At 38.8% G+C, this 288,358-nt stretch overlaps 2 protein-coding genes, 1 long non-coding RNA gene and 1 other non-coding gene across 11 annotated transcripts; 3 read left to right on the top strand and 1 right to left on the bottom strand.

Annotated features, from left to right (window-relative positions):
- Window positions 1–5,064: 5,064 nt before the first annotated feature.
- MACIR (macrophage immunometabolism regulator) lies at window positions 5,065–23,617 on the top strand. 7 transcript variants are annotated; one of them, XM_078447638.2, is made up of 3 exons: window positions 5,098–5,502; window positions 13,244–13,333; window positions 21,100–23,617. In XM_078447638.2, the coding sequence occupies exon 3, from the start codon at window positions 21,123–21,125 to the stop codon at window positions 21,744–21,746; it is 624 nt and encodes a 207-aa protein (XP_078303764.1). In that variant the 5' UTR covers window positions 5,098–5,502; window positions 13,244–13,333; window positions 21,100–21,122; the 3' UTR covers window positions 21,747–23,617. The 7 variants fall into 7 exon arrangements, with proteins under 7 accessions (XP_078303770.1, XP_078303764.1, XP_078303768.1 ...); XM_078447642.2 differs by lacking the exon at window positions 5,098–5,502 and adding an exon at window positions 5,634–5,799; XM_078447640.2 differs by lacking the exon at window positions 5,098–5,502 and adding an exon at window positions 5,634–5,804.
- A 3,684-nt stretch (window positions 23,618–27,301) lies between these two features.
- On the top strand, window positions 27,302–37,749 carry LOC132681115 (uncharacterized). The gene is made up of 4 exons (XR_009610850.2): window positions 27,302–27,468; window positions 30,993–31,083; window positions 36,455–36,515; window positions 37,383–37,749. It is a non-coding gene; the product is annotated as an uncharacterized LOC132681115 (long non-coding RNA).
- A 125,961-nt stretch (window positions 37,750–163,710) lies between these two features.
- On the bottom strand, window positions 163,711–286,978 carry LOC132681113 (uncharacterized). 2 transcript variants are annotated; one of them, XM_060635250.2, is made up of 13 exons: window positions 286,877–286,978; window positions 273,715–273,806; window positions 268,903–271,242; window positions 261,163–261,354; window positions 251,332–251,499; window positions 245,241–245,342; window positions 232,366–232,476; window positions 223,378–223,556; window positions 178,670–178,827; window positions 176,802–176,844; window positions 174,919–175,105; window positions 166,086–166,221; window positions 163,711–164,132 (listed from the first exon to the last, which is right to left on the bottom strand). In XM_060635250.2, exons 1-13 carry the CDS (start codon window positions 286,891–286,893, stop codon window positions 164,033–164,035), a joined length of 3,825 nt encoding a protein of 1,274 aa, XP_060491233.1. In that variant the 5' UTR covers window positions 286,894–286,978; the 3' UTR covers window positions 163,711–164,032. The 2 variants fall into 2 exon arrangements, with proteins under 2 accessions (XP_060491233.1, XP_078303763.1); XM_078447637.1 differs by lacking the exons at window positions 163,711–164,132; window positions 174,919–175,105 and having other exon boundaries at window positions 166,090–166,221.
- TRNAA-UGC (transfer RNA alanine (anticodon UGC)) lies at window positions 208,881–208,953 on the top strand. Its single transcript has one exon. It is a non-coding gene; the product is annotated as a tRNA-Ala (tRNA).
- Window positions 286,979–288,358: the final 1,380 nt, after the last annotated feature.

Raw genomic sequence — 288,358 nt, 5'->3', positions numbered from 1 at the left:
AGTTATGAATTAAATTTCTTTAATAGTTACATGGTTGTTCTTATTATCTACTTCATATTGGGTATATTTGGGTAGTTTATATTTTTCAAGGAATTGGTCCATTTCATTTAAGTTGTCCAATGTATGAGTGTAGAGTTGTTCCTAGTATTTTCTAACTGCCCTTTTAATGTCTTCAGGGCCTACAGTGACATCCTCTGTTTTATTCCTGATTTTGATCATTTGGATTTTCTTTTTTTTAGTTTTGCTAGAAACTGAGTTTTACTGATACTTTCAAAGAACCAGCTTTCCATTTCATTCATTTTCTCCATTGTTTTCTGTTTCAATTCCATTGATTTCTGTTCTGATTTTTGCTTTGGGTTTATTTTGCTCTTTTTGTTTGCTTGTTTGTTTTTAGATTCTTAAAATAAGAGATTATTGATCTGAGATTTTCCTCTCTTCTAATGTACTCTTTTTAGTGCTACAAATTTCCTTCTCAGGACTGCTTTACCTATGTCCCACATGTTCTGAAATGTTGTATTTTCATTTTCACTCTGTTAAATAAATGTATTTTTAAAATTTCCCTTGAGATTTCCTCTTTGATTAATGGATTATGTAGAAATTTGTTGTTTTGTTCCAAGTGTTGGGCATTTTCTGGTTTTCTTTGTGGTATTGATTTCTAGTTTGATTTCCTTATAGTTGGAGGAAATGCTCTGTATGATTTGTTGTTTTAGATTTGTTCAGATTTGATTTATGAACCAGGATAGTCCTTCTTGGTGTATGTTCCATGGGCATTTGAAAAGACTATACAAGTGCCCCTGTATGGCTCAGTCAGTTGAGCGTCTGGCTCTTGATTTCGGCTCAAGTCATGATCTTGCTATTCATGAGATTGAGCCCCACATTGGGCTCTTGTGTTAACAGCGTGGAGCCTGCTTGGGGTTCTCTCTTTCTCTCTCTCTCTGTCCCTCCCCTGCTCATGCTCTCTATCTCAAAATAAATAAAATAAACATTAAAAAAAAAGTTGTACATTCTTCTGTTCTTGGGTGGAGTGTTCCATAGATGTCAGTTACAGCCTGTTGAGTGATGTTGTTATTGATCCTTGCTGATTTATTGTCTAGTTGTTCTATCAGTTCTTAATAGAGGGGTGTTGAGGTCTTCAACTGTAAGTGTATGTTTGCCTATTTCTCTTTTCAGTTCACCAGCTTTTGTTTTACGTAATTTGCAGCTCTCCTATTTGGTGTATTGCACAGTAGTCTCTGGGTATATTGACCATTTAATCATCTTATAATGCCCTTTCTATCAATTTTCTTTGATCTGAGGTCTACTTTATCTAATATTAATGATGCTACTCTTGTTTTCAACAATATTTGCATGATGTATCTTTTTTTTTCATTCTTAAACTTTCAACCTGCCTATATCATATGTTTGATAAAGGACCCTAAATATAAATGACTGATAATGTGTGAGGCTTAGTAGGACAGTCCTAGACCTTAGAAATATTCTTTGGCTCCAAGTGTGTGCTAGAATAGGAGAGGGCTAAAGGGAGGATTCAAGTGTATAGGACAGGGCCATCCCATCTATGGACATGTTGTGCACTGCAGCCTGCTGCCATAGGTGATAGTTCTGGGAAGGGACAATAGAAACCTCTGTGGATAATTGCATATAAACCAAAGGACTTCTTCCCACTGCCTGTCATCACTACCTACCCATGGCCTGGAATGGAACTCTTGGAACTTTGACCCTACCCAAGGGAGTGGGGAAAAAACTGGGAGAAAGACTGAAGCCTTGAAAGTGAAATAAAAAGATGTGCTGATCTGGGGCCTGTTTGCCCTTAGATGCACACCCCATGTCCTTCCCCTGTTTGCCTCCATGTTGCAGAAGGGCTAAGCCCTGAAGGGTGTTTTCCTGGTTCTCATGATGGCGGGAGTCTACATTTGGCTAAATGTCAGGCACTGGCAGGAGATCAGAGGGCAGGAGGAGAGGAGAACCTATTTACATTTCCCCCTTTTCCCTGCCATAAAGGACTACTTGGCAGTAGCTGTTTCTCCTCTACGGCCATAGCTCCCAGGTTGGCCATAGCTCCCAGGTTGGCCATACCTCCGGGTCCCTGGGTTCCAGTAACCCTCTCTACTCCCCTTAGTTCTCCAGCAAGGGTCTATGCTCACTTCACCAACCCCTGTTTAGCTTCTGAGTTCTTCCATTGCCTGTGTTATCCTTTCCTTGTGTTTAGTTGTCTGTTTGGAAAAACTTGAAGTGGTCTCTATTTTCCTAGTTAGCCCCCGATGCAAACAAAAGGGTTTAGAGGAAATGTGCAACGTGGTATTTCTTACACACTTGGCTTTGTAGTTTCTCTTTTCTTTTTTTTTTTTTTTTTATATTTTTTAATATTTATTTATTTTTGAGAGAAAGAATGTGAGCAGGGGAGGGGCAGAGAGAGAGGGAGACACAGAATCTGAAGCAGGCTTCAGGCTCCAAGCTGTCAGCACAGAGCCCTACCTGGGGCTCAAACTAACAAACCATGAAGTCATGACCTGAGCCAAAGTCCAGCGCTTAACAGACTGAACTACCCAGGCGCCCCTGTAGTTTCTGTTTTATATCCACTATGTTATTATCAAATTTACCTATCCTGTTCTCGTAAGCTGGCTGTTTGCTATTTACTATTTACATCATAAATACTATTTACATCAATGTATAATCCTTCCCAGACAACCGTCATTTTAAAGTGATTTTTCTGGGGAGGCTGGCTTGAGGCAAAGATGGCCTTTCAGATCACAAGGTCTATTCTACCTTTGTCCCTATTGTTTATAAGCACAGCATTTTTCTTTGTAGATTGAATAGATCATCTTCACAGAATATGGGAAAGCTCTGGCAAGAGCTTCCACATTCCCCACCTCCCTTGAGCTCCAGCCCCTACAAGCCACAACACATCTGAATTAAGGCAGTCCCAGTCAGAGTCTTTAGGTGGCACAGACATGTCATTGAGGGGCCACACATAAAGCTATTATCAGTCATTAACCGCCTCACAAATTGGTTTATTAGGCAGGTGTTCTATGTGACAATCCTAGACTGAAGTTTTGATTGGATGAGGAGTTAAGGCAAGGATGCAAGCACCACCCAAGGAGCAAGGCAATTTGGAGACAATGCTCTCCTAAGAGGGTTAGCCTGGAGCCTAATAAACTCAAGGGCAAGGGCACCTGGGTGGCTCAGTCATTTGAGCATCTGACTCTTGATTTCAGCTCGGGTCATGATCTTGCAATTCATGGGATGGAGCCCTGCACTGGGCTCTGCACTGTCATGACAGCAAGGAGCCTGCTTGGGATTCTCTCTCTCTGCCCCTCCCCTGCATGCCCCTTGAGCACAGGTGCTCGCTCTCACTCTGTCTCTGTCTCTCTAAATGAATAAACTTAAAAACAAAAAAACAAAAAACTTAAGGACAAATCAGCACTTTGTTGCTTTTGGTCAAAAAAACATCGTTAAACGTTCAGAGCAAAGAGCAAGTACAAGGCATTCTTCTGAAAAGGTTTTAAGATTTCAGACAGGACAGAATGAAAGGAAGTTTCCTAATATAATATACACATTGTTTTGGAAGTGGTTTTATGAGAATGATCATCAGAACAATTCACTGCTATGTCACAGATTATAATCTGCAATAACTTTCAGTGTGTTCTCCTGAAGTACTGATGCAAAAAAAAAAAAAAAAAATCCATTCGTTTATTTGATACTTAGTATGTTGTGCCAGGTTCTATATTTGAGAAGTTATGTACACATCTACGTTTGAAATAAAGTAATTTATGCTTTTTGGGGCACCTGGGTGTCTCAGTCGGTTAAGCGACCGACTTCAGCTCAGGTCATGATATCGCGGCTAATGGGTTCGAGCCCCACTTTGGGCTCTGTGCTGACAGCCCAGAGCCTGGAGCCTGCTTCAGATACTGTGTCTCCCTCTCTCTCTGCTCCTCCCCCACTCACGCTCTCTCTTTCTGTCTCTCAAAAGTAAATAAACATTTTAAAAAAATTTTAAGGGGCACCTGGGTGTCTCAGTCGGTTAAGCGACCGACTTCAGCTCAGGTCACCATCTCACAGTTCGTGAGTTCAAGCCCCGCGTCAGGCTCTGTGCTGACAGTCTGGAGCCTGTTTCAGATTCTGTGTCTCCCTCTCTCTCTGCCCCTCCCCTGCTCATGCTCTATCTCTCTCTGTCTCAAAAATAAATAAAAACATTAAAAAAAATTAAACATTAAAAAAAATTTTAATTAATTTGTGTTTTCTAAAATTGTTCTTTAGAGAATATTCTTCAAAGTCGTCTTCTCCCTCTAACTTCCCATACTTACTTTAGGACACAGAGAGGTAGTATAAAATGTCTTCTAGCGGAGAAGCCGATGGGCATCGCTCTTTTGAAACAGGGGTGTTCAGGTTTATTTGTTTTTATGTTATCAGAAGCATATACAGATTTGGGAACAAGTTTGAATCAAGATTTGTTTAAATTTCTATTACGTTTATGCCTTTTGTGTTCACATAAAGTATTTTGTTAAAAAAAAGAAAGAACAGTAACAACTCTCTTGGATTGAGACTGGAACATAAATTAGCAACATCTACAAACAATTTCGTGTTTCCAGTGCCTGGGTTCAGACTCAGCTCAGGCACTAAGTACAAGTGTGACCTCGAGGAAGTTAAACTTTCCAAACCTTTAGGATGTGGATAATCGGTCACTCCCTCACAAATTTGTCGAGAGGTATAAATTTGGAAATTCACGTGAAAAGTCTTGGCATATATTCTTATCACTGAGTTTGTGAACCTGTTTGGCGGAGAAGATGCATATGAATTGAGAACAGAAAATCTTGATCAAAGAAAAGAATTTCTTACAAGAATGGAAAAGATCAAGCCTGAGGCTTCAAAAATAGCTAATACAATCGGAATGTGAATTTGAATTCACCTCACTCCATTCCCTAGATATTTAGCAGTTTTCTAAGATTTGAAGGGCCAAATTTGTAATTTCATGGGCTTTCAGTCTGCTCAGGGCTGAGTCCTTTAAGCAGAGACTCACGAATGACAAACATCACCACACCACCTGAGGAAACGTACGTGCAGCCTAGGCCAGCGAGTCGGAGCTCTTCAGTTGGGCTGCAGGTTTGGACTGGGAGGAGGTGTTACGACTCCTCCTCCCCTTCCCAGTCCGCAACTCCCCCGCCCCCGCCAACTACTTCGGGCCTCTTAGCGCCTTTCTCCGGCCGGCCCGCCCTTCCTCCGGGTGTCAGAGCAGGGCGCAGGAGGCGGGCCCAGCGCAGACGGGCTGCGCCTCCGCAGCCGGAGGGAGGAGGGCGGGAAGGCGGGCGGCGGCGGCGGCGGAGGAGGAGGCGGGGACTACGCCGGGCGGTAGCTGGCTCCGAGCGCGGTGGGAGAGGAGAGGGTACCCGGCTGGCTCGGCTGGCGGCCTCTGCCCGGCTCTCGGCGCCGCAGCCCTGCGCCTCTCCCGCCCTTCTCTCCGGCTCTGCGGCCCAGGCGCGGCGGAGGTGGCAGAGCCCTGGGCCACCGGTAGGTTGCACGGGGACGGCGGTTCCGCCTGCAACCTTTTGTGCTGCAGAAAAGGTGGTGGTGATGGGTGGGTGGGTTGGGGGGTGCTCCAGTCACCGAGCTCCGGTGCCAGCCCAGTCGCGGCACCGCCCCTTCCTCCCTGCCTCGTGTCGGGGCCGGGCGCGCGGTGCCCGCGGTGCCCGCGCGGTGCCGGGGAACCCCAGGCAGGCGGGTCGGCCTCGGGGTGGACGACGAGGCGACCCCAGGGGCCCCGAGCCTCGGCGGGCTGGTCCCTGAGCGCCCGAGCTGGAGGCTGGGGTCTGGTGAACTGGGTGGGGCCCCTACGGGGTGCGGGGAGCCCGCGGCTGCTTGGCACAGGGGTGGGGCTGGAGACGCCGTGAGTGTGCAGCGCGTGTGAGTGTGCGGGGGCGTGCGCCCCCGTGTGCGCGCGGCGTGCGCTCGCCGGGGAGGTGCGGGGACGCGGCGATCCGGAGCGCCTCTCCCGCGGTGCGGCGGTGCGGAAGTCCAGGCGCGTTGGCGCGCACGCTGGTTCCTCCGCCGGCGTGCCCGCACCGCGGGGCAGACGGCCTCGGGGCCCCATTGAGAAGTAGCTCTTTCCCTGGCCTGCTGCGCCTCTGGCGGCGCGCCACGGCCGCGCGCCTGGTGCGACTGCCCCGGCCAGATAGCGCCCACGGGCGAGCCCTGAAGGTCTTATCTCGCCGGCCCTCCTCGCCCCCACTGCAATCCTGGGGGTGAGGTCGCCCGAGAGCCCGCAGCCCGCGCCCGCTGCGCGTCTGCGGGTACAGCGGGGGCGGACAGGCCGGCAGTGCCGGGAGGGGCGCGCTTGTAGATTGGGGCGGGTTGCTGGCCAGAAGCGAAAGCGGCAGATTTGTTGTTGGCCATTGCCGCCCTCTCCCCACCTGTCGCGGGTGGACTTTTGTAGGGCGGGTGATAAGCGGGGGAAAGGGGTTTCCAGGCGGGCGGCAGTCAGACGCTGAGCAGGCGGCCCCATTGTGAAGCTGCCAAACTCTCTCTAGTGGTGGAATCTGCAAATCTGCCAGCAAGGAGATGGGAACATGAAGGGAATGACGGCCCCGTCCTTTTCCCCTTGCAAGTGTTCCACGTCCTTAGGGTTTTCCTGCTTCTCCACCCACTTCGGTTTGCATCCGGGTGGGTTACTGATGAGTGTCGAGCCAAGATGCTGACAGTGTCTGTGCATGGTGGTTGTACATAGGTAAAACTGGGGCTGGGAACTTTTTAATCATTTGAGGAAGAATGGAGGCAGTAGCATTTAATCGCATGCTTGCTACTCCTAGCCCAAAGAGCAATTCTTGCAAAACATTTCTGACGTTACTAGACTTCATTTTACATTGTTTTTCTCAGATGAGCCACTCTACAATTTAGAGTTGTTAGTTGCTTTGTATGTTTTTTTTAACCCTGTAGAAGTTACACTCTCAGGGAGATATAAATGATCTCTTCTCAGTTTATTTTCCCAGTGATTTCAAAATAAAGTGTTGGTTATTATTGCAGAAGCTTTTGGTGCTTTATTAATTAAAGGCCATGCTTTGTGCTTACAGTTATGTTTAATGAATGTTTCACAGATTTCAGTGTTTTTATCATGTAACTGTGTATGCATTATAAACTTAATAAAATGTCCAGGATGAAATACAAGGCTTAATGAGCCCCTAGACCTCTTCATTTGATAAGAATGGTGTATAGAAAATGCTTCTGTCAGCATTTTAGTTAATTGCAAATGAGACTGTTTAATAGTGACTATTCCAAGATATAAGATACATAGGATATTCATTGACCTTGCATAATGGTCAGTAAATTTGTTTACCTTCTCTGTGTAACTTTGTATGCTTCGGGAAGCTATTGTACACTCTTAAAAGTATGTAGTGTGGTAGAAGTGATAAAACTTTATATACAGTGTTTAAATTTTCTTTGCTGTTGCCAGTTTATATCCTCTGGGGGAAGAATCACCTCTTTCCTCCAGAGAGAACTCTTGATTTCATCACAGGCCTATCAGAAGAAGTTTCTGGTTTTAAGCTTTCATGTGGAAGGTTAGCCATTTCCACCGTGTGCACCTGTCCCATTTCGGTTATGTTTCCTAGGAGGCAAATTTCTTGTAAAGACTGCATGTAGACCTCCAGTTCCAGTTACCATCAGTCATATTTGTAGTGAAACTCCCATTTTTTTTTTTTTCTAAAAGTAGAAGGTGACTTCACATAATGGTAAGACAACATTGGTAATCTAGCTTTAATTTCTACTAGCAGAAACAGAGGGGAAAATGAATGCTGCACTTTGAGGGGGTTGCTATTGAAAGAACTGATACTAGCAAGAGAAACACATTTTTGTCTACTGAACCAATTATGGGTTGTCTTACCACCCTGGTGAGATTAGTGATTTGTTTGTAAGGTCAAGGATGGTTTCAGAACAGTCACACTCAACAGCTCTTAAAATTTTTGATGTTAGTTTTTATGAGTTACGAATGGAAAAGTAAGATTAAAGTAATCTTTAAGAGGATCATGTAGGGTAGGCACAGCTAAGCATTTTGTTTTCATTGTGTGTGTTGTGCTTTAGCAGCTAACCTGTTTTATTTCTGCTCAGTGTTTTGTGACTTGAGAGATGTTTTGGTCTGTGTCTTTTTTGTTTTTAGAGTAATATTTGAGACTGGTGGTTGCAAAATATTTTCATTAATCTGCGACTTTTAAAAATAGCTGTTTTTTTTTTTTTTTTTTTTTTTTTTCCAGGTGCTTTTTTAAAATTACTGATCGGTCCTCAAAGAGCTACTCTGAGAAATACTGCCTGTTTCCTTTTTTTTTTTTCTTTGTGTTTTTGAATCTAGAATTAGAATCCATAACCTCTACTCTACCAGTTTCCTTTGCCCAAAATTTATCTTTTCATAACATAATCTTTAATGATTAGTGGGATTCATTTACCAGAATTTTGCAAGGGCTATTTCCTGGCCTTCATATTTATAACCATATGGTTTGGAAGTGATAGATGTTAATTTTTTTTCTTACTGCTATTTTGTTAGTGGATCTGTGCTGAAGTCTGATACTTAGGGCTTTTTTTGAGTGTAGAGATTTTGTGTGTGGGTTTGAACATTTCCATGTGGGAGCTTTCTGCAGTTGGGGAAAAAAAACACTCCCTTCTCTGGGTTCCCAGGACCATTCAGGTTTCCTGTTCTGTGTATTAGATGTATATTATTTCCATGTCTGTCTGTCTTTCCTTCCCAGCTTCACTTTTTCTATTTGCCCCAGTGCCTGTACAATGCTGGGATATAATGAGACTCCAGAAATACTGTTGAATGACAGAATGAGTAAATGAATAATTGAAAGGCTCAATGGATACACCCAAAGAAATACTCCTCAGATCTGTATGGGAAGCCACTGTGCAAGCAGAAGGGGCTTTCTTTCCCTTTTCCCCCCTGTTTTAATTCATTGCCTTTTCATTGTTAAATATTACTTTTGAGTAGAATAACAATGTAATTGCCAAACTGGGACACTTTTGAGAGATAAAGGGCGTGCTATAAATAATTATGCCAGAGAACGGGCTCTGACAGAGACATGGCCACCCTACTTTTGAAGGACATTCTTCTTTATTTACCTGTTTTGCTATCTATCACCTTGCCTGTGAAATTTGACACACTTCCTAGTTAATGTTTGCAAACTTTAAAAAACATTTTTTTTTAATGTTTTTAGTTATTTTTGAGACAGAGAGAGACAGAACATGAGTATGGGAGGGTCAGAAAGAGGGGAGACATAGAATCTGAACAGGCTCCAGGCTCTGCGGTGTCGGCACAGAGCCTGACACGGGGATCGAACTCATGGAGTGTGAGATCATGACCTGAGCTGAGGTTGGACGCTTAACTGACTGAGCCATCCAGGCGCCCCAGTTTGCAAACTTTTCTATCTGCAGAAGATTCATTTGCAGTCATGTGTTGAGTGTCTTTTGCTTACTCACTCATGGCCTCCCTATCCAGAGGCCTGTGGGAAGTCCTTGGCCATGCTCAGTTTTCCCTATTTACAGTGCTTACAGGATAATGTCACAGGGTTTTCTGTTTGTTTCAGTTGTTTATAGCTGGAAGCATTATGTACTCTAGCCTCTGGTCTGTTTACTTCAGTCTGTCTTTCTACACAGCATTTAGTACATCTTGTAAGAATTTCACGTGAATTCTTTTCCTTCTTGCTGACTGTTTTTGAGAGGAGATGCATTGGTATGTCGCCAAGCCTTCATGTTCAAAACATTGGCCAGAATCAGTTGCAAGTGTTAAGAGATTTATAGATTTTAAAAGTATTCTAAAAATGTTATTTCAATCTAAAACTTTATTCTAGATTTGAAAGCAGAGGAACCTTAAAGTGATTATCTCCGCCAGCCCTGGAGCTGAAGTGGAAATTTAGGAAATGGCTGGTAATTTCATAGTAAACAAAGTGTATTAACTCATCTTCCCTATTATGACAGTGTCCGTGGGCTTTGGAGTCGGACTGGTAGGCATTGAGATTCTTGCTTGGACTCTCAAATAGTATTATTTGATTGAATACTTTAAAATGGGGGTAGTATTTTCCTCAGGGAGTAGCTATAAATCGCTTATAGCTTTTGGCGTAAAGAAGGTGTTCAAAAATACTGGTTTCTTTTTTATTAAAAATCCCAATCTGTTGGAAGCTTTTATATTAGACTCCTAATTGTTTGTAGTAGATGAGGGTAAGCCCTTACTATAGTTTTTTGTTTTGTTGTTTGTTTTTGTAAATAGTTTCCTTTATAGGCAATCTCTTTAAAGAAGTTATATTCTTATACTCGTGTCTGGTCTCATTCTTTTAATTCTTCCCCTTTTTCATCATCTTTATCCTCCTCCTCCTTTTAGCCCCTGTGCACAGATAGCAGGTGGTACACGCCCGACAGAAAGCAAAGTCAGAAATGAGTAAAACTGAGACCAGGAAAGGAGCTGCCGTACCTTGGTGTTGACCGGGTGGCTCCCTTGGACTCTGTGTTTGTATTCTATTTTTGGTTTGGCAGTGCCCTATTAGGGATAATCAGTTACTACACTTTGTTTACTATGAAATTACCACCATTTCCTAGACTTCCACATCAGCTCCGGGGCATGAGTGGGATAATTACTTTAAGGCTCCTCTGTTTTCCAATCCAGAATGAAGTTTTAGGTTGATTTTTCTTTTGCTGTTGAAAAAATGTTGGACAATACATTTCTTCAGTGCATTTACAAGTTTGAAAGGAAGCATGTATCACCAAGTACATGGTGCAAATTATATGAAAGTTTGATTGAGATTTTACACTGTTTTTGAAAACGATTTTTGATTTAGACTTAAACCAGATCCAGACTTTTCCCATGTTCCTCCTGCTGGGTTTTCAATCTAAAATTGCCAGAAGTCTAAATGAAGTTTATCTCACTTTGTGATAGATGTAGTCCTGAAATATTCAGCGGAAATGTCGATCTGTATTTGATGCCCAACCACTGGTTGATACGTGTTTTTCCTGCCTTACGATTTATGATTTTAAAGTATCTTACCCGCTCCTGGAAGAAAGGGCCCGTGACTTAGAATGACTTCGTGGAAGACTGCACTATGTGCTGTGACATGCTAACACTTTCCAGTTGGAAATAACACTAGAACTAGTAGCTAAAACTACCTCCCGCTAATCATTTCACAAGTGAGGCAGTAAAGCTTTAAAATAAAGTGCCTCCCCACACATTGGAAATAGAATTCCATTTACAGAAATTAATTTACATTTTTCAGGAACATGGTTATTGTGTAAAAAGCTGTACATCCGGGCTTATGGCTGAACAGAGGCCACATGTATATAAAGCAACGTCAGTGGGCTTTGGAGCCAGACGAGATGGGGTTCAGGTTCAGACAGCGTCACCTGATGGAATACTTACACTGGGGAGGATACGTCCTCGTGGAGTAGAAGTTAAGATGCAGTGAAAACAAATGGTGTAGGGCTTTTGGCGTCCAGAGGTGCTCAAAAACCTTAGTTTCTTCTTTAATTTCCCTTCCCCATTAAAAATCGATTTACTTGAATTAAGAAGTCAGGTTGCCGGGGCGCCTGGGCAGCTGAGTGGGTTAAGCCTCCGACTTCGGCTCGGGTCACGATCTCACAGTTGGTGGGTTCGAGCCCCCATTCGGGCCCTGTGCTGACAGCTCGGAGCCTGCAGCCTGCTTGGAATTCTGTGTCTCCCTCTGTCTCTGCCCCTCCCCTGTTCACGCTCTGTCTCTGTCTCAAAAATAAAGAAACATCTACAAAAGAAAAGAAGTCAAGTTGAGCTTTCTAACAGTAGTATTGGGGAAATTTGGAGGGGTGAGTGTATGAAATAAAGAATGTATTGTCGGGCAACAGCTTCGTGACATCACAGTTCACTTCATGTAAAAACCAGAGGCTTCATTGGTGGAGGAGAAGCTAGTGTTCATCATCGAGGTGTCTTGGCTCCCCAGTCTGAACAGGGTTTGTGCCACAGGCGGTGGCAGGGAGCGTGTCTGTTTCTTAAGTGGACCCACGTTCCGAAGGCTGATAAACGTGTGAGCTGCTCGGAATGACCGTTCTTGGTGCACAAACTCCTTCCAGTTTCTCAAGCTGCCGAGGCAAATCCCTTTAATTCGGGAATTATCCCTTTCCTTTGGCTAAAACTCTTCAGTACTGGCAAGAGGACAGTAATAAAGTGACAAAGTCCTTGCCTTTTCCCTTGCTGTTTGCAGTTGGGCATGTTTCATGGTAGCCACTGTGTCGGGCCCTGTGCACCTGTGGGGGTGAAGTGGCTCCACAAGGCTCGTTTGGGGCTCCCTCGTCCCAAGTTAAACACAGCAACAGAAATGCAGCAACCCAAGAAATCTTGCCAGGTGGAAAGGACTTTGGGAAATTTTCTTGGCCTTAAGAAGTTAAGCCAATTAACTAGGAAGGTAGGAGATACAGATAGATTCTCTTACACATTACCTTCCCAGGTAGGGGGAAGACACAAAGGAGATGCTAGAAACCTTAAGTACTGTGGTAACTCCAAAGAAGTGTTTTTCAAGTTGTTGCTGGGAGGGAAGGAAGGAAGGAAGGAAGGAAGGAAGGAAGGAAGGAAGGAAGGAAGGGCATTGTTTTCCAAGACCTTTCCGTTTATTTGCTTCAGAGCAGCAGTCTTATGAAGGATTTTTAATTGTTGCTATTTTGTGGCTAAAATGAGTAGACACCAAAAATTAATTGCATGACAATAACATCACACATCCATAAAGGACTTTTTAGAATGTGTTCACCTGCCTCCTCTCATTAGATCCATACAACAACTGTATGAGGAGGAAGGGTGGTACTGTCCTCATATTAAATAATTGCTCTTGATGCAAGGTCAAGAGGCAGCGTTGTTAACAAGGCCAGGACTAGGACCTGTTCTTTTGACCTCAGCCTCAGGGTTACTATTTCCATAGGATACTCTGAATCTCTTGAACACACGAATTGGTGGTGGAATCGACTTTGAACCCCCCAAATTTTTGTGTCTCTGTCTTTAGTCCAGTTAGCTGCTCTTAGTCTCAAGGTAGAATTTCAGCAGCAGAATACAGAGGAACAAACACGATAAAGTGTTTGAAGTTAAAATTTAGCTGAACTCAAATTGCTTTAATGAAATGAATTAATATTGTGTCCTCTCTAACCTGTACCTGGTGTTAGTACCTCCTGCTAGTTTCATCCTCTTTTGCAGTTAGAATTCTTATAATTGCTTTTTAAGTTGTGTTACTTGTTATATTAAAGGTTTATTTTTATATTCCATGTTTAGTATCTGGAGTAGAGCAGAAAAAATAGTATGCCTGTGTTCCCTTGGGACTCATTGGACATTGTACAGTGACATCTTCTGGGATTTAGTCTGGTGAGTTATATTTTGCTTTTTCTGTTTGTTAACCAGTTGTGTGAACATAGTATCGTAATGTAATTTAAGGACCACATAAACAATCAACATGAAATGTCAGTATATCATTGCAAATATGTACACTACAATTACGAATTTTTTCATGATGAGAACTGAAATTACTGTTGCAGAATGAGACTGTTACTATCTTGAAGTGTTTGCTTCATTGATTGAGTAGGTTTTTTTTTTTTTTTTTATTCCCTATAAGATACAGGACGTTTTATGGAATAAGATTTCAAAATAGAGTAGTTAAGAGGTAGTTGCTCTAATTTCAGGGAGATTTTAGTAAAACATGAATCCCTAGGGATTGGCACAATAATTTGCAAAAAGTTCTAGTTGTATATTGTCCCACATAAAGAATGGCAAACAGGTGACTGAATGGAGCATCATTTTCACTTGGTCATGTAGCAGTTCACTGCAAGTATGACATTCCTTTTATTACTCCATGAATTTAAACTTGTTCAAATTATGCAGTGCTGTTGTCTTCTTTTAGTTCTTTTTCAGTGTGTCATCTGTGTATCTGTGCTAACACAGGTGTCCATGTGACTCCATCTCTTTGAAGGTGAAAAACATTTAATAATGATCATTATAGCTTTTAGCATTTTAAAAAGTGTGTTAGTGTGAGTTCATGCTTTGGTATGTCCTTCTGCTTGGGCAATGTTTTTGTAGGTCCTTCCTTTGAATTAGAGTCATCATAATCCTTGGGGGGTGGGGGGAATCCTTGGGGAAAAAAAATCTAGTTTCCTAATGAGTGATTTCCAAATTAGCAGTCAGCAGCAGAATGACTCAAAAGAATGATGGGGGAAAACCAACACTTTGGTGTCAGTAGGTAGATATAGCTTATTAGATTTATGAAAATGCATTTTAAAACATTGACAAAATGGAAACATTACTACATTTTCAGTTTTGAGAAAGAAAGCAAGAAGTACAAAATACTTTTAGAGGATACTGAGTAAGAAGTACTGTGGCTGGGTTATTAACTCATCTGATTTAAATAAAGCACAAAACTACTTGCAGTGAGAAGAAGCTACAGGAATGTGTGTGTCTGTCTGTCTCTATCTTTCTCTCCAGATCCATGTCTGTAGACAAATGCATGTATACATAATTATAGATATATTTATAAATGATAGGACAGTCTAGCATAGCTGCAGAAGGTGAAATGAACCAACTCAAGAGGCAGTAAGTTACTTGTAATTGAAGGTGTTCAAACACACACTGTAACAGCCATTAAGATTCCTTCTGATTCTGAGATTAGATAATGTGAAGAATTCTAAAAGTAGGACAGTCAAAAACTTGGAAATATGTGATAGACTTCTTTTATTTTTAAAGTCTGAATTATTGATATATAAATTATATATAGTGAAATTCACCCTTTTGTATAGTTTGATGAGTTTTGACAAATGTAGCCAGTTGTAGAAAGACCACTACAGTCAATATGTAGAATATTTTAATCACCCCCCGTTGTAGCATTTTGTAGTCATTGATTTTTTTCCAGAATGTCCTATAAATAGGATCACACAGTATGTAGCATTTTCTGTCTGCAACTTTCACTTGTGTAATGCTAGTCTACACCTTTTTGTTGCTGAGTGGTATTCCACTGTATGGACAGACCATGGTTTCTTTTTCCATTTCCCTGTTGATGGACATTTGGATTGTTTCCAGTTTTTGGTGATTAAGAATGAAACTGTTAAAAACATTCGCATTCAGGTCTTTGTGTGAACATATATTTTCATTTTTCTTAGTAGGTAAATGCCTACAAGTTGGGTAGGTGGGTTTTTTAATAAGTACTTATTTAACTGTACAAGTAATTGCCAGACTGTTGTCCAAAGAGCTGTATCTGACAGAGGCTGCTAAGAAACTAAAGAAACTGTACCAAAGTATGTGCAGATGAAGGGGCCTGGTTCTCATTCAGCACTGATTTATTTTTATTTTATATCCGGTTTTAACAAGGTTGGTTAGCAGATCATTATTAAGCCCACAATGGATTAGAAACAGTAAGTTAAAGGTCTTAGGGATAGGTTGTTAGCAATTCAAAGCATACAAAAATGATATCCACTAATATGACAATAATCACTGATTGAAAGCTAACAAACAAACAAAAAAGGCAGTGAAATTCTCCTACTCAGTAAGTTCTCTGACAAGTTCCTGAACATGTCTGCATAGTAGAATCTCCTGGAGATCTTTTGTAAACTTCAGACCCTAGGCTGTACCCCCGATGAATTAAATCACAGATCTGGGGTAGAGCACAGACATCAGTATTTTTTGAAGCTCCTTGGATGATGTTAGCATGTGTACAGGTTTGGGAACCATGTGCTGCAGGCCCAGCATGATGAAGTTGATGGAGACAGGAAACCAGGAAATGTCTGCCTGACTCTGGGCAGGCCCCTGCCTTCATGGCTTCAGAAGTTCAGCATCCATGCAATCCAAGATCATTCTGGCATTAAAACTAGGTGGTTCTAGATATTACTAGATTGACAGTAGTCATGCTTAGGAGACTCCCCATTTTCCAAGAGCCGGCTTTATTCCAAATGGTTCATTTCTTGAAAAGGATTTGGTTCACATGGTGACATTTTTGTTCTGTATATTTAGACAGTTATATCTGTTTTCTTTTAAATGGAATTGCTGTGTGTTACTAAAAGCGGTTCAAACATATGGAACAATTTTTTGATTACTGGTGGTGACTTTTTTCGATAGGCCTGATTAAAAAAAAAAAAAAAAAAATTCCCAGAATGCAGTATTTCTCGAAAAGAATTCTTTGTGTGGCAATTGTGAAACTTCTCAGCTATTTTCAGAGCTGGTCTAAGGAGCTAAGGTGTTTAGGTTATATTTTTTTAAGGCCCCTTGTGCCACATGCTTAGGAAGTTAGACTTCCTAGGGAGTGTTCAAAGCTGAACACATTCTAGACAGGTCACAGTCTTTTGAACGTGCTCATCTTGCTGTACTGGGTTCCCCACATGTGTGTTGTGGTTTGTACCTGTTGGCATTAGTTGCAACCAAAATTCATAATTGCAGGCTGTACCTAGTGTTTTTAAAATATGCACTGTATGCACTGTGTACATTTTTCTAGCAAAACGTGTTACCTTGTCTAGTGTTGTCTAATTTTGAATCCTCATCTATTTCAAAGAAATAAATGGCATCCGTGAACACTGTCAGTCTTGCATGTTTTATTAAGTATATGTTAGTCCCCTTGTGATAGATTAGATTGTGAGGCAATTTGATATGGAATTAAAGAAAATTTTTTTAATTATATAAAATTTTTAAAACATATATGAATTATGTTTGTTCTTGGAACGTACTTAAGAAACTCACTTTTAAAAGTACTATTCAGCTACAAGTTGACTTTTCTATTCTCATTGTACTGTGTTGTTCTAGACTCTTCTATCAACAGAAATTTTGCTGCTTTTGTTATTATTAACAATACTTACCCTGTTTTCTGTTTCCAGTTTTTATTTTTGCTTTAAGCTATATATGAAAGGCATTAATGGAATCAATAAGGATATTGTTGGTCTCTGATTTCTAGTGTTCAGCAATGCAGAAGTTAGCATTGTGCCTGATTTCCTGCCTCATGTTTATTCTTATTGATGCAGTGGGAGAGGGTGCCTGTTGCACACACCCGCAGTGTTTACAAGAGTTCTTGTAATCTTTTACCTTGGCAGTATGCGTTTATGATGCACAGTTTATTTTAGGATATGAAGCAAAATGCGTAGTCATGAGCAGTTTATGAAGAATAACAAACCTATAAGCAAATTTTTCATGGGAAAATATGAAGAATGTTCTGCCAAACAAAGGCCATCTCCAATTGTAGTCATGGTAGCCATGTTTCCTGATGAGTGCTTTTAGTGAGAAATTTTGCAATGTGAAATATTGGACATCCATCTTTAGCGTCACTGGTGTATTACTATTATTATTATTTTTTTTTTCTGTAGGATTGCAGAATTAGAAAGTACCTAGACTTCTTCAGAACACACTAGATGTGATCTATACTACTTCTACCCACTTAAGAGATAGCCTGTGGAAGCTGATTTGCTAACTGTTCCCAGGATCTTGCTCCAGTGTGCAAATGCAGTCAGGAAATTCTAAGGAATTTAATAGCATAAAAACTTTGCTTTCAGTCACATTGAAGAATGGAAGGCATGCTGCTTAGTCAGCATTCCACCTAGCTAAAAACAAAATATTTGCCAACCAGCATTCTCTTTTCTGAAACCCCGCCGCCACCTAGCTTCCTTAGTGCTGCATAGTAGATACTCTTTAGAAAGGCCATATATTAATTAAAAAGGATCCTTTAAAACAACAACAACAACAACAACAACAACAACAAAAACTAAGTGGTCTGCAAGAGTTCAGGTTGTTGCAGCATTGACATTCATTCCTATGTGAATATTAAGGTCTGAAGATGTTCTCATGAATTTGGCAGCACACTGCAGAAACCAGTGAAGCCACCTAAAAGAGCTGTTAGTTTTGAGACTCTCTTACTGTTTGGAGCAGAAATACTGATGCTTTTGTAGCAAAAATGTGCACAGTTCTCCAGAATTTACAGTTGTGCATCAAGAGAGATTGAGTAGGTTGCAGCTTTATGTGTATTTCAAACAGCGTTTTTATGTTCCAGCACAGTGAGACTATAATTCAGAAATCTGACGTAGAGTATTGACCTTAGTTACTAGGCTAAATATTTGTTAGAGTGTATAAGAAATGCTTATTTCTTTGACTTTCTGGTTCGTTGGTGTTTTCTAACAAGGGAGCCGGGTTGTTTACCTTAGCAAAATCACAGTAGGTTTCTTACACCAGGGCTGCTTGGCTGAAATTTCCAGAGCTCTTTAACCACATCTGTTCCTTTTGTTTGACAATCTGGGTGAAATCATTGTCTATCAGGTAGATGCCTGCAGATCCTGTTAGGCAGTTTTGCCCAGGCCAGGTGATATTTTTGTGTGATGTTATGGCTGCTGGAAACTTATGCAGTGGTGGTTACGTACCTCATGTTTCATGTTCCATCAGATTTTGACCTTTATACATCACTTTACTCACTGTCTTAAGTTTTCTCATTTTCTAGGTGCTTATTTTCTAGATAATAGATAATTTCTGCCTTTTACTCTCAGACCTTTGTATCCTGCCACCCTTTATCCTCATCCTCTAGAGAGTCTCACAGCTCCTGATGGTCTGTCTTGATGCAGCAGAATTGGCTTAGTATAGGCACACACTTCCAAGTGATTCTGTTGATCACGGAAGCCTGTGCCTGCTCTTCTTTGTGGTGATTTTGTGTGTTACCTTGTTTAGCAATTTTTATCCTTCAGAGGCGAAAAAGACTTTCAGCCTAGCTCCGTTTGAATTATTACCCAAATCAGAATGGGTGGAGTGTGAATTCATGGATTTGGGGAAGTTTATAATGTACCAAATGAGAATGCAGGAACGTGGCTGGTGGAGATCTGTGGACTGTCGTGGGGTACCAGATTTGGAAGAGACCTAAACCATTGTGTCACTTAATGTGGACTAACTGCTGGAGTGTCATCTCCTGGGTCATTCTTGAGTGAGGTACCCATCTGGGTGTGTGTTCTCTTTCCTCTGTAGCCTGGGTTATTTTAGCCTCACTGACCCTCCTCGTCTTTCAGAATGGAGTATCAGAGAAACACTGCGTGCCTATAGCTGCCTGTCAGGTTAGGTAGGTTGGAGGCCTTGAATCTGTCTTCTTGTGCTTCTTCTGGGCTGTAGAATTAGCGAGAAAGAAAGTATTAAATTAGTTTGTCATTTGGCTTAGGGTCAACATTTTTTTATTCAGCATAAGGTTTGATGAGGCTTGGGTTCTCTCAAGTTGATTAGGTAAGAAATCTTAAGTTTTTGTATGCATGTCAAAGTAGCTGATAGTCGCCTACTATTCCTGTCCTGTTTTTTTAAAAAAATTTTTTTTTTTAACATTTATTCATTTTTGAGACAGAGAGAGACAGAGCATGAACGGGGGAAGGTCAGAGAGAGAGGGAGACACAGAATCCGAAACAGGCTCCAGGCTCTGAGCTGTCCGCACAGAACCCGACGCGGGGCTCGAACTCACAGACCGCGAGATCATGACCTGAGCCGAAGTCGGACATCCAACCGACTGAGCCACCCAGGCGCCCCCCTGTCCTGTTAACAGAGCTATAAATTACACGGTCAAATATAAATTTATTTTTACATTAATAATATAGAATAAAGTCAATCACTTTAAATCCGGAGGGTCTGAAGGGCTACAGTATCTTGATTAAATTAAATTTGGGAATGCATAGTCTAAGATTTAGAATAGGAAGTAAGTAGAGTTCTGTGGATCCCTTTGGCGTTTGCTGTATCTCAGGAATCCTTATTAGTGTTAGTTTTCAGTTGTGCTATAGATGTGGGCTGTAGTGATGACAGGATAGTATCTGGGAACTTCTTCATAGTCTTGGTTTATTTTCTAATGAAGGAGAGTATAGTGTGTAAATGAGGGAATAAGGTTCTTTTTTTTTTTTTTTCTTTCTTCTAAAGCTTTAGAATTGCTTGGATTTTAAATGAATACCCAAAGTTTGGGAAGAGCTTCAATTAGGGAAAGGTTGTTTTACAACGAGATTTTATAAGAATTATTTAATAAATTTATTTTTCAATAAATTTTTCATCTTAAAGTTGACATCTTAATAGTTGACTCTTAGACATCGTTTTGATTAGCCATCTGAGATTCTTAAAACTGTGTTTTCTACTTCTAATTGATGATCAAGTAGAAATAAAGTTTCTCTGAAATGACACGGCCACTCGGTTTTCCTTAGTATTTTATTTTCCAAAGTTTGATTTATCTGCGGCTTTCTAGAAACGTGGCCATTATTTGTGGTACTTGGTGTCAGTAGGGTTTTCCAAACTATGTAATGTGATAATCGTGGTGAATAATATCAGCATTCATTGAGAATTGTTCTGCCATTTTTTACACTATTCAAAAGTACAGTGTTTTAGGTATTGCAAAATAAAATAACTCTCAGAGCAATAGCTGATTAAACAAAGTACATCTGATATTTTATATAAATTCACTGTTAAAAATGACCTGATGTATTGGATTGGGGTTTATTTTTAAACTACAAAATGGTTTGCTCTAAACAATTCATTGGGTGTATGGGAGGAACAACATTTACAACATTTGGGGAACTTTCCCTGAAGGCTCCCCATACCTTAAAAAGAAAAATTGGGTCTGATTGGAACCTTTGCAGAAAGGTTTTTATCTTTCATAAAAGTCCCTTAAACACAATTGAAAAACAAAATTGTGGGCGTGAGGAGCTGAGTGCTTGTTTTCAGTTACATGATGGAAAATGTAAAGATTTAAATTTTCAGGTTGGGAACGTTTAGTGGATTCTTGCTAAATAAGCTGTGTGTATTTTTATTTGCTTAATGTTGAGATCTGTATTTGATTTGCTTAATAGCACATCGAGAAATAAACTTCGTGTGATTTGTGTGGAGTGCCTCATTTAGAGAAGTATTGTTTTCTGTTTGCTTCTTGTCTGAACCTTTTAGTAGTACTCCAGACTTTAATTTAACCTGCCTTTGAGTTCTTGAAGGCAGAGAAGTAGTAGTCATTTTATGCCTGCTCTGGAATGCTTTATAGACACAGATAAAAATCTGGCGGTTGTTCACTGGCTTTTCTTCAGGCCAGTGTTATTTCATGCTCCCTGAGCCTTCCAAAATTATCAGCGTGGCCCAGGATTCTGTGTCTTACACCTTTACAGTCTGAGTCTGTTTGCTTTCAGGGGTGTGCAGACTGGTGCCTAAGATGGAAGTAGATGTTAATGGAGAGTCCAGAAGTACCCTGGCCACCCTGCCCTTGCCTGTGGCGGAGGCGAGCTCCCCAGGAAAGGCAGAAGCAGAGAAGCCGCGCTGTTCCAGCACGCCGTGCTCGCCGATGCGCCGGACTGTGTCAGGCTACCAGATCCTGCACATGGACTCTAACTATCTGGTGGGCTTCACAACTGGTGAGGAACTCCTGAAGTTAGCCCAGAAGTGCACAGGAGGTGAAGAGAGTAAGGGAGAAGCTGTGCCTTCCATGCGCTCCAAGCAGCTGGATGCAGGACTTGCACGTTCCTCTCGTTTGTATAAAACCAGAAGTAGGTACTACCAGCCATACGAGATTCCGGCGGTCAATGGCAGGAGGCGAAGGCGGATGCCCAGCTCGGGAGACAAGTGCACTAAATCTTTACCTTATGAACCTTACAAGGCCCTCCATGGGCCCCTGCCTCTTTGTCTTCTTAAAGGTAAGAGGGCTCACTCCAAATCTCTGGACTACCTCAATCTAGACAAAATGAACATCAAGGAGCCAGCCGACACCGAAGTGCTCCAGTACCAGCTTCAACACCTAACCCTCAGAGGGGACCGTGTGTTTGCTAGGAATAACACATGAATGACTTACAGAGAGTGCAGACCAGTCTAGGCCAGCCTGCGCTTGGTGGGAAAAGACCAGTCTAGGCCAGCCTGCGCTTGGCGGGAAACCCACTGTTGTACTCTGTACAGGACTCTTCATGTTACAGATGGTTATATCAGCTCAGCGTTCCTGGAACAGAAAAATTGTTTGGATCAGATTTCAAATGCAGGGATGAAATCACAGGTACTTTGGGGGAAATCATTCTAGAGCACGCAACTGCAAAGAACACAGAATGTTGGCCGTTAGTCTGTATAGCTTTTTAGCTAGGAAAAAAGGCTTCGGGTACAGTAATACCATCTTTATGATTCTGACACTCAAATTGGGAATGTTACATGCTTGGTTGTTGCTGATTTGGTATGATTCATTAGAAATTGATATCCTTAAGTACTCAAGTACTTCTTTAATCTCTGTATTTTACTATAAAATGTATGTAATGATTTGTTTTACGAAATTTAGAACTTGAACATTGCTGAATTGGACCACTTTTTATTTTTAAATATTGAGTTTAAAGATTTTATAACTGGTTTTGCACTGAAAAAATTAACATTTCAGATTGACAAGAGAATAATCTTTCTTCACTTGCCTCAATAATACTATTGAGCAATGAATTTTTTTATTTCCGCATGGAAAGTTATTGATCTCTATGGCTGTAAAATATTTCTTTATAGCATTATTAAAGTGTGTCTTAATACAATTAAATTTGGGATACAAAGTATTTATTTTACAATGGGTGGGGGGAAGCTTTTCCAGAAAGTTTCCAATATGAAGTTTTCATAAGTTAAAAAAGTTTCCTTAGTGCTTACTTTCTAAGTTAAAATTCATCTGGAACTTTAAAATGGAAAGGATTCTTTTAATTGTGGATGATAGGCATAATACTGTTTGCATCTGAATGTTCTGTAAGTGAATGAAACTTTAATAGAAGGACTCATGATTTCTACTATCGAATGCTTAAACTAAGTATGAAGTGATACCATTCAGCATGGCATCGGGTCATTCCAGTTTTAGTTCTGTGCAGCTCAAAGCGCTCATTGAAATTTCAGTTTCTAGGATTAGTGTGGGAGCCTAAAGGGCTTCTACAGTTTTAATGGGTTAATCCTGGATTACTTAACAATTTATGTCAATTGCACTGGTTTAATTTGTTGCTAAAGAAATAATGCCCTGGCTTTAGTAACAAATACAGCTCAACTATTCTTGAATATATTTTGAGGAAAATGTATGTAACTTAACCTTTTGTAAAAGTTTCTATTTTTTTTTTTTTCTTTTTTGACTCTTGAAGGTGCAATTTATTACCGAATTGGCATTTCTGGCAGCATAGAACTGCTTATTTGAAATTTTATTTTGGGGACTGTTTCTTAGGTGTTAGCCATCTTGCTTATAAAATAAGAACACCTTTTATTAATGAGTGGGTCATTCCTGGTGCAGATAATGACTTTTATTTAGCCAGAATGAATGGCTAACTCTATGTAGAGCAGAGTAAGTATTAGAAAACCCTAGGAACTCTTTAAATCAACATTTATTATACTTTCACTGAGGCAAATCGTGTGAAAGAGCCTTGGGGAAGTTGACCCATGTCTTAAGACTGTGTTGGTCAGATTTCTTGGTGGGCTGGAAATTTTCAGCTGTTGTATATTTTAAAGTAAATTGCACCTTTGTAACATATTGTATTGACGAATGATCACTAAGATTAACTATATCTATACAGTCATTAGTTTGACAAGAAATAGAATCCTGTCAGATGCCAAAGAGTTGGGATTTTTACGTTTAATGATTAAACACCGTTATTTATTGATGATTTACCCTGTGGAACTGTATTATTTCTAACTATGAAATAAAAGGGTGATGTAAACACACATTGTTGTGTGGTGCTTTAAACAAGGTCCATCATCAGCAGGCTAGTTACTGTTCAAGAATTCCACCTAAGGACTTGTTTTTAGGCCTCATTTTTGTAAAAAAAAAAAAAATTACTTTTGTAGCTCATTTGTATTTCAGGGTAAAGGATATATTCATGGCAATGGTATGCATTCAGTCCATGAGGAAACACAACTGGGTGCCTGTGACATCTGTCCCTGCTCGTGCACCTAAGTAATTTCTTGAGCTAAATAGAAATATGTAGCTCTTTTGTTTTGGTTTTAAAGACTAGTGAACCTCTGTGGCAAAAATGAAGGGGTAGGAAGTTTGAGATAGGACATATTTGCAATGATCTGGTTAGTAAAGAGAAATAATTTTCAGCTTGGTTGTAAGTTTTGAAAGTCTAGGTCTGTAGTTTACAGAGTGTGTTTGGAGAGCTCCTTTTGGTGTTGTTTTCTGTGCTCTCCATGATCTTGTGCTCCTAATGTAGGTAGTATCCCATCAAGAAAAAAGGGTAGGCTGGATCACTTTGAGCTGCAGGAAAAAAAAAATCCCATTTTCTATAGACTTTTCACATGGTTTCTAATTTTGAACTCTTTATTCCTCCCCCCCATTTTTATTGAATTTAGTATTTTATACTAAACAGGGCTCCATTGGCCATAACACAACCTGCCTTTAAACAAATTGCCATCCTATATGGCTTTATTTTTTTTTTTCCTTTTTGGAAAAATACCATGTTTTAGAGGCTTAGCTGATGTAGCAGTGGAATTTCACTCTTTGCTCAAATCTGAGGTGAGCTGCTTTTGTGCCTCTGACTTCTACCTGGCTGCGTTTGCACCTCTGTTTCCAGGGCTCCTGTAGTCAGCAGTCAAGGAGGGAAAGACTTTTGGGGGTGGATTAAAATGTAAACTGGTTCAGAACCCCCAGATCTTCCAGACTCCGGCTCAGCTAGGCTACTGTTCCAGGCTATTGCTCCTTATGTAATGCCCGTGTGTGTGTCTTTTTCCTTCCCTAACATAATTATTTAAGTGATTCTAATATTTGGGATTTGGGAAGCTTTTATAAGATTGTAAGTTAACTTACAAAAGCAAATTGGCCTTTAACTGAACAAAGAATGTTTCTTCAACTCTTGAGAAAAGCAATGGATTTTTACTTATTTTCTCATTCTAACATACTCTTATCTTGGAAAGACTTTTATTTTGTTACAACCGTTGAAAACATTTTAAGGGAACTTTTAAATGACCCTGGCCTAAGTGATTTGTTCTAGGTCAAAGAAAGTGGGAGGAGAGGCTGTCAAGCAGTTTAAAGTGGCATAAATGCTTTGGAAGGGTTGGGGTGGAGAGAGCAAGGGTACACGTTCTCATAATGCAGAGGGAACGGTGCGTATTAAGCAAAATTGCCTTTTTAAACAATATAATTTGATGAGGGAAGTGCAAATTGATGAAGATGGCCTTAGAAATAAAATAAATCCGATTATAAAACTAGAAGTGGAGATTGTCCCTGCTTGATGTGCTTTGCTTTTTGTAATATGCTTCTTTAGATAAGAATTATGAAATAGATTCTTTGATCTTTTACATTACAAAAAAAATTAAGGATTTTTCTGGCTGAGGGGAGCACTCCCAGGAACAAATCCAAAGAATAATGGGGTTTGATATGTTATTTTGAGTTTGCTGAGCCCCTAGGACGTTTTTTTGCTCCTGTTGGGGGAGATGTTGAATTTATATTCTCAGCCATTGTGAAAAGACTTTGTGCAAGGTTTTATCAAATGATTTCAGAGGAAAAGTCGGAAACCAAATCTCTTAATGTTGTTACCCCTGATCTTGGGGTTGTCTTTGATGTACAGATTTATGGGAAAGCACAGGATGAAGCGAATAGAGTTCTTTAAACGGAAAGATGCAGCATCTACTAGAATGAAAGAGAGTAGCTGCACCGTCAGTGGAGTCCTTAAGTGATCCTGGCTGGTGTCGCTTCTGGAACTAAGAGCTTTGATGCTTTTGCTTTTCAGTGGAAAAGCTATGGGCAAGACAAGGGAACACTGGGTCCGTCATGTTGACCTTTCAGTCTGATTCACCAGGAAGAGTATTCTTTACCAAACTTTTATATAAAAGGATACATAGCAATATATATCTGGAAGACTTTTGAATTCTCTATCCCTGGCCTAAAGCTTCAGTTAGGAAAGGAACTTAAGCAGTAAGAAGTTGTTGAACTTACTGAAATTGAGATTTTGGCTAAGTGCTTAGAGCTAGGATGGCAAATGCTGAGCATCCATGTCACCATGCTCCTCACCAGTGCATATGGCAGACATCACTAATCCATTAGTGCAGTCTCTCACTCAGTCCAGAGGTGGCCTCGTTATCTTTCCTAACCCAGCGCTTTAGGCAGCTGCTCCTGTATTGATCAGCATTACACAGGAGATAAAACCTGTTTCTTCACCACACCCTCACACCCCCACACCCCCTATAATAGGTTATACTGTGAACTGGTAAATGGTCTGAATGTTTTTGAGTAGGAGGCTGTTCCAGGGCCTGTCTCCTCACCAGAGACCACAGGAGAACGGCCCATCCCTGTTACCATCACCCACAGGGTGCCCACTGAACATATGCTGGCGCTCTGGTTACAAAAAGGCTTAAGATAGCTTTCACCTTCAAGGACCTGACTCTTACTGGGAGAGGAGAAGGGTAAGTAAGGTAGCCTAAGATGCATGCCAAGTAAGTGTTGTGTTGAATAAATAGCAATTGAAGAAAGAGGAGCTGAAATCCTATGGGACTGAAATCTGAGAAAGAACTATCTTGTTCCCATTCAGTAGCCTGGCCAATTTATTTTGGATATGCACACTTCATTGCTGATCTGTGTGGAAGGTGAAAAAAGAGAAAAAGAAAAAGTCTTCAGAGGGAAGTTTGGGGAAAGCAAAAACTTAACAAAATAATTGAATCTAAGAAGGATCAGGGCATGGCAACAGTGTTCACTTGGTTATCTCTACCTTTCTCCTTGGTTACTGACCTGCGTCCCAGAGGAGAAGAGGTAAGGCAGAGGATAGTTAACGGAAATAGTGGAATTGGGAATAAGGGAAGGTGAGAGCTGTGAGGGAATAAATAAATGGATATTTTAGTGATTTGTTTTCTCTTGCACTGCCCTGCATCCTGGCATAGGTGGGCTGGGGATTGATAGAAGGTTTGCTTTATTTAGGGTCAGAAGTACATGTAAAAATGTATATTCTTGGGGCGCCTGGGTGGCTCAGGCGGTTAGGCATCTGGCTCTTGATTTTGTTTCAGATCATGATCTCAGTCAGGGTTTGTGAGATTGAGCTCCCACATTGCATCCAGCTCTGTGCTGGCAGCACAGAGCCTGCTTGAGATTCTCTTTCTGCTCCTTCCCTGCTCACACACGCTCACTCTATTTCAGAATAAAAAAACATTAAAAATAAAGATGTGTATTCTTGGCATAATTTATATAAGATATTGAACTATATCAGAAGTGTTTTGCACAAGGAGTTTCCTCATATAGATCACCTTTTAATACAGTTAACTAGGACCCTGCGTTTCTTGGTAGATTTCTGTATTTTACTTTCTAATATTTACAAGATTTGAGTTTCGTTATTCTCAATGTTTCACATACAGATTTGGTGTCATGCTTCTATAATAAGTTACTAAATTTAAAAGGAAATTTTTTTTTTGTTTGTTAGAGCGCAAGCGAGCACAAGGCGGGAGAGGGACAGAGAAAAAGGGAGACACTGAATCGGAAGCAGGCTCCAGGCTTTCAGCTCTGAACACCGACCCCATGAGGGGCTAGAACCCACGAACTCATGATCATGATCTGAGCCCAAGTTGGATGCTCAACCTCCTGAGCCAACCAGGTGCCTCAAAAGGAAAATTTTAAGTTAGGTTATTTCTAAGATTGAATATTCTGTGGTAGGCCACATAAAGTAACTCACTGGTAGTTCAGAAAGATACTAAACCTGACAGATGGACTCTTTGTTGGGAAAAGGACATACACTACATTTGGTGTAACATTGCCTAACTATACCCCACCCTGAAATTCATTTTTTAAATATTTGCTTGATGAAGCCCTCAAAGTGAAATAGAGGGGGATTTTTTTTTTCAGATTTTATTTTTTATTATTTAAAAAATTTTTAAAAAATATTTATTTATTTTTGAGAGAGAGAGATCGGGGGAGGGGCAGAGAGAGGGAGACACAGAATCAGAAGCAGGCTCCAGGTGCTGAGCTGTCAGCACAGAGCCCGACATGAGGCTTGAACCTCTGAACCATGGGATCGTGACCTGAGCCCTTAACCAATTGAGCCACCCAGGGGCCCCCAGATTTTCATTAAATTGTAACTTGTTTTTTAAATTAAAAACAATTGTTAATGTTTATTTTTTATTTTTATTTTTGAGAGAGAGAGAGAAAGAAGGTGCAAACCTCTTTCTTAATAAACATAAGTTTAAGATCTTTTGAAGTGCGCAGAGGAGAAAGTTCCTAATTCCACGTTAAGTGTGGGGAAAGCTTCACATGGAAGCCCTGCTCGGGTGCCAACCATGAAGAGGATACTAATCATGAAGAGGGGTTTGCTAGTGGGGAGAATGCCTGTGTGGGAGTATAAAACTGGAGAAGGCCTCCAGATTCATCCATTCTACTTTTCTTTTTTTCAAGTTTATTTATTTTGAGAGAGAGAGAATGGGGGAGGGGCAGAGAGACAGGGGGAGAGAGAGAGAGAGAGAGAGGATCCCAAGCAGGCTCCATTCTGTCACCACATAGCCCTATGTGGGGCTCGAACCCCCAAACCATGAGATTGTGAGGTGAGCTGAAACCAAGAGTTGGGTACTTAACCGACTGAGCCACGCAGGATCCCCCCATTCTACTTTTTCTACTATCTAAACCAACCTGGACAGAAGCATGCCATGTATCTAAAAATGTCCAAGAAAGGAAATCATATTCAGTCACTACTGTATTTGACTCATGTTTTCCGTTCACGAGTTCAGCAGTGAAATTTCAAGTCATGGTACTTAAACCGCCAAACAGAATATTTCAATCAGCATTTCTCCTAATCCAACCACTTTTTACCTTCACGTAACTACCCCAGCCTCTCTGACCCCATCTTTTGTGTGTCTCTGTCGGTCCAGAGTTTTCAGATTTTCGTTGTATATGCATCTGGAAGAGGAGTAAGTTTTGGGGTATGAAGAAGCCAGTTTCAGACTCTATTTGGGAGTGTAGCTGGAAACACTGGGCCCTGAGGGAAAGTCCAAGATGCTCCTGCTACAGAGTCAGGCTGGTGAGAAGGGTGGGGAGGGAAGCTGGCTTTTCGTGCATCCACTGCTCTTGCCCTTCCTCAGTGCAGAACAGAACACGAACACTGCCAGCTCCAAAACTCACCCTTCACAAGTTCTTTTTAAAGCCTACGGGAGGACCTTGTTTGGGAAAACAGTGCTGGTTAGGCTCAGAGGTTTCAGACGAGTGGAACCCTACCCTGGGCCGAATGATTTTGACTGCTGTAACCACTTTCAGAACTCAGGCCTGCAGACCTCTTTCTAGGACTTAAAAGGGCTGTTTGCTGGAGAAGGGGAGAGGAGCACGTGGAAATGTCTGAGGGCTGTTGTTTTTTAAAACCAAGGCAATTTTTAATAGCCAATCATTTGTTTCTAAGTTCCCCTCTCGGCCTTAAGGAACCAGCTGTAAATAAAATATTGAAAGAGCTAAAATGCTGGCCCTTCACATAATGTCCTATAGTTGCATCATTTTGATTCTGTGGTTTTAAAGATACCCACCCTGGCTCTACCACTTATTTATAGGATACAGTTGATCATGACACTTAGTTTCATTTTTTTTTATAAAATAGGTGTAATAATTTCTACTTTATAGTTCTTGGGAGAATTGGACGTAATTCATATAATATAAAATGTCTCTCACATAGTAATTGCTGAATAAAGTGCAACCAAATAAAAACCATCTTTGCAACATCTGAATTGCTGTCTTAATTTACCCCACAACTGCTTTAGGAAGGTTCTACACAGGAGGATTTGGGTGGCTTAGTTGGTTAAGCATCCAGCTTTTGATTTGGGCTCAGGACATGATCTCACAGTTTATGAGATTCAGCCCTGTATCAGGCTCTGCACTGACAGAATAGTGCCTGCTTGGGATTCTCTCTCCCTCTCTCTGCCCCTACCCTGCTTGCACGCTCTCTCTCAAAATAAATAAATAAACTTAAAAACAATTTCTTAAGGTTCTAGACAGTAAAATAAAAGCACGACATTTAAAATTGACGTATTTTGAATAAAATATTATAAAATCTCAAATTGTGAGCTACGGGTAACTATATGTTGCCACTCACACTCAGCGAACTAGTGTTTTCTGAAGTGGGCTATCGACATTCCAAGTTAGGCAAAGATCATGCACTTGCGTGTGGGAAGAAAATATTAGAGCTGCTTTAAAAATATTATTTATCTTCTCCTTTAAAAGTCTTTTTTTGTTGGGGCGCCTGGGTGGGTCAGTCGTTTGAGCATCCGGCTCTTGATTTCGGCTTAGGTCATGATCCCGAGGTCATGGGATTGAGACCCATAATGGGTTCCACACTGAGCATGGAGCCTGCTTGGGATTCTATCTCTCCCATTCCCTCTGCCCCTCTCCCCTACTGATGCTCTCTCTCTCTAAAATAAAAAATTGTATTTGTTGTATATATCATTTACATAGTGTGCCAGTATAGTAGTAAATGCATAAATTATATAAATGTCTATTTATATAAGATATCAACTCAGTTTTTTAAATTTTTTTTTAACTTATGACCATAAGCGTTTGGAAATCACTGATCTAAGTGGCCACGTCCATTATAACATGCAGATTCTTGTCAAGTCCAATTTCTTAGAATTTTATCACATTAAATGTTTGAACATGGGTTTGAGATTTAGCAAGATAAAAAAATAAGGACCATTTAAAAAAATGTATGGGCAGTTTTATTTGATTCTTATTCTATATCTGTTTGCTAGTAATTTTCTACCCAGTGCAGTGTTTTTCAAGTTTTTTGGATTTGCTTTTTAGTTCCTAATTTGAGGAATTAATACAATTTGGGAAATAAAAGACACCAGAATGGAACCCATCTGTCTCAATAGGTTTCTGAAGTTTCTATTGTGAACCTTTTCCTGTGCACACATTATAGTTTTGGTTAGGGACTCCTGAACCATGCGGTGAAACATTTGCTGAATATCCCATTTGCAGAATCCATTTTTTGTGCCTCAAGTGAGGTCGTGTTTTGGTCATGGGTTTTAGTCATGTGTTTTAAAGGCACGATACTGCCTTACCCTTCAGAACTTTCTGCTGCTTACCCAAAGTTCTTCCAGGTAGCCATCTCTGATCATTTGAAGACTTTTTTATCTTTTTCTTTTTTTTCAGAAGATTAGCAGAATTCCTGATCACATTTTCTGGCCCATGACTCCCATACAAAATATATCTTCCCAGAGGTCAATTTCTCTTGCACTGACAGGTAAATTGTGCATATGGTTACTCTCCTATCCTGGTTAAAAAGAAAAAAAAAAGTAAAACCAGAGACTGTTGTGATACATTTTGTTGCCAGAATCTTTGGCAATGAAGGGGTAAATAACAATGACAGAAAGCGTTTAGAAACTGGCTTCTTCCTCACTCCCCTGATTCTGCCACAACTAAGAGCTGGAGTTAACCCCACCCTCTCTAGCACAGGCGGCTGGTGCTCAAGCAGTGAGTATGAAGTATCGGGTTGGGTGTGGTCCAAAGACCCACCTGCCCATAACCCACATATTGTTCTTTCCATCTTTAGGACCAGCTGGCTCTCATGGCTCCCATCAAACTATGCAACATAACATAGTCCTTCCCCACCAATTATTTGCTGTAGTTAACTTTGCTACAGTTAGTTACAGCTAACTTCCTGTAGGGCATACCTGTTACTTGTACTTAATAAGAATAGAGATCCATTTTCATCATTTCCTTTCTCTCCTTATGGAGAGGAAAATATTTACATGTACCATAACCTGCACGTTTACATCTCTTTGTTAGATTTGTTTGGCCATCATCTCAATGCCTGGTCTAGTTTCTAGTGTGTATTTTTGGTTTAAGGGTTGTTTTTGTTTTGCCTAGGGTAAATTGAGCACCCAGAGGGGAAATTTTCAATTATTTCTGCAGGAGTTTTCCTGAGTTGCTAACAATGCCCTTATTTGTTGTCTAGCCACTGCAAACTGACTTTGACAAGAACCGCTGAGAATTTAGTTTGTCGTCTTTTTTCATATAAAAATATATTAGCCATCCTTTGATCTGTTTTCCAAAAATCTCTTATGACTGGTGCAGCTTACTTTTTCATAGCTTCTGAAGTAAAAACACATTTTTTAATGCACAACTGTAGATTCTTCATTTTGTAACAAAGCCTCAAATTATATTAATTCTTCTCTAAGATTTTGTGATATATCTGAAAGATGGACATACTGACAAAAACCTTAAAAATCAAATTTTATTTGGATGAAAATGGAAAAGCAAAAGAGCCTGTTTGGCTGAAATCTGCATTCACAATATCTCTGTAGCTGCTAGTTTTAATAAAAACATCTGAAGCAATGGAAAATTGGGGTGGAGGAGGGTGAGTGTGTTATTGGACCTTTTTGAAATTACAGAAATTCTCAAAACATTTTGTACCTGAAGGCTTTTTAAAGTAGTCTTCCATTCCTGCAAATTGTGGTACATAATCAATGTTTATAATAGCCCTGTGTGCAGTTGGTTGCTCCATAAAAATGTATACTAACAAGCATCTTTATGTGGGCTGTTTAATGAATGACTCCCCATTCACAGACTTGCATTCTGTACCTGGGGGGTCTTATTGCCCTTTCTGAAGGCCTGCCTGATACATGGTATGCCTCATACTCATTCTATCAGTGTTTTGTTTTGAAATTAGTCACTGTTACAGAGTGTGTGTGTGTGTGTGTGTGTGTGTGTGTGTGTGTGTGTATACTCTCTCCCACCCCCACCCCCGCTCTGACAATTTCCTGGGTTGAGTGCATGGGCGCTTGGGGCACCTGGATGGCTCAGTCAGTTAAGCATCCGAGTTTGGCTCAGGTCATGATCTTGCAGCTCCTGGGTTCAAGCTCCGTGTCGGGCTCTGTGCTGACAGCTCAGAGCCTGGAGCCTGCTTCCGATTCTGTGTCTCCCTCTTTCTGCCCCTCCCCTGCTCATGCTCTGTCTCTCTCTCAAAAATAAATAAACATTAAAAAAATTGTTTTAAGTGCTTAGCCTTATTCAGATTAAAAATTGAGAACCTACTATGTGCACATAGTGCTTTGACACTAAACCAAATTAGGTAGTAGGTGGCTTTTAAGGATAATAGTTAATGTTCAGAAAGCCTATGAGTTTCTCTGAAACTACAGATAGCATGCTCTTTGTTTTGTGTACATATAACCAAAGGTTTCATGCAGTTGGGTTATCATGACATATCATCGTTTGACAATTTGATAATAGTTATTTGCTATCACTGTTGTACTATTCAAGAAACTGTGAAATTACCGTTCTAAAAGGCGATGAAGAATCTTTTCAAGTAAGTAACTTCACTTAATGTTTGAAGAAATATGTGAATAAAAGGCCTCAGTATGATGAAGTTGTTCTATGTGTGAGGGTTTCCAGATAATTGCTCTAGATTTGTTCAAACCCTTATGACACTGATAGTGCCAGAAATGAAAGGAGCAATGCAAACTGTATGGAAACTGAGAAACCTAAGTTGGTTCAGTAACACTCACCTCTTCTTCTTCTTTTTTTTTTTTTAAAGTGTTCACCTGCTTTAGATATAAAAATAACTTTGCAATTGCAGACTTCCAAGTTTATCCCAATGTTCTCAGTGCTATGGGCTATATGTGGATGCACAGTGTGTGTTAAAAGTACTTTTGTAACCATCTCAGGATTTTTAAAATGACTCGTTATTTCTGTGAAGTCACAAAAAACCTGACTGCTGAAATATGCAAGAATTAGAGCAAGGTGATAGAATCTGGAGCACCTTATAAAAGCCTGACCTTATGCTTTAATTTAACTCCCACACAATCTTTTTTTCTCAAAAGTTTAATTGAGCTGCACTTGGTTTTTGTTGATTAGGATAATTATGCCGGAATGACTTTAAAATCTCTTTGCATGCACTGTTTAGCTCGGGCACTTCTTATAATCACTTGGAGAGGGACCAGGAGTGTCCTACCCAGAATTCCCAGGGTAGGGCGGTGGGAGAACAGAGCAAGGTGAGTTTAAGGAAGCAGCTACCTTTGTTCTGCAGCTTTTAGCTATTCAGCACTGCTGGGGTCGGTCATCGAATTGAAAGCGGCAGGACTGGAGGTCTGACTGCCAGGTCAATCTGAAACCAAGCAGCAGAATATGAGATGGAAAAAACATGGGCCTTAAAATTGGACAAAACCTGGATTTGAATTCTGGGCATGAACCCTGCCACGGAGGCTTTTAGCTGTATGACCTTGAGCTACTGAATTCGAAACTCAGTTTTTTAAATTTATTGTGGAGGATGTGAGCTAAGTTAACATGCCTTTGCTTAGCACAGTGTCTGGTGTAATAGTTAACTCATTTTTTTTTTCCAGCTTATGATAAAGAAACTGACATCTACTCACCTTTGGCATATAATTAAGGATGTTTGCATCACTCATTTTTATTGACTTTTCATTTTTTAACCATTAAAATAATGTCATGGCATTTCATAGACCATGAAAACTCAGTTTAAACAATCTTGGGCATATTCTTCTGCTATGACGAGCGAGCTGTTCTCTCAAGGTATCTTTGATATTTGGTATCGTGCAAGAGAAGTGATATGGCCGATGTCAAATCTGAATTGATTTTCCCAAGAAGAGTATCAAGCAATTGTGCATTCACAACAAGCTGAAATCTGAAATGATTTTCCTCTCTCATTTGTGCAACTCATTTTCATTGTGAAGGCAATTCATAAAAACAATGCATAATCAAACCTGCCTACCAAGATAAAACATTCTCTAGCCCACTGATTTAAATTTAAGAACAAACAGCAAACAAAAAAAACCTAGCCCTTTCATGACTAAACTACAAAGCATCTTTTAAATAGATGGTAAAATTAATAGAATTACCTAATTTATAATAAACTTTTTTAATTAAAAAAATGTTTTAATAATGTTTTTTATTTATTTTTGAGAGAGACAGAGAGTGAGTTGGGGGGAGGGGGACAGAGAAAGAGGGAGACACAGAATCCAAAACAGGCTCCAGGCTCTGAGCTGTCAGCAGAGAGCCCGATGTGGGGCTTGAACCCATGAAACATGAGATCATGACCTGAGCCGAAGTCGATCGCTCAACTGACTGAGACACCCAGGCTCATTTTTTTTAATGTTTATTTTTGAGAGAGAGAAGAGAGTATGGGTGTGTGTGTCTGTGTGTGTGTGCGTGCACATACGCACACAAAGTGGGGGAGAGTCAGAGAGAAAAGGAGACAGAGGATCCCAAGTAAGCTCTGTGCTGATACAGGGCTTTGAGTTCACAAACTGAACTGTGAAATCATGACCTGAGCTGAAATCAAGAGTCAGAAGCATAACCAACTGAGCCACTCAGATGCCCATAGATAAGCATTTAAAAAGCATTCCTAAACTACTTCCAAGCCTAGGGGTGCCTGGGTGGCTTAGTGTGTTGAGCATTAGAGTTTAGATCTTATGGTTTGTGAGTTCGAGCCCCACATTCAGGCTCTGTGCTGATAGCTCAGAACCTGGAGCCTGCTTCGGATTCTGTGTCTCTGCCCCTCCCCCACTCATGCTCTGTCTCTCAAAAATAAAAACATTAAAAAGAAAGTTTTAAACTGCTTCCTAGGCTAGACCTATATATTAGTTACAACAGGTTAGATTTAAATATTTTCCTAATATTTCCTGCTATGTGGTAATAATTAATTGTGTATCCTCTTGGAATCAGGTATTATAGTGTAGCTAAACAAATAAAATTGAAGATTAATTTAGAGAATTAAGTGTTGAGGTGGAAATGTTAGCCTCACCTTAGTTTCAGACAACATCACCTCTTAAATAAGATATAATAAACCTTGAGTCCTGAGTCCTTTTTTTTTTTTTTTTTGGTTATTAAATTTGCTTCGTATTTGGCATAATCCTAGAGTAAGACCTTTCAACTTTCCCTTCTTCTGAAGTCATTAAATGATAGCTATGTAGGGTCCTAAAGATGGTCTGTCTCATAATTATATCAGTTTATGAACTCCGTTTAAGAAATAAAAGAACAATTGCACATTTAATCCAGGAGATCATCTACTGACCATATTGAAGTAGAGGGTCTGTTTTCTGTGTGATTCCCTAACCCACTTATTAATACTTGAAGACTCAGCAGTTTTCGGAGTCTGTGCCCTGAAATTGCTTATTTTGAGAGCAGCAGGTTTCTCTAAGGAGTATTTACTTGGGCCTTTTTTTTTTTTTTTTTTTTTCCTTTTCCCTTGGTGGTACTAGTCAGAAACTTTCTAGACCAAACCAGAGCTATTCTGATAAATATAACCTCATTTACACATAAAAAAAAAATGTCCTGTTCGGTCTCGTCTGTCACAAGGGAAATATTTTTTTCCTTTAACATACAAATGAGAGAGCTAGGTTAAATATAGCAGATAATCTTAATGCAGTGAACATGCTGAGGACCCATAAGTATGGCTATTTTCCAATTTGAGTTCCCTAAATGAGGGCAGTTAAGCATAGGAGCCTGTGGTCAGCTGGAATGAATGAGCAAAACGAGCCGTGACCTTTTGCATCAGGGGAAACACATCGTTCTGTTTCTGGCTTTTCACAGCTTATGTGTTTGCGTTTTTAATGTATGACTGAACCTGAAAGTTCATCTCTAATCTTGATCCACAGGGAAATGGCAGAAATCCTAACCAGCCAAATGATACAAATTTAAATTTCCTGTGGAAGAAAGGTCAGTAATGTTCTGCTCACTGGGGACAGTCTTAACTCAGCAAGCAATCCTTCTGATTAAAATTCCTGTTGAGAGCTAGTGGTTTGTCTGATTGAAAAACTAAATAAGTCCTTAATCACTTAGGTAAGATGACATCACTGGGACATCAGAAACTGTCCAAGAGATGAAAAACCCCTCCCGGGTATCAACTTCATTTTAAAATTGAAAAACAAAAACATAGGGCTGCATTTAACAGCAACTATTTATAGTTCTGTGATGTAAGACCTCCAGCTTCCTATAATCCCCATTGTTCTCTAAAAATAAAGACCCATTTAACCGAGGAGGACTGGCGAGTGATCTTGTGATGGATTTGAGTTATTGTTCAATGTGCCAGTCCAGGCAGGGGACCACAACAGCGAGTCAACACTGCCGGGAGCCTCTGGCTTGATTGGGTGCCTGCTGCCTTTGCTCACTGTACTTACCTGTTTGCACACTGGTACTGTTGAGAAAATAGCACTCTTGTGGTTGGCTTCAGCTTTTCTCGTGGAAACCTAGCCCTTTTATGAGATGAGCACACAGCTGGCATATTTAGTTGGTAGCAAGTGACTGACCTAATGAATTAGGTCAGCATGGCGAGGATTTAGTTTCTTTGCCCCAACCTTAAAGTTCTTGTTTTTTTAACCATGGAGCTTTGTATCTGTATCACCTACATCTAACTAAGACCTTCCCATGAAGTCTCAAGATAGCCTTTATCCTGAATTTAAAATAACCTCAGATGCACCATTTTACCAAGAGGCCAACAAAATGATGTTACACCCTTGTTAATGTTTCTAATATTAGATTTTACTTGACAGTCCCTACTTACAGTTTGCTTCTTTTCTTTCTCAGTTTTTATGTGCCTGCTGTTTTTCTTTCTTGCAAGCCAGAAGAAAGTAATAAAAAATAAAAGTTAAGAAAAGACGTCCATGCAGATTAAGTGCATTTCCAGTCTCCCTTTGAAATCACATAAAGCGGCTCTGTGTCTCCTTGCTCTGTGGTGTAAGCGGGGAGTGCCTGAGGAGAGCCAGGGACTATGTCTGCTTTCAGAAAGGCCCTGGGAGTCCCTGTTTGAGGCTTCTCATCTTGTCAGTGCTGAAGGGCTGGAGGAGAATTCGGGGATTTCTCACAATCGGTAAACCCTGACATTTTGTCTTTAATCTCTTTTTCAATGTGAATTCTGTCAGATGATCTGAGAAGACACCCAATTACAGTCTGAGTTGCTACCCAGTGCCTAAAACTGCTCAAGAAAAGGGTTTTCTTTTCAGGAATATGATAGCATATGTGTTTCTGAGCTTTTAGCTTTTCGTATGAAATTATAATAAATTGTGCATGAAGGTGAAACACTGAGGATGATGCCACCTTATTAAATTGAATTTAGTGGATGGTTAATTCTGATGATGCTAAAATATTGCTCATTCCAAAGTAGGCACATTGATGCCAGGAAAGACCTTGGTATGTTTGGCATGGAACAGTGACATTTAGCTATTAGGCTGGAGTGAAACATGAATGGAGCTGACAGGGTGAGTGGTCTCACTTCTAATGCCTTTGGGTAGTTCTCTGTGTGCCTAATTATAATTGAGAGCTTTTTAGATTTACTACATAGTAAATATATGTTACATACTCAAATAGATTTAGAAGGCTTAATGGTCTGATAAGTAGGTTGGGGATGTATTTTTAAATATCTAGGTTCTGATATCGGAATCAGACATATCTTGTGTGTGAAAGTGAATGTAAAAATCAAAGAAACTGACATTTGACTAATGCTTAGTAGGTTTCCAAAAACAAAATAATTTCAAACATTTATCTATTTTTAAAATGGACATGTATTGTAGGGACGCCTGGGTGGCTCAGTCTCTTGAGCATCTGACTTGGGCTCAGGTCATGATCTTGATTAAGCATCCACCTTTGGCTCAGGTGATGATCTCTCAGTCTGTGGGTTTGAGCCCTGCACTGGGCTCTGTGCTGACAATCTGGGGCCTGGAATCTGCTTCGGATTCTGTGTCTCCTTCTCTCTCTGCCTCTACCCTACCTGTGCTCTGTCTCTGTCTCAAAAATAAATAAACGTTAAAAATAATTTTTAAAAATGGACGCCTATTGTAGGAAACAATGGACAAATGGAGACAAGTTCAGAGTGAAAGCTTGATAAAAGTTTCTTTGTGGACAAATAAAATGATAATAAAAATGGAAAAAAATAAAACCCTTTACACATTTTTGTCGAGCCCAATATAATTTCACCCTAGTAAGTGCTGATAAGGCTAGTGAACCTCAAGAAGATGAAAAGGGCTTTTCCTCATTATTCATATCGAATTAGCTACAGATGGTTGTGTCTTGAGTGATAATCTGAATTTTAACCCCAATTCCATAGTATCCACTTTTAAGGCCCTGATACTGTGAAATTATTTTACTTCGATACTGAATGGGTTTTCATCAGTGAGTCTTCACGTTTTAGAGAGAGAGAAAAAAGTCAAAACTGCTTTATCTGCTTGGTGGCCATAAGTGCCTTGCATCGTGATTTGCTTTGCTGACACCCTGGAGGGCTGTGTGTGGGTGACAGACCATGTCATACAGTCTCCGCCTCAAAGGCCACTCAGGCAGCATAGGGGGCACACAAGGACATCAGGAATCTGCAAGAGTGGATTATTTTCAAGAAGGCTCCAGATGGGATTGACTTATTTAGGTTTCATTTGGAAATACATCCAGTTTTGAATTATCAGATATCAATATAAATAATAATAATCAGAACTGCTCTTTAGTGATTTGTAAAATATATCCTCTCTATCATGCTTTGTGACTTTCTACAATTCTTCTGAGTCTATGAAACCACATCTCTCATACCCAACAATATTCACTGAATATATTTGACCAAATTCACTACACATAAAAGGGTACTAAAGTTTGAAATGTTTCAAACCAAGCTTAAAAATCTTTACCCAGGTCACTATTTGAAAAAAGCATTGACTCTTTTTAGTAAGGGATCCCTTTTCCCCTACACCCTATCTAAAACTGCAAAACCACGTCTGTCTAAATACACTTTTTTTTTTTTTGCTTTATTTTTTTCTCTTAGCTTTTATGACTAAGATACTAAATATCTTTCTTATCCTGTTTATTTTTGGTTTCCTTCCATCAGAGTGTAAATTCCACGAAGGCAGAGATTTTGTCTGTTTTGCTCACTATTGTTTGTCCATGCCTAGAACAGTGCCTGACACAGAGTTGGCACCAAATAAATATTTGTTGAATCAATAAATAAATTTTAAGAGACATAGCCTTCATTCATTCATCAGACAGTTATTAAGCAGACACTGTGTGCCTATGCCTCATTTAAGTACCTATCTCGGTTTGTGAGTATATTCATTTAGTTAACACTTTATTAAATGTGCAATTTTTAGTGCCCTCATGTCTAAGGAGTCTGTGATTTTCAGTATTTGTGTTCAACAGGGCCTTACTGATCTGGAGGAATTAACATGTGCATTAAAAAGATTTCTATAGGTATAGTTTATTTATTTTTTTATTATGAAATTTATTGTCAAATTGGTTTCCATATAACACCCAGTGCTCATCCCAACAGGTGCCCTCCTCAATACCCATCACCCCCCTACCCCCCCATAAACCCTCAGTTTGTCTATAGGTATAGACATACTATATAGGTATACTGTATAGGTATAGGTATTAAATACTAAGATTATCTGTTTGAATCATAATCTAAGTGAATCATGTACTTTTAGAGAATGGGAAGAACCAAAGAAAAGAGAAATCTTCAAATCCTACAATTCTTAATATATGTGGCCAAATAAGATCATGATTTCTGTCACTTGAACAGCTGTGAGAGGATGTTGAGGCACCGAGAACATGTGCCTGGGGTTGAAATCTGGCTCCACCACTTCTGCGTTACACAGGGCACAACCCTTAGCCTTTTTGTATCTCAATGATCAAATCTGAAAAGTTGAGTTAGATGAGGATATAGTGAAAGAAGACATGTAAAGTGCTCAGGACAGTGCACGTAGTACGTGCTCATTAGGGTCAGTGTTGGTGTGGCTCTGTCTACCTCAAAACAGTTTCTATACTTAGCCTGTTTTTTTTTTTTTTTTGTATTTGGAAATAATGTCTATAATATTTTTCTCACATGGGAAGCAAGTGGCAAACTGAATAGAAATATATTCAATGCGTTAGCATTCTTTTTCAGATGCTCTATATTTTCTTGTGTGTGTGTGTGTGTGTGTGTGTGTGTGTTTTAATTAAGTACTGTGTCATCCACATGCTAATATTTTTGCTTTATTGGAGAAGGAGAAATAATGACTATTGACTGTTGTCTAATTATCTTAGTTCAAAGTTGCTTTCCCTCTCTAGGGGAGTCAGGGATTCTCAATCTTATCCCAGAAATGAAAGCGAAAGGGGGAAGCGTGTGAATTCAAGAGGAGTTTAGAGGGGACAGTTTTCAAGTGCATTGTACCCTGGGCACTTGTGTCTGGCCTGGTGCTACTGGGGGGACAGACAGTACGGCAAGCAGCCAGAGAACACTCAAAGTTGCGTTGGAATCTCGATCCTACTGCTTGCTGGTAATGGGATTTTGATCAGTCCCCTGACTTCTCAGAGAAGCAGAAAGAGTGCAGACCAAGTACAGTGTAGACAGAGAACCTTAGTTTGAATCACATCGCTAACTAATTAGCTGTGGATTTGCGGCCATATTGTGGAATGTGCCTTGAAGTCTTACTCTTCCTATCTATATGTTGGCCACAGAAGAATCCCTGTCACAGGGCTGGTAATGGAAGACATAAGTTAAATCACTTCCCACTTTGCCGGGTTCATGAAAAATGCCAGTACGTTGTTGTTGCTATGATGATGGGTAACATCAGCGTCTACCTTAAAGATCTAGAGACTAAATGGGATATATAAAGTACCAAGCACATAGTATATGCTTTCAAAATGTTCTTATCTACTTCCTTTGTGGCTTTCCCGGGAATGGGTGCAATTCTCATGCTTCCCTAGAGGGCATCTGTACCTTCTGCTCCTCCTCCTCTCCAGCCGCATCTCCTCATCAGACTCCGGGAGTGATGCTCACAGCCCATCTGCCCACATCTCTCACTTTGTGCTCGTGAAATGCAAGATTAGAGGAGGATGGCAAAACGGGCCACTTAAGGAATGCCACACATTTCATCTTTTTGAGCTCTTGCACTGAAAACAGACCCACCTACACCTCTCTTTTCTTCCCAATGATGATTATATCTACTCAGTACTTAAAATCACAGAATTCTGATGCTAAATAGTGTTTCATCCAGAGGCAGAAAATGGAGGGCCTGTGGGCCAGTGCAGCCTGGAGACATTTTCTTTCACTTCCCGCAGGTGGCTTAGGTGGTGTTTAAAAAATTTTGAATCACTTGATAATATTTTTAAAAGTCAGCCATTTCAAATTAAAGCATGCACACAGATTCACACATGTCTCTGGCTATTCTGGCACAAGGGGGACATTTGGGCCATCCTCAGCCCAGATTCCTGAAGGCAACCGTGGCCTGCAGTGGGGCAGCAGCATCCCCTGTGTGGACCCAGTCCCCCACGACCGTCTTCCTTTATTCATGCCTGCATGGCTGCTGTCCATGCAAAAATACAGTTCCTTCCATTTACAGATATAGTACCTGAAACCAGCTGGGGCTTAGTGCTGCTTACAGATCACAAGGTGAATTAGTAAAATGAGTGAAAATGAGAATTCTAGTTTTTAGATTCTTTGACCTCTGCTCTTTTAATCTTCTTAGCTGATATTCATGGAAGATCATTATTCAACTGAGGACAGGTTATTTATTTATTTATTTTTATGACTAATTTTCAAAACATCTTTGCTCATTATCTTTCCTGGTTAGAACATGAACAAGTCAAAATAAATCCACAGGTTCCATCTTTTTTTTTTTTTTAATTTTAATTTTATTTTAGAGAGAGTGAGCACGACCAGTGGGAGGGGCAGAGGGAGAGAGAGAGAATCTCAAGTGGGCTCCACGTTCCGCATGGAGCTCAATGCAGGGCTCGATCCCACGACCCTGGGATCATGACCTGAGCTGAAATCAAGAGTCAGACACCCTGTCAACTGAGCCACCAAGACACCACAACAGGTTCCATCTTGCTCTTCAGTCTTATTTCTTTCCTTCATTCTGTTTTGCAGCTTCTAGCCACCCCCCTGTACCCGTTCCCAAGTTGGAAGGCAGTGGCACTGCTTGCAGACAATGTTCAGAATATGAGGTGACTTCTTTTGATATAATGAATCCAGAAATGGCAAACTCAGATGCCTGTCCATCAGAGTCAGGCAGTTAACTTGTGTGTGTGTGACAGGCTGGGGACACCTGAAGAAAGAGCACAGCCATCCCTTAGGTGTCAGTTGCTATGAGGAAATCCTGGTGCTATCGCATCTTTTTTAATGCTTTTATTTTTAAGGAGAAGCCCATGTCAGGATATTACATGAAATCTCTGGCTTTAAATTTGGCAATTAATGCATGTTTGTAATTGAAACTGTTCTGTCTAGAAAGAACAAAGGCTCAAGTTTGTGAGCCCGCCAAGGAGAAGTCAGGGTATAAAATTGGGGAACAAAAGTAACCCCTGCTACCAGAGGGGCAAAGAGACATATACAGAAAGAACATAAGCTGTGGTTTTAGACAGACTTGGGTTTGAATCTCAGGTCTATCACTACTCCTCTGTGATCCTGTTCAAATTACTTTATCTCTGAGCTTCAAAACCTTCATCTGAAAAACGTGAAGACCAAAGGAAGAATGTGGATACAGTGCCTAGCACAAAACAGGTACAGACTTGATCTCAGCTCCTTTCTTCCTTTGTGTTATCATCGTGGTTTTTGCAGGATGGTGCATTTGAATGTAAAACTGTATAATTTCTTTGTTCCTCCCCTCCACCCCACCCCCATCTCAGAATACCATGAAATTGGTGGGTTGAAAACTGCCCCTACTATTTTGGCTCCCTCATGCTCCCTCAGACATAGGATTGTAGGATCCAAAGGAGATCGATCGTTAGGAGGAGATAGGCTATTAAATGCTGTCTGGTGCATTTAAAAAACATTGAAAACAAGCTGTTATTTGTGTCATTAAAACCAGAATCAGCAATTGAAATACATTCAAATATGATATTATAAGGTAACAATTCACTGAGAGGAAATGTGCTATGTTCCCAAGCAGCATTTCATTTAAAACAACACATACATATCAGAACAATCCAGAAATGCCGGAAAATTCAGATGTTCCACTTTATTTTTAGACATTATTTCAGTTCTCATGGCAAAAAGACATATTTTATAGTTTTCTGGTTTTTTTTCCTGGAAAAATCAAGATATCCTCTACTGGATTTGGATGAACTTTGAGAGAATTCTAAGTGCCTTTTTGAATAATGAAAGCTTTTTAGACAGAGGGATGACCAAAGAAATGCCCAGCTTCTCCCTTAATATCACCACTGGCAGCTGGGAGTGGGAAATGAGGTTAAGTAACTACAGACAGAATTATGGGATTTAGAGCATCTATCTATTGATTCTGTTATTATCCAATTAGAAATTCTTTGATTTGGAACAATTATTCAGTTAAGGATGGAAACAAGAAGAGCCACAAAGAAAGGAATGGAGTCAGGGTTACCAAACCAACTATATCCCCTGCTGAATTGGTGCCAGAGGCAGGGAATCCCCTCCCTACCTACTTCCCTGTTCACACCTCTCCTCTCTCTCTCTCTCTCTCTCCCCTGCTTCCCTCTCATCTGATGGTACAGAATGGCTTTCCATCTTTTTGCCCTTAGCAAAGGATGGGTAATTCTGGATACATCCTTTAAAAAAATGTTTTTTTCCTGGTGTATGGCAAGTCTTAATTTCCCTAGGCATATCTTAGTTTAGGGAAAACGTTCCCATGGCAAAGATAAAAAATATTCGATAAAAATCTTTTTATATATTTTCCTATAATTTCTCTTGAAGCTTAGAAGTGGGCTAAGAGTTGTGTGATGTAGCCGTTGCTAGGGAAACTTGCTTTTTAGTGAGCAGCAATTTTCCAAAGCAGATGCATTTCCTCTCTTACTAATGAGTGTGTAAATGGTACCTCTATTGCTTTTTGCCTCCATATTTTGGAAACAACTTGAACTATTTGCTTAGGACAGCAGACATCTGCTTTATAAAATTGAGGCAGACAGACTCCTAGAATGTCTTATTTATATGCAACTTGTGCTGCATATTTCAAAAGCACATTTGCTGTTCTGCACTTTCTTGTTAGGAGACATTTTACACCTGTTAATGGCAGAAATAATTGCTTAGATTTAAAAAAGCAGTCCTCTCTCAAAGGTTTAACTGTGTTTGGTTGCATTGTGCATCTCATTCCCATTGAGCCAATGGTAGAGAGGCGAACTTTCCTGATATGGGCTGGGCAGCAGGCTGGAAGTCGTGCTACATAATAGCAAACTGAATATTGTTATGCAAAGTTGAGCGGGAGCAAGGCTATTTCAGAGGCAATAACGTTTCCTTCCAGTTCACTGATCCACTAATTTCTATTCACTTTAAACTGCTCTTGTATTTTTCAAAGGGAAAAAAAAAGCTATTTTCTACCATTTGCACTGTTCTAATCTTTGGCTTTGAACAGAATCTGCCTGGATAATAAGGAGGAATGGTCACCCTCCTGCTTTTACAGACAGCTGGTAATGGGTCCAAACACATGCAAATAAGGAGCAGAGCTATTTCCATAAAAGGTGGAGCCACATGCCCTCTAATTATGCTCTCTGATTTTAGACAGAGGGGAAAGATGGATTTAAGGAATTAGGAGAGAGAAAAGGCCAGAAAAGGAAAGCAGCAGCTTGGATAACATAAAAGATTATCTGAGCAAAAGATAATGTACTCACATTTTTAAAAAGTATCCCCCTCCCTGAAAGAGTCCTCAAAAAGTTTCTAAATTGGGTGGCTTTTTACAGTACCACTGAAATGAGAGTATTATTCTGCTTATTAGTTTAAATTTATAAGAATGGCCCTCTGATATGATTATACATGTCTTTTTCTTTTTGTTAAATCATTTACTCCTTTTTTTTTTTCTCCTGGAAGTTTTGTACCCCTTAACAATCTTCCTTAAAGGGATTAAAGTTGCATATTAGCATTGGATATATTATGTGAATGGTTTTAGATCTCAGTTTATTCAACTTGAAGCCCCCCCCCCCCCCCACCTTTTTTAAACTAAATAATATACTTTCTTAATATAGTTTCAAGCTGACTTGGCATTCTGGCTGTGGCATGTGTAAGGGAGAATAGAAAGCAAGGCAGTATTCTTCTAATATATCTTATACAAGATTATCAAGAGGATTCTACCGTACACAGAATGACAGCGGAATTTTCTAACAAGTTACTTTGAATAGGGACTTTCTCTGTGGGTTTAATGAGGTTATTGTACCTTTTCCCATTCCTGTATTGAGAATATAAATTACCTTGCTTCTATGGAATTGTGAGATTTTTTTTTTACCCAAGTTAGATATCAGAATAAAGTTTTCTATTCTTTTTAAAAAAATTTTTTTTAACATTTATTCATTTTTGAAAGACAGAGACAGAGTGTGAATGGGGAAGGGGCAGAGAGAGAGGGAGACACAGAATTTGAAGCAGGCTCCAGGCTCCAAGCTGTCAGCAAGGAGCAGGACGCAGGGCTCGAACTCAAAGACTGCAAGATCATGACCTGAGCTGAAGTCAGCTGCCCAACTGGCTGAACCACCTAGGCACCCCTAAAGTTTTCTATTCTTGATAGTCTTTTTTTTTTTTTTTTCTGGAACTTTTTAAATTAAGCCCCAGACTTCATTTGGACTTCACCAGTTTTTCTGTTAATGTCCTCTTTCGGTTCTAGGATCCAGTACCGGGTGCCATGATGCATTTGTCACCTCCCCTCCCTCGGTTCTGCTGGTTTTTGACAGTTTCTCAGTTTTTCCTCCCCCACCCCCCACTCCCACCAAGACCTTGATGGTCTTGAGCAGTATTGGACACATATGCTATAGACTATCTCAAACCTGGATTTGTCTGATTTTCTTTCTTTCTTCCTTTCTTTCTTTCTTTTTTTGAAGGTTAGGGTAGGATTGTGCGTTTTGGAAAGAATACCACAGAGATGAGAACATGATATCCACATCAGGGTGGTCCTTGTTTTAGTCATTTTGGGCTGCTATAACAAAGCACCGTAGACTGGGTAGTTTAAATAAGAGACATTTATTTCTCACAGTTCCAGAGGCTAAGTCCAAGATCAGGGTGCTAACAGATTTGGTTCCTGATTAGAGCTCTCTTCCTGGCTTGCAGCCAGCCACTCACTTTATCCCTACATAGCCCTGAGGGTGGGGGGAGAGGAAGGAGACAGAGAGAAAGAGAGAAAGCAGATAGGGAGAGAGTGAGCTCTGGCCTCTTCTTCGTACAAGGACATTAATCCCATTATGAGGGCCCTACCCATCTAAAGCTAATTAGCTTCCAAAGATCCTGCCTCCAAATACCAGCTCACTGGGGGTTAGGGCTTCAGGATGTGAACGGGGCAGGGAGGGGGGGCATGTTCAGTCCATAATAGCCCTAAGCCAATAGAACTGGTGTCCTTGTAAGAAGAGGAAATTAAGACGGAGGGACAAATAGATCAGACACAACCATGTGAGGACACAATGAGAAATTGGCCATCTGCAAGCCAAGGAAAGAGACCTCAGAAAATATCAAAACTGCCAACACCTTGATATTGGACTCCCAGCCTCAAGATTGTGAGAAATAAATTTTTGTTGGCTAAGCTACCCAGTCTCTGGTACTTTGTTATGGTAGTCCTACCAAACTAATACAAGTGATATATTTATATATGTATTTTTAAACACTTTGAAATTAGCAGTCCTGTGTGGGAGACAGGTATTAATGAAATAACGAAATGATGGTGATAGTGGGGAAAATAGTTACAGAGAGTATGAAAGCATCCAATGAGGGGACCTGATCCAACTGGGGCTAGTATGGGAAGAAGGGGAGAAATGGACAAGTAACATTTTACTCAGGAAGCCACACTTAAGTTGAGAGCTGAGAAAGGCAGAAGGCCAGCGCACTGAGGGCAAGGGCAGGCGAGGTAGACAAGCACATTTCCACAGAAAGGGATTTTGCTTCTTTCAGTTGGCATCCTTCTCCACATGGGCCTCTCCACAGGGCTGCTCGAGTGTCCTCACAAATGACAGCTGATTTCTCCAGAAGAAAACATTCCAGAAAGTAAGGCAGAAGTTGCATTGGCTTTTATGACCTCGCAAAGGAAATCACACGCTGTTGCTTCTGCCATTTTCTATTGATTACTGTGGTAAACGGAATAATAATCCCTCAAAGATATCCTAAAACAATGGAACTTGTAAATATGTTATCTTCTTTGGCAAAGGGAATTTACAGGTGTTGTTAAGTTAGGATTTTGAGATGGGTAGAGTATCCTGGATTATCCAGGTGGATCTAATATAATCAAAGGGTTCTTATAAGTAAAATAGGCAGGCAGGAGAATTAGAGGCAGAGAGGGAAATCTGATTGCAGACATTGGTGTCAGAGCGGTGTGATTGCTGGCTGGAAGGAATCCACGAGCCAAGGAAGCTGGAAAAGGCAAGGAAACAGATTCTCACTGAGAGATTCCACAGAAAACACACCCTGTTGACACCTTGACATGAGCCCGTTGTGGCCATTTTTGAACTTCTCGCTTCCAGAACTTGAAGGTACTAAATTCACATGGTTTAAAGTAGCTAGATGTGTGGTAACTTGTTACAGCAGCAGGAGGGTGTTATTGCCGTCTGGCAGCCATGATTCACTGTGGGAAGGAACTACACCCAGGGGTGGGTTCCAGGAGTCAGGGAGCATTAGGAGCCATCTTGGGTGACACAAAGGATCTGTCTGCTTTTAAGGTTTCGATATCTGTATTGTCAACCTGCTCCGTAGAAGGTTTTTTTGAATCTCTACAACCAGAAATTTGGATAAATACAGATTTCAGCAAGATCAGAGAAAGGGTCTTTCAAAGGAGCAATCTTTCCTGCCCCTGCATCCTCCAGGAAGTGGAAGAGAATACAAAGGCAAAGTAGGCTCTTTAACTGCCCAACTTCTTTTCTTCTGACCTAGTGGGAGAGTAGGTAGCAAATGGGAGGGCTACAGCCAGAGGACCTATTTCCATGTTTCTTGAGACCATTTTCTTTTCCTACCACAGTTGATTCCGACCTCCTTCCCTAAAAGGGGATTCCTAGTTGCAATTCCATAAATGTATTTTTTTCCTGACAGAATTTAAGAACTACATCAGACTTTAAAGCCAAGAGATTCCTAAATAGGAAACAAAATTTTTTTTTAAGTTTATTTATTTTGAGAGAGAGAGAGAAAGCAAGCAGGCACTATGCACAGAGCCCAATGTGGGGCTCGATCTAATGAACTGGGAGATCATGACCTGACCCGAAATAAAGAGTCAGACACTTAACTGGCTGAGCCACCCAGGCACGCCTAGGTGAATTTTTTGTTCCCTTTGAGTATTATTCTGAGACTTGTCTCTCAACCAGGTGAACATTTTCATACTGTTTCAAAAAGACGAGCTTGAAATGAAGACGTGTGTTTAAGAGAAAACAAGTGATCTCCGTAGCAGCTGAGGTGAGCCTGTTCTTTGCAGAAAGCAAAGTCTGTGCTGGGGAAAAATTTTTAAAGCTTATCTCTGGCTCCCTGTTGATCATGCCTAATATCTGAATGTGTTTCCATAATGTGGATATTATATTACAGTTTTGGGCCACAATGAGTGAGGGAAGACTAATTTGTCCTACAGAGTATGTACTGCCCAACAGAGACCTGCCAAGCAGGGGTCTTTCTTATTTTGGAAGCCATTCTCTTTTTTCTAGAAGATATGAAATGCTTTAAAACGAATTAAACCAAGAAAGGAGATATGCCAGTGAGCAGATGGATTTCCAGCAAGGAAGTCCAGATCTCACCGTGCACTTTCCCAGGTTTTCCTCATGAAACTCACCCAATTTCTCAAAGGGGATTTAGAGGCCACTTAGTTCCCCTCATCACATAAGTGAGGGATCCAAGGGCTAGAGGCTTGATCTGCCGTAAAACTCGGCATCTGTGAGCAGTAGGCTAAGTCCTTCAGGGAAAAGAATATAGTTTATTTATCCTGCAAGTGGTTTTCTCTTGACTTTCTTTTCCCTCTCCCCTTGTAATCAGACAGGAACTTTCAGCTGAAAAGTCTTGGAAACCACAACTCAAGCCTGTTTGAGCCTATCATTGAATAACCTAACTTAAAAAATCCCCAGGGAGGTTTGACTCTCAGGAGGTTTGATTAAGTGCTTTCTCCAAGGCCCTGATTTCTCTCTGTCCCTTGGTTCTACATCCTCTGTGTCAGAGCCATTTTCAAGCACACTCTGTCTTGGCAGTGATACCAGCTTCTCATTCTCCAGGTTTACCTCTGGTAGGAGAGAGTTCTTGTCTCTCTCGTGGCTGCCCACCAAGTTTCCAGCCTCCTATTGTCTGTGATCGGGTCCGATGCTCATCACTTAACCAATATCATTGGCTGGGAGGTTGCACTACTCTGCTTTGTCTCTGAGCTGTGTGCCCTAACCCTGGAGCCAGTGGGTAGAGCCGATACTTAATCACAGGGACTGAGAGTTGCAGGATATTTTGGGTATTGTTGTGTGTGTGTGTGTGTGTGTGTGTGTGTGTGTGTGTGTGTGTTTAATGTTTATTTTTCAAAGAGAAAGAGAGAGAATGAGAGCAGGCAAGGGGCAGAAAGAGAGAGACAGATAGAGACTCCAAATCCAAAGCAGGCTCCAGGCTCTGAGCTGTCAACACAGAGCCTATATACCGGGGCTCAAACTGACAAACCATGAGATCATGACCTGAGCCAGAGTCAGACTCTTAACCGACTGAACCACCAATGCACCCCAAAATCCTGGGTATTGTTAACAAAAGAAGGGCAATGGATTCTGTCTGGCCCCCAGGTTGCAAATGGTTTTCTGTATTCACGTTTAAAATTTCTTCCTTGCTTGTTTACATTTAATTTATTGAGCACCTATGTACCAAGACTATAATTAGGATAAAACAGACTAGGTCTCTGACACATGGAGTTTGTAATCTGAGGGAAGGATAACAAACAAGCATTAAGAGAAATAATCCCACAAATAGGTGAAGTAAGAAATCAAGTGGTTTAGTGCTTGTATATTAAAGATATATGCTGTAAATATAGACTCATAATGTGATATCTGGAATATTCAAAGTTGTCTGGGTTTGTGGAGGAGGGTGGGAGTGTAGCTGAAATAAAATTTGATAGGTAGTTGATGAAGCTAGTTGATGGGTATATGGGAATCCATGTACTATTCTCTCTGCTTCTGTATATGTTTGAAATATTCTATGATAAAAAGTTTAAGAAAGCAATCCCACAGAAAAACAGGCTTTGGGATAAGTGACATGGAATGGAAAATATATATGTAAAATTATATATATAATAATATAAATAATATATTTAATAAATAAATTATAAAATAAATTTAATAGTAAATTATCAATATTAATATATTAAAATTAAAATTATTAATATATTGTTAGTATATTATCCAATATATTTATTTAATTTAATTATTAATCATTTAATATTTAATCTATTAAAATTATTAATATATTAAATTTAACAAATTGTTAAATATAATAAATAATATATAATATATAATAAAATATAAATATTATATTATAATATAATATATATAATAAAATATAAATATTATATTATTATAATATAATATACACAATAAAAAATATATATGGAGGGCTATATTCACCCTGGAGTGTTTCCAAGGTAAATAAAACAGTATGTGCAAAGGTCCTGTCTACTGCTGTGAACAAGGCCCTGTGCCTAATGTTGGGGGTATACAGGGATGAACCGAGTTTGGTCTCCACCATCATGTTGTCTACAGTTTATGTGGGAGACAAACACAAAAACATTCAAACACAATAAACAGGATACACTTCAACACTGAGAAAGCAGAGTAAGTGCAGTAGAGGTTAACATCCTAGAGGAAGTCAAGATGAATGTACCAGTGGAGGAGAGGGAGGAGGGGAGAGCAGAAGAGGAAGATTGGGAAAGGCTTCCTGGAGAAGCAGGTATTTAAGTAGCCCTTAGGGGTGGGTAGAATTCCCATAAGGGGAGGGGCAGGGAAGGACACTCCAGGCAGAGGCAAGTGCATGGTGCGTCTTCTGGCCTATTTTTGTCTGGGGTTCCCACCTGTAGCTTTGTCTCCACATTGTTCCAGCTTCTGGTGGAAAGGAGGTTCCTCCCATCACCCCTCCCTCCCCTGGGTTCTGGGAAGTCTCAGAGCACAGACCCCACATTCAGTGCTCTTGGCCTCCTCCTTCCTGTGTCCCACACAAAGTGATCCTACCCTCACGCTTCCTGCTGTTGCTGCTTATGTGACTCGTGTTGGTGGGCGGCTGTTAGCAAGTTCATAATTAGGATGGTCTTCGTAGCGGTTTGAGGTCAAGATTGCAGAGGATCAGAATTTGCCTCAGCAGAATGGAATACATTTGAGTGAGTGGCAGAGGAGTTTTCATTGTATGCTGTGGCTGTCACGGGGAACGACACTGCCATCCTTTTCTGTTCCACCTACTTTGTAAAGCGTTTAAAGAAACAAGCTTGAGGAGTGCCTCTTGAGAAGTGGGAGGAGTAGTGGGAGAGAAAGTTTCCCTCTCAGGAGCACATGTGACAAGTCTCTCTCTGATGTCTTTTGCATAAATAGTAGGATTCCCACGTAAGACATAGTCTTAAATAAAACAATAGATTGAAAGCCTGTCTGTTTTCGAAGATTGCTTCAAGAGCTGTCTATGTTGAATACCTGAAGGTGTTTTTCTTGCCCTAAAATAATTTGTATATGGTGAAAGTGAAGGTGAGGTCTTGCCGCACTGAATGTTTTTGAACCTTTTAGCATTTACAACCAGAGTTGACACCCAGGCAGTTTTAAGGGATTCGCACCTACTAGGGAAAAGGAGGCAAGCTTTGATCAGAAAAAGGGTTTATTGACAGGCTGGTATTAAGCGACTGTAGCAGACAATTTGGAACAGGGCTCCTGTTAGAACCCCTCAGGTTTATAGCTACTCAGCAAATGTTAAAAAGGCCATTCCTCTAGCTGGAGGCAGTTCCAGGCCAACCTGCTAGAACTTGGTGCTCAGAGCACCTGCTGGGTTTCGGTGCCTACTCTGTGCTTTAGTCTAGAGACTTTGTTCATTGATTCACCTGCAGACCTGTGGCTGCATTTACCAATAGGCTTAAGGGTTAGTAGCTACTCTGGTGTGAGTTGCTGAATTTCCTTATTTTTGCCAAGATTATATCTTCTTATTTATTATTATATCTTTTATTTTTTTATTATTTTTTTTTTAACGTTTATTTATTTTTGAGACAGACAGAGCACGAACAGGGGAGGGGCAGAGAGAGAGGGAGACACAGAATCTGAAACAGGCTCCAGGCTCTGAGCTGTCAGCACAGAGCCTGACGCGGGGCTCGAACTCATGGACCGTGAGATCATGACCTGAGCTGAAGTCAGACGCTTAACCGACCGAGCCACCCAGGCGCCCTTTATTATTATATCTTAATGTTTATTTTTTTGAGAGACAGAGTGTGAGCGGTGGAAGGGGCAGAGAGAGAGGGGGAGACACAGAATCTGAAGCAGGCACCAGGCTCTGAGCTGTCAGCACAGAACCCGATGCAGGGCTCGAACTCAGGAATGGCAAGATCATGACCTAGGTTGAAGTCGGATGCTTAACCGACTGAGCCACCAAGCACCCCAAGATTACATACTCTTAAACTTGAGAGTTGTGATGGTTTATTTTATGTGTCACTTTGACTGGGCTAATGGTTGCCCAGAGAACTGGTGAGATATTATTTCTAGGTGTGCCTGTGGGGATGTTTATGTTTAGATCGGCATTTTAATCGGTAGATTGAATAAAGCAGATTGTCTTTCCCAGTGTGGGTGGGCATCATCCAGTACCTTCAGGGCCTGTATAGCAAGAAAAGAAGGGAGAACTCTCTCTCTCTCTCTCTCTCTCTCTCTCTCTCTCTCTCTCTCTCTCTGTCTCTCTGCCTCTCTGCCTAGCTAATTGAGCTGGGAAGTTGGAGGATTTCGTCTCTCAGACAAACTGGGAGGTCCACCATTGTTGCTGCTGGTTTCAGGCCTTCAGACTGTGGACTGGAAATATACCAAGGCTCTTGTGGCTCCAGCTTGCAGACTGTGGGACTCGGCCGATTCTCTTTCTCCAGAGAACCTTACTATAAGAATCAATAATGGTATAAAATTGTTTGATTTTTTTTTTTTTTTTCACAAATACACCATGGAATTTTCTTTTTCTTGACCAAAGGATGTTCATTCTCCATTAGATGCACTTCATTTTTCTATCTGATTTCCCACATTACTTCTTTTCATACCACAGCATTGCTCATCTTCCTATTCTTTTTGTTTCAGACTACATTTTTATAATACAATTCTGGACTCCTAAGTCTGTTCTGGGTATTCCAGGTTATTCACATCCATCTGGATAGGAATATTCTGGGGAAGGGTCAGGGAGTCGAATTTTTTATTTGGTTACTTTAGAAATGATTCATATCTCTAAAACTGTTAGCTTAAGAGTTCCTGCACATTCTGAAGAGATTTTTGAAGCTATTAAACAATATAGATTTCATAAAAACTTTATATACTTGATTTATTCATCCATATATTGAGTGCCAGGTACTGAGCTAGGTGTCATGGAGAAAACAGAAGATTATGACGTTGACCATGGCAACAAAGTTCTTAAAGTTTAATGAGAGTAGACAAAAATAAACATATTATGGTAAAACACACAGTGGATCTAAAAAGCAAGTTCCTAGTGCTGTAACAGTTCAGATAAAGGAGAGCACTCTTCTGGTTTGTAGGAGCTGGGAAAGCTTGATGGAAGTGACTTGTGAACTAAGGTTGAAGAAATTGGATGACAATGGGGTAGAGAGAGAATTACAGACAAATGGCATGGCGAAGCACAGACAGTACTGGGGGTGGGGTGGGTATGCAGTTGGTTTTAACTGAAGGATATGGTATAATAATAATAACAATGAGAGAAATTATTTACTGAGTACCTACTAGGTGGGTGCATTGTTTTAAATCTGTGAACCCTATAAGATAAGCATCATTATTCCCTTTACAGATGGAAAGGTCATCTCCTAGAAGTAACCTGCCCACAGATCTATAGCTGTTAAGTGATGGTGTTGGGAGTGCAGATGTACCTGTCAAAAGCCTGTGTTCTTTCTACCACACTACTACTGTCCTCAACTTGCGTATATGGAGGGGAAGATGCAGAATGGCATTTTATTCATTCAGTAGATTGTGTAGGGTAAGAAAGAAGAGGCAGAGGCAAGGGAAAGAATACGCTTTGATTGAAAAAGGCTTGTTAATAGGGTGTTTCTCTGGCAAAGGCATACTCATAGCCAGATGACACTGTAAAACTGATGTCGATGATAATAAGTAGGTGTCAGTGGATGCCAAAAACAGGCCAACAATTCTATCAGCTCTGATGCTCACAACTATATGTATCACAGTTAGGTGATTCATTACTCGGTGTGGTGGAAAGAACAGAGGTGTAGAGACAGAGAGAACTTGGTTAGAATGTTGCCTTTACCCTTTTCTAGGCTTTGAACTAGATTAAATTAAGTAGGTTATTTAAATTCATGAGCCTCAGTATTCTCATCTGTAAAATGAGCATATATGCATATGTCATAGAGTTCTTATAAATGTTAGAAAAAAGTTTTAATAACTTATAATGCATTTTATAATAGACAAAGCAGAAAAATTAGGTAATAAAAATAAAATTCTACTGTAGAGGCAAGAGTATCTCTGAGCATATGTAAATGAAAAACATGATAATAGTATGATAAAAATATGAATATTCATAGTATCAAAATTAACCTACCTTTTATAAAGATTGTTCTTTCCTTTACAAAAAGAATTCTATTCTAGACTAGGCAACTGAGGATTGACCATGAATTTAAAAATATTCTAAGAACTGAGAGGATTTATATTAATGTATCTAATAGCAAAATAGACATAAAAATTATCAGTTATAGAATCTCATGAAAAATACAACGCATTCTACTGTGTTGAAATAGGCTTTTACATCCATTGTGTTAATGCAGTTCTGTCTGAATTTTTAATGACAGTTTTTAATTCTTTTTGAGAAAAAATTCAGTACATCAAAAGTAGGTCAAGCTGTGCATAGATTTCTTTTACTAGCTTGATGTATGCTAACATAGTAGATTGAGAATTGAATCTTCTCAGAATGAAAAATGGATGATTCCGACATGTATATTGAGCATCAAAAATAATTATAAACATATTGATTGAAAGTATTGCTCTGGTTGTTTTGAATGGAATATTCTTGCAAAAAACACTTGTCTAGAAGCCTTTGTTTTTGTTAATAGACTCTTTTAATTGAGACTCTTGTGTGGAAACCTCCCAGAGGGAAATCCTATAATTGCTGAAAGCAGGGAGGGAATGTACAGCATGCCAGATAATTTCAACCTCTTCAAGCCCTAGCCCCTAATGCTTTAATTGATCTCTTACCCTATCCCAGGGCACTGGAACTTGATTAACTTATCCAAAGAAATATTTGGAACAACTTTTAAGCATATCCAACTATCACAGTCTTGAGGATGTGTTGATGTTCATTTTGAAAAGCATCAAATAACTATTCCTAGAACATAAAGTGAAGAACCCTATTGAACTACATCAATAGTGTTAGAGATTTGTAAGGCAGAATCAAAGACACAAAACAAAACCCAAACCACAAACTGGGAAAGCGTATTCTCAAGAGTTCTTTTCAAGGCACTTGGGCACAATGCTGGAAAAGAAGTCTATCCTGCAAAACACTTCCTCATTCTTGCTATGGAGTGACCTATGCACAAAATAGTTTTAAAAGTTGAATAAATATTCACAATGAACTGATTAGTCTATCCCTGCCTTGCAGTCTAAATCTGAGTAATTTGTTTCAACGTACATACGTATAAATGCTACAATATCATTTACTGCTCTTATAGTCTTAGTATTCCGGTATCGCCAAGTCTTAAAAAAAATTTATACATCTGGGTAACCTGGGTGTCTCAGTTGGTTAAGTGTCTGACTCTTGATTTTGGCTCAGGTCATGACCTCACAGTTGGTGAGTTCGAGTCTCTTACCAGGTTCTGTGTTGACAGTGTGGAGCCTGCTTGGGATTCTCTTTCTCCCCTCTCTCTCTGCCCCTACCCTGCTTGCTCCCTCTCTCAAAATAGATAAATTTTTTTTTAATTTTATATAGGTTTTTATTTAAGTCTTAACCCTGGAATTTATCCTATTTGAGGCATTTGTCCCCTGTAAGTTGCCATAAATTTAGATGCATAAAATGTACAAATATGGTCACTGTAGCATTATTTATAACAGTAAAAATATTGGAAAGATTCTATCTAATAATAGGAAAATGTTTAAGTACATTAGACTAGACTCATAAGTTGGAATATTGTGCAGCCACTAAAAATGGAGTTTTCCTTGGATAAATACCTAGTAGTGCAATTATTGGATCCTTGGGTAGTTCTACTTTTAGTTTTTTGAGGAACCTCCATACTGTTTTCCAGAGTGGTTTCACCAGCTTGCATTCCCACCAACGATGCAAAAGAGATCCTCTTTCTCCACATTCTCGCCAACATCTGTTGTTACCTGAGTTGTTAATGTTAGCCATTCCAAAAGGTGTAAGGTGGTATCTCATTGTGGTTTTAGTTGCTATTTCCCTGATGATGAGTGACGTACAGGTGTGCTGTTTCGAAGGGACACATGCACCCCAATGTTTATAGCAGCACTATCAACAATAGTATGTAAAGAGCCCATAGGTCCTGAATGTCCATCGATGGATGAATGGATAAGGAAGAGGTGGTATATATATACATAGGAGTATTACTCGGCAATTAAAAAGAATGAAATCTTGCCATTCGCAGCTCTGTGGATGGAACTGGAGGGTATTATGCTAAGTGAAATTAGTCAGAGAAAGACAAATATCATATGACTTCACTTATATTATGACTTTACTAGACAAAACAGATGAACATAAGGGAAGGGAAACAAAAATAATATAAAAACAGGAGGGGGACAAAACATAAGAGACTCATAAATATGGAGAACAAACAGAGGGTTACTGGAGGGGGTGTGGGGGGGATGGGCTAAATGGGTAAGGGGCACTAAGGAATGTACTCCTGAAATCATTGTTGCTTTATATTCTAACTAATTTGGATGAAAATTAAAAAAAAAAAATAAAATAAAAAACAAGGAAAAAAAATGGAGTTTTTGAGCAATAGCTTATAATTTCAGAAAACTCTTAGAGTTTTATATAAGGATGAAATTTAAAATTGTAGAGACAGTATTACCCAAATTATAAAAATATCAAAATATGTTTACATTAAAATTATTAGCAAGAAATATACAAAAATATAACGGCTTATTTTGGGGTATTGGAATTTTGAATGATTCCTTTTTTCATTCATTCATTCATTCATTTATGTAAAGTCTTTATTGAGAAACTAACATGATAGGTACTATACCAGAACTGTACAATTAATGATAAACAAAACTTAAATAACCTCTGTCATCATTGGAAGCATAATCTATTGAAGAAGACATATGTTAATTTCAAAAAAAAAATCCCATGCAAATAAATGTAAAATTGCAACTGTGATAAGTGCTAAGAAGGAAGGTGACCATGAGAGCACACAGTAGGGGACTTAGCATAATGTGGGGTTTAGTTCACTAAAGCGCTGACAAGCATACTAAAATTGGACAGGTGGGTAGATTTAAGCAGATACACAGGGGAGGAGGATTGGGAGAACATTCCTTTGCCAAGGAATACCACTGCAAGGTCCCTGTAGTAGGATGGAGCCCGGTGAGTTTATTTTATTTATTTATTTATTTATTTATTTATTTATTATGATATTTATTGTCAAATTGGTTTCCATACAGCACCCAGTGCTCATCCCAAAAGGTGCCCTCCTCAATACCCATCACCCACCCTCCCCTCACTCCCACCCCCCATAAACCCTCAGTTTGTTCTCAGTTTTCAGGAGTCTCTTATGTTTTGGCTCCCTCCCTCTCTAACCATTTTTTTTTTCTTCCCCTCCTTCACGTTAAGTTTCTCAGGATCCACATTGGAGTGAAAACATATGGAGTCTGTCCTTCTCTGTATGACTTATTTCGCTTAGCATAACACTCTCCAGTTCCATCCACGTTGCTACAAAGGGCCATATTTAATTCTTTCTCATTGCCATGTAGTATTCCATTATGTATATAAACCACAATTTCTTTATCCATTTATCAGTTGATGGACATTAAGGCTCTTTCCATAATTTGGCTATTGTTGAGAGTGCTGCTATAAACATTGGGATACAAGTGCTCCTATGCATCAGTACTCCTGTATCCCTTGGGTAAATTCCTAGCAGTGCTACTGCTGGGTCAATAGGTTAGGTCTGTTTTTAATTTTTTGAGGAACCTCCACACTGTTTTTCAGAGTGGCTGCACCAGTTTGCATTGCCACCAACAGTGCAAGAGGCTTCCCGTTTCTCTACATCCTCTCCAGCATCTATAGTCTTCTGTTTTGTTCATTTTAGCCACCCCTGGTGAGTTTAAAGAAGTGAAAGAGGGCTGAATATAGTGGTGTGTGAAGAAGAGTTATGGATCATAATATAAAATTTGTGTTTTTAAAATTTCACTCTTTTCTGCACTGTATAAAAGAGATTGGAAGGAGAAGCAGAACCAGGGAGCCAGCTGGGGGATTATAGTGCAATTAAGTGATCATGGTACATGGAATTAAGAAGATGAAGTTGGAGATAGTTAAGTGGATGGAATCAAGATATATTTAGGTACAATAAATCTCATATATTGGAAAAAAAAGATATATTTAGGAGGTAACAATGAAATGGGCTTGAGGATGGATTAAAAATGGGGGTGAGGGGTCAGGGAAAACTGAAGAAGAGTCCTAAGTTTCTAACTTGAGCAACTGGTAGGCAGCTGGTGGCAATAAGTACTTGGGAAGAGGATTAGACCTGAGGAGGAGACAATGTGTATGGTTTGACACGTGTTACTATGAGATGCCTTTGAGACATTCAAGTGGAGATAATAGGCAGTTGGATATATGGGTCTTAAACTCAGAAAAGTTTGAGTTCATTCACCCTCTATCCCAAGTGACTGGCATATTCTAGGCATTTAGTAAATACTTACAGAATGAGTGAATAAATGAATGGACTAAAGAAGTCAATTTGGGAGTCACTGGCTTATGGTTGATAACTGAAGTCCTATTGGATGAAATTTCTAAGAGCATAGATTGAGAAGAAAAATTCCATTTAATGACTTTGAAGAAGGAGAAAGAACACAGAGAAGTAGAGAGGTTGTAAGAAAACTAGATGTAATTCTGTCCTGAAAACCAGGAAGGAGAGGTCAGCCATGGCAAAACTGCTGATAAATCACATACGGTTAGGTTCCAAAATCCTTTGGGTTTAGTTACTGAAAGCCATTAGTGACCTTAGCAAGAGTTATTTTGGTAAATAGTGAGTGAGATGTTACGGAAGAAGAGGATGGAGGTGGTATCTAAATTGAGATGGAAGGGGGGCGCCTGGGTGGCTCAGTTGGTTGAGCGTCTGACTTCAGCTCAGGTCATGGTCTCACAGCTGGTGAGTTCGAGCCCCGCATCAGGCTCTGTACTGACAGCTCAGAGCCTGGAGCCTGCTTCTGCTTCTGTGTCTCCCTCTCTCTCTGCCCCTAACCCACTCGCATTCTGTCTCTGTCTCTGTCAAAAATAAATAAACAACAACAAAAAAAATAAAAGTAAATTGAGATGGAAGGGCCAAGGTAGGTTATTGATTGATTAAGTGATTACCAGGAATTTGACTTTGGTTAAAGTATACTGGGAAAGATGGATTCAGATTGTATATGCACGTGTATGTATGAGATTTGAAAATACAAGAAAGATATGAAATAATCTATTATATAAATTTCCTATGAAGGTCAGAGGAGATAAAATTCAATGCTATCATAATCCTAAAGGAATATTTTTTTTTGAATAATAAATAAAAGCCAAGGGAGAGAGTTCATTCTGAAAGAGGAGAGGGGTAGTTTGTTTTTCTAACAGGTGAATGGGAAGGGTACAGAAGTAAGTTGACATGTTGAGTGAGACAGTCTCTGTTCCTTCTGTGAAATAGAAATCCTTCCACATCATCTCCTGAAGGAAGGAGGAAGAAGAATCGAGAGTGGAAAAGTTGGAGGTTTGAGAAAAATGAAGGCACTATGACAGTCATTTTATTGTTTTAATTTTTATTTCTTTTAAGATTTTATTTTTAACTAATTTGTACAGTCAACATGGGGCTCAAATTTATAACCCCAAGATTGAGAGTCACATGTTCAACTGACTGAGCCTGCCAGGTGTCCCTAGGTAGTCATTTTAGAGATTAAGAATGAGGGGGTCTGAGAAATATCATAAACATGTCAGGTAGAGGTGACCACCTGTTTGAGGTTGGTACTATTAGTTCACAGTGATAGTAGTCAGCCCTTGTGGTGGACTTTATGAGACAGTGCTCAGCCACTCAGGTTGGGAATGGAGAAAGAAAGTAGCTGGGTCCATCCAGAGGTGGGATATTGCCACACCAGTGAGATATGAAGACAGTGGAGCAAGAGAGTGCAGAATATTGAAGAATTTTTCTGCAATGAGGGGCCATGAAAGGTAAGCTGGAAATGTGAGGAAAAGAGAAGGATTCTAATGTGTTGTTGATGGATTGACACTACGGGGATCCATGGACTCGTGTTTCCAAAGAGGTTGAAGAGCGATCATAAGCAAGCTTGAAGTGTAGTTTTTGTCAAAGGATGGAATTCTTGAATAAGTAATATTACATATGAAGGACAGTATGTAGTCCCTTCCAACCCCATTCGTGGTTTCACTTTCTGTAGTTTCAAGTTACCTTCAGTATCTGCAATCTAGAGGCAGATGATTCTTTTACGGTGAATGTCGGAATGTCAATAGCAGCCTAAGAATATATCACAGGTCTACGGTGTTCACCTGACTTCATTTACTCATGTAGACATTTTATTATTTCACATCATCACAAGAAGGATGAACATAGTATAATAAGATATTTAAAACATTTTTTCGGAGTATAGTTGACACATAACAGTTTCAGGTGTACAACATAGTGACTCAACTTTGTCTATACATTATGCTTTGCTCACCACAGCTGTAGCTACCATCTGTCACCATACAACACTATTACAGTATTGTTGACTATATTCCTTATGCTATGCCTTTTATTTACATGACTTACTCATTCCATAACTGGAAGCCTATAACTCTCACTCCCTTGTACCCATTTTGCCCATTCCCTAACTCTCCTGCCTTTCCTCTGGCAACCATCAGTGTTCTGTGTATTTGTAGGGCTACAAGAAGGTATTTGGAGAGAGAGAGGGAGAGACAGAGACCACATTCACATACCTTTTATTGCAGTATATTGTTATACTTGTTCTTTTTTATTATCAGTTATTGTTATTAATCTCTCTTTATGCCTTTAATTTAAACTTTCTCATATGTAAGTATGTATAGGAAAAAATGCAGTATAAAGAATAAGATACTATATTCAGGTTCAGGCATCCACTGGGTGTTTTGAAATGTATCCCTCATGGATAAAGAGGGGGGGGACTACTGTATTTTAAAACATTGAACAAATTTAACTCAAATTAGTATATGTTCTTCTCAATCAATGGTGTCAAATATTTTTATTATGAGAAACTCTTTATACTAATGGTTTTTGAAGATCCCCACACTCATATTGTAGTAATATGGTTTAGTAGCTATTAGAAGACACTTTGGAAAGATACTGGGCCATATGTAAATCTAATGAAGAGAGTATTTGTAACAGACATAAATTTGAGGATATGTGTGTTTGAGGGGTATATATGTAGGTGGATATAATAATTTTATAATTCTAAACAAATTGGCTAGGGTTTGGGAAAAGTAACCATTGAACTCCAATACCCAGGATGAAGAATAGCTGGGCCATAGTCATTCAGTGATCAATTTTGAAAGGATTTATGGGGAAAACAACACTTGAGGAGATTGGAAATTTGTGGCAAAGAATGGCTTGGTGGTTTTGAGGGAGAAGCATATTATAGGTCCTTGGACTTTGATTGAAAAAGGTTTAGTGGTGGGCATAGGGTGATGAATAGACTGGGTGTGCACAGGTTATATCTCAGATGAAGTTGAGGTGCAACAAGTCATTCAAAGGGAAAGAAAGTAAGACTGTAAACTCCCTGACTCCATTTTCCTTTTTATGTTTCTGACCAAGTCAGAATTAGTTGACCTTAATTCCCAATATTGATTTGGCCTCTGTGAGGTGATTATTTATTTTGTGCCATGATCCTATGCACTCTCGTGTATGTTAGCTATTTTCTAATTCACGTTATAAAATAAAGAATTGTGCTCCAGGTGTGAAACGAGTTAGGAAATCCAGAAGGTGGTTGCATATCATCCATGCTTTGTGAATGTGGAAGAAAAGGAAAGAAAACTGTATAACAGCAGCATAAGAATTTGTCCTTATGCAGCTAATATAAAACAGTTTCAGGCATAGCTATATGGAGATGTGATTTATAATTCAGTATACAGGCTATACAACATACTAGTTTAAAATAGGGTATCTGGAGTAAGAATGTTTTGGTTCATATCCAGTATCTACCCCTTAACAGCTGTGACCTTGAACACGCTACTGAACCTCAGTACATCTCGCTTCTACAATATGGAGTTGTTTGAGGATTCAGTGAGATAATCCACTTAGAATAATGCCTACAACTTAGAATTCAACTAATGTTAGTTGTCTTTATTATTCTTTCTCATTAGTGAAATATTACCAGTGGTATTCTATACTGCACAATATGAATGTTAGCTTTTTTATTTGCACAAAACTCCTTACTGGTTCATTAGCATGAATTCTTGATAAAGCTAACCAGTTATTAATACCCATTAAATCATTATTGTGAGTGGATGAAAATCTGATTTTGGGCATTCACCTAGTACATGAAGTAAATCTGTTCATTAATATTTTCAACTTTTTCTGATCTAATGTTTAGCTAGAATGATCAGAATCAGAACATATTAGAAAAAGCATGGGACAGCAGGCTCCTTTCCACATATTGCTAAGCATGGAACTCCCCAGCCATTGTGAATTTTGACTTCTGATGATCTCTGAAGACAGAAAAAAAAACAACAACTATTTTTTCCATGCCATTTACGGTGAAGCCATTATACCACAAGCAACAATGATTACTCTGAAATGAGTGATAACACAGTGGCCTTACAAAAATAAGGAAATGACATTTTGGGTTTTTTTGTTTTTTGTTTTTTGGTTTTTTTTTAGGTGGTAGGTGAATTACAGTCAATATTCTTGATCAGGTTTGAGGCAGTTTCCAAAGTATTACAATATAGAGAGGCAAATATTGATTGGAACAGAGAACGGAGCTTCAGGAAATTCTGCAGGGATTAGTTTGAATGCTTTATATTTGTACAGTGGAATAAGTATCATTGACAGTAATTGGCAATCAATATATTCTGTACACTATACCCCAACTGATGATGCATCTAACAATGAAATGTCTACATATATAAGTGCAAAATATCTTCAATTAACATTAATATCCTTTCAGGCTATTTATAATTTATACAGTGTGTAATATAGTACTATTTGTATGAATCATTAGTTAATTGTACTGCTTGTATTAGTCATTAATTGATCATTAGCTACTCCCAAACAATAGAATGTTAAAATTCTCCTTGAACAGTTTGAGAATCTATTATAGATGCATTTCTGAAGTTCATAAAACTCAGGTAGCTTTCTTTATGTCAGATTGTTTATCAGGGGCCACAGATACAGCAGTTTTCTATGCAATTACAGCATTATAGAGTCATACATCCATTCAAATGCAGTTCTCTTTTATGTCAAATCCTCCCAGAGACATTGTGCTTTGAGAACGTTGGTGTGAATGACTTAGAACATGATAGAAGAATATGGAACAGATCATAGTTTCGGTGAACAAGACCTTTGTAGTGGTTTTTACTGATTACTTTCATTTGCCAAGTTGCTTGTTGAAACATTTCTTATACTGAGCCAATGATGGAGAAATAACGACACATTTATCATATGCAAAGGTTTATACAACCAACTAAATTAACTGTACAGATTGGGGAGCAAAGATCACAGAGTTAGTAAAAATCCTCAGGTGATCCTTAAGTCTCATAAGTGTTTCAGCTTATTCCTCTTCCAAATTTTTTGCAGAGCTACAAAGATAAAACAAAAGGGCTGACTTCTATAACATCATGACCTTTCTCTCTATATATTGATGAAGAAGGTAATAAGCAGTGAAACAGAATAAGTAGGCAGTCGAGGGGGAAAAGGGGGCTTAAATAACCTGCTAGCATGTTACATTTAGCATAATCATAAACTGACTGCTTTTGGATAATCTCTTTCCAAATTAGATGAGGGCAATGTGTCTAATTTTTATTTCTGAAAACACTATAAACAACCCCCTCACTCCTCATAATGCACATAATACATGCCCTTCCAAAGTGGCTTGATTACCTTCCACTGAATTGTTCCATTAGTAAAGAAGCTTTCATTGCTCTTGGGCAAGAGGGCAGACATGATGAGAGGATGTGGTCTGCTACTTAGTTACAAAGTACAGCTGTGCCTTTGTTTCTTGTGTACACACTGAACAAAGAATACTACAACAGACATTCCTGCCTGAACAGATTTAGATTCAGGAATTATCAGGCCAAAACACAGGGAAAAGGGAAGAAATGGTTACTAGCAAATGTACTAGACCGTTCCCTTCAAAAGTCAGTTATTAAAATCTGGGTTAGTGTAAATCAGAGATGGAGATTCTTTCTTCTCTTCTTTTTCCTTCCTTCCTTCCTTCCTTCCTTCCTTCCTTCCTTCCTTCCTTCTTTCCTTCCTTCCTTCCAGTTTATTTTGAGAGAGAGAATCCCAAGCAGACTCTGCGCTGTCAGTACAGAGCCCAATGGAGGGCTCAGAACTCAAATTCTGATTGTTGGGGATATCCCCACCTCCCGCCCCGAATATCTTTTCAATCTGCTTTAGGAGGAGAGAAGAAATGAATGCAAGCAGAGTCAGGGGGAAGGAAAGTTAGGAGGAGGAGGAGAGGGCTAGGGAGAAACAGAATGACATCCCTAGCAGAGTTTTGGCTTTTTCCTATGGGGTTCTCCTTGATCATGAGAGGAGTCTGGGTTCCATAGCTAATAGCATGTCTCTGGAGGCCCTTGTGATTTTTTGCACCATCTGTAAATGAAGTGAGGAGTAGCTGAAGTGTTACTGGATGGCATCACAAACTGGCAAAGAACAACTTTTCGACCAAACTTATCAGGGATAAAATCAATGTTTTCAACTCTTAACTGAAAAGTCCTGCAGGAACTCAAATCCATGGTTCATACTTAACCACAAAACCTCCTTTTGGACACATCATAACCTCTTTTCCTTAGATGATAACTTTTTAAATAAGCAAGTAGAAAAGGGAAGGACAGCCTCACTTGTTGTTAGCCGGGATGCATCCAAGGTGACGCTGCTTCAGTAACTGCAACAGCCAGAGAACTATTGCTTTTTTGATTGTGTGACTGTTAGGTCCTCAGAGGTGTATCCAAAAGAAATCAATGTCCACTGGCTTTAGAGGAAATGTTTTAATGGACGTGTTGTTGCCCTAGTCTCCCTGGGATGCCTGATCAGTGTCTCTGCACATTGATAGAGGCACTGTGACTTCTGCAGCCTGTTTCTGAGCAAACCATCCCAGGGGCTCAGATTCTTTTTTTTTTTTTTTTTTTTTAATTTATTGTCAAATTGGCTAACACCAGGGGCTCAAATTCTTACAGAGGTCAGATAGATAGTATAAATGTGTGGAACAATTAGATGTATGACAGTAAGCAATGCGGGGACTGTGTGAAATTGGAAAATGTCTCTCACCAAAAGGAGGTAGCTGCTATTTGTCCCAGTCAGTGCCCCGAGAGAACCAGAACCCTGTGTTGTGGGAACATCTCTTAAGGTTTCTTTGCATATCTAGTATAAGAAACAGACTAAGTTGGGGTTACATACAGTTAAGCTTGTGAATGGGTCATCCTGAAAAAAAAAAAAAAGGGTTAGAGAATCTCTCAGGGGGGCTGGTACTACAATCTCTCAGGGAGGCTGGTACTACAATCTCTCAGGGAGACTGGTACTAAAATCTCTCAGGGAGGTTGGTACTAAAATCTCTCAGGGAGGCTGCTATAACAAAATCTCTCAGGCCGCGTGTTTTCACCAGCAGAAACTTACTTTCTCACAGCTTTGGAGGCTATACGTCCAATATCCAGGTGTTGGCAAGTTTGGTTTCTTTGAGACCTCTCTCCTTGGCTTGTAGACGGTCCCCTCACTGTGTCCTCACATGGTCTTTTCTCTGCTCTAGCATCCCTGGAGCTCAGACTTCTCTTTGTGTGCCCAAATTTCCTCTTCTAAAGACATCATTGTGATTGGATCAGGTCCCACCCTGGTGGTCTCATTTTAACTCAATTACCTCTTTAAGGACTGTATTTCCAAAGATAGCCACACGCTGAGGTACTGGGGGCTAGGATTTCAATATATGAATTTGAAGTTGGGGAGACACAATTCTAGCCCATAACGGGGCAGCACCCCGCAGTCTGCATTTTTCAGAGGCAGGCAGCTTGGGCATCTGCATCCCATTTTCCTTATTCAGACCAGTAGACAAGTATGTATTATAAACACGGAGAAAACAGTTCCAGCATCACACATGCAGTGACTTAATTAACGGTTTAAGCTTATCCCTAGACAAGAATCCCCAAAGAAGCTTGTGATTAATGCAGATTATAAAGGCTTGCTAGAGAGAGTGTGAAAATACCTAACTATTGCAACAGAATCCACTTTTTCATAATTGTGAACCTTTTTCCATTCTGGAGATGGCATCATCCTTAAATAGTTAGTAATTGGTACTTTGGTGCCTTCTGGCATTTGTTACAAGCACATCTCCTATCCTCTCGCACAAAGCATCTGTGGCGAGAAATGGTGGTTTATATGCTCTGTCTGTGTGTTGCCACAGTCTTCGAAGTCAATAAATGCTTAGCCTTCCAGATAGAGGCTCCCACACCGATGATGGGAACAACTATACAGACTACTTTTTCCAGTAAGTAAAGATGAGTTTATCTTTTGTGGGGGGAAAATGCATAGTAGAAATTGAAGATCATAAGAATATGCTTGAAACTCTTCACTTAAAAAAAGTGCCTGTGCTTTTTGTTGGGTGAGATGAAAACCAAAAATATTGATCTGATAATTTAAGAATTTGGAACCGAATAGTCTCTTTTCATGTTTTTATAACTTCACTTGGTTACTGGATGAATCAAAATGCTGTTGTAGGTGCTGAAGTATTTCTGCAATCCTATGAGTAGACCTCATGACATGGCATCACATCTGGAGTCTCAGGAAGCATCACATCTGGAGTCCCAGGAAGTAGAGTCTTCTGAAAAAGTCACAGGTAACCAACATCAGGGAGTGGACACTTGGCCTAAGGTAATCTCATCAGTCTCTCCGCTTAAGAATTTGGAATTAGGTTCAGAGGTTTTAGTTCATCCCTGTTGGATATGAGGGGATAGAGAAACAGGGTTTTGGGTATGTGTGTCATATTTGGGCCATGTGCATCCCAAGGTAGAGAAGGCCTATCTGCAGAGAAGGAGAAGAATAAAGGAGACAGAGCAAGATACGTGGAGATGGGGGCATCTTATCTTCTAGGAAACTCCCATGGTCTTGTTTCTTTCCTTCCCTGGTGTGATCTAGGTAGATTTTCTGCCATTTGGGCTCAGTGAAAGATCCATGTATCTTCTTAGTAAATACCACTGTTTGCTTAAGGGAGGTTGAAAGTGTCTGTTTCTTCCAATCAAAATATATCCTAGACCAAAAAAAAGTCATCAGTTACATTATCATCCAATTCTGAATAACTACCCCAAATCTTTTAGTTTCTTCCTTTCTAGGAGATTACCTCCATAGGCAATTGTACTCTGGGTTTATACTCCCTCCAAGTTTCGAAGAAACGAATATGCTAATTGTTATTTGCTGGTTTATATTACTTATAATCAGATGTTCTATAGTTTGAAAGTTTTATTTCTGAAATATGGGATCTATTTATGCTAATTTTAATGCTAAAGTATTTAACAAACTGCTGGTCCATATTAGAGCCTAAATAAATAACTGTGAACTGATTCATGTTGCCTTCTTTTCTGAGTCCCTCACATGGCACAAAACTTTGTATTGTTGAATAATAACATACTCTGTCTGCCTTCTTGGGAGGTATTGACTTGCTCTGTGCTGTGAAATGACTATGTTAGAACTGGTGTGATGAATCTATCAACTGTCTGAATTCAGATACTGTCAGTGTATTTCAAATTCCTTATCTCTTTTCTTACTCTTCTGCTATCGACGATTGCCATCTAGTCCAGTCCAGAGAAACTGAGGGCTAGATGAAGATTTGTTTTCTTGGATAAAATGTGGGATAATACACTGTTGGACTAATGGTGTCTATTGTGTCTCCAACATCATGTAGGGTATAGTCAGTTGGATAATCAGGGTCAGGCTTCAAGTAAACTGGCTATCACTGTCATGTGTGAAGCCCATGGGATTCTTAACACTAGAAGTGCCGTCTGAAACACTTGTCCTTTGGAAGAAAACACCCTCCAGTTACCGTCATTTGCTAGTTTTGCCTTCAGCTCTAGAAGGGGCTCCCGGTGATTAGTGATGCATCCTTAGGGTAGCTCCTGCATAGCTGCCACATGTTCTTCAGGCAAGAATCCAGCCTCCTTGAGTCAGAGCTCAATGCTTTTATTTGTCCTTTTTACAAAGGAAGATAGAATTTTGCGTTTATATAATTAAAAGTGGCCTGTGCACAACCATGTGAACACACTTAACACCACTGAACTGCAAAAAGTGACTTAGATAACAAATTTAATGTTACATGTATTTACTACAATTAAATTTTTTTAAAATTAACAAGTGGCTCATGATCTTATGAGGTCATAGGCAAGTGCTTATATAGGCAGGTGGTCTGTTTGGTTTTAAATTTATATTAAATGTTTTCTTGAATTAATACTATCCCTCCATTTGCCTTGAATGCTAAATATTCTCAGCCGTCTCATAAATACCCCTGCCTTCCTCCTGTCTGTTTTGCTTCTGTGAACATTCATTGAGATCTGGAACCAGAGGGTTCCAGAAGCAGGATTTGCTTCCTGCTCTTAAGAGGCTGCAGACTGGTTGGGGTGACTAAGAAGCAAACAGTGGGGCAAAAGTTCTCAGATGTGTCTACATGATGTTGAGGAAATCCTATAAGGGCATCAGCTAAGTCTGTGGTGGGGGTAGATGTGTAGGGCTCAAGGAGCTGAAGCCTGGGCTGAGTCAGGAAGACTGAGTAGGAAGTAGCTGGATGAAGAAAGGAGAGCAGGGCATTGCAAACAGAAGGAAAACCATTGAAGAAGGTGCAAACCATGAGGATGCATTAAATAGTACAAAATACTTTCTTTTGTCAACAAGGATTTGTGCGAGAAGGAGCTGGGCAAGAAATGAAACCAGAGAAATAGACAAGGTCAGACCTTGGTATACCGTGCTCATGAGATTACATTTTATCGTAAAGCTTTCCCTAATATTTGGGGGTAGAACAATTGAGGGAATTTAAACAGGAAATGACACCAGATGTTTGGTTTGGAAAAATCACCTTGACAGTGCTCCAGGAATGAATTAAAATGAAAGATACTGGATGACTTTTCAGTAATTCAGATGAGAAATGACAAATGTGTGAACTAAAGCTGTAGGACTGGGGAGAGGAGAGGGAGTTGAGAAATATGGAAGGTGATTAGATATGAGAGGAGTAAAGAGGAAGAAGAAAGAGTCAAGAATGAGTAGCTCTTTGAGTACCACTGAAGATTTGTGCATGCAAAATATGGAAATCCTCTTCTAAAAATAACTGTAGCTAAAAATAAGAATGCTCTAGCATTGTAACGGTGAAGTCTACAGCCTACCTTGAAATAAGATGGATTGATAGAAGTCTAGATGGACTGATGTGTGATAAAGCAAATAAAGCACAAGTGATGGAGTAGAATCTAGGTATATGGGTATTCACAATTCAATTATTTCAATTTTTCTATAAGATTGGTAATTTTCAGAATAAAATATGGGAAGGATAATGTTGATCCTAATGTGGAGAAGTTTTTATGCAGTGTGAAGAAGTTATAATAGTTTTTTTTATGTTAAAAAATTAAAAAAAACAATTCAACTTACCAAGACCATACCCAATAACTTGAAAACCCCATCACATGTACTGTTCCCATAATAAATAGCATTTCCACACTATTGCCATATTAATAAAATAATGGGTATTTTACTTTAATCTGTTTGCTTTTTTTAAGCCATGTATTTTTTTTCCTTCAAAATAGCTAGTTGGCAAATGACCAGAAAAAAAAACATGGATTGCTCTAGACAGTAATAGGTAACATATATAAAATATTGCTTACTGCAGAATGTTATTCCAGTTAGAAACTAGTGTAATAGACTTTGGGTATTGTGTGTGAGATGGAAATTTTAAGCATTTTTGAGAACAAGCAGACAAAGATCTTCCTGATTTGTTACAGGAACCAGGGCAATGATTGTGCATTTAAACAAGGTAGATAATCTGGGCAATAGAATCGATTTGGGGTAAAGGGGCATAGGCAGAGAGGATTATTTTAGGTTTGGACACACTGAGTCTGAGGCATCACAGATAAATGGTTTGGGAACTCAGAGGAAGTTTCTGTGATGGGGATGGGGAGTCACTGGAATATAGCCATGTGGTCACATGGATGAGACTCTGGGAGGGAGGTAGAGTGTAAGAAAAGATGACCAAGATTAGGGCTCTGGGGAACATTTGAAGAGATACAGAAGCCAAGCCTTCTGAGGAGACTGGGAAGGCACATCCAGATGGGCAAGAGGAAAATGCATGCACATGAGGAAGAGACAGAGACATCACTGACCTAGAGGGAATAGTGAGAAGGGAGGAGTGGCTAGCCGTGCCAAGTGCCTCTCTGAGATCAAGGTTGAGTAACTACTAGGTTTGGTGGTTCTAAATGATCAGAAACCTTGGTGAGAGCACCTTCAGTGAAAAGGTGGATTCAGAGGCTGGGATATAGTGTAACAAGGAGTTAAGGAGCAAACAGGTTAGAACTTGGATACAGCAAATATAGATTATTCTTTAAAGAAGTATGACTAGGATAGAGGGAGGTAAAATATTTTTTATAAGATCAGGACTCAAATATGTCTGAGGGCGAATATCCTTGGAAACAGATTAAACAGAAGAGAAGATGGTAATAATTGAGGTCAAGTGCCTGAGTAGCTGTGAGGGCAAGGAACCCAGAAATCAGGTGAAGAGTGTAGGCCCGGATGGGGGTAGGGAGACCTCCTTGTCCTCCCGCTGAAATGGGGACAAAGAGGTGAGATTGAGTATGGATAATTTCCTTTCCTGGGTGGGAGTAGAGGGCAAACAGGAAGTTGAAGAAGTTCTAATTACTGGCATCTTATTTTTTCTGTGAAGTACCATAGGAGGCCACCAGATAAAAGTGATAGGGAGAGTGATGGGGGCAGGGCTTGTGAAGTTGATTTGAAAGAACTATTAAGGAATTGTGAGCAGGATCAGAATAGAGACATGGGAAGGAATGCCAGGTCATCAGAAGGCAACGTTGTAGAGTTTTCTTCAAGAGCTCTTAGCTACTTAGATGTAAGAGAGTTCCCTTTAGCCATTTCCACTCTGAACTGCTCATCAGCTCTCGGATGCCTTCTGCTATGGGTTTAAGCCTCATCATTATATATAGAAGGTAGCTGAAGCTGATCCCTTTCCTTTTGTAAAGGACTAAATATTTTCCACCTGTACAACTCACAACAAACAATGAAAAAACTAGTTTAAACATGTTTTCCTTAGAAACTTAATTTGAAATATATTCCTTTTTAAAAATTATTTTATTAAAGTTTATTTATTTTGAGAGAGAGAGCGAGCATGCACAGGGGAGGGGCAGAGAGAGAGAGGGAGTGAGAGAATCCCAAGTAGGTTCCACATTCAGTGCAGAGCCTGATGCAGGGCTCAAACTCATGAAACTGTGAGATCATGACCTGAGTTGAAATCAGGAGTTGGAAAGTTAATTGACTGAGCCAAGCAGGCACCCCTAAATTTGTTTATTTTAAGGAGAGAGGGTGTGTGTGCATGGGGGGGGAGGGAGAGGGGGGAAAGAGAGAATCCTAAGCAGGTTCCATGTTCAGCACAGAGCCTGACGAGAGGCTTGATCTCACAAGCCTGGGATCATGACCTGAGCTGAAATCAAGCGTTGGACGCTCACCCAATGCAGCCACCCAGGTACCCCGAAGTATACTCCTTTTTGATATTGGTATTATAATTAGATAGACCCACAGATGGACATGACTATGGAAGCTAGATATGACCTAGTAGTTTATATTTTACATCTTGTCTCCTTGGACAGGTAGCATATTTTGGTTTTACAAGCCCAAATGTTGTTTTATGGCAAGACAAGTTTCCAAGACTAACCCTACATATTTGGGTGGGAGTCAAGATTTCCCAGCTTTAAATCAAGATCTTATTATTCACCTTTTACTTTCCCACTGACTGTCATCCCCAATGTTGTTTCTGGACAAATAACCTCCAGTCCTCATCTGTACTTTCTCAGATATGGTCGCAAAGTAGGAATCCACTCAAAGGCAGGGTCAACCTCTGGCCTGTGGCTTCCTGTGTGAGTCCTAGATGCTTCATTTTGACACCTTGCTTCTCATGTGGTTTTCATCTCAGTCTCAGTTTCAGCGGCAAGTCCTTCTCAGTTTCTCTGCCAGCAGTCCCTGGAAGTGAGGATCCTCTTGGCTTCTCCAGTGACCATCACTCCACTACTCCTCACTGGCATCCAGAAAGGACCACCACTGAGGCTTACCTGAATCACTGCACTCAAGTGACAAAACTTGTTTGAGTCTCAACTGTCACTTGGTTTCTCACAGACCAAGTTCAGTAAACGTTTCAGAAACAGTTTGTGATATATTGAGTCAACTCTGAATCGGAACGCAACACAATTTCTTGCTTATTTCATTTCAGTTTTGAAGGTTTAATGCGATTCTTTACATAGGGCAGCCATTTGGTGTGTTCCACTTCCCCGCCTCTGCTTACTAAGAGGTGCTCCTCAGGGTCCCAGTCAACATATAAAGGCAATAAAGAGACCAATAAACCACAGTACCAGTCATCAAAGGCACTTATAGTTTGGTAAGAGACAAGCTAATAGTTAACATATAGTGGCGATTCTTAAAAGATAGTGTACATGGAGGCCTGGGTGGCTCAGTTGTTTGAGTGTCTTTCAGGTTCAACTCCGGTCATGATCTCACAGTTTCTGCGTTTGAGCCCTGTGTTGGGCTCCGTGCTGTTGGTGAGGAGCCTGCTTGGGATCCTGTCTCTCTGGCCCTCATGTACACTCTCTCTCTCTCTCTCTCTCTCAAAAATAAATAAATATACTTAAAAAAAGATAGTGTACAGAATCATCACTGATTAGAAAAAAATGCAGATTACTAGCCCATCCTTAGATGTATTCCAGAGAGCTGCCAGAGAATCTGCATTTCTAATAAGCATGTAGAGGTGGGTAGGCTGGGGAATGATGGAGGTGAATCTAATGCAGATGGTGTGGGAGGCACACTTGGAAAAGCACTGCAAGACAAGGTAGGAGGGGTTATAGAAAAGGTGTCTTCCCTGAGTGCTCTGAGTGCTCCCAGTGGCTGACTGGCCCAGCTGATAGAAGTGGTTATAGGGTGGGGAGGCTGAGGAAAGGAGGTTTTGTTGTTATGTCTATATTCACATCTCACGTGATGTGTAAAGATGAAGTCCTACAAATCCCCTTGACCTTGGCCCTTTGTCTACACAACCCTACCTAAAGCCTGCTTCAGATTCTGTGTCTCCCTCTCTCTCTGCCCCTCCCCCACTCACACTCTGTCTCAAATAAACATTAAAAAAAAAAAACTCTCCTAAAGGATTTCCTGCTTGATGTATAGTGTGCACCCTTTTCTCTTACATATGTTTTTATGTTTTTATGGAACATATTACACTCTCTGTGGCTTCACGGGTTTTGTGTGTCTCTGCCCTTTCTAGACGTGTAATTTAAGTAGCAGTTTCCTCCAAAGCTGAATTTCCAATCTACACCTCCTTATTTCTCAATTTCAGTTATTTCATATGCCTTTTGTGTTTAACAAACAAGCTCTTTTCCTTAACTCTGAACTGAAGGTATAATCCTTACCTCACCCAGACTATGAATGCATTGTTTGTTTGTATCAATTTGTGATGCTGGCCTGCAAAGAAAAAATGTTCAGCCAAAACCAAAACATTTTCTTTCTAAAAGTCCATTAGCTTTAATGGATCAATGTCTGTACTTTTTACCCTTGGGAATTTTGCCGGGAGAGGACCACACAAGCGGACTGTGTTAGAGTAACTGGTGGTAAGTACTATGGAAAGTTATCACAGGATAACTTAGCACCTTTCCATGTATGTCTGAATTTACACTTTGTGGAGGAAGTGTGAGATGTACCACAGGCAAATCTTTATGCGCTTAGTCTCTCAAGTTACCGCTGAGAAATGAGAAACAATGTCAAACCTTTTTTATATCCAAGTATTATTTCTCTCCCATTGAAAGGTTGAAATAGACAAAATTTGTGTCACTTTGGCAGAGGAAGGAAAGATGTCAAAGAGATGTGTCATCCATTTTATGAAAGAAGACGCTCTGGACTAAACTGTGTTCCCCTAAAATGGAAATGTTGAAGCCCTGACCCACCCCCTGCGAGACTGGATTTGGAAAAAGGGCTCTTAGGAGGTAATTAAGGTTAAATGAGGTCCCAAAGGTGGTATCCTAATCTGGTAGGATTGGTGGTTGTAGAAGAAGAGGGAGAGAAAGAGAAACAGGTACCCATCTAGGAAAGGCTGTCTGAGCACACAGTGAGAAGGCTGCTGCAGCTAGGAAGTGTGGCGTCACTAGAACGTGACCACGCTGATACCCTGATGTCATACTTCTAGGTTCCAGAACTGTAAGAATATACATTTCTATTGTTGAAGATACACAATCAATGCCATATTATTATGGCAACCCAAGCAGATTAGTACAGAAGATACACTTGGCAGCATGGGGGTCTGTATCTGGGTTCTCATTCTGATTATACCACCCTTCGCTCTTGTGGTTCTAGAAGTTTCAGGAGATCTCACTTTCCTGTCTACAGCATGAAGGAGTGAGACTGGCTGACTCCGAAGATATTTTTTAATCTTTTAAATCTTTGATTCTAATTACATAAAATGCAGTGCTTTGCAGGGGCTTGGGTGGCTCAGTCAGTTAAGCGTCGGACTCCTGGTTTCAGCTGAGGTCATGATACCAGTTTCATGAGTTCGAGCCCCACATCTGGCTATGCATTGGCAGCATACAGCCTGCTTGGGTTCTCTCTCTCTCCCTCTCTGCCCCTTGTCTGCTCACTGTCTCCCTCAAAATAAATAAGCTTAAAAATTTTTTTTAAATAAAATTCACTGCTTGGTTGAATATCATATAACATTGAGCTGGAGGCAAACTTAAAGGCTTTTTTTGCCTAACTCTCTCATTGAGTGGAAGAGGAAACTAAGGCCCCAGTAGATTAAGTGGAACCTTTCCCAGTGTCACACTGATACTCCTGCCAGTGCCCAGACATGTAGTCTCTTCATTGTTCCTCCTTCTGTTATGCTGCTTTAGTGGGATGCCAGCTGTTAAACGGGAATAATGTTTTCTATCATGGAACTATTTCATTGGGAAAATGCAGTGAGTTAGAAAATACCAAGATTTTCAGAATAAGGAATTTTTTATTGTATTGTGGTGACTTACAATAAAAGTATCTTATGAATGTTTTGAAGTTACCTATTGCATTTAAGCGTTTTCTTTATTAATAAGCAATGCCAATATGTGGGTATAACAACATTTTATTAAAAGTTTTTTTTTTTTCAAAATAACACATGCAGGAGCACCCGGGTGGCACAGTTGGCTGAGGGTCTGACTCTTGATCTTGGCTCAGGTCATGATCTCATGGTTCAAGAGTTCAAGCCCTGTATTGGGCTCTGCACTGATGGCATGGAGCCTCCTTGGCATTCTGTCTCTCCTCTCTTCCCCTCCCTGCTTGTGCTTTCTCTCTTTCTCAAAATAAATAAATAAACTTAAAAAAAAACCCAAAACACTGAAAACTATATAAAGCTTATGAAAGAAATTGAAGAAGACACAAAAAAATGGAAAGAGATTCCATGCTCCTGCGTAGAAAGAACAAATATTGTTAAAATGTCAATATTACCTAAAGCAATCTAAATATTCAATGCAATCCCTGTCAAAATAACACCAGCATTCTTCACAGAGCTAGAACAAATAATCCTAAAATTTGTATGGAACCAGAAAAGACCCCAAATAGCCAAAACAACCTTGAAAAAGAAAACCAAAGCAGGAGGCATCACAATCCCAGACATCAAGCTATACTACAAAGCTGTAATCATCAAGACAGTATGGTATTGGCAGACGAACAGACACTCAGATCAATGGAACAGAATAGAGAACCCAGAAATGGACCCACAAATGTATGGCCAACTAATCTTTGACAAAGCAGGAAAGAATATGCAATGGAATAAAGATACTCTCTTCAGCAAATGGTGCTGGGAAAACTGGACAGCGACATGCAGAAGAATGAACCTGGACCACTTCCTTACACCATACACAAAAATAAACTCCAAATGGATGAAAGACCTCAATGTAAGACAGGAAGCCATCAAAATCCTCGAGGAGAAAGCAGCCAAAAACCTCTTTGACCTTGGCCGCAGCAACTTCTTACTCAACGCATCTCCAGAGGCAAGGGAAACAAAAGCAAAAATGAACTACTGGGGCTTCATCAAAATAAAAAGCTTCTGCACAGCGAAGGAAACAATCAGCAAAACTAAAAGGCAACCGACAGAATGGGAGAAGATTTTTGCAAATGACATATTAGATAAAGGGTTAATATCCAAAATCTATAAAGAACTTGTCAAACTTAATGCCCCCAAATCAAATAATCCAGTGAAGAAATGGGCAAAAGACATGAAGAGACACTTCTCCAAAGAAGACATCCAGATGGCTAACTGACACATGAAAAAATGCTCAACATCACTCATCATCAGGGAAATCCAAATCAAAACCACAATGAGATCCCACCTCACACCTGTCAGAATGGCTAACATTAACAACTCAGGCAACAACAGATGTTGGCAAGGATGAAGAGAAAGAGGATCTCTTTTGCACTGTTGGTGGGAATGCAAGCTGGTGAAGCCATTCTGGAAAACAGTATGGAGGTTCCTCAAAAAATTAAAAATAGAACTACCCTATGACCCAGCAATTGCACTACTAGGCATTTCTCCACGGGATACAGGTGTGCTGTTTCGAAGGGACATATGCACCCCAATGTTTATAGCAGCACTATCCACATTAGCTAAAGTACGGAAAGAGCTCAGATGTCCATCGATGGATGAACGGATAAGGAAGAGGTGATATATATATATATATATACGTATATATATATATATACATATATATACGTATATATATATATATATATATATACACACATATACACACACACACAATGGAGTATTACTTGGCAATCCAAAAGAATGAAATCTTGCCATTTGCAACTCCGTGGATGGAACTGGAGGGTGCTGGAGGGTGTTATGTCAAGTGAAATTAGTTGAAGAAGACAAATATCATATGATTTCACTCATATGAGGACGTTAAGAGACAAAACATGAACATAAGGGAAGGGAAACAAAAATAATATAAAAACAGGGAGGGGGACAAAACATAAGAGACTCTTAAATATGGAGAACAAACGGAGGGTTATTGGAGGGGTTGTGGGAGGGAGGATGGGCTAAATGGGTAAGGGGCATTAAGGAATCTACTCCTAAAATCATTGTTGCACTATATGCTAACTAACTTGGATGTAAATTTAAAAAAAAAATTAAAAACAAAAACAAAATAACACCTGCATATGGTAACTAATTAAATAATGTAGATGGGTTTATGACAAAAAGTAATAGTTTCTCACCCATATTGCTCCCTTCCTAATTATGGAGGCAAAATCTTTTAGCCTTTACCTTTTAAATTTCTTTTGATTTTACTTTGATAACTTTAGAGAATGTGCTTGTTCCTGTTCTCTTCCTTAAATCAATAAACCACATCCATAGACTTTCTATTAAGAAAGTTGAGGTAATAACTTCCATTACCCCGTCTGCATCTGCCCTCCTAAAGTTTGATATTCATATTAGTTTTGGCTTTTCGAAGCCTTTGTAATTTCAAAATCATATCATAAAACTCATTTTAGGGGCAGGATTGTTTTATTCCTAGCTTTGTAAAATGAGTGCATGGAAGTAGTAGGACTCCTTCTCTTTTCTTACTTTTTCTTTCCTATTTCCGACATCCTCCACCAATCAGCTAAACTTCTGTTGTACATTGTTAAGGTTAACATTTACCGTCCTTTCTGCAACCACAAATGTGTCTTCCAGTGTGTACAGTTCTTGAGTCCAAATGTTGAAGCGTTGAAAAAATGTTTAATCTTTCATTTTTAAAGAGTGTTTTGGGGGCCCAGATACTGTGTTCAAATGGATTTTCTGCAAAAGCAGAAATTGAAAATTTCTCCTTAGGCAATTTTGGATTAAAAATTACATTTTTGAAGGATGATAGGAAGTAAATATACCATTATTCTCTCTGCTTTGCTTTTAAAAATGACTTAGCATAAATAAAATGCAAGAAAGAGTGTTATGAATATCATTTAAATATTTCTTAAACTGTTAATATTTATAAAATTGGAATTTCTGGTTTGGTTCAAAAGGTACGATCAGACACTGCATTAAATTGTATTGCTTTAGAAGTCTTGACAGTGACTCTCTGACAACTGCTTCACTCATTAAATTCAGTAAAATTCTACCTTTAATATGCTTCTGCCATGTGAAGCTTAAAATTATTCCAAATAATTTTAAATCATCCTTAGAGTCACACCAAAAAAACCCTGTTATTGTTAAAGTGTAATATGATAGTTGGTTTGGGATGAAGGGGTGGTCATAACCTTAATAATCTCCCTGTACTAAATTCTCTTCTGTCCAGTGAAGCTTGTAGGAGGTTTCAGTGGACTTTGGGTCAAGTGCGGCTATAGTTTAAATTATATCACCAACTCTAAAACATTGCCTTTTTTTTTTTTGTGGTCATATTTCCAGTATGGTTGCTAGGGAGTTATTTGTATAGCAGGGACCACAAGTCTCTATGCCTTTGTGATGAAAATATGTTCTTGAGCTTCCTTGCCTATTTAGCATTTCATATCTTGCAGACATAAATCCTGGAGCTAAGCTTAGCTCGCACAGCTCTGTATATTTTTACTTCCCCAAGGATAGTTATATCATTTCTGAGGTAAGAGGATCAATACGGAATAGGGTTCTCTAAGTAAGGGCTAAACCAGCACCAAATATAGCACTGATGAAGCATTTAGTGGCTTCCTGTTTGTGATGTTCATCAGAGCTATAAAGCTGACTAATACCAGGATTTGAGCTCTGCAGAGGACTATATGGTCATAAAATATCTGAGACAGTCTTCAAACTTGTCATGGTGCCTGAAGGTTTCTATTTTTACAGCAGATTGAAGAGGAATTTCCTTGTAAAGCCCTTAACTCCTGATTAAATCACATTTCTCATTATGGCAGAATTTATTATAAACTAATGTCACTATATTTCAGTAGATTGTTCTTGATTATGAACTCTTGGAGAGCATCCATTATGCTTTGTTTTATTAATATTTTTTACAGTATACTACAGGATGATTCTCATGCATGAGAGTGTTGTTTTCTGCCCAGCACTGTGCTAATTAATTTAGATTAATTATTTTCTTTAATTCTCACAACAAGCCCATGAGGGAGGTACTTACTGGTCCCATTTCATGGATGAGTAACTTCAGGAAATGAGAGATAAGTCACTTGACTAGAGGCAAATAGTTAGTTAAATGATAGAACCAGAATTGATCTCTGTGCCTGAACTCTTCCAGAATGTCCTAAAGTTGGAATCATACAGTATGTAGCCTTTTCAAATTGACATCTTTCACTTAATAATATGCATTTAAGGTTCATCCATATCTTTTCATGGCTTGATAGCTCTTTTAGCCCAGAATAATATTGCATTGTCTGTATATACTACAGTTTATTTATCCATTCACCTGCTGACAGACATCTTGGCTGCTCCTAAGTTTTGACAATTAGGAATAAAGCTGCTAAAAACATTTGTGTGCAGGTTTTTTTGTGGATAAAAATTTTAAAATTCTTTGGCTAACTACCAAGGAGCCCAATTCCTCGATTGTATAGTAAGATTATGTTTACTTCTGTAAGAAACCGCAAAACTGTCTTCCTCATTGGCTATATCATTTTGCATTTCCATACACAATGAGCGTTCCTGTTGCTCCACACCCTCATCAGCAGTTGCTGTTGTCAGTGTTCTGGATTTGGACCATTCTAGTATGTATATTGTGATAGCTCAGTGTTTTAATTTGAAATTTGCTGACATGATACTTAACATTTTTTCATAGGCTTATTAACCATCTGTATATCGTCTTTGCTGAGGTGTCCGGATCTTTGGCCAATTTTTTAAAAAAAAAATTATTTTACGTTTATTTATTTTTGAGACAGAGAGAGACCGAGCACAGGTGGGGGAGGGGAAGAGAGAGAAGGAGACACAGAATCTGAAGCAGGCTCCAGGCTCTGAGCTGTCAGCACAGAGCCCGATGTGGGGTTTGAACTCACAAACCATCAGATCACAACCTGAGCCGAAGTCGGACGCTTAACCGACTGAGCCACCCAGGCACCCGTTTGGCCAATTTGTTAATCTGGTTGTTTCCTTTCATATTATGGAGGTTTTTTTTTTTTTTTTTTTTTTAATGTTTATTTAGTTTTGAGACAGAGACAGAGAGACAGAGTGAGACAGTGGGAGGGGCAAAGAGAAAGGGAGACACAGAACCGAAAGCAGGCTCCAGGTTCTGAGGTGTCAGCACAGAGCCCAATGCGGGACTCAAACTCATGAGCCCCGAGATCATGACCTGAGCTGAAGTCGGACACTTACCCAGCTGAGTCACCCAGGTGCCCCTCATATTATTTAAAGTTTAAGATTTTTGGTATATTTCAGGTAACAGTGATGTATGAAATTTATTTTTTTCCAAGTATTTTCTCCCAGTCTGTGGCTTCCCTTTTCATTATCTTGACACTGCCTTTTGAAGAGCAGAAGTTTATACTCTTAATGAAGCTCAGCTTTTCAATTATTTCTCTGATGAATTATATCTAAAAAGTCATAGCTTTACCCAAGGTCATCTAAGTTTTTTCCTGTGTTATCTTCTAAGAATTTTATAGTTTTATAATTTTGTGTTTTACACTTAAATCTATGATTCATTCTGAGTTAATTTTTGTAAAGAGTGTGTGTCTAGATTCATTGTTTTGCATGTGAATATTCAATTATTCCAGCACCATTCATTGAAGAGACTCTCTTTCTCCACTATATTGCCTTTGCTCCTTTGTCAAAGATCAGTTTACTGTCATGCAGAAGTATGAAACTGGACCACTTTCTTATACCATACACAAAAACAAATTCAAAATGGATGAAAGACCTACATGTGAGACAGGAAACTATCAAACTCCTAGAGGAGAAAATAGGCAGCAACCTTGGCTGAAGCAACTTCTTACTGGGCATGTCTCTGGAGGCAAGGGAAACAAAAGCAGAAATGAACTATTGGGACTTCATCTTCTGCACAGCAAAGGGACCAATCAACAAAACTAAAACGTAGCCTACGGAATGGGAGAAGATATTTGCAAATGATAAAGATTTAGTATCCAAAATCTATAAAGAATTTGTCAAACTCAACACCCAGAAAACAAATAAGCCAGTAAAGAAATGGACAGAAGACATGAATAGACATGTTTCTAAAGAAGACATACCAATAGCTAACAGATACATAAAGATATTCAGCATCACTCATCATCAGGGAAATACAAATCGAAACTACAATGAGATATCACTTCACACATGTCAGAATGGCTAAACTTAACAAATTAGGGAAAAACAGATGTTGGTGAGGATGCAGAGAAAGGAGAACCCTCCTACATTGTTGGTGGGAATGCAAACTGGTGCAGCCACTCTGGGAAACAGTATGGAGGTTCCTCAAAAAGTTAAAAATAGAACTATTCTACAACTGAACCATTGCACAACTAGGTATTTACCCAAAGGATAAGAAAATACTGATTTGAAGGGTCACATGCGTCCTAATGTTTATAACAGCATCATCAACAATAGACAAATTATAGAAAGAACCCAAATGTCCACTGACTGATGAATGGATAAAGAAGATGTGGTATCTCTCTGTCTCTCTTTATCCATCCATCCATCCATATACATACAATGGAATATTTCTTAGCCAACAGAGAGAATGAAATCTTGCCATTTGTAACAACATGGGTGGAGCTAGAGTGTAAGCCAAAAAGTCAGGGAAAGACAAATATCATTTAATTTCACTCATATGTGGAATTTAAGAAACAATATGGATGAACATAGGGGAAGGGTGGGGGAGAGAGAGGCAAATCATAAGAGACTCTTTTTTTCTTTTAACGTTTTTTGAGAGAGAGTGTGAGTGGAGGAGGGGCAGAGAGAGAAGGGGACAGAGGATCTGAAGCAGGTTCTGCACTGACAGCAGTGAGAACCATGAGATCATGACCTGAACCAAAGTCCTACGCTCAAGCGACTGGGCCACCGAGGTGCCCCAGGAGACCCATAACTACAGAGAGCAAACTGAGGGTTGCTGGAGAAGAGGTGGATGGGGGATGGGCTAAATGGGTGATGGACATTAAGAACGGCACTAATTGTGATGAGCACTGGGTGTTATAAGGAATGAAACACTAAATTCTACTTCTGAAACCACTATTACACTATATGTTAGCCAACTAGAATTTAAATGAAAACTTGAAGGAAAAACAACAAAAGATCAATTTGCTGTATTTATGTGGGTTTATTTGTGAGCTCTTCATTCTTTACTCATTTATCTATTTGTCTATTGTTTAAAAATACTACACTGTTGTGATTATCGTGGCTTTTCAGTAAGTCTTAAAGTTGGGTAATGTTGATCTTACAATTTTGTTCTTCAACATTGGATTGGCTATCCTGAGATTTTTGGCTCTCCATATACCCTTCAGAAGCAATTTTTTGACACCCACAGGTAATTTGCTGGAATTTTATTTGGAACTATGTTGAATCTATAGGCCAAGTTGGAATGACTGATGTCTTGACCATATTGAGTCTTCCTATCTATGAAGTTTTTTTCCATTTATTCATAAGTTCTTCTTTGCTATCTTTCATCAGAGTTTAATAGTTTTTCTCTTTTGATCTTAGATACATTTTGTTGGATTGATACCTAAATATTTCCTCTTTTAGGGTGCTAATATAAGTGATACTGTGTTTTCAATGTCAAATTCCACTTGTCAATTGTTGATGTATAGACAAGTGATTGCCTTTTATTGTATTCTGCAACCTTGCTGTACTCACTTATTAGTGTCAGACGTTTTTGTTGTTGATTTTTTGAGATCTTATACATAGATGATTGTGTCATTTGTGAAAAAAAAAATAGTTTAATTTCTTTCTTCCAAATTTGTATACCTTTTATTTCCTTTTATGGTCTTATTGCATTAGTTAGAACTTCTGGTATGATCTGAAAATGCATGATGAGAAAGGAGTTTCTTGCCTTGTTTCTAATCTTAGCTGGAAAGATTCAAGTTTCCCATTATTTTTTTTTAATTAAATTAAAAAAAAAATTTTTTTTTAACATTTATTTATTTTTGAGACAGAGAGAGACAGAGCATGAACGGGGGAGGGTCAGAGAGAGAGGGAGACGCAGAATCTGAAACAGGCTTCAGGCTCTAAGCTGTCAGCACAGAGCCGGACGCGGGGCTCGAACTCACGGACCGCGAGATCATGACCTGAGCTGAAGTCGGCCGCTTAACCGACTAAGCCACCCAAGCGCCACTAATTAAATTTTTTTTAAAAGTTGATTTTTTTTTGAGAGAGAGAGAGCACGAGCAGGGGAGGGGCAGAGAGGGCGGGGGTGGGAGGGGTGGGGGGGTGGGACACAGAATCCGAAGCAGGCTCCAGGCTGTGAGCTGTCAGCACAGAGCCTGACATGAAGCTCAAGACCATGGACCATGAGATCATGACCTGAGCTGAAGTCAGAAGCTCAACCGACTGAGCTACCCAGGTGCCCCTCAAGTTTCTCATTATTAAGTATGAGGCTGGTTCTAGGTTTGTGTGTGTGTGTTTTTTTTGTTTGTTTGTTTGTTTGTTTTTTTGGTAGATGTTCTTTATTAAGCTAAGGAAATTTCTCTCTAGTTTCAGTTTCTTGAGAGTTTTTATCATGAATGGGTGTTGAATTTTGTCAAAACTTTTTTGCAACTATTAATATGATCATGTAATTTTTCTTCTTTAGCCTCTTGATGTGCTGGATTACATTAAGTGATTTTTGAATGTTGAAACTGCTTTGTATTACCTGGGATAAATTCCACTTGGTTGTACTGCGTAATTCCTTTTATACATTATTAGGTTCAATTTGCTAATATTTTGTTGATTTTTGCATCTATATTCATGAGAGGTATTGGTTTGTACTGTTTTTTTAATGTCTTTGTTTGATTTTGATGTTAGGATAATACTTACAGAATTAGTTAGGAAGTATTCTCTCTTCTATCTTCCAGAAGAGATTGTAGAGAATTGCTATAATTTCTTTCTTAAATATTTGGTAAATTTCATCAGTGAAATCATCGGGGCTTGATACTTTCTGTGTGGAAGGTTATTATTATTTTTTTAATTTTTTAAAGTAGATATGGGACTATTCAAGCTGTCTATTCTTGTTTGAGTTTTGGTAGATTGTGTCTTTCAAGGAATTTGTCCCTTTCATCTGGGTTATCAGGTTTGTGGGCACAGAGTTACTCACGATATTTCTTTATTACCCTTTTAAAAGTCCATGGGATAGTGATGTCCCCTATCTCATTACTTATATTAGTAATTGGTGTGTTTTCTCTCTTTTTTTCTAAGTTAGCCTGTCTAGAGGCTTATTGATTATATTTATCTTTTGAAAGAATCAGCTTTGCATTTTGTTAATTTTCTTTAATGATTTCCTATTTTTATTGCAATTGATTTCTGCTTGCTTTGATTTTTATTACTTTTACTTTGGATTTGATTTACTCTTTTCTAGTTTATCAAAGTAGAAACTAAGATGATTGGTTTTAGATATTTCTTCTCTTCTAATATACGTATTCAATGCTATAAATGTCCCTGTAAGCAATACTTCCATTATATCTCACACATTTTAACAAGATGTTTTCATTTAGTTCAAAATAGTTTTCAATTTCTCTTGAGATTTCTCCTTTGACCCACATATTATTTAGAAGTGTATTGTTTAATCTTCAAGTATTTGGGAGATTTTACAACTATCTTCCTGTTACTGATTTCTAGTTTAATTCCGTTGCGGTCTGAGAGTATACATTACATCATATACTCTATTATTTTAAATTTAATAAGGTGTATTTTATGACTCAGAATGTAGTCTATCTTGGTGAATGTTTCATGTGGCCTTCAGAAGCATGTGTATTCTGTTGTTTGGTGAAGTAGTTTATAGATGTCAATTACATCCAATTGATTGATGGTGTTGTTGAGTTTAACTATGTTCTTATTGATTTTCTAGCTTCTGGATCTATTTTCTGATAGAAAGGTATTGATGTCTCCAACTATAATAGTGGATTCATCTATTTCTCCATGTGGTTTTATCAGTTTTTGCCTCATGTATTTTGATGCTCTGTTTTTAGGCACACACGTTAAGGATTATTATGTTTTCTTGGAGTACTGACCCCTTACAATTATGTAATGCTCCTCTTTATTTCTGACAACTTTATTTTCTCTGAAGTCTGTATCTGAAATTGTGATTGTTCTTTATATTTTATTTTAATTAGTATTATGATGTTAAATCTTCCTTCATCCATTTACTTTTAATCTACATGTGTCTTTATATTTAAATTGGGTTTCTTTTAGATAACATATAGTTAGGGTCTTGTTTTCTGATCCACTCTGATAATCTCTGTCTTTTATGTGGTGTATTTAGACCATTGACATTTAAAGTGATTATGGATGTAGTTGGATTAATATCTATTGTTATTGTTCTCTATTTTTTCTTTTGTTCTTCGTTCTTGTTTTTGTTTCCCACATTTTTTCTGCCTTTTGCAGTTTTAAGTGAACATGATATGTGATTCAATTTTCTCTCCTTTCTTAGCATATCAATTATACTTCTTTTTAATTTTTTTAGCAATTGCCCTAGAATATATAATATACATTTACAACTAATTCAAGTCCATCTTCAAATAACACTGTACTACTTCATGGGTAGTATGAATACTTTATAATGACAAAACCTCCCTAATCCTTTCATTATATATACATATACATTCTATTATATATATTACATGATTGTATATAACAGAATACATTGTTACTATGACTATTTTGAACAAATTGTTATTTGTTAGATCAATTAAGAATAAGGAAAGTAAAAGTCTTTATTTTATCCTTATTCAGTTTCCAGTGACCTATATTGTTTTTCTTCTTTCTAAACAACTTCCTTTAAATTTTTTTAGCAGATCTACTGACAACAATTTCCCTCAATTTTTGTGTATCTGAAAAAGTTTTTATTTATCTTTTACTTTTGAAGGTTAATTTCACAGGGTACAGAATTCCAGTATGTTGATGGCTTTTTTTCCTCTCAACACTCTATTCTTGCTTATGTGGTTTTTGAGAAGATGGATATAATTTTTTTCTCCTTATTAGATAATTTTCTCCCCCTCTGGCTTCTTTCAAGATTTTAAAATATCTTTGATTTTATGAAATTTGAATAATTTTTTGTTTATTTTTGTATTTGTTTCTTTAATATTCATCCTGCTTCATGTTTCTAAACTTCTTGGGTCTATAGTTTGGTGTCTGGCATTAATTTGGGGAAAATTCTTAGTCATTTGCTTCAGATATTGCTTCTGTTCCTTTCTCTATTTCTTCTCTTTCAGGTATTCCCATTATATGTATGTTGTGTAACTGTCCCACAGTTCTTAAATATTGTGTTCTGGGTTTTTTTTCTAGTCTTTTTTTTTTTTGCCTTTGCCTTTCTGTATTGGAAGTTCTATTGTCATATCACCAAGCCCAGATATTCTCTTCTCAGCTGTGTTTAGAATACTAATAAGCCCATCATAAGCATTTTTTCATTTGTTACAATGTTTTGATCTGTAACATTTCTTTTTGATTCTTGGACTATTCATCTTTCTGCTTAAATTATCCATCTGTTCTTGCATGTTGTATACTTTTTCTATTAAATCCTTTGCATATTAGTCACAGTTACAAAAAATCCCTCGTCTGTTAACTCCTGCCTTATCTGACTCTGGTTCTGATGTTTGCTCAGTCTCTTCAAACATGTTTGCCTTTTACCATGCCTTATAATTTTTTTGTTGAAAGGTGGACATGATGCACTGGGTGAAAGGTACTGCAGTAAAAAGAACTTTAGCAATGTAGTGGTCAGGTTTATGGGGAGGGAATGAACATTATAGTCCTCTGATTAGATCTCAATCTTTTGGTGAGTTTCTACCCGTGAGCTTTGAACTTTACCAGTACTTTTTAGTCCTTCACTGCTTAGGTGTGACAGGTTGGCTAGAGAAGGCTGGAATTGGTATTTCTCTTACCCCAGGTAGGTTAGTTTCTAATAAAATCTCAGCAGGCTAGGCTGTGGTGAAATAATTTCTCCTGAAAGCAAATCTTTTTTTTTTTTTTTTAATAGTAACAGAATGTTCTGATGTATTTCAAGATGGTTCCTTTTCTTCTATGATGGAATTCTCTGAGATATATATATATATACATATATATATGTATATATATATATATGTATACATATATACGTATATATATATATACATATATATATATATATACGTATATATATATACATATATATAGTGTGTGTGTGTGTGTGTGTGTGAGAGAGAATCTAGTAAAGCTTCTGGAGGTAAAACCCACAAAGGTAGGTGGCCACCCCTCTAAAAACCCTGAAGTTTTTAAACTTTCAGTTGTCTACACTGAGTCTTCATCAGTCTGTCAAGTAAAGTCTAGGTTTCATATCCTTGCACTGGTTCTCTCAGACGTTTCTGCTCTGGTAAGTTGTAATTTGTTGTGTCAAACTGGTTGTCTTTCCAATTTTGGAGCAACTGTTTGTCCTGTGACCTCATGGTGCTGATGGATCTAGGAAGAATTGTTGATTTTTCAATTTCCTCAGATTTTTATTTGTTAGGATGAAGTGGTGACTCTAAGTTTCTTATATCCTGGACCAGAAAACAGAAGTCTGCCTGAACTCTTAATAATCATTACGCCCCGGGGCACCTGGGTGGCTCAGTCGGTTGAGCATCCGACTTCAGCTCAGGTCATGATCTCGCAGTCTGTGAGTTCGAGCCCCACATTGGGCTCTGTGCTGATAGCTCGGAGCCTGGAGCCTGCTTCAGATTCCATGTCTCCCTCTCTCTCTGCCCCTCCCCTGCTCATGCTCTGTCTCTCTCTGTCTCAAAAATAAATAAAAACATTAAAAAAATAAAAAAAAATCATTATGCCCCATGTTTCCCCATTAACTACTGGTAGACTCGAATTCTGTGTGTGGTGTCTTAGCCTGGGTTATCTAAGAAACAGAGTCTGAGCTAAAGTCTCATGTGTTCTTATTTTATTACAGAGTTCAATCCCAGGGAACAAGGGGTAGGGCAAGTTGTGAAATAAGGAAAAAAAGGACAACGAATATGAGATGTGTTTTCAAACTGGCCACTGCCTGGTATTGAGCCTCACTGACTGTTAAACTTCAAGAGATCTTTGAAAAGGCCATATAAATGATTACTTTTCAGAAAAAATGTATGGGGTGGGGTGATAGTAAGACTTTATCTGCTGATTCAGTCTCCCATTCGTTGCAGTTTTACTCCATGGTTTAACTCTTTTACCTGCACTTTTTAGATTGTCTATGTGTTGGCAAAATATCAGTTCCATGGTGTATTAATTTGGGTTCCCTTGAAAGAAGAACCTGAATAAAGGTTTGGGGTTCAGGTAAGTTGTTTGGAAGGTGAGCCCAGAATGCAAGAGTGGGGGAGTTGGGAGAAGGAGGGAAGGAGAAAAAGACAATATGAAGATGCTTTATTGAGGTCCCTGCTGTAAGCAGTAGAGGCTCTATTCCACCAAGAAATCTGAGAGGCAGTATGTACATTTCTCAGAATTGTTCATATATAGAATGGGAGGCTGGGGCATTTATCCACTCTCTCCCATCCCTTATCATCTACTGAGAGCTGCCTTGGGGTCTAGTAACTTTCTTCCCTTTCTGGGCAATGCTTACATGTAGACTGAAAAGACGTCTGGGATTTTGGAGAAGCCTTCTAGTTTGAAAAGCAAGTATTTGAGAAGTCAGCGTGAACCTGAGCTTGTGTACAAGTGCCCACTGCAGAGGTGGGCCGAAGAACTGTGCCGTGGATTATTAGATGCCTCTGAGAACAGGGAAGCCTTGGGGTAGATGGTCAGAGTAGTATTTCTTTTGTGGGATAGTGTGAAACTGGGCCTCCAAAATGGTGCCGACATGCTGATTTTAAGTGGCTCACATTGTTTATATGGTCACTGGCTCTGTTAAAAATATTTGCCCAGGATTCCATATACCTTAGGGGGAGCCCTGCCACTGTGAAGCAGTTGGCTGATCTGCAGCTGGAACAGAAAAGTAAAAGTTAGAGGACTTACCGTGTCATGCAGGAGGTAACTGATAGCCTAGGTTAGGGGTTTCTTCAGAAAAGTTTTTTACAGACGAGTTTAGACTCTATGTTTTTCTATCCATAAAGAATAACATCTGTAAAAATTTTACGAGCGAGTCATCATCATGTGGGGTGGATTGGAAAATGTGGCTGCATTTTCATGCAGTCTTCTCATCATAGAATGTATCTTCCCTCCATTCACAGTTGGAGTCTATTTCTCCACTCTTCTGTATCTAGACTGGCAGTCAACTTTTTCCTTAGTTTCTGGGTCTCTAAATCGGGAGGAATTACACTATTGGAGCTAGCCTGTGACTCCCATTGACCAAAAGAATTAAGTGGAAGTGAAATTGGGCAAATTCTGGGACCTAACTATCAAGACATTTTGTAGCTTCTGCCTTTACCCTCTCCACTGAGACCACCAGTGTAGAAAGCCAGTCTAGCCTACTGGTGGATGAGAGGCCATGTGGAAGAGAAGAACCACATCCTAGCTGATGGCCAGCACCCATTCCTAGACATGTGAGTAGGCCCATTATGGATCCTCCAGCCTGGCCACCCCATGAGTAAATCACATGAATGAGTCCAGGCAAAACCAGATCAGACTGCCCAACCAAGCCACAGAATCGTGAGAAAAACTAAGCAATTGTTGTTTAAAGACACTAAGTTTTAGATGGTTTGTTATATGGTAAAACAGGTAACTAATAGAACATGGCCCAAATCCTAAGTCTTTGGAAGCACTTTTCATGCCTCAAATAAATAAATGGCTAAATTAAATGAGGTGTAAGTTTGCAAATACTAACAGGGTCTCCTGGTGAGTTTTAGAGAATTCCTTTTCCATATTTAACCAATGAAGAAATCACAAATGAGGAGTCACTTTTCTGTGCCAGAAAGTAAGCTTATGAAAATTATACCTCAGTTAAACAAAAGGGTAAATAGTACTTTTAAGTAGTCTCTCTAACTACAAAGAGCAATTTATATGTATGGATTCTTTGCTTCTGGGAAAAGAATATCATCAGTTTAGTGACTGTCAGGACTTGTTTGTATAGACGGTGCAATTTTGTACTCTGGTCTGATTCTAAATCTGGTCTGATTCTGTGCATCATAGCGTTAACTAGCATTTACTAAAAGGGCCTAAAGGAATGGAGCTCTTTTGGCTGAGTAGGGACTGAGGGTGCCGGTAGTGTTCTGAAGAGGTTCAGAAACTGACAATGACAGGAGCGTCTGGGTGGCTCAGTCAGTTAAGTGTCCGACTTCAGCTGGGTCATGATCTCACGGTGCATGGTTTTAGGCCCCATGTTGGGCTCTGTGCTGACAGCTCAGAGCCTGGAGCCTGCTTCAGATTCTGTGTCTCCCTCTCTCTCTCTGCCTCTCCTCCACTCACATTCTGTGTCTCTCTCTTTCTCAAAAATAAATGAGCATTAAAAAGATTAAAAAATGTTTTTTAATTAAAAAGAAACTGGCAATGATAGGAAAGAGGAGGAGAGACCCAAGAAAATAGATTCCTTATCTTTCTGGCTTTGCTTGGCTCTGTGATGTATAAAAAGCCAGAGATGCCACATTTTCTAATGATGGAGAGGAAATCTCACATCCTGCCTTGATAATTTGTAGAAGCAGAAATTTTAGTTTAGTTAAAAATGGAAAAAGAGAGCTAATGGATTCTCCCAAGATCACTGATTAGAAGAAGTTAGAAATCTGGTTCTTTGACCAAGTGATACACTTGTGTTTAGATTATACAAATCGGTAATGTGCATGGGCCAAATTTATGTACCTTCTAGTGTATTTTGTTTAGCCTACACTATGTAGAAACATGGTGTGTTGTAACAATTGTGCTTCATCATAAAAATACAAGACCTTTTGCACAAAAATCCATATTTTCAACATCTCTTGAAGATCGGATGATCTGGCCACAGCTCTAGGGTGAGGGATGGCACCCACCATAGACAGATCCCATATTCTTCAGCCAGCAGAACTTACTGTTTCACCTTATTACTCTTCTGGCTGTAGCATGTGCCAGGCTTTTTAGACTCATTTTGAAGGGGCAAGTGTCCTGGTAATCTGGACTTAATTGACTGTTTAAACAACACCGAAAAAAAAATGCCTTGATTTTCCAAAAGTGGAAAATGATTAGAAAAAGTGATCTACACACGAATGTCCCTTTAAAAAAAAAAAATGTTTGGTTATTTTTGAGAGAGAGACAGACAGAATGTGAGTGGGGGAGGGGCAGAGAGAGAGGGAGACAGAATCTGAAGCAGGCTCCAGGCTCTGGGCTGTCAGCACAGAGCCCAACCCAGGGCTCAGACCCATGAACCATGAGATCATGACCTGAGCTGAAGTCAGACACTTAACTGGCTGAGTCACCCAGATACCCCACGAAGTGTCCTTTTTAAGTCATTTCCACTACTAAAAAGGCCCCAGTTCAGGCAGAGGATCCATAGGTTTCGATAAAATACCTTTAGGGAGTGCTTCACAGCTGATAAAGAGATGCTCCCAGCCTGACTAGAGAAGAGAGTCACTGGTTACTGGGAGTGAAAGAGGACCTGTGTTTTATTTTGGTGTTTCCTGAGACAAAAAGCTGCCCGCTAAGTCTGGGCAGAGAGAACCATAGATAGCTCCCTTACAGAAGCAGACAGACCTATAGACCTATGGAAAAGGACATCATATACCTCATAGGCAACCTGTGTGAAAGCTGTGTGAGGACAGGCTAGTGTCCACCTTCTTCCCAATGCCTTGGCTTGGTAGAAGATATTAGAACTTTGACAGAACTCTAATAAAAGGAGAAGAGAACCCAAAAAGTACTAATATTAAGTTTTCCACAATCTCAGTGAAATAGTACTTGGAGTCAACAATTACTAATAGAAAATAGAGAGGTTATTTTTGTTGTTGTTTGTTTGTGTGTTTGTTTTTACATAGCTAGAATTGTGGACTAATATTCATGGTCATTATATTTCAAAGAATATACATATTTTCAAGAGGAAAAAAATATATTCCAATAAGTACAGTTACCTTGTGTTTTCAAGATATTATTGTTTTCATTGTTGTTGTTTTTGCCCTCTAACACTGTAAAGTTTATAAAATACATCCTGTGATTCTCCAATCAACTATTGCACTGAATATTAGAGTCATGATTGTGGGAGTTAATTGCCCTCACATGTGTTCAGTCATTCGCTGCCAGCTCAGTGTCTTTGTTTTAAGAGCATCCTTATGTTTCTCCTTCCCACCAGCCAGAAATATTTCCAGTGCTGTGCACAGGTAATGGCTCTTTAAATTACCACTGTTCAGTCATCTTCCAGACAGGTTTTCTTCAAGAGTCAGCAAACAAGCAGGACCTTCAAGGACTGCACTCCAAATGAGTGGATCTACTTTGTATGGACAAAGTTTGCACTGGGAAGTGCTTTCTGTGGTTCCAGGGTTTATTTGGAAGCATTAAGATACACTGTTGTTCAATATTAAACCTTAGTTGAGAGTTCCAATGGAAATTTTATCAGTGTGACAACTGTATTCATTCGTTTATTAATTTAGATAGTTTGTGATGATTGATAGTATATGTTCAAGATAACAAATAAGATCCAATAGCTGCTCTCTGGGGTAGGAGCCTCTTGGATAGGAGATGGCTATGTGCATGATTATAAAAGGATGTGAAAATACTGGGGTGGAGGTAGGCATGGGGAAACAAAGGACAAAAATTGGGAGTTGGGAAGTCAAACTAGGAAGAGGATCAGCAAGTGTTCTGTGTGAACACTGTGTGTTTTGAAGTAAGGAGTTGGAATTATTAAAGAGAAGAAACAGGGGCCGAACACTGATGCTTCTTGAATGCCGTGTTAGGAAATTTGGACCACTCAGAACTGGGAGTGGTTTTATGAGGCATTATTAAAGGTTCTTAGTAAGAGAGGAGCTTGATCTGATTTCCCTTAGGAATGAGCACTTTGGTGACAGTGTGGAGGATGAATTAAGAGCAGATCAAAGCCAGGGGAAGGGATATGTATTAGTAGTCAGTTAAAATAACTTAGGTAATAAATTATAGGAGCCATAACTCAGGTACTAGAAGTAGGAATATACAGATGTATAGATACATTCAAAAGATACTAGGAAGAAGAGGATTTATGCTTTGAGGACTGATTGTATATGTGGGGTAAAAAAAGGGAGTAAAGGATGATTTCCATTTTTTGCTTGGGTAATTGGTTATGTGACTGGATCATTCATAATATTAATGAACAAGATGGAGGGAACGGGCCTAAGGAAACTGATGATGAATGAATCTTTGGATTTGTTGACTTGGAGGAGCCAGTGGAACACTCAAGTAGAGATTCCAATTAGCATTCTGATATGTGGGTCTGGACAACATGGAAATAGCTGGGCTGGAAACACATATTTTGGAATTCTTCAGCACACAGAAACAGCTAAAACGTGGAGGATTAATGAGATCACTTGTAAATTGATTTGTTTGTGAAAGGAAAAGAGAAGAGTCCAATTACACATTTGTGAGGCACACTGACTTTTCAAGGATGATCATTTGAAGAGAAGTAAGTAAAACACTTTTGTGAAAACAAACAACTAGAAAAGTAAGAAGAAAACTGAGAGGGTGAAATGTGGAAGCAAAGGGAAGAAATAATTGAGAGAAAGGGAGAGAAATTTCCAATTAGACCTAAGCTAGATTTACTCATGCTAGACCTAAGATCTCATGGTGCAGATTTATTTAGATTTTTTATTCCACCCAATTAATTAAAATAGATGAAAAATCCATTGTGAAGAAAAGCATAGCAAATGCCAAAGAAATTCGTAAGTGACCTCTGAAAAAAATAGCTAAACAATTAGTTTTATTTAATGAGTAAAAATGAAGCAAACGAGTAAACCATCTGCAAATTTATTCAACATTTTTTGAGGTAAATATTTAAATATTATTCAATATTTTTTTGAGGTAACTATTAGGATACAAGTTCAAATGTTTTTGAAGTAAATTGCTTATTAATCTTGGTTTGGGCACTCCCTATTGCTGCATCTGAAATGAAAATGAGTGAAGACTATTTAAAGTACCCTAGGGGTCAACACATTTTAGCTTTAGTGCTATCCAGCATATCTGCCTCAGGAGCTGAAAAAAAGAGCAGTTGTAAAATTTACTGACGCATTTACTAAAGCCAAACATCAGCTGTATTAGTTTGCTAGGGCTGCCATAACAAAGTAGCACAGACTGGATGACTTAAACAATAGAAATTTATTTTCTCACAACTCTGGAGGCCAGAAGACTGAGGTCAAGATTTAGCAGGGTTGGTTCCTTCTAGCCTCTTTCCTTGACTTGTAGTTGGCCATTTTCTCCTTATTATCTTCACATGGTCTTCCTTCTGCACAAGACTGTGTCCTAATCTCCTTTTCTTATACACCATTCATACTGAACTGGGGTCAACCCTAGTGACCTCACTTTAACTTCATTACCTCTTGAAAGACCTGAACTCCAAAGACAGTCACATTTTGAGGTATTGAGAATTATGACTTCAACATACAAGTTTTGGCAGGCATAATTAAGCCCATAACAATCACAAACTCAATCTGCTTAAGAATTTTAATTATTTTAATTCTATTTATTGACAAAAAAGGAAGTTTCTTACATAACCATGTTTTAAAATTTTTAAGTTTCAATATATATATAAATTTTATCACAGGCATATTTTTGATTATTAATAAAGTACATAACTATGTATGGTGAAAGAAGCATATTTCACTGATTCACTAGTGGATGCTCTATAGTTGTTATGTAAATCATGGAGTGATTGCATGAGAGGTTAAGGACAGCTACAAATTCGTTGACATCCTTCTCATTGAGAGTGTGTATGGGGGGGGGGTGTCTCATATTAATGTCCTTTCTTTTGAATCTGGGAGGGCTCTATGTCTCCTTTGATCAATATAATACAGCAGAAGTTATGCTGTTCTGGGCTTCAGCCTTAAGATGCCGGCAGCTTTCATTCATGTGTCTTGGTGTATTGGAGGAACGTAGAGGAACCCTGAGCTATCATGTAAGGAGTCCACTACCCTGAGACTGCCATACGGGCGAGGTGATGTGTAGGTGATCTGGTCAGCAGTCCTCTTTTAGCCATCCTTGCCAGGCATCGGATATGTAAGGGAACCCATTTGGGATCTTTCATCTGCCAACTGAATGCCACAAAGTGACCTTGGTCAACCCCACATTGAAAGTTATTACTTGTAGAAATATTTTCTACAGACTACTTCCCATCACACCACACTGTCTTCATAGAATAGATATTATATGTGTTCAAAACTTTGATGGGATAGTATCAGTTGAGAAATTTTTTGTATGTGATGTGAATTTTGAGGGGATGGTACTCTACTTTTTTCAGGGCAACTGATAAGCCTTAACTCGACATTGGGGGTTCAAAAGGAAACACAGATTTGCTTCTTCACAGAAATACTGCACTGAGGGAAATGTATTATATTCAAGCAATATTCTGTGTAAACAGCTAATAAATCAGGAAAAAAAGGGAAAAAAATGTTAAAAGTAATTTAGCAGCAAATGGGGCATTTGACCTGCAGCTCCCAGATGAATTCTCAAACGACATGAATAATTTATTTTAGGAAGGTGAAATGATATGGGTTATGTAATGCTTGATGAGAAATTGCAGTTGTAATCGGGGAAATTGCTTCTACTTAGCAGGGTCACCAGCAGAGGAAGAAGCAGTCCCAGGGTATCATTTTCCACCTTGAGAATCTTTGCCAAAGCAGTACCTAAGTGCTTTCTGCCCAGCTGCGAGCCAGCTAGTGTAGCCGAAGTTAGCTTCATTTCCAGAGACCTCAAAAGCCCTTTGAATATCTAGCACCCAAATGGCCTCTGTGCTATTTTCTGAGAGATGGTGCTCCAATCACAGTTCCTCATCTTAGAGCTGCAGTTACATTTCCTAGATTTGCACAGATGCAAGGCTCTCCCAAAACTAGGATAAGCTGTCAAGTTATAGGGCAGCTCACTTGCTCCTTGGAATTAATGCCCTAAGGGACAAGCACTCCATAGAGCATTTTGAGAGCTGACAGCTTAGTGTTGGCAGCTGAATTTTGACATTTTGGGCTATTATCAAAACTCTCTCAAACAGCTGAAACTGTAGGTATGTGACAGTTAAGCCTTCTGTGAAGCATGTTTATTTGGCAGGAAGAATGCTATCAGTGCCTTATTATTCTATTATCCTGTGCATTTCAGTGGCTTTTTGTTCATCAGCTAAAACTAATGCATTGTTGAGATATCTAAAATGACAATATAAATACAGAGCCATAGTTTTAGCCTCAAGACCATGTTCAATTTAAAGATATTGCCTTCCCACATCAAAATATTTAGTTGGAAAAATTTACCACTGAGTTTCTGAGAAGTGTAAAAAGCCATACAAGATTTCACATATTTAGTGGTCTCTGAAAAAGCTTACACTTAGTCCTTCCCCCTGTGGACTTAGAAGGATGTAATGAAAAACCATATTTCTTCCCAAGCTACAGCTGACATACTTGGATATGTTGGTGTCTGAAAACATATTTTATCAAAATAAGGAGCTGAGAGGTGAAGGTTAAAAAAAAAAAAAAAAAAACTCAGTGTGGTCCTCTTAATTTTCATTCCATTAAATGCTGAAAAAAAAAATCAATGTCTGGCAAATGTAAAAGGACAGAGTTAGAAGAGCCATTTGGAGGAGAGAGTCAGAAAAGGAAGAGTACAGATTTTTTGTAATAGCAAAAGGAGAAATAATTATCCTGTAATTATATTAACATCCTATATACAGTATATATATTTTTAACAAAGAGAAAAATGAAATTACATTACCAACAGTAAAAAGAATATGGCTCTTTTTTTTCTAGAAAAAGTGGTTTAAAACACAATCTCTTTATCTTTCTTGGAAAACCACACCTCACTCCTCCACGATAACCATCAAGGCATTCAAAGACTTAAATTTGGTCCCAGCTCCAGCAGAACCTTCACCAAAGAATGTAGCAAAGAATCCTATCTTACACGTAAGCGTTGGAAAAGCACAAGGTGAAACATGTCATGAAAGTAACTAACCCAAACAAATCCCCCTGCTTGCTACAAATTCAATGTGAAATTGTAGAAATCTTTGATGTCCTCTGATTCATGACCAAAAACTGAATTTGATAAAACAGCTCTGATATGAGTCATGGTCATATTTTCCATGTGTATTTATAACACCAGTCAGTCTATTCAGTAAATACAACTTCTCAAAACAATTCTTAGGGGAAAAAACAAACAGACATGTTTTGTGGGATTTTACTCATGAGTTAAGTTTTCAGAGACACAGATTTTGAAAAAATTTTTATTTTATTTTTTTATAATTTATTGTCAAGTTGGATAACATACAGTGTATACAGTGTGCTCTTGCTTTTGGGGGTAGACTCCCATGACTCATCGCTTATGTACAACACCCAGTGCTCATCCCAACTACAGAGTCACAGATTGTAAATTAATCAGTGCCCCAGTCTGATATGTCGGCTAAATTGTATGGTAGTTTTGCAATGACACTGATAATAAATAATAGCAACAATAGCATCTAGAACTTAATGTGTATGATAAGCTAGGCATGGTTCTAAGCTGCATACACACACACACACACACACACCATTCATTCAAATATACATGTGTCCATAGATACATATATATAATATTTAATCTTCAAAACAGATCCTTGAATTGGTAGATGCTATTATCCCCATTTTTCAGAAGAAATAGAGGCTCAAAGAGTTTAAATAATTTGTACAGGGTCACACAGTGGTAAGGCTGATATTTAAGTCTGGACCATCTAACTATAAAGGTTGTGCTACTTCCTTGTCACTATGTTACAGTGCCTTTTGGTTGAGTTGCTCGGACATTTACATGTTGAAATATATTCATTCAAAGTTTACCTGAGGCACAGAAATCTCAAAATTCCTTATGAGTTTCTTCAAAAAATGTAGCCAATATAGTGAAGAGGAATAACCACAATAGAAGTGATATTTCCAATGCCTCCATATAAAAATGTCTGGAGGCAGAGCTGATAATGGAAAAATATTGATTGTGAGTTTAAAAGGTGATGAACTTCAAGACTGATAACAGCCAAATTTATATCCTTAAATTTTCCTTCTCATATTTGCAAATGTCCCTTTCCACATTTGAAAAGCTAGTTTTTAGAAGTGATGACAGAAGTATTACAGAGTCAGCCCTAATGACAGCTGTTAGCTCAGATTAGTGCAAGTAAAAATTTCTCTCAGTTTCTGCTGCACATCTGTTATAATTTTTTTTAATCTGTGGATAGTAGGCTATAGGATGGTGTACAGGACTTTTTCCTATATTTAAAATATTTTTCTGTATTTGCTTTTTTATGAGTTTGCCTCATTTCCTGAAAGTTTTTCTGTTAATGCATTATAACTGCTTAGCTTCAAGCAGACACTGAGGAGTAAATAAAAATAGGAATGCTTCCCTCAAGGAAAATAAAGATTTATTTGGACTTAAAAATAGCTTAGCTTCATTATTTTCATAAATAAAGTGAGTTTTCTATATCATCATGCACTTCTGAACTTTAGAGTGCTTTATTATAGCTATTAATTGCAATATTAAGATAAACTATGTTTGAGAAGAAAGTTCTCACTTTACCCTGAGACTGCTGTTTGCTTTGGTCAGAAAATTATATGATCCTTTCCTCACTTATTGTATCAGTTAGTTAAGAGCAAAAACCAAACAGGGGCACCTGGGTGACTCATTTGGTCAAGCGCTGAGCTTAATTTCAGCTCAGATTATGATCTTGTGGTTTGTGGGGTTGAGCCCCATGTTGAATCCCAAACAGAGCCTGCTTGGGACTCTCTCTCTCTCTCTTCTACCCCTCTCTCTAAAACAATCAATAAAACATTAAAAAAAAAAAAGCAAAAACAAAGAATAAGCTAATTGGGTGGCCAAAGTAGAAGACCTTTTGCTTAATTTTTGTCTTTGCCAAAGGGCTTTTAGTAAAGGCTTTTAAACAATTGTGTGTGTGTGTGTGTGTGTGTGTGTGTGTGTGTGTGTAAATTCAGCTCCTTATTTACATTTGTCACTATCGAGAGAGAATGGAGCTTTATTTGGAATTTCTACTGAAGTAAGTGACTTTGAGTAATATCACCATCAGTCTTTTCTTAATCTCTGATCCGTGCAGCTCTCTTAGTGACAGCTGCAACTGTCATTCCACCACCCGTGAGCTGCTTTGGGTCACGTGGTCAATGTAGCGCCGGGGAAGGACTGTAATAGAGGTAATGTTTTCGATGTTTCAGATACAAAAATGTCTGGAGGCAGAGCTGGTAATGGGAAAATATTGATTTGTGAGTTGAGGCTCATCAGGACTGATAATAGCCACCTTTACACTTCAAGAGCTTCCACAAAGTCTGGCTTCTGGCCAATTCTGGCTCTATTGAGAAGGCAGCCATGAGAAATGAAAAGTCTATGGGTTTACACTCAGGCTCTAAAAGTTCTCAAATTCCATTCCATATGGCATGAGAAATTTGAAATTTGTTTCTAGGAATCTAACCCTCAGTCTCCTTGCCACTAAATTAGGAATAAAGCTATATACTTCTATTTTTTTCCAAGGACTAAAATGAGATAAAAAACTATGAAACGTTCTGAGTCTCTCAATAAATAGACCTTTTTTAGTTTGCTAGTAGTGTGACAACAATGACCATTTTTAGAATGATGATGAAAATAGAAAAGTAGATACTGACCAAGATCTATCTTTGTTGGGTCAAGAAAATTGTGTGTTTGTTAGAGGACTCTTCCCTTGTGGAATTCATAACACTTAGCATTTTTCAAAGCATGGTCCACAGACCACCTGCATCAGAATCACTTAGAGTATTTGGCAAAAAAAATCAGTAACCTGTCTCTATACTGAACTTATGGAATCAAGAAGAATTTTTTTCCCCATATACTAAAGTTTGAGAAGCATTGCCTCACCATACCTGTATTTGTATCATTTATATCTACACCTATATTATGTAGAGTGCTTTATACTTATAAATCATAAATCACTTCCACACTTAGGATGTCATCTGACTCTCAGAGAATTCTTGTTAGATATAAAGAACAGTTAACACCTCGTTTTTATACATGGGGAAACTTGATCTAGAGAAGTAAATTTCTCACCCAAGGTTCAAAGACATTAAGAGGCAGAACTTAGGTCTGCATTCAGGGATTCTTGTCCAGTTCTCTACACTACAGAGAGGATGTTAGCTGCAGATAGTTTGGGGCCGCAGGTGAGTCTTGCTACTCTACAATACTTTATTCTATAATCATTGGAGATATATCAAAGATTTTTAAGTAATAAAATGACTTAATGAAATCTGTGTTCTAGGAAATAGCCTAGAGAATGGTTTGGAGAGAGGAAAAACTGGGAGTGAATTGGGAGACCTGTGCTGTCTTTACCTCATTAGCATTGTGTGTGTGTGGGCGGGGGGGTGACTTACACCAAAGTTCCCAAGTTGCATTCTAGAAGGCACTGGAAAGGAAAAAAATTTTGGAATAAGATCTAGTTATGAAACAAGGACGTGGTTCTTTATGGTACTTACTGAATTTTAACATTAATAACATTAATATGGCTGTCTCCCCTGATAAGTTGTGAACTCTGTGAATACAGCCATGTTTCATTCATCTTTGTATCCATAGAACGTAGTTTTGTATTGACCATATGGTTCCATTTAAACATGTTTGTTGTTTGTGTAATAAACTTGAGTGAATGAGAGTAAAAAGTTTTTTTACATTGTCAAATATAAATTATTGTTTTATACATAGCTCATTTTTATACTCTTAATATATGCCAACATAAATTGGTATGTTTAGGTATATTCATTTGATCATCATAACCACCTTATTATAAAAACCTCCTTTTTACACATAAGAATCACAGAGTGGTTAAGTAACAACCAAGATCAGTTACTTGACTAAGATCTAGTCCTAGTGGAATTGGGATTTGAATTAGGTAGCCTGGTTCCAAAGCCTCATCATGCCACATTATACTCCTCCATTTATCATTATGTTTCAAATGCTTATCACTTGTGATATTATATCGTATTGGCGTAAAATGGAGTTTAATAGGTATACCATATGCCATGATAACAACACTAAAATATCAGTGGCTTGACCCAATGAAAGTTTATTTCCTACTCAAAGTTTGGTGTGGCTTAGATGACTTTCCTCTTTGGCTCTCCTCCAAAAGATGACTCAGCGGCCTGGGCTGCTTTCATCTTGTAACTATGCCAGCTGGAACAGGCATCCTCCAGGGTTCAGTAGGCAGGGGAAGAGAAATGAAGGAGGCACATCAGCTCTTAATGTCTTGGTCCTAAAGGTCACATGTTACATCCATACATATTTCATTGGACAGCACTATTCACACAGCCCCAGTTAACTGAAAGGAAGACTGGGAAATGTAGAGGAGTAAATGGACTTATGGTGAGCACTAATAATTTTTCCCATAATAAAGAATAGGATAATAAATACATAAAAATAAAACGTGGGAAGCAATGTGTTTTATTCTAGCCCTGGCTCTACTACAAATTGGTTCAATGATCCTGATAATGTAATTCACTTACTTTAAATCAGTTTGATCATGCATAAAATGGGCACAATGAGTGAAACACAACTCATAGGGTTGTTGAGAGGATTAAGTGAGATAATAGAGGTAATAACCACACCATACTGGTGGATGTAAAACAAATTCCCAACATATTATAGTCATTGTATTAGTCCAGGTTCTCCCCAAAAAAGAGGATCAATATAGGTTATATATCAACATAGAGAGAGAGATTGATTTAAGATAAGGAATTGGTCCACATAATTATGGAGGCCAGTAAGTCCAAATCTGCAATTTGAGTTCAAGGTCCAGAAGCTACTGCAGAACCATGAAGAGATGATGTTCTAATTGGAATGCCATCAGGCAGGAGAATTCTCTCTTACTAAGAGAGCGGTCATTTATTTTGTTCAGGCCTTCAACTGATTGGGTGTGGCCCACCCACATTGGGGAGGTTAATTTGCTTTATCCAGATGATTGATTTAAATGTTAATCTTAACCAAAAACACACACACAAACCCAGAATAATGTTTGACCAAATAACTGGGCAGCCTATGACCTTGTAAAGTTTACACATAAAATTAACCATCACAGCCATTATTATTATTATTATTATTATTATTATTATTATTATTATTATATAGTCTATATTAAGTTTTCTTGTTCTTTGGTGAAATTCATTTTTTCTCAACCATTTGTTTTTTCTTTCTAAAGACTCACATTAAAAATTCCTCTCAGGAGCACCCTGCTGGCTCAGTCAATAGATCATGTGACCCTTGATCTCAGGGTGATGAGTTCAAGCCCCACATTGAGTCTGGAGCTTACTTAAAATTAAAAAAATAATAATTAAAATAAAAATTCCTCCCAGATTAGCAATAGATACTCAAATAATTTGACACCTATGAGTAAAGGCAAGATTTTGGTGCTCAAAGAGAACAGATCAAGTTGGTAGCTGTCTTACTAGACCACCATGTCAATAGTCCAACAGCCACCATGAACAAGCAGACAGTTCCTTTAAAGGGATGTTGCACAGAAGGCCGAAAGCAAAATTGTCTCTTCAATCTTTTGGCCTTTCTCTTCCTCATTACCATGTCTGTAGTAATCATTTTGGTATTATTTTTTATTTATACACTGTAGTATTTAGTTTAATTTTAGCTAGACTTTCACAATCCTGTTAAAGCTACTTGCTTCTATAATCCTCAATCTCACATTTAGCAATGTCTTTATTGACACAGTCTCCAAACAATCAGCCAAGACAAGGAGAAAGAAAATCTGCCAAAAGTGTTGGAGTTGTGCAAAGAAAGCAATCAGCTGATTGACTTAATTTCTCCCTTTTCAGCTGGTTGTCATCATAGAGACACAGATGAAGAGATATTCCAGAGCCAAGTTCATCTCTGCAATACATTGGAGAGACACAAAAAGCCTGGAAAGACATTGTGTTCTTGGTGCCCAGAAGTCTAGCAGACACAGGCTTTGTCAAAATGGTGGAGGAAATAAATTCCAAACACATGGCACTTTCTAGGAAAATGCCTTCTAATTTTTGGAAAATTCAACTGGAAACTTCCTTTAAGAGAATTCATGCTGGGTATGCACACTTAAGCCAGTTAACCTGCAGAACTGAATCTACCAGTCAATTGATAATTATTATTAAATAGTTGTTTGAACTGACAGAATTTCTGGCCAATAAGTCTTTGAGCCCAGACAAGCAGTATAGGTAGTAAGGAAGGGCTAATTGCTATATAGTCTTGTTTCTTAGAGAGTCTCCCAAAGTATATAGAGTAACTTTGTTTACAGGTTGCTCAACTGGTGTGGGTCCATCAGGAAGCAGACCTCAGAGTGCACAGTTCTTGATTTGCATATTGACCTGCACTGTGATTATTATGCCTCTGCATGGGTAGCACATACATCAACTGTAGGAATATAAAAATGTGAATTGTATGAAAATCATATACTATCTACTGATTTTTTGTAGTTACTACAATTTATCACAGAAAAGAGTCTTTACAAATCTAAATGGAAAGGATTATTAAAATATGCAAATTTACTAATCTATCACTTAATTTAGTCCTAGTCAGGGGAGAAAATATGCCACTTCAAACTATTTACACTCTTTGCTATGTGGATGTACATTTTTTATGAATTTCTGGGTGGACTCATAAATGTGTATTTTAAGTTCTCTCAGAAGTTTTTGTGTAAAGCCAGGTTAAATAAAGGAAGATTCTGTTTCTACTACTTACAACACTTCTGACACCAAATGTGTGGGTTTTCCACATCAAGAAATTCTCCAGTTTTCTGTGGACATCGCTTGGATGTCCTGTCATCTACAATTTAATTTATCCCGACACAAACTATCCGGAGTTGGCACAGACCAGCTATGTTTAGGGATCTGGCTCACCTGGTTGTGCCCACTTCAGACCCTAGGTGTAGGTCCCACCTGTACTTGTGGGACTTTTCACCTGTATTTCTGACCAACTTACTGTACTTCAGGGTTCCCATACCCCCACCCCAGGTTCATTCATGTGCTATAACAGCTCGTATAACTCAGAGAAACCCTTACTTACACTTACTGGTTTATTATAAAGCATGTAATAAAGAACACAAAGGAAGATTTAATAAGTGGTCATAAAAGATACACAGACTTAGGATTCAGTGGTCAAGTTGTGGCTGCTAAATGCTGGTTTGTTACTTCATTCATTCACTTACTCAATAGTATTTTATTGAGCACATACTATGGTCTAGACTATTCTAAGTACCAGAATATAGCAGCAAAACCCCCAAGTCTGTGCCCTTATAGACCTTACATTACATTAATGAGACACAATTTAGAAATAAGTACTTATATGTCAGCAACAACCACTGTGGAGACAGAACAGGAGGAGTTAGGATGGGCCAGGTTGGTGGTAGAGTCTTGCTATTTCACAGACACTGATTCAGAAAGACCTATCTAAGATGTTGACTTTTGAGAAGAGGTCTGAAGGAAATGGGGAAACTACCATGTAAGTATTTGATGCAAGAATCTACCAGGCCCAGGAAATAAGTGCAGGTGTTCCAAGGTGGGAGCATGTTTGACATATTTGGAGACCAGTGATGAAGCTACTATGTCTGGAGTGGTGTTGGCAAGAGAGAATGGTAGGATGAGAGGTGAGCGAGTTGGCAATAGGGGAAGATGGGGAGGAGAGATGTGTAAGTTGATTTGTGATTCCTTTTGATGGCACTCAGATCTTGCCTCAGGCTCCTCCTTGGCTAGCCCTTGGTCCCTTGTTGGTTCCAAGTCCCTGCCCTCTTATTTGCCTCCCACACTGATCTGAACACCAGATTTGGCTGAATCTTCATACTTGTGCTTCTGTCTTTGTACTTATGTGGTCACACTGTCTATTTAGGTCCTGACAGTCTTGGTCTGGTGCCTTTGAGGAGCCTGTGCCCTGTTAGTATGTAGAATGTCTCCCTTCATGACTCTGTATGGGCTTAGGTTCCAGAAATGCCCATTGTCCCTCATGACCTGTAGCTTGTTACACTTTGCTTAATCATTTGGTTACTAAATTGTCATAGTAGCTTTCCCTCCTTTTAAACACATTTTTAATTTTTAGGCATGCCTGGGTGGGGTCATTCAGTTAAGCGTCCGACTTTGGCTCAGGTCATGATCTCACAGTTTGTGAGTTTGAGCCCCATGTAGAGCTCTGTGCTGACAGCTCGGAGCCTAAAGCCTGCTGCAGATTCTGTGTCTCCCTCTCTCTCTGTCCTTCCCCCACTTGCTTGCTGTTTCTCTCCCCAAAATAATAAATGTTACATTTTTTTTTAATTTAAGAAAAATGTTTATTTATTTTGAGAGAGAGAGAGAGAGAGAGAGCAAGAGTGCACACAGGGGAGGGGTAGAGAGAGAGGGAGAAAGAGAATCCCAAGCAGGCTCCACGCTGTTAGCACAGAGCCCGATGCAGGACTTGATCCCATGAACCATGAGATCATGCCCTGAGCTGAAATCAAGAGTCAGATACTTAACAACTGACCCACCCAGGTGCCCCAAAATTAAAAAAAGATTTTTAATCGCAAATTACAAAGCCCAATACAACTCCCTCAAATGAAAAGGGAATTTAATTGGCTCACAGGGCAATGCAAGTTTCAGGTGTGTTTGATGCAGGGCTCAAATGACCACACCAGGATCTGCTTGTTCCTCAACTCAGCTTACCTCAAAATGGCTTCAGTTTTAGGCTCCACATGGTGGCAAACTGGCAGCTCCTGATCTAAACATCTCTCTCTCCCTCTCCCCCTCCTCTCTCACTTTCCATCTCCTTCTCTCCTTCTCCATCCTTCTTCCTCTCTTCTCTAAGGTGCCTCAGAAAAATTCTCCACAACTCTTACTAGCTCTGATTATCCATTTCTGAAAGAATCACTGGAGCTGGGGGAAAAATGTGAAGCCCTGTCACATCCCTGTTTTTGAGGCAAAGGTAGGTCATCAAGTCCTTCCAAAGCATGGGGACTGAAAGCGAGGGAGAAGTGTTTCCCAGAGGAAAAGCAGGGTATAGTTACCAGAAGGAAAGTGAAGTGATTCAGAGTGGCGAAACAACTAGATGTTCTCTATACCTGCTGCTTATTGGCCTGCTGTATCACCACCCTCATTTATCTGGAAGTAGGTTCTTCTATTTTAGGCTATGACCTACATTTTCCACCTGCTTTAGTTTTATTTATGCATCATAGGCTTCACACATTAGGGCAACTAGTAGTTCACAAATTGTAGTGCCTGGACTGCCACCATCAGTATCGCCTGGGAACTTGTTACAGATGCAGAGTCTTGGGCCCCACTCCAGATCTATGGAATCAGAAACTCTGGGAGTGGGACCAGCAATCTGTGGTTGAGCAAGCCCTCCACGGGCTTCCGATTTTTGCTCAAGTGTGAGAACTTCAGCTTGGATCTGTACCTCTGAGTTCTGCTATGTTATATTCTGTTTTAGGACTGTTCTGGTCAAATGATAAGAGGTAAGGCATGACCAGCAACTATTCATCTTCTAACAAGCAAGCCTAGTGAGTATGTGCATGTGTATGTCCAGTTTCCTTACTGCCCCAGGTCTGCATTTCTGTTCATTTCCCCAGACCATTGGACCTGGTGGTGATATTTTTGGCAAGATTCCTTAGTGATGATGGCCAGTAGCTTGATAGATTGTGAGAATAACTCTATCTCTATGACGCTACACTAGATTTGTAGTATTTTAATTTCCTTAATGATTTTTTCACTATACTGTATTTTTTGAAGTTTTCTTTAAAAAAAAATTTTTTTTTAATTTTTAAATTAAAAATATCTCGAGACAGAGCATGAGCAGAGGAGGAGCAGAGAGAGAGGGAGACACAGAACCTGAAGCAGTTTCCAGGCTCCGAGCTGTCTGCACAGAGCCTGACGCAGGGCTCAAACCCAGGAACCATGAGAGATCATGACCTGAGCTGAAGTTACGTTTAACTGACTGAGTCACCTAGGCGCTCCTGAAGCTTTCTCTTTTTTTTAATGGTTGTTCTAGAGTTTACCATATGTGTCCTTTATCAGATCAACTTTAGATCTATACTAGCTTGGGGCGCCTGGGTGGCTCAGTCGCTTAAGCGTCCGACTTCAGCTCAGGTCACGATCTCACGGTCCGTGAGTTCGAGCCCCGCGTGGGGCTCTGGGCTGATGGCTCAGAGCCTGGAGCCTGCTTCCGATTCTGTGTCTCCCTCTCTCTCTGCCCCTCCCCCGTTCATGCTCTGTCTCTCTCTGTCTCAAAAATAAATAAACATTAAAAAAAAAAAAAAAGATCTATACTAGCTTAATTCCAGTGACACAGAGAAATATTTCTCCTATTTGCTCCATTCCATTTCCTCTTCTTTTGTTGTATTAAGTATATTATATCTGTTATTACAGAACCGGTGATACTTCACCATCTATACTACTTTCCTAAGCCCAATACAGCTTTGGTCCTATCCACCTCATGTCTGCTGTTCCTGGCAAATATATTACACATATATTACATTTTTATATGTATAGGCTCTACATTGTCTACATATTATTTATGCAATTGCATAAATAAAATAATTTATTAGAAATGAGAAAAATACACATAAGTACATATTTATATATACTTAATATATATATTTAATAATTATGGAATTACCTTTAATGGTGGTCTTTGTCTTTAGTGTGTGTAGATTTTTTTTTAAATGTTTTTAATGTTTGTTTATTTTTGAGAGAGAGAGAAAGAGACAAGAGTGGGAGCAGGGGAGGGGCAGAGAGAGAGGGAGACACAGAATCTGAAGCAGGCTCCAGGCTTAGCACAGAGCCTGATGTGGGGTCAAACTCATGAACAGTGAGATCATGACCTGAGCTGAAGTTGGACACTTAACTCACTGAGCCACCCAGGTGCCCCATGTGTGCATGTATTTGAATTACTGATCTAGGTCACTAACTTTCAACCTGAAGAACTTCCTTTGGTATTTCTTATAAGGTGGGTCTGCTAGCAACAAAATCTTTCAGTTTTTGTTCTCCTAGGAAAGTATTTTGTCTTCAGTTTTGAAAAACAGCTTTGCTGGATATAGGGTTCTTGATTGACAGCTATTTTTTTTATATTCAATTTAAGCCCCTTAAATATATTGTCACACTATTTTCTGGCTTACATTGTTTCTTCTGAAGTCAGCTGTTAACCATAATTGGCTTTCCCTTATAAAGGACAGTGGTTTTCCTTTTTGCTATTTCCAATTTTTTTCTTTGTCTTTAACTTTCAGCATTTTTACTACCACATGTCTGTTTATGGATGTCATTGCATTTATCCTACTTGAAGTACTTAAAGTACTCCTACTTCCAAAGTGGGAGTAAATTTGGGAAATTTTAAACTATTTTTTTTTTACTATTTTTTCTGTTCCTTTCTCCTTCTAGTATTCCCATAGTGCATATATTTGTGCTTTTGATGATGTGCCGCATTTCTCTGAGGGTCTGTTCATTTTTATCCATTCTTTTTTCTTTCTTTTCTTTGACTTCCATACCCTTTATTGATCTATCTTGAGTTCACTAATTCTTTTTTCTTTAAGTTCATATCCATTTTTGACTCCCTCTAATGAATTTTTCATTTCAATTATTGTTTTTTTAATGTTTTTACTTATTTATTTTTGAGAGAGAGACAGAGAGCATGCATGCAAGCATGTGAGCAGGGGAGGGGCAGAGAAAGAGAGGGGGACAGAGGATCTGAAGGAGGCTCTGCGCTGACAGCAGAGATCCCAATGTGGGGCTCGAGCTCAAGAACTGTGAGGTCATTACCTGAGCCCAAGTCAGACACTTAACTGGACACTTAACCGACTGAGCCATCAAGGTGCCCCATTCATTTAATTTATTATATTTCCTAATTCTAGAATTTCCATTTGGTTTTTTATAATACTATCTTTATTGATATTATCTACTGATACAAATTTCCTTTAATTCTCTAACCATATTTCCCTTTAGTTCTGTGAATATATTGATCATGGCTATTTTGACATCTTTTTCTATTAAATCCATCATCTAGTTGCTCTTATAGGTGGTTCATGTTGCCTGCCTTTCCCCTGTGTATGGTCACACTTTCCTTTTTCTTTGCCTGTCTCATAAGTGGGAGGATGCCAGAAATTTTAGATAATATGTTGTAGAACTCTGGGTACAGCTCCCACCTGAAGGCTTGTTATTCTTACTTGTTTATTTTTTAGTGACTGGCTACTATTATTGTAGTAAAGTGATTTTCCTCCCCACAATTGTTAAGCCTCTGATGTTGCTTGTTTGGGAGGTGCAGCTTTGGGTGTGCCCACAGTGACCCCGAGATGACAGTGGTATTGGTAAGGATTTCTAGATAGGGAGAGTCTTTCCCTAACCTAGCTGTTGAACTCCACTAATTGCCTGATGATTGTTCTACTGTTTTCAACAAGAACCTCAGGTCTTAATTGCTCTACAAAGTAATCCAATCAAATTGTGGCTCCTTTGATGAAATAGTTCCTGAAGTCTTGGCTTGGTATTTGTTTTGACTCCAGAGGGCTCCTCCCTGCTCTGTTATTCCCTGGTTCTGTCCTATAAACTAGCTGGCCTACAGTCTAGGCTGTAGCTTCATTTAATCTACAAATTGCCTCAATTGCCTTAAACTGCAACTTCCATTGTTCTTGAGAGAGCTTTAGATTTGAATTTTCCATGCTCCATTGCAGATGAAGTCAATTCCTTTGGAAAGAGATAAGCTGTTTTACAGTGCTTCTCTTTCCAGACAAAAATCTATAAAGCAGGACTCTAGACCATAGAGACGGTGTTCTGTGGTATTCTTGGCTTGCCTCTTGTGTTGTGGAGCACTGCCTCATGACCGGAGGCAGGGGCAACCAGGACTTCCTTGCTCTTGGCCTACTGTACCCAAGATGGAGCCTCTACTCCCGAGAGCACTCCCAATGGTTAGGTGGAAGAAAGGAGACTCCACCTCCTGATGGTACCCACCTGATACTTAGTCTCAGCATCAGGTAGATGGGGCAGGATGAGAAATGCTGAAGTCCTGTTTTTCCAGGGAAGGAAGTCCTCTGACTGGGAGCTGGGAGAAGAGGGAGCCCTGTGCTATATATAGGCTGTGGCCATGTGGAACCCAGTCTTTGCCTCACTGAGTCGAGAGTGGGAGGGAGGGAGAGAGGGATCTTGGTCCAGTTCCACAGAGTCTCACCTTTCTACCAAATTTTCAGATTCTCTTAAATAGACATTTTATTTTCTATTTGCTCTTAGGACCATTTCCAGAAGCTTTAAATGATTTTTTTTTTTAAATAATTTTCACCAGTTTCACTGGTGTGTGGGTCAGCAGACTCCTCACTCGGCTGTGCCAGAAGTCAGTCTCCCTATGCTAGATTTGAATTGATGCCAGTTGTTTTCTAAATCATGCCTACAGTTAATTGTGCACTCTGGACCCCACGGAGTCTGTCTGGGTACAGCCGGGATAGTCCCCTGATTTCCAGGGCCAGATGCTTGGCCTCATGCCAGGCCTGACATGACCTGATAGTTCTGACCTCCCCACGAGTTCCATATTGCTGGGAATGTTTTCCAATGTCATGAGCCCCATGGCAGGAGCTGTGACAGGAAATGGTGCCAGGAGAAAGAAGAAGGAGCATGAAAGCCACTGCCTTTTGCAGTTTTGTCCAGCATCGGCCCAAACCTTGTCATCTAAAGTCACCACGGATGCCACCTCTCCTGTGTGTGTGCTGACTTCTTATGAGAGGGTGCACTTTTTTTCCTGTTCTTACTTTCCAGTAGCTACGAACAATTTTCTGTTCTTTTGGTTAGTTTTTTAAAAACTGCTATTTGGACATACCAGCCTAGGATTGCAGCTCTTGTAGAAAGATGTGGGTCATGAGCATCTCAGAGGTACAGCCTTCAGAACGCCTTGGCTCGTGTCATAGGCCTAAGGGAATAGTCATTTGCTCATGAAATTGGAGGTTGCCACTGTGCATTTATTCAGCCAACATAAAGTGGACACCTACAGAGCCCCAGACACTCTGCTAGGACTGAGGACAATGGAGAAATGGCCACAGTTTCTTCAAGGAGTCTACAATCTAGGGGAGTAAACAAAAATAAGGTTGCAATTTTAAGGTCATAGACATTGTGACAGAAGAGGGAGAGCACAGGTTGTCTGTTCCAGCCTCTGTTCCCTGAACCTGGCATCCAGAAGGTAATGCCAAGGATCTTTTGTAGGGGATGGGAGGGAGGTGGTGTATAGATGCTTGTCTTCTCGGCTCTCTTTAAAGGTGAGAAGAGAAGTGAAAGTATATAAGAATGTGTCCAGGTCTGCTTGCCTTCTTTATGATTTTTAAATAAAGGCAGAAAAGGAGACAAAAGGTTTCTGTCATCACCAGGGCACGCTGAGGTGCTGGCAGTGTGACAGTCACCTCGCAAGGGAGTCTGTAGTCCAGAACGATGTTCTCCTTGGCAGTGTCCAGGTGAGGAGGTAAGAACCTTTGCACAGGCTCCACCTGGCAGGATGGGGGTGACTGAAGTCTGAGAAGGGCTTGCTGTTTGAGAAGTTTGAATGCCACAACCCTTTGTGTTGTGAAGAGAGGGTGATTCCCTGCCTTGGAAGGATTGGAAGGAGACTGAACTGGCATCACAACAGGAAGACACTCTCCTCGCAGGGCTGAAATGCCTGATGTTATCTTACTGGAAGGAAGGAAACAGTATACTTTCCTCTGTAATGGACTTAGGATTTACTCTTTACCCCAGCAAGCATTATATGGCATTAAATTTGAGCAGCCACAGCATGGAGCTGGTGAGGAGGGGTCAACTCTGCAGCTTTATTTAGAAAGGGGGGAGAAATCCCAATCATCATAAAGCAGATGAGAAGCAAGTCCTCACAAGTTAACAGAGGCAGGGAGAATGCGGGTCCGTCTGGGCGTTCATGAAATAGGGTCACGAGCACACCTCGGCATCTAGGGAAGAGAAGGGCAGGGAGTAGGGCTGTGGATGGCGTTTCTCAACCTCTTCTCAAGCCCTGACTTCCGCGTGCTTTAAGAGGACATCTAAGGTTAAGTCAGGCACACTTCACACAGTCGATTTGTCACAGCAGGCTCAAAGTTGATTGTACAATGTACACAGTTAGAGATTCCTGTGGTTTCCAGACCTGGTGGTCAGCTTTCTGAGGGGGTAAGAGACAGGCCCCCCCTCATTACTTATCTCAGCTTTCGAAATAAGCTCCTAAGTGTTCTCCCTCCCTTTAGTCTCATTGCTGAGCCCTCTCCTCCACATTATCACCAGAATAATCTTTCAGGAGTGCAAATTGCCTATGTTCTTCCCTACTCAAAGCTCAGTGCCTGTAGAATAAAGCTCCTTACAGAGGAAATAATTTTCTCCTTGACCTGGCTTCTACCTGGCTTCCTGACTACTAGCCGGGGGCCATCCCTTTCATGCTCACACATTTAATGTTCGGGCAAAGGCAAAGTATGTGCACATGGCCCCCTACTTCATGCACCTTTCCCTTTGCTTGTATTTTTCTTTTTGCTTGGAATACCTACTTTTTAATCCCCCTCCCCTCCCCTCCTTTTTTTTTCTTTTTTCTTTTTTTTTTTTTTTTTTGCTAGACTCTCTTAGGAAAACTTCTCATCCATTTCGGACTACGTTAGATGTTGTTCTTCTGAGGAGACTGCACTTACCACTAATCTTTCACTCACCATATTGTATTATGTGTGTACTTCTCTCTCTCACTTATCTGTGAGCTCTTCCTGGCCATGTCTTATTTATATTTGTATCAACCAGGGTGGAGCATAATGCCTGGGACATAGTTGACACTCTAAAAATACTTTGTTACATAAATGACTCAAAGGATCCTTAACTGCCTCCTGAATAACTAATTCTAGACAGCATCTGTTTGGATTCTGACTGGAGTCTGGAAGCAATAGGTGCCTTCATTTAACCGTTGGACCTAGCAATGTAGCAACCTGCAGCCTGCCAGGATGAATGCACCTGAAAGCCTTAGGAAATCTTGTCACTGTGCATTTTATTATGTGACTACAACTTGAGCTGAATAGGGAGAAATGAATCCTGGCCAGCACTGAGCGTCATGCCAGGAATAGAATAGTGGGGCCGTGGCGGTCAGTGAAACTAAAGGTTACCATGGTGTCATCGGGAGAGTTCTCAGACAGTAGCTGCACTGTATTACCTCATTCCACCCCAGCCACTGCTCCACGCCACTGCATACAGAAGCCTTTGGTTTCTTATCCCTAGAGGAATGCAGCATATTCTTTATCTCCTAAACCAGTCCCTCCGGAAAGCTGCTTACCCTTGAGTCTCTCAGCCGCACAGTGGATGTGCTCTCAGCCCCTCCTGGGTGCTCAGAAAATGTCATCTGATACAGAGAGCGCCAGCCAGGTGACACAACAAGAGCTGAGAGCACCTCAGGTGGTTTTTACCATCACATTCCTGATGCAAAGCACACCTGGGGCATCTGACTTACCGCATTGCTTAGTGATGATTTCCTTTCCTTCCTCCAAACTGAGGTTCACCTCACAGAGTGGTAGGTCAAAGGTGTCAACAGAATAATAAGCTGTGTTTCCATACAAGTTCATGATGTTGGATATTCCACCTGAGGGGAGGCTGGGAGCCAAATGGGACTGCAATGGAGGAGAGAGAATGCCGTGTGCTCCCGAGATGTGACTGTCCCTCCTGCAGATGCAGACAGAACGTCCACCATTTCATCTCCTGCTCAGTGTGACATATTTTTTATCTTCCTACAGATGAGGTTCTTGAATACCATGTAATTAAAAAACCCCACCAAAGGCAAACTTTCATTTTGAATGTAAACCTGTGGGAATGAAGATGATCTCACAATCTGTAATAAAAAGGTCATCCCTTGATCTTGGCTCTTGCCCAGCTAAGCACATTCAGGATGTCATTGCTGGCAGTGGAAAGCCTGGAGTGCCTGCAGCCTCCACACTGATTTAGTGAGGGGAGTGACTGAGAGTATTTTTGTCAGAGGAACTGGTTCTCTGCTTAGCCTCAATATTTCATAAAAAGCTCATTGCAGCAAAATTTTCATTTGGCAGCATCTGCTGGGCTATCATCTTGAGAACTTCACATTACGTAACAGTGACAATTCAAGGTCAAATGAAAGTCAAATCGACATGAATATTCAATTGTGAAGCTTCTGTCAGTCCTATACATTTTTTAAAAAGATACATTTTTTTTTTCTGTAAAGATGCAGGCAAAGCATGTAATCAGCAATGTTTGTAGGAAAAGTTAGGAATCTTGGAATTGTAGGGCAATAAAAAAGCTTATTTTAAGATATGAAGGATATGGTAGGAAAACCACTAGAATGAATATCACAGTTGATTCTCACATAAATCATGCAAACTATAGATCTCAGTTTCCCCAAATGATAGGTTTTCTGGATGCCATTAGAAAGAATTATGAGGGGTGCCTGTGTGGCTCAGTCGGTTGAGCATCCAACTGTGGCTCAGTTCATGATCTCATGGTTTGTGAGTTCGAGTCCACATCCAGCTCTATGCTGACATTTCAGAGCCTGGAGCCTGCCTGAGATTCTGTGTCTCCCTCTCTGTCTGCCCCTCTCCCATTCACACTGTCTCTCCATCTCTCTCAAAAATAAATAAACATTAAAAAAGAAAAAAGAAAGAATTCCCAGGGGCACCTGGCTGGCTCAGTCAGTTAAGCATCTGAATTTTGATTTGAGCTCAGGTCATGATCTCAGTTTGTGAGTTCGAACCCTGCATCTGGCTCTGTGCCCATAGCGCAGAGCCTGCTTAGGATTCTCTCCCTCTCTCTCTCTGCCCCTCCCCACTTGTGCTCTCTTTCTCTCTCTCAGAAATAAACAAACATTTAAAAAAACTAGAGAGAAAAACAAAAGAATTTCCAAAATGTTGCAAAATACTGGAAACATACTAGGGGGAAAAGCATGTACGTGTGTGTGTGTGTGTGTGTGTGTGTGTGTGTGTGTGTATGTGTGTGTGTGTGTTTTCTCTGAGCACTTAAATAATAGAATAGGCAGCAGTTTATTAAGTGAATAGACCAAGTGGAATGGAAATCACAATGAGACTTACCAGGTTGGGAAACCAGCCTGTAGTGTGGAGGGACAAGAGAAATTTGCCCTATTTGCATTTCCAGTGGAGAACACAGGATGCTGTGGCAATAAAGGGCTGTTACTAGAACTGTTTCAGAAGTTACAATATTGCATGTGGCCTGAGTAACATACTGGCCAGAAAGCAGGATGTCAAGTGCACTGTGTGCCTTAATCAGTGGCCAACCCTGAAATGACTGAGAAACATTTACTTCTAAGCAGTCTTGGAAAGTTAGGTATTCTGTTTGAGGATAATGTAAGCATTTGTTTCTGGAATTCTGCCCAGTAACCCAGAACACACAAAAAGGTCTTAGGGTAATTCGATCAGCGTTTCTGTAAAGAACACCAAAGCCACAGATTCTGTTACTGGCAAGACAGAAAATGCATTATAAGGGAAGACAGCATGTTTCATGGGATGATGGCTTGGCCTGGAGGGGCTGCAGAGAGTTAACTGACAGCAATTAGGAGCAGTGATTAATGCTAACCTAAACTTCTGGGAACCTGCCTCAGCAGGGCTGTGCCCTGTGTGTTGGTGTTTGCAACATTGTTCCTTGTTTTCCCTCTAAAAGCCTGATGTAGTTTTGGTTGAGGTTCTTATTCTTCTCTATTGCACCCCCCCTCCCCACCCCCTGCTTTTTTTGGGCACTGACTCAAAAAGATATTCTTAGAAACCCTCTTTTCCCCACTGGGTCATCTCACAGGGTATCCACAGTTGCATTTCTAGAGGTATATTCACCTGTCTGGCATTACTGTTTTGAAGTATTTACAGAATTTGTGGTGGTCATAATTCCTCTTCCGTGAACTGGTCTGTTTTTCAGCTTCTTGAATGTAATACTGGTAACCACTGTGGAAATGACTGGTCAGTGCCTATGTGGCCATGGGATTTGCCATCCTGGGGATGGGGTGGCATGTAAGGTTAAAGCTTTGTTTACGTTGGTAATATCGGGTGGCTTTCAGTGGGGGATATTGCTGGAGAAGTAGGTTGCAGTTTTCTGATTGGCAGGACCTGATACCCATTGGGCCACATTTCGTGACAGGCTTCAGGTTCAGTGAGAGAGAGACTAAGAGACTAAGAAGGACCTCTCTTAGTTCCAATATCTTAAGCTGAACTGTATTATTTAGGTTGGATGGGCAGTGAAGGCCTGGGGGAGAGAATAGGAGTCTCCTACTTGACCTCAGTCTAGGCCTTTTTCTTTGGATGCCATTGTTGCTGTAGAGAAATTGGGTCATTCTGTAGTTCAGGGGTTGGCACACTGTGACTCAAGCAAAATCTGTTCTGTTGCCTGTTGTTATAAATAAAGGTTTATTGGAACACAGTCTATTTCTATGTCATCTATGGATGCCTTTATACTGAAAGCACAAAGTTGAATATTTGCAACAGAGACTGTTGGACCTGCAGAGTCTAAAACTGTCATTATTTGGTCCTATACAAACAAACAAACAAACAAACAAACAAACAAACTTTATTTAATTCTTCTGTAGTTCTTTGCAGGTAATGTGCTCTTTGGTGTTCTGAAGTGTTGCTAAACTGGGTTTAGGTGTAAGTTTTTTCAAAAGGTTTTCCTGCTCCGGATTTGTTGTTCTTTCACTGATTCTTTGCCGTAAACTCTTTAAATAATGGCTCTTCCCCATCTCTTCTCTGCTCTTGAAACTGTGGTTAGATTTATGTGTTAATCTTTCATTCTTTTCTCCATTTATCTTAACTCTGTCTCTTATTTTCCATCTCTCAGGATCTCCATGCTGCATCCTGGGTAGTCCTCCAGATCTCTGAATCACTGTTTCTTCAGTTGTGTTGAATTGCATGTTAAAACCCATCATTGAAATTTTAACTTCAGTATTTTCCTTTTCATATTTGGAAGGTTCTTTTTCAAATATGGCTGGACATCTTTTTTTTTTTTTTTTTTTTTTTTTGGACATCTTATTCGTATTTCAAACCTGTTTTATTTCTTTAAACACATATTAAGCATACTTACCTTAAATTCTGTACTACTAATTCTAGTGTTTGAAGCTATTGTAGATCCGTTTTGGTTGTTTTCTCCTCAGTAGCTCTCAAGATGCTTAGTTACTTGTGAGTTTTGCCATTGTTTCTAATGGTGAGCTCAGGGTTTTGCATCTTTTTTATGGAAATTCTTTGAGCATTTTAATTTGTGGTTCAGAGTACATAGCCTACCATATGGCGGGTTGGGGAAGGTTGTCCTAAACCATGTTATCCACAGCAGCTATATTAGAGATCTCCAAGTGTTAGAGATTATTGAGAATGTGCCTGACCCATTAATAAAGCTAATCCTTTTATGTAAACTGCCTACCATTTCCTAGAATCTCTTCTTGCTTTTGATTTAATTCTTGAAGAGAAGAAAGTGAATCTTTTTTTTTTTCAGTACCAATAAGTTTTTATTTATTCATTGTATTTCCCCAGGGTAAAGAGAGAAGAGAAAAGGGTCAGCATATGTGTTACAAAATGATAGCAAGTAGGAAAGGAAGTACCCGGAGCAGCATAATCAACCATCAAATGGACACTCTCCAGAGATGGAGTCACTAAGGCCCAAAGGAGCTCAGTCTCCTGCAGTTCAGAAATGAGGGGAAGGGATCAGGGAAAGAACAGATAGGTACAAGCTTTCCTCGCCTCCCCCTCCCCATAAATTCAAGATTTCACACAAAGTTTTGGTTTTTAGCAGGAAACATGGAGTTACCTTTGCCTGTCTCCTATTAAATAATCTTGTGGCCACTTTGACATGTTTCTTGCACCTGCATAAAAGTTCCTGAGTGATTTGGGAATCTTCATCTTCCCTTTCCTAGTCTTCTAAGAAGACTTCCCCAGAAGACTTCATCTTCCTTTTCCTAGTCTCCTGACCCTACTTTCTATGTGGAAGGGCCCCCTCATTGCTCTGCTTCTCCTTACCATAAGATTAAGGATTAAAGTAGGTTTGATCCATCCAAGTACAATGTATTAGTATGAATCACCTCAAGGAATGGTCTTGACACAGGAGATTGGGAACAAGAGAAGGAATGTTCTTAGCTTCTTAAGGATTTATTTATTTTTTATTTTTTAATATTATTTATTATCAGATTGGTTTCCATATAACACCCAGTGCTCATCCCAACAGGTGCCCTCCTCAGTGCCCATCACCCACTTTCCCCTCTCCCCCACCCCCCATCAACCCTCAGTGTGTTCTCAGTATCCAAGAGTCTCTTATGGTTTGCCTCCTTCCCTCTCTGTCTTTTTTTCCCCTTCCCCTCCCCCATGGTCTTCTGTTAAGTTCCTCAAGATCCACATATGAGTGAAAACATATGGTATTTGTCTTTCTCTGCCTGACTTATTTCACTTAGCATAATACCCTCCAGTTCCATTCACGTTGCTGCAAATAGCCAGATTTAATTCTTTCTCATTGCCAAGTAGTAGTCCATTGTATATATAAACCACGTCTTCTTTTTTTTTTTTTTTAATTTTTTTTTTTAACGTTTTATTTATTTTTGAGACAGAGACAGACAGAGCATGAACGGGGAAGGGGCAGAGAGAGAGGGAGACACAGAATCAGAAGCAGGCTCCAGGCTGTGAGCCATCAGCCCAGAGCCTGACGCCGGGCTCGAACTCAAGGACCGCGAGATCGTGACCTGAGCCGAAGTCGGACGCTTAACCGACTGAGCCACCCAGGCGCCCCTAAACCACATCTTCTTTATCCATTCATCAGTAGATGGAATTTAGGCTCTTTCCATAATTTGGCTATTGTTGAAAGTGCTGCTATAAACATTGGAGCCTGTGTGCCCCTATACATCAGCACTCCTGTATCCCTTGGGTAAATTCCTAGCAGTGCTATTACTGGGTCATAGGGTAGTTCTATTTTTAATTTTTTGAGGAACCTCCATACTGTTTTCCAGAGCAGCTACACCAGTTTGCATTCCCACCAACAGTGCGAGAGGGTTCCTCTTTCTCCACATCCTCTCCAGCGTCTACAGTCTCAGCTTCTTCAGCATTAAATGTGTATGTGTGGGGGCTTTTTTGGGGAGGGATGATAGAAGAAGGAATAGGGTAGGAGTCAAGTTTTTAAGACAGAAGATCTAGCCCAAAATAGGAAATATGGGAAGGAAAACACAAAACAAAGGATGGTTCAAGACCCTCACACTTCAAGAGGGGTCACTGTTCTATGTTCCAGATTCTTTTCCTGGTGCAGGACCTTTTGTCAAAGATGCTTTGGCTTTTTTTTTTTTCAATAGAAAAAGAAGCTTGTGAACAATAGCCCCCACATACAACATAGAGAAGACCAACACATTATATTTACACAAACCAAGCCACCTAGCAATCACCCAATCAGCTATTTGTGAAGTCCTACCTAGCCCAGACAGATATGATAACTAGAGGGGGACAGTGATTGGGGGAGACAAGAACCCAGGATCAGACACACATAACCCAGTGCCTTCTATTGTATTTGCCCCATGAGGAAAGTGAATCTTATGATCTCACTGGGATCCATACTGATATGATAAAGCTGAGAACCATTTGCTAGCTAAAAGTTCTGTTTGGTTGTTTCTCAAATCTGCTTTGTTAAAATTGTCTTCTGACATTCCTCAGAAGTGAATATAAATTTGTATCACTTTATTTTTTAAGCTATTTCAGGTGATTACTCCTTTCTCTTCATGAAATTTCCCCTGATGTCATGAGACAAATGAAATCTGGCATCCCACCTTCTCTTACCCCTTGTTCCTGAATCTACCCTTGTAATAATCATTTCCATTCACTCACTGAAGACTCTGGGTCTCATGGTCTTTTGTTCCATTTCTAGTTCTGACCTCATCTGGGCTGACTTCAAAATCTTCTGAGAGTTTTTTACTTCTTCATGTTGAAAATAACTTTCTCAACCACTGTACTTCACAGCCTACTGCCATAGTCGTAATAAACTTCTCCATCCTGGAAATCATATACCTAGACATTCCTCTTTTTATAATTTCTTGTTTGGGTCACCCACTAAGTTGTTCCTAATGTATTAATTCTTCGACCTCACTGAGATTTCTATTCTCCTTGTCATCTGCTTTTAGTGTTTCAAACATTTCCTCTATTTTTAATTCTCTCCTTCTCTCCTCATCCAGCTCATATATTATAATTAAAATCTTTAAGCATTCTTGACTAATTCCCTAAGCTGACTTAGCACATCTTCTTTCTTTTTTTTTTTTATGTTTATTTATTTTTGAGAGAGAGAGAGCGAGTGAGCACGTGAGAGCATGATGGGGGAGGGGCAGAGAAAGAGGACGACACAGAACCCAAAGTAGGCTCCAGGCCCAGAGCTGTCAGTACAGAGCCTGATGTGGGTCTCACAAACTGTGAGATTATGACCTGAGCCAAAGTTGGATGCTTAACCGACTGAGCCATCCAGGTGCCCCACCGCATCCTCTTTCTATTCTTACTTGGTGAGACCCCAGTCCTGGATGAAACAAAATGTCCATTTTCTCTACCTGCATACTTGGGTTGATGAGTGTTCTTGAAGAAATATCATGACTTCCACTTTGGTAATGATTGACTAGATTGCTTGGACAAATTTCTCCTGTTGAAAATGACTAAAAATGCCAGGTATAATATTAAAAACATCTCTTTCAAAACACTGCAGAATTTTAAAAGATATTAAGCAATTACCAGACCAAAACTTAAGGAAAACTGGAAATTCAAAGAGGTAAGCTGAACACTGAAGTCACTTGGCCCAGGAGGCATTGTAATGTTGGGAAAATAGCACTTTGTTTTTGGTGGCCTCATAACTAAGAGATTATTATTGAAGGCCCAAGGCCAATGCAAATGGGGAATCTAATAAGAGACTCTTCACATTAAGCCATAATCACAAAAGGCTAGAAAGGATGAATCAGAAAGAAACTGCTGGAAAGGTTGCCTTGAAACCACACATAGAAGAGAAAAAAGGAGGAGTGCTTGGGTGGCTCAGTCAGTTAACTGTCCGACTTCAGCTCAGGTCATGATCTCATGGTTTGGGAGTTCCAGCCCCGCATCCAGCTCTTTACTGTCAGTGCAGAGCCCACTATGGGTCTGTCCCCGCCTCTCTTTGCCCCTCCCATGCTCATGCTCTCTCTCAAAAATAAATAAACATTAAAAAAAAACAATAAAACAATTAAAAAAGGAAAGGAAAACAATTTTTGTAAAGTTATGGCCATAGACCACACTTTGTATGGATTTGCAGGCTAACCACATATTCTGAGGGGTTTAGGGAAACCTCAAGACAAAAATTTGTTTTAAGGTGGCTTTAGACTTGCAGTGTCCTTGGTTTCCAGGCAGAAGTAAATTCAGATCCTCTTTGGTGGTAGGTAGCTTGGTATTAAGCTTCAAAGAATCCCTGTAAATATTTTTCAAAGTGAAAAGCTTATAGTCATAAATAAAATCAAATATACAAGGCAACAGAATATTATAAGGAGGAAACATTAGGAACAACAGAAGAACAGTCTACAAAAACTCTACAAATTGGAATCAGTGGACATAAATCATAAATACTTATCCTTATTCTCTTTAACAAAATAATGGTAAACACAAGAAACTCTAAAACTTGATATAACAGAGTGAAAAAGAGTAAAACTTCTAGAAATGAAAAACAAAAGATAGCCTAAATTAAACTCAGCATCTGAATTTAACAGCAAATTATTCACAGAATTAATGGAAAGATGAATGGAAATATATATGAGAAGAAAATATACAGAATAAATCATGAAGAGAAAAACATAGAAAGGAGATATTCAAGGTCACAGGGGAAGGTATAATGTACATTTGAGAGAGAAAATGAGGACAGAGGCAATTTAAAGAAATGATGACTGTGAATTTTACAGAACTGATGAAATATACCAATCCAAAAATTCAAAAACCAATCAAAGGTGGTGGGCAAAATGCGTGAGGGGGTTCAATTGTATGGTAATGGATGATAACTAGACTTTTTGTGGTAGCGTATGTTCAACAAATGTTGAATTATAATTTTGTGTGCCTGAAACTTATGTTATTTACCACCTTTACCTGAATTTAAAAAAACAAAGGAAAATCAAATATTAAGTGGTATAAATATGAACTGCATGCTTAGATACTTTACATTAAAACTTCAGAACACCAGAGGACAAAAAAATTTTTTTTCAAAGCAGTCAGAGATAAATGTCTGAATACTTTGAAAGGAGCAGCAGTTAGGCTGATTGCTGACTTCTCAGTACTATCTATGAAAGCCAAAAGTCAGTGGAATGTATCTCCTAATTGCTGAAAGAAAATACCTGCCAAGTTAGAGTTATAAACCCTTAGAAAAACCTTTAAAAATATACGTACAATAAGATCACATTTTCAGACAAGAAAAACAGGGAGTGTTTGTACCAGTGTACTATCACTGAAGGAAATTTTAAAGGAGGATGAGCTCGAATGAAAGGCCTAAAATGGAAGAAGGAATGGAGAGTAAAGAAAGTGGTAAATACTTGGGTAAATATAAAAGAACACTTATTACATAAAATAACAATAATGTATTATGAAGTTAAAACACAGTGATGAAAATACATGTTAGTAATGACATAAGCAGAATGAGTACATTCAGTGAAAGCATTCTATGGTCTTTTGCTATCTGGTAGGAGGGTAAAAGTATTGACCAACTTCAGAAATATTTATTTAACTATAAGTAAATATTTTATATACTTTTCTGTATATATATTTTATTCCACAATAAAATGAAAAATTAATTTAGTGATTTGGTCTTCTTTTAGTTTATGGTCATCAACTTTAGTCAGCAGGATTTTCAGTTCTTCCTGGCAATCCTATCTGGTTTCCACAGTCACGTCCCTAGCATTCACCATAGGAATACTTTCAAATATTCTACAATGTCCTACTCTTCTGCCTCCCAAACCTTTTATTCCTCCTCAGCACATAACCTTACCTCCTAATTCGTACAGCATGCAACAGCCATAAGATGAGCTCTTCCTCAAGTTACTGCCACAAACTCTAAAATTTTCTCAACATCAGAATCAATCCTTTCTTAATTTTCTCCTTTTAAAAGAACTGAGCTGTCCCTTCTCCAAAGACTAATTCCTCTGTTTCTTCTAAGGGATTTTATTCTTTCTACCCCATTGCCCATCTATAAATCTCTCTCTTTAATGGACCCTTAATCTTAGTATTTAGACATGCTCAAGTTTCAATCCCATTTATCTTAAACTATGCGTGCATGCATGAGCATACACACACACACACACACACACACACACACACACACCCCTTTAGAGCCCAAATTTCCCTTCTAAATTAAATAACATACTATCTCTTTCTTTTTCATAGCCAAACTTCCTGAAAGCATTGTTTTTACTCTCTGTCTCTGTTTCTTCACTTCCTACTCAGTCTGCTAGAATAGCAGATTTCAAACGTTTTGATCTCAGGACTTCTTTTAGACTCTTGAAAATTCACGAGGACCTCAAATAGCTCTTGTTTAGGTGGGTAGCCACAAGGTATTACCTATTCTGAGATGCTTAACTTCCCTTTCCAGATGGATAAATACTCTGTCCTCTTTATTTTTACCTAGAGTGAACATAGAGTAGAATTTTGTGTTTTTACTAATCTTGGAATCCCTGGTACCTGATTCAGAACTTGATACTTTTTGATTATTATTAACTCTATCTGCTTATTTTTCTGATCTCTCAAATTCTTTCTTAGCAAATGTGAAAGAGTATTTTTTCTGAGTTTCTTTTTAAGTTTCTTTCTTAGGTGTTTTGTGTAGATTTAAAACAAAATGAAAGAATAGTTTATGAAACAGGAGTGTAAAACCAATTCATCCCACTCTTCAGAATACATGAAAAAGACCAAAAAAAAAAAAAAAATCCAAACAGATCCAATTTCACACTCCAGCTGAATTCTGTCCTATATCTGAGAAAATTGCCCCAGGTGTCCACAATGGAACTTCTGCTTGAGATTCTAATATGCTAAAGATGATTTCTCAGGAGATGTTATTTTTCTGAAAAGTGACTGAGAAAAAGCTTTGTCAACAGCAAATTAAAATAAAGCTGAGATACAATATTGTTATTCTGGCCACATGTAGTGGTTTTATTCCATCTCCAGGTAAAGAAAGAGATAAAAGGATCCCCAGGAATAAAGCAAGGTTGATCAGGTAAGTACCCTAACTGAAAGTTAGTTTGTAATGGTTTTGCTGTAAGACAGGCTACCCCCTGCCTCCACAGAATGGAGGGTTTTTGTTTGTAACTTTAATATCTCAAAGTCCTTAAGAATAATATCTAAGAGAAAAATGACTTGCAGTAAATTCTATTATATATGTGAATAGTGCTGTAGCCAGATTCTGGCATCAATTTACACATTACACTTGAGCTATAGCTGGGTAGGCTTTTGCGGGCCCTGAGGAGGGGTGTGTGTGTGTGTGTGTGTGTGTGTGTGTGTGGTCTTTGACAGGGAAGATGGGTGAAAGGCAGTTGGGGGAGTATGGAGGGGGGAGCAGGTAGGGGCAAAGCTGGGAAGGATATCTGAATGGCCCTTGCAAATTTAGTATCCAGGGCATCCTGGGAGACAATTAACCACATTGTATTTATATGGTATAAATGGGTTGGAATGTAGATGGTGGTAGTGCCTTGGTAAATAAAAAATTGGTGCTGAATACTACCCAAGAGGTTGCCTACTTTAAATAATAAAATAAAATTTAAAGAATGATTTCATTCTTCATAAGTACCCTTAGTACAAAAAAAACAAAAAATAGAATTTGCTTCCAGAGTCCAGTGTTAAATCTGAAATATGGTCTGAGGCAAAGAGAACCAGATTCCCTGCAAAGCCTTAAGTGAGCCCTTTGTGCTTGCCAGCTTTCATTGAGTACATGGGTTGCCCTAGTGATGAATGTCCTGCTTTGTGTGGTCTCAGCATTTTTTCTGGAGAGCCTGTTTTAATGAGAAGGTGAATAGAGGGGGCTTCTTTTGAAACTAGGATAAGAGGAGGGCCACTTCTGAAAATGCAAGCATTATGGTGCCATTCCTTATCACAGAGATCTGACAATCCCCGGAGACTGGCTGCCTCTCCGTGCCCCCCACCCCCCAACCGCCTTGTCTTCTCTTCTTTTGGCTAATTGCTGTTTTGGATTGGCCTATGGTCTCAATCCCTGGAATCTTCTTTTGGAAGTAAAGAGTAACCAACCAATCAGATCCCATTTTATCCCTCTGGCCTCATCTTCTTTCCTCCAAAAGGGAATATACTCATGGTGTTTCAGGGAAGGACACACCCATGCTCCTTTCTCTTACCTATTTTAAAATGCTGCACTCTTTCAGATTTACCCACGCACTAAGAATTATGCTTCAGCCTATTTGAACACCCTTTCTCCTTCAGGATCCATTATGCGGGGCAGGAGTGGGAGGAAACCATATAATTGCTATATTTTAGGACTCGCTTGGGGCTAGCTTTGATTGAACACACATAGTAAACTCTTGATTATCCATGCTAATGGAAGGAATAGTAATTCAGACCATACACAGTGTTTCTGACTTTGAAATGTGTTATGTGATTTTTTTTAGTTTTTGAAAGCAGTAGCAGGTGGTTTACTTAGAATAATAGTTAAATTACTTTTGTGTTGCCAGTGTTTTTGGTAGGCAAAATTGTGAGAGGCACCATTCTCCTCCTTCCTGCCCCCACCCCACAAACTCACCTGGCACAGACTCCCACTGCCTTCAAATTACATGGTCCTTTTTAGTTCCCCCCTTCTCTTAACAAAATAAACTCTCAGGAAATTGGTGAATGGGGAAGGTTTACTTGACAGGTAACCAAATAAAGGTACACACTGTCAGATATTTGCATTTGAACAGGAGTTAACCTCAAAGTTAAGGAAATAAAAATTATTAGTATTTCCATAATATTTAACAATTATACAAATAAGGTAAGTTTTACTATGGTAGATATTAGTGGTTATTATTATTACTGTTTTGATGGTACGTATTTTTATTTGTTTTGTTTCCCAGTGTTTATAATAGTGCTGGGAATATGATAATGCACTTGTGGATCAAATGAAAAATCTTATAATTTTTAAAATATTTTTTCATATATCTTTCTTGGTGTTCCTACAACTCTCCTAGAATACCGATCCCGTAGTTATTGTTATTATTAAAATAACTAATTCTTAGTCTGTTTCCCCTTTTGTTTGTATGTAGCCAGCTGTCTAATTCATTGTAAATTCTCAATGGGATACAGAATGATGGAAGGATTTTTTTTCATGGCTAGTCTCATCGAACTTTTGCTGCTTTGCACTTTGTTGGTTTGTCAGGCAAAGTTTTCATCATCCTTACAGAGACAGCTTTCTTTTGGAGATAAGTGGTAAAGTAGTACGCTGCTCACAGGCTGTTTCTTCCACCGGACCCAATCTGTCACAGTGTGTTTGTGCGTGATAAACCACTCACTGTACAGACTGACCTAGCCGTGCTCACTCCAGCCTCTTTTCTTAATAAATACCATTAACCAAAAGATCGTTCAGTTTTGTGCCATGTTAGTTGAGAAGAAACCAGAAAGAAAAGGTCAGAATGGAATAGAACCCCTTTTCCTCTGGGATCCTCTCAAAAGAAGCTGAGATGACCATGGGATATTAAGGTGGATGGCCTCTAATTCCACCTGGAGGAAGTAGGACATGGTTTGGGGTTAGAACTCTCTTCATGCCTACGCTGTGCTAGGGAAGTGAGTTAATTGTTGGTTCTGGAGCCAGACCAGGGGTGAGCACTGGCTCTGCCACTGACCAGCTTTACAAATAGAGCAATTTACTTAAGCCCTCTTGGCTTCTGTTTCCTCGTCTTTAAAATGGTGATAACAATAATATCCGTTTTATTGTGAGAATACATTTTTTTAAGTTGACAAAGGGCTTAATTTGATACCTAATTATCATAATTAGGTATGAAATTATCACCTCCAATGAAGACTCCTTGAGCACCTACTGTGAGCCAGGAACTATGCCAGAAGTGTTTTGCCTGCTCTATAATTTAATTCCTCCCTTTATCAACCCACTCTTCCCATGAGAAAACGGAGGCTCATAGAAGTTCAGTAACATGCTTAGTGTTACACAGACATTGGGTGATGGGAATTTGGACCTGCATCTGTCTCTCTGTATAAACTGTGGCCTCCCTGGGGTTTGAGTGGCTAAACAAGTTGAATCCAGTCCACAGCCATGGGCCCCACTAATAGATATCCCACCTTAGGTTACAAGGGAGAAAAAATGCAAGAGCATTTACCAAAGCAGAGATTATGTAACTCTGGTCCCTTTTCCTCCTCCGTGTTCTTTAGAGGGAGGGGCTGGGCAGGGCTCAGCTGAAATGACACTTCCTGAAAGAAGCTTTCCCTTACCACCCTTCCTGGGGTTGCTATTCATCTATGCCATAGCCGCCATGAAGGTATTAGCATGACCTGAAAGTGTGTGTGAATTTCTTTGGGTCCTTGACAGTTACTCCCACTGCACTGTGAGGTCTCTAAGGGAAGGGACTTTGCCTTGTTCACTGCTGTGTCTTCAGCACATGGCACAGTGCTCAGACATGGGAGGGGCGCAATGAATATCTGACCGATTTACGAATGAAGAAGTCCAACTTTTGTGGGAAGGTTGTAGTCCTGGGAGGCATGCATTGTGTGGGAGCCACCACACGGCCAGGCTTTCAATAATAGATAAAGAGAGGGTTTGGGGAGTAAAAGGTGCCTGAGTTCTCTGCCTGTGGGTCTGCTTCATGCCCTTTTGATGTCAGGAGGGAGCTGTCCTGATTCTTTCGCCAGAGAAGGAGGCCTTGAGGTACAGCCCGTGGCTAAATAGGTCCCAGCTCAGCTTCTGCTTCATCCTCATTAACTCCACTCCATAGCTGGCCATAGGGAAAGATTAATTTAGTGACCAAGCTTCATAAATAGACGCTTCTGGTCTTACATTTCATGCACTGCTCTCAGAGGCTACGAGCTCACTGAAGTGCCAGTTTCAAGATGTCAAGGGCAAGCAGCTGGGCTTGGGGGAAGTGCAGAGATATTTCTGCTGAGCCTTTGTTCCCCAGCCCAAACTGCAATCACCAAAACTGCAGCGACGACAGGAAAAGCCTTCAATATCCATTTCCTGTGCAACCTAAAAACCACATTTCTGAATCGGATTGCCTTTGTGAGGCATGACCACATGTATGGTCTCCCAAGCACATCAAGCCACACTTGCCTAAGAGGGATTGTCAGAACATTTTGATTTTATCGCCATATACACTTTTTTTTTTTTTTGTCCCTGCATGGCATCTGACATAGAGATCTGTAATCCTTTCCCACTGGAAAGCATTGGCAGTTTCCATTTTGGAAGAAGAAGCTTGTTTCTGGGCAGGCAACTCCAGAGAAAACTGAGTGTGAGGTACTAGAAGGTAAACAACCTCGGATCCCACAGGAGCTGAGGTGACCTGAATAAGTTCCAGAGTGAGTCCACGATAGTGGCATAATCATTATGGAGTGTGTGCGTGCCCATGTCTATGTGTAATTGTAATGTATAATTAATACAGAGCTAAAATTAAACTCCTGGGTGAAACGACTGGCAAGGCCGAAGAGGCTGAGGAATATCGACCTCTAAGAGGCAGCGTGTTTACAGCAAACCTCGGCTCGCTGTGCCCTTCTTTACAATGGATGTGTGCCATGTTTTGTTCCTTTTTGTTAGTATTTTAGCCTTGAGGAATGAGGGTTTTGCAGTTTATGCACTCCCTGTACCCACTGACCCCAGGAAGAAACCTTGTTTCATTTAATCTTGTCCTCAAACCACTTAATTAATTTCTCTCAAGTGGGGAGACTCCCAAAGCATGCAGAAACAGGACAGAAACATTCCTTTCCTGGTACCATTCCTTTGCCCTTAGTTGGCTCTGACTTTGCCACGAAGCCACGAAGGTATGTAGCCTGAGAAGACTTCTGACTCTTGCTCACAGCACCCATCACATTCCTTGTGGCCTTCAAGAGAGGTGACCCCTGGCTGTGATTGTTGCCATTGATTGTTAATGAAAATTTGATTCTTTTTTTTTTAATGTTTTATTTTTGAGAGAGAGAGGAAGGGAGTGAGCGAGCAGGGGAGGAGCAGGGAGACAGGGAGACACAGAATCTGAAGCAGGCTCCAGGCTCTGGGCTGTCAGGGCAGAGCCCAACGTGGGGCTCAAACCCATGAACTGTGAGATCATGACCTGAGCCAAAGCCGGATGCCCAACTGACTGAGCCACCCAGGTACCCTGAAAATTTGATGCTTGGAGCAGCTGTGAGCAAGAGTCAGAAGTCTTCTCAGGCTACATACCTTCATGGCTTTGTGGCAAAGTCAGCTGGCAACCGTCAGGGTAACTAAGCTTATTTTTATTTTTCAAACCCAGATTTCACTTTAGCCTCTGCATTATGATTTGTGCTAAGTGTTGATTACTGAAGAATTTAGAGAAAAGTTGTTTCACTTCTCTTCTTCCCTAATTGATTGTTTGAAACTCACTGACAGGCTTGAACTAAACAAGCATCTGGCAAGATGTGGCTTCTAACTCCCACTCTACTGGTGTCCGCACACAGACCCTCTGTTCCTGTTCTTAGCTGAATGCTCATTTTCTGCCAAAGGTTATATAAATTCTTTGTGTCACTCCTAGATCTTGCTATTCCTCGTTTGAGCAATGATCTTATTTCTTATTAGTTTGAATAACCTCTAGCTCCTGGTTTCCAGGGAAGTTTTCTGGTAAACTCCTTGAGCATCTTCTGACAAGATGTAGTACATACTAGTCACAGCATCCCAACATCCTCCTCCTAGAATTCCCAAGCGAGAGGGAGGTGGGGGAGAGGGAGAGAGAGAGAGAGAGAGAGAGAGAGATCCAATTAATGGGAGGTGGGGGAGAGGGAGAGGAGAGAGAGAGAGAGAGAGAGAGAGATCCAATTAATTCTCTTCTGTATCAGCAGCAGCAAGTATTAGCAAGTGATTTCCAACCTCTCTTGCCTTTGTCAATGTGATCTTGAGCAAGCTATGAAACAGCTCTGAACCCTGGGCTACTCATTTGTAAATGAGGGGACAGAAACAAAGTTTAATTCTCCCTGGGTGTTGCACTGGGAGGGCACCCAACACAGTGGAAAATCTTCAGTTTATTTTATTCTCTTTTATGTCCTTGCTGAATAGGAAAATCAGTGCTGAAGTTTCAAAAATATGCATCCTGGAATTGATTAGAGCATATTTTTGACTGATGGGAAAGTTCACTTGACAAAATTGTTTTTAATCCTACATCAAATCTGATGCTATTAAGTTGTTAATTTTGACAATAGAATTCTTTCTATATTTTAATTAAAACATGTTCTGAAAAGGTTGAAAGAACTTCTTGAAGAATTTCTTGTAATAATAATAGAAAATAAAGTACTGAATACAATATCACAAAATATATCATTGGCTGAGTAGGATTAGTATACTTTTCAGCTCACTTACGTTATTTAGAAAACAAAGTGAGAAATGATAGTGGGCCAACAGTGTCTGTAAAAGCAGACTTAAGGTAATAATCTGATTGGAAGAAAGGGCTAGAGTTGGTTTTTGAAGTTACATTTGCATGGGAAGCCCAGTGGTTTTAACCCATGCTTACCAGGGATGACTTTGATTATGATGAAGATATGTGGCTTCCCTTAAAGCTGTATTTGCATAGCAAGCCAATGTCATTAACTACTGGTATGCCTATTGGGAGCTTTGAGTGTATTGATAGAGGCAGTAGTGGGTCTGCAATTCCTTTTTGCCACCAGTGTAGATAAATTCTGCCCAAGATATATTTAGGGCTTCTGTTTTAAGTTTAATTTGTTTCAAACATAGTGTTAAGATTAGACATGTGAAGAATTCCAATGTTGCCAATTTCACTCACCACTAATTCCTAGACTTGGAATGATTTTTCTCTTTGCAGAAACAAGGTGTTTGAAAAAGTACTTGAGAATTGCAAATGTGTTATCAGAGTTGTGCACGTGCTGTGATTTCTTTCCTAAGACACGATGTGTTTTCAGGATCTGTGATGTTTGCTCACTTTAAGCTTGGATGCTTAAATAAGGATTTTCTAACTCTGTGGTGAAGAGACAGTCCAATTATAGTATTTTCCATATTTTATGAAATGTAGTGTTGGCATTTCAAAAGGGCAATAATGTTCATCAGGGAATAAGGTTAAGCCTTGCCTTTAGATGAAAAAGCTATGTGATTTGATTTGAGGTCACTCTGTCCCCAAAACCTCTTAACCTGGTTACTCACAGTGCTTGAAACCCTAAGATATTTCACATCTTTGGGTAAAATCACAAAAATGAAAATGTAATCCAGAGATGTTACAATGTCTACATTAATTTTTGCAAATTCAGCTTTATAAGTCTTGTCTATATGTGCTTATCTTGGGAACTACATCTACTTTTAACTTTATGGATCAAACAACCAAGCTTTGTATAGATAGGAATGGCCTACAGCACAGATTATCCTCTGGTACTTGTAATATGGCTCTCAATTTTATTTATTTAGTCATCCAATAATATGAATCAAGCAATATTGTCTGTAAAAGTGGAAGATCTAAATACCAACACTTGAGTATAACTTGTATTTTTACCCTAAAAATCAGCTGTTAAACTTTTGTTGATCACTACTTCTCTTGATCTCTTGATCTCTGTGTAAATATAGTTATTCACTAAGAGCCTTAGTTTTTAGGGTAAGAAACCTTCTGAGACCTTTACACCGAAGGAGGTGGGAGTAGTTTAGAGGCTGAAGTTGATGGGGTTCCCCCACAACTTACAGAGGAAGCAAGGCACAGAGAATGGGAAGTAACTAGGAAAGAGAAGAGCAGTTTACCAGGCATTTGCTGTGGCCTAGGGACTGTGTTTAGTGCTTTGTCTTTCATTATTTCGTTAATGGTGGAGCATTTGTGATATATGTTCTCCCCCATGTTCTCTGAGGCTGTCACATCTTAGATCATTTATGTCCTTGTAGATCTTTCTCAGGTTGAGAGTCAGACATTAGATTCATTATGACACTTTCTTTGGGTTTCCATGAAAGCAAAGCCCAAGTCAAGGACTTGGGTGCAGGTAGTTTATTTGGGAGGTCATCTCAGGAAACAGACAGTGAAGGAGTGAGGGGGAGAAAGCCGACATAAAGACTGAAAGCATTGCCATAGGCAACGGGGGCTTGATTCTGCTGAGACTTGATGAGACTTGTGCAGAATGCCTCTGAGACTTGTCTCCCTGAGGGTGGGAGGCTGGGGCATTCATCCACTGGTTCTCACACCTCATTGGTTGAGGACATCCCCAGGGTATTAACTCCCCTGCACTTCGGACTGGAATGTGCCTATGCTTGGGCTGGATGGGCACCTGCCATGTCAGAGAAGGCCCTGAGCAGACAGCAGAAAGACATGCAGATGATGTTGGATGTGGATGCAGTGAGAGGGTTTAGTCTGAGGTTTTCACATACTGTCCACTGCAGCTGTCCTAAAATCAGAGGGGACTGTGATGCAGGGTACCTAAGGAGTAAGCTATAATGCTTTCTCTGGTTCATTCATCACTCTTTCGTCCATCTAGCCATCTTCAAAGCGATATCCATACATCTCTTTAACTGAATGCACTTATGTAGCACCCATTCTATCCCAGCCCATGGGCTAAGCCCTAGGTACATAATAGGAACACAAGGCACCATCCTTATGCTTAGGGAGCTTATATTTTATTGAGGAAATAAGAGTTATAAAAATTAGCAGGAGTCAATAAAAGATTCTATAAAAATGACAAGCATGGACACTTAGTCTTGGAAGATACTTCTTGCTATAAGATGCAAAATTGAAGGTGGTTCAGAAATCCTAGGGAGTAGCCAATTAGAGTTCATTCTGACTGGCTTTGTGGTGCTCAATAAAAGTTAGCTGAATTGGTCAGGATTATAACAGTTTTACCTGTTAAAATTTAGTCTTCAGCAATTTCTACCAAATTACTTAGTACATGTTAGAAGTAGTCTTCTGCCACAGTATGAATATTTGGCAGAAAAATTATTGGTTGATTAAGATAACATTTTCCATTCTTTGGCCATCTTTTCTCAACTGCCATTTTATTTTGTGGCTCTACACACACCTTTGCTGAAAAACCAAAAACAATGTAAGATTACTTGAGTATTGCCTATTGTTGAAGTTTTAGGCAACTGTGAAATAAGTAAATGCCAAAGAAAAAACCCTTCAAGGAGGCAGGGATTAATTAGGGGCTGCAAGCTGTTTGCGATTAACAAGGTTCAATAGGTTTCTTGCTGTGTGAGTGGATTTCCTAGGTTTTCCTGGGTTGGGGTTTGCACAAGAAACAATTTTGGCTGCTGATGTCATGTTCCAGAATGCTCAGGTGTGCTCTCCTACAGTGCAGTCTCAAATGGAGCCTGTTTAGCATCACTTGCTGCTGAGAGCAGTTTAAACTTGCATCTGAGGTGTCACTTTCTGCCTACTGTGGGAAATTCTTCCCAAATGGTCCTTGGCTGGCATCTTGCCCCAGCTAAAATCAATGCAGTATAGTCCTTTGAATCTGGGCATGGGGCCAGCATAGCAGGAGCATAATCCTCATGCGGCAGAGAAAGATGGGCATGAGGGGGCTGTACAACATTATCTCTGTCTCACAAACTCTCAAATGGCAGGATTATACTAAAGAATGGACATTCATGCTAGTGATCTTCCCTCCTGTCTTCATATGGAGAGAAGATTCCCTGGATATATGGGAGAAATTCATTTATCTTTTTAGCGGGTATGGTAGTGAACAAGACAAGAAAGGTCCCTGCTTTCATGGAGATTACATTCTTATGGGGGTAGACATGAAAGAAACAATAAAATAAAGAAGCAAGAAAATGACCAGATAGGCACTATTGAGAGAAATAGTGTAGGGTGATGTAATAGGGAGTTCCTTAGTGGGTTTTCTGAAGGTTGGCAGGTGTGGAAGGTTGGATCCAATTAGTGGAGCTATAGAACAATTGTGGGTGAAAGTCTGGGTGACAATGGATGGCCTGCATTGGTGACAATGATAGGACAATGTGATAGGAGAAAGTTGAGTAATTAGCTTACTCTGGATGGAGTTTTCAACAGGGTCTGAAGAGCAAAAGGGACAAGCAAAAGTTGCTTTAGAATTGGGAACACATGCCTCTGAGTGGCACCAAAGTCCTGTGCAACTGCAAGTAGGAGAGGCAGTCCTGCTTGCTGTTAGAGGAGGCCAGGGTGAATTTTCTTCCCACAAAGTGTACATTATTGTGTAGGCTGGGACACAAGGTGTAGATGCTGGCTCTCATGGGGAAACAGGGCAACAGAACTGAGAGGCTCTCTAATTTCAGGCGTATGAACTCCCTTTACACAGTCTGTCATCATCATCTCCTCAAGGGATCTATTCTCAGAGCACCTGCTGCATCTATGGCTTTATCCCTGAGGGAGGATTCATGAGCCAAGACATGCATGATTTTTCCATTCTATATATATACCTGCTAGGAACGGGAAACTGGTAAGCCAAGTTTCTGTCTCTTTCCATGGTAGGGCAGGATGCAAAATGTGCATGTTGTTATTAAAAAATACTTTGTTAATATCTTAAAATATTCCTTTTTGCATATTTCTTTTCAAATGGCCACTCCTTTGGCCCTTCTTACCATCCTGTCTAAAGTAAAAAACCCACCTCCATCCTACCCATTCATTCTCTTTTCTTCATTATTTTTTTTTGCTTTTATTTTTTCAGGGTTTGCCTTTTAAATTTTACACTGACTTTTTGAATTTGATACTTAACTCATTAATTTTCAATTTTCTTTTAATATTTGAATTTAAGGTTGGTTGTGAATTCCTCTCAAATGACATCAGCTGTATCCCACTAGTTCTGAAATACAGTGCTTTTTTAGAAATTGCTGTTCAATTCTAAATTATTTTCAAAATTCCATTACAATTCAATTTTTGAACCACAGATTATTTAACGTGTTAAATTCTGTAACTTTTAAAAAAATATTTTCAAATGTACAGGATTTGGGGGTGATTTTGTTGTTGATGTCTAGTTTTGTATGATTGGGGAATGAGGTCTGTGATTTATGTCAGTGCTTTGGTGTTGAGTTTTGCTCAATGATATTAAATTTGATTAATTTTTGTAAATGTTCCATGCATAGTTAAAAGAATATATTTTCCCTAACATTGCTAGATTATATATATATATATATATATATATATATATATATATATTTTAGATTACTCTTGTTAATTGTGATATTCAAATATTCTATATTCTAAATAACTTTTATTCACTTGATTTCTAAGTTTCTAAGGGAGGTATAGCAAATTATCTCATTATAATTATGTATTTCTTAATTTATTTTGGAAATTTTTTCTCATATTTTTGTTTATGAATTTTCAAGCTGTGTTGTTAGGTGCTTAGAGGTTCAACATTATTATATTTCCAGTAAATTTCATTTATCATTATGAAATGCTTCTCCTTTTCCCTGTAACACTTCTTTGAAAAAACCTTAAAACTCTTTTTCTGATCTTAAAAGTGTGACCTCACTTTTATGAAATCTATTCTTAGAAAATCTTTCTACACAACTTTAGTTTCTATTTGAGGGGAACTTAAAGTTAGGTATTTCTCTTGTTATCATATATAGCTTGATTTTTAATAAGCTCATGCATTTTTAATTTTATCATATATATGATATATAATTTTATCATATATATCATATGTAGCTTTATTCTTAATAAGCTCATATAATAGTTTCAGTTTCAATGAATTTTATTGTGATTACTTTGCTTGGGTTTTTCCACCATCATAAATTTTGCTTTTTAGTTACCTCGCTCTTCTCTTGCTTTGCTTTTTCTTCTTTTATACTTCTATTAATGATACTCCTCTCTTCTGCATTTGAAAAAATGCACTCCATTTGTAATCTAAGAGTTTGTCTCTACATTTTCAACATGCATTCTTAACACAATAAAAGTCTAACCAAACTCTTCATCTTTATACAATAAAAGAGCTATTAAATGTCCTAATGTTGATTACTTCCTCCTCTATTCAATGCTAATGTTGCTTGGTTATTTTAATTCTATTTTCGTGTGAGTTTTGCTTTTCGAAGAAACAAAAGTCAAGGCAGGATTAGATATGCAAGAGATTAATTAGAGGTAATGGAAGATGAAGAGGGAGAGAGCAAAAATAGACAGGGAAAGCCATCAGATCATCATGCACAGCTGACAAATGTGAAAGGAGAGAAGGAAAGGAGGATTCTAACAACTTGGACTTGAAAGTAGTTCTGGAGAGGTTTTGATGGGGGAGTTGCTGAACAGAAGTTGCCCATTAGAAGAATTTCATATTGAGTAGGAATGGACTGGCTCTTGTACCCTGGAGAATAGACCTCAAAGTGAACTAAGTGGTACAACCAGAGAGTAACTATTGAGGGGCTATTGAGCAACTATGCTCTCCTCAACAGAGTATCTTGAAGGGCAATCTGAGTGGCACACTTTCATGGGATCTGGGAACATTTGTTCAATGTTCCATTTTCTACTTTGCTAATTGTCTCTTCAGTTCTGTTTGATCTGCTGGTTAACCTAGTCATTGAATTTTACTGTCAATGATTAAAATTTTCATTTTTAGGGGTTCTATTTGTGTTTTTTCTTCAAATCTGTCAGGTTTCCTTTTTTTTCAGTATTTTAGTATTTTCTTATAGTTTTTATGCCTTTTTAAGAATCTCTTGCCTGATTTTAATTATACTTAGTTTATAATCTATTCTGTCTGCCTTGCACTCATCCTGGATACTGTGTCATAACTGTGATCTCATCTTCAGTTGGTATTGTTCTTTCTTGAGGGAATCTAGGGCAGACTGGTTTGCTGCTGCTTGATTCTTCAGAGATATTTTGGCTTATGACATATTTATCTGAATTATCATTTTGGAAATTCTTATACTACCTAAGTGGAACTCCAAAAGCATGTGTAGTACAATGTTGGGCATGTGGCTTCTAGTGGTATATTTCTTTCTCCTACTTACAGAACAACATCAGAGCAGGCTTCTTTGTAGTTTTCAATGACAGATGGGTTTAGTATTTCCAGTCCCTCTTCTACTGAGGGTGCAGTTCTTTAGTTTCCCAGGTTTATGCAAGGTCTCAGCTCCAATTTCTGATTCACGTGGGCCTAAGTCCTTTTCTCCTGCCCCTGTGTGCGCATGAAAATGAAAGCCCTTGGCCATCAAGTCCTAATTCCAGATCCAACTACCTCCCATACCTCATCCATGTCAGCTTACATTCTTACTGTTTTGATTTTCAGTTTCACCTTTGTTTCTTGCATTTTGGATTATGTATTACTTTCATATAAACTTAGCCATAATTTTTAAAATAGTTTTTTTTATATCACCTTTCTGAATCTTTGTAGCATGACATTTTTATGATATCCCATTTCTCTGAGTTGCTATCCCAGACACTGTATCTTTAACTTGCCTTAATTTTCTTGTTAGTACTTATTACTCTATCACAGCGTGAATTCTCCAGAAACAGCTGCTAAAGTAGAGTTTGCAGTCCAAGTTGTTTATTAAAAATTAATCAATGAAAGGAAACAGGGAGCAGGATTGGACACAGGAAGAATGTGAACTGCAATGTGGGCCTTATAAAGCTTCAGCCAGCCCTGTGGGGAACTCTGGAGTGAATACTGCTTGTGAGAGTGGCCTGTGTTGAACCAAAATGCTGCTCGCCTTCCCCACTTAGTTACTTGATACAGACTTCCTTGGAAAGGGTATGGTTTTGAGAAAAGTGGCTCTCTGCAGCTCTAGTGGGTCCTGAAAGAGTTGACAGCTGGAGCTGCCTGCTGACTGCCTTTCTCCATGGCTGGACAGTCCTTTATGGAGAGGATCAGGATGGCACAACTCTGTGTATATCACACACTCTCTGAATTTATACTATTTAGTCACTTGTATATTGATATTTATTTTCTTCACCAAAGAACGTAAGCTCTGAGTACCAAGCTGAGCTTGGCCTGGCAGAAATTAAAAGCCAGTGTTTGTGAGCTGAGGGAAATTAGTTGGGATTAGTGAAGTAGTTCAGACTTTGATATGTCTTGCAGAGTAGGAAGAGAGTTTGGATTGATTAGCTAGTGTAATAGTCTTCTATTACTGCCATAACAAATGATCACACACTTAGTTGCTTTAAAGAGCACAAACTTATTATCTTATGGTGCTTTAGTTCAGATGTCTGATTCCTCTGCCCTGGGTCTCATAAGAGTAAAATCAAGGTGTTTGCTGGGCTGGGCTCTTGGTGGAGGCTTTGGGCAAGAATCTGTTCCCAAACTCATTCACATTGTTGGCAGAACTCATTTTCTTATGGACATAAGACTGAGGTCTATTTCCTTGCTGGCTGTCAGCTGGTGGCCTCTCTGAGCTCCTTTAGGCCACTTACATTCCTTGTCATCTTGCCTGTCTCTCTGAGCCCATAATGATGAGTCAGGTCCTTCTCATGTTTTGAATCTCTCTGGCTTTTTCTTCTGCATTTCTTCTCTTTCCAGCCTGAGAAAGTCCTCTGTTTTTAAGATCTCATGTAATTGGATTGAGCCTACCAGGACAGTCCAGGATAAAGTTCCTATTTTCAGATATGTAGCCTTAATTACATATGTAAAGGATGTTATTTTTGTCACATAATATGACATGTCACAGATGTCTGGTGTGGACACCTTTGGGAGACATTATGCTGCCTACCACTGCTGGGGAGCAGAGATGTCAGAAGTTCCTCACATAAAAAAGTGGCATTTTGGGAAGATTTCTTAGCAGCCAGGTAGACAATGGATTTGGCTAGGGAGACCATAAGAGGGTGCTAAATAGAAAATGAAAGCATGGCAGTGTGGATGAGGGCAATGACAGTAAGAATAAGAAAGACATGGGCTTCAATTAAAGTCTTTAGGAATATCTAGCTAGATTTGCTGGCAGATATGGGGGGTGGGAGAGGGTAGTAGGTTGCATGAGATACTACGTTTGAAAGGACATGAGTTTGGTTGAGCAGGTTGGATTCAGTATTATCACCCTAGAGTGAGGCTGCCTAATCCAGACCATGAAAGACTTACCACAACTTACTCTGTGACACAGTGACAGGATTACATGGAGCAGACCGTATATACACACATGTCTTTTCATTTTGTCACTAACAGCAGTCATTCTAGAAACTCTGAAGATCCCAGTCATCTATCAAGATAGAGAGTAACACTTGTGCAGATCATCCAGAATAAATGTCTAAGTCCTAAATGACATACCTTTGACTCAAGAACACATTCTGTGATTTTAGGCAACATAACTATCTTCTGTAGTGTGTTTTACTTAGGCTGATGTTAAAATAAGTTTGTATTCTCTCAATGAGTCAACTGGTGACTGAGGAATTTCCTTTGGAAGCATGTTGAAGGGAAATCATCTTAAATACTAATTTTTCAGGAAAATAAGATGCATAGAAACAATTAAGAAATCACTGTGTTTTTTATTCTTCTAATACATATGATACAAACAAAGATGAGTCATTGAAGGGCTTAAGGTGAGTCTACACAGGTATTACCTTAGTTGTCACCTGCTTTCACCATTGAATTCCTGGTAGGACTGGGGAAAAAAACATAAAACAAATGGTATCCTAAAACAGAAAGGTCATGTTTCCTTGTTTTCAGCACTGAATTCTCCAGAATATCTGGAGTGAGTTGCTTTTTGGCAGCTTGCATGACCAGCAATTCTTTTAACACCTGCAGGCCTTAACCTTCAGGTCTCTCAAGTTCATGTTGTGGAAAGGATAGAGAGAAGTATTTTGAAGTAAAGAATGGATAGCAAAAGGGCAGGAAACATTTGCAGGGGAGAGAATAGATCAACCAAGTTGTTTAACTGTACAGAAACGGCATGCTTTTCAATATTGGGTGGATTTGCTCGGTTTCATTCACTTTGCTTCTTTTTTCATTAGCAAATGATAATTTTTGTCATATCAACAGATTAGGCAGCATTATCCCCATCAGGCTGTACAGGACAGGTTTTATGGTTCCTAAAATGATACCACCCCACAACTTTAAAATTTGGGGCAGAATTAGCTTGTTTTGTGCCTGAGATGCAAGTGTTTGGGAAAGTGGGAAGCAAGAGAGAAGGGGGGGGTTGCTGGTGTTCTAGTTGAGGGGTCAAAAACAGCAGCAGGGGGGGTATTGATTGGCACAGGCTGGGTGTAATTCAGGGACCTGAACCTGGGGTCTCGAGAGATCCACCATCCTTCTGATACACCTACGTATAATGTTGTAGTCATTGTGCACATGTGTGCCTTTCCTGAGAGCTTTCATTAAAATTCTAAAGGTCAAGGACCAGTGAGGTCCAGGAGAGAGATTAAAGAAGCAGAATAAATGTAAAACTAGATAAATACTTTCTGAAGTAATTCCTAAAGCAATCACTAGTAGGACAAGGCCATGGGATGACAAGGAGGAAATTTTAAAAAACATCTTCCTTTTTCTCAGAATATCAAAATAAAGAGACAGTGAGGCTTCAGGGCAGTGGGGAGAAGAAATGTTTTATACTGAACATCGTTGGAGCAAAAGGCTTTAGAAGGATATGAGCCTTATTTACATATATTCTGGAAATGTGTCAGGAAGAATGAGAGCATCTCTGTATGCCAAACTTCAACCAAAATAGATCATCTGAGTGAAGGAAATATTATTAAGGGAGCTGGCTTGCCTATTGACATTTATTTAACTCTTTTAGAAGAAAGTATACATTGGCAAGAGCTTTTGGGAAAAAATGTATCCGATTTCCAACTACAAGAAAAGGCAACAGATTCAAAGCCAAGGAGTATTCTTGGACTGAACTTTTGTAGTGCCTTAATTTAGCCAGCTGGTGAAATTTTTTTTTTTTCAAGTATAAAATTATTTAAACTTTTCAAAGGAAAGCTTTTCATTTTTGTTTTAAATCTGGACTTTATTGTAAAGTTGTTCTACTGTGAATTTGCCAAAGTAACCTCCATTTTTCAGTGATGTGAATATAGTTAAGAGGGGATTTCATGTGGATAAAGGAGATAAGCTTGTCCCTATATACTTAGCAAATAGTGCTTAGCAAGTAGTGAGGGGACTTTTGACAAAGATATGAATGACAGTGCCCTAGATCTATATAAATCATCAGGGATCTAGCTCAAAAATTTAATGTTGAGTTAAAAAGCAAGTGGCAGAAGGATATGTATAGTGTGTTATTTCTGGATAAGTATGAAAATTTTGAAAAAATTATGTATATTTTGCTACTGGTTGCCTGGTGTGGGGGAGTTGCCTGTAGGGCAGAGAATAAAGAGAAATGAAAAATGAGGTTGATGGTTGTGAAAGGGAACTTTAGTTCCTCCCTTCCCTGCCTCTCTCCCTTCTTTCCTTAAAAGAATGCAAGCACAAATTGCCTGTGCAGTTTTATCTTAAATTAGCCATACTGGGAAAATATTGGAGCAATTAATTCAATATTAAAAGTTATTAATTCTGGGGGTTGATAGTAGGAATATATGTATTGTTGTTGTTGTTCTGTGTTTTAGGAACAAAAGATCATTTACTGAAGATATATAGGTATGTATCTATATCTGTATCTATGTTTCTCTATAATTGTTCATTATTTTTAAAACACCATTGTTAACTTTAATTTCCTGTTTCCTTACCACATACTCCTTAGAAACAAAAAGGTGAAGAAAAGAATGAGAAAAAGGAATCCAATTCATATTCCATATTCCACGATCAAGGTAAAAATAAAGAGATGGAAACACTTAGGACAGAGGATTAAAAGTGAGAAAAAAAACACATAAGGGACAAATGGTATAGAAGAAAAAAGGGGGGGGGGGATATAAGCAAAGAGAGTAACCTGGGACAGTCAAAAGCATGTCTACATTATGAAGCAAGTTAATTACATTAAAAACCAGTCAAGCCAGTTGGTCAGTCTCTGGTAAGCCAAATCATGTGAAACCTGTGAATTAAAAATTTTTAAATAAGTGTCATAAAATCCATTAGGCTTAAATGTGGAGAAAATGAGTCTGTAGCATCAGGTCGACCTGAAGTATGTGTGTCATAATTTGATTAAAACATTCTTCTGTGTGTCTTTGTTTTCTGTGCAATGAGGCTCTAGAGAAGATACTTCTTTGAAGAGAGTGTGAGAACATGACCTGCCCACAGACGCTTTGACCTGTGAGCATAGACTTCAGCATTGCAAGGACAGATCCTCCTTTCTGGTTAAAAGGCAGTTTTTGTTTGGAAAGTTTCCCTGTAGCAATACATAGACCCAAGCAGAACTAATAGTAGGACTAGTGTGGTCATGAAAACATGCCTCTGTAACTGATTACTACTGGTCTGTAGTCTCCCATTGTCCTAGATGTTCTAAGTGAAGGCTGTGTAAGTGAACTCACATCCAGGGATGGCAGGGAGCACACACACCTTGGATCACACTTTACTTTTTGGATTTGTATCTCCACGCTCTTCCTTTCTCTGCCAGGACTGTTCCCATCTAGTCTCAATGCTTCAGATGAAAATAGACAGGTTCATGTTTGTAAATTATCTTGGAGGCCTCTCCTATCCACTTCTTCTTCCTTTAACTGGCTTTTACCTTTGGTAATTTATGCTGGATATGGAATGGGGGAGTTTGGGATGAGAAAATACACTGCAAAGAAAGGGGAGAAACTAACAGGTTCTAGTGAGAAAATTATCTTTGGTCCTTCAGTGCTTCCTGCTGAAGACATCAATCTCAAGAGGGTTTTGCACTGGTGACCTTGAGTCCCTCCTTTGCTGTAAAAGCTGAACAGATATTCTGCTGAATAGAGCAGAAATCGAGCTTCTCATAGTGAGTAGCACCAAGCTGAATAAACCAGGCCTTCAGAACCTGACCTGATTTTTTTTTTCAGTAGAATTTAGAATATAAGCGTATATATGGTTTCCTGAAAACAATTAGAGGCTCTGTAACACAGGCACCTCTAATGAAAAATAAGAATTCTATGGCAAAAACAAATAAAAGGTTTTATTGATAAGCTGATGGTTGCACAGGAACGCTAGGCCATATTGACTTTAATAAAACATTAAGCGGTTTAATTAAATCATTAATTCCACCCTCAGTTCCATTTTTCAAAAGACAGTCAATGTAAAAATAAAACGGTTTCTTTTTTTAGCTGCTTCTCTTTCCTCTATAATTTATTAAGATGAGTCTATAGATTGACTTATTGCTATTCTGCCATAAAGCACTTGCTGTCATTTCAAGAATATAGCACTTTAAGCAGGATACAAGGAGGTATTGATCTTAAGGTGACATCTTTCTTCACTCTTCATAAAAGGATTTTTTAGACAAATCTATAAAATGTGTATGAATGCAGAGGCTTAAGTCACAACGTTATTATAATACTACTAAAATAATTTTTAGCTTGTTTCTCTGATTTATGAGGAAAACTTATGAAAGGTACGTGAGCAATTTCAAATCCATATAATGGTAGTCATCACGTATTTTCTTTTAACATTAATTTTTCTTAATGAAAATAAAACACAAAGTTTTAAAAATAAGTAGTATCAGAAGGCTTATAAGTAATCTTCTGTCTCACTTTCCCTAAACTGTAGTCTCACTTCCCAGAGGAAACCATTTCTTCAAGTATTTATTGCCGCATTTAAAGATAATATGCTTGGGCGCCTGGGTGACTCAGCCGGTTAAGCGTCCGACTTCGGCTCAGGTCATGATCTTGCGGTCCTGAGTTCGGGCCCCGCATCGGGCTCTGTGCTGACCACTCAGAGCCTGGAGCCCGTTTCAGATTCTGTGTCTCCATCTCTCTGTGGCCCTCCCCCATTCATGCTCTGTCTCTCTCTGTCTCAAAAATAAATAAACGTTAAAAAAAATTTTTAAAAAAAGATAATATGCTAAAAAAAATAAAATAAAATAAAATAAAGATAATATGCTGTCTTGGGGCACCTGGGTGGCTCAGTCTGTTAAGCGTCCGACTCCTGGTTTTGGCTCAGGTCACGACTTCCCAGTATTGTGAGTTTGAGCTGGCAGCACAGAGCCTACTTGGGATTCTCTGTCTCCCCCTCTCTCTCTCCCCCTTCCCCACTCTTGCTATCTCTCTCTCTCTCAAAATAAATAAATGAACTTTGAAATAAATAAATAAATAAATAAATATAATAAACTAAAATAGTATGCCATCTTAACCTAGATTTTCTAAAAACAGGTTAACTCAGGAATTAATATCTTGACACTTTATTTGGGGAGTACAAGTCCAGAGAGGTGAAGGTGAAGCAACAGAGAAGGGAAGCAAGGAAAGTTACAAAGATTGCCATGTAATGCATTACATGGTGGATACTCAGCAAGCATGTCACCTCAGCATATGACTTCTCCACATGGGCTGTGATGAGTCACCCCACCCTCAATCTTGTGCGGATAGGAAAAGGAAGGGAGATTTATCTGTATGGCTTTCTCTTGTCTCCTTTGTCTCTTTCGTCAGAGTTTACTCCATGGGGAGTGCTATGCCATTTGGCCCCTTGGTGGCCCCTCCAGAAGCCTTATTCCACACCCTGTGGTACAATGGTCCATTGAAGTTCGGGAGTGGAGGAGTGACTTGGCATGGGCAGGCCCTCAACAAGTGTAGTTTATGGGCCATTAGGCACTGGATTTTACATTAACTGTGGCCATTTGGGGACCTTGGCTAAAGTGGTGGAGATGGGAGTGGTGGCTCAGTCCAGGAGGCAGACAGCATCTTCAGAAAGAGTGTAAGAGTCAATGTGAGTGGTTGAATAACACACATACTGTGTTTATTCCTTGATTTACTACCTTCAGACATGAAATACTGATGTCTTGGTATGAGCTGATGAGTATGTAACTCTCTTACACCCCTTTTCTTTTCATTCCTACTCCAATAAAGTTATGTAATATTTTTTTGTATCTAGTAATAGTCAATATTTACATTATCATGACCAGATAAATTATGTTACTGCTAAGCCAAGTAGTGAATATAATTAAATTTTCTTTCTTATATAATTTGTCTTATATAACTTTTATTTCCTCCAATTATCACGTTTTTTTGTTCTTTTTTTGATGTTTATTTCTTCATTTTGAGAGAGACAGAAAGGGAGAGAGAGAGAGGGCATGAGCATGAGTCGGGGAGGGGCAGAGAGAGAAGGAGAGAGAGAGTCCCAAGCAGGCTCCATGCTCAGGGTGGAGCCTGACACAGGGCTCTGTCTCACAACCATGAAGCCACAACCTGAGCTGAAGTTAAGAGTCATATACTTAACTGACTCTGAGATCAAGAGTCTCATACTCTACTGACTTAGCCAGCCAGGAACCCTCCTACATGTTTTTATTTACATTGTTTTCTAAGAACTTGATTGAATATTTTTCATTGCTGACAATGGTATTTTTTTTTTTTTCCAAATCTCCACACATAGGCTATTAATTCCATTTTGTTTTTCTCCCTTCATGACCTCTTTTCCAGAGCCCTGAGTCTTCCTGCTTTAGTCTGGACTGAATGCTTTCCAGGCCTGATGATGTGGAATGCCTATTTTCTGGATCTCATGTTTTCTCTTTTCTTGGATACTCCTTTGTTTTGCTTGAGCACATCTCACAGTGGCTTCCTAAAATAAATATGGTAGACATGTCTAGTACCTCTCCATAATCTTTCTTTCCTTCCTGGATAGATAGGAGGGTGACACTCCACTGCCTCTTTGTAGCCGTGTAGGTCATTAACTAGCTCTGGGCAATGGGCTAGGAGTAGGAATGATAAGCGCCAGTTTGGACAAAAACACTATCTTTCTCCATGGAGGGAGATACCAGTCCTTGTATAGAGAAAGTCATAAAACCAAAAATAAGACTGGTTGATAAATTGCCATGGAAGATGGTCGACCTGGGAAATTTCTTGTACTCACACAAATTCCAAGTATGCCAGGAGAGAAACCTTTGGTTTATTAAGCATTTGAGATTTTTGGCATTGCTGGCATTCTGGCCTCTCCTGACTAATACAAAAGGGTTCACGGGAAACAGATTTCTGAGCCATTCCAATCTGAAAATATTGTTATTCCACCCTCACCTTTAATTAATAACATGACTGGATATAGAATTCTAGATTATAGAGAAGTTTGATTCTATTTTAATTCCTATTCCTTTGTATGCAACTAGCTTTTTTCTCTGGAAGATTTTAGTCTTCTTTTTATCCCTGGTGTTTCAAAATTTTACCATGACGAATCTTGCTTGATGTGAGTTGGGATTTTGTTGTTGTTGTTGTTGTTTTCTTTTGTTCTGCTTTTACCTATTGAGAGTCAACCTTGAGATTTATGCTATTCATTTATGATAAACTTTGTATTGTACTTTTGATAATTTGTCCTATTTTTATTTCTGTAATTTCTATTAGCTCAAAACTATATAGTCTAGACTGATTCTCTTTTTCCTCATATTTTCTCTCTAATTTTATATTTCCTTTATTATTATTATTTTTTGTTCTACTTTGTGGAAAGAAGCCTCAATTTTAACTTTGAACTCCTCTACTGAATATCTGTTTATATAAAATTTTTTTCTTGGGGCACCTGGGTGGCTCAGACAGTTAAGTGTCTGATTCTGGATTTTGGCTCAGGTCATGATCTCATGGTTTGTGAGTTCAAGCCCCACGTTGGGCTTTGCACTCACAATGTGTAGCCTGCTTTGGATTCTCTCCCTCCCTCTCTTTGCCTCTCCCTCTCTCTCAAAATAAATAAATAAACGTTAACAAAAGAAACAAAAATATTTTTTTTCTTTATTTTCCCTCCAACTTTGAGGTATAATTGACAAATAAAACTACATAAATTTAAAGTATGCAACATGTAGGGGCGCCTGGGTGGCTCAATCGGTTAAGCGTCCGACTTCAGCTCAGGTCACTATCTCATGGTCTGTGAGTTCGAGCCCCGCGTCGGGCTCTGGGCTGACGGCTCAGAGCCTGGAGCCTGCTTCCAATTCTGTGTCTCCCTCTATCTCTGCCCCTCCCCTATTCATGCTCTGTCTCTCTCTGTCTCAAAAATAAATAAACGTTAAAAAAAAAAAAAGTATGCAACATGTTGATTTGATATATGTATACTTTGTGAAATGATTATAATCGGGTTAATTAACACATCCTTAATTTTGTATAGTTACTATTTTTCCTTGAATTTTAAAATTTAATCAGTTTTATTTTAATCCCTAAGAGCTCTTTCTTGTTGTCTGTTACAGAATCCCATTTTTCTTTTATCTTTCTGAGAATATAATGTATATTTTAAAATTTGTTTTGCTGTTCCCTAAATTGTCTATTTTTTTTCTGGGTTCTTTTGTCTTCTTTTTTTAGTGTGTTTTTAAAAAAATTTTTTAGTGTTTATTTATTTTTTGTGACAGAGAGAGACAGACCATGAGTGGGGGAGGGACAGAGAGAGAGGAGACACAAAATTTGAAGCAGGCTCCAGGCTCTGAGCTATCAGCACAGATCCTGATATGGGGCTCAAACTCATGAATCAGGAGATCATGACCTGAGCCAAAGTTGGAGCCTTAACCAACTGAGCCACCCAGACACCCCATTGTATTCTTGCTTTTTAATAAAATCTTTCATTCTGGAATTTTCCTGAATAATTTGGTGATATTTTGCTTCCATTCCATCAAGTTTTACTGATGAAGACTCCAATCAGGGCTAGTGTGCCTGGGTAGTACTTACTGACTTACAAGCAGTGAAATAGCCTTTTTGTTGGGAGAGTGCCTCCAAATATCAGTATGTGTAGATCTCTTCTTTAAAAAATTTTTTTAATGTTTATTTATTTCTGAGACAGAGGGAGACAGAGCATGAGTGGGGGAGGAGCAGAGAGAGAGGGAGACACAGAAACCGAAGCAGGCTCCAGGCTCTGAGCTGTCAGCACAGAGCCTGACCCAGGGCTCGAACTCACAAACCATGAGATCATGACCTGAGCTGAAGTTGGTCGCTCAACCGACTGAGCAACCCAGGCACCCCTGTGTAGATCTCTTCTTTGAGGCTATTCACTTTCTCCATAGAAGATTCCTCTTATCTCTTCCCCAGTTGAGTGCAAGCCTGACTGTCAGCCTTTTTGGAGAAAGGCAGAGGAGGAGACACCCATCTTCAATATGAAGACTTCTCCTTAATCCTCCAGGTGCCTGATATGCTCAAATCTGGGGACTGGTTCACTTTCTCAGAAAATAAATGTCAGGCCTTCTATGATGAGAAGAGAGAAAGTGGTTATTGGTTGCAAATGTGGGGGAAAGGTGTATCCAGGGAGAAGTGGATTGGAATGGTTGTGGGGGTGCAAGAAGGGAAAGAGAACAGGTATAGAGAAAGGCAGCCTGGTGTGAGATGCTATGAATGGGAACCTCAGTGGGGTAAGGAAACCATTTATATAGGGTGTGGCCTGGCATGAGTTCTCTGAGTCTGAGCAAGATGAGAAGGTCATTCTCTCAAGGGGCTTTTTACTAGATGATTTTGGAAGTCACCAGGGTGAGGAGAGTGGTATCAGAGTCTGAGCTGTGTGAGGAAGGCTTCTGTGTCATGATAGAAATTGGATTAGTTTCCTAAGGCTGCTGTAGCAAATCACCCAAAACTTGGTGGCTTAAAACAACAGAAATTTATTTTCTCAAAGGTTCTAGAGGCCACAAGTCCAAAATCAGTTACACTGGGCTGAACTCAAGGTGTGGGCAGGGCCCCAGTCCTCCTGGAAGCTAGGGGAGAATCTACTTTCTTTATTTTTCCAGCTTCTAAAAGCTGCCAGTATTCCTTGGCTTGTGGCTCTGTATCATCTTGGCCTCTGCTTCTATCATTGTGTCTCCTTCTCTCATTCTGATGCCTCTGTCTTTCTTGTGTAAGTACTATTGTGATTACACTGAGTCCACCTTGTTAATCCAGGATACGGTCCCCATCTCACAATTTTTAACTTGATAAAGGCTCTCCTCTTTTTTTTGTTTTTATTTTTATTTTTTTAACAGAATAAGGTAGCATTCAAGGTTCCAGGATTAGGATGTGGATAACACTTGGGAGGCTATATTTAAGTTACCACAGATATATAGAAGAATATACTTGTAAATATACTTGTGCACACAGACACAAAATCCTCTGCCCACTGAGGGTCTGGGAGCAGTAACACCCCAATATCAATGAATACAACTAGTGACTATACTTGGCTTCAGCTGCAGTTTGGGTTTTCTAGGAGGTACACTCTAACACAGACTTTGACACCTGCCTCAGTTGGGCTGCCCAGGGGTGTGACCTTGGGCAAGGGGGCTTCTGCAGTTATGGTACTCTCTGAAGTGGCTGACAGCTGACGATGCTCTTACTTTCAACCATAAGACATCCAAGGCTTCTTGGAGAAATGGCTGACTCCAGGCTGAGCATGGAAAGTACAATATAAACCTAGAACATCTTTTTGTGCCAGAAAGTAAAAAAAAAAAAATGCTCAAGGAATGAACAACATCAACTAGACGCAGAGCCAGTTGGCAGGAACTCCCACTGACCAAACCTGAGACAGTTTGAACATCCAAGTGAGTAATGAGAATAACAGATAGAATCAGGAACCATGAATTCATACTGACATAAATAAATAAGTGGATACTTTAAAAAATTTATGAGAGAAGGGATATTCATATATTTTAAAAGTGACTCTCCACAGGCTACGTATTACAGGGAGATAGAAACTAAGGTTGTGGTAGAGAAATTTGACAGAGAGCACCTTAATCAAGTGATCAAAGTGAACATTAGTAGTAATGGTAAAAATAGAGATTGTTTACCACTTGATAGGATGCAAGGGGAAGAAAACAACCTCACATTTGTGATATTTTTAGTCTATTCACAAGAAAATATCAGAGTAATCAAAATTACTACAAAATAACTGAAAGTACCTGGTTCTTAAAGTCAAGGAAATGTTCCAGGTGGAAGGAGACTAAAACGATGTGACAACTAAGGGCAACACATACTTCTGAAGTGGATCCTGGTAAAGGATATTACTAGAACAACTGGTGGCATTCAAGTGGGGTCTGAGGATTAGCTGGTGGTAATGTATCAGTGCTAATTTCTTAATATTGATGGCTCCGTAGTGGTTGTGAAACAGAATGTCCTTGTTTGTAGGCAATGGACATTAACTTCTTGGAGTATGATGGCACATCATGTCAGTGACTTATTCTCATATGATTCAGGAATCAATTTTTTTGTGTGATATTTGTAACTTTTTTGCAAATTTGAGATGGTTTAAAACAATTAAAGTTGCTCCCTCAGCTTTTGCCATACAGTCATAGCATTTCTTCTAGATTGGTTGTTGGTCCTCTCTTGGGCAAAGGGTAATGTGGAAGAAGGTTGATGTCAAGTGCAAAGTGAAGGAATGAAAATTTATGGGGAATATCATGCTACTGACTCCCCCTCATCCTGGGAACTGTCTCCTAAGACAGATTAAGTTCCAGTGAAACTCGATTCCTTTCTCATTTCAGCTCCTATCAACCCTCACACTGCAACTATGGGCCACTGATTTGTTTCCTGACGTTTTATCCCCATTGCCTAGCCTAGTGCCAGTGCCTGGCACATGGAAGGCTCAATAGCTATTTATTTGTTTCTTTGTTTATTTATTTACTTATATTTAATGCTTATTTATTTTGAGAGAGAGCGCACATGTGCAGGAGTGGGAGAGAGAGAATCCCAAGCTGGCTTGGCACTGTTAGTGCAGAGTGGGACACGGGGCTCAATCCCACAGAACCGTGAAATGATGACCCAAGCCAGAATTAAGAGTTGGGTACTTAACCCACTGAGCCACCTAGGCACCCTGTTCAATAGCCATTTAAAGGATTAACTAATGACACCCTCTAGAAATGAAGCCAGCAATGAAGTCTTAGAAAATTAGTTCAACCGTTATTTAACATCCTCCATTAGTTTAAGAACTAAGCAGCAAAGAATTTTTTGTTTATTTTGGTTTCTGCATCATTCTTTTGAATGAGGTATTTCTATTTATGGACTCTCCAGATTCATACATCTTCCTGAACAGTCCCAGGTACTTAGCTCCCTGGAATATAATGTTATGTGGCAAGTTCCTCTAGTCTAGCTTTCTTACACTTACCTACATGAGAGAGTTATCTTTTAAGAATTGATAGAAGATGTTTCTCTAACTTTTCTTCAATACGTGACTCCAGATAAAGGGATTTTCTTGGTCTGTCCTGAGTGGAAAACTTCATCACTTTTACTTCTGGCCAAAATCTGACTTGCTATGCAGAATTCCCCCATGATCAACCCTGAATTCAAATTCTGATAACTAATATTAAAATTCTAATAATAGTTAACAGTTATTAATTGCTTTTTAGGTACCAATCACTGTGCTAATCCTTTTTATGCATCAGTTCATTCCAACAAGCTTATAAGTACCCTTTTTGTATATGTTTTATACTTGAAGAGACAGATATTAGACTGAGCTTCTAGGAACCACTCCCAAATCTTCATGTCAAAACTGGGCTATGGAGTTGCTGCCTTGGCCACCATGGGAAAGTTGCCTGTCCAACTGAAGCTCTGCTCCTCCAGCTCTCAGCTTGAGAACCAAGCTCGCAACACGACTGCTCTGCTCCGCTCTTTCCCTGCATACTCAGTTCCAAATTCAAGTCTCATATTTGTGTATCTGATTGATAGAGCCAGAACTCCCATCTGGAACCTACGCTGTTACAGAGTCTGGGACATGTACTCTTTACCTTTCTAGCTCTGTAGTACAGGAAAGAATACAAGAAGGGCATTGCAATAGATGTAGACCAAACTAATCTCCACCTTGTTACAGCAGAACCTCACTGTTGGGATTGGTTTATCAATGCCTACAGCAAGATTACAAATGCATTGTGGAGTATGTCTCACTTTAGTTTCTACCTCTGAATTCACAAAATCCTCATATTGATTATCTTTAATACATCCATCTGAATGAGGTCGATTCCCATGATTCTTTAAGCCCCTTTTCTCTTGTTCTTTTAAAAGCTCTAGTGATTTCCAACATGGATAGTTTATTTCATAGTTCTTTTATTTAATTTTTGTAGAATCACAGATTTGCTAGTTTCTCAGTCACCTAGAAAAGTATAGCTTTCTGTGTCTCTGCTTCTTAGGGATACAAAGACTGTGTGGCCGAGCTCAGTATAGTATCCAGCCAAGACTTTTTGGAAGAAGAAACTCATGTCTCCATTACTGTTTGTTTTCTTTTTTTAAAAAAATGTTTTAAATGTTTATTTATTTGAGAGAGAGAGAGAGAGAGAGAGAGAGAATGAGCAGAGGAGGGGCAGAGAGAGAGGGAGACACAGAATCTGAAGCAGGCTCCAGGCTCTGAGCTATCAACACAGAGCCCAACACAGGGCTCGAACTCACGAACCGAAGTTGGGCGCTTAACCTACTGAGCCACCCAGGTGCCCCTGTTTTGTTTTCTTTTTTTTATTTTTTTATTTTTTAATGTTTATTTATTATTGAGAGACAGAGAGACAGAGAGCGTGAGCAGGGGAGAGGTAGAGAGAGGGGGAAACACAGAATCTGAAGTAGGTTCCAGGCTCTGAGCTGTCAGCACAGAGCCCAACGCGGGGCTCAAACTCACAAACTGCGAGATCATGACCCGAGCTGAAGTTGGTCACTTAACCAACTGAGCCACCCAGGCACCCCGCTGTTTTCTTACCAGTAGCATATGAAAGGTGTATCTCTGCACTGACCAATAGAAACATATTGTGAGCCACATATATAATTTAAAATTTTCTAGTAGCTACATAAAAAAACTAAAAAGTAATAGGTAAAATTATTTTAATAATATATTTTATTTAACCCACTATTTCTGATAGATTCTCATTTTAACATGTTGCAAATATGAAGAAATATTAATGAAATGTTTTACATATCTTGATATTAAGTCTTCCAGATTTAGTATATATTTTACACTAACAACACATCACTAGCCACGTTTCAAGTGGAAAATCTATGTGTGGCTAGAGGCTACCTACTGGATAGTGCTGCTATAGCTAAAGAAAACTGCTTTGCTTTTTTACTTGGCTTGGAATGTGACAGTGTAGTGTCTTCAGGAACTTACTGTTTTGTATTACTGTAACTCAGAGGTCCATGGAAGGGGAATTAATCTGTTCAATCACTTGTGATTTAATTAATCTGTTAAATTACTTGTGATGTGGACATGTAGCAGGAGGCTGGTGGCACCACATTCATTCTGCTCTGCTCTCACCTACGTATTTTTAACCTCTTTAACTATGGATGGCCCAAACGTTGTAGCTGAAGACAACTTTGTGACTGCTATGGTTTAGTCTAGACTTTTTAGTACCCACCACTCTGGGAACCTTATTTCTTTTAATGATATCCTTAATTGGATTGGATTTTCGATGCATAAACTATAACATGGAAAGTACTTCTTTCTCATTACTCTCGTAGAGTGAAATGGTGAACTTTTAGATACTTTTGATGCACTGGACCTTCGCCAAAATAGTAATTCACAATATTTTGCTCCTTCATGGAACAGAAAGTCAGTATTCTCTAGAACTAGACATTTACTACTTATCACATTTCTCAGCTGTGCTGCCTGAACTTGTAATAGCTCCTGTCACTCATGTCCTGTGCTAAGTACAACAAGCTTGTCATTGAGGCCAGTAAAATCTATTCTACCCTAAGTTCAGAGAGTTTTCTTGCTTTCACGTCTCATTGTCATTATGGAAGTCTCTCAGTGCAAGGTCAGTGGCTGTGGGATTTTTGGAAAAGTTAATATTTGAATTCCTTTTAGTATGAAGTAACACAGTAATTCTTATAGCAGAACTCCTGTTTTTGGTGACCAAGTCATTATGCCTTTGGGATATATCTCCTTTAGAAGGAATATCAAGAACTCACCATCTTATGACTGAGCTCCCAATTTGCCAAGGTTCATCCTATGGTGCTGTGTCAGTGAACAGATTTTAGTTCTTTAGGAGAAAATTAAAAGAAACCTAATGTATTTCTCTGAAGGTCAACATGTTTCCACCTGTCTCTACCTTTTCTACATTATTTACTAGAGTTTCTAGCTATACCATTGGGTTCTGTAAATAAATCTCTACCTCTCAGACCACTACTTCTATGTTACACAGGAGTTGGTGTCTCCAATTCCATTATTCTCAGGTAACCTCCAGACAGCTAGATTTTACAGGTTCCAGCAGACTTCAGTTTCTTTATCTTGAAAATGAGGAGTTAAAAACTCATTCTTTTCCCTCTTTTTTTTTTAAAGGGGATGAAAATGTCTAATGAATTGGTTACTTGTGACTCTCTCCCTCTGTTTCAACACGTTCACCTGTAGACAGCCAGGAAGTTCTTTCTGGCTCATGTTAGTGATCATATAGTAGGGTTTATGTTTAAGATAATTTGGAGTCTCCTTATTCTTTACTGTCAGGGCTAGGTATTCAGTTCCCTTCTCATCATAGTTTTTCTTTATGATCTCACTTACCTTTTTTATGTCTCTGCTTTGGTACAAAGCAAGTATTTTACGATATGACAAAAGAATGTACTGAATATCCTTTACCTACGACACAATTGACCTGTGGTTTTAGGACTTGTGCATCGAGTTATTTTTTTATTTAGAAAACAAAAGAAAACAAAATGGTCTTTGGAGAAAACTGGCACTTTTAGAGGTACAACTTGAGGCCTTGGAAGAGAACAAAGCTACCTGGTGAATGTGTTTAATGTGTTAAAAGAGCCATTACCATTGGCAATAATCAACTGAGCCAAATAGGTGCAGAGTAAGGAAAAGATTACTTAGCACACAACACTTTGTTATCCTGAAACTCTCCTATGACGGTGTGTTTATCAGTGGTAAAAGTTCCAGGAGTGGTAGGAAAACAGCACCCAGTTCTACTTTCATTGATTATTCAGCCTAACAAGAGGTATAGGAGTTAGGTGATATCAAGAATATGTCATGCAAATTTAGCACATTTCATTTTTAAATGTTTATAATTTGCTGGAAATAATGATACAAAATTTATGTCATCATAATTTGAGTAATGGTGCTTTAACAGCTAGTTAGTTGGTTTCGGATACCACCCCACAGAGCAAAATATTTGAGACTTCAACACTAGAGCAATGCTTACTTTTAATTAAGAGTTAATTATAATTCATTCAGTCATACCCCCTTCCCAGTTGCTCTCAGCTATGCTATGAAGGCCAAGCCCCCCAGCGATCCGTTATTACCTCATCTCCATTCTGGGCTCTGTGTATTTGCCAGTATGATGCAATCTCCTGGCTCCTTGTACTGCCAAAGCTCCTGGTCCGTGGTCAGCACACTTGAATCTATAAACTCTTGTCCGATTATTCATTTGTTTCCCTTGTTCCAGCAGAAATCCATCTCTTCCCAAAGGAGCTTCTTCTCCCTGTCTGGGTCTCAGAATCATTTTCATTCTCTCTTTGTGTAAGCTAGTTATTTTCCTCCTTGTGCTCATCATGTTTTGTACTTATTTCATCCATTGATTTATCTTATTGCCAGTTGACAGTGAGACTCCTCCCCTAGAAGGTCAGTCTGTCAGTGAGGACAGAGACCCCGTTTACCAGGCAACTCTTTTCTAGGGCCTGAAGCATACTGAGAATGAATGAGTGAATGAATGACTATAGAGCTAAATGTTTGAAAATATTTTTAAAACGAATTCTATTTTTTGACTAAGTATGTGGATGCTGCGGTCACCAGTTTTACCTGATAAATTGAGGATTTGTCATTAGATAATGGCCTATTGCTGCTAAATAAATACATTCTGTATAGGTTTGTCAGGTGGCCACATTTATTTTACTTGGTTTCTGAAGCATTTAGACTTCGCAGCAGGACATGATAGGGTAGTGATCCTATGTGACATAGCATGTTTGTTTATTCTCAGTAAAAAGTTGGAAATTTTACCTCTCTAGGAATGCACAGAATAGCACCTACAACTGCTTTAGCTGAACCGATGTGTACACAATTCTAAGCTGCTACTACATTTCAAGCCAGGTATAAACAGGTCCTGGGGTAAAAACATCACAGTTTAGGACCAAAAATGGATGCCATATGAGGAAAGAGGAACCTCCTATTTTTCTTAAAAAATTTTTCACATTTATTTATTTTTGAGAGACAGAGAGAGACAGAGCATGCTCAGGGGAAGGGCAGAGAGAGAGGGAGACACAGAATATGAAGCAGGCTCCAGGCCCTGAGCTGTCAGCACAGAGCCCAACATGGGGCTGGAACTCACACACGGTGAGAGCATGACCTGAGCTAAAGTTGGACGCTTAACCAGCTGAGCCACCTGGATGCCCCAGAAACCTCCTATTTCTTTTCAGGACTGTAGTGGAAGGGGTAGCTCTGTTATAGCCACTACATTTTGTTCAGTTAAAACCCTGTCATGGAACTTAAAATGTCTGTATTACTTCAGGGCTTAGGAATTCCTAAGTAAGATTTTAAAGAAAGATGATGAACGCATGTACATACACACACACACAAACTCCTTTCAAAAGATCAGGAAGGTGTTCTCATGAAAAAAACAAAACAAAACATCATCATCAGTGTATTTTTATGGAAGTCCCATAATTAACTAATTCACAGTAAATATAATAATGCTGAACCAACTAGGGCTATATATAACTCCATTGGTCCAATTAGTATCAGATTTCACATGTAATTAACACTCCAGAGGAAAGTGAGAGAAGCTAGAGTGAAAAGTCCATACGAAAGTAGAGCAAAACTATTGGATCACATTACCTTATGTTGTTGCAAAGAGTAGAGAAAAGATTCCCCAAAACACAATTCAGTTTATTTTACAGCATAGAAAAATACAGCATGGATCATTTAAAAATAAAGTCATAATTACAGTGACTACAATTGAACAGATTCACTGAGCAAAACATTTTATTTTTATCTACAAGTTGAGAAACTGATGAAGCATAAAGGACAAATATGTATAATCAGTTGGAAAGTTGTCTGAGAGGGGGATTTTAGCAAAATAAAAGATTTGATGTGGTTCAATGGCATTCACCCAAGAGAGTTCCTGTTTCAAACTTACATTCATAACATAACACTTCATTGCTTTGCTGCTAAATCAACACAGTAGGGGAGCTCTATAGAAGGTCAAGCTCGAATCCAGTACCTTTTAAACAGTGTCCAAAAAAAGGGGTCTCCTGTTTTATATTTACAATTTTAATTACATATTACTATACTTTCCTCATAATCTTAAGTTATATTGTAATTTATTGTGTTATGTGGTAAACTTTTTAAAGTGTGGGGTAGTTGATTACACTCTTCTCTTATGAGCTCAGGAAAAACAACAATTTCTCAAGAACTGTTACTTAAGTAAACTGTTTTGAAATCTGTTTTAGGGCTGAGTCTGTATAGTACAACAACAAAGGTGAGGTAACTAAATATTTGAAAAGCCGAATGACTTTTTACAGGTAGTACAGGTAGTTGGTGACAGAGCTAGAACTTGTGTCACAGGCTGCAGCTTACAAGTGGTGGTCAGTGGCTGCTTCGGCTGTAAGTAATAAAGTCTTGTCTCAGACACAGGGATCTCATGGACTTCTGCAAGCATCCATGGAACCATGACAGGCAAACACACTAAACTGTATAGTCATCTTAATGGGAATTCTTTGGATTCTAGGGATCCTCTATACCATTAAACTTGTTTAAGAAGCATAAAATCTCAACCAGTGACTTCCCAAAGACTCCATTTTTCTGAAAATAAAACCCTTCTTCCTCCTGCTCCACTCCAAACAAACACAGAGTTAGGGCTGCTGAGCTCTCAGAATCTGTTTTCTTGTAATGTAAACCCATTGTCTTGGTCATGAGTAACTGGTCTCTTTGAATTCGTTAGAATTGGTATTGAAAGAACAAAATTATTCTTTCATGGGGAACTGGACCTGAGAGCATATGTACTGGAAGCTGTGAGCTAAAATCATGTTCTTCCAAGTGGATGACAAAGCAGAGAATACCATTTTGTACATTATTCATAAGATGACATATGTCTTACTTTGCCTGAGACATTCCCTGCTTATATCCGTTGTCTCAGTATAATTATTCGTAGTGTCTTCTCTCAAAATGGCCTGATTTGGAAGCTAAATTATATGGTCACCCTAATCACTCATGACTCTGATGGCAAATGATAGAAGCTGGACTTGAACAGCAGCTACCTAGATATCTCCCGGGGTTCCACCATCCAAAGTAAGACACAACTTTCAAGCACTTGGAAAGAGTGGCATGACAGCATTTTCCTCTTTGTGGGAGCAAGTGCCTCTGAAATGGGAAGTCTCCTGTATCTTATCTTTGGTCAGGGGGAGCTCTGTTTTGACTTTGGTTCTCTTATAAGTGTTTCTGTGTAGGCCCTTGCTTACATAACATTTCATTGGTGATATGCAGAGTAGCTCACCCTACCATGTTGACCCTAGATATGATTGCTACATAGGCTGTTCTACCTTATGCTCTGGCTGTTGACTTTATGAATGAGGAGGCTAGGCAATCTTCACATGTAGATACTGTCTACAAGAGGCCATGACTGTCATTGGAATTTTGACCACAATTCATGCATTCATTCTCTATAACGACTAAAGTCAACCTGCAGGGAGAAAGAAGAAGTGGATGCACAAAAGCAGTAGCACAGAGAGAGATGAAACCTCAGGTTTCTTCTTAATGCTTTGATCACCATTGAAGCTACCTCTGAGGTGCATTCTTGCCTTCATTTCCATAGATGCCACCATTTCTTCATAATTATAATACCTTTATACTTATGTCTACTCCAAAACCTTTCGGTAACTGTCAACCCTTAAAGTCCTAATGCAACTTAGAATCTAAATTCATAATTAGAAGATTTAATTTTCATCTATGATCAGGTCAGTAGCTGGAATTCATTTATTTATGCTTTTCCACATGAATATTGAATACTTAATGTATGCTAGACAGCGTGCTAGTTTCAGGGAATACAGTTAAGACAGACATATTCCTACCTCCCTGAAGTCATCACACCTGGAATTAAAAACATGAGAACTCTGCTTCAAAAGATTGATCAAATAATCCACTAGCATAATTCAGAACTTTGTTTATGCATCCTGGGTATTCATAGCCTGTGAAGAGTCACTGAAATGAAAATCTCTGCTTAAGAATGGGCTCCATTCTAAAAAGACAGGTTTGGAAACATATGAGGGATATTTTTAAACCAAAAAGATACATGCATAAATATTGTATATGTAAGCTGTGAGGAATTGTTAGTATAGAGTGGTTACTTTTTTAAAAAATATGCTTTATAGGTTCATTAGCTTTTACATCCCACTATGTACACGTCTTTGAAATGGTTTTATATGGTTGTTACATGGGTTGGAATGGAAAACAGAATTGTACTCTGGAGAAAGTATTTTTTCTCAGAAGTCAGGGTGGGTATGGAGAAATTGTTTCAAGCCCAGGAAGAAGCTTGAGAGGGACTGGGAGGCAAAGGATCATTGACATCATTTTCTCAGGCTAAGTGGGTGAGGCAAATAAGGAAATAGACTGATTGCCTGTAGTTCCCTTCTAATTCATTGTGCTCTTTGATATTTCTTAATTTATCTTCACTAAATGTAATTCCCAAGTACAGAACAGTCCAGGGGTTTTCTTTTATAGTGTGCACATTAAGTCAACAGATGAGGCAGAACAAGAATTGGAGCGAGATCAGCACTACTTAGGCCCATCAGGGACCTCCTGAGAACAATGTGGGCTTAGTTTAGGGCTTCTAGGAATACTGATGGAAAATCTTCCAAGTTTATCAAGGAGTGGGGCTAGCAGAGTTTAGACAACTATAGGCCAGTCTTTGGGTTCTAAATAGGCAATACTATGCAGCAGATGACCTACAAAACCTGAAACTATATTTGGCTCTCTCTATTAAGCCCACTTAAGATGGAAATCCTGATGGAATGTTCCTTTATCCTCTCTACCTGTGGGTTGTGAAATGGAGACAAGATGTATTCCCTCAGGAAGAGTCCACAGAGATGTGACTATTGGCTGACAATCCTTGCTAATGATATTGATAATCGTATTGAGAGTTCATCAGGGACACTCACTGTTCCAGTGCTTTTTGTACACTATTCATATAATTCTCACAAACACATGTGACAGATACTATTATCCCCATTTATAGATGAGGAAGCTAAAGCAGGGAGGGTTAAAGTTTACCTGTGTAAAGTCACAGCCAGGAAGTGACAGAGCTAAAATTTGAACTTGGGCCTTCTGGCTACAGAGAACAGACTTTAATAATTTTTTCGCCTCTCCTAATGGTAGTAGGCTGGTGGCAGTCAGTTCTTGGTCCTCAGTAGGTGCTCAATGAATAAATAATTGACTAACTGACCACTGGACTCATGGCAAGCTCTCTTTGATTTGCCAAAAGGTGGGCTAATCCTAAAATGTGTGGTCAGATAGTGCATATGTAGAAGACTGGCCCTGCCCTTTCCCCTCCATATAGTATCTATTAAAGATGGAAACCTTGTGGATCTTGAGAAATGTTCTTAATCTTAGACCTAAAAAGTTCTTTTTGAGTCACATATCCCTTGAAAATCATATAAAAGCTTAAAATTGTCTCCACATAAAAATGCTCACACAAATTTTTTTGGCATAATGTATGGTACTGTTTAGAGCTCTAGAATCTTCCAGGAATAGCAACAGTAGTTTTTGAGGAGTAACTTTGAACATTGATACCTTTTACTTTCAAGTGAGTTATACAACTGCTTAATTCAGGGAAAATTGTATTCACATTTTATTGAGGTAGTTGCTTTTGTTTTTCCCCTTCAGGAGAAAGCTCTGTGCCAGTGTTACAGTTGGCTGTGGTCACTAGCTGGCTGCCTGGTAACGGCACAGTTTGTGCATTCCATGGCGGAGCTCCAAAGAGGCCGAGTGCTCCACTGGGGAGCGGATGTATGAGCTCCAGGTTTCTGACATGAACATTACTGATGATGCCCCTGCTGAAAGACCTCATTATTGTCATGGCAAATACTGGGAGAACAAAGAGACCATTGTCAGAACAGAGGACTATCTGTTATTGTTAATTGAATATTTTTGATTATGGTATTAGGTTGGTTAGGGTATTACGGCATGTCTTTTGGGGGGCATGGATTCATTTGTGCAGCTTCTCTTAATACAGGAACTAAGTAGCACATGCTCACACACTCACGCATCCTTTATCTGAGTTGTGGTGAATGACAGCTGCAAACTGTTGCCATCTATTTGAAGAGTTCGCAGTCTTTGGGGGAGAGGGCAGAGGTGAGGAGTGTATGAAAAATGGCATGAATTTTGATATCTTTTTCACATTTAATATTCTCTGTAAAATGATATAATTTGAATCAACACGAAGTTCTTCATGAGATTGTAGAGATATAAACATGATTTATTGCTGGAATCGATGTGTTTCCAATCTCAGGCAAAGACTAGAAGCATTGGACAACTTCGGAAAGTGGGTGATTACATTATCTCTGTGAAACCACACATTCTTTATAACAATGAAGAGCTGTAGGATGAGTGGAAACAACACTGGATGGAGGGATGAAGACCCGGATTCAGTTCCTGGTCTTTCATTAACAACCTTGGTGATCTTCAACAGGCAACTCCCTCCCTGAGATTTCGCCATAAACAGGGGTTGAGCTGTAAGGTCTTTGTGAGCTCTGAAATACTATTATTTTGTGAACAAACAAGACCGTGAGTTTTTATTACTGTTTTCAATTGTTCCAGAGCACTTAAATCTGACAGTTGAACTCCCTGAAACTTGTTTTCCTTGTTCCATTAGTAAGGGCATGGGACTTCCAAGTGCATCACAACATCATGGCTCCACACTGGGATTGTTCCACTAAGAAATGAGGTCACTACTTAGAATTTACTTTTGAATTTCTCTGAATGTTACTTCCAGGGCAGGACATTCTTGACTTATTTTGTGTTTTCCCTTTGCAGTGTGACAGATATTCAGGTAATAATTCAGGTAATCATACGATGCATTTTTTGAGTTTGCTCCCCTAAATTCAGCCTACTTCCTTCCTTATTTTTATAGCAATAATTGTTATTATTTTCTTTCATCTGGGAAGTCCTGGGAGGTAGTTGGGTTAGTTGATTGTAGGATGACCTGACAGAGAGGACCTTGTTTAGCTGTATTATTTATTCACCATTTAAGCCACTTCATTTCCATGATCTTAATTTTTCCAAATATCAGCTTCCCATATCATGGCCTATAGGCATTCTGGGAAGCCTACAGTCAAAGGAAAGAATGGAAGATTTAGCAAAGAATACAAAAAAGAAATTAACTTTTATTGAATTTATGCTTTCAAAAGACATGGGTATGGAACATACTATTTTTTGATGCTAACACGAGCAGCCTGAGGGGCAGAAACGTGAGATATTAATGATGTTGATAGATATTCTATTTTCTGAATGTCACATTAGATGTTGGTGCTTTGGTTCAAAAACAAAGTGATAATATTATCACAAAATTTTAATGTTTTGGAGGAACATTCAGTTGAATGCTATGTAATAAAAAATGTTTTTGTTTCTTCTCACAACAGGCTGGTAGTGATTTTGTGGGTCCTTTCTCTTAAGATTAGGGTTTCTTTTACATTCTGGTCTCCTCTAGAGGTCGATTCATGAAGTCCTGAATAGCCTGATGCAAAGGAAGCCACTTTTTGATAGATGCTTTCAGCGCTGTAATCCAGCTGTAGAAATAACAGTACAGGCCAGTTCATTTAAAAAAAATTGGACTGTAGGAAGATGAAATGTTAAAAAATCATTTAAATTTATTTTCTAATAATTTCTCTCAGTTATTTAGTTTGAAATCAATATAGTAAACCCTCATCCTTAGGTTTGGATTGAATGAAAGGTAAAACACCAAATGCAGAGTATGTAATGTTTAGCAAAGAAGTAAAACTATGTTCATATAAATACTAGGATGAGAAGAATGTTCAATGTTTGTAGACAGTGATTAATGGAGCTATAGGGCTTTTGCAATTATTAATAGTACTTTACTGTTCCTATAGAAATTTCAAATTCAGTTGATCACATATAGAGTTATCAAATATTGCCATTAGAGCAAGATATTCCTTTATTACATTCTATTAACCACAGCAAACTCTCTAGGTTAGCTCCCCTCTCTTTTCTATTTCCTTCTTTTCATTTTATTTGGTGATGGTTTAAAAAGTGTACCCATATAGAATTTATTCTAAGGGTAATTAGCACGTGTCATGTTTTTAAAAGAAAGGTTGGGTCAGATAAGCTTGGGTAGTGGGAGTTATGAAGAGGTAACCAGGATTCTTTCTAGCAGGGTGTGTCAGGAACATTGATAAGTTAATATGTTTTGTGATTCTCTAAGATGGAAATATGATATGGATCATTTCCTAAAGACTATTTTGCGGGAGTAGGGCATCTTGTGGAGCCAGAATTCCATGAACCACACTTTGCAAAACTCTACTCGTATGCTTTGAAGTATTTCTCTAGTGACTCACTATTGCTTCCTATCGATAATATTGACTCATGGATTTGGCAGTGAAATCTAACAGTTCAACCTCCACTCTTAGAGAAGACAGTGGATTTTAACAGATAAGGGTTAATTTTATTTTACTGACCCTTTTTCTAATATGGCAGCTGGAGTCTTACCTTCAAGGGAACCATCTTAGTTTGCCACCCAGATTGTATAGCATAAGCCCAAGGAAAAAGATCTTGGCAAAATATCTAGCAATTCTATATTCATTAACCTCCCACTCTAGCCTATCCTTAGGAATGAGTGGTGCAGACAAGGTTTACATAATGGGAGAAGGTAGGGAGACTCCTCTCTTCCCTAAAGGTTACTGGCTAGAAATCCTGAAATTCTACTTTCTTTCTTTGAGTTTATTTCTTTGAGTTAAAGCAGTGCATTTGGTTCTTGTAAATACCCATGGAAATTTTACCATGTCCTCTGTTTTAATAAATTACTGTGAATTTCTTTATTAGATCTTTTTAACCCAGACAGTTGGGAGAAAGCATCTGGATGAGGTGAGGGATGGTCATCAAGTAGTTGATAGTAGGAATGAGAGATGGAGGGCACAGGACGTCTTGAGTACTGAAATTAGATGGAGGATGATCCTCTAGGTACCAGAGAATCCTTCTTTGCCTCATGGTTTTGTCTCTTTTGACTCTACTGCTATTTTTTCCCCCAAATCATCATGAACCCAAGTGCCCATGTGTGCATGTCAAAGTGGATACTGAACATATTGAATTAGATAGGTAAGTTCTATATCCTTCAATGGCTTATAACAAAGCCAAACAACTGACCAAATTCGGATGGACATATCAATAAGAGTTATATGAAAGGAGGTGAGACAGCAAATCTGAATTAATAACATAGTATTCATGGAAAACTGTGTTAGTAGATTTTTTTTTTATGTTTAAGTCTGAGCCCATTGCCTTGGGGAGAATTGTGGACTCCTTTTCCACTTAAAAAAGTACTTCTGGAGGAATCATCTTCTATGCATTGCAAGAAAAAACAATCCTGGGGAGTATTAGCTATGAAGACTATGCAAGAAAGGGAGAGAGTTAACTGAAGATGGGAACTGAAGTTGGAGAGTAAGGGTAAGGGTTTTGCTAAGAAGACTTATCAAAGCAGATGAAGAAGAAATATGCAGACCTTGACTTACCGTTGGTTTTCTGTATTATTTTCTGCACAGAAATAGAAAGTCTTGAACTCTTCAGATGGAGGTTTGAGTTCAATTACTGACTGCTTGAAGCTAAGGATCTGCTCGTTCACCCTGTATCCTTGCAGATATAGACCACCTACAGAGGGTGAAAGAAAAAAAAATGAGAATAGGGAAAGAGTAAGATGGGAAAAAAGGGAATCTGAAAAAGCATCAAGAAAACTTTGTATCTGAAGGAATCTAATTCTAGGTGTCTAATTTTATAGATGAAGACACTGAGACTTGGAAGAATATGTAATTTAAGGTCCTCCACTAACGATTAATGGCAAGACTGGTAATACAGGTGCATTTCCCAGTTTTCATTTTTGTGGTCTTCTCATTACGTGTTCAGTATTTAGCTTGGGTTACTGTGGGTCTAAACCAGGTACTTTACCTGGAGGACACATTTTGAAATAAACTTTTTGGTATCAAAAAGTGACACCTGCAATATCACATTAGAGGAAAATTAAATACTATTTGCTTAGGCAGAACCATTAAAACAGCTTTCCTGAATAATAATGGAGATTGCCAGCAGTTTCTAAAACCAATGTAGATTCTCACCTTCTTTGTGAATATGCAAAGCACATTTAAAATATGAACCCACAGGGTGATATGAGGGAGCCAACTTGAATTAAAATGAGAATAAATGACTGGTTTTGGAAGATAATTTTTTTCCCCATGGTCCTTTGAGTCCAAGTTAGTGGTTATATATTTCTTGGCCTGAATTTTGTTTCCATTATCTGGGGGTAGAGAAAGGATATTGGTCTGGGGGAAGAGGCTAAAAACTCAAAACCTTTATGTGTTTTATAGTGTGTTGATGCTCTGCGGTAACCTGAATCTCATGTACACAATCTAGGTAACGTCATTAATATCAGTGATTAGATGTTTAAACCTGTTTCTTGCTCTTGCTAACTCTTGTTCTAATCTCCCACTTCCTCCCAGGAGCCACTTTAGTGCATTGTACTAACAAAATACAAAAATACAACTTGGATGTTTGCTCTATCTGGTAGTTATTCTATACCAAAACGAAACCATGAAGGAAAAATTTCATCCCTTTGACTATGGCTGACCTTTGTTTTCCTTTTGGTTATATTTGGTACTGATGTATACTGTCCGGAAGTCAGACATTTTTTCTTTTTAAACCGAAAGAGTGGCTTTTGGACTTTAAAATTTGTCTGTTTTATAGGGGGGGGTTTACTTTTTTTTTTTCCCTTAAAATTTGTTTGTTTGTTTGTTTGTTTGTTTGTTTATTTATTTATTTATTTTTATGAAGTTTATTGTCAAATTGGTTTCTTTTTTTTTTTTTTCAAATTGGTTTCCATACAACACCCAGTGCTCATCCCAAAAGGTGCCCTCCTCAATAACCATCACCCCCCCTCCCCTCCCTCCCACCCCCCATCAACCCTCAGTTTGTTCTCAGTTTTTAAGAGTCTCTTATGCTTTGGCTCTCTTCCACTCTAACCTCTTTTTTTTTTTTTTTTTCCTTCCCCTTGCCCATGGGTTTCTGTTAAGTTTCTCAGGATCCACATAAGAGTGAAACCATATGGTATCTGTCTTTCTCAGTATGGCTTATTTCACTTAGCATAACACTCTCCAGTTCCATCCATGTTGCTACAAAGGGCCATATTTCATTCTTTCTCATTGCCACATAGTATTCCATTGTGTATATAAACCACAATTTTTTTTATCCATTCATCAGTTGATGGAAATTTAGGCTCTTTCCATAATTTGGCTATTGTGGGCACCTGAATGGCTCAGTTGGTTAAGCATCTGACTATGGCTCAGGTCATGATCTTATGGGGGGGTTTAGATGCAACACTAAATTAAATTTTTTTTTATTTAAAAAGAGTGAGTTTCAAAGCTAACTTCTAGAAATGCATTCATTTCAGAAATGGTTAGATTTTTTTCCCCTTTAGTAGGTCTCAGTAAAATGGTATTTATAAAAATCAGAGAGTGACTTGTGTCTTTGTGCTAATCTACACTACACAACATGAAATTCACACATTTGAAGTGGGCAATGATTTTTAGTTTATTTATGGAGTGGTGTGACCATCACCATAATCTAATTTTAGAACATTTTCATCACCTCAAAAAGAAACTCCATACCCAGTAGCAGTCATTCCCCATTTGCTGCCCCAACCTAACACTAGGTGACTCTAACCTACTTTCTATCTCTATGGATTTGCTTTTCCTGGGACACTTAATATAAATGGAATCATACAATATGCAGTCTTTTGTGACTGGCTTCTTTTATCCTGTATGATGTTTTCAAGGTTCATCCATGTTGTGTCGTGTATCAGTACTTCATTCCTTTTTATGGATAAATGATATTCCATTGTATGGGTATACCACATTTTATTTATCTATTCATTAGTTCATGGATGGACATTTGAGTTTTCTTCATTTTCATGACTATAATGATTAAAATTATAAATACTTATATACAAATTTTTGCATAGATATATATTTTGGGGTATATCCTAGAATTAGAATAAGCAATGTGCTAGATGTGTCAGGACTATAGGCTACCCAAAGACATATCCAAGGGTTATTTTGCTGTCTTAATTCTCTGCTCCCAACAATAGCACAATGCATTTATATTACTGTACTGGTTTCTGACGTCTTCTTACTTGTGAGATTTCCCTTTCTCATATGTCTAAGCAGATATGAATACCCTCTTCTGTCCCTACACTTTTTGAGAATGGATAGAAAGTTTTGTCCAAAAATATGTCTGCTACAAACAGGACAGTTTCTGACCCCTTTTCTAACCAGTTGCAGGGTAGAAATGATTGGCAGTAAAGACGTCTGACTATAACCCTATTACCTCATTTGAGATGACCTCATTGGTCCAGTCTCTATCTGTTATTAAGTAGCAGCAATAAATAGCAAGCTGGCGCAACATTTGGACAGAGATTTCTCAGAAGAACTATGCAAGCATTAAGTGTTCCATTTGTTGCAATAATGTAAAATATATCTGAGAAGTGCACATAGACCTTGATGTGATTTATTCAAGAACAATAGTTAAGTCACAATTTGTTACTTTCAGCTTTTGCTGGAGAGAGATAAGAGGGAAAAAAATCAAGTATACGGTGAATGACAAGGAGCCTGAGGGCCTATGAAGAGGCATTTGACCAAAGGGCTTTTGGAAATACTTGTACAGTGGCTTTTTAATATTAGCCAGCATAGGAGAGGCCGTGATGCATATTGTTAAAGTATGAGCACTTTCCTTGACAGTAAGCACAGACTTCAGGGAGCTGACCAGTGCTATTTCTACAACTCTTACAATACACATTAGAGGCATGTTTATCTAGCTGAAAGTACAATGTGAGATTCGCATCTACCCTGTTTTTTCCAGGAAATTAGGGCCATGTGGCTTCTCACGTTGCGTACTTTCCCCTTTCACTGTTATCGTTTCCCTGCCTTCTCTTTGCTGTCCCCGGGATTGTCTCAGTCCCTCAGGTGACTGTTACAGTAAATAAGTCAGGTCCCAAATACTACACATACCTTTAGAAGAAATATCATGTGAGGTGTTCGGGATCTCTTATAAAGAAGATAAATCAATGGGATAAAATTAATATAAAATCAAATGAAAATAAAGCAGTAAAGCCTCTGAGATGCTGTGGTCAGGGGACCATGTCTCTATGAAGTGGTGACCACAGAAAGTTGAGTCTTAATAACAAAGCAACTAATATCCTAGGTGGATGACAAAGATAATTGAAAGGAAAGAACCTAAGATTCTGAACACAAAACTGACCAGGAATGCAGAGACAATGTTTTTGTACATGAGTATTTTTCCAGGCTTTTTGCCTATGATCCAAAGATGTGATAAATACAGAGCTCTATGGGTTTTCATACAGTTAGACCAAAAGTTTTGTGGAACATTGTGATGTACCATGATATTTTCTATTCAATTAAATTCTATTCTGTTGTACTTTTTTTTTTTTAATGTTTAGTTATTTTTGAGAGAAAGAGAGAGAATGATAAAACCTGAGCGGGGGAGGGGCAGAGAGAGAGGAAGACACAGAATCCGAAGCAGGCTCTAGGCTCCAAGCTGTCAGCACAGAGCCCGACATGGGGCTCGAACCCACAAACTGTGAGATCATGACCTGAGCCAAAGTTGGACGTTTAACCAACCGAGCCAGCCAGGAGCCCTTATTCTGTTGTACTTTTAAATACTTGCCACAACCTACTACATTGACTGCATGGCTCAGTAAGGGGGTAAAAACCTGTGGTTTGGCGAATAATGCTATAAATAGTAACCAGGGCCTGTTTCACTGGGCTGGAGAATAAGGAACCAAGCAAGGGTAGGATATGCAAGAGCCAAGCAGAGCTTGGACAATACAAGTGAAGGAGGAACTATAGATCAGACCAGCACAAAGGTCATTCACTTAGCATAACCTGGAAGAACTGAGTATAAGTATTAGAACTCTGTACAATCTTTATAAATATAACGATTCACATTCCATGCATATAAAAATGATTACATTCAACTGAGTACTTTATTTTATTTTTAATTGATTCATTTTAGTGCCTGTGGTGTTCATGGCACAGCATAGGTTCAGCCCTAACTCAATAAATTTCTTCACTGTCCTTACAATTCCCAGTTGTTGTGATAAATAGTTGGACTGTGCAGATCATGGCTATGGCAGCCAATGTGCTGATTTCCAGAGACTAGATGCCAAATACTGAGTACTACTTTAAGAAGACTAATTTCTGGCAGGGAGTGCTATATATAGCATTATGGCTAAGAGTTTGGGCATAAAGATTTGGATAGCATTTGCTCAAATTTTGTCCCCTAACATCTAGGTGACCACATCAGCATGTTAGTTAATTTCTCTAAGCCTTAGTTTCTGACTTATACTGGGGCAATAACCGTGGATGTTTTGCAAATATTAGTTTTAGATGATGAGCATAAAGTACTTATTTAAGTGCTGGACACACAGGAAGCATTCAGTGAGACATACTTTCTGCCACCAATACACCTGAGCAGAATGATCCAGGCCTCTCAAAAAAATGCGGCTCCCCAGGGCAGTGATTCTTAGTGGACAGTAGAGAGAAGCATTTCTCTTTTGGGGATTTTCCACAGGAGATTTCGATATGCCTCTGTCTCAGCTTGGGTCTCACTGTGCCAGATCATTGGCTACGGGCCTCAGGTCACGATGCAAGTTAAGATGTATAAGATTGAGAAGGGCTCTTAGGAAAAGAATGTAAACCTCACTGCAAAATTCCAATCTTGGGAAGGGTAAAGCACCCCAGAAGAGCTCCTGCACAGCCACCTTAATGCTAATGAAGAGTGAGCTGCTGATTAACCTTGGGAGAGCTTCCATCCGGACCCAGCAGCTGTCAGGGTGAGAGTGGGGAGGAGGTGGAAGTAAAGTGTATTTTCTGGCACAAGGTGCATGCTTAGGCAAATGGCACTTTTTATTCACGAAAGAGTAGAGTCATGTAAAACCCTAAATCACAGGCCTCGATTTTAGAACATGGCCTAGACATAGCATTTTCCTTTGGAATTGCAGTAAGAAAAATGTTCTTTTAATCCATATTTGAGATAATTTGAGCTAGAAATGGAGGGCCCGTGGACATAGGAATATTTAAGATGTATGGCTGGTTAAGAATGAATGGGCTTGGATTACATATTTTTATTAGTCACAGAATGATCTTTTTTAAGAGAGGAATTAAAAATAGATAGAAATTAGGTAACTTCCTAGGGCTAGAAAGAGTATGATGTATCAGAAAGACTAGGCATCTGGTGGCCTGAGTTCTGGTTTTGCCTTTGAATTGATTTTCCAATCTTCTAACCATTCTCTACTATTACATGAGGGGATGACAAACTACTCACACTTCATGAGAGTAATGGCCACTTGGGGTCATTTAATCATTGATTCATTGATTCATTGATTCATTCATTAAAAATACATAGTATAGGGTCATCTTTGGAGCATATAGTCCCTTAGAAGAGATAATATGGCTCTCTGGAGGTAACATACAAGGTAGAGAGTGGTAAGTGTCACAAGATGGGTAAATGTGGAAGTTCAGAGAGGGGAGACACTTTATCTAAGACCATTTGGGATTGCTTGACAGGAAAGATGGCTGGTGACTGAATAAAAATTTGAAGGGCAGGTGGAATCTGAACAACTTGTGTTGAGGAATCAGTAGATATACACCGGTTCAGGGGAAGGAACTAGAAAAAGCAAAGACATGGTGCCAGAAAAAGGTTTAAGACGTGTGGTGAGTTATGGAAATAGAACATGACCATGTTTGATTAGAGTGCAAGGTGCTTTAACACAAGGAGTGGAAAAAAAAACCAGAGAGAAGGGTTTTGAGACAAAGTATAAAACTCTAGAGTACTATCTATGGAGTCAACAAAGAACCATGGAAGGTTCTGGAAAGATGTGTGAAATGATAAGAGCTGAATATAAAGAAGATGTCAATTTTTGTCTATTTTTTTTCTTTTTTTGGTGTAACTTAGGCTACCTGGGTTCAAATACTTTCTTCACCATTTACTATCCAGGGGACCACAAGCAAATGATTTAACCTTGTTAAGCATTAGTTTGCAAACTGGTAGGTGGCATAATAGCCTATTTTCTGAGAGTGTTGTTGAAATTAAATAAAATGGTAAATAAAAATACTTAACAGAGTGACCAATACAAAAGGAGGACTTACTAAATGGCAACTCTACTTTTGTTATTATTTTTAGGCCATTTATTAGTAGCCATTTTCCAGTTCTCCAAGTAGAACTTTTCTAAGTAGGACCTCCTTCTGACTTTTCAGAATAAGGGAAGCCACCTAGTGGCTGTTATTACTGTTTTAAACTTGGAGTCAGTAGCAGTCTCTGGGCCCCAGGGGTTTGGAAGCACTTTGTTAATATTTCAGTTTGGAATAATCTAAGCATCAATCCTAAACATTCCCTTTGAATCTATGGAAACAGTCTCTTAAAAATGAGCTTCATTGATTTGGAAATTAAAATGATTCAGACTTTTGTGGTGATATTTTATAATAAAAATCCCAATCCATGACTACTTTGGAGTTTTGTTTTATTTACCTTCATTCCCATCCTGGTATCAGGTGCTTAAAACTATGGACTTGGGGAGTGCCTGGGTGGCTCAGCTGGTTAAGCCTCGGATTCTTGTTTTTGGCTCAGGTCATGATTTCACGGTTTGTGAGTTCGAGCTCTGTGGTGGGCTCTGTGCTGACGGCATGGTGCCTGCTTGAGGTTCTCTCACTCCTTCTCTCTCTCTCTGCCCTTCCCCCACTCTCACTTTCTCTCTCAAAATAAATAAATAAACTTAAAAAAAAAAAACTATGGATTTGGAGTTAAATAGCAACAGCCTGTTGTGTAAGTGCTTAGAGATGCTGGCTATCTCTTAATAGTTGAAAATATTTTGGGTCATGTTATAATATTCTCAAATGGAAAGTTCAATAAGTGAAAGAGAATCATTATATCATTCATCCTGAGTGACAAGAAATGGACCACAGTGTGATATTCACCTCGTACTTCTTTTGTACTTTCCAAGAAGGCTGAAATGGTCACCAGATACTTCCTTCCCATTTGGCATGGCTGTCTAGCTTAAATAAACATAAGCATTAATGCTAAAAAAATGACTGGGATTCCAGGATGTTTACTACTGCTAACTATTTAAGGTTATTCATTTGGGGAAAAAAATCCAAGTGCAAATAAAATAGCAATAATCGCTTTTGTCAAAAACTGCAAAAGTCTAGGGGTGACTGGCTGGCTCACTCAGTGGAGCGTGTGACTCTTGATCTCAGGGTCATGAGTTCAGTCCCCACACTGGGGGTAGAGATACTTGAAAATAAAATCTTTAAAAAAGACTACAAGAAGGCAAAATATTTCTTGTCAAAATCAGACACAACTATTTTATTATTAGATTATCAAAGAGGCACCTGGGTGGCTCAGTCGGTTAAGTGTCTGACTCTTGGTTTCGGCTCAGGTCATGATCTTGCAGTTCATGAGTTCAAGTCCCACATCGGGCTCTGTGCTGACAGTGTGGAACCCTCTTGGGATTCTCTCTCTCTCTTTCTCTCTGCCCTCCCCTGCTTGCTCTCTCTGCCTCTCTCAAAATAAGTAAATAAACTTAAAATAAAAAAACCAAATTATTAAATCATATTGTTTATATGCCCATTTTGCATATATAGCTTTTAATATATATAGTTTAATAAGTATGTAAATGTGTACATTTTATAGAGTGAGAGCTTTTTATAGAGAGAGCTTTACATGTAGAGCTTAAGTCACCCTGATAACAATTACCTTGTGTGATTTCACAACAGTCCTTCGAAATAGCTATTTGCATTTTACCAATGAGGAAGGTAAGTTTTAGGAAGTGAAGTAACTTGCCCAAGGAAAAGTGACAGTTAATGTTCCTTTTGTTATTCATTTGTCCAACATTAGGAATGTTCTGACAAAAGGGAGTTCCTAGCAGAAAGTTATTGACATTAACTCTGAATGCCATCAGTAACCAAAAGAATGAAGGAGCTCACTTTTGCTTTTCTAGGCAAAAAAAGCTTGGGTTTACATCTATAGGATCTGGAGTTCGCTTGGCTGTGTTTAGAACTCAGCTTCGTTGCTTACTATGTGTGATCTGGTAAGTTAAGTAGGCTTTCCAGCCAGTTTTCTTCTTTGTAAAAGGAGGATAATAACAGTATCTCTTCGCTGGAGGATAAATGAACTAATTTAGGTAAGGCACACAGTATAAGGCTTGGTAAGAGGTCCATAAAGGTAGGATGTCACTCCTATTACTATTGTAATTACTATCATTTCAACTGAAAGTTGAGTCCATACCTGAGGCCTGGGTGGAGCGAATGCTAGCATAGAAGTACAAGCAGCCATCCTTCAGAATGCAGTAGTGCTGGACCCACATGTCTGTATTTCTGTCCAGTTGGTGCAAAAGGCCTAGGCACTCTGGGTTCTTGATAGCCAGGGGTGGGAGGTTACTGTTGTGCAGGGTAACGTCTTCCCAGACATGGTTCTGCAAGTGTAGCACAAAGGGATCTTCTGAGTGCTCATCCTGTGCCAGTGGTCATTGACTCCCAGGAGCCAATGACATCAGCACTAAGGCTGTTTGTCTTCAGAAAAGGCAGTGCCCTCAGTGATTCTATTGCCAAGGCAATTTAATACTTGAGCAACTAGCCAGAAAACCTGAATTCACGTCCCTTCTCTTTGGTTTCTGTTCTAGTGTCAGGAAATCAAAAGATTATTTCACTGACCACTGGGATTGTCCTCTTAGCCCTGTTCCTGGCATGCCTACTGTGTCTAATAGCAGCCGTTGGTTCATGCTTCACTTTAGAACTCCCATTTGTGCAAAGGACCAAGTTAAAGGCCCCAGGCCAGATCTGGCCTTAAGCTCACATGGTCAGTGATGTGCCAGGTCATGATAAATCCAGATCTTCTACCCTGGAGGGCAGTCCTTGGTCCATAGGCCTGAGAGGCAGGCTTTCTCTGTAACCTGACCTGAGGCAGTAGATGCAATGCTTCATCTCGTTATCACAATGCCCTACCAGGTGCCGGCCAGTTTCTCTTCCATATTTAGTTTCCATTTTGCTCTTTAGTTTTAAAAGGGCAGTGCAGAAGATTTCAGAATGCAGAGCCGGCTGTATTCTTTGCTGTGAAGAGGGAGCCTGTGGGGAACTTGGGTGTTCCTTTTTCATTCTGCTACAGACACTCTGAATGCATCAGCCGACTAGAGCCCTCTTACAAATATCAGCCTACTTAGGATGACACATTGGAGAGATGGATGAGTGTATTGAGCATTGTGTTCCAGGTAAAATGAAACACAAGTCTTGCTGTTTCTCATATGATGATGCCAGTGATTGTTCAGAAAGTCCACTTACAGGACACAGGGCAGTACATTTAAGCTCAAACAATCCAAATTTCCCTGAATGTGTAAGAGCCGAAACATGTAGAGAAGATAATGGATAGTAAATACCTTTTGCTTGTATGACATGTGGTGAGGAAATGAGCATATTTAAAGGAAGTGTATGACCTTATTAGAAATCTTACACATAGCATACAAAGGAAACAGTTGGGCACTAAAGCAATCCCCTCCCCACCAGCCAGGTGATAGCACTAGCTCAGAAAGTGGGGTATCAAATGTCTTAGGGGCTAAAGGAATGACTCACCTGTTGATGTTAGGAAGTTAAAGGTCAAGCCCAAATTAGAAAGTATATTGCTTCAAGACTGGGAGTTTTGAACAGGTAGGAACAGTGAAAGTTGGGCTAGTATGTGTCCAAAACAAGGGTATGGCCATTAAGCAGTGCATTTCTGAACATGCAACATGCAGTTTCTAACATGCTGCTCAGCCTATGGCTCTATCCTAGGACATTCCTGAGATCTTGTACTTGGGGATTGAAAAGAAAACAGAAGCAGTGGTTTAACCTCCTGGACTGCTCCCTGTAAAATGGAAATCCCACCCCAATTTGTGACTACCTAGCGAGTTCACTGAGAGAAATGTCACACAAACCCCTGAAAATAAAAAGAACAGCAGGAAGGCAAGTTCCCTCATGGAATCTGAATAGAAATCCCTGTTAACTTAAAATCCTCTTTCCCAGCTTTTAGAGCAGATCTGAGAAGTCCCAGGGTGAACTGCATGACATTTGACTTGATCCTTTCCCCCTCTGAGGAGAAGAGCAGGATGAAGGCAGAGATGAATATCAAGGATACCTTACCTGGCGGACAGGATGGATTGCTTTGTCCATTGCCTCCAGCCACCTGAAAGACAGTAAAATGAGAGGAACTCTCCTTTGGGGACTGGGTAAGTATCATTCGGAGGGGCTTGCTCATCTCCCTGGAAACCCATCTTCCAGACAGAATACTCCTGAGACTCAGATATATTTCACGGCTGGAAGATGATGGTCGAAAGGCAACACATTCTTACAAAATTGGTATTACTGGATGGCAAAATCCCACCTCCGCCAGGCATATTTAAAATAAATTATTATCCTTCTCCTTTACCACTGTTTAATTAGTGACTAAGATAAAATTTCTTCACTCTTTATTTTACCAAGGCATGTGAATTAATTACCACCAGCAGGGCTAGTAACGATTTGGTGTTAATAACTATAAGGCACGGGCTATTACAATATGGAAAGACTGGCAGTCACTGTCCTTAGCTCCCTCCCCAAGTGTTCCTTGGACAGAGTAGACACATTTAGTGCACCATTAGTGCTCCTACTTGAGGTCTATATTTTCTTAGTCTTGTCTACTTAGCCAGCTACCAGCCTATCCACCCCATTTGCCAATCTTTTAAATTTTCTTTTAAACCCTGTAACTTTCAATCAAACCATACTGCTTGCTCTTCTCCCCAAAGTTTGATTTATTCCCTCTGCCTTTTTCTGTTCCATTTCTTCTTTTGCACGCTTGTCTGATCCTGTGCCACACCCTTTGTAAACTCTTCCCTCATCCCCGCCTTGGGAGATCCTCACTCCCTACACTCAGTTCCTGTGCCACTTTGTCTTCTCCTGTAGCACTTTTTAATGTTTCTTTGGCATTACAAATATGCAACCAAATGCCCTATCTTCTTAGTTCTGAGCTTTTTTGAAGGCAAGAATTGGCATTTAATCATACTAATAGTCTGTGGAGAACTTAAAACACTGTCTTGGGCACATTAGCTAACCAACAAATATTGTGTTCCTGAATTGAAATACAGTCAGGTTACCATCATCATATTTCCCTCTTTGTCCTTTAAAGCAACATGCATTTGAATCAATAATGTTCTACAAGTAGGAACAGTATATTGTTTGTCTCAGAGGTTTCAGACCTAGGCTTCTCTTTAAGATTGGAACTGAGTCCAATTCCTTTTTTTTTTTTTTTTTTGAGTCCAATTCCTTTTAAAGAAACACTCAACACCGTTGACCTCTTACCTTTTTGTCAGTCTCCCTTACTTCTACTCCTTCCTACCTTCACCCTAAATTAGCAGCACTTACACTGCACTTTTCAGTTGACTCACTGGATTGACCAGTGATCTCCATTCCCTTAGGGTGATACAGCGAAGTAATGATCATAAGCCACTAAATGCTTAGAATTTGTAGGCTACCCTCTTAGAAAGCCTGCATACCTCTACCCCTCCAGTTGGGTTGTATGCTTAAAAATGTCAACTGGATTCATTCCCCACAAAACTACATTATTACTATTTATTTTGCTCATCTCCCTGTAGTGTGCTAAATTGCAACCCTACTACATTATTTTTATAGCTAGGACTATCAATCTGATGGGCTTAAAATATATAAACCTGGTAACTTAGGGAAGCTAGACGTGACCGTGACACTATTAAGCTTTTTTAGAAAATGTGTAGATCTAAAGTAAATGAGTTAGGAGAAGATGTTTCAGTTCTTTAGCAATTCTGATAGAAAAAAAAAACTGGGGGAATAATGAAGAACGCAACTTTACATACCTAGTAAAAAGATAGTTGATTGACTCACACTATAAACTTGCTGTTCCCTTCTCTACTTCCAACCCCCAAATCAATAAGACTGCTATTGAAGAAGCATTCCTCAACCCAAAGTGAGACTGGTAAGATCACAGATTAATGAATTACCTTTTCATTTCTTGGTTTGAGGTTGCACAGAGGCAAAACGTTCTATTTCCAGACTGAGGCACACAGTTAAACACAAATGGTTTTCCCAAACTGCTATCAATGCCAACTTCTGCACCTTCTAATTTTATTACTTCTAGAGGCGAACATTTTCCTTCATCCTGTAATTGATAAGGAAGAGGTTCAGCATGGGCACTGCAACTAAGCAGATAAGAGCGAACATGAGTGAAGAAAGGAGGACTGAAGTTATTTTTTTTATAATTGACTGTATGATCTGAAATGAAATTATAACCCAAATGAGTTTTTGTTGATTATGCTCCCCATGATATATTCCATGGAACTTCAGATCTCCAGCTATTATATTTTTCCACATCCCTTTTGAATACCCTCTATTAATATGCATTTTATTTATGCCAACTTGGGAAAGTATAGTTAATTATTAATGCCCATTTTTCCTATGAGAAAAAACATTAAAAGAAAATCACATGGGAATGCCTGGATGGCTCATTTGGTTAAGCATTCGACTTTGGCTCAGATCATGATCTCCCAATCCATGGGTTCAAGCCCTATGCCAGCCCTCTGCTGACATTTCCGAGCCTGGAGTCTTCTTCGGATTCTGTCTCTCCCTCTCTCTCTGCCCCTCCAACTCATACTCTCTCTCTCTCAAAAATAAATAAAACATTAAAAAAATTAAATTCACATTATAGGGGCATCTGGGTGGCTCAGTGGTTAAGTGTCCATCTTCAGCTCAGGTCATGATCTCGCGGATCATGAGTTTGACCCCTGCATTGGGCTCTGCACTGACAGCGTGGGGCCTACTTGGGATTCACTCTCTCCTGCTCCCTCTGTCTCTCCCCCAGTTGTGCGTGCACACATGCACATGTGTGCACTCCATCACAAAATAAAGCTTCTTAAAAAAATAAAAGAAGTTCACATTACAAAATATATGTGGTTGGTAGTGACATGAGATCTCTAGTTAGTTTCTACAATTAACATGTACTCCATGCTTACTGAGTATGGCCCTCTTCTAAATTCTTCACATCTCTTAATTGGTTTTGCTTCACAAATGCTTGCAAGGTAGTTGCTTTTATCATCTCTATTTTACAGATCAGGAAATTGCAACTCAGAGAGAATCAAGAACACTTTTCTTTAAATGACAGTATTTTAAAATACCACCTATGTATGCAAGAGTAAAATAATTTTACAAGTAAATATTTTGTTATATTTATTTTACAATTATATCTCAAAACATCCTGTCCACTATTCATGTCCTCTCTAAAAATGACTATATTGTCGTTTAATTTATGTACCATAAAGTCACTAACTATATGCGTACAACTCAGTGGTTTTTTTTAAGGCAAGGTACAGAGTTGTGAAACCGTTGCCACAATCTAGTTTTAGAACTTTCCATCAACCTCCAAATTTTCTTTCAGCCCATTTGCAGTCAATTGCCACCCTTGCTCCTCCAATCATAGGTAATCACACATCTGTTTTCTATTCCTATGAATTTTCCATTTCTGGACATTTCATATAAGTAGTATCATGTACTATGTTCTTTGTGATTGGCTTCTTTTACTTAGTGTAATGTTTTCAAGTTTCATCCGCAGTGTAGCATTTATTTGTTCTTCATTCCTTTTTATTTCTGAGCTATTATTCTATTATACAGGTATACATCATTTAGTTTGTCCATTCACAAGATAATGGCAATTTTTCTTTCAAGTTTTGGTCTATTTTGAATAATGCTGCTATAAACATTTGTGTACAGGTCTTTGTGTGGACATATGTTTTCATTCTCTTTGGTACATTACTAAGAGTGAAAGTGTTGGGTCACATCGTAGGTTTAATTTTACAAGAAACTGCCAAACTATTTTCCAAAGCGGCTATACCATTTTACATTCCCACCAGTAGTCTATGAGTGTTCCAGATTCCCAACACCCTCACCAATAGTCTCTAGTGCTTGTCTTTTTTTATAATAGCTGCCGTCCTACTGGGCATGTAGTAGAATCTCCTGGTGATTTTAATTTGCATATTTCTAATGGCTGATGTTGTGGAGCATCGTCCATACCAGAGGCTCTTAACCAGTTTTAGGTAACGACTTCCTTTGAGATGCAGATGAAAACCCTCTCACCCCTCCCCTAATACATTTATATGTGCACATATACACACATGTGTGCATGTAAATACATGTGTGTGAGACATGTTACATGTATACACATGTATGGGTACATATAAACACACATGTGTGTACATGCATATGCAGAAATTTTCTTGCTACTCATGGGTGGATGGAAACAAAAATATTCTTTGACCAAAAGTAATATCTCATAGTTGTATGGCACTTTAGTTTATAAAACATTTCCATGGGCTCTGCCTTTTCATGTTTTATAACTACTCTATAAAATAGGAAGCCACTCTTGGGGCACCTGGGTGGCTCAGTCGGTTGAGCGTCCGACTTCAGCTCAGGTCACGATCTCGCGATCTCGAGGTCGGTGAGTTCGAGCCCCGCGTCGGGCTCTGGGCTGATGGCTCAGAGCCTGGAGCCTGCTTCCGATTCTGTGTCTCCCTCTCTCTCTGCTCCTCCCCCGTTCATGCTCTGTCTCTCTCTCTATCTCAAAAATAAATAAACGTTAAAAAAAAATTAAAAAAAAATAGGAAGCCACTCTTATCCCCATTTTCTAGAGGAAGAAGCTGAGTTTCAATGAGATGCTCCAATGTTACATAGAAATAGAATTTGGACACTGGTCTTCTGTCTCTGTCCTCGACACTACTTCTGCCATGTGTCTGGCTTCTTAGGCCATGGAAATTTGGGAGACTGCTGGATCTTAGATTCAGCATTTGAAGGCTATAATATTGAACATTTTAGGAGACACAGTATGTCCTGAAGCCACTAGCTTTCCTGGAATAGAGACAGAGATGCAGAATTTCAGTCTGTTTTAGTAAATATAAAGAAAGTAGCACATGTTGTAATCATTGGACATGGTCAATACTATGATATTAAAAATCAGAAGAATATATTTTCATTTGCTTTAATAAGGATAAAGGCTTTACATGCCCATAATGGCTACTTATATCATTTTCACAGGAGCATTGCAAACGATAAAAAGATATGGGAAAACAAATGAAGCCTGGAAATTTTATTCTCATGAGAAGTAACAGATGTGCTCATTTACTAAGAGCAAACACTCACTTGGTTTGCTTTCCTTTGGGCCCATTTTATAGATAAGATGATATGTCAGTCTCTCAGCATTAGCACCATTAGGTTACTCTAGAGCTACCATGTTCTCCACATCCTTTGCTGTAAGAGAATGCAAAGGACTACATTCATATGGCATGTGACACAACCCAGAATAGTGCCTTAAGTCACTTACGAGGCTCTTTTTCCTCTGCTCACATAGCAGCTATGTCAGAAGAATGAATGATTGATGAATGGATTAGATTAAAAACTGAATGCTACCGTCTCTTACATGGCCTCTAACACGGCCTGGATTCCATTTTGGCTACTCTCAGCTGCTCCTCATTGTCCATGATTATGAGCCTGCTGTGGCCCTGGGAGCAGCTGCAATAAGACCAGGCACACAGAGCCCACGTAGCGGGTGTGGTACTCTTGCAGCCGTGCTCATTCATCTTACTCTTTTCTCTCGGTTTCACCAGTCCAAGCACCTTTAAACTCCACTCTTGTGGAGATAGGGGGTTCAGAAAAGGTTCTCTTTTAGTTGAATCCAAATGCTGCTTGGTCTGTGGGTCTGTATTCTCCAATCAAATGTTTTCTAGAGATAAACAACAATGAGAACCCCAATGTGTCTTACTGCCATGCCCTTGGGGTCTTTAACTCTTCCCTTAAGCAAAACTCAGTCCCTCAGTTTAATTCTTAAATGGGTTCTGCTTGAGTCTTTCCCTCTGGCTCTGCCAAAAGTCTGACTTATGTAGGTATTGAAAACAGCAAAGAATTTTTAAAGACTGGTTTCCCTAGGTGGTTTCCCTGGTTTCCCAAGCACCTGGGTGGCTCAGTCGGTTGAGCCCAACTTCAGCCAGGTCATGATCTTGTGGTTCACGGGTTGGACCCGCCTCGGGCTCTGTGCTGACAGCTCAGAACCTGGAGCCTGCTTTGGATTCTATGTCTCCTTCTCTCTCTGCCCCTCCCCTGCCTGTGCTCTGTCCCTCTCTCTCTCAAAAATAAATAAAAACATTAAAAAAAAAAAGAGACTGGTTTCCCTACAACTTTATATTCTCCTTTCCAAGGAATGGAAAGACTCTAGCTTCATTTTTTTATTCCTGAGCCAAATGAGAGATCCAGTTGCTTCATGGATACGAGATTGAGTAAAATAGAAATGATGCTGAATAGAATAATACCAAGGAATTGTTTAGTGAGGTCCAGAAGCTATCAACTGAGATAGAGGAATTTAGGCTGTTTATGCCAGGTGGCCTTGGATAATGTTGACAGTGTCTGTCATGGAAATAAGATTTCTACAGAAATGATTCCAAAGGTCAGACTGCTCAGAAAAGGGAAATAGTAAATAATAAGGACAAAAACCCAACCCAGAGTGAATCCACTTATAAATTAAATTATTTCTATAAAGAAAAATACAGACAAGGACATCTGTATCTGTCTGCAACCTGGGCTTTCTGGTAAAATAAAATTACCTACAGAGGTTTTTTTAGTTATTTGCTTCGGTCAAAATTTTGGTTTACACTTGGCAGAAATATTTTGTGGTTGCGTCTCTTTGTCTAAGGAAAGAGAAAAGGTTAGGACACTATACCGACATGTTTCACTTTATCTAAAGGCATAGCCATGAAAATCCATAAACTAAGAAGGAGGAAAAAGGCATCTTTAGCCAGAAAAAGGAACTGATAATTCTCAGTGGGGAAAACAGAGCCAAAATAAATTTAGAGGGAAAGAAAGCATGTCCTAAAGCAAAACAGCATATGAAAGGTACATAAAACACACATCTAGACTGCTATATTTAAAGCTAGCAGGTTGAAGCAAAATTGAGGGGTGAGTGCCTCTTGGAGCCTTATTAATGATGATCAGAGCCTTTTATCTGTAGGCAGCAGTTTGGAGGCTTCCCTCCTCCCTGGTGTCTGAAAACCATCACTCTGATAGCTAGGAGGCGGTGGCCTCTGTCCATGTCATAGCTGACTGGATCAGGAGGGTGGCAAAGCCTGCAAAGGTAAGGAGAGATACAGGATGCTTTCGCTGGAGTAGCCTGTGTTACCTATCTCTGTTCTTGATTAAATGGAAGTTTTGACCCTAGGGACTGCATTCCCCTCATGACCCACTCAAGATTATTACATACATGTATGTATGCATTTGTTTATTTATTTATGATGTCCTCTTTTCCCTCCAAGTAGGCAAGAAAGCATAGATGAAGAAAAGAGGACAGAGAATAAAGAGCATGCACGTCAGACTCTTGTTTGTGGCTGGTACTGGGTTCTCTGACAGAGCTTTGTGAATTTAACGTTTCTCTTTTTGCGTTTTTCAAGAAATGGAGATGATGACGATTTTATTCCCCACAGTTGCAAGAACTCTTGTCTGAATAGAAGTGCGTTTCCTGCTCTTTCCCTACTTTTATAACGCCTGGCTGCCACCAACACCAGCAGAGGTAACTGGCTGCAAACTCAGAATTTTGTGCTTTTCTTTTCAGTTTGCTTGGAGTAGGGAGCCATGTTTTAGGAATGACAAATACAGGCTGGCAGCATCATGTTGTTTCCTGGCACCGGGGAGACTCCAGGCTCCAGGAAACACAAGTGGCTTTTGGGGCTGGAGGAGTTCATGTGCACACAGACCAATGCATTATGCTGCTCCCAGACAGACAGGCTTCCTGCTAGAAAGTCAGCTAAGTGGAGGGATGATAATGAAGTTGGAGTCTGAGCTGCCCATGCTTTACAGCTTTGAAGAGACACTTCTGGCCTCAGTCACATGTCTCATTTGTCACCATTTTCCGTGGCTCCTCAACTATCCCTTAGAGTGGAACAACTACCAACCAGTGAGAACAGAAAGACTGTGGAGCAGTTAATCTGAGTCATAGTCATGACCTTTCCAAAGTTGTCAAAAAGTTACCAGGTTAACTGTAAAATCAAGATATTCTGCATCTTAAGCTCTGCAATTGAATGTTTGTCCTACAAGCTTTCTCTCTGAACTCAGCATATTCTCAGTTTGTAGGTGGATTCTGAAGCCAGACAGGCTGGGTTTGAATCCTTATGTTTGTGGCCTTGGGCAAGTTACTTCAACTCTCTGTGTCTCTGTTTCCTTATGACAGAGAATTTAGTTAATACATATGTAAAGTTTTCAGAACACTGCCTGGCACTTCATAAGTGATATATAAATGTTAACTTTCATTCTTACGTAGAAATTTGATGAAAATGAAGAGTAAGAACCTAGTATATTTGTTAACTGAGCATCTTTAATATGGATGTCAAAGTAACTTTATTTAAAGTAAGTTCTTATAGCTGTCTCTTTTTTTTCTCTCCAAGAATTACAGGTTACATGAACAAGGGGAAGGGCTTAAACTCTGGGAATCTCAGTGTCCTCATTTGTAAAATAGGGGTAAAAGCACCCTCCTTTTGAGGATGAGAAGAGATCATCTGTGTAAAGTGCACATAACAATGAGGATTTTTCTTTCCTGTATCTGGGGTCCTGTATCAGTTTAAGTGCAAATGAAGTGTCCTTACACTATCGCTATGACTCAGGATGCTGTATGAGGAAAGTTCTGTTCCAGAACCAGCAGTGGTTATTACTGAGAGGAGGGCTGGGCTGGGCTGGGACATGGGTGGGGATGGGGCCGGAACAGAGGGAGAAGGTAGAAAAAGGGAGGTAGTCTGGGCAATTTCACTGTTTTATTTTGGAAGGGAGTTGTGATGATTTCAGTGGTTGACTTCTGTGCCTGGGTTCCTGTTAACCTGCCCCTCACTCAGGGATTCAGAGGAGTCAGTATTTGCCTCTGGTTATACTTATGCTTAGAGTCTCCCACAGTCCATAGATAGAAGCTGCCTGTTGGAAGAGCCAGATGCTTACTAATGGCTCTCCCTTCCTCTGTCCTGAGAGGCTGCTTTTTGGTCCAGTCATGCCTGGATTAACATCCTGGCTTTAATGAATTTCTCTCTCCTTACTGCTCTCTCTTGCTCCTTTCCTTTCTCCAACACCTACTGAGTGTGTCTGTACCTTCTGCCAGACTTCATGCTAAGTACTAAGACCCACCATGGGTTTTAGTCTTAGACTGATTTGCTAGTCTTCAGCCAGTCTCATTCTGGACAATGAATTCCTTAGCCCCTTTTCTGGTCATGTTCTTAGGCTCTGGGATTCCCAAACCTCATGTGCTCATTATTACTCATGGTCTTTTGCCTACCTCATTCTGCCCTATTTTGACCCTCATTAGGAAAGGAGTGACCCAGTTCTTCTGAGAGGGAGTGTTCTGATCCTCAGTGGATTCAGATGTTTATCCACACACACACACGATAGCATACTTAGCACTTCGGAGTTGAGGGAAAGTGTTTCTCTTTCTCTAATCTCTTTGCAGATCTCCCCAAGCTTTTGTAATTTGGGGTATGTTATGCACTGAGTGTTTGTGTCCAAGTCCAAAATCCATATGCTGAAATCCTAAACCCCAATGTGATGGTGCTAAGAGGTGGGGCCTTTGGGAAGTGATTAAGTCATGAGGATGGAACCCTCATTAATGATATTAGACAGTCCAGAGAGCTCCATTGCCCCTTCTGCTATGTGAGGACACATACAAAGGACACTATCTATGAATCAGGAAGAAGATCTGCACTAGACCCAAAATCTGCCAGCGCCTTGATCTTATACTTCCCAGTCTCCAAAACTGTGAGAAATGAATGTTTGTTGTTTCAGCCACCCAATCTATGGTATTTTTGTTATAGCAGCCTGAATAGACTAAGGCAGGATGATAACCTAAAGCAAGAATTCTGTTTTTCCTTTGAAATATCTCACTCCAAACTTGTACTTCATTCCTAGTGATAGCACTTTGATCCAAGGTCTTGGCCTCTCATGCCTATGTCACTACAGCAGCCCCCTGGCTGAGCTTCTCGATGCCAGCACAATCTTGACAATGTAATTTGAATGGCCTGACATCACTCACCCAAGGTCTGCTTCCATGGCACTTCCCATGATACTACTTGCCAGTTTATTGCCTCTGAGCTCCAGATTTATCCTTCATTGCCTGATTTGTGAAAACAGACCTGTGACCTTCATATTTTAATATTAATATTAAACATAAAATTATAATATTTTTCCTTTGCCAGCTGGCATGAAATTAAACCTTGCTACCACATACTTCTGGAGGGACACTGCAGGAAGAAGGGTTGTTCTTCCTAGTTCCTGTAGATTGGACTACATTTTTTCTCTATTTCTCAGCCTTTGAGATTTCTTTTAGTGCTACGTGCTTATAGGATATAGCTTCTCCAGGGTTCCACAGCTCTCAATTTGGGCACTGGTGGCATACTGGGGAGCCCCAGACACCAAGGCCTGTGTTCTAGTCCTTTCCTCAGCCCTGTGGAGCTGGCCGTGTAGGAAATGGCCCCCGGGCCTCAGAGGTACCTAAAAGTACACTAGGTTATTATAGAGGGAGACTTCCTCTGCAACTCCCAGTGTCAGCAGCACCCACAGTGGCACTCCAGCATCTTCTATGTACCTAACTCACTCCGCATGGCCAAGTGTCAACCTCACCTCACCAGTGCCCTGGACGTTTGTTTCTGTGGCTGTTCTAATGCAGACACCAAGCTCTCTGGGCCTCACACCAGCAGCAGTGCTTGACACACTCAGTACTTCTGACTCACTGTACACCTGGCCAGCAGCCTTGGCTCACCTGAGCCCCAGGGGTTGTTTCTGCTAGCCCAGAGGCTAGGTACCAACTCTGGCCATGCCAGACCAGCAAAATCTTCCATCAACCAGTGACTGCAACCAACCTTCTCTGATGAGGCTTGTACCCCTATTTCCAAGTTAATGCTTCCTTGAGTACTTTCTCTTTCTACCTTAAGATTCCTTTTAGAGTTCTCTTTTTTTGTCTTTTTAATTACTTTCCTATCATTGGTTAATTGTTCTTCATATTAAACTTCTTCTGTTTAAATTACTATGTGTGATGGCTAATTTTCTATGGCAAAGTGGCTAGGCTATGTATGGTGCCTAGACCTGTGGTCAAACACTAATCTAGATATTGCTGCGATGTATTTTTTAGATGTGATTAACATTTAAATCAGTAGACTTGGAGTAAAGCAGATGACCCTCCGTGTAGTTAGTGGGCTTCATCCAGTCAGTTGAAGGCCTCAAGATAAAAAGATTGAGGTCTTCCAGAAGAAAGATTTCTGAAGAGATTGAGGTCTTCCAAAAGAAAGATTTCTGCCTTCAGACTCCAGTTGCAACATCAACTCTTCCCTGGGTGTCCAGCAGGACTGCCCTATAGAATTCAGACTTGCCAGCCCTTACAATGAGCCAATTCCTTAAAATCCCCTTCTGTGTGTGTGTGTGTGTGTATGTGTGTATATATACATAAACATATACACACATTTCCTGTTGGTTCTGTTTCCCTGAATAATACACTGTGCTATTTCTGTCCCCTCAGATACATAGACTTATGAACAAATAAAAAATAAGTAGTCAAGTCTTTCCTGCTGATTCCCAATACCCTCCATTACCTGAACCCATCATTTCTATCAGTTTCATTAATTGTCCTCAGCGTCCGTCCCAGGAACACAGCACTCATTCCTTCCCTGCCTGTCCTCCATTTCCCTCACCATTCATGTCCTCCTGTCTCTCCTCTTCCTGTTCATATTCTAGCCAACCTTCAAGGTTGGCTCTAATTCCTCTCCCTTCATGAAGTCTTTTTACCTCTTGGAGCCATCACCATTCTCTCTCTGCCTACAAAGAATGCCTGTGCCCTATCATTGAGAGCTAAATTATATTGCTTCATTTAGTTTGTGTGGATGTGGATGAGTGTGTGTGTATGTGTGTACGTACGTGTGTGTATGTGCGTAGATGCATATATATGTGTATATGTGTGCACTCACTAATATTTATTGAGGTTGAGTTCTTATTATGAACCAGGCACTGAGCTATATACTTTTAATCATTTAATCATCTCATCTAGGAGTTTTTTAGTCATATGCTCTTTGTATGGGCCTATTTATTCCTCTCACACTCAGTAAACAATTAAAATTTTTCTTCTTTTTTTGAAGAACCAAATGAGATTAACAAATCAGAACTATGGTCTCTTATTTTTAAGTAAGATGCCATAAGACTAGGGTACCCCCTTTTCAGAAGAAAAGCAACAGGTATATATGAGTGAGGGGAAAGAACGTGATATTTGTCAAACTCCTGTGAGAAATCTCTCTGTGCATCTGAAAATTATAGTTGCCTGCTGGTTTAGCATTTCTAATCAATAATAGAGAGAACCCTTCTCAATGAACCTGCCTCGGTTGAGATAGCCCATCCTGGGCTCCACTCTGAAATCCCAGGGAGGTGACAGAAAGGGTCAGAACACCTCCCCCATTTTGCATTAGTTGCTGTGTCATGTCTGCAGAGTTGACTGGGAGTTTCTAGCAAACCCCTTTCTGTCCAGGTGAAGTAATCTGAATGGCTCAGATCTTTGGAAAATGGAAAATAAATTTCACCAACATACTGTTAAAAATAATACAGAAGATCTCTGAATGCTGTTTGACCTTGTCTTGAGTGAAGAATAAAATGTCAGCAGACTGGCCCTGATTCTTCACATTTAAAAGGATTGTCTTAATACTCCTTGTTGATTGTGGCAAGGTTATAAAACAATCTCACTGTGAGGGCTGCATTATCCACATTCTACAAACCACGAAATGGCGACAAGTGAGGTTAAGTAATTTGACCAAGGAAATGCAGCTAATAGATGGTAAATCTAGGAGGTGAATCAAAACTTACTGAAGCACAGCATGAGACTGTCTCCATGAAATGAGATTTATTTCATAAAGGTCAGATTTACTATGTTCCATGCTCACATTCACCTGGGGAGGTCAGGGCTTTTGTTATCCTCATAGTTCAGGAGAAAGGCTTGGAAAAACTCAGTGAATTACCTGGGTCCACCCAGGTAGCAAGTTAGCAGGACTGAGGCTGGATCCCGGTCTGTGAGACCCAGGGCTGGTACTCTTAATCTCTTGTTCAAAAGACTATTTCATGTGGGTCTTATGGACCCAGGTAAATACAGGCTCCATTTGAGCAGATTATATGTTTTCCCCCAAAAGTAGCTAAGACAGGGCTGGATCCAGAGGAAGCGCTCAGTTACACACACCATGATCAAAGCAGACAACAGTTAAGGAGCCCATAGTCCTGGTATCCAGCACCAGTTTCTTTTAGGATAAGTGTGTTTTGCTGTGTTTCTTCACAGCTATGACATACTTCTCCAGAGACAAGTTTCCCTAGTTCTGTTTTCAGAAAACTTTCCCCCTTCATGGAATTGTGTGAAGACAAGCCACCACTTGTCTGATGGCTTTGGCCTTTTTCAATTCTTGAGACTCCACCAAGTTATAAGATTGGTCCTGGAGGACATGCTACACAGCACAGACAATGGCTAGAGCCAAAGGGTGGCCATGAAGATGGTCATATGCATGAAGGTGGTGCTGAGCAATCTGAACCCTAGTGCCCTGGTCGTGGCTCTGCTGCTTATGGGGTCCCTCACTCACTAGCTGTTACCCAAGAGTTGAAGGACACTATGGGCTATGTATCTCAATTCAAATGATCATGCACAGGGCTTTTGCCACTGCTAGCCTTTGATTAAGAGATTTCATTGATCATTAGTCCTTTCCCCATGGTGTGGGCAAAGAAAAACAACATAATGGAAGAGGTATTCTAACTGCTGACTAGACCACAGCTTTGGGATGATATGTTGGTTTAACGTGTTACACATTTGCACAGAAGTAGAATTGACTAGGTATTAATTTTCTCTTCAGTGGAAAAACATTAAAACCTCAATGCTAAATGGAATTTTCTTATAAAATGTTTTAGGCTCTGCACTCACACCATGGAGCCTGCTTGGGATTCTCTCTTCCCCCTCTCTGCCCCTACTCTGCTCACACTCTCTCTCTCAAATAAATAAGCTTAAAAAAAGGTATATTAAAATGTTTTATCTCTCTAAGCTGCACTTTTATTCTCCTGCATATAAAAAAGATGAAATGTGCCCCATTTTTATAGCTTAGCGATACTATTCTTGGGATTGGAGACTGTGACTTATTGGAAATATTATTGAATATAACAGCAAAAAGAATAGGTCTCTTTAATTTCTTCCCATTTGTTCCAAAGATTGTGCTAGATACTTTTTTATATCTGTTATTTTACAACAATATCCCTGTATGATATTGTATGGTGTTATGTATAGATCCTTTATGCCAATTTGAACTATGCAAATTTTGAGTAGTATTATGTAAACATCAAACACAAAATCAGAAATAAGGTGAATACTCCCAAACTTAAAAATTGACAGGAATTTCAAAACTTTTGGACCAAGAGAACTCTCTTGTCTTGAGGTAGTGTTCCTTTAGCTGGTAATTAGAATTCACCATTCTCTGTCAAGATTAGTCTTGGATTCTGTCCACTCTTGGGAAAACATTCCTTACATAAAATGCAGTTGTCTTGAATTGTAATGCCAGAGAGCAAAGAGCAGTGCAGTTCATTCCTTGCACATGGTGAGCAATTAGTAAATGATCATTTAGTGGATTTAAACAGGATGAATGTGGTCAGAAACAAGCTAGTTAGTCCTTTACCTTTGGAATGTGAGCCCGACCACTCTCTTTTCATCCTTTCCTAGCTCAAGGACAAGGTTTACATTTCTGGCTGAGGAAGCCTGGTAACCTTTGATGTCCAGCCAAGCACCACTAAGTGGCTTTAGGTTTATCTTGTCGATCTTGCTCTTAGACTCCTTCCTCCCTCCTCTCCTTCAGAAAAACAGCACATGTGTGAAGGCTTTCTGTACACAACTTTTTATTCTCAAACAATTGTATATCCACGGGAAATCAAGGAAATGTGTACCCTTCACTCATTCCTCCTGGCGTGCACGCACACACACATACACACACACACATGCTAAGCATCTCATAGAACGATAGTAGTACAGGTGTTTCTGAGGGGCGGTAGCTCACTGGGTTTAAGTTCTGAGGAAGAAGTCTACATTGAGATGCAGTTACCCTCTCCTCAGGACTCAGTCTGGGATGGGCATCATAGGCTTGCCACCCATGCCATCTCACAAAGCCCCACACGCAGAAGGATGCAATCAGCATCTTGAAACTCTTAAATATTTTATCTTTGGATTTACGTTTGTAAGTGAAATAAGATGAACAATGGGGTATGTGCCAGGGGCTTGGAGCCTCTGCACACATGTGGTTCTACCTCCCTGCTTCTGTGAGACAGAGTGTTGGCCTCCTGATCCTGCCCAGACACCACTGCTGCCTTCCCTTGCTGCGGGTGCTGGGTGTGGATGCCAGAGTGTTGGGTCGAATGGAAGGTATCTGGTGCCTGTGAGGGTCTGCACTTGCCTGGAAGTATCCTCATGTTTGAGAGAGTCATTTTATATTAAATAATACAAAACATCATGGCAAGTCAAGACAGAGATGGCTGAAGAAAGAAAAAGCTTCTAAACTGCATTTTGAACAAAGGGCCATACATTTTCATTTTGCACTGGACCCCACAAATTAGATTGCCATCCCTACTTAAAACTATTTTATAGCCCAGCCTATTTTGTAGCCCATGCCTACAAGAAATCTAGGCATGAAGATGAATTTTTATCAGTGAATAGGAAGCACAAGGAATATTTGTTTATCCAAGGCAAAAAAAAAAAAAGGTCTCCACTAACACCAGAGCAATCTTGCTAAAGCACATTCTTATCAAGTCAGAGACTGACCTAAAACCTGCAGCATTGCCTGCTCGTAGAATATCCTCCATAGCCACAGCCTGGCCCTGGGCTCTCTGTAAATAGTCTATCCTCATCTTATCTTCTGAACTTCATGTTTTGCTAGGCCTTGGTTCGAATCTGTGCTTGTTTCTGACCAAATGCAGTTCATACTTTCCTAGTTGTGTGCCCTTGCTCAAGCCATTTTATTTTCCTGAAATGTCATTTTACCCATTCTTAGAGGCCAAACTGTCACTTCTCTCCTAAAGCTCCCAGCCTGTGCCTGCCTCAGTGCCTTTGCACTTCTTTCCCCTACTCATGTGGCTCCTTTTCTAGATCTTCTACAGCTAGATCCATTGTGTCACTCAGAAGGCCATCTTTCCAGAGAGGTCTATCTTAAGACCTGCTCTAAGCTAACCTCCATTTCATCCCATTCCTGTTCCATTAGTTGTAGTTATCACTTTTTAAATTAATTTTGGATATTTAATTTTTTTACTAGTGCAATGATCATTTCTCCCAGAAGAGTAAGGGCCTCTTTTGCCTTCTTTACTTCCACAGGCCTTAAACCATGCCTGGCATGTACTTGTTGAATAAAGGGCTCTTTCCGTCCTCCTAATATTGTAGCATACTGCATGTCATATTTTCCTTACATGTTTTCCTCCTCTTTTTATGCTATGAGCTTCTCCAGGGAGGGGAAGAATGCTTTATTCTTATCCTGCACAATGCCTAGGAGGGCCTAGGCTTCAGTAAGTCTTCACTGAATGCATATATAAAAATAAATGGTGCAGAGGCAGAGCATTTCTTTTCTCTTTCAGAACAACTGGACACAGCATTAAGCCAGAGAGATCAAAACTAATTGCTGGAACGAGCAGCACATGCCATTTAGCATTCATTGCATCTGTACCAAGGGCAGCCTTGGAAAAGTGTGTAATCAACTAACAGCACATGGTATCCAGAATGACCTCTGTGCTCATTACAATGCTATTCTCTTCAGGCAATTGGTTGCCTTTGTGGCCTGTGGGATGAAAAGCTTCCCAAAATAGAGACCCGGGATGAAGTCTAGTTCTGATGGGAGGGATCAGAGCTAGAGGGCGCCTTCTTTATGAGCATGGGGCATCTGTGTTATTCTTATAGCAAAGTAGTTTGGTTTTTTTTTATTATTGATAAAAATGGAGATACTAACCCACAAATCAGTCTGGGGATCTAGGGAGTGTGAAGAAGGTAAGGTGTGGCATTAGTCGAGAGTGACAAGTTTGGGGCATAAATGGGACCATTAAATCAAAGTGGTGTACATAAAAAAACAGAAAAGCGATCTGTTCTGGCTCTCTTGGGCAAGGGGAAAATGAGGCCTGCCGGCCGGGTTGAGGTGAGGCTTCCTAAACTCTATGACAAAAGTCTGGAGCAATAGAAGACCCCCAGGCAAGGGAGAACAGAGCAATGACATGCAAGCCTGAAAGCCTGGGATTTAGAGGCCAGAGAGGGGATATGCACTGTTCTGAAACTCATTTGCACACTCCCCTCTTCCCTTACCCCCGCAGAAGGGCTTCTCACCCTAAGATGCTGAACCCCTGGGTTCCCCATGAGCACTCCACACTGCCTATGGTGTAAGCGAGGAAGTCTCGCCTCCTCCCTCAACTACTGGGTGTGGATTCAATTACTAGGGAGAGTTAAGGATTCAAAGAGGGTTTCTTGGAGGGGAGGGGCAGTGTGTGGCACACACAGAAAAACACAATGAGGCAAAATGTGGGGCAGCTGGGAATCAGTCTTAGGAGGCTGAGATTGACTGTGGGTGCTGTTGGAGAAAGGTGCGATGAGCTGGGGTGCTGGAGCTAGTGTTGGGGAGGTGATTTTAGGGAAATCCAATAAGGTCCTGGAAGCTTTGGTGGAGTGAAGGCTTATTTTAGTCTTTTCCCTGGGAAGGAAATGCCTATATTGTGACAGGGCAGGATGGCTGGTCTCCCATGGGATTTCCCCCCACCTTGGGTCTTCAGTCCTCAAGCTGGCATTCTAGACAGCTCTGGGCTTTGGTGCAAGGATGGTGAGCAGAGGCCATGGTATGAAATCTTGCCTATAGGAATGTCTCATTGGAATAGCAAGTGGAGGCCTGGCCTTCGGGTGGCCTGAAGGGGTGCAGGATGGTGCTTGGAAAGGTCTGACAAATGCTGCTCGGTTAAAAAGGTTATTACTTTCCTTCTCTTTTCTGCTACAGAGAAAATCATTCTTGTTACTCCTTCTAAGAAGGAAATTCTGCAGAGCCTGGAACTAGACCACAAGCACATTTTCACCCTCAAAGGCATTCACTTTTGTGCCAGCTGCTGTCTTGGGCCTTGCTTTTTTCATTCTTTATGACAGTATAAAACCAAAGAGTTTGCCTTTTGACTTTTTCAGTCTGGGCTCTGAGTTGTTGTTGTTCTGTTGCTTTTTCCCATTGGCTAGATGTTTCCGGTTGGTGAGTAAATTATTTATTTGTCAAATCAGTTACCTAGTAAAGAAGCACTTGCTTCCTAGGACTGATGACTCTAGTGTGCCAAATAGTACCCAGGGGTTCCAGGTCCTGCCAAAACAAAGAATGGTTTAGGAGCTAGGGGAATTTGGCAAGTCCTATCAGCCCTACCTCCAAAATATATCTCCAGTGTGTCCCGTTATTGCAGCTCTGTGCAGCCACCATTACGCTTGGACAGACCTACTTTGTCTGGATCACTGTAATAGCATCTCAGCTAGCCTCCCAGTTCTACCCTCCATCCCATCTTCATGCCATTCTCCACTCAGAAGCCATAGGCATTGGATTAGTTTGCTGCTGCTGCTGTAGCAAATTTAACAGCTTAACACATGATACATTTATTTTCTAATGGTTCTGGAAGTCAGAAATCTGAAATCATCTTCACTGGGCTAACATTAGGGTGTTGGCAGGGCTGTGTCCCTTCTAGAAGCTCTGGAGGAGAATCCTTTTCTTACCTTTTCCAGCTTTAGAGGCTGCTTGCATTCTTAGGCTCATGGCCCTGCCTCACTTAAACCTCTGCTTCCTTTGTCATTGAGTCTGACTTTCCCATCTCCCAGTGATGGCGATCCTTGTGATGACACTGGGCCCACCCAGAAAATCCAGGATAATCTCCCCATCTCAAGACCCTTGACTTAATCACACCACAGTGTTCCTTTTGCCAAGTAAAGTAATATAGTCACAGTTTCCAGGGATTCAGATGTGGGCATCTTTGGGTTGGGAGCACGGTGTGGGGAACGGGATACATTCTTCTGCTTACCCAGGCATCATACCATCCACCTGGTAAAGATCCATGACTTCCCATTGAGTGCAAAATAAAATCCACACTCCCAACACCTGACTTACAAGACCCTGCCCACCTCTCAAGCCATTTCTTAGCCAGCCTTTCCCTGGCTCTCTGCTCCTGTCACATGGCTTATGCCTGCTCTTCTTAAAACCCCAGACCCTCTCCTTTTGTGGATCCTAGTGGTTGTTATTCTCTGACTGGACACATAGCTGTTTGTTCTCTGACTTTGAGTCTTTGGCCAAATGTCACATTCTCTGAAGGCAAGAATATAGCAGAAGTGTTTCCAATTATGGAATCCACTTTATTGTAAGGAAGGAATATAACATTAATTGTGTGACTAGAACCTTTTATAGCTTAATCCTCAAGTGCCCCATTTGTCAAGCATTCTGGGTCCAACTTGACAGAAGAAATGACTGAGGCTTAAGTAAATTACCTAATTTACAAGGCTAGTGAGTATTAGAGTGGAATCTGAATACAGCCTGTCTGACACCAAATCCAGTACAATTACTATTGTACATACCTGTATATTACAGATAGTGTAACCAACAGGAGAAAGCCTGGGCTGTGAACTTATACTTAAATTCTGACAACACCACTTAGTAATCGTGTGACTCTAAGTAAGTGCCTAGTCTTGGTGAAATTCAGTTTCCACATCTCATATCTTTGTTAGGAAGAGTAAATGAAATGAGATATCCCAAGTATGTAGCACAATGCCTGGTAGTAAAGTAAATGCTAGCAAATAATAGGTGTAAAATATTATTAATAGAAACCTGTTACTCAAGAAGAGGCATTTTTTGCTTTTTTGCTTCCCTCTACTTTAAAAGAAACTTGAGTGAAAAAATAAATAATCTAATTTAAAAATGGGCAAAAGACATGAACAGACATTTCTCCAAAGAAGACATTCAGATGGCTAACAGACACATGGAAAGATGCTCAACATCAGTCATCCTCAGGGAAATGCAAATCAAAACTACAGTGAGATATCTATCACCTCAGACCTGTCAGAATGGTTAAAACCAACAACACAAAAACAACAAGTGTTGGCAACGAGGTGGAAAAAAAAAGGAATTCTCCTGCACTGTTGGTGGGAATGCAAACTGGTGCAGCCACTGTGGGAAACAGTATGAAGGGTTCTCAAAAAATTAAAAATAGAATTGCCATATGATCCAGTAATTCTACTACTGGGCATTTACCCAAAGAATATAAAAACACTAATTCAAAAATATATATGCACCCCTATGTTTATTGCAGCACTATTTAAATAGCCAAATTATGGAAGCAGCCCAAATGTCCATCCATAGATGAATGGATAAAGAAGGGTGGTATATAATATATATACATATATGCAAACATATAACACACATACATACATACACATATTTACTGGAATATTACTCAGCCATAAAAAATGAAATCTTGCCATTTGCAACAACATGGAAGGATCTAGAATGTACGATGCTAAGGGAAATAAGCAGTCAGAGAAAATTACCATGTGATTTCACTCGTATGTGGAATTAAAAAAAATGAACAAAGAAAAAAGAGACAAATAAATAGACTTTTAAATATAAAGAACACACTAATCGTTACCAGAGGGGAAGTGGGTGAAATAGGTGAAGGAGATTAAGAGTACACTTATTATGCTATGAAACTATAGAACACTTACGAAGGAAATTGAAGAGGATGAAAAGAAATGGAAAAACATTCCATACTCATGGACTGGAAGAACAAATATTGTTAAAATGTCTATACTACCCAAAGCAATCTACACATTCAATGCAACCCCCATCAAAATAACACCAGTATTTTTCACACAGCTACAACAAACAATTCTAAAATTTGTATGGAACCAGAAAAGACCTTGAACAGCCAAAGTAATGTTGAGAAAGCAAAACAAAGCTGGAGACATCACAATTCTGGACTTCAAACTGTATTACAAAACTGTAGTCATCAAGACAGTATAGTACTGGCACAAAAACAGAGACATAAATCAATGGAACAGAATAGAGGACCCAGAAATGGACCCATAACTATATGGTCAACTCGTCTTCAACAAAGCAGGAAAGAATATCCAATGGAAAAAAGACAGTTTCTTCAACAAATGGTGTTGGGAAAACTGGACAGCAACATACAGAAGAATGAAACTGGACCACTTTCTTACACTGTACACAAAAATAAATTCAAAATGGATGAAAGACATGAATGTGAAACAAGAAACTATCAAAAAATCCTAGAGGAGAACACAGGCTGCAATCTCTTTGACCTTGGCCATAGCACCTTCTTACTAGACATGTTGCTGGAGGCAAGGGAAACAAAGGCAAAAATGAACTCTTGGGACTTCATCAAGATATAAAACTTTGCAGAGCAAAGGAAACAATCAACAAACTAAAAGGCAGCCTACAGAATTGGAGGAAATATTTGCAACTGACATATCAGATAAAGGGCTAGTTGCCAAAATCTATACAGAACTTATCAAACTAAACACCCAAAAAATAAATAATCCAGTTAAGAAGTGGGCAGAAGACATGAATAGACATTTTTCCAAAGAAGACACCCAGATGGCTAACAGAAATACGAAAAGATGCATAACATCACTTATCCTCAGGGAAATACAAATCATAACCACACTGAGATACCACCTCAGACCTATCAGAATGGCTAAAATTAACAACTAAGGAAACAACAGATGTTGGCGAAGATGTGGAGAAAGGGGAACCCTCTTACACTCTTGTTGGGAATGCAAACTGGTGCAGCCACTGTGGAAAACAGTGTGAAGTTTCCTCAGGAAGTTAAAGATAGAGCTACCCTAAGACCCAGCAATTATACTACTAGGTATTTATCTAAAAGATATGAAAATACTGACTCAAAGGGGCACATGCACCCCAATGTCTATAGCAGCATTTTCAGAGCCAGATTATGGAAGGAGCCCAAAAGTCCATTGACTGATGAATGGGTAAAGAAGATGCGGTGTGTGTGTGTGTGTGTGTGTGTGTGTGTGTGTGTGTGTGTGTATATATATATATATATATATGAATATATAATGGAATATTACCCTACCATCAAAAAATGAAATACTGCCATTTGTAATGATGTGGATGGCACTAGAGTATATTATGCTGAGCAAAATAAAATAGAGAAAAACAAATACCATATGATTTCACTCATGTGGAATTTAAGAAACAAAACAGATGAACATAGGGGAAGGGAAGGAAAAATAAAATAAGATAAAAACAGAGAGGGAAGCAAACTGTAAGAGACTTAACTCTAGAGAACAAATTGAAGGTTGCTGGAAGGGAGGTGGGTGGGGGATGGGTTAAATGGGTGGTGGGCATTAAAAAGGGCACTTGTTGTGATGAGCTCTGGGTATTGTATGTAAGTGATGAAACACTAAATTCTACTCCTGAAACCAGTGCTACACTCTATGTTAAGTAACTTGAATTTAAATAAAATCTTAGAGGGGTGCCTGGGTGGCTTAGTGATTTAAGTGGTTAAACATTCTAGTTTGGCTCAGGTCATGATCTCACAGTTCGTGGGTTTAATCCCCATGTCTGGCTCTGTGCTAACAGCTCAGAGCCTGGAGCCTGCTTTAGATTCTGTGTCTCCTTTTCTCTCTGTCCCTCTCTTGCTGGTACTCTGTCTCTCTCTGTCTCTTAAAAATAAATAAAATGTTAAAAAAATAAAATGAAATCTTAGAAGAAAAAAATAGAGTACACTCATTATGATGAACACTGACTAATGTATAGAATTGTTGAATCACTGTATTGTACACCTGAAACTAATATACCACTGTATGTTAATCATACTGCAATTAAAATTCTAAAAATAAAAGAAGCTTGAGTGAGAAAACTTGAAAGAAATGCCCCTGGTTAATAGTGTCCCATATTTTTTTCTTAAATGTTTTTAAATGTTTTATTTATTCTTGAGAGAGAGACAGAACATGAATGAAGGAGGGGCACAGAGAAAGAGGGAGACACAGAATCCGAAGCAGACTCCAGGCTCTGAGCTGTCAGCACAGAGCCCGACATGGGGTTTGAACTCACGAGCTGTGAGATCATGACCTGAGCCGAAGTCGGACGCTCAACCGACTGAGCCACCCAGACACCCCTAGTATCCCATATTTTTATCATTACTTCTTCCTGTCACAAATGTTCTCAAGCTGAAACTCACTGAAGCGGGTTCCCCCATGAGTAATGAACATTTTGTAAGTCACTCAAAATCTACAGGAAAGAGTCAATTTATCAGTGCTGAAATTATGTTCTTTTGGGACACGAGAAGCTGAGGATTGAGAAATCTTCCAAGTGAGTGAGAGAAGATGTCTTGAGACCCAGCAACTCTTGTTTCCTCATGAGATTGTCTCCCTAGTGATTTCCAGAAAGCTACATTTTTCCTATCCCACCAGGAGGGTAAATAAAGCATTTATCCTAAACTCCCCTGCTAACAATTTCCTTTCTAGCTAATGCTTTATGCTGCCATGCTTAAAAGACAGATCTGTAAAAAAAAAAAGAATGTTACTCTGAATATGTCATATCCTTGCTTAAAGCCTCCAATGAGCCCTCATAACTTATAGAATAAAGCCCAAACACCATTCATTGTTTAATAAGGCTCTCTATCATCTCATTCTGACCTACTTTTCAGCGCTCTATTTCTTGGCACTCTTCCCCATTCCATCACTACTTCCTCAACACACCCTCCACTTCATAAACAAGGTGCTGTTAGTTGCTCTTCATTCTCACACTGGGAATTAACTGCAAGGATGTAGACATGTTTATGTTCACAAGAGCACCATGAATGAAATTTATCCCCACATCTTCTACAGATCAGAAGAGAGTTCCTAGCGTGGTCTAAGATCTCACCAGACCAAGATTTGGATTCACGAAATCCGTGGGTAGTAAATACCTTTATAGGCAGTTAAGATGGTATAGAAAATGCCAGCAAAAACAAAAAGCTTTAAAACTTGTACAAAGTGTCAATTCATTGGGGCACCTAGGTGGCTCAGTTGGTTAAGTGTCGAACTTCAGCTCAGGTCATGATCTTGCCATTCAAGACTTCAAGCCTCATGTCAGGCTCTGTGCTGACAGCTCAGAGCCCGGAGCCTGCTTCTGATTTTGTGTCTCCCTCTCTCTCTGCCCCTCCCCTGCTCATGTTCTGTCTCTTTCTCTCTCAAAAATAAACATTAAAAAAGTTAAAAATAAAATAAAGTGTCGACTTATTGATTGATAACCAAATAGCTAGTCTGTCCTCACGGAAAATTTTCAACAAGAGTCAGAAATTATATCTCTGCTTTCTTGTGTAGAAGGTGTCCTAAGAGATAATGCTTAAGTTTCAGATATTCATGACTCTTTTCTTTCATTTCAATTTAACTAACATTTGTTGAACACCTACGATGTGTAGGCACTTTCTTAAAGACACAGACACAGAAGTATGGAGGTGGAATAAGTTAATTATAATCTGCAGATACTGACACGGTCTTATGAAGGAGGCCATATTTTGGCATCTATAGATGTTGGAGGGTAAGAGAGCCAAGGAACAATGTGAGAAATGGCACAGAATTGCAGCGAAAGAGTATTCTGGGGTAGCAGCAACTAGAAGAGGCTAGATGGAGCAGAGTTAAGCACTAAGGAAAGCTACATGGGTTAAGTCTGGAAGTTGGACTCATGTTACGGAGACTCTAAATGCCAGGCTGACAAGTTTGACTTTGTTTATGAATAGTAAAGAATGACTGGAACTTTGAACAGAGAAGTGACACAATCTCCAATTACTCGTAACAAAATATAGAGAAGAGTTAGCTGCATGTTTCAGATGCAAGGAGTGATTTACTTTAGGGGTTTCTGAAAGAACACGTTTCCTAATTTCTCTCTGATCAAGTATAAGTTCAAAAGAGTGTGTTCCTGAACAAAATACAAGAAAAAAAGAATTATGCTATCTGAAAGTCTACATTTACTTTTTTATGTTCCACAGAATTTACAAGAATGTCAACAGAATATTTATGCATGGTTAAGATGAACAATATTTAGATGCAAAGTTTATAAGAACCTGAACAAAGGAAAAAATGTTTTAAAAACTGCCACTGGGTTATGGATGAAAAGGGCCATTGTAGTAAATTTATCAGTCAATTTCAAAATAAGAGCCTACAATTACATTTAGGAAAGTCGTATTTCATGGAAATGCAGGAGCACTCTGACCTTTGAATCTACACTGAGTTCTAGCTAAACCAATTATTAGCTGCATGAATGTGGGGAATATGTTTTCCCTCCTAAGCCTCAGTTTTCTCATCTGTAAATGTGACTAATAATGTCAACTATATAAGTGAGTTATTGAAATTAAAACTTTGTTAAGAGCTTAACAGAGTCCTATTTGCTCATAAGAAACCCTTAATAAATATTTGCGATTTTTACTTTAATACCTGCCTTCCGTTTTTTAGTAAAACTTGACAATGAAAAATCAATCATCTTGCGTATTTCACTTCCCTATTTTTCTGTTAATTTGGGTTTTATAAGGAACAGAACAGTTGGTTCTCATTATTCACGAATTCCATATTTGTGAATGTGCATACTTACTACAATTTACTTGTAACCCCCAAATTAATACTCATAGCACTTTCATGGTCATTCACGGTCGTGTGTAAAGTTGCAAAATATTGAGTTGTCTTATGTGCCCAGCTGAGGCTGAACAAAGTAATGCTCTCTGTCTTCTCGTTTCAGGTCTTATTTTGTAAACTAGTGTCCTTTTCCTGGTATATTTAGGCCATGTATTTTGTGTTTTTACATTTTTTCATTTTTGTTTTTGTTACTTTGTGTGTGGGTAATTTTGTTCTCGTTGAATTGTTGGCAAGAGTTCCTAAGTGCAAGAAGGCTATGACGTGCCTCATGGAGAGCTTGTCAGAGCTTGTCATCTGCATTAGATTAGCTTCATTCAAGCCTAAGTTACAGTGCTGTAAGACTGCAAATTCAATGTTAACAAATTAACAGTAGATATTAAAGTATATTTAAACAGAAACACACATAAAACAAGGTTGTATATTGATAGGTTCAAGAAAAGTGTTGTGACCAGAGGCATGTGGGAACCTAACCTTGTTTCCCTTAGGAAGAATGGTTCAGTATTCACTAATTCAATGTTTGCAGTTGTCACAGAACATAACTCCTGAGAATAATGAGAGTTGACTGTATTTTTGAAATTCATCCTTTTAACAATGAGTACAGTAATCAATAAACGCAAGAATATGTACCTTTGCAAATATAAAAATATTATTTAAAATTTCTGGCAACTTGTTATTTCTTGGCTATTTTATATGGCACAATTATACTAATTTCATTAGCTTATGCTTTTATAGCTCTTTGTTATAGTCTCCTAATTTTATACTATCAATTTCATGAAAAATCAATTAAAACAATATATAAAGGCTAGTGTTTTCATTATTTTACTGCTTGGATGTTTGTTTCAGGCTATTTATGTCTTAGTAACCTTCAATTAAATTTCTGTTTGTATTTAACTTCAATGGTTGAGCTTTTTGAGTAACAATCACAAAATCCTGATAATAGTGATATTAATAGAAACCAAATACATCTTTTAATAGTGAGAATGTCATTCTTAGTGAACCAGCAGGAAAGGCTGTGTCTAGATTCTTCTTGTAAAAACTCAGACACAGAAGCCCAAGGGCTATGTGCTCATAGATCAGCAGGAGAGTCTGGCTCCAATACCACGTTGTAATATAGATTTCTTTCGTCTCAGGCAGTTTAATATTTTAGAAAAGATCCATAGAGAAAGATCGTTTTCAGAAATTTGTTTTTGTTTCAACAATGTTCCTTAAGAGAAATTCATTATTTTAATTTATCTATAGTTATTTTCTAGGCTTTAAATTCTTTAATTTGTCTAAGAACAAAGTTCTTTAAGTTCTTTAGTTTGTTCTTAGACAAATTAAAGAATTGTGGACACTATGCTCTATACAATAGCCCAATGTGTTCATAAAGAGAATTGAAAATGTTAATTAATAAACTTTGCCATTTAAACAAATTGGCCTTTGGCAGTCAATTAAAAAATTTGAAAAGCACATTATCCAAATTGATTAAGACCTTGCTATCCATGGTATGTACACCTCAGTGACTGAGATGCAAGAAGAAAATAATAGAATTTCTATTTTTAGAACTTTATCTACAAATATAATTTTAATTGAGCTTTATTGATATTTAATATATAGCTTCTCCCTGCTATATATTGTCATGTAGCCTGTAGTTCAGGCAGTTACTAGCTAGGAACATGCACCCACGTTTCCACCTCCTAAGGGCAGCGTGTGCGTTCCATACTGGGAGGCATTAACTGCATACCCACGGCTGTGTGTTCACTCTCAGCATATTGCAATGTTAAATTAGGATGTGGGTAAGGGAATTAAGAAATTAGATTACGTTATATTTAAAAACACTTTATAATAATTTATAATGATATGGGGCAGTGATCTTGAAAATTTTGCACAATACAGAGGTTTCCTGGTTATGTTACGGGAAGATAACATGTCAAATTTAAGATTCATCATATATTGTATTCTTTACTAAACAAACAAACAGACAAACCAACCAACCAAAAAAAAAACAAAAAAACCCTCACTTGCAGCTTTGTTGACCTTTTGTGATGACAAGTAGCTATCAGTAGTGTTTTACCTAGCAGATATTTGAAAAAATAAGCAGACTTGATTTGCCCCTTCAAGGTAAAGGTCACATTTTAATAATGGATGAGAAAGGAGCTGCTTTTGAAAGAAACTCATGTTATGAAGAAAGTATTTGGGGGATATTTCTCTCATTAATGTTTTAGTTGCCATACAGAGTGGGTTTCATCTATAAAAACTCATATTTCTACATTTTAGGGACTTAGAATTTAAAAATCTTCCAAGTAAGATGTTCTAAATCCATTTGTTAAAAATAGATAGTTTGCATGGATGAGTGACTGACATCAGGGAAGAAGGAAATTTACTAGCCAAATGTAAATGAAAAACCTTTGCACAATTGGTGAATGGGATTGAAAATGAGTACCATGATTTAAGAAGTGTAGCCAATAAGGCACTTCTTCTGTTTGGATCCCTAACTTTGTAAAGTGTGTATATTAGTTATGACAGCCACTAAAACTATGTATGAAAATAAACTGAATTCTTAGCTAGGCCTTTGAATTCGGGTCTCATAAAGTGCCAAGATTTTTTTTTTAATAAAGTATATTAAATAAGTTGGTCCCAACAATACTTTTAAGATGAGAGAGAACATACGGGTTCTTTAGAATCTTTTTTTTAATTAAAAAAATTTTCTTTAATGTTTATTTTTCAGAGAGACAGCACGAGTGGGGGAGGGGCAGAGAGAGAAGGAGACACAGAATCTGAAGCAGGCCCCAGGCTCTGAGCTGTCAGCACAGAGCTCCACGTGGGGCTCAAACTCACAAACTGTTAGATCATGACCTGAGCTGAAGTCAGACGCTGAAACCTAATAAGCCACCCAGGTGACCTAGAATCTTTAATAACTAAAAAGTTTTAATGTTTACTTTTCATTTCATCCTTTTAAATTTATATTTTTATGTGTGTAAGTTTAATAATATCAGTATATATTATCAGGGCAATATATGAATATAATTTATAAGTAAAGTCCCATATACTGAGAATATGTGCTTAAATTTTTCTGAAAGGCTTATGTAATGAACAAGTTCAGGTATTCACTAGTCCGGACTAGCCATGCTAAGAGTAGAGAATGAAAAGGAGTTGGGGAGATTGGATGTACTTCTCAATTTTCTTTAAAAAAAAAAAATTTCCCCAAAAGGAGGGTTTAAGGAAAAGCTACTATCATTTGTAATTTAAAAAGAAAAGGCAATTTAACACCAGAAAATTAGGAAGGACATAATCGCAGAGGAAAGGATAAACCCTTAAACTGAAAATAATTTACGTATGAACAACTCAGCACATTGTCCTGTGGCCTCTTTGAATACCACTATGGAGCAATACTGGCCTGTTCATCTTAATTCCCATGACCTTCTTTTTTTTCAAATGTCATATCCTTGCACTTTTGGGGTTTTTTTTTAGTAATTACTTTCTTTCTTTTTTTAAATTATTTTGGGGGCAGAGAGAGAGGGAGAAACAGAACTTGAAGTGGGCTCCAGGCTCCACGCTGTCAACACAGAGCCTGACGAGGGGCTCCAACCCACTAACGACTAGACCATGAGATCATGACCTGAGCCAAAGTCAGATGCTGAACCGACTGAGCCACCCAGGCACCCCTAGTAATTCCTTTCTTAGTACCCTATGGATGTTGACCTCTCCTGTGACAGTTGCCCTCCTCCTTCTTGTCTCCACAGACATTGCAGTCAGAAAAAGCACTCCTGGTCCTAGAGAAACAGTGGCTTCACAGTAGCCAGAGAGTGAACATTTTTGCATTTTCAAGGTAGGTTTTGCTTTCTGGATGCTTATGGCCCACACTAACCCCTTCACAGTTTTGGTCTCACACAAATATGCATTTGACTCCCCTTCCCTTAGTATATATCCGTCCCCACCCATTAATTCCTTCAAATTATGAAAGTCATTTGAATTCTAAGCCTACCTTTTGTGACACTAGAAATCTTTGCATCCACAGCTCCAATCTCAAAGATCAAACTTCACATTCCTATTTTCTTGATTATTGCTGAAAGTGTCAAGTTACAGATTTTCAGAAACAACCCCTGAAACCTCATTATTTACTTGCAATATGGGAGAGAATATTGATGAAAATGTCTTGTACAATTTGCCAGCTAATTATTTTTTTTCATTAGTCATTGAATGTATATGTTAAAAGAAAAAAAGACCTAACAACACAAAAGCACAGTGGAATCCCCACAAAGTTCTATAGTATGCATATTCTCTTCTTTCCCATCGCCATTGCCATCTCTTGGTTATAGAAAATGAGGTAAATTGGAAGGCACTTTCATGAAAACAAAATCTGCTGTTAAACATTATTCTAGTTTCATCACAATGTCAACAAAGAAAATATTCCTTGTGCTTTCATTTTCAGTGTGTGGCCTAAGCCCGTGCCCTTTCAAAAGTTATGTAACAGAGGTTATCAATTTATGCACATGTGCCAAGATTCGCAGTGCGCAAGAATTCAGTGGGAGCAGTCAGGGTCAGTCCTAGATGAAATTTAAGTTTGGTGCACATCTTGTCCCCTAAAAATACCTTTTATCCATTGTTCAGTCAATAATATCCTTCCTGCCTTTTCTCCCCACATTACTGGATAGTCAACAGTCCTGTCAAGGTGCCTCCTGCAGCATTAATTTCCCAGCAGGAAATTCCTCTCTCACCTCCTGCTCCCACTTACAAGGAAGTGAATTAATACAGACTGGCGTTCACCTTTAAACGTTGTTGGCTTCCAGTATGCAGCAAGGACAAACTGACTAGATCCAGGAATAGTATGGTATTTATCTCACATAGAAAGAATTCTCCAGGAAAAAAAAAAAAAGGACAAAATGGAGATGGAGATTATGCTTGGTTACAGAAGCATTGACATTCTGAGTGTATACGAAAGAAAGTTCATAAAATACAAGAAGTTTTAATAGAGGTGAGGGTAGGAAGGAAGAGGTGAAACTAGCAATAAAGTGGCAAATGAGGGGATATTTTTCCCTCCCTGGTCTACAGGTGATGGACAAAAACAAAGCTGCCTTTAGGAGGGACAGATGGAATATTTTCTCTCAAGCATAGAGAGCTAGACCTTGAAGATGGTGATGAAATTGTGTCAGGACATGACCTCAAATGATGATCCAGATCTCTACAAGGCTTCTTGATATTTGGCAGTCTGGAGAAGCTTGGGTATCTTTTTTAAGACTAACATTTTAAAATGTGTTCACCAAAATCACATAGGATTACAAAGGAAATCAATTATACTGAAATACCATTATCAAAATATTAAAGACAAATTTGAGATACGGTAGCATTTGCCTCTTTAGTCACACATTAGACAATAGGATGTGGTAATGGGCCTAACTGCTGTCTTACTTTTAAAATAGTGACGAATACAAACTATATATTAATATATGGACAATAACTGTAATATGACATATCTATAATTTCTGTTACTAAAAAGCTGACAGAACAGCTAATTTTATAGTGATTTGTTTCCTATTTTATAATGGAGGAAAATCTTAAGTTTCAGTTAGAGGTGACTGAATATAAAGATGTAATTTTTCCCCCATCCAGGTCCAAGGAGCTTTTAATATTATACTCTCAGGGGTCTTTGGACTCCAGGTTAAGGACTTCCTTATCTATGGGCTGGAGAAGTTGGTCACTGCACTGTAAAGTGGGTGTCTATAGTGGGATAGAGTATATAAGAGTGGTGGAAAGCAAGGTAGGATAGCAAGAAAAAGTTTGGAATAGCAGATACATAACTAAGATATTTCTGAGATCGATTTTCTCTCCTTGATTCTCTCCTTGATTGGTGTCATCACCCAAATTTAGCCCCTTATCTCTTGCCTGAATTAATGCAAGGCTTTCTAATTCACCCTACAACCCAACCTCCCAGCACTGCCCCACAATCTAAAGAATAACTTAATTTATCTTTCATTTATGCTTTGGGGGTTCAAAACTACTCAGTGATTCTTCATTGCCACCCACACAAGGTAGAGCTCTCTATTGTGAATTTAAGGTTTGTTAGTATTTGGCTTTGGTCTATCTTTGCAATCTGTCTCTATTAGTCTTCCCTATATACCTCACGATGCAATCAAATTGGTCCACTTAGAGTTCCTTGGTTGGGTCCAACTACATTCTTATCAAGCCTTTCCCCAGGCTATTACTTCCATCTGGAATTTATTCCCCCATTATGTGTGCAGAAATACGACCCAAGGTACAAGTTTAAGTTCAGTTACCACCCATTATGAGAGTAGGAGCTTGGTACTATTCAACTTGGTTTTTAGACTAATGATCAGCTGTGTCCCTTGCACACAAAAGGTGGTCAATAAGCATTTTAAACTAATGAACAAGACGATTATACATGGGATCTAGAGGAAGTCCCAAGATGATAAATTTCTAAATTTTAAAAAGGATTCAAGGTAGTTGCTTCAGCAGCAGGTTTGAAAGAATAGGAGAGGGAAACCTGGCTGGCTTAGTTGGTAGAGCATGTGACTTGCAATCTCGGGGTCATGGGTTCAAGCCCCACCTTGGGCATAGAGTTTACTTAAAAAGAAAAGAGTGGGAGAGAGAATTCTAATATTTGAATAGAAGAATAAGCAGCTAATCAGCAATGAATTGGAGGTCTTTTCTCGCTTTGTTCAGGTTAAACTGTTTTCATTTTATTTGGCTATATTACTTTATCTTGTTGTTTCTATTATTATCACCTCCCCACCTAATGAAAAGGAGAAGAGGGTGGTGATATTATGAGACAAGGCCCTGCATATTGTCTGAGAACTATGGTACAGTGAATATCAGCATTGGGGTAGGAGGTCTAGAGAATATCCTTTATACTGAGGCTGTTTTTTTTTTTTTTTTTAAGGTTCCTTTTTACATAGTTTTGACTCAGACTTTCCATTTCTTAAATGTTGCCTCCCTTTAACCTGTATGAGATTCTGGTTAGAAATTATGCTAACCAACTCCAGCTTCCCAGTTCCCATAGCACCCATTACAGAACAAGGCAATCTCATGGCTGCTGATGATATGAGATCTGATGAATTCTCTGTTCCCTATAAATTATTCAAAGGCAATTTCAACTTGCCAGAAATGAATTTCCCTTTCTATGAAAAAGGTAAGTTTTGGTCATTTTCACCTTAAAATAACCTAATGATACTCAAGACTGAATAGACAGATACAGAATATTTCTCAAGGAATTTGTCCTATGAAGGCTAAACTGACCTAAATTTATATCTCTTTACCAGATTCAAATGCAACTTGATATCTGTTAGATGAAAGAGCTGGGTGGGAATTAATATTAAACTGACCTTGAGTTCTCTCAATTTCTGATGAAAAGTTTCAAGTTGCAAATGTTCCCTCTGTGCTTTCAGAACACATTTTTCATAGCTAGAGCAGGTACTCCATTTGCAAGCCTTTTATTTTAAAATGTCTTGGGCAGGAAAAAAAATTTTCTTGGGTAGGATTTTATGCAACTAATTCAATATTATAATTCCTTGCAATATACAAACACATCTGACCACCACACAAAATGGCACACAACAAGAGATTTGGGGACCGTAGCCTTGTTTGCCTCATCATTGTGTTTGGCCCAAGGAAACAGCAGATGTCAGTCTGTGCCACTATGCAATATTTAGGACAAGGATGACTCAGTTGAAATGGAAACATTATCCTAGTTCTGAGGCAAAAGGGCAGATCTGCAAGCAAATACCTTCCATGTAAATGACGATGACAAATGCATCCCAAAGGGAAAAATGCAAATGGCATATATACCTCATGAATAATTTGCCTTAATTGTCCATTCTTAAACTTGTATCCTAAGAATTCTTTGTGAAGAACAAATACACAAACTTTAATTGACTGATTCTCCTTTTGCTGGTTTAGCAGATATTTTACTGAGGTAAGGAGATAAGGCAATTCCAGGGAAATTAGTGTGTTATGAAACCATAAAATAATTTTCATCCTGATGAAGCCTCTGACATTTTGCTTAAAGCATTTGGAATGTGAACAGTGGTTGAAGAGTCTTTAAGCAAAGGTTGTAGGCTTTTGAAACATCTTTCCAAAGCCCCACTGCTACAACCGTGGCTACTGCGAGGCACTATGGCCTACCAGAAAAATCTATGGGAGAAAGAAGTTCTATGCTTTCTCTTCAAATTTTTGATGCTAAAAAGTAAGAAAGAAATCAAGCATTAAATGTATCAGGCTGTATCAGGCAATCAGATATAATCCTATTCTTTTTGTTTGTTTATTGGGGTTGGGTAAGTGGAAGTGTTAGTAAAAAAACAAAACAAAAAAACAAAACACCTCAGTACCTAATTACAGATGGGAAGTGGGTGGGTAAGAAGTCCAAATTTACTCTTGCTTTTTTGGTGATAGTTTTCTAAATCAAATACAAAGATACCAGTGGATTGAGGAACATACTAATTTTCTTCACCATTCCAAAAGCATTTGCCATGTTGTCATGGTTGTCTACTGTGGGAGTTGAAGTCACAACCTCCCAACCCACAATTTCATGTATGGAACTTTCTCTCTTATGCATCCCCAAGAGCTGGATGAGGTGAGAACTCAGTGCTCTTGAGATGTAGGGAGAGAACATGTTGCCCACAAAATTACAATATCCATAGGAAAAATAATACTGTACCCTCGAGGAAAGCCTAAGGTCCTTTGTTTATTCAAATCTAGAAAGAAAAGGGCTCCTTTATATATTATAGATAAAAAACCCCACACATTACCAAAGACCTATGTGTTTTTTATAAAGGGAACTATTAAAGAAAGATCTCTTTAAAAGTTCCTAATGTTTTGCAGGTTTTTGTTTTTTTATCATGCATTAATCTTCCCTTTTTTCCTCAGAGGTGTTTTAGCCTTTTCCTACTTTGAACAACAGAGCCTGTGCTAGCAGAAATAGAAGGCCATACTCTTTGAGGAGCTGCATCTCTGGTAAAATGCAAATTTTACAGAGCATCAGTTCTCAACTTTAGTGTGTGTGACATTCACAGTGTGTCTGTGTCTATTTATTGTAATACATATTCTACTTATAATAAATCTATAGTTTATTATAATTTCTGATTATAATAAACCTATTATTTATTATAATTCCCATCCCATAAATTGAGATTTGAAAAACCTGATATGATACCCAGAGGTCTCTGACAAATGCCTGGGTGATTCAAATTTGTAGCTTTTTAAAAAAAATTTTAATGTTTTATTTATTTTTGAGAGAGAGAGACAGAGCTTGAGTGAGAGAGGGGCAGAGAGAGAGAGAGAGAGAGAGAGAGAGAGGGAATCCAGGCAGTCTCCAGGCTCTGAGCTGTCAGCATAGAGCCTGACTCGGGGTCGAACTCACAAACCGGGAGATCATGACCTGAGCTGAAGTCGGATGCTTAACCAACTGAGCCACCTAGGCGCCCCGTGGTTTTTTTTTTTGTTTTTTTTTTTTTTTAAATTTTTAGTGTTCTATTTATTTGTGAGAGAGAGACAGAGCACGGGGGGGGGGGGGGGGGGGGAGGGGGGAGGGGCAGAGAGAGAGGGTGACACAGGATCCAAAGCAGGCTCCAGGCTCTGAGCTGCCAGCACAGAGCCCAATGTGAGGCTTGAATTCACAAGCTGTGAGATCAAGACCTGAGCCAAAGTCGGAGGCTCCTCCTGAGCCACTTAGGACCCCTCTAATTTGTGACTTTTAGACTACATTTTAAGAACCACTGAGATGGAAATAAGCAGGCTATTTTAAAAGCTCTTTTAAGAGCTACTTTTAAGTACCTCTTAAGTACCAAATACAGTTTGTATTTGGTGAACTTAGTTTGTCCCTTTGGTAAATCTTTTCTGCTTTCTTGTGATGTCTCCTCTCTGGAACCCCCCGCCCCAGCCCAGTGTCCACTGCTGGCCTCCCTTCTCCCCAACGTCTACACTTTAAGGCAAAGGGACACACCTGACTCGTTCCAGCTTCCCCTTTCTCTGATTTAAACTTTAGTTCCTTCAATATCTTTCTTTTCATCAGGTGACAGGTTTGAAGATGCAATCTGATGAACTACCTAATGCTTTTTAAGGATATAATGATTGAAAACAGCTTAATACTCCCTCTTCAGGTCTTTGCACTAATTGTTTCTTCTGCTGAAATCATTCCTCCGAATCTTTGTTATATCTGAAATATCATCTTCTCGGACAAACTTTCTTGACTATTCCTCAGAAATAGCCTCCTAATCCCATCCCTCCCTGTAGCCACTCTCAAATCCAAATACTTAACAGTGTCTGAAATTATCTTGTTTCTTTTCTGTCTCTTCCTACAGTAAGATAAAATTTCATGACAATAGTTGGTGTTGACTACTATTTTTACAGTTCTATCCCTGGCATATAATAAGTTTTCAATAATAATTTTTCCAGTAATGGAATGGATGTGAACTTCTCCCAGGAATGTCTTTTAGAAGTGGACATGACATGATGACCTTGCCTTTATCTCTGGGAATTCTGGGTTCTGAGGTAGGCTGGGAAGTAAGCCATTTTTGGAAACTGGCTTTCTTCTAATTTACAGCCTGAATGGGGAACACTTAGAAGGTGGGATTTTGTTGTAGGGGAAAAAGCAGGAGGTGGTGGGAGAAAGTCAGAAAAGTGAAGGAGTGCATTTCTTCACATTTTAAATGTCCCTTTTTATTGAGACTTCTTATACTGTATAAATAGCTCCAATACAGTTCCATCCTAAGAATGTGGTCATCCCACGGCAGAAAACTTTTCTTGTGTATACTTACACACTCCTAACCCAGTCTTAGCTGCTTAGTGATTGCATGGTTTTCCTAGGGGAAGTTACCCGAAGTTGGAGGCTAGCATCTAGTATAAATAGGAGAGTTTCAGGTTACTATCAGCCACCTGGTTTAAGTGCTGGATCTTCTGTTGTAAATTATATACTTTTTAATCCCCATTTTCCTATTTTGGAAAAGGGGGAAGATGGTCTAAATTATTTTTCCAAACTCTTCCTGCATTAATAAGAATTTTATGATTCAAACTATACTATCCGTGGTTGACTTTGAAAAACCATCTGTGAGTAAGCCACACCACCTACTGGGCATCTCTTAAATTACAAATTAAGGTTTGCATAAGGTATTGAAACTTAAGAAATGAACTTATTGGAAATCTTACTGCAAATTTGCAGAGCCCCTATTATATTGATCACATGCATATATTGACTCATTCCCTGATCTGAATGCCACAAGCATTCTTCCATTCATTGGGTATTTATTTGCTTCATTCCTGTGAACTTGGCAAATAATGCTCACACATCTTACTTAATAGTTCTTACCTTAACCTCCCTTTTATCCTGCAACTTTCTCTGGGGGCTGACACAGTCAGGGTGTCGGGACAAGTGGGGTGGCAGCCAATGAAGGCTGATATCTGGGGTAGAAGCAGATTAGCAGGGTGAGGTCCAGTGTGGAGGTGTGAACCTGGGAACTGGGACAGGGACTGTGGTTTCCAGGAGCAGGTAGTTTGCAGGCAGGCAGCCTTTTCAGCCAAGCAGACCTCAGTTTGAATCTGCAATCACTTATGAACTATGTGAACACAGGTAGTTAGAAGAGGATACAATGGATCAAGGAGATGGAATCTAGTATTTGAAACTATGTGTAAGACCCTGTAATTATTAGTTTACTTAATTTAATCCACATAAGAGCCTTATCAGGTAGACATCATGCCCCATGAAATGTCAGTGGCCCATTGCTTTTCCCATCCTACACTCTTTTCCTGGATAATCTAGACGTTATTATAATTTCAACAATCACATGAGAGCAGAAACAGATACCTGATTGCAGTGGGTTAAGAAAAAAAGTAAAAGATGTTAATAGACCACTCTGAGAGTTTGCCTTAAAAGGGGAAGAAGAGAGAATATTACAAGAAATATGCATTTAAGGGAGTTTCTCCTCAGGATGACAGAGACAAATTACCTTAGATCAGGAAAAAGTAAGATCAAAGATGTAGGCAGACATGGCCAGCCATAGCAAGGGAGGTCCATTCTCCCACTAAGAGGTATGTATCCAGAAGGAAATTACTTCATAGCAGCATTTGACTCCATTGACTGCTCCTACCTTTTAGAAACACATTTGCCTCTGGCATTTGGGATCATAAGACTTCTCTTGTATCATTGTCTGTTCCTGTTCAACCTCTAATACTGGATCTTCATTCCTGAGCCAGACTTCTGACTGGCTCTGTCCTCATCCCAATAGCTTTGACCTAAGCTCCTTCTGTTGTAATCTCCATTCTTCCTAGGTTATCTCACGGCATATGGTGCCAATTCTATATTCAAATGACTAACACAACTGAATCCCTCACCAGATTTCTCCCCAGACCTCCAATATCCTGTTTCCTCATATGGTTACCTGGGCATCTAAAAGTATGGAAACATTCTGGTAACAAGCAAAACCATAAGGTGCCATCGGAAATCATCTCTATTGCTTCCTTCTACTGTTCAATCAAACCAATTCTGTGAGCCTGGTTTCCTCTGCTTCTTGGATCAGTTCTGGGGCAAATACCAAGACTTAACCATTTCCTGGTAACCCTTAGTTTACTAAAAGTCATAATAAAAAACTATTCTAAGATTGGGGGCTATAGAGCTAGATTCACCTTCAAATCCTGCACTCTATCCTATGTCGCCCTGTCTCCATTTACTTTTAGAGCTTTACAGCTTTTGCAAGTGAATTGTTAGCAATTTTGGCAACATTGGAAGGGAATATCATTCACTTTCCTTTCATAAAAGGAAATCGAAGATTAGCAAGTTTCACTTACAAAAGAGATTCAAAACATATAACAAAATAATTAATCTTATTTCATGCTCCAAATTTTACTTTTTGTTCAAAATGAAGTCTCTCACACTATTGTGTGTTATTCAGTCCCTTGGGCTCCTCCTCCAACATAGCAAAGTAAATATGCTGTGACGATCAGAACTCCCGAAATAGAGACAAATATTTAAAGCATAACACTGTACAGCCCAGTGTGAGAAGTGTCTCCAGTCCCCACTAGCCCCCACACCCCACACCCACATTTGGGTTCTTGCATGCACAGATTTACAGAACAGACAAAAGCTGGCTTGTTTTCTATAATGGGCAGAAAATGCTTCCTTTTGTTTTTAATCTGGCTGAACATTCAGTCTTAACCTTCATAAAGTTCAATTTCTCTTCTGGTACCTCTGAGCTAGATACACCCAAATTTTAAGATAGATGGCTTATAAGGTAAACATATCCATCAGTTATTTCTTTTTACCTATATCTTCAACTTTTTTCTTTCTGTTTGACTTTACCCTCAGCAACATTCACACTTAAATTGGTACCTTGTACCTTAACAACAGAAACAAGACAACTTTTCCCTCATACTTCCTTTTCTGCTGTCATTAGAATTGTTTTGGTAATGGCAGGCTAATTAATTAATACCAACTCTATTACTGAGAAAAATAGAAAATTCAAGGTATATTTATAAATGCCTCTTCAAATACTTCAGAGAGCTTGTAAGACAGCAAAGAATAATGGGGTTAAAATCCAGCAGGAGATGAGCCCAACATTGGGGTCACTTCATCGGAAAAGGCTGAGAAGCTAAGAATTTTCAATAGCCTTAATAGAGTTCAGACCCCATCAGGGAGGTGGTCCAGATAAATCAGGCTCTGAGTTAGTACCCCAAACAATGGCCCTGGGAGTCAGGATGAATGGCAAAAAGGCCAACCCTCACAAGGACTGAAAGCTGTCTTACAATTATTTTAGCACTGATTAGATTAAGATGATCTGGGACTAGTTAGTACCTTTATCATTCTAACGGAAACTAGTGCCTTATCATTCTAAGCAGATGACAGAAACAGACCTATAAGGGATCCTAATAAAGGGTGGACATTAGAATGACTATGATTAATATGTTAAAAAATAAGGGCACCTGGGTGGCTTAGTCGGTGGAACATCCGTCTTCGGCTCAGGTCATGATCTCACAGTTCTTGAGTTTGAGCCCTGTGTCAGGCTCTGTGCTGACAGGTCAGAGCCTGGAGCCTGCTTCGGATTCTGTCTCCTTTTCTCTCTGCCCCTCCCCCGCTCACCCTCTGTCTCTTTCTCTCTCTGTCTCAAAAATAAATAAAAACAACAAAAAAGTTTTTTAAATACGTTCAAAAATAAAGAACAAGTTGAAGCATTTCAGCATATGCAGGAAACTACAGAAAACAAATCAAATGGGAACTAGTACTGACAATATAATTATTAAAATTAAGATCTTTGGGGGTTAATTTGCTATTAAACTATACAGTTGCAAGTATGTCCAAAGAATATATACAGAATAAAGCACAATGAGACAAGGAGAGTGTTCTTTTGGCTTTCTCTTGACAAGTTCAGGAAAATGTTGCCAGGTTAAATGCTTGAAGATGCAGAAACAGATGAATACCAATAGAACAAGATACATATGTGGGTAAATATAAAAAAATATTGGGTCACCTGGGTGGCTCAGTCAGTTCAGTGTCCAACTCTTGATTTCAGTTCAGGTCATGATCCCAGGGTTGTGGGATCAAGCCCTGTGTTGGGGTTCTCGCTGAGCATGGAGCCTGCTTAGGATTCTCTCTCATTCTCTCTCTCTCTCTCTCTCTCTCTCTCCCTCCCTCCCTCTCTCTCCCCTTCCCTCCTCATGCTTCCTCTCTCTCATTCTCTCTCTCTCTCTATATATATATACATATATGTATATACACATATATATGTATATATATTTGAATATTGGCTGTTTAAAAGAATAATATCTTAGAGGATTTGCAATCTGTATAGAATTAAAATACATGGTAACACAAACATATTATTTGTGCCCATAAAATAGTATGTGTACAAATTTATATTCAATTCTAATAAGTTTAAACACATGTTGTAATATTTTTGATAATCACAAAAGAGTAATAAAAGACTTAATAACTACCAAGTTAAGTGGAATTTTACAACTAATTAATTGAAAGGAGGCAAGAAAGGTAAGGAAAAGAAACAGAATAGAGAGACAAATGGAAAGTAAAAATAACAAAAGTAGATGTAAACCCAATTATATAAGTAATTAAATTCACGCTAAATGAACTAAATACTTTTCAGTTATCACACTACTTCTCTAGTCTCTGTTATAGGCAAGCTTTTCAAAAGACTGGTCTACAAATGCTGTTTACATTTTTTCAATGCACACTGTGTAAGCTAGATTTCTCTTACTAAAACTTCCAAGTACTTGCATGATGCCAAATTCAATGATACTTCCTAATACGCATCATGGCATGGCCTTTCAGCAGCACTGGGAGACACTGGTAACCCTCCTTTTTGAAACTTTTTAAAAAATCGTGGTTTCATGACACACTTTTTGTTTATATCTCTCTGGCTACCCCTCTCAACCCCCCTCCATATTTCCCTCTCCTTTTTAAGTTCACTTATTTTGAGAGAGAGAGAGAGAGAGAGAGAGAGAGAGAGAGGAGGTGGGAGGAGTAGGGCAGAGAGAGAGAGAGAGAGGGAGAGAATCCCAAGCACAGAGACTCCGACACAAGGCTCCGTTCCATGAACTGTGGGATGATGACCTGAGCTGAGACCAAGAGTTGGATGCTTAACTGACTGAGCCACCCAGATGCTCTATTCCTATTTTCTGCTACTCTGTCCACCCTTGGGATTTAAGCTGAGGGCTCTCTTTTCATCTCACTTTATATTGTCTCCTTTGGCAATCTCATCAATTTATGTGGCTTTAAGTACTATATATATGCTATACTATAACATATGCAGTGTATACAATGTTATAAATTCTCTCTTTATATATACCATAGTAGTTCAAGTTGAACTACTAATCTCATTTTGACCTGTACTCTTGTAACCTATTCCCTCTTCAGTAAATGGTTCCTTATCCAGCCAGTTACTTTTGCCAAAACTTTGAAGTCATCCTTGATTGTCCCTTATATCCCCTTTCTCTGACACATTTAATTCATTGCCAAATCCTGTTGATTTTAGCTTTTAAATATGTGTGGAGATCTGTCCACTTAGTTTTATTATTCCCACCCTGGTCAAGGCCACTATCTCTTCTTGCTTAGACTATGGGACTAGCTAACTAACTGGTATTTTCATTCCACTCTTATCCTCTTCCAATTTATTCTCCATGTAACAGTCAGAATAAACTTTAGAGAATTCCTTTGCCTAACATATATTGGTGGCTTTCCATTGTAGTTAGGAGAACATCCAAAGATCCCTGTCATTGACTCAGACCTCTCATATCACCAACCTCCTACCTAACTCTTTAACCTGACCCACCACCTTCCCCACCCTCCTCTGTGCACTCTGTTTTAACCACACTGGGCTTTCTTGGAGATATCTAAACTTGGCAAGCTTTTTTACAGCTCAGGGACTTCCCACGTGTTGTTTCTTCTGCCTGGAGAATGCTCATTCCAACTTCCTGTCTGGCTAACTTGTATTCAACCTTCAGGCCTCAGCTAAAATGTTATATCCTCAAGAAGGAATTTATTACCTATTCCCCCTTTTCTTAATTTATCCTAGACCCTCCATTTTACTTTCGTGCCAGTTGTGAACTTATTGATTCTCAGCTCCGAATTTACTTCTCAGTATAGGCTCCGCAATAATGGATGGAATGCCTGTCTACAGTTCTCTTACAGTAAGTGTGGTGTTAAGCTTTTTCAGTAGAGGGCGCTGGAGGCACATTGCTGGAGGAAGCATGGGCGCTCCTGCCTTTGCCAGTGGCTCAGGATGGGTCTTGCAGTGTGGGTATGTTGACACCTGGGGGTGTTCTGTCCCAACATGCTGCCCCTGTAGACCTTGCAGCTCCAGTGTGGCCTAGTGGTCACCTTCCTGTGACCCTCTCCATATGGACATCTTATGCTGCAGGTCTCCTGGCCATGCTGGCACCCTGATTCCATGTGCTCACTTCTCCTCTTCCCTACATTTGTCTCCTGCAGTTTTCCCCATACCACCACCCTCTAGAAATAGTCTTTCCTACAAGGACACCTTGTGCTCCAGGCCTCCTGCCACACTGGCATCCCCACTCTTGTTACCTAGCCATGCACAGGCTACCTGTTTCTGTACATCTGCCCCATCTGTGATCCAAAGTGTTGCTTCCTGTTTGCCCTGTGACTGCACACTTAATCTGCAGGCCCCTGGATGGCCCAGCAAATCAGTGAGCTTCCCTGTGATTCCATGGATTCAACTACATTTCCCAAGGAGATCTGAATCCCCCCAGCCTTGGAGAGGGGTCCTACTTCTAACTACTTCTAAGTTTGTCCTTGCTTGGGGACCCCCTCCCCCACCCCATACCATATAGTTTTCTTATAGCCTATAGTTATTATTTTATCATAGTTTAGTAACTTTGTATTAAACTTCACTTATTTAAATCACTGTGTGATTATATCTCTTGGTTGGATCCAGACTGCTACTTTCTCTTCTCTCACCTTGTAATTTTACTTATAGCACTATTCAGAATTGCAATTTTTTTTGTGAATGTATTATTTTTTTAAAAAATTTTTAATGTTTATTCATTTTTGAGAGGCAGAGAGAGACAGAGTGTGAGCAGAGGAGGGGCAGAGAAAGAAGCAGACCCAGAATCTGGAGCAGGCTCCAGGCTCTGAGCTGTCAGTACACAGCCTGACGCAGGGCTCGAACCCACAAACCGCGAGATCATGACCTGAGTTGAAGTCAGATGCTTAATTGACTGAGTCACCCAAGTGCCCCATGAATGTATTCCTTAATATCAGTCTCCTCTATGTAACCATTAGCACAAATAGGGCAGGTACCAGCTCTTTTTCATATATGTTTCCACAGTTTAGCATAATGCCTGGCTCATAAAAGCAGTTGATAAATATTTATTGCTTGAGTGAATACTGTATGGCTGAGTTCATTTTCTGCTAATTTATCCTGGCATGTTCTTATTATGCCCCCTTAGTTCTTCTCAGTCCTTGCTGTCTATTCTAAAGATCATACATAATGTATTCTGGAATTTGTAGCTCCATAGGGGATCTGATTTTGGTCCTTCATCAAAAAAAAAAAATAATAATAAAGCCTTATTTTTATATTCTATCTCCACATTAAAACCTATTGTGCCAATGATGTTCTGTATCCAAACTGAATATAAGATCCACATTTCTTTCCCAAAGAGGACTAGAAACAGTTTAAAAAAAAACTATTTTAATTTTAACCACAATGCCACCACACTTTTAATTTTTCCACATAAATTCTACCCCAGGATTCATACACTCAAAATCTTAGAGGGCCTACTGGGTAATTTAAATGACTGGACTCAGTGTAAGGAAATGAGGAGTACTAGGGATTATGGCAAATTGGACAGCACATGCTTCACCTGAATGCATTTAATTAAAAAATTTATAAAAACATCGTGCAAGCCAAACATAACATCTGCAGGCAGCAGCAGTCCCGAGATTGCCACCTGGCAAATCCAGCCCTAAAACACTGGATCCCATGAACCATTCTGAATTTCAAGAATGGGGAACCTAAAAATTTTTTTACTATAAATGCCATTATGCATGCTGGTCAAAGGAAAATATTGGATCAGGTGGTTAAGAATGGTTGGGCTCAGTGCTGTATAATGAGAATGTTCAGGGACCAGGGTACTTGACATAGGTTGCTTTATGTATTTGTTTTGCTAAGGAAGGCCATTAAAGAAAAGTTAAGGTTGTCTTGTCACTATGTCACATAGTGACAAGGAAACAAAAATTATCAGCAAAGGGTAGAAAGGATACAATCTCAAGATAAAGAACTCTCTATCCCATTAAAGAAAAACTGGTAAACTTGCATTATTGTTTTTGTTTTTGTCTTCTGACTGTAGGTGGGAATGCACTTTGCCTTGGGACTCACCCAGGTTACAAATCAGTTCTATGAGAATTACCTTGAAAGAGCTTAGAAAAGAACATACGGTTATCAGGATCCCATTCAAGAGGTTTGGAGGAAGGAGATGGTTTTGGCATGTACTTTGGAAAACTCTGCAGGGCCTTCTGAAGCATACCCACATTGGAAACCTCTGGCCTATTTCATTTTAATAATCAGAATATATAGAGAACAAGGCTGGCTCATCATTTCTCATCTTGATTACAGAGAATCCTATTTTCCTGCACTGGAGGGAGACAAAGTTTTTTCAAAGTGGCAATGGCTCACATTCCTGCAAAAGTCAGACACCTCTTTGTGTATGTCATGAATAAGTGACTCACAAGCTAGGAAAAGGGATTCTTCACGATGATTCAATGTGCAAAATCATTCCTCGTTTTACAAAGGGTATTGATTTCTTAATTGATATATATTTCTTTCCTTGTTTCAGAAAGTAAGATTGTATCACATACAAGGGAAACAACCCAAACTCCTGTTTTTCACACTTATTAGAGGTAGCTCACACATGTGGTTCTGAATGAAGCCAACAGGGTAGAAGTCAGTAGGACACAGTGAGCTCGTCTTTGAACTGGACAGCCCATGTGCTCCTAGAAGAGGCAGCTGCTAGTCAGCTCCCACCAACTGTTGCTAGGGAATTTTTTTCTTTTATGAAATTTATTGTCAAACTGGTTTCCATACGACACCCAGTGCTCATCCCAAAAGGTGCCCTCCTCAATACCCATCACCCACCCTCCCATCCCTCCCACCCCCCATCAACTCTCAGTTTGTTCTCAGTTTTTAAGAGTCTCTTATGCTTTGGCTCTCTTCCACTCTAACCTCTCTTTTTTTTTCCTTCCCCTCCCCCATGGGTTCCTGTTAAGTTTCTCAGGATCCACATAAGAGTGAAAACATGTGTGTCTGTCTTTCTCTGTATGGCTTATTTCACTTAGCATAACACTCTCCAGTTCCATCCACATTGCTACAAAGGGCCATATTTCATTCTTTCTCATTGCCACGTAGTACTCCATTGTGTATATAAACCACAATTTCTTTATCCATTCATCAGTTGATGGACATTTAGGCTCTTTCCATACTTTGGCTGTTGTTGAGAGAGCTGCTTTAAACATTGGGGTACAAGTGCGCTAGGGAATTTTTCAAGAGAAGTTGGAAATCAGGATTTCTGTGAGAAATCTCTGAATTTTATGATGTTTGCATCTGATTAAACAAATTAGAGGCGCCTTGGTGGCTCAGTCAGTTAAGTGTCCGACTTCAGCTCAGGTCATGATCTTGTGGTTTGTGGGATTGAGCCCCGCATTGGGCTCTGTGCTACAGCTCAGAGCTTGAAGCCTGCTTTGAATTCTGTGTCTCCCTCTCTCTCTGCCCCTCCCCCACTCATTCTCTCTCTCTCTCTCTCTCTCTCTCTCAAAAATAAGTAAAAAATAAACAAATTAAACACCATATTGCATAGGGGCTAAGAAAACACTTGCGCTGACAGGACATGGCCTGCAGATTGGTAGTTCACGTGAAGTGCCTTCCCCAGATCCCCGGGCACAGGCCCCATCCCACACCTGCAGAATGAGAAAAGTCTGGGAGAAGGACTGCATCTGCCTATTTGGAGAACATTCCCCCAAAGAATCCAACCTCCACTTACAGTCAGAAATCGCAGGTCTATTGAAATCTGGGAAATCAAACAAGGTATTCCAGGCAGCTTCTCGGAGGCTTCAGAAGCCTTGCTAACGTCAATCCCTGTAACCTAGGGAACAGTGTGCAGGCTCTGTGGTCCAGCGAGATGTTACTGCACTTTGCCTTAGTCCACTTTGATTTCTCTAGGGTACTAGGTATGCAGTTTCGTTCTTATTTTCTGGGCTTTGATAAGGAAATTTTCACAGAGGATGTGAAAATAGGAATAAACGAGATAGAAATTTATGCCAGCCTTGATTTATGCAGCAGCAGAGAAAATAAATTACAATTCTCTGTACCTCTGAGGAAGGAAAACTCTAAAAGCCACAGGAGAGAACACTGTTTCCAGAATCCTACAACGTGGTACCTTACAAGACACTACTTTGGTAATGGACTGACTGCACTTCCCAGGGTTTCTTGTTCCTACCCACTCCAACCTTACCTCTCCCCGCAAATTTACCTTCTTATGTCTGTAATAGTGGAGGCAGCCATCATGCTTCAGCACAAACCACCTCTTCCTCCAACCCTTCACAAAACCGGAGTGAGTCCTCTTATGTAAGTAGCCGCGGCAGGTGGGCCAAGGCGTATTGGGACAGCGACTGATGTCAGATCCCACCACCAGAGTCAAGATGTCTGGACCTAGAGAAACGAATTTGGGATAGTGCAGTGGCTGAAAATGTTAAACCAACAGAAAAGACTGTCACTTTTCAGAAGGAATGGATGAAAAGGGGGTTACAGTTTGCATACATGGGATAAATGAAATAGAATCCTACGATTGGAATGGATGAGAGAGTTCCTTAGTGATTCAGTCCCTCATGGCGAGGACGAAAATGAAACCAGGGGAGGTAAAGTGACTTCTTTGAGGGCCATAACTGGGTCATAAGGGGTTCAGTCAGATGTGGGACCCGGAATTGCCAGCTCTTAGTACAGAGCACTTTGTATTCAACCATGTGGTCTTGTCAGGTCTCATCATGGATGACTCAAGTCTGTTCATTCTCACTGTCTATAATAATGTCAAGCTAAATCTTTAACATATTTTGATTTATATCTGAAAAAGGAATATAGGTGATGTTTGGCTTTTCTATCTTACTTTTATTTAAGATAACTAGGTTCCTTGACCTGGGTTAGCTAAAGGGAGGATCTAAACCACTAATACATCTGTCACCTATTCCTGATCAAAATCAATGATAAACCTTTGAACTTGGAAGTAGACAGAAATTCTAGGAAAGCTGAGGCACACATGCTTTTATCCCTTTTTCTTTCTGTCCAACTTAGCGCTGAGGGTTTGACTCTGAGCTTCTGTGTACGTCTTTCTCAGGGTGACCTCCTTGGGGCCTGTACCTCAGTGGTGCCCCCTTTCCTATATGATCAGTACAGTGCATAGCTTGGGGGAATTTGTCCCTGTACCTAATAATATAAGGTCACCATTTACCAATTGTGCTTTGATGTTGCCAGCATGGAAACAGACTTTCATCATATGCCTACCTCTTGATGCCTCAAGAAATTCTCTGAATGTCACTCCAACAGACAGCAACCCTGACACGCTTTGAAGACTGCAAATGGGGTATGACTTCATTTACAATTCCTCAGAGAGGGAGGCCACATCCCTGAAGGGGGACATTTGGCCTTAGCAGCGCTGACTTCATCGTGATGTCTGACATTGAGATTACCGATCTGTTTAGAGCTGTCTATGGAAATGGGGGTCAGTGAGGAGACTCCTCTTATATAAATGACAAGCTCCAACCCAGGGGATCATTCCTGGCTGAGCCACATGGCCCTGAAAATAAAGATTTGTCCCAGAAAGGCTGACATGGTCTTAACTTTAGCAGCACGCAAAGCACCTTGGTAATTAAATAACTCTGTGTGTCAAGCTAATTCTTCATTGCCATGTAAATGCATTTTAATTTATTGAACTGCCCTTAAGCTCCTGTCAAAAACACATCCAGAAAAATTAGAAGCAATGCTCCAGATTGACCGGCAACCCACAAATGTCTTTGTCTTTGGACTTTAGTCCCCGAAGGACTGCACTCTGGACTAATATGCATGGCTGACACGTCTGCCAATCTATTTATGTGGTGCTGCAGTCGCCTGCCCCTTGAGGTCATTTTCCTCTTGCTTACACACACTGCGTATGGGGTTCTCTGACACTGAGCAGGCTGAGCTTGAGCTTCAGCTGGCCATAAACATAACTTGGTTCACCAAAAAATTCTCTCTGGGGCAGGGACACAGATGGTCCTGCTGCCACGTGGTGTCATCATACTAAAGGAAAGTTTTTTACATTCGGAGTGAGGACATGATCCTGACACACAGGGAGTTGCCGAGTTCCAAACAGCTGTTGTGTGATGGTGGTTTTACAGTCTTTGCAGGTCCTATCAGGGGCCAGGGGGTCTGATGCTCAGAGAGACTTTAGATTTTTTATGTTATCTCCAAATAGATTATTTATATAGTCATTGGCAGTGTGTGTGTGTGTGTGTGTGTGTGTGTGTGCATGTGCGTGTGTGTGCATGAATGTGTGCTAAAGGAATTAATTGTGAAGTACTAACAGTGACACCCTCCTGGTTTTGTTATTATTTATCTGTTAATTTACTGGGAGCTAAAAATATGGAGATGCCCTAGTTTAGTGCTTCTCAACGTACATGCAGATGCAAATCACCAGGTGGGTTTGTTAAATTGCCGTCTTCCTTCACTAGGTCTGGGATGAGGCCTGAGATCCTGTGTTTGTAACAAGTTCTCAGCTGATGTCAGACCACAATTTCAGTAGCAAGTAGCCAGGCAACTCTCTGTTGCTGAGAGGTCCTGCTCAGGAGCAGTCTTTGTCGCCACCCACTATGTTTCTTCCTTTCCTTGACTACGATTTAGTTCCCCCTGTATACTTTCATTTTCAATCCCAATATTTTGCAACAACAAAATTGTTAGTTTTTCCCCTTGCTTATGTCTTTCTCTAAGTGTCTCCCCACCCTAGAGAAAGGAATCACACAGCCATTGCCTTCCTCTACTGGACAGCCCAGAAATCTTGCTTGTTTGGGGGACATGGGAAGACAAATGGCCTGAAGTGAAAGAGTCAAGTGCAGATGAACGAGGTTGAAAATCCATGTCTTTAGCAAATACAGCTCTTTGGTGATGACGCCCTTTCAAAGAGAAGCTCTCTGGCAAAACTCTTCTTCCCTAGCACTTGGGCCTAGAGTTTGGGAAGTAAGGTGTTGTGGGTGAGGTTATTTACAGCTACAGGAGAGAGAAAAATGATTTCTTTTTCTAATTCACACTTTCTCTTTGGATCACTGTCTTCTTATTATGCCACCAATCTTCAGCTGTGTCGGAGTCGCACCTCGGCTGTCAGACAAACTCCACCACCCTTGCAGGTGCCGAAGAGAAATGTGCAAGACGTGCGCTGTCCCCGGGGCTGCGTGGTGGGCTGGCACTGTGTACATCTGCCCAGGTTCCACATCCCAATGCACTTCTGTACTTATTTTTAGCAAAGCTGTTCTTGGTGAGACAAAGGAACGGAACGGCCCCAAAGGACTTCCAGGTTGATTAAAGCTTCATTGTTTTCCTCTCCTCTTTCTTTTCCGTGTTTTTCCTTGATGATTAAATCTCCCATGTTAGTCTGCAAGCACTTAGCCCTACAAAAGCCCCAACCAGAAGGATGGGGGACCTAATGAAATAAACATTCACATGGAGCTATTGTTATTCCCATTGGGATCCCAAACATTTTTTAAAAATCTGCTTTAGTCTTCCCATTGGCAAAATTAAGGTAATTTGTACAGGTGTGTGTGTTTAGTATTTCTGAATAGGATTATTTTTGATAATTTTAATTTTATATTATATAATTCTATATTATACAATGTAATATATACTAATATATTATTTAGTATTATTGAATGGGACTATTATTTCAGTAGAATTGTTGAAAACTTGATCTTGTTACATATGGTAGATCCCTTTTCTATGCTAGTCTGGGGAGACATGATAAAGCCTGTACTGGAAGGTAAGAAAATAGATTTTTAATCTTATGGTTGCAAACTTTTGGCCGGCCATGCCTCCAAGACGCTGAGCTCTGTGCTATGCTGGGCTTGCTGTGAGGGAATCATCAGGGAGAGCTGATTAAAATTACAAACATGCAGGCCACCACCAGGAATTCTGTTTTTAAAAGAGGTTCTTGCGTGAGTCTGACATACAGTTAGATTTCAGATTTAAGGTTTTGAGGAAAGTGATTTGATGTTTAGATAATCTAAATCGACAAAGTAGCAACCTGTAATAAAATAAGATTTTACAAAAGTTTAAAATACATAGGAATGAAACTGTACAGAAATATAGAGAGGTAAAAAAAAGATATCAGACTTTTAAGAAGTTTATGCAAACAGGTACAAGAGGCAAGAGGAAACATTTAGATTTTTAAACAACCTCATGTTTGTTTGTTATTTTGTTGGACACTATGTAAATACACTTTTCAAGACCTCTATATATTATATAAATTTAACAAAAGGTCCATTTGTTATCTCATGATTATTGCTTTCTTCAACAAGTTGGTGACTTTTCTGTCCTAAAGAGAACCCCCTAAGAGCTTGCTTTAAATTCTATACATTCCAGAAACACCCTGCCCAATTAACAGCCTCGCTAAAATTGAATGTGTAAAGCACTACATAAAAATTAAATTATTCCCATTATTTCTTTCCTTTTCTCTTCCCTTTTTTTTTAGTTTCATGGTCATGTATATTCTTCTCATAGCCCCACTGCCTCTCTGTAATCCTGTTTTGTTTTTTGTTTTTGCCTTCCCTCATCATTACCACCTATAAATTTTAGAACATGGATGGAACTAAAAGTGTGTGTGGGTGCGTGCCATTTAGGAGGCCTTCATCTGTTGCTCACGAACTTGGGTGCAGACTGCTGAGCCCATCATAGCACTCAGGTTGTTGCACACAATAGTCTTTGGAGTGCAGACCCCTTTTGTTTTGTTTCACTTTATTTTCTGCCTCCATTCCCAATTCTTCTCACACATTCTGCTCCTCACAATAGGTACTCACAGAACATGTTTGATATAGGACTGTGGATACACTCCTTTGTGTGTGTCTTTTTATTTCACACAAACGGTGTTATGCTAAGATCTCATTCTATTTCTCTCTTTTTTCCCCCCACTCTAAACCACGTTTTTTAGCATCTACCAATGTTGCTGGCCAAATGCACATCTTGTATATTGTTTCAAAGTGAGGCACAGAGGTGCAGAGTATGCATCTGTTGTTGGTTTCTTTATCCATTGCCCTAGTGATGGTCACTCAGACTGCCTCTAACTGTTCTCTATCACACAGAACGCTGCAATGAACGTCCTTGTATATGTCCTCTCAGCAGTTTCTTTGGGCTTATAGCCACAGAAGTGCAATTGCTAGGACAAAGGATTTATAGGCACTTCACTAGATGTTGCCAGACTGCTCTCTGAGATGCTAGTAGCTCAGCAAGAGTACACGAAGATTCTCATTTCCTCATTTCCTTACCAAAGCTGGCTATAATCTGATTTCTATTTATTCCCCTAATCTGGTGGATGTAAAGTGTCACCTTGCTGTTAATTTGCATTTCTCTGATCACAAATAAAGTTATTATCCTAGTTTCTTTTATTGACATTATGCTTATAACTTAAAAATCAAGGTCTTTAATACATCTGAAGTCCACCTTTATATATGGTATAAAATATAAAGCATAATATATGAAGGTATGAATCCATCCAATTTATGGTTCTCTGTAAAAATGATGTAGTAAAAATTTTTATCCTCTCCTCATTGTGCTGCTACTTTTATCATATATCAAGTTTTAATAAGTACTTGAGTGTGTTTCTGAGCTTTCTAATCCATTCCATTCCACTGGTATATTTCTGTGAATGCCACCCTTTTTATTACTTATTATTATGGTTTTGCAATATACCTTAATATTTGGTATGAAAGGTTCCTTTGTCCTTGCTAGCCCTATTCATAAATGATCTAGCTATTTGTAGACTTTTATTTTTCTACATATATTTAAGGGTAAGTTTGAAAAGCTACTCAAACATTTTTAATAAAATTTTATTGAAAATTTATTGAATATTTAGATTAATTTTGGGAGAATTAAGATCTTTACAAAGTTTTTCCATCCATGAGGATACTATATATCTTCGGTTATTTAAGTCTCCTTTTATGTACTTTGGTCAAGTTGTAAATATTTTTTCATGAAGCTCTTGCATGTTCTTTGTTGGATTAATTCTTTCCTACCTTGTAGTGTTGCTGCTGTTATTAAACATATATTATATTCCTTTTCTTTTCTTTTCAGTTATTAGTGGTGTAGAAGAACACTACTGATTTTTATAAGGAGACCTTGGTTTGGTCAATCTTTCTCTAATTAGTTCTAAGCATTGGTCTATTGATTTTGTTATAATCATATAATCTGTAAATAATAATAGTGTTATCTCTTTCCTTCCAGGCCATATACCTTTATTTCTCCTTGTGTTATTGAACAAGTCAGAACCTTAGATATCATGGTGAACAGAGGCTGTTAAAATTGGCATTATTCTTCTCAATCTCAAAAGAAATATGTTTAAAGTTTCTCTATTAAGTGTTGTGTTGTTTTATATATACTTTTATACTTTTCTCTTTTCACGATTAGGTTTTTGGTAGATAATCTTTATCAAGTTGTAAAAAGAAACTTCTCTTCCTACTATGCAGGGAATTTAAAATATATATACATTTGTTGAACTTTATTACATGATTTTTTGTTCTGTTGAGATAGTCATGCAATTTTTTTCTTTGGTCCATTAATGGGACGAATTGTACTAAAATATTATAAAGCCATCCTTATTTACAGATAAACCCTACTTTGTTATGATGTATTATATGCAATTTTAATAAACACTTTTATTCAGGTATCTATTATTTTTTCTTAGGATTTGTGCATCTATATACTCATAAGTAAAATGGACATATTCTTTCATTTTTTATACTACACTTACCCTGTTCTGGAATCAAGGTTAGAGTAGCCTAATAAGATGAACTGAGAAGCCTTCACTCTTTCCTAGTCTCTGGAAAACTCTATAGAATAGGAATCATTTGTTCTTTGAAAGTTGGATAAATTTCATCTATAAAAGTGACTGGTATCTTGTGCTTATAAATGGGGGATGAATTGGGGGTGGAAATGGGGGAGAAGTGAGATGGTCTCTTTCTTTACTCTATAAATACCTTTATTAGAGTCTAGACAAATTTTCTATTTATTCTTTTACTGATTTTGGAACTTTAAATACTTTTGGAAAATGTTCTTATTTATCTAGTTTTCACATTGTTATATAGTTGTTCAAAGTAGTATTTAATTATTTAGAAGTTTTACCTTTCTCTTTTTTTTATTCTCTATTTTGTTTATTTGCATCTTTTTTTATTATTTCCCAATTAAGAGCTGTGTTATAATCAATTAGTCTTAGAGATTCAGCCTGAGGAAGAAGCAATCAACTCCGTAATACAGCTGGGCTCAAGGACCACCTACATGTTTCCCACCGACCATGAGGAACAGGTGCTACCGTTTGTCTGGCTCTCGGTAGGGTGGTTAAGTTGGGTTTTGGCTGCTGAGCACCAAGCTGGGGAGAAAAGCTCTAAGAATATGTCCCTCAGCATTCTTCTGCGTGAGACACTTGGCTCTCTTCTACTATTGGCCACACTTCCCATCTCCCAGAACATACACAGGTATGCAATGGACTTGTTTCCCTATAAGTCTCTTACTGTCCTTACTGTAGCGTCTCAGATCTATAACTCACTTTCCTGCTTGTGAGGTATCTCCACTGTTGTGTTTGAGAAGGTTTAGCAAAGATACAAGGAGCTTCTGAGGGTCAAGGTCTTCTTGGGGTAGGGAGGCCAAGCGGGTAGAACCCAGATTGTAACAGCAGATAAAGGCATGCTACAAATAACTGCCAGGAGCAGCACAAACTAGGGTGTTGAGTGTAGCTCTTTTCCAGTATCAATGTTAATTCATCATCTTTCGGAAACAGAAGAGAAAATCCTCTATTTAAGTTTTAGAGATGTTTTCTGCCTTCCATTAACTGATAGAGTGTGGCTGAATGGTTCAGTGTTACCAAGAATGTTAAGCTCCTTGGGGAAAAATAAAAAGTCCTAAGAGTGGAAATATTACTAACATCAGGTTTTCTGTAACTAAAAAATTGGAAAAGTAATTATTTGTGAGAAAGAACCTAGGAACAGCTAAATCCCATTCTTATGGGGGATACCACCAATTCATTAGTATAATTGTTACCATATTACCTTCATTTCTTATCTCTGCTGCACATAGGATAAATATTTAGGTAGGACTTACAAGTAGGTAGTGTACATGTTAACTGACAGTGTCCTTGGATTTCTGGTGCACCCAGTACATGACAAGTTCTACACAAAAGCCACATATTCAGCTAAATTCTGCACCAAAAAAGTCTACAATAGCTACTCAGGATACAAAATTTGTTAGTGATTTTCTCATCCTGGTCTACACTAAGTCTCTCTCTCTCTTGCTAACCCTCAAGCATGATAGCATCACGAGAAAGGACAAACAATATTTATTGTTTAGCAAGTTATACTTACGGCACATGTGGCCTAAACAAAATGTACAAATTTTTATAGCTCAGTGCCTGAGGATATATTTCAGGAGCAAAGAGATATGTATGCAGCCTTTGGGAGGCCAGGAATAGGACACTTCACCAAATAATCCCTTGATGGAACACAGCATTTACCAGTTATATATTTTTACGTCTATGGGGAGATAAGGATTTGTAACATGGTGTCAAGAAAGTAACTTGTTTTGCAGAGTGGAAGATGGTATTAACCTTTCCACAAAATGTGCGTGGATACAAGGGTAGGCAGGGGCGTGTATTATTATTATTATTCTCTCCGTGGTTCCATCTGTGTCAGAATTGGTTTAAAGGCCCTCCTTAAGTGGCCCTAGGAGAATCTGTGAAAGCTTTAGATTTGTGATTTCTTTATTTCTTCCTCTCTCTTTTTTAAGCATGAAACCCCTGAGGTTCTTACCACTAAAAACTGATGGAAAGAAAGGAAAAGAGAGAGAGAGAGAGAGAGAGAGAGAGAGAAAGAGGAAGGAAGGAAGGAACACAGAGGCAAGGGAGGGAGAGAGGACAGGAGGAAGGGAAGAGAAATTGTAAATGAGAGTATTATTACGATGACATTTTTTGTGGCAAAGAGTTTCAGGAAATATTTTTGTAATAAATAGAGTACATTCTGCTGCCATTTTCTGGTTTCACTTTACAATACAGAAGGAACGTGGTGCTGAAAAATGATTTAATTGCTATGAAGCACCATGTTGATGCCAAGGTATTAAAGGAGCTTGGCGGGAGAAGTGCGGTTACACCTGTTGTGTAGTGTCCTCATCGTGTTTGAACTCCCTGGTGCGCCGAAGCCCTCTGCTTCTTCAGAATGACGTTGAACTCTGTAGCTGGCCCACCTACCTTTCCTTGCCAGGTGCACGGCTTCTGCATGCTCCACACTGGTGACCTCCGTGCCGTTGACAGCCAGCACCACATCTCCAATCTGGAGCCCGGCTTCCTCAGCGGCGCTGTCTGCAAGTAGACAGACAACAAGGGTCTCATGGAGGAGGGGTCCCAAATTGAGTGCCCTGCTGTTTGTCCTCTTTTTAAAAGCCTCTCTCTAAAAGGCCTTTCTTTCCAACTTTAGACAATTGCCTATGTCATTAATAAGAGGGAAAATGCTATCCTCCCAGCCTCCCTTTCATTTCCTGGACGCGGTTTCTTTGCGCATTCAGCCAGGCGTCCGCATGGCCCCTTTGCAATATAATAGCAAGGCTGCTCAGAGACTCAATCTATTCATCCACCAGAAGGTTGAACTGCTAGTTCTCATTCCTTCATTGCTGCTAGGTCTCTTTGTAACCCTGAGAAAATCACTTAACCTCAATATCTTCATCCATAAAAAGGGGGGTGGGGGCAGTGTTTCTCTGCAGGATTGTTGAAGGAACAAGTAATTGAAATACTTATGAAGTTGTGGCAAAAACAGATCTTGGAGTGGTCAGAAAAAAAAAAAAAGAGCTGCTTTTACTTTGTAGAGGCTCCTTTCTGAGCTTTCTCAGAAAGGAAGCCAAAAATAGTCTAAGCCTTAGGATTTAGGCTTTGGAGGTGGGGAGGACCTCTCTGGAGGCTATTTATTTTATCTCCTGGTTTTTTAGCATCTGTATTTACTGTTATATACCTAATATTCTCTAGGGGTAAAAACAAAAAGGGGCATAATAAGCCATTTCAAGGTTAATTCATTTTTAATAAGGTCTCCCATATATTGGACCAAGATTCTTTGTGTAGCAGTTTGAACTTCTTTTTTCTTTTTTACATCAGCTGAAGCCCATTTCCTCTTTTTTAAAATAGTTTTTAATGACTCTTATTTACAATTTAAGTTTGTCTTAATATTTTTAATATTTAAGATTCTATATATTTCAATATATTGAATATGCGACATACTAAACATTCAATATTTAAAGTTGGTATTTTAATACCAATATTGCTAATATACAGTGTTATATTAGTTTCAGGTGTACCAATTAAAGTGAGCAAACACTTCCATACATCCCCCGGTGTTCATCACAAGTGGCCTCCTTAATCCCCATCACCTATTCCCCTATTTCCCCACTCACCTCCCTGCTGGTAACCATCACTTCTTTGTAGTTAAACATCTGTTTCTTAGTTTTTCTCTTTCCTTTGCTCATTTGTTTTGTTTCTTAATTCCACACATGAATTAAATCATACTGTATTTGTCTCTCTTTGGCTACCTTATTCCATTTAACATTATACTCCCCAGCTGCATTCATGTTGTTGCAAATGTCAAGATTTCATTCTTTTTTTGTGGTTGAATAATATGCCATTGTATATATATACTACTCTTCTTTCTCCATTCATATGTTAATGGACACTTGGGCTGCTTCCATATCTTGGCTATTGTAAATAATACTGCAGTAAACATAGGGGTGCTTCTATCTCTTTGAATTAGAGTTTTTGTATTTTGGGGGTAAATACCCAATAGTGCAATTGCTGGATAATAGGGTATCCTATTTTTAACTTTTTTGAAGGACCTGCATACTGTTTTCCACAGTGGCTGCACCAGTTTGCATTCCCACCAACAGTACAAGAAGGTTCTTTTTTCTCCACATCTTTGCCAACACTTGTTGTTTCTTGTGTTTTTGACGTTAGCCATTCTGACAGGTGTGAGGTGGTATCTCATCACGGTTTTGATTTGCATTTCTCTGATGATGAATTATGTTGAACATCTTTTCATGTGTCTGGCCATTTGTATATCTTGTTTGGAGAAATGTCTGTTCATGTCTTCTGCCTATTTTTAACTAGATTATTTGTTTTTTTGGTGTTGAGTTGAATCCGTTCTCTATAGATTTTAGATACTAACCTTTTATCGGATATGTCATTTGCAAATATCTTCTTCCATAAGTAGGTTAACTTTTAGCTTTGTTGATTGTTACCTTTGCTGTGCAGAAAATAGTTTATTTTTGCTTTTATTTCCCTTGCCGCAGGAGAGATATCTAGAAAATGTTGCTCTGGTTGATGTTAGAGAAATTACTGACTATGCTTGCTTCTAGGATTTTTTTGGTTTCAGGTCTCACATTTAGGTCCTTAATCCATTTTGAGTTTATTTTTGTGTATGGTGTGAGAAAGTGGTCCAGTTTTACTCTTCTGCATGTAGCTGTCTAGTTTTCCAACACCATTTGTTGACGAGATTATCTTTTTCCCATTGTATCATTTTGCCACAAGAAAAAGGAATAAAAGGCATCCAAATTCATAAGAAGTAAAACCTTCACTATTTGTAGATGACATAATACTTCATATAGAAAATCCTAAAGACTCCACCAAAAAACTACTAGAACTGGTAAATGAATTTAGTAAAGTAGTGGGATACAAAATCATTGTACAGAAATCTGTTGCATTTCTATACACTAATAATGATGCAGCAGAAAGTGAAATTAAGAAAGCAATCCCATTTACAATTGCACCAAAAATAGTAAAATACCTAGGAATAAACCTAACCAAAGGGTAAAAGATCCATATTCTGAAAACTATAAAAAAACTGATTAAAGATATTGAAGAGGACACAAAGTAATGGAAAGGCATTCCATGTTCATGGATTGGAAGAACAAATATTGTTGAAATGTCTATACTACCCAAAGGAATCTATATATTTAATGAAACCCATATCAAAATACCAATAGCATTTCTTCACAGAGTTAGAACAAACAATCCTAAACTGTATGGAACCAAATAGGACCACGAATAGCCAAAGCAATCTTAAAAAGGAAAAGAAAAGCTGGAGGTATCATAATTCCGGACTTCAAATTATATTACAAAACTATACTTATCAAAACAGTGTGGTACTGGCACAGAGGTAGACACATAGATCAAAAGAACAGAAGACCCAGAAATTAGAAACCCACAATTATATGTGCAATTGATTTCAATAGAGGAGGAAAGAATATGCAATGGGAAAAAGTCTCTTCACCAACTGGTGTAGGGAACTGGACAGCTGGACACCAACTGGACAGCTATGTGCAAAAGAGTAAAACTGCACCACTTTCTTAGACTACACACAAAAATAAAATCAAAATGGAATAAGGACCTAAATGTGAGACCTGAAATCATAAAAATCCTAGAAGAAAACATTGGTAGCAATTTCTCTGACAGTAGCCATAGCAACATTTTCCCTTCCCCTCTCTTTGATCTGAGTGCTGGGTGCAAGCTCATAGACTTGCAGAGCATCATGCAGCAATATTAGGCTGTCATAAACCTCCTTGAAGACTTTTAATCTTAAAGCATGACTCAATTGGTGAGGTAACATGACTTTGAATATTTTGAGCAATGACTATAGCTTGTCTAAGTCTATTTATGATAGTGGGGGGAGGTATTCTGTGCTTGGATAAGCAATAGTCAATCAATGTAGGAAAGTTAAGTCAAAAGTAATAATTGATATATCCTTAATTTACATAACATCATCCTTATAATAAAGTCTCATGGTATGGTTGACCATTTGAATTAAATTTCCTCCATAGTCTTAAAGGACTCAAAGGACTTGTTTATGGCAATGCCTTCTGAACTGAATTCCAAAAGGACAATATATGTCCAGAAATATCTTCTTGCCAATTTTTGTACTCCCTGTGGTAACCATATATGATGTCTCCTATATACCTATATATCTTCTGATAAATACATAGTGAATGAATGAGTGGATGACCTAAAACTTGTATCTTTGAGAAAGTTAGAATTACATTGCAGAAGTTAAGACATGTATAATCAAAAAGAAAAGTAACTTTGCAATACAGTAAGTGGCAAGTGTAAAATAAGTAACAAAGATAATAGGTATTGGGAAATTTCAGAAAAGGGAATTCTCACTTCCATCAGACTGGTTAAGAGATGCTTTCCAAAGGAAGTGGAATTTTGTCTTGACCTTAATGAATAAATAGGTTATCCTTAAGGGGGAATAATAAAGAGAACATGGTGGCAAAGGCTGCTGGGTATTCACAAACCTAATTCCTCTTCTATCTGGGATCACAGTTGGACAACTTTTCTCAGGATCTCTTGTAGCTGGGTGGGGAAAATGATAGGGTTTTAGCCACTAAAATGTGAATAGAAGTGGTGGGTGCCACTTAGGAGCCTGGCTCATAAAAACGTCCCATGGACCACCTTTCATATTCTTTTCCTATCTTCCTGCGAGATGCAGATGCCTCAGTGCCCTAGGTTAGGCTACAATCAAGAACAAATAAGCTTGTATATGAAAACATTACAGGGGACAAAGTCGCCCTCCAACCAAGAACATCCACATTGGACATTAGTCCACATTAGTGAGTGACTAATGAGCCTTTATTATCTTAAGCCGTTAATATTTTTTTGTCGCTAAAACTAGCATAACCTCAAACAGTTGGCACTCCATGAAGGCAAAGTTTTCTGAGCAAAGGTGCATGAGAAGGTTTTATGACATGCCAAGAAGTTAATGACTCGGAGCAACTAGAGCAGAAGTGTGGGTGGGTAGGGTGAGTGTGGAAGATTGGAAAGATGGCCAGTTTGTACAGGTCTTGGATGTGAAGATCAATTTGTACTTGATATTTCACCAATAGAGATCCATCAAAAGTTTGTGAGCAGAAAATATGTATGCAGTGGTTTTTAGAAGATTGATTTAGAATGGGAAAGGATGAAGATAAGCATATCAGCAAGGATATTATCAGAATTGATACAGGTCTGCAATGTGACTCTGGACACAGGAACTGGACATGAATGGAAGGTGTAACATGCTGTTGTGGGACCTAAAACTCTTTATTGCACTTATTTGCATATCTGCCTTTCTACCCCTAATGGAGTATAAGCACCTCAGAGATAAGTGAAATTGTTTGTTTCTTTGTTCATATATATATATATATATATATATATATATATATATACATATACATATACATATATATATATATTCATATTCAGATAGGTACCTCCTGGGGTGCCTGGGTGGCTGAGTCAGTTGGGTGTCAATCTTTGGCTCGGGTCATGATCTCACAGTTGATGGGTTCCAGCCCCAGTCGGGCTCTGTGCTGACAGCTCAGAGCCTGGAGCCTGCTTCAGATTCTGTGTCTGTCTGTCTGTCTGTCTCTCTCTCTCTCTCTCTCTGCCCCTCCCCTGCTCGTGCTGTGTCTCTCTCTCAAAAATAAATAAACATTAAAAAAATTAAAATTAATTAGGTACTTTCCATACCTAATAATCTCTGGCACATGGCAGGGGCTTTAAAAAAGTTGGCTGAATGTATGTGTTTGCTTTTAGATGTACTGAGATAGTCATGGAAGAAAAAATTGAAAATGTTCATTGAGCTGGTAGGAAAATATCTTTGATACCTAGGATATGAGAAAGGCCTGAGAAATTGATTTAGAATTTATAACCAAAGGGACACATGTAAGGAGAAGAATAAAGAACATTGAGGATAAAATCTTGAAGAATAAAGAAGAGCCAGAGAGGAATACAAAGAAGGTGCAGGTGGATCCTAGGAGCATAGAAGCAAGAGTGTAAGGTAAGTAGGAGCAGGAGAAGAATTTCAAGATGGAGAGAATGGTCATTCATAGTGACAGCACAGAAATAACCGCCATGATAGCACTGTAAATTCTAGGCTGTCTGAGAAGCCAAGAACAAGGATAGAGGGAAAGTGATTGAATCTGAATATGGGAATGTTAAGTGATAATTAGAGAATTTTAAGGAGTGTGATAGAAGTGGAAGATACATGTTTGAGATCTTGGTGCTGATCAGTGCATGCTAACTGATAGATAATCTCAGGTGTTTGGTAACAAGTCTTCTATCCCAAGCAAACAATTTTTTTTTTAATTTAAATTATCCATCAGTGTGGAAACAAATCATGTTTTTAATCGGTTTTATAATATTTATTTTTGATAGAAACACAGAGACAGAGTGCGAGCGGGGGAGGGGCAGAGAGAGAGGGAGACACAGAATCCGAAGCAGGTTCCAGGCTCTGAGCTGTCAGCACAGAGCCCGATGAGGGGCTCTAACCCACAAACCCCATGAGATCATGACCTGAGCTGAAGTCAGACGCTTAACTGACTGAGCCACCTGGGCATCCCAACGATTAATTTTCTGACAACTTTATTAAGTTAAAATTCACAGACCTTATATTTCACCCATTTAAAGTGTAAAATTAAATGGTTTTTAGTGTATTCATGGAGTTGTGCATCCATCACCACAGTCTAATTTTAGATCATTTGTTACCTTAGAAACTCCCATTACCATAGCTGTTACTCTGTTTCCCCCAACCTCTCAGCTCCAGGCAACCATTAATCGATTTTGTGTCTCTATAGTCTTGCCTGTTGTGGACATTTCATATAAATGAAACTATACAATATTCTTTTGTGTTTGGCATCATTCACATGGCAATCACTTATTTTCAAGATCCATCCATGTACCATGTACTATATTTCTTTGAATCAATGAATAAACATTTTATTGTAAGGGCACAGTACCTTTTGTTTACCCATTCATCAGTGGATGGGAATTTGTGTTTTCACTTTCTGGATAAATAATGCTGCCATGAAAATTTGTGCACGAGTTTTTTTTTGTTTTTGTTTTTGTTTTTGTTTTTTTTTTTTGTGGACACATGTTTTCATTTGTCTCACATATATACCTAGGAGTGGAATTGCTGGGTCAAATGGTAACTCTGTGTTTAACCTTTTGAGGAATGGACAGACTGTTTTCCAAAGTATCTATATCATTTACATTCCCATCAGCATTGTATGAGTGCTATGGATTTCTCCACATTTTTGCCAATACTTGGTATTTTTGACTTTTTACTATAGCCATCTTAGTAGGTATGGAGTGGTATTTCACTATGGTTTTCCTTTTCATTTCACTGATGACTACTGATACTGAACATTTTTTTGTGAGTGTGCTTATTGACTATCCTCTTTAGAGAATCTCTACTGAAATCCTTTGTACCTTGTGTTATTTATCTTTGTATTATTTAGTTTTGGGAATAAAAATGATCCTTGTTGGTAGAAAATTATTTCTGCAGTGTTATTCTACTGACGGCTCATTTGAATGCTTTGAGCTTCAGTTACACATTGCATTAACTATGATCCTGTATTTTGCAATGCAGCCTGCAAATTTTCCCATTATTAATATGGTGAGAGGTTGAGGCTGTGGGACTTCTTGGAGGAGGAAGATATGTCAAAGTAGGTAACTCTACCTCAGGCTGTTCTTTGGAGCAGATGGAAGTATATATATCCTACGTTGTACAGGAAGGATTGAGGTGGTAGGAAAGCAAGACCATGACTTTCTACGTATTTTTCCTTAACTGTATACTTGACTGCATGGTTTTGTGTTTGTTGGAAAGAGTTAAATGCTGAGCTACTCCATCCTTAGATGCATATTTACATATAATGCAGAATCTGAAAAACTTATAATTAAAAGGGGGCTTGTCCTTTAATTAAAAAAAATTGCACTATAACAGTAGCATTTTAAATTCTAGAACTTCCAGAAAGATGGGCCTATCCATAATTTCCTCTATGGTTTTCCCATCCCTAAATGTATAGTTTTCTTTTCAAGTTTGCTTGGTATCAAAGTTGGAACATCTGTTTCTTTTGTTTATGCCAACAGATCTCATAAGCATTTAAGCTTTCATAGAAAATGTTCATGCAAATGCCAGCCGGGTGTTGGCAATTAGTTATGTAAGCTACCAGCAAACTCCCTCTCTGTATAGTTATGGATAATCATTTCCATCCCACCTACAGGTCTCCCTGCTTTATCTTTTTATCTTCAGTGTGTAATTAAGCCTCTCTAGTGCATCCAGAACAATGTTTTGTGGTGTGAATGAGATTTTCAGAAGTGCTGAAAATACGTGTAATTTTAAAGTCCTTCAACCCCTCATTTAGCAGTTTTGACTAGACAATGGATTTCAGAGGTTGCTCTTCAGCATTGAGGAATAGATTTTAAAAAAAGAGAAGTAGACTCAGCAGCTACATGAATCCCTGCCAGGGCAGCACTTTGTGATGTTGAATAAAATCCTAGGTTAACTATGTATTGTACCATTTCTGCTACAGTAGAGATCCTTCAGCTTTTCCTATTATAAAACCTCAGGACCTCCTAAATACAAAGTCACACGCAATGCAAACATTTTGATTTGTTTCACATTTGAATGGATGAGATACACTTAACTATGTATCACTTTAACAGTTACAAAGGTATCAGTAAGTAAAGAAATCATAACATTTTGTTAAACTGCATTTAGTTATTTTATCTAGAAACACAGGCATGAAGAGTTTTGGGTATTTGGCAAAAATCTAACTAAACTTACCAAGTTGGACCTGTTTGATTTTTAAAGGGTAGTCATTTTTATTTTCCTTATGAATTTTACGTCTGTACCACTAACCTTGTGAAGTCAGAGGTAGAAAGAGGAGGTGAGGGAAGGGGAAAGAGAAGATGGAGAGAAAGAAGGAGAGAGGGAAAATGTGAAACATTCTTGAATACATTCCCTATGAATAAACATTTATTTCCTCTAAGCCAGATGTCTTTTAAAAATATAGTAAAAGCTCAGAAGCCACTTGATGGTAAAAAGTTGCCTGTCTTCGTGTCTGTACAGAAATTATTAAGCCCACAATCGTTTTTGGTTCTTGTCACTTTGAAGGGCTCTAAGGGGCCAAGCGAGGTTGACCTGGCAACATTTGCAGTTTTTATCTTTGGCCACCTGGGTTCTATTGACTCCATTCTCGTCTGCTCTTTCCCCACTTGTTTGGGGTCTACCCTTCTGTCCCCAAATTCCACCAACATTTGGGTAAAACCCCTTCTCTCCCCAATCATTAGGGAATTATTTGCTAAATAATAATTTATATATTTGATTAACTGATTGAACTTTAATTGAAAAATAAGTAAACTCCAATGGAAATTCATTCACATCAAAGTAGAAAAGTAAAAATATATCCATGCATTTGCATTTTAATATCTAATTACAGAATAAAAAGGCTTTTCCCTGAATGAAAGAATATTCAGCTAATAACTTGGCCCTTTGCTTTTCTATAAATATTTTAGAATCTCATTGAAAAAATTTTTACCAATAAAACAAAAGCAGGTACTCTACTAGAATTTACTTGGGATTCCGTCTCTAGATCAATTTAAGGAAGAATTGACCTCTTTAAATATCAAGACTTACAAATGATACATATGTTTTTCCTGCCACTAATTTAGGTGTTCTTTAATTTCTTTCTATATTATTTTTGAAAATAGTATTCATTATACCTTTATTAGAATTATTCCTATTGATTTGCCTTTTTTTCTTTCTATGGGCTTTTTACTCCCTACCCTGTATGGAGGTCTTAGGTCTACACTGCCCACATATACATACCTTTAAGAGAATCTGCGGTGAGGATTGTAATTGAAACCCTTCACTTGCCACACTTTCTGATAGCCTCGCCTCACACAGAGGTTACATTCTCACCAGAAAGTCCCTGATTACAGCCAGTGACTGAATTTGGAGTGGGTACTAGAGCCAGGCTGCTTCTGGCCACCTCCTGACTTCTCCAATGAACACTCTTTGCTCTGGGTCTTCTTATCAGACTGCCTCAGAATTTCTCAGAGCTGCACTGCCATTGGAGGATCTAACTACATAATCCTGATTCCTTCTCCGTGTCCTCTCTCAGGTGCCAGACCACCATTGTGGAGCCTTAAGAAGTCTTTTCTGCTTACTTATGCTCTCTTTCTTTTGTCTATCATAGTGATTTCCTCCAGTCTTTTGCACCTGTATTTTGGTACTGGTGTCTATTTCTCAGATTATAGGATCTGAGAAAAAGGAACTCCTTTTATTACCTTAAAGAAATTTGCATCAACTCCCAATTTGCTAATGTTTTTGAAAGCCATGAAAAGGTGGAAAAATTGACCTTAAGGTGGAAAAGAAGGACAGGAGGAATAGGTAAAAGATTTGAGTACATTTGGAAGTGTAAAGGTGATATTTCTGATGAATAGAAAACAGAGATGAGAAATAGTGAAGAAGATCATCTATGCTTGTAAGCCTGAGGCAGTCTCAGGCAATTTATTCTAAATTGGTAAAAAATGCAAGAATTTTGATTACTAGACTAACCTGTAGTTCTATGATTATTATATGGACTTAGAATGACAAAACAACAGTGCTTTTATTGTCTAAGACTATAAAAAATTAAGATCAATCCCAGAACTCACCCAGAGCAGTGAAGAATGGGTCTACCCCATTCTTCTACCTTATAAGGTAAGCTTAGTGGAGAATATTGAGAAAAAGTTATTTTATGTAATACACTGAATGAATCCTACTCAGCCATAAACAGGTGTTGGAGATAATGTCAGTGTCGCTAAGAGTTGATGTGATTTTTAAGGTATTGAATACCTTTTTCAACAGTTGGGAATGAAGTAGGTCAAATCAAGTCATGAAATATTCTTTGATAAGAATAACAGGGTTTTTAAAGAATGTGATTAGAAAGAAATAATACATCAAGAAGAGACAAAACATCAGCTTTGTGTGCAGTAGTTAAGGTTTCCTTGGTTTGTGTGACTTGTTTATCACTCACTGGGGGCAGACTGTCACTGTGTCAGTAGGACTTGAGGCCGAGTGGTTGTAGACTTCATTGAGGTCCTCTAACATCTTCTCCATTATGGGTGGCTTGGGGTAGGTAAGGAAGCATTATTCCACTCTCAAGTCCAGGGTGGGCCCTGGTTTCCTAGCAACTCAGTCAGGCAAAGCCAATTGCCTTGCCTTTGGCTTAAGTGAAACAGCTCATAGCATTCCCTAGCGTACACAGAAAACTGAGGACATTTAGGGTTGAAGCGCATCCCCTCTATCTTTATGATTCTGATGTGCCATGAAAAAGTTAGAACCGCTGAGATCATTTTGAATCCAAATGGGAAGCTTGTAACACCAAGGAAATTGGGGTCAAAGAATTCATACCTTTGATGAAATTGAGCTACGGAAACAAATCAAATACCCACGCTATCTCAGAACTTTCAACTTCTGTGAGTCAATCAACCCCTTCATTGCTTAAACCATTTGCAGTCAGATTTCTTTATTAGTTGCAACAGAGGGTCTGAACAGATATCTGTCATAGGGGAAGAACTTTGTTTCCAGGGGTAGAAATTCTGAGATCTGAATCCTGGAGTTGTCATGATACAGACGTGTACCTTTAGGCAAGTTGCTTAACCAGTTTGAGCCTTAATATATTCATGTGCTAAATGCAAGTGATCATATCAAGTTTCAACTTCTGTTGTATAGATTGCATGGGAGGACATATATAAAATACCCTGCTCATAATAGGAATCCAATGAATATGATGGCTTTTATATTTAAAGTAAATTTTGTTTCTACCTTGATATTGTAAATAAGCAAGTAAATTTACTTCTTTAAAAACATCAGTGAATGTGTAATAGATATCCAAGTTGCTTACTACTAAGTTGGTCCCTTCTTGCTTAAAGCATACTAATCCTCTGCATTGTACAAAATCTATGCCATTGATCACCTGGCATAAGTGGTAACTCATACAAAGAAATTTCTTTGGTAAGGGTTTAAAACTATAAAACTTCCTTGTTTTTGCACTAGGAATTATCTCACATTATACATAGATACTCAATATTTCTTGAGAACTGATTGGAAAATCTTGTTCATATGAAAAATATATGGCTGTCTGGGCACACTGTTTCCTACCCACTGGTGTTGCCCAGGACTGTGGAATGCTGGGCTAAGAGGCAACTATTTCATCCTCTCGGATGTCACTCCGACATCACTGAGATGTCACTCCTCTGGCCTTTACCAGAGCTGAGTAGTCATCCACTTCTTTGCAGATAGGAGAGCACATTCCTAGGGGAATCAGAGTATACAATGAAGGAACACCTGAATGTTGACAAGAAAAGGAAAACAAAATGTGACCTTGGGTGATAATGGCATCACAGAAGGGATTATGGCACCAGGGCAAAGCAGGAAGGGTTATAGTCCTGCTGGATGGTTCTCCTCCCTTCTTCTCTGCCCCATGCTGCCCCAGCCTTTATCCCTAAGGTTCTTGGAGTCAATCGATAAACATTTTTGGAGCATCTACTCTGTTACCTTTAAGACACTCTGCACAAAGTAATGAGAATAAAATGATGGAAAAAATAGTTTCTGACCTTGGTGAATTCATAGACCAGATGGGGACTGTAATGTAATTCAGAAACCCTCTAGTGGCCCTGGACCTCCCTCTGTGAGAACTTTATTATGCCTCCCCTAATACAACAAGCTGGGTGTAGATATCTTTATCTTCTGTTCCTGCCAATCTTAGTCTTCTGGCTCTAATTTTTTCAAAGCATTGATCTCAGATTATTCTCATGTTACATAGATCAGGGAGCAAAGGATCTAACTTTCATCAGGCATCTACAAATTTCTAATTTGCTTGTTAGGAAATAAGGAAAGCTGAGAAGTTGTAACGGAAATAATGTAGGGGGAATGGAACTCCTCCTAGAAACTATTAAATACGGGATGACTACTCATAAGATCCTTGTCTCCAGAGCCTAAACCCTCTTTCCACAGGTACGGATAGGGCTCTTCTTTGTGGGGAGACCGATGCCATATGTCTACCAGAGGAGCATGTTCCATCAGGAAAGCATGGTCTTTTAAAAAGTATTTGATCATGATGTGAGCACTTTCAATCATGAGTTTTTGATAGACTGAGACTTAGAAATTGCTTCTATTGCATGTGTGTGCTTTATGGGACTATGATATCGAAGGCTATTTATTGTGTGAGGTCTGAGATAGTTGTTATGATCTGAATTAAAGCTGCTATAGTGAGACAACTTACTAGCATCCACTTCAGTTACCACGATTGGTTTGGAGAATTGAATTCGGAATCCCCAGGGATAATCACCAGTCCCTTTGAACAGCCTCACGGTTCGCTCTCGAACTAAAGAGGAAACAAAGAAGGCATTCTTTTGAGTTACTCTTTAGATACCACAAATATGATTACGAAAGTAGCTAGGATTTATTGCTTGTTTATTATATATCAGGCCAAATAAAAATGTTCTAAGCACTTACTAGTATTATCTAATTTAATATTTATATCAGGTTTTTTTATATAGAGGAGGAAACTGAGGTACAGAGAAGTTAAACAACTTATCTGAGTCACATGGTGAGTGAGGGGCAATGCTCACCACCCCAAGGCAGCATGACTCCCAAAAGGCAGCTGAGCCTTACAGGTCTGAGTCACTCAGATCCATAAACAATAAGACATTTGTTACAAGGTTATACATGAAAATAGGAAAACTGAATCCTTAGATGTACATTTAAGTCTTACAGGAGCCCAGGAAAGCCTGAACAATTGAGTTTCTCAGAAAAAAATGGGAACAGCTGGGTGGGCTTTGCAGATATTGTAACTGTAAGGTTGTGCTGTATTGATGGTGGAAAGTTCCAGAGACTTCACAGTAAGAGTTCATGGACTTTTACATGAGTCTAATGATCATTTATTAATGTGGCCCTGTTACTTCTCAGTCTTCTTTTCCATGTATCTTCTCTCTTTTCTTCCTGCTACCTTCACAGTGTCTTTTCTGTATAGAGATCTGTGTGTACATGCTCGTGTGTGTGTGTGTGTGTGTGTGTGTGTGTGTGTGTGTGTGTGTGTTTCATAGCTTCTGTGTACTAATGAGTTTGGCTTATTCATATCTTCAGCTCACTCATGGGCCCTCTTGACTTCTCTCTACCTCAAGACATTTTAACTTCTGTGCTTAGTATAGTAAGGGCATCTTCCCAGTTCAAATTCCTGAAAGTGAGAATCTCACAGGTTGAAAATATCTCTGCTCATAACTCTTTGGGCTGTTACTCTTCAGAGGTGACAAAGGGCAGGATTATCAGGCAGAAAATGTCTCTGTGGGACTGTCCCTTTTGTGGAGGGTCAATCTACCTAATGGGAGATGTGGACACACAGAATTTTGTCTTTTATGGTATATTTACATCTTGTTTTTATTTAGAAAAAAAATACCCCTGAATCATGCTCGAATACAAAACTGAAAACATCTGAAGGACATAAGTGATTTCAGAAGGTCCATTTTTTAAGTGCTGACAAATTTACCAAAGAAGAATGATAAACAAAAGCCTTCAGAATATTGAGTGGTTGTATTTATGGTCAGGTTTACCAGAAAGAACTAGTAACATAATACTGGGATTATTAATCTGTCCCCAGAAATTATACTTGTGGTATACTTTATTGGATGACATGTTATCTATACATGTTAATATCTAAAAATGATAAAGAGCAAATCCTAATAAAGTATAATGATAACCTCTCTGAGCTCCATAAGTAAGTTATTAATAATAGGCCCATTGTTAAGTCTCTGGAGAAGAAGTCAGGTAATTAATTATAAAATAAAAATACTCATCTATTAATAAGGAAGGCAAATTCATACCTTAAAGCTATAATTTGATAGAATCCCTTTTTATTAAAAAAATAGGAATACATTAGAATTTATGGGTAATACATTTTGCTGCTTCTTTCCAATCCTTCATTTGGTATTTTTGTATTTCACTTCTCATGTCTCAGGTAGTTTTAGATCTTCATCTGGATTGGAGATCAAGGACATTTCTCTGCAGAGTTGCATCCTTTTTAGATACATATTCAAAGGCTATTACAGAATGCCTAAATGGCAATTGGATAGAATTATAAGCAATAGAGAGGTCAAAGGAATGCTTAAGAATTTCAAATGACTGATTTAACAATTATATTTTGAGTGGGAAAAGACCTTACTCCAGCTTTCCACTTGGTGAGGAATCTCTTCCTCACCATCTGACAGACAATTGGGGTAGGTGAGTCCCTGATCTTTGGAGATACTATTATTATAAACTTACATTACAGTTTAAAGATTTCTGATTACAGAGTCTGTAAGAGATTTGCCATTACTGTATTAAATTTTCTCTCATATTATGAGGTAAATCATTGGGTTGTTTTTTTTTTTCAAATTTCCTATGAGAATTTGACGAATACAGTAAAAAGTTAGCATTCTGTCCAGATGCTTTTGCATGTGACCTTCTCCTAGGTCAGGTAGGGAACAAAAATATCTGCTAAAAACAAGGAAACAAACATCTCTGTCTTTAATGATCCATTGTAGCCCAGTAGTAGAAGTTATTCATTCACAAACATTTACTGAATATCTATTATTTGTCCAGGTGTTTTCCTTTGTGTTAGGAATGTAATGTTAAAGACAGACAAGAGACTTTTTTTCCTAGACTTTCCATGCTAGACACTGGCTGCCAAAATTGGCAAACATTTAAAGAGAGGAAGGATAAAGTCTCTTTGTATGAATTCCTGAAGGAATGTTTATTTTTCCAAAATGTCTGAAGAAAATACACTGTTCTTCTGCTGTTGAGAACAGTATCAGGAAAAGCATGCCAAAATTGCTGGGAAAGTACTAGTGTATCCCAGCCCTAAAACTGTCCTCTGCTCTAGTCTATGCTCCTGGGAGGCTCTCCATCACTTGGTTAATTTCCTTTTGGCAGTCATTGCATATCACTGTTTCTATTTGCCATTTACAGGATCTCAGTATAATTTAAGGGACAGAAATGAGAAATTCAAGGACACAGAGATGAATATTTTCACAATCTGCAACAGGCTGGTAGCCAATCAGGGCAGAAAGAAAATCAGAAATACTATTTCTGACCTCTGTAGAAATCATTTCTAACATCCCCTCTTGTTGAATCATCTTGCTCCCTCTAGGTTACCCTTTTGATACTGTCTTCTGCTTTTGACAGATTGATTATCCAACAGATATTTGCTTAATGGAATATTTTTATTGTGTTGGTTCAAATCAAATCACACTTGTTGTTTTGTTTTTGTATTACATGAGACTGTTAAGATGGGTACAGCTTTCAAGGCTGTGGTGATAGGGCTTTTTTTTTTCTTCAGTCAAGCAAATTGAATGTCAATAATGTATGTGAAAGTATAAACAATTCAATGAAGTTTTTAAATGGTGAACTCAACTGTTGCATTCTCCTGTGGGAGACTTGAGACAATCAAAATGTTTTGCAGTATGTTCCCCTCCCATTCTGAAGATAATTTTCTCACATTTTAAGATTTACAGTCTGGGTTTCCCCTGCCACTGTCTGGTGGATAATCTGAGTGCTACATAGTTGCTGAAAAGCCACAAATGAATGTCATTGTCTTTTCAGAGACTTTGTGGGCACATCTTCAAGTATGTTATCCCTTCAAATCACACACTTCCTTGGAATCATCTTGTTAGATGTCAAACTTCAAATGAAAGGTAAATATTTCCATAAACATAACACCCCTCATATATTAAAAAATACTCTAAAATTTTCTTGTTGTTCCCTCAATATACTTGATAGTGATGCAAACCTTTATCTGTATCTCCAACTTACAGAAGAGCTTTTTTTAGGGGATAAAGATGGATTTTTTTTTTAAGTGTAAAATTTATTCCCAAAAATACATGCTGGTAGATATAAATTAGTATTGCAGTATCTTAAAATGCCATTAGGTTAATAAAGGTATTTTTCAGTTAAAAATTATTCATTTGCATTCAGCTCACTTTTCCTTCGAATCTCCATTGTCTTATATAGATCTCTAAATATCATATAGTTGAAAACGTAAGCATCTGATAACATATCAAGTCTTAGTCACAATAAGAAGGAACAATTGCCACATTCGTGAAATTCAGTCCAACTAATGGTACCATGAAACTCACAACATTTAAACATTTTGTTTTCCTTATGTGATATGTATATATTATATAGGCATACATATAAATGCACATGCACACATATATACACAGTTTTTGACAAAATTGAACAAATACGTTTGTGCATATAGATATGCACATATATATAAGCCTATGTATGCACGTGTGTCTGTGAACTTTGTTGGCAAAACTGAACAAATTTTTTTAACCAAAGCAAATAATAGTGAATCAATCAAATGCTTGTTGTTTGATGACCATAAGCATTTTGTAGAAATGGTGATAATTGTACTTTTTTACAGATACCATATATCAGGTATTAGCCAAGGTATTGTGAGGGACTAGTTGTATTTTATTCACTGTAAGTTTTCATACCTGCCTGCCATAAATAAATAGACAATAAATATTTGTAATTTTAATAAGTATCTTAATAGTATTTGTTTAGAATTTATATAAAATATATATGCGTATATATATATACTTATATGTGAATATGTAATATTCATCCAAAATTCTCACAAAAATTAAGAAAAACAAGGGTGAGAGATAGAAATAGTCAAGATGTATAGAAATAGCCAGTTATAATTTCTGCATATATAACTTCATTTCATTTTTTATAACACTGTAAGATAGGCAGAGAGATACTAACAATAAATAAGTAACTATTCTAAGGACACATAGCTGGTAAATTTCTGAATAGTACTGAAATCCAGGACTTTTTATTCATTCATTCAACAAATACATATTGGCTTCCTATGATGAGGCACACGCTGTCCTAAGTTCTTGGACTACATCGATGGACAAAGAGACAGAAATCTTAACCTCCCAAATTTTACTTTCAGCCTGGTGTCCTTTCTCTGTACTATTCTATTACTCAAATAAAAGTTAAATACAGAAATTTTTTAAAAAGTTTATTCCTAGATCCTCATCATCTACTTTTATTTTCAAAGATTCCATTCTGAATTCTTTTAATTTTGGGATTTAGAGTCTCAAACTTCATTTCCAATGAATGGCTAAGCTTATTACTATATGAGTATAAATAAATATTCTAAATGCACAAAATATAAAACTTGTATTATTTTATGCATGTACATAGGAACTCATTTAGATTTACAACTTATCCTCATTAATAGCATCCAATGTTGAATTTCATGCTTATGAGAAAAAATTAAGAAAGTCTCTATTTCTCTCCACAGATAAAATAAATGACGATCTTACATATAACGATCTTGTCTGTGTAAATGGGATTCAGATAAAAATAAGCACATTTTGATGCTTGTACTGAAAACAAGTACATCTTTGTAAAATCTGTCACTTCTCTCTGTGTATCTTTAGAAACTTCCACCAGTGCCTAGGCCATAGTGGGCACAATATTTGTTAAATGCGTGATTGCATAATTAATTTAAAACATTATTTTCAACTTGAACCTTTGCTTGCTTGAGTTAAGTTGTTGACTATTCATCAAGGTCATTTATTTATACCAATAAAGCACAAGTTTACAAAAGCTCTACACCTTAAATTTTACAGCAAAGACTGGGCAAAATAGTAACATCACATGCTGAAACTTATAATTCAGGTATAGGGGTTTTTTAAATTATTAAGCTATTATTGCATTAGGGAAATATACATAGTTTCAGTTAACTAAAAATAATCCCATAAAAATCATTAAATTATTAGAATATTAGTAAAATCCATAAAAACACATTTATATTATTAAAGGAAGATAGAATTACTAAATAACTGCAATAAACATAAAAAGCAGGCTATAAGATCTTATGTATCACACTATATACATGCTAATATCAAATGTATATTTAATGTATGTTTAAAAACAAAACTAGACCTATGTATAACAAATAAGTAAGAATTTAAAAATGCAGGATCAATAAAATGCTTATATTTTGGTGTGGAAAAATAGATGTTACTTGTTACTTGTTCATACTCTAGAATACATTTTTTTAAAATAGTATTTTTACCCCTAGAACGGAAAATACTCGACTCTTCTACATTCATCTTTATGCCAAGTTTGGAATTACAACTCTTAGTTTGAATGAGCTCTTAAGACAGTTTTTATTTTAACAACTTCAGATTTTTTCACAATATTAAGAGATAGAGTGTGCTTCCCTCCATTTTGCCAACTTCCGAGGCTTGCCTGGAACTTGATTACATGTTCTCTAAGGTGTTTATTTTATACCATAACTGTAGAGTCCTTACCAGCTACTGGTCGGGGTTTTTTACTAAGACATCTGGGACTGTCCTCAGGATTCCCATCATCCCCTCGGAAAACCCATGCTGCTGAATGGAAATTCTCTGTGTAGAATCCTTTCTCTTCAAGGTCAACTCGAAAGCCAAGATCCACAGAACAGCCATCTTCTGAGGTGACTGAGGAGCAGAAAGGGCGATAACGTGAATTACCCTCTGGCAGGAAAGGAGATGTGCACACGTTGATGGCCAAGGTGGGAAAGCAGTCGAACACATGTAGGGGCAGAGTCTTTATTAAAGGCAGAGTATCATCCTTGAAAGCGAGGAGCTAACTTCATTAGACTATTCTCTTAGGAGGAACTTAGATTGACTTAAAACATCCCAGATAAAATAGACATTACTCGAGGGCCTATACCATGGAGGTCAGCACACCAGAGATAGCACTGTGAATCTTTTTGTTGAGGAAAAATGTAGAGAATATAACTGGTTTTGAGACTTACATATTAATATTTGAGGGTCAAGAGGAAGCTACATAAGACTGAGAATGTGAATCGGTTTCAAAATTCCAAGCACAAGGGGGAAAAATTGCTATTGTCTTTCTGTACTTCGAAGAAGACACTGCAAAAACATTCCTAAAAAAACTCACTATGGTCTTACGTGTAGAATAAAGCATATGGGGAGGCAGGTAAAGTTTCATTTGACAGTTTCATTCATAGCAATTTAGGGTTTCTGTGTATTTGGAAGTCCTTTGGCTAGTGTAGAATGCTGTGCTAATTAAGACAATAACATTGATTTTTTTTTTTTTGTATTAACTTCCAAGTGTTTCTTTGTGGCCTCATTTAGATAGTCCAGACCCGAATTCAGTCATGCCCCAAGTCTTTCAGTCTTTCAAGTGTGCAGAAATAAGTACCATTTCAGAACCAAAATATAATTTCAAGAACAGCCTAAATCCATTACTTGATTTTCTCAACTGTCATGAAGATGGGGGATTTAAAGATCACAGCATGCTTCTTAAATTGCAACAGAACACCTCTCTTCCAATTTCTTCTCATATACCCCACACAGCTGTTCCTATTCATTTCTCTCAAAAATTAGAGGTAAAACCACTTTCTTCCTCTCCTCACCCTGTCTAGCGGTGACCAGCTGGATTTCTGCTGAAGGTCAGTTATATAAAGTTCCCAAGAAGAAGGGCTCTTCTGCTCTCACTGACTTACTCTGAACAATCATTCCTAATAGTTCTTGTCCTTGGCCCTACATTTTCCATCTGCTCTCCCAGTACTGAAGACTGTAAACGTTAGTTATTGTCCTGGTACACAGACCAAGTCACCGATAGCTCCTACATTTGTTTAAATTGTGTAGAAATGGTCACAGGTGGTATGTTGACAAAGCATGCAACAGCATGGTCTCTGGCAGACAGTCAAGAACAAACTCTAATATCTTTAAAAATTTTTATTATTTAAGTATAGTTGATGTACAATGTCACATAAGTTGAACCCCAATATCTTTAATGCTTGTTCTTGTAGTTTTTATTTTGTACAGCAAATGAGATATCATTAGACACTTATCCGCAGTTTAAGTGTCTTCATGTAGATTTGTTTTTTATTCATTTATTAAGTTGAATTAAAATAATTGTTCTGTCACGAGCGAGGTGCAGTTTTAGGTGCAATGGGGATAGAAAGATAAGAGATGGAACTCATGATGAAGTAAGAGAGTTCAGAGGAAGGAGAGAGCAATTTTGGATGCAGAGAAGGGTAGGATTGAAGAAGATCTCAAGGACTGGGCAAAATTTCTCTAAGAAGATGGGATTGTGGATTGGTAAATAAAGATGATAAGGACAAGTGGAGTACAGTGAGGAAGTAGGGAATGAAAAGAGACCACATTGATTGAATAAATACAGTTTTAGTGTGTAATAATAAAGGGGATGATAAATTAGAGTACTGTAAAATGATAAAGTAGGAAAGTAAATTTTATAAGAACGTTATCAGACATCTTGTTTATTGAAATAAAAATGATGAAAACTTTAGAATACTTTTACTCTGTATATGGGATGCCTTCTTTCATGCATCATATTTCAAAATTGTGGTTTTTTTGCCTTCATTTTTAAAAATAAGTCTGAGTATGACATTTGACTTAAAAGGGTAGGACAAGTAAACCAAAGAAATTATAACAATTTATCTTTCCAAACTTCAAGCCTAATTCAAGGCTGCTTCCTACATAGTACTTGATAAAGTTATAGGAGCCCTAATGGATTTTAAAGTATTAAAGCATCTTTCCTTATTCGATTTGTATCTTATATCCTTGGTCTTAAATATTCAGTTATATTTTAATAGTTATGAGTATAATATACACAGATTCCTGGAACCATGGGTTCCACTTTATCATTATTATCATTACCCAAAGGGTAGGTAGGTCTTTTTTTTTTTTTTTTTTGGTAGGTCTTTAAATTATAGTGACTTTTGTTTTTATCAGCATGCAAGAGACTGTTAAAACAGCGCATTTATTTACAAATAGACTCGATTATGTGAATGAGCAGTTTTCTATTCATTCAACTACAAAGACAGAGCTAATCAACATCCACTTACATAAACTGAGACCTAAAATTCATGATAAAATCCAATGAAGCAGCAGGCCACACCTGCGGCAGCTTCGAGCTTCTAGATTTCTCAACAATTGCCCCTGTGGAACTTTGAGCCAAGGAGAAAAAAAATCCAAATGTACCTTTGTCACTAAAACTTTATCTCCAAAATTTGGCTTGTGGAGATGAGCCTTTTAATAAAAGAAACTTTAAAAGAGAATGAACTCTTAAATATGCTTCATAGTACTGAAATGGGATTTGTACTCCTTTGCTCCTGAAAAACTAAAACACTTCTTTTTTCACTTGAGAAGCAAAGAGATAAAATACTCGACTCAGTTCCAGATGTCTTTAGACGTTCTCATATCTCTTTCATTCCACTGTTTTATTTGAGGATAACAGAAAAGCTGTATCACAAGAATGAAACCCTGTTTGGACTTTCCCAGAGATGAACCCGGACCAGATCTGCATGGTCCAACAAGAGGTAGTGGGCTGTGTTTAAGGCATTAGCCCCACTGATCATTGTAGCTGAGTGACACTGCACAAGTCACTTATCCTCTGCATGACTCAGATTGCTCATTTGGTAAAGTGAAGATGAAAATATAGTTCTTAACTTACAGTGTTGTTGGAATAATTAATAGATGAATATTTTGTACAGGCTGACATAGAAAGCACAATGTAATTGTTAGCTCTTATTACCAGAAATCAGAGGTCTCTCTTTCTCCCTTACTGTTCACCCCCTCCTTCCTTTCTTATTTCCATGGAAACTAATGTTTGGAAAATACATTTTCATGATAATTTTTGTAGCTGGATGAAATAAGGGAAATGCTATCAAGTATCCTCACACAGACCCAAATACTTGCCACATCTGTTTGTCATACAGGAGCCATTTGAGGTTATAAAAATCAGAGCTCCATTTTGCAGGCCCTTCTGACTTTAGTTTACGGCCTTCAAGTTATTTACCTGGTGTGCCTTAGTCAGCATTCCCCACAGCCTAGATGCATTGATCAACTGTGTCCACATACATAAATATGTCATTCCTAATGTCTTTTCCAGTTATTATGTAGGAAGTCAGAGATGAGTGAGATTAACAGACTGAGAAACACCAGCTGTAATGATGCTCAATAAAGCTGTCAGTTTTTAAGTCATGGATTAGTAGCATATCCTGACTCTATAAATGAGATAGAATTTAAACCACACATTAAACAATGTTAGCTCCAGCAACTCTGAGTGAATTGCAGTCTCTTTTGAAAAGTTTCTGAAGAAATACAACATGAGTGGGTATGGCTTGGATAAACTGAGAAATAAAATGGCAGACACTTCCATTCCCTCATGTCTAATGTGAAACAAATTGTTAGTGTACTTTTTCATTCAAAACAGAATTCACCTCAAAGAAAACGTAATCATTGTTTTAATTTAAATGATTGTGCTACTTTGGCCTGCATTTGTGTATAAATGATACGGCTGATTCCTGTGTTGTGTCATGTGGGTACTGGTAAATGTTTAACAAGCAGCTCTCCAAAAGAAAAAAATGCCCTGATTTGTACTGTTTGTCAGTTTCCATTGCATAAATACTCACTCTGACCAATTTCAAGTTACTAGCCTGACGTTACTGAATTGCAATGTTAGGAAAAAATGTGCACGGTTGGCTATCATGAACCACTGTGAGCTGATTCCAGCACACCTATGGTGGTTTCTTTTTCCCAAGAAATGCAGAGCAGATATGAATGTCTAATAGCACTAGTCCACTAGTAGTGGACAATTTGTCCATAAAACAAAGGATGAAACAGACTTGGACTGAAAGGGTCCAGGGAGCTGAAGGACACAGGAAACAGGAAGGAACTGGTCTTTCTATATGAAAAGGAACTGAAAACTAGAGAAAATGGTCCCTTTCTCTATGGCACATAAAGATCATCTGTGATTAATCAAACAGAGTTTCCATTCAGTCTAATTTTTTTAGTTGAGATCAATCTAGATCGTTCCAGGTAATGGTGGAAGCTACTGTGATAAGTAATAAATTTTTATTACTACATGTAACATTTTATTTTTTTCCTCATTTATAACTAAACTGTTCTTCTCTCAGGTTCTTCTTTCTTAGCTTTTAGGATGGATAGATTCAGATTATCATAGTGTTAGTGGACTGTTGAATATCTTGATAATTTTGGTTGCATGGGTACAGAGGTAAAAGCTGCAGTTGAATTTTCTGCAGTATAAAATAGAGGAGTTCCTAAGGTCCAAGGGAAAATCCAGAATGATGGAAACAGAACACAGTCACTACGGGTATTCTACGAGGGAAGCTGTGCTATAAAAGGGGCTCCGTGGATGACTATGAGGTAGCACAGGGGTTTTCGAAGTTGAATGGTATCTACAGGAGATTTCAAGTTGTTTTCTAGGGAGTATGTAATATAAGACCTCCCCTCTGCGTCCCCTTTGATGTCTTCAGAAGGTTCTCTTCCTCACTTTCGCTTAATGTGAGTATATTCTTTGGGGTCACTTGGATGAGTGGAGCTAGGGGCAGTTGTATCTGCATAACCCAAGATTTTTATTCTTAGGTGAAAAGAAATAAAATTTTCAAAGACTGCAAATTTATCAAACAAGAGGCAAAGAAAAACAAGAATAACAGTCCAAGAATATTGCTATCTAGGAAATCCAGTAAAATTTTAGTGAAATTCCGGCTATTTATTCCTCTCAAGACTAGGGATGACTCTAGGACATGGAGAACAAAACCTCTTTCCTCTTTTACAGCTTGAACACTGAATACCAAAGCCACCGAATCCTGCACACCTAATTGTCTAAATTAACATGACCTTAGTCCATAGTATTTACTAACAGTTTTTTTTCCCCTTAGACACTTGACCAGGCAGATACTTTCACTGTTCCTCATCGGAACTTCTCCACAAACCATCAACTCTTGAGTAGAAAGCACCAACAGATAGTTTTCTTCCTCACTCTCTTCAGAACTTTCAAAATCCTCAGATTGCCATTTCCTTAAGTTCTAACCTGTTAACTCATGATCCTTACCCTGTCCTAATCAAGCTCTTAAACTGAAAGACCTAATGTAAACTAAATTTGTAATTGTCAGTAAAATCAGACTTTGTTTTCCCCCCTCTAAATTAGCACCAAAGCTCTTTCTAGGGGGGTGTCCTTCTTTATATCTATGAGCAATAAACAGTTATCAATATGTAGTGTTGGTGATATGTTATCATTGCTCTAATATGAGAAGAGCACTGGTGCGTCATAAGGTTATGGTATGAAAGAGATTGTACACTCAAATGAATAATTTGAGGAGAGTTTAACCCTATTTACAAACTGGACAGGACTTAAGGAAATTGGGGGTGATAGAGTGGGATTAAGACCAGTCCATCTAAGACTAAAATAAAAGAGGGAGGAATCAGGTACCAGTTACCAAAACCTAGAGCCATAGAAGGCAGTGGAGAGAGGGCTACTTTATAGGGATACCACCTATGGCTTTAGGGAAACAACCAGTCCTTGGCATACCCCAGGGAGAAATCTGGGGCAATAATGGCAGGACCTCACTCTGCTCATTCCCTTCAGGCTCCTGCTGATCTTCCCAATTGGTCAAACCCCACAAAAAGCCAAAGGGCAAATTAGCCCTTTGATATAGTCCATATAGAGGTGAGACACCTATGACAGGGTGTAAGGTGGAGAACAGTAGAAAAGGAAGCTAGAAGGGCAAATGGAAGCTATTTGTAGATGTGGACTCAAGATAGAGGAGCAAGAAAAAACACAGTCTCCCATTCTGAGAAGCATGCTAGAAAACATACATGGATAGGTCCTAATTCTTGCAGGCTATTTTATGAAAAGTGTGATAAATTCAATTATACGTATGTAGAAGCAAGGTTTGCAACTGAATTTTTCTGCATAATAAAAGCATTTCTAAGTTCAGAGGAAAAACAGGAAGGAGATAGAGGGAAGGCGTGTGGGTGTAGCACAGTATGTGTTTTAAGACTTGTGGAAGTGTTTGAAAGAAGGAAGGGTATTAGTACACCAGTAGCTGGGAAATACCTGAAATCCAGGATCAACCTATAAGCCATGAAGTGAAATCATAGCAGACAATATACTTAAGAAAAAATTTTCCTATTGAAATATATCTGACATAGAATACTGTATAAATTTCAGGCATATACCATGGTAACTTGATACATTTATACACTGTAATATGATTGCCATTGTAGCTATTGCTACATTATTTAGCTAATGCTAATTATTATTAGAACCTCTATCACATTGCATAATCTTTTTAGTAGTATTGAATAATTAAGTTCTAGTCTTTAGCAAACTTCATCATAATAAAATACTGTTGTCTATATTCACTGTACTGTAATTACTTCTTGCAAGTTTGTACCTTTATTATTTTTTTTAATGCTTATTTATTTTTGAGAGAGGGAGGGAGGGTGGGAGAGAGAGACAGAGAGAGAGAGGCAGAAAGAGAGAGAAGGGGACAGAGGATGCAAAGCAGGCTCTGTGCTGACAGCAGAGAGACTGATACGGGGCTCGAACTCATGAAGCTTGAGATCATTGCCTGAGCCGAAGTTCGATGCTTAACCGACTGATCCACCCAGGTGCCACATGTTTGTACCTTTAAACAACATCTATTCTATTGCCCTATTCCCCAATTCTTGGTGACCACCATTTCTGTCAGAAAGTTTTGATGCAGAACGGTGGGAACACCACCAAGAGCAAAACCTAGAGAGGCCCCAGTTGCAAGCAACAGGGTAATCAATTGGACCACCATGGCAGAAACAGCAGGGATTCTGATGTCCACACATTACTCACTCTGAATTCCACGAGGGGTCAAGTAGCGGCAGTGACTGCACCTGTCTCTAGCCATGAACAGTGACTGTGTGAAAAAGTGGAGGACTGAGAGCAGAGGACACCCAGATGGGATATGGAATGTCCTGTGCAATAAGTCATTTATTGCAACCTGAAGCAGGAGACTATGAGAGGAGGAAGGAAAATAGTATTTGAAGAAATTGTATCTGAGAATTGATGAGAGTTGAAGAAAGTTAAGAGTCATCAGCATGCCAAACATTAAAATATATTTAAAACACACACACTGAAATATACACTAGAAAAATTTTAGAATACCAAGGATAAAAAGAAAACCCTAAGAACTAATAGAGATGAAATTTCGATTAATGACAAAAGTTTTGAGAATGAGATTGGAGTTAGACTTTTCATCAGTACCACTGGCTACAGGAAGACAATGAACCAGCTTCTTCAATAGTTTGAACCTAGAATTCTGTACCAAACTATGGCAAACTGTCATTCAGAATTAAAAGGCAAGTAAATACATTTTCAGATATGTCAGGACTCAGTTTATCTCCCCAAAATCTCTCTTAAATTATTAGAGGATTATAGTAAGAAGAAAAAGAAAACAAACTCTGTTGGAAGTAATTGGTACATAAGGCAATGATGAGGAAAACTAATGAAATATTAAGTATTGATCATTAAAATATTTTTAAAAAATTTTGAACCAAATTCAACATATCAATATAGAAATTGATGAGGGGGAAGGGGACTAGAAGTGGAAGAAAGTAAACATTACAACAAAATGTGAAGCAGTGGGAATATTTTACTGTTTTACTGGAGGAAGTAGACATTGACCAAGGGACAAAAATGAAACACTCTCAGACCAAAATGGAACACTTAGATTATATTCACCGTTCACATGAATGTAGGAACACTGTGGTGGGGTAACACAGTACGGTGGTGTTTTATATAAAAATTATCATGGTTTTGCCCACATATTTATAGCTCCTTTCAATTCCTAATCTGTTCCAGCATCTAACTCACTCTGGATAAATTACACTGCTGCCTTCAGGAATTCTGCTTGTGTCATTCTGTCAGCTTATCTATAGGAATAGCCTCGAATACTCACTACTGTCTCTATCATAAAGGCACCATTCTCTGCATCACAACTCTTTTGGGTTCCTGGACCCAGTTGTAATGTGTGTGTGTGTTCATGCACACACACGTCCCCACACCAACAAGGAATTCCCTGGACACCTGGCTGAACATTCCGACACTCTAATCACTGCAGTTGCTTCCTCTGGTTGTCAGTCCCATCTAGGTTACCTAGGGCTTTCCAACAGTCACCTCAAAAGACATCTTTATTGCTCTCTTATAGGAAATCCTAAGGATTTTAGGAGCTGTGAGCCAGGAAATCCGTGTACCAAGACCAACTTTATATAAGGATGAACGTGAATGACCAAATATATATTTTTATATTTCTTATAAATTACAGTATTGCATCAACTCTTTCTCCCTTTCTTCCTCTTTCTTTCTTTCTTTCTTTCTTTCTTTCTTTCTTTCTTTCTTTCTTTCTCTCTCTCTCTCTCTCTCTCCCCCACCCCTTCCTGTTCCTTCCTTCCTCCCTCTCTCTCTGCCCTCCCTCCCTCCCTCCCACACTTCCTTCATTCCTTTCTTTCTTCCTCCTGTCTTTCCTTCCTTCCGTCCCTCTCCCTTTCTTTCTGTGTCTTTCTCTTTCTTAATGATGTTTGCTCAGGTTTTCCTATAAGTGTTTTTCATAAACAATTGGTATGTTTTGTAAATAACCTTCAAATGACAAATGTCTATTACTTACATAACTATCTTCTAACAGCTAGCTGCTAGAATTTTAAAGCCAGATTAGGGGTAGTATGTACTAAATGAACTAATGCTTCCCTCTATTTTCCTTAACTCATATTTTCCCTTCAGTTGTATTACCTCATTGATGACCTACCTTCCATTCTCAGTTACCATTGATTGTGAGACTGGTGTATAATGCTGATTTAATAACACTCTTTAAATACCAAGAGAAACACCATCTCACTAAAATACATATCAATTTAAAGACAATTCCTCATTTTATAAATGTTAAATCAAGAAGAAAACTGTTTCTTTTAATCAAATATACCACCCTTAGCTTTTTACATATTTTTGTAAGGCAACGCAAATTCTTTGAAGTAGGGGACAAAATTAATTCTGTAAAGAATCCTATAGTTAGTTATTTCAGTCTCTGAAGAGAAGAGTAGCCTTAGTAGGCAGTTGTGTGTGTTTTGGAGGAGATAAATTACCAAGTTGGGATTCTTTAGTACATAATGAAGAGTTGATTTATTCTAAAAATATCTTTTACATAAAGGCACATAATCACCACATTGCCATGTTCAAACAATAGGGTTTATATCCTGGCGATAAGAGGGAGGGGACTCTGGGCTTCACCTATTGCTTTGCTCTGGCTTTGGAAAAGAAGATGATTTTCTACTCACTGGACCCTTCGGTGATGTTGCTGGTAAATGAACTTTCCCCTGCTGAGCTGCATCTTTTGCCATCTTTGAATTGCTGCCTCCTTCTGGCCCACTGGTCTATTGCTTCTTCTTGGGAACCATCACTGGCCCTTGTACCTCTTGGAGCCAATTCCTGGGATAACTTGCGGATGCTATTTATTTCCAGATTCCAATCTAAATTAAACCACATGAAGTATGAGACAATATTTCAAGACAGATTTTCAAATATCCCAGTCTGTGTAACAGAATCACTGTAGACTAGAACTAGAATAATTCATTTAACTCTTTCATGATTCACTTTTTAAACTTGTATTACTTAAAAACAAAACCAAAAAACCATACAGATTGAAGGCAGAGGATCACCATGCATTACCTCAGTTGGGTTCAATTCAATTGATAATCCTCGGGTACCAGCAATATTCCTGATATTATATTAGTTATTCTGGAAGAGCAAAGTTCACATAAACTGATAATTATGCCCCCTGAATTCTCAAAAAGAAGATATTACCTGAATTAGTTAAATTACAAAATATGATAATAAGTCTACTATTGTACTCAAATCGTTTATGGTTTAACTTCTATTAGTCACAAGAATGTAAATTTCATGATACTTTTCTTGCTGCATATGTTGGTTTAAAATAAGGAACAGGGGAAAAAAATGAATGAGGCTTTGATCATTTTATATTTGAATAAATAACTTGAAATACTTTACATAATTCCAAACTGCTGCCTTCTGTCATCATAAGCTGTGTATTGATTAGAAGCAAGAAAATTACAAATAAATTAATTGCAGTAAAATCAGACTGTAAGTAAACAAGTAACAAAGTAAAATAAAATGAAACCAAAAATAGCAAAGCATATAACACGTACTAAGTAATTCCATAGGCTGGAATTGGTTAAGATTTTACTTATTTTTATTTTTTGATACTATGTGAAAGGCAAGCAACATCAATTTAAAAAGAGGCCAAATATCAACCTATATTTTTATTCTATCCTTTTTTAAAAAAAATATTTATTTTGAGGCAGAGAGAGAGAGTGAGCACGAGTGGAAGGGAAGCAGAGAGTAAAGGGGAGGGAGAATCCCAAGCAGACTCCACGCTGTCAGTGTAGAGCCCAACACAGGGCCCACTCTCATGAACTTTGAGATGGTGACCTGAGCCAAAATCAAGAGTAGGAAGCTTAACTGGCTGAGTCACCCAGATGCCCCTATTTTTATTCTATTCTAAGGAGCAAATGAGTTTTAAAATTCGGTCTTTGTAAATTAAAATCTGATTTATCAGTATCAAAATTTGTACTTAGAACTATTTAATAAATGGGATATATCCATGAATAAGTGATTTTCTTTTATTCATTCATTCATGTTTATTTAGTTTTGAGAGAGAGAGAGAGAGAGAGAGAGAGAGAGAAAGACAGAGAGTGAGCAGGGGAGGGGCAGAGAGAGGGAGACACAGAATCCCAAGCAGGCTCCAGGCTCTGAGGTGTTAGCACAGAGTCTGATGTGGGGCTCAAACTCACAAACCATGAGATCATGACTTGAGCCAAAGTCAGATGCTTAACTGATTGAGCTGCCTAGGTGCCCCAATTTTCTTTATTTTATATATAATTATTAATGATCCATTTGATCCATAACAATTTAAATTTCACTTGTCTGGGAGAAGTGGGAAGTAGGAAGAGCCATTATCTTTTTTTTTTTTTATTTATTTTTTTTATTTTTTAATATATGAAATTTACTGTCAAATTGGTTTCCATACAACACCCAGTGCTCATCCCAAAAGGTGCCCTCCTCAATACCCATCACCCACCCTGCCCTCCCTCCCACCCCCCATCAACCCTCAATTTGTTCTCAGTTTTTAACAGTCTCTTATGCTTTGGCTCTCTCCCACTCTAACCTCTTTTTTTTTTTTTTTTCCTTCCCCTCCCCCATGGGTTTCTGTTATGTTTCTCAGGATCCACATAAGAGTGAAACCATATGGTATCTGTCTTTCTCTGTATGGCTTATTTCACTTAGCATCACACTCTCCAGTTCCATCCATGTTGCTACAAAAGGCCATATTTCATTTTTTCTCATTGCCACGTAGTATTCCATTGTGTATATAAACCACAATTTCTTTATCCATTCATCAGTTGATGGACATTTAGGCTGGAAGAGCCATTATCTAATACCTCTAATTTTCTATAACTCTGCTGTTGACCCCTATCTCTTCCCTAAAGAAGAGAAGGGGAACTTCCCTAAGAAGTTAGAGGGGACAGAAAAATTACATTCATTTTATATTTACTATTGATTTTCTATATATTAATTTCCACCCTTACTGGAGCTACAGCTATGCACAAGATTACTTTTTGCCTTCTGAATTTTACACAGTGGTGGACTTTTAAAGATGCTCTGGCTATTGTCTCCAATGGTTGCTCTAGTTCCATTTGTTGAGATTTAGAGTCCAGGTCGACTCTGAAGGCATCATGAGATGAGGAGGGGAATTTTCTATATTTGAAAGCAATTCTTTTCTGAAATTGCTGGAGAAAAAAAAAAGAAGTTCTATGAGCCTAGGAAACTGTGTGTAATAGAAGTATGGCCCTGTGATATCATGGGGAAAGTTTTCCTCTAACATTTTCTTAGGTACCTAAATGAAAAGAAAGTGTGTGCCCTACAGTATGTTTTGAAGTGTCATTTGAGAACCACTGTAATGCCCGCTGAGTGCAAAGCATCGCTCCCGTTGTCCTGCTTGGTGTCTGTAGAATCTCAGGTTTGCAAAACTATTAGAAGGTAATTTGGTCTAATCATCCTCTAGATGCTTAAAACACTTCTATGAGATTTCTACCAAGTAGTTATTCATTCTAAGCCTGAACACTTCCCATACTCAAATTTATTACCTGTTTACTCCCTGAATCAGCATAATCCTTAAATATTTCAAGCAGATAGAAAGTTTTACTTGGTGAATTGAATCTATATCTCAGTGACCTTCATTCACATATAAGCTTCTTCCTCGTTCCATGAGTATCACTTGTTTACTGAGCCTTTCTAGGAATAAGTCAGTGTGCTTGGGGCTGGAACGAAGACACTCAAGTATCTTGAAGGACTCTATTAAAATACACACCATCACTCTGTAGGAACAATATGTTAACCCATTAAAAGACACACTAATGTTTTATCAAACATGAGTTTAAAAATAGAAAGCTGTTACTTTGGAAGCCAAAGGGTGGTCTACCAACTGAGATAGAGACCAAGGAGAGGAAGATGGTCAGCTGGGAGAAGCCCTGCTGGAAGAAGGCACAGGCATTGAGGCTGGACCCTGGATCTTGGGCCCTGGATTTGCTCATCTACTGAGAAATGCTGAAATGGGTGCCAGTGTGGTAAGTTCCCAGTTTCACTAAAAGTTAGCTTGTTGGAAATTATCCCAAAGTTTGCATTCTGCTACAAGAAAAGGAGTATTTTCTTTATTAATCTTTTTATCTCTAGAGCTTGGCATGGACCTTGGAACCACAAACTTTCTCAGAGCTCCATACTCTATACCATTTGCCTTGGTGTTAGCTTCTAGGATCACTCTTTCCTTGCAACACAGCAAGTTAAACTATCTTAAACATACATGTAAGTTTTATGTCATATGTAAAGGGCTATTTAATTGTAAATATTTCTATGCCATGTAAAATGTCATTTAATCCTTCTCATTCTCTCCTTGTTATTCTCTCAGAGTACCCTAATTTTTGTTTCTTCATTAAAATATATTATGATATAGAATTTTGGTTCTTTGGCAGAGTTCTTAAAGATACATTTCAGTCCATTTACCACTGAAGAAATGAGGTCCTGAGAAACTTCTTTACCCAAGAATGTATAGACTTGACTTGGCAGAGGAAGAACCCAGAATTTAGTTTTAAGAGTTTCAGACTGATACGCTTTCCTTTATATCACTGTTTTTTTTTTGTTTTTGTTTTTGTTTTTTTTTATACCTTCCACCATCTACCCATCCCCACCTGCTCTCTTCTGTCTAGTTCAGAGATCATAGACTGTTTAGTCTATACTTTGTCTTAAAAAGTCTTATGGTATAGAGATTCATATATATACATACATATGTATATATATGTGTATATATGTATATATATGAATATACATATATATAAATTCAAAACTAACTAAATATTTATAAAATATTATAAATATATTTATTATAAATAAAAAAGTTCAGATCTCCAGCTCTCTTGAAAACCCAAAAGACCTTGCTGTACTGGACCTGTATTCTCATTCCCTCAGGATAGAGCTCCCTCTAGGTCACCAACACTCCATTATTTCTCACATGGCCTGCTTTACTCATTTACATGATCTTCCTGGCTCCTGTAAGCAGTCCAGATTGTGACAGCTAATCTAGGTAATTCGCAAGCACACACACAGATGGGAGGAAGGAACTACATAATACAGATCTTCTTCGACTTATGATAGGGTTCTGCCCTGATAAATTCATTGTAAACTGAAAATGTCGTAAGTCCGAACTGCATTTAATGCACCCAACCTACTGAATATCACAGGTTAGCCCAATTTACTGTAGGTGTGCTCAGAATACTCAGCCTACAGTTGGGCAAAGTCCCCTCACACAAAACCTCTTTTATAACTAATGAACAAGATTACCTCTTGCCTTCTTGTTTGAATATCTCACATAATTTATTGAATACCATACTGAAAATAATAGAATGGCTGTATGGGTTCAGAATGGCTTTAACCTTGTGACCATGTGTCTGCTGGGAGCTGCGGCTGCCACTGCCCAGCGTCAAGAGAGAGTGTGGTGCCACAAAGTACTAGTTGGGAAAAGATCAAATTCAAAATTTGAAGTACAGTTTCTACTAAACATATATACCTTCTGTACCATCCTTAAATTGAAAATTTTACATTGAACTACTGTGAGTCAGGGACTGTCTGTATTATAGTCAGCACTCATGGTAGGCATTCTTAATCTGAGGTATGTGGATAGAATCTGAGGAGTTCGAGGACCCTTCTGAAAAGTTAGGCATCAGTTTATGCCTATGTCAAATTTATAATTTTCTAGTGAAACAGTATAAACATGTTCTGGTTCCTCAAAGCAATCCACACCCTGAAAACATTATAAAATCCTGGCCTGAAGTATCAATAGTATAATAACAACAATATTGAATAAAGTATAAAAATAACGCTCTAGGAGAGTCAAGTCCGTGCAAAAATTTATAGATTTAACTGTCCTTTAATACAAACATTTAAATTTCTGAAGCATTTCCCTATTTTTTGTTTGTTTTTGTATGTGAAAATAGAGTTTTGCACAAGGAAACGTGATGTGAGTTCCTTGAATTCTTTCGTTCAGCAAATATACATGGAGTGCCTACTCTACAGGACAGGCACTGTTCTGGTGTTGTGGATACAGCAATGATCAGCACAGAAAAAAAAAAATCCATGCCCTCATGACTACATTCTTGTGGGAGAAGACAGAACAAATAAACTAGTAAAATACATGGTATATTAAAAGGTGGGGTTACCTAGGTGGCTCAGTCGGTTAAGCATCAACTTTAGCTCAGGTCATGATCTTGGGGTTCATGGGTTCCAATCCTGCATCTGGCTCTCTGCTGGTAGTGCAGAGCCTGCTTTAGATCTTCTCTCTCTGTCTCTCTGCCCCTTCCCTGTGCTCTCTCTCAAAATAAATAAACATTAAAAAAAAGAAGGTGAAAGTAGTGTGTATAAAGTAAAACAGAAGAGGGATAGATTACACCTGGGCTGGAATGGACAATGCTCCAATTGCAGTTTTCTTTCTTTTTTAGTTTTTGCACATTAAAATTTTTTTTTTACTTATTTTTGAGACAGACAGACAGAGACAGAGAGAGAGAGAGAGAGACCAAGCAGGGGAGGGACAGACAGAGAGGGAGACACAGAATCCGAAGCAGGCTCCAGGCTCTGAGCTGTCAGCACAGCCCAACATGGGGCTTGAACTGATGAATCGCGAGATCATAACCTGAGCCAAAGTCTGATGCTTAACCGACTGGGCCCCTCAGGCGCCCCTCCAACTGCAGTCTTAGGTTGAGTGGTGTGAGAAGGCCTCACTGAGAACTAAGAAGGTACCATGTCAAAAACTTCAAGGGATGAGAATGAACAATGTAGGCAAATGGGGGAAGAGTGGTCTAGGTAGTGGGAGCAGTCCAAGCAAAGGATGTATTGTAGGATCTTGCCTGGCAGGTTCTAGCAACTCAAGGAAGTCAATGTGGCTGCAACAGAATGATCCAGGGGAAGAGGAGTAAAGGGGCAAAAGGGAGAGTTGTAGGAGCACCTTTTGATGAACCACAGTAACAGGGAACTGGTAGCTGCAATTGTTCACCAAATGAGACAAAGTCTCATTGAAGTACAGCATCAGCTCTGGGGGAATTACAGCTTGAATTATTAACTTACAAGGAAATAGGCCTTGTTGGGGGAGGCAGTCCAGGGAGGAGAATGACCATGGGGGAAGGAGAGCCAGCCTGGGAGGGAGATTTATTCACATGAGCAACACATCTGTTCTGGGAGACACAGGGGCTCTTATTTCAGGTCTGCCTCTTGCTGACTCAAATAATTATGGACTGAAGAAAACATTGGGGTTAATGCCATTGATCCTGTTATCTGGGGGTATATTGGCGCTGGGAAGCAGTCTCTGTGACTGATGGATCTTTGCTTTAGGGTGTTCATATTAAGCAGGTGACTGTACAGCATTTGTGTTGTTTTAGGACATTTATCCTCTATACAGTAAATTCATGTTTTATACCAATGCTTACATAACTATGCTTTCTGTATTTTATTTCTACTTCTAAATTGTATTAATTCTATTTAAAAATTAGGGATGGAACAACAAAGAAGAGATAGTTTCATCATTCCAAGTCTCATTTCTGGACATATCAGGCATGTTACTGGAGGTTTGGAAGGAAGTTTTTGCTTGTTCAAGATGTATTTTAATATATAATGTGGAATAATGCTAACATAGAATATAAAATATTTTTGGCCTATTGAGGAAAAACAACAAGGGCCTTCTGTGAAGTGACCAAAATGATAGAATGTCGACCCAAGATTGAAAGCAGACAGGGCAGTATTATGTACTTAGAAAAGAGCTTCTATCTTAGCCCTCTTGAGGTCTGGAGAACTGCTGGGTTCTATCAATGTTTTGAGCAGGGTCAACCAATGCACAAGGGAGGACAGAGGTCTGCTTGAGGTCTGACACCCCATAGATAGCTCAATCAGGATTAGCCATGGCCGTTTCTGGTTTTTGTCCTTTGCTTTGATTACTATTCCACATGGCCTCCTGAAATATGTATACCATCCTTCTGCAACGCCACAGCAAAGTTTAAGAACACATTTCATCAAAAACATATTCTTTCTATTATAAATATGCTTAGTTTGCAAGAAGGAAAGAAATGGTAGATTATTTAAGACTGGCAAAAGGCTAACGTTTCCTACAAAATTGATTTGGCAATACATCAAACTTTTAAAGAGAAATTGATTTTTTAAAAACTTTATATTAAACCGCAGCCTGGGTGATTTTGTTATGCACTATTTATGGGTGGGGTAGGTGATAATGTAAGGAAGCAGGGTGATATATGCTTGCCCATATTCATCTAATTCTAAGATACTCAATATATCTTTAGCAATAAAGCAAAAATCCCAAGCAATAAAAAAAGCCCTCACGTTAAGACTTTCCAAAGCTCAAACATGGAAAAACAATGAAAGTTAAAGATTCTATATAGCCACTGTACCTGTCAAGGCTTTCTGCTTCTGAGGCGACAGCAATATGTCTATTTGGTGATAGTAAGTTTCCTTTGGGTCATTTTTATCTCCTTCAGAATCTGGCTTTGTTGATGCAATCCTTTGGTACTCTGCTGGCTCCTCTTTAAAACTGGTTAGTCCGAGGCCTTTGTCATCTTGGTTGCCATATTGGTCTGCATCATTGGTCAGTGTCTTCTCAATAAACAGATTATCTGCAGCACATTCTGTGCAGTTGAACTCAGTGGTGTTCGGCAAATCCATTTGGAAACAGACTTCATTGTGGTTCTCATCTGATAGGTCTTCAAAATCTCTATGGCATGCATTCTTTACCACTGGCATTATTTCGAATTTGTCTTTTTCACCATTTCCCAGAGAGCTGGGTGAGTCTTTAGGATTTTTTATTCCCATGGGACAATTAGAATAAACCGTGCCTCCTTTATCATTATGAATAATTAATCTTTGCTCTAATTCATCAGTTATTAAGGTCATGACTAGCTCTGTTGTTTTGCTGGGCACTGCTATCTCTGGATGACCTGTCTGGGATTTTGTTTGACTCCATTCCACAGTGCTATGGCTGTTCCTGTTGAGTGGGCTGCTGGCAGAGAGGCTGGTGGAGGATTCAGGACTGAGAGTTGGACATCGTGTACTCCTCATTTCCAGTAGTTGCTGTGCGTTTGTACGAGAGTCACTATGTAAAGCGGCCTTGTTAAAGTCTCTGTCAGTCATATCAATATGCTCTTCCTCACAGGTTTTCAAAAGTTCAGCACAACGATTAAAAGAAAATGTATCCCCAGGGACTTCTTTCACTTCTGATTGTCTGGTGGCCCAGTGGGATGGGCTGAATGAGGTGGAAGGCTTCAGAACATTTTGACTGGAAGGCAAAGATAAAGAACTTGATTCCTCACAACAATCTGCAGTTGGAATTTTGCTGCCTTTGCAGTAAGTGCTGGCTGCTTTTTCTCTTACCACTTGCCTGCTCAGAGAAGATGAAGAACAGGGGTCAGAATCTTTGCCATCTTGAACTGGGAAGATGTCAGTAATGGCACTTGGCAAATAATTTATTCCTTCTGGGCTTTGCCGTGTACATGAGTCTGATGTGATATTTTCTGGTATATCGAAGACGAGTTTGCTCTCTCTATCCACATCCTTCAGATCCTCAAAAGGCATGCTACTTAAGTCTGTATCACTTAAACTTGTTGTCTTTAGGGTACCTTGTGAAATAGGAGGAATGTTTTTGAGAAGAGTCTCAGCCTTAGAGAAATTTTTCTTGTTGAGGATGTTCTGACCAATTTTAAAGTCCTTCTGCTGAGACATGACAGATTCTACCTCACAGTCATCTAAAACTGACGATAGTGAGTCAGGGTTAGTCTTCTCCCTCTCAGGGGTTGAGCACAGAAACTCCACCTCTCTATCAACATTCTTCTCCTTCTGGACGGCACACACAATAGGAGGAGAGACATGAAAACAGTCTGAACTCTGATGCTTGTTCTCAAGCTTCCACTTTTCAGGGCACCTGATATCAGACTGTAGAGAAGACCTGGAACATTCTTCAGTAGTGTGATCGGAGGAAATGTTTCTGTATTTAGCTCTTTTTCCCCTTCTTTTAGGATAAGCTATATTAATTAATATATTCTGTTTCTTACTCATATATTTAACTTTAACTTCTTTTCCTACAATGCTTACTTTTAGTGAAGGTCTCCCTTTTCTGGCAACTTCTCCTTCAGATTCAGATGGCACCTCAGGTTTTAGTTCTTCTACTAACATATTCCTGTATATAGAAGAGCAGCTTCTAGAAGTATAGTATCTCTGACTGTGTCTGGAAAAGTAATGCTGATGACATTTTGGACATCTCCTTTTTGTTGGGAACTGCATTCCTGTTTTACAGAAAAATCTATTCTTTATTTCTACTTGCACACTGAAAGCCCCACATTTCACTTCTGTAATAATTTTGCCTTTTGCTGGTTTAAAGTCTTCTACTGTGTTTGGGAAATCCTGCAGTATGATTTTTTCTGATAATGATTCTTGACAGTCTTTAAACATGGCCACTGACAACACTTTGTCTCGTTGATGAGAAATTGATGATGGAGGATCATCATTCTCCTTCTCCCTACTTATTTTGCTGTCAGATGAAAGTTGTTTATTATCTTTAGGGAGGAAAAGTGAATTCTGTTTTCCATTCACAGAAGCAGATGTATGCTCATCTCCATTTTCCTTAGATTTCCCTAACGCCCTAATCTGATGAAACATGGCTTCTGGGGTGTCTCCTTTGACTTCCTTTTCAAGAACTTTTATATTTTTTTGGTATACCTGATTAGCAGGTTGAGGTTCACCTAAACAAGAAGAAAAAAAAAGGAATAAAGAAAGAAGAAAAATATTTTCTGTGTCCTTTTGAAGAGCAGATGGGATGCAAATTCTTGGGTACAATTCCATGCATATTCTTTGTAATTTGAGTAACATTTTTCATTCATTTCTAGTATGCAAAGATATTTTCCACAAAAATTCATTTCTAATAAATATCTCCTTTTAAATCAATTATCTTAGAATACAGAATATTGCTAGGTAGTTCTAGGAAATAAGAATGTAATTAAAGTTTATTCTAAAACAGAGACTTCCAGGGGTGCCTGGGTGGCTCAGTCAGTTGGAAGACAGACTTCAGCTCAGCTCGTGATCTCACGGTTCATTTCATGAGTTCGAGCCCTGGTTTAGGCTCTGTGCTGACAACTCAGAGCCTGGAGCCTGTTTTGGATTCTGTGTCTCCCTCTCTCTCTGCCCCTCCCCCACTCATCCTTTGTCTTTCTCCCAGAAATAAACAAACATTAAAAAAAAAAATTAAAACAGAGACTTCCAAAATGGGTGAAATGAAAATTTCAGAGCAAACTTACGCAAATAAATTTTGAGACTTCTTGATAAAGAGTAAGTTACCATGTTCAAGTATTTGAACATGGCATTATAATGCTACAGGCTAAATCAAGCTTGATCTAATTTGAGAAGGTACAACAAATAAAGAGATCCAAGTATGGGTTATAAACAGCCTTTTAAACAGGTCTGATAGTTACCTTTGCCCAGGGTAGGATTTTTGTTTTTTTTAATAGGACAGAGAAGGTATCCTAGTATTGTCAGATACTATCATTTTCCAGGAAAAGAACTAGAGTCTGGATTTATTATATTGTGAAATCTCCTAATTTCTAAGGATGGTCTCACATTTTAAAAAACCCTCTATAGATGGAGGCTAATATATTTAGGGATCAGCTTTGGCCCTAGAACTGCCAGCTGGCAACCTTTACTCTCTACTTTATAATTTTAGGATGTTTTGCTTAAAAAATTTGTGAACCTGAGCTTGAGGTAGCAGATCTTAGGTAAAAAACAGTGAACATGGGTGTGGGAGGGAGGGGAGGGTGGGTGATGGGTATTGAGGAGGGCACCTGTTGGGATGAGCACTGGGTGTTGTATGGAAACCAATTTGACAATAAATTTCATATTAAAAAAATAAAAATAAAATGTATACTTTTTAACTCTTAAACAGTGAACAAAACGCAAAGATCTCATATCTTTTAAACTACATCTGAAAGAGAGTATTGGGAAAGGAAAAGAAAGAATGGGCAACAAATAGATAGTGATGTCATGGAAATCTATGAACCAGGTCTCCACAGAGATAATTTTAATAAGGTGATTAAGCTAAAAGTTGGAAAAGATTATAATTATTATTTTTTTAATGTTTATTCATTTTTGAGAGAGAGAGGCAGAACATGAGCTGGGGAAGGGTAGAGAGAGAGAGGGAGATGGAGAATCTGAAGCAGGCTCCAGGTTCTTTGCTGACACAGGGTTCGAACTCACTAACTGTGAGATCATGACCTGAGCTGATGTCAGACATTTAACCGACTGAGCCACCCAGGCGGCCCTCTAATGATTTAAAATGCTTTCTCAATTTGGCTATGAAGCTATGATTTTATATCTACCTACATATTTTAGTAAAGATATTTATAAAAATATTTACATAAAGAGTAAAAAATTACCATTAATGAGAAAAAGAGTAACATCCTACCAAAGTTTGGCTAGAGGGGGCATAGAAGTTTGGGGTGCAGAAATAGAATTGCTGTTTCAGAATCAAATAAAGATCTGTAGGTTTAGGAATCACAACTTTCCAACTTTAGGTTCTTAAACACGCTGGGGTTCCACTGAGTTACCATTTGCCTCTCTTCTAGTCTGAGGGAATGACTTTTCTCAAGGCACGTACTGAAACAGTTCCCAGTGGTCTGCTTACAATCTGAGAGCTGTAATGCAGAAATCATGGAAGAAAAGACGTGGAAACATGTCTCTCTAAAGCCTATTTATAATACACCATGTATACTATAGCAATTTATATACTAGTGGACTGCCTTCCAAAACTATAGATTACAATTTATTCTTAAAATAACACCCTCACGCCAAGAACAGTTCAGTTTATAGCCCTTTTCAATTTTATAATTTTACAGTTTATAGCCTCTTTCAACTGACTGTAGTTCAATTTCGATGAGTAGCAAGACAGAACTGAGATAGTTATATAATAATCCACTGATAACAGATTCTAAGAATAGCATTCTTCATATTCTTTGTCTGAATATTTTTACTTAAATTTTTATTCATAATATATGCCATTAATAATGAATGCAGATGTTTATACATAACAACCGATCAAACTTCTAAATCATTTTATTACACTTCTATGCATTTGTCTTCCTACTTTTATAGACATTTTGTGATACACAAAATACGTGGCTGGGTTCATTTTATATATACTTATAAAACCAATGAATTAGACTTACATACTGTGGGATTCAGGATTTTCCATTTTTTATAGGTTTTTCTTCTTTTCCTCTTCATTTTGGGGAGCTGAGCATCTTCAGCTTTCACTGTCCTTTAAAAGCATAAAATGCAAAGTTATTTTCTACTCAGAATTAGGTTTAGTAAAATTCCTGACTAACAACTCATTTGCCAGCTTGAAACATAATATCATTTTCGGGTATCCAATAGTGTTCTCCTTCAAATATATTTTATTACTATAATTATATTTTCTATCCTGTTTAATTCTACTTAACGAATTTTCATCTATGCCAACTATTTAGAGTCCATTATTATATACCACGTGAATATTCAAACATATATATTTTTTTAATGTTTATTTATTTTTGAGACAGAGAGAGACAGAGCATGAATGGGGGAGGGGCAGAGAGAGAGGGAGACACAGAATCGGAAGCAGGCTCCAGGCTCTGAGCCGTCAGCCCAGAGCCTGACGCGGGGCTCGAACTCACGAACTGCGAGATCGTGACCTGAGCCGAAGTCGGTCTCTCCAACCGACTGAGCCACCCACGCGCCCCAAACATATATTTCTTCATATGTGTAGATATTTAGGATGTAAGTTATAAAATTATATTCTGCTTAATTGATTATTTTTATACTCCAACTTTTCTTAGCCTAATAGAAATATCTATTTTTTGTGAAGTTGACCTAAATTTATTATCATCATATTTGTAGCCCTGCTAAATTAAGTAGGGTAGGGAGATTGTTTGCCACCATTACATTATCTCCATATACCCTATATTTAAATAAAAGATTAGATACACATTCTATAGTCTCTGTAGAAGAATGAATTATTTGTAGAAGATAAAATTAATTCTGTACCTTTCTTGTGGAACAAGTGGTATTTTCCCTGTTGCTGATGTCTTAATAAAAAGTATTAGGGAAGATACTTGGGAGAGACACAGCCTATAACTTCCCCACTATTACCTCAGTAGTTATCTGCCTGTGCTTAGAGCTAAGCCTGATTCAGTTGCTTTCCTTTTAGAGGATTAAACTGTCTGCAGAGATGTGAAGAGAAATAGCTTCACTCTAAAGCAGTTTGTTTTGCGTGTATTAGGTAGACTGTGCCTTTGGACACCTCAGCAGAACAGCTCAACTTTATCTGTTTTACAGGTAACTCAAAAAAAAAAAAAAAAGGAGGGGGCTGTTTTGTGACCAGTTTTGGCAAAATTTATTTAAATTCTTCTTAACTCATCTCTCTCCTCAAAATCCCCTATATCATTGTATGTGATGATTTCAAATCACTTTTCCTCTAGAAACTCTCAAAATCTCGTAATTTTCTGAAAATTCTTTTTCCTGAGGCAACCTTTTTTATACAGAGCCATTGACACTCTTTTTGGCGTGTTCCAATTATCCTTTCTATTCTCTCCCCCAATAGGCACAATTAAGTTCCTATGGCTGACTAAGCAAGTAATAATCCTTTATTCTTAGAGGACCAACATGGGGGTTGGGTGGGGGAGAGGATTACAAACATGTAATTAATATCTTTATTTTTTTTTTATCCCTGTCTTATACATAAAGCGTTTTCTAATCTAAAAAAAAAATGCTTCAAAAGCACTTGACTGGGTTATTGATTATTTCTCTTTGGTCCCATATAGTTTGAACAGCGAAATGTAGGCAGCTGCACTGTGTTTAGTAGAGAGTACTCTGGGCTTTGACTCAGAAGATCTTGGTTGTGGTCTGGCTCTGCTGTTTACTCAGGGCAGATCATGCAATTTCTGTGAGGCTGTTTCCTTTGCCTCTGAGATGGAAATGGTAGCAAATTTCACCTTACAGAATTGTCTTGAAGAAACAGCTGAAATGTGTGATAAATGGTTCCAGTCAAACTTCATCATTCTTAACTTTATATTGGAGAATATATACATATCTGTTAGACACACCCATTTGTATTGAGCACCTGACATTGGGAGAATATCTGTCACATCCGAGCTGCACATGAATGCTTAGATAAAGCTGATCAAACCATAAACTCTTTTTGAGCCAGAATATCTAAATGTTCAAGATCATCACATTCAAAATTCTCATTTTGCAGGGGAGAAACTGATACTCAGAGAATCCTTGTTTCCTGTATCACACTAATAGTGGCAATTGAAGACTAGAACCCAGGCTGTTGGGACTTAGGCTAACTCTGTCTTTGAGCAGATATACAAGGTATATAGATGCCCTGAGATTGCTTCTGATCATACAGAGCAAATTTTATAATTAGTTTGCACTTTACCTCAGAGCATGACAACTTTGATCCAGGAAATTAAATGTACTGCTGAATATTGAATATTCAGGCACAGTGCCTGACACAATAGGCACCTAATAAATATGTATGACCAAGTGAATTAGATGGATAGCTCAGTTTGTATCAAATTGTGTTTTAATGATGTCTTCTTATATTTCTGAATGTATTCTTTCCTTTTACTGTGTATTAATTTGTTGATCATTAATAAAAGTCTATTTTAAGAAGACCTTTTTTTTAAAGTTTACTTATTGATTTTGAGAGACAGAGAGAGCATGCACGTGCAAGCTTGCATGGACACAAGCGGGGGAGGGGCAGAGAGAGGGAGTAAGAGAATCCCAAGTAGGCTCCATGCACTGCCAGTGCAGAGCCCCACACAGGGCTCAATTCCACAAACTCTGAATCCCTGACCTGAGCTGAAATCAAGAGTTGGACACCTAACTGACTGAGCCACCCAGGTGCCCCAAGATCAACTTTAAAATAAACACACTGGGGCGCCTGGGTGGCTCAGTCAGTTAAGCGTCCGACTTCGGCTCAGGTCTTGATCTTGCGGTCCGTGAGTTCGAGCCCCGCGTGGGGCTCTGTGCTGACAGCCTGGAGACTGTTTCAGATTCTGTGTCTCCCTCTCTCTCTGACCCTCCCCCTGTTCATGTTCTGTCTCTCTCTGTCTCAAAAATAAATAAATGCTAAAAAAAAATAAAATAAATACACCGCTCATCTTTTTCCCCACTAGTTATCTCTTGCTCTGTACTTCCGTAAGAGGTACCTAAGTCAATGGTAGTGATATAATTGATACATAATTGATACAAGTCCCACAAGCAGTCGGGGGGGGGGGGGGATGGTCTACAAATTCTACTTTACTTAAATGGCAGCAAATATTTCCCTCATTTGATGGTTCAACAGGGTATAGCTACAACAACATGGTCTAAACTGACCTTGAACAAAATGAAGAGTGGGAGAAGGTGTTCCTAATAAATTTATTCACAGGGAGGGTGCTTGCTTAGGACACCAGAAAGCAGGGGCACCAAAGTTTTAAAAGATTAAAGAATTTGATATTTCAAAAATTTCAGAGCAGTTATCACTGGGAAAATCAGAATATTGTTGGATTTCCTTACACATGGTGTAGAATTTTTAATTTCACATAGAGACATCACAATCATTCCAATGCTTTCCTACAATGATTTAATAATATTTGCATATTTCCTATCTCTAAAACAAGTATATCACACTTGTTTTTCTAACCTCCAATCCCTTCTCTTCTTCCCATGCTCTCCTTGAAGATCTGGACACATGATCAGAGGAAATAGAAGCCAACTGAAATTCTGCTTTCCAATACTAAAACTGCCAACTTCTTTGATTTGCATCAGATACTATCAAATCTCTCTTATGTGGAAGATGAAATGGGCCTAAGGACCATTTTCCTGCAGTCATTCCCCTCCTCTCTTGCAGTGTCCATTTCTGTCTTCTGTTACATCATTCTCGTGTCAGAGTACAGACATTCCCTCACCACTCCATCTACTGTCACAGGCCTCTCTTCACCTTTACAGCAACACATCTTGAAGGAGTTGCCTATATGTTCTGATTCTTCTTTCTCTCCTCACATCATTTCCCAAACCCACTCCAAGCAGTCTCTTAAATTCCCACCCCATTGGGATCACTCTTGTCCCAGTCACCAGTGACATCCATATTGCCAACGCCAGTAGTCACTTCTCTGTGGTCAGGTTATTCACACTTTTAGCAGAATTTGACACAATCATTCTATTCTTCTTACTCCTTTCTTTAGATTCCATGGTGCCACACTCTCCTGGTCCTTGTCTTGTTCCACTGACCATTCTCTCTTAGACACTTTTGCTGGGTCTTCCCTTGCTCAGTCTCTAATCTTTGGCATCCTCAGTGTTCTTTGTGCCTTTTCATGACCTCTCTCCCTAGGAAATCTCAACCATTTCATGGCTTTAAAACTATCTATATAGATGATTCTAAAATTCATAGTTCTACCCCTAACTTATTCCCCAAAGTCCAAGCTTAAATATCCAACTGCCAAACTGGCATATCTACTTAGGTGCCTAGTTGGAATCTCAAATTTTTCATGTTTCAGAATGACCTCTTGATGTTCTTCGCCTTCTCCAATTATTCCCCTGAATCCCAAATCTTTCCAATCTCAGCCAACAGCTTCACCATCTATCTAGCTCGAATCACATACCTAGGTATCAACTTTGACTCTACCCTTTAACTTACTTTCCTCATCAAAACCATCAGCCAGTTTGTCCCACACTATTTCTAAGTATCTTATCCTTAGTATGTCATTTTATTTTCTTCTTGCTACCACCCAAGTCAAGACCTCCCTCTTTCTCTCTATATGGGTATATCTACGTGTGTAAGTGTACACGTGTGAGTATATATACATATATATATGTAGTCCATATTTTAAAAATATATGTTTATATTCATAAGTATGTACATATTATATATATATTTAAAATCTGGACCAATGCAATACCTTTATAACTGCTTTTCTTCCATATTTATATCCTTTGATTATTCATACAGCATGCAGTTTTTTTAAGTATATAAATTAAATCATGTCATCCCCTGTTTAAAATTCTCTAATGGCCTCTCCTTCTACTTTGGAAAAATTCTAAGCACTTTAGTCTTTTTTTTTTTTTTTTTACACATATGCACAAAGTACAATTTTATTCACAAGTAAAATATACCACCACTAGACCTTGGGATGTATGTTTAGGTATCCATTCCACTATAAACTTCTTGGATTTATATTTTTCATAAATGTTTATTTGTTCTGTGCAAAATTGGTACTAAAGCTCAGAAAAGTTACTGTGATTGCTGTTATATATCAGCTGAATCCTATCACATTTGAGACCTTTATATTGGATTATATAGATCTTTTTTATAACTGGGCTTTGACTTATTACTATAATTCACAGAATAAGGAGGAAAAATATAAACAGGAAATGCTAACAATATCTTTCTACTGCAAAATTACATAGTGACACCATTATTCTGAGGAAACTATTAGATGGTAAAGATTTCTTTTAAAGGTATTGCTAGAAAATTTACTGATGGCACTTTTCTGACAAATTACTTAAAAATTCTCTATAAGCTGAAATGTTTTCCTTGGAACATTCAAAAGCAATCATCTAACACTAGGAAAAAGAGAAAGAGTCAAAAAAGTGTAGATAATGATCACTATTAAAATTCTAGAAGGAGACTAAATATGTCAATGATACTTCAATTAAAAAAAAGAAAGGAAAAAGACAGAAATTCAGATGTTTAAATACTTCCAGGGTAGCATACTATCTCTCTTTAATGTCTTTAACACCAATTCGCTTGAGTTTTCTGTAGAATTTGAAAGAAATCTTAGTGTATTTCTCATGACTTTACGTCCTGGATTTTAACACAAATTCTGTTTTCTTTACTAAATGTTTAAAGAAAATTTATACATGTAAAACATACTATGGAAAGTTCAAGTTTAAAAATATTCAGAGAGGGGTACCTGGGTGGTCTCAGTGGATTGCACATGGGACTCTTGATTTTGGCTCAGATCATGATCTCACAGCTGAGTCAGGCTCCTCACTCTCAGTGGGGAGCCTACTTAAGATCCTTTCTCTCCTATCTCTCTGCCCCCCCCCCCCCCACTGCTTGTATGCTCACTTTCTCTCTCTCTCTATATATATATAAACAAACATTTAAAAAATTAAAAAATATATGACAATATTGAGAGAAAATAAAATTCTAAAATGTCCATTTATTCTTGGAAGTGTACAAACCTGTCTTCTGTCATTCCTGATTTTGATTTTGAAAAGGTTTCTTTTTTTTTTAAGCAAGAGAGAGAGAGAGAGAGAGCGCATGTGAGAATGAGCAGGGTAGGGGGCAGAGAGAGAGAATCCTAGGCAGGCTCCGCGCTCATTGTTCAGTGAAGAGTCCAATGTGGAGCTTGATCCCATCACCTTGGGATCACAACTTGAGCTGAAATCAAGAGTCTGAAGCTCAACCAAATGAGCCACCATGTGTCCCTGTCATCCCTGATTTTGAATGGCATGAATTTTAAACTATACCCTTTTGTCATTAATTTTTAAAAATTACATAAGGCATAAGAAGAATTATGTTGGAAAACAGCTGTTTCAGTATTGAGCATATAGCACTTCAAATTCACACTCAACTTCCATAGAGCTGCAAGGATGAACTTTGTAAACCTGGTTGCCAGGTAGTAATTGTTAATGAATAGTTTGCTAGCGTCTTGAAACTAAACTACTTTAGTTATGATCATTTAAGGTAGTCTCAGTACTGTTGTAAATTGTTCACGCTCTTACTTCTTCCCCTGTGTTGAAAACATTGAAGAGTACATCTGTTTTTATCTATATTTGTATCCATACCTATAGATACAATATTGGAATCCATTAGGTTAAAATATTAAAATAGAAACATCCAAACGTCAGTCACGTCCAGTGAAAATAACTTTTCCTTTCCCCAAGTGCACAGTAAGTAAGTTGTGGAAGTTCACAGGTAGTATTCATGATCTTGGTGATCACTGGATATAATCTGCTAAGGTTTTGAGTCCAGTAAACATAAAAGAACCTCTTTACTAAAATAATTATCTTTAAACATAAGCTTTGTTGGAATGCCATCACTTTATTTGGCCCATAATTGATCAAATATAACTTAGAGGATGAGGGTAATGCTTGGAGAGCAGGAAGCACATGCTATGTTAAGTTAAATTACAATCTCTGCAGAAACGAAATTCAGATAGAAAAGAGCATTGTGCAGTGTGGAATTTGTTATTGTTAATATTACTATCATTAACGTTTTAAGAAATGGGTAAGGAAAAATTTATATTAGTGAACCAAAAGGAAATTGAGCTCAGTGTTTAATAAAGTTTGATAGATAAGGTAATACCAGTAAAGGAAGGGAAAGATGAACTACAGATGAAGATCCCTTACAGTTCCAGAAGTGTCTGCCCTTTGTTTCAAGACAGATAGCTGGGAGATCATCTATCCAATGCCCTCATATCTCATCAGAGGAAACAGAGAGGTAGCAAATTGCCCAAGGAAACATAGTGCTGAGATGCTGCCTCTCTTCCTTTACCACTGTGGAAAGACGCTGAAAGTGAAATTTTTTTTTTTTACTTAAGATTTTTGCAAGATGTTTATTGCTTTACTGTGTTTTTTTTTTAATTTTTTAAACGTTTATTTATTTTTGAGACAGAGAGAGACAGAGCATGAACGGGGGAGGGTCAGAGAGAGAGGGAGACACAGAATCTGAAACAGGCTCCAGGCTCTGAGCTGTCAGCACAGAGCCCGACGCGGGGCTCGAACTCACAGACCGTGAGATCATGACCTGAGCCGAAGTCGGCCGCTTAACCGACTGAGCCACCCAGGCGCCCCTATTGCTTTACTGTGTTAAATGTAGAGGCTCTTTTTGAAATGCTTCAGGAACTATCCCTTTCCCTGCTCGCTTTCTTATAAAATGAAAGGAGTTACATTATAATTGGGAAAGCCCAGTGTACTTCCCACGGAGGTAGCGTTAATAATTTGGCACTCTGTGCCAAATAATTTGGCTCAAGCTTCTGAGCTGGACTTAATGTGAAAATGCAAATATAATGCAAATATAAACTTCAAGGAGTTTACAGTGTAGCAGAGGGATTCTCAAACTTGAGAATGCTGAAAATATCACTGTATAACTTGCTAAAAATGTAGATTTGGGGCCTCGCTTTGGAGATTCACATTCTGAGTGAGGGCACAGGAATATGCATTTTTAGTAAGCAGCCACTCTTCAGCCCCTTGCAACAAGTCATTCTGATGCATAAACCCTGTTGAAACAGATAAAACTGGATAGGTGGAATGGAACCTCATTCAGAAAATCTTTAATGGCCTTAAGATTTTAAAGTAGAGCAGTCCTGAGGAAACTTGCAATGAATTCTCATTTCACTTCATTCTACCTCATTTTCCTCCTCTCCCAGTTGGTACATAGTAAGGTTAAATTTTTTTATTGTTTTGCTTTAAGTACAGATTGTTCTTCCTTTTTTAAATTTATTTTTATTTTTTTTAATATAAAATTTATTGTCCAATTTATTGTCCACAACACCTAGTTCTCATCCCAACAGGTGCCCTCCTCAGTACCTATCACCCATTCCCCCTGCCTCCCACCCCCCATCAACCCTCAGCTTGTTCTCAGTTTGTAAGAGTCTCTTATGGTTTGGCTCTCTCCCTCTCTAACTTTTTTTTTTTCCTTCCCTTCCCCCATGGTCTTCTGTCAAGTTTCTTAGGATCCACATAAGATTGTTTTTCTTTCTATATCAGCAAGCTTCTAGGGAGAAAACTCCTTGAGAGATTGCTTGTTATTTTTTGCTCAGCCCCATGTAAAGAGGCTCTACCAAAATTGTATCCTAAATCAGACTTCGGGGGGTAACTCTTCAATATCCTTCTTTCATCTCTGTGCTAACCATAGTTAGTGATAAAAATCTAGCAAGTCAGATTAGCAGGCCAGGGCCACTAGTGTGAGGAGATGTCACATTATATATATATATATATATATATATATATATTTTTTTTTTTTTTTTTTTTTTTTTGACGTTTATTTTTGAGAGAGACAGAGCATGAATGGGGGAGGAGCAGAGAGGGAGGGAGACACAGAATCCAAAGCAGGCTCCAGGCTCTGAGCTGTCAGCCCAGAGCCCGACGTGGGGCTCAAACCCATAAGCCGTGAGATCATGACCTGATCCGAAGTCAGACACCCAACCAACTGAGCCACCCAGGCGCCCAGTCACATTGTATTTTTGATTGCTTATTTGCCATGTTCACATTTGGCTTCTCAAGAGTTGAAGTGTTTCTGTATTTTGGGTTTGACTTTGCTTCTAGAACTAAAATGGTTGGCAAGTACATGGGGCATTACAGTGTCATGGAAGTTTCAGAAGGAAGGTAGTTGGCCGGGAGAATGAGGTACCCAGCCCTTGATCTTCCTATTTATTATGGTGTATACATCAGCTCATTTCCATAGAACTCCAGTATTTGTTGAGCATGGCTTTTTATGAAGCATCTCTAGTGGGACTATCTTCTTCCTCTGAATCAGCCCCCTGGCTGCTCCACAGTTAACCTGACTTGAGCCAACAGAAATTTAGAGGAAATTTAACTTTGGAACCAGCAAAGGTAGATAGAACAGCCCAATATGTATAGCTTTAGATTATCCTAGTCTCCTGAAGAACCATTAGAGATATGGGCTGAAATATAAGATCCACAAGGGCAAACAACTTAGCTGTTTTATACTTTGATGTATTCCTGTTCCATATATGTGGAAAAACATAGTAGTTGATAACATTTTTTGGGTGAATGAAACTTGCTCATTATTCCCAGACTTCAGTCACTTGTGTACTACCTTCATGATTCTTACTATTCCTATGAAATATCCATGCTATTTGCTTAGTAGTTTCTTGATTCATTAAAATTTTACTTTAGTTTCATGTTAGACAATAATTCATGTGAAATTCTGGGTTGTAGCTAAACATTAAAATGAAAACACTAAAAAAAATGTTGTACCACCCCAAACCATTTTGTATACCAGCAGTGGTATGTGTCTCTTATTTGAGAAGATACAGTCATACTCTATGTGTTATTATCATGACATTACTAAATTAGAAATCAGTTTTGTATTTTGCTTTGCTTCACTTCCTTTTTGGCTTTTGAATGATTATCAGAGTATAAGTTTTGCTAATCTCATGTGCAGAATGATGCATGAATTAAATATCACTGTATGAAGAGGAATCACCCTATTCAACTATAGTTAGAACTCTATCTACTTGAAATTTTTTTAATCGCTAGGTCTGAGAAATCTGTAATTATGGTTTTCCTCTACTTTGACCTTGACCAGCACAGGGACTTTCAGAATCTCTCTTGAGAATCCCATTTCCATTCTCTCAGTCCTAAGTGACAGTTCACATTATTCCTCTTCCACTAATTATACTGTCTGCAACTAGACAAGAGGTGGCAACTTTATTGCAACATTTACATATTTCAAATAATAAAAAGGTTACCAAACAGGTATATTTCTATTAGATGACGAAAGAGGAAAAATAAAGCATATATGTACACTTACATATATCATTAGATATCTTGTTAAAAGTTAGCAAAGGATAGGCTCAAAAGGATAATTGAATGGATCTCAGAGACTACTTTTTTCCTGCTTAAGGCTTTCCCTACCTATTAATTAAATGAAGAATGCCTTTGAGTTTTCTAAGGGTGAATGCTGTCTCCTCTTTTCACTTATTTAAGTGAAGCCATACTACTTCATGATGTTACAGAAGAGCTATGCTTCTCTGAAGGCTTAATAATTGCTGAAATCCAACTCTTGATGGGTTTAAATAACATCCTCTTAATTTTGAAGCATTCAACCCTCAACCTCAGTTTGAAGTAGTGTTTGAATATACCGTGTCTTGATCTTCATACAGAAACCTCTGTGTGTAGTTTCCCCCAAACATGAAATCCCTGTGATTTTTTTCAATGAGATATCTTATCCCTCAGGGGCAGATCTCATCAGTTCTGCTGACAACAGAGGTTTTGATCGCTCTAAACAGAAAATGTGTAACATCTTCATTCCTTTTCAGCACAGAACCAAGAAAAACCAGTATGTAACCACACTGCTAAATTCTAAAGATTGAGAAAATGCTGAAATAAATATTTAAACTCTGAAAATACTTCTTCCTGTCCCCCAAGCTAACCTGTGTTTTGCTAATAGTAGCCTAAAAAATGGCCATTGGTTAATTTCTACTTTCAGTCATTCAGAAGGAAGTAATGAATATATTCTTTCAAATCTTTCAATGGAAATGTTATCATCAGCTATTTATAAGAGCCAACTTTTTATTTTTATTAGTGTACTTTGGGCATTTTTAAACCTCCTTATTGGTTAGATTTCATAATTCATGGTAACTTGAATTACCTTAAAATTACTGTTACATCTGAAAAAATAATTTTATGATAATATTAATGTAAACAGGTATAAGGGTTACAAAGGGGCTTCAGTAAAAAAATTTAGAGGAGACATCATCTTCAGTCATTTCAGAATCATGATTTTAAAACATTTTCTATGCTCGTTTCACTAATTCACTGAAGTAAATTTCTGTGGCTTAGTCCAATCCAATGCATGTTTTTTAAAGCAACAAAAATGCCTTTATTTTAAATGTTCTATGCTTGATATTTTCTGTTGACCTTTCTTTTATATAGCTTGAGCTACTATGCTCTAGTGTGCCCACTGTCCTAAAAATGTGTGTAAATTGCACTCTGGCCAATGAGGAAGGAATAAGAAATTATGCTTAGAATTAATTTGCCAGGTTAATTTAATCACTTTATTATTAGGTTTACATTGGGCAGATAATCAGTGCTAACATTCCCTCCCATCTCTCAAGTTCACTGAGCTCTGGGCAGTCTCATGAGATAAGAATAACAGATCAGTGCATTTTGTGTAATGAGCGCGTATCTTCACAAGTCAGCACATTCAGAATTTTCATCCTGCTTTTTGCAAAAATGATCAGGAACCAGTCTATGAAAAAGCCATCATAACTCAGAGAGTTGAGAATTTGGCTCGTCATAGTTAAATTCCTGGTGTGTCATTTTAAAGACCTTTTTGGATTTTTTTTTTGCCCTGAAGATACCAGTACTATTTTATAAGCATAGTAATTGTAATTTCATCACATGGTTACTACAGATTTCTTTGAGAAGTTAAATGACTTCACACAGAATTTTTTTAAGAAGTGAATTAATTTCTAGCCACAGAAAGAATATGTGGGCAAACAAAAAGTAGACAATATTTATTTTTCAGTTTACTTTCCAAATAAAGGGTTTTTAGGATACTTACTCAACATTATGGTAATCTGACATTAGAAGAAAATAACTAATGTTTAAATGCTGGGATAAGAAAAAGAGGTTGAAAACCATTTAGTGTTTAAATTCTAAGTGAGACTGAAGAAGGTAAGGACTGGCTGAACTCTTGATGGTGAGAGAATTCTTTGTAAATATATATTGCCATCAAAATCTTGGAACGTAGTTAAAGATCAACTGACAGTGAAATTGCAAATACATGATTCTGCAAACTTTGATTTGGGATTACTTATACAAAAGGCATCAGCCATTATATACTTTGCCTATGAAATGGTCTAAATCTCAGAGTAATTGCAGTTGTTCATAGAAAAAATATTACTCCTTAATGTCTTCTTTCATGAGGTCAGATCATGATGTTTTGGGTGATCAATATATTTCAAAGAATTAAATAGAAACATTTATATAGGTGAAATTATAAAATTAAGGAAGAAAATGCTACTAACTAAATCAGATGAGAAAATCATTCTGGTGATTAGCAAATTCAATGCTGCAATGGAAACAAAGCAGAATTATAGGAATTCAAAACAAGGGCTATTGCTCTGAAATGCAACTGACCTTCCGTGAATTCAGAATGAATTTCAATTATGCTTAGAAGCCTAGCTTGTCAGTTGTATTTTCCTTGCTTTCCAAATGCACAATTTATTTCAAATAACCAAATTAGGATATGGATGGTAGCTATTCAAATGTGCATATGATGTCTTTCTTAGCATAAATAAAAGAGGCTTAAACACATTGACTATTTAGAATTTTTTTTCCCATCCATCCTTTTTCTGTATCCATCATATTCGGTAACACAGCAAGTTACAAACAGCTGTTGGATTTTTTTTTTTTTTTTGTAATGGGAAAGAAATATGTTGTTAAATTGTCTTCACACATAACATTCACATAATTTTCCCTTTGCTCTCATCCTTTGCTAAGCAACTAATCTAGGACAGCAAGGATTAAAATAGAGGATACTTCATTCAAAACAGCAAAAGAAAAAAAATAGTAAAAACTAAAAAGAACATATAATCAACTCACCTGGGTAAAGCCTTCATAAATTCCACAGCTCTAAAGGAGACATAGATAAAATGCAAATACGTATTTTGAAAAGCAAGAAAATGAAGTAAAGATTTGAGTACTTCCTCTTGTTCTACTTGGGGTTCATCTGGGTTGTCTAAATCCAAAATCTGATTAGCATACTTAATCTTATGCAGTGTCAGGAATGATCTACCATCCTTTAATCAGTCTATTATTATCTGTCTTAACCATTCCCAACAGTCTGTTTATTTTCAAGTATACCTTCAAGTGAACAATGAAGTACTACTGTGTGCTTTTGTGGCTTAGTAGTTTGGATAGGGGTACTATGAAACAAAACTATGATGTTCATGTGGTGCAAATGGAGTGGAAGAAAACCCCCACCCCCATCACAAACGAAAACTTGATCTAGTTTGACTCTATGCTGGTGGCGTTAATTATAAGGTAATTGATTTACCTTTGTGAGGTAGATACAGGGGCAGAAGCAGTATGGTGTATGGTGTGGGGTATATGGTATGGCAGAGGTTGTAGACTTTGCTTAGGAAGATTTAAATTTGAGTCACATTACCATATCTTATGTTGACTTTGAGGATCGTTTGACTTGTCTTAGATTCAATGTGCTCATTTGTAAAACTGGGATAAATAATATAGGCCCTGATTTAGAATTTTGAAACCCTATGAAATATGTAAATGAAAACATAGTTTAAGGTAGTTTACAATCTTTAAATAAATGAGACATTTCTATTAACATAGTTGTAAAATGGTATTGCTTATAATTATTCAGGTGATTCTTATGTTATTAACACCTAATAAAAATTTAGAAGGTTTTTCTTGGCTTTTTGCAAACACATAAATTACGGTATATATAAGAGGTTGGAAGAAAGGGAAGTGATCAGAGTTGAAACTCCAGGGGTAAATTACTATGCCAAAGAAATTGCACTGGAAAATTTGTCCAAATGGGAGTCTTTAAAAAAAAAATGTTTTTTTAATGTTTATTTTTGAGAGAGACAGAGACAGAGCATGAGCAGGGGGATGGGGCAGAGACAGAGGGAGACACAGAATCCCAAACAGGCTCCAGGTTCTGAGCTGTCAGCACAGAGCCTGACAGGGGGCTTGAATTCACCAATGGTGAGATCATGACCTGACCCCAAGTCGGACATTTAACCGACTGAGCCACCCACGTGCTCCAAATGGGAGTCTTTTTGAGGAATTTAACAAGATCGCTTCGGCTGCAATGTGAAGAATGGATTGGGGGTGAAACCTGAAGTAAGAAGACTAATTTAAGAACCTGATGTAGAAAGCAGGTAAGTAGCCTGAATTTGGATTGGTGGCAACGGACAGACAGACATACTGATTCATGAAATACTAAGATTCAGTAAGTACTTAGAAGTAGAAGCAAAGATACACTCAAGAAGTATTAAGAAGTAAAAGGGATAGGATTTGGAGATTGCCTGGCTGTGGGGTGGGGTAGGAATAAAGTAGACA

Source organism: Panthera onca, chromosome A1 (genome assembly GCF_046562875.1).
Source record: "Panthera onca isolate mPanOnc1 chromosome A1, mPanOnc1 haplotype 2, whole genome shotgun sequence".
In the NCBI taxonomy this organism is placed as follows: domain Eukaryota; kingdom Metazoa; phylum Chordata; class Mammalia; order Carnivora; family Felidae; genus Panthera; species Panthera onca.
This window is presented reverse-complemented; position numbering and strand designations above follow the sequence as displayed.

Excerpts from the sequence above, each read along its gene's own strand:
- MACIR (XM_078447644.2), top strand. The coding sequence starts at position 21,123 with ATGGAAGTAGATGTTAATGGAGAGTCCAGAAGTACCCTGGCCACCCTG.
- LOC132681113 (XM_060635250.2), bottom strand. Across the intron at positions 261,355-268,902 it reads GAAGCAGAAAGCCTTGACAG|ATTGGAATCTGGAAATAAAT; the intron begins GTACAGTGGCTA and ends GGTTTAATTTAG. Across the intron at positions 251,500-261,162 it reads CAACATCACCGAAGGGTCCA|TCACCTCAGAAGATGGCTGT; the intron begins GTGAGTAGAAAA and ends TCTGCTCCTCAG.